The 285,894-nt window shown below is 42.2% G+C and overlaps 2 protein-coding genes, 1 long non-coding RNA gene and 1 pseudogene across 4 annotated transcripts; 3 read left to right on the top strand and 1 right to left on the bottom strand.

Moving 5' to 3' along the window:
- The first annotated feature begins 53,846 nt into the window (after nucleotides 1-53,846).
- LOC118581215 lies at nucleotides 53,847-139,337 on the top strand. Of its 2 annotated transcripts, none has more exons than XR_004944671.1 (4): nucleotides 53,847-53,907; nucleotides 61,708-61,822; nucleotides 114,526-114,621; nucleotides 138,382-139,337. It is a non-coding gene; the product is annotated as an uncharacterized LOC118581215 (long non-coding RNA). The 2 variants fall into 2 exon arrangements; XR_004944670.1 differs by lacking the exon at nucleotides 53,847-53,907 and adding an exon at nucleotides 56,357-56,765.
- Nucleotides 139,338-142,583: 3,246 nt separating this feature from the next.
- On the top strand, nucleotides 142,584-276,343 carry Hsd17b12 (hydroxysteroid 17-beta dehydrogenase 12). The gene is made up of 11 exons (XM_036185115.1): nucleotides 142,584-142,855; nucleotides 193,495-193,541; nucleotides 195,964-196,039; nucleotides 230,260-230,367; nucleotides 243,705-243,769; nucleotides 244,568-244,612; nucleotides 257,233-257,267; nucleotides 263,938-264,019; nucleotides 265,466-265,531; nucleotides 274,999-275,148; nucleotides 275,419-276,343. The coding sequence occupies exons 1-11, from the start codon at nucleotides 142,696-142,698 to the stop codon at nucleotides 275,521-275,523; spliced, it is 939 nt and encodes a 312-aa protein (XP_036041008.1). The 5' UTR covers nucleotides 142,584-142,695; the 3' UTR covers nucleotides 275,524-276,343.
- LOC118582335 lies at nucleotides 213,794-214,742 on the top strand (annotated as a pseudogene).
- A 3,660-nt stretch (nucleotides 276,344-280,003) lies between the features above and the next one.
- Nucleotides 280,004-280,541, bottom strand: LOC118581836 (cofilin-1-like). Its single transcript, XM_036184265.1, has one exon. The coding sequence runs from the start codon at nucleotides 280,478-280,480 to the stop codon at nucleotides 280,004-280,006; it is 477 nt and encodes a 158-aa protein (XP_036040158.1). The 5' UTR covers nucleotides 280,481-280,541.
- Nucleotides 280,542-285,894: the final 5,353 nt, after the last annotated feature.

Genomic DNA, 285,894 nt, shown 5'->3' with positions numbered 1-285,894 from the left:
GTCCCTGAAGACAGTTGATTTCTGTATGAGCTGACCTCACCAGCAGGTAGATGGTATGGAGCCAAGCCTCGAGATTTATTAACAAAACAAAAGCTCTTGGTCTGTCGATGCAGAAACAAGCACTAGGAAAACACTGGGAATACCAAACTAAGTGAGACTATGGGTCTACCCCCAGGAATATCAGACAGGTGACCAGAAAGACAGGCAAGGAGTCTCATGAGAGGAGGTGGTGGTAATAATGTTCAGAAAGAACTATGGATGGAACTGTGGAGATAGCTCATCAGGGAGAGTATTGGACAAGCATGGGGACCTGAGTTCCACCCCCAGAACCCATGGGGGGGGGGGAGCTGGGCATGGTGGCTGTACTTATGACCCCAGTACTAGGGAGGCAGAAACAGAATTAACTCACTGGCCGGACAGACAGCTTCAACTACTGGGTGAGCTCCAGGCCAGTAAGAGACAATGTCTCAGTAAACCAGGTGGATGGTACCTGAGGAACAACATGAGGCTGACCTCTGACCTCCACAATCCCATGCTCACTAGTGAATACGCTCATGCACACAGAGCGGGGAGGGCAATTAAAAAAGAAAGGTACAAAGAAGGGGGGAGGGGTCCTCTCTACCTGAAAAGGTCAGAGGAGCTTCTTAGAGATTAGCAGCAGAGGGTCTTTAAGCACAGGAAGGGGCTGGGGAGATGGCTTAGAGGGTAAGAGTACTTGCTGTGTAAGTTTGAGGACCTGAGTTCAAATCTCTAGCACCATCCATGTAAAGAAAGCCTAGAGTGGCTGTGCATACTGTGTAACCCCAGCACTATGGAGGATGGAGACAAGAGGATCACTTGGGATTTGGGCAGCCAATATCTTTCTCTGCCCCCGTGTGCACGCACGCATGCACGCACGCACGCACGCGCACACATACAACACACACACAAAGATTAGGGGTGTGGCTTGATGGTAGTATAGTGCTTGCCTAGTATGTGTGATGCTCTGGGTTCAATCCCCTCAGAATAAGATAATAAACACAAGGGTGGGCAGGAAGGGAATTCAGCAGTGGAGGAGGGAGACCAGCATCCTGACAGAAGGAAAGGGTGAATGGAGAGCAGTGGCCCAGCAAGCTGCAGGAGAGGATAGAAACACAGTGGTGGCTGTGAGGCCAGCAGATCCAGGTAAGGAGGGTCCTGGCTCATCAAGAGGCCCTTCTCCTTCATCACCTCTCCATCACTGAGCCATCTCTTTGTGGGAATGCCTTCTGTTCCTCAAACACTCTGAGCTGTTCCCCACTCTGGGCCTGTGGGCTCCTCTGTCTCTGCCTAGGGCTCTGTCCTGCTGGCCCTCCTCTGGGTAATGGCTCATCCCTAATACTCCCTAAGTACCACCTCCTGTAGCTGGAGAGTTTCTCTCGGGTCCCACCAAGCCCCCGCAGTCCCATAGCCCACTTATAAAATAAACACAGAGACACTTACATTATTTAAACTGTTTGGCCTAATGGCTCAGGCTTCTTGCTATCTTAAATTAACCCATTTTTATTTATCTATATCTTGCCATGTGACTCGTGGCTTACCGGTACTTTACATCCTGTTCCTCATCGTGGCAGCTTGCAGTATCTCTCTGTCTCAGTCTTCCATTTCCCAGAATTCTCCTCCCTCTTTGTCCCGCCTATACTTCCTGTCTGGCTACTAGCCAATCAGCGTTTTATTTATCAATTAATCATCCACAGCAACCTCCCTTGAGGAGCCTGCCCTGACCAGGTTCCTCAGCCCCCTCTTTGATGTTCTATGGTGGAGAGAAAAGCTAGACGTCCAGACTCAGAGGGTGGTAGTGCACTGCAGAGGTGGAGAAGCTGGGCAGGCACTCTCTGGTACCACCTTAGTTGCTGTCTTCTCTGCCCGGCCTGCTCATCACAGGAAAGATGCTGCTTCTTCTGCCGACTACTAGATACCTTGCCATCACCACCTGGTTCAGACTCCTGGCCTCCTCTTCATCCCTGAACTGCTCATTCATTTTCCTGAAAGCAAATAAGCCTCCTTGCAGTGTGCCTCCCCTCTCTTTCAGTGAGCTTTGTTCCATAGCAATGGACTTCCTGTCTCAGCCTTCATGACAGACTGAAGAGGAAGAGGAGAATGAAGGAAAAAGACAGATCACAACAGGAATACAAGTTAGTCAGCCTTGTATGACTACAACAAAATACCTGAGGCCACTCTCTTATAAGGAGAAAAAGTTTTATTTAGCTCATCATTTGAAAGGCTCCAAGTCCAAGACCTGGTCTCAAGTCCAAGGTCTGGCCTCAGTGGCATGTCACAGCAGGAGCATGTGCAGGAGCACAGGGTCACATCATGACCCAGATGAGGAAGAATAAGAATAGTCAGGGCTGTGCCTGACCCTTTATAACAGCACTCTAGAGAGGAATTGAGAAATTCCATGATCCCAGCACTTAGGAGGCTGAGGCAGGAGGATTGACATGAGTTCATTGCCAGCATGGATTACACAGTGAAACCCCATCTCGGAACAAAAAAGGAGTCCCATAAGAACCACCAAGGGAGCCAAAGAGCACCTTCCCACCACAGTGTTTAAGACCTCTGCTATGTGTCCCCACAGATCCTGCCTGTGGACCAAATGACACATACGACCCTACATGGAAACTCAGCAGCCAATGGCAGCAGGGAGTACTGGGCGTGTTTTTAAAGCACCCTTACAATTACTTACCTCTACCTATCAGCTGTACCCACTTGTAAGATGGAAACCTCCTGAAGGAAGAGCTCTGTCTTGCTCACAGGTATCAATACATCCCCATCTCCTAGTGGAGAGGCTGGTTCAAGGTGAGTTTCCTTATATGTAGTGGAACAAACAATTGATCTGTAGCTAAGTGGCTGATGGACTGAAGAAGACAGGACTTGGAAATGGGGAATGAAGGGCCTAGACCAAGGTTGCGGGCTAAGGGGTGTCACAGATGGAATACAAGAGAGAGTATTAAGAATAACTGAGCCGGACGTGGTGGCGCACGCCTTTAAACCCAGCACTCGGGAGGCAGAGGCAGGAAGATCTCTCTACGTTCAAGGCCAGCCTGGTCTACAGAGTGAGTTCCAGAACAGAGAAACCAAAAAAAAAAAAAAAAAAAAAAAAAAAACCGATTTAAAAAAGAAAAAAGAATAACTGAGGTGTATTAGGAAAAAAAGAAAAAGAAAGAAAGCAGACAAATTGGGCTGCATCAGAATTCAAAACTTTTGAGTTTAGGGTACTGTTCAACAGTCATAAGCAGCAGCCCAAATGATGGGAGAAAACACCTGCAAATCACACACCGGCCAAGAGAAGAATTCCCAGGGGCTGAGTCGGTAGAGTGCTCGCTGTGCAAACAAAGGACCTGGGTTCTGTTCCTGGGACCCACCTAAAAGCCAGGCTTGGCAGCATGCCTGTAATCCCAGCACTGGGAATGTGGAAACAGGAGAATCTCTGGGGCTCACAGGGGCTCACTGGCCAGTCATTGTAACATTGAGCTCCAGGCTCAGTGAGAGACCCTGTCTCAAAGAATAAAGCAAAGACTGAGGAAAACACTTGATGTCTACCTCTGGCCTTTGTATGCACAGAGAGAGAGATAGAGAGAGGAAGAAGGAAAGAGACAGAGAAGAGACCAGAATAGATAACAAGCTCCTAAAACTGGGAGTGAACTTGGTACCACATAGACGAACTTTAGGGGCATCACTAGGTGAGCAGGATCCTGCATATCTCCATCTGTAGCATTCCATGGTCTGTACCTGGATCTCCTGTCTTACTCAACCCCCAAACAAGTGTCTACCTATCTTGAATACTCAGTCCCAAAATACCTCCTGTAACCCAGGCTGGCCTTGAACTCAAAGCTGGCCTTGACCTTTGGATGCTGCTGACACTACATCCTGAGCACTGGGATTAGACACATGTATTACATACCCCGTTTGTGTGTCACTGGGGATCAAACCCAGGGCTGTGCACACATTATTCAAGCACTGTATCAACTGAGCTGCATCCCCCCAGCCCTGAGTATCTCTTGAGTGTAATAGGGCACATTCCTGGCCACCACGCCCTCTCTCTTCTCTGCCTTACACATCTTTTAGCCCCTGTGGGTGTTCCTCGGTCAGCCGTTTATAGCTCATCAGCAGCTGGTTACTGAACCACCAAACTCTACAAAGTAGCCTCCCCAGAAGAAAACGATACTTCAGCATTCCCTTCCTTCCCCATATGAATGCTGAGTGAAGACGCTAGAGCTCCTGCAGCAATGCTTCCGCCCACAGTCACATTCATCCAAATACTCCTGAGGGTGACACGTCTGTGCCTTGTTAAGGGGAAGGAGACTGTGGAACAGCTTACACTCATTTGGATCCGGAGCTGGTGACTAAGGAGGGTGATTGCGCTGGGTCTTTCTGGGGGCAGACACGAAATGCGCTTAGACAGAAATGAGCCTGGAATTCTGTTGTCGTTTTAAATGTGTCCCTAAGAACAGCCCAAAGGAGCCCGGGACAGACATAAAGACCATGTCTGCCGCTCCCACAGTGACTGTGGGCAAGGGGTGCACAGGTGCTGAAGAACATCCCCTTTTGCTTCTGCTGGGGTTTTAAGTCTGGGTCCTTCGAGAAATGATGCTAGCACTGATGCGCTCTCTAGAAAAGCGCTGCGGGGTCCATAATTTGCATATCACTTCAGGGGGCTCATGGGTCCAGGTGGAGGACTCCAGACTGCAGTGAGCCCAGTCCTGCGGGAGGCACTACAGAGCAGCAACCGGCCTCTCAGGCTCTCAGTGTCTGCCCACGGAGACAGCGATGGGCACAACCTAGTAGTGTGACCTACAGAGATCCCTAGATAGTCCATGAGTTTCTCATACAGTCTTACTCGCTCTCGGACCAGATGTGCGGACAAGGTCCCTGGGTAGAGGCTGCCCCTGGCCCACAGTTCAGAAGCATAGCCTGCAGTGCGCCTTCCCGAGAGCATTAGGTTCCAGCCAGGTTCTTATTTGGGAGGGAGCAGAAAAGAATCCTGGGGTTCTAATAAGACTCGAGCTAGGTATGATTCTACTTTGACTGCACAAGGGTCAGGTCAAGCTAGCTGGAAAACCAGTCTGGTCTGGTGTGTCCTTTCCTGAGGAGCAGGATAACTCCCAGCAGCTAGCCGCCAAGGGCATGTCCGGATGGGAATGCACTGGTCTTGAGGCCTTGAAGCCACAAGAGGGAGCCATGAGTTCTGAAAGGGGACAGTCTGGCTATGAGCCTGTCTCCCGCCTTCGTCTCCCCCAACACCCACGCAGGCTTCCTAATCGTGATATTGGGTGCTGATTATGGAGGTGGACAAGCCATAGGATGCAAGGTGTGGGTGAGCCAGCAGCTGGGCAGGTGTTCCCCTGACACCTGCCTCCTGGCAAGTACAATGTGCACAAAGCCTGGGACACCTTTGGGACAAGATGCCCACCCCCAACGCCTCTGAGCTTGCAGGCCTTTTTCAAGGAGCACCTCACCCTTCCTTAATCCTTCATTTTCTTGGTGAAATCAACTGCAGTCCAAAAGGGAACCGGCGAATTGCAGTCAGGCAAGGGGAACCTGTAACAACCACCCCTTCTCAGATAGAGGGGTGGTTACCAAGATAGAGGGTGTCCTTCCTAAACACCACTCCTCAGGAGGTTAATAAGCACCAGGGGGACTTTCAGGAAGAACAAGGGTCACTGCAGATGGGTGTCTTGGCAGTTTGTATAATGCCTAGAAACACCTGAGCTGCAGTATTCTGAAGGGAGAAACAAGTGGACCAGACGCTCCTGTGCCCCCAAGATTGGGGTGTCTGCTCTGTACAATGCCAATGTACATCCTGCTATGAGTTCTGCTTTATACCTGAAGAACCTGGATGATGCGGATCAAAATGACACCCCCCGGGGGGGGGGGGGGCTTGCCACTAGATCTGAAGTTGAACTGTATTGTCCAGAAAGAAAGTACTTTTAGAAACCTCTCAGGGTCTCTAAGAGAAGGGTCTGTTAGCTTTCAGGCTCACAGAGAACCTGGCCCTGTCCTGACCTTACTCCAACCTGTGCCCTCAGCATCCACAAACAGCCCAGAGTTCTCAGGGTGACCCCAAAGTTACAGCTGTCATCCAGTCAGCCCCGTGTGTCAACTTCACCATGAACTGATCCTGACCAGCTTTCAGAAGCTGTGAGAGCTGGAGAGGGGGATGGGAATCCGGTCCTATTCAGAGAGCTAGACTGTTTCCTGTCCCTCTCTCTTCATGAGGGACTCTACAGCAACGCCTGCAACAATGATCCTGGAGAATGGGCCAGAAAGGCTCCGATCACCTCCTCTGGAGAGAAGCTCTGCACCCTTCCTTGGCGACACCCTTCTCCCAGCTCCGAGAACAGCCCAGACCCCTCCATTCCCACCTCCTGTTCCTAAGACACCTATTCCCAGACTCAGCCTTGAGGCCCAGGGAGAGGCCACTCTCTGTTGCCAGGGCAACGGCTTCATTGTTCCCGGGCAGTAGTTGAGCTCCAGGCCCCCTCAGTTCCTGGACTGGGCTCTCCCTACCATTCGGAGCCAGTGGAGCTGGCAGGGCCCCCATTCTACTCCTCAGGATGCAGAGAAGGGGGAGACAGACTGGCTGGTCACCATGCCAACACTGCACTGCCCACATTCCTGAGGAAGGGAGCAGCAGGGTGTTCTACAGTAGAGAAAGGCAGTGGTGAGTCCCTTGGGTCACCTGCCCAAAGGCCCCTGCTGCTGCCAGTCCAGCCACCAGCCTGCAGGCTCAGAAAGGGAGAAGGTTTTCCTAGCATGGGTATTTTTGCCCATTTTGCTCCATGTTTGCCATGCTTCAACAAAGCCTGGGGCTTAGGAATTCCCCTGGCCTGAGCCATCAGCCAGCAGGCAGGTCCATCCCTAGCTGAGGCAAAGGAGCCAGACCAAGTCTCCCTAAAGCTGGAGCAGTGTTGCTTTCATCATTCACTCTTCCCTTCCCTGCCTGTTCGCTTACAGCACTCGCCAAGGTGACTCAGGACCATCTTCTTGGTTAATTTATACCTGGGGGGAGACTCTTCAAACTGTGAATGGTCCAAAGTGTCCCTGACACAGAGCTTTCAGAGGAGGAAGGAGCCTGGGTCTGCCTGGCTCCAGCATCCCCACTTCAAAGCTGAGAAGAGAGCATCACATCTGCCCACCCTCTCCAGCATCTTCATTCCCGCTGTGCACAACAAGTAAATTGATTATTGACTAAAAATGAAGCCGGTTCAAGGAAGTTAAGGGCAGGGCGCCTTGCACAGCTGCAGCTGCTCCGGGTTGCAATGAATTCGTAAATAGCCGTGCAGGGCGGCTACCTACTGTGTTGGGGGTAATAATGAGATGACAACTGTTTCCTCATTCATTCTTTCATGCTCACGGATCCTGTGTGCTATGAGGACAGAGCAGACACTGTGGTGAGAAGGACAGGTGTGTAAACTGTCTTTTCCACTCCAACAGGAAACGGAGGGACTTAGAGGCATCCCCACACGTAGCATCTTGATTGAGGTCTGAAGGGTGGGAAGCCACTCAGTCTGAGTTCAATGGAGTTTCCCCTGTGGTAAGCCGTGAGTCACACTCGGACTGGGCTGACAGTGATTCTGACACTCCTCTAGCTCAGTTTCCAGGCAGTCACCACCGTCTTTGTCATATCTGTGTACCACCTACTGTTATTCAAGTAATCATTTTCTTCACACTGACTAAGGTCTAAAAATAGAGGCTGGAGAGCTAGCTCAGCCAGTACAGTGTATGTACAGAGCCTTGGAGCCAACCCCTGCACTGCTTGGTGAACGCGGTGGGGTCATGCCAATCCAGGCGGGTTCTCTCTCTTTGACTGAGAAGGCATGGAGAAGAATTTAAAAAGCAAGCGTTGTCCTTGGCAGGTCATTTAATTCTACTGTGGGGCTGCCATGCCAGAGCCCCCAACTCCATCCTCCTGCCACTCAGTGGCACCCACACTAAAAATGCAGATGCCTCTTGGACCCTCCTTGCATACATTTCTGCACATATAGAAGACCGGCCGCAGCCCTCCTGATGACCCCTCTACACAGTCTTCTGTGTGGTCCTCAATCCCCTCCACTGACTCAGTGTCTCCATTGTGACAATCTGTCGTACACTCCACTCTCACAGTCCTCTCTCCACTCCACCTGTCGCCTCCAGATGAGCTCGATTCCGTCCCTCCTTCCCCGTGCCTTCACTTCATCAGCTGGTCCTCACCCCAGAGGGGAGCCCCGAGGGAGGGCCCAGATTTCCCAGCCTTGCTTGGCACAGCAGGGCCTCAGCCACTGAGTGACTCACTGGCAACCTCCTGGATTCTGTTTTCTGTTGCCTTTTGGGCATTTGCCCTTCTAAGCACGTTGCAAGAGAAAACGCAAGCAAGGGATTATTACATTCGAAGGATGTAAAATCTGAGCCTGCAAATCCTGCCCCTTCGCCACCACACACACACACACACACACACACACACACACACACACACACACACACGTACACACACACCCATGTACACATACACACTGTACACGTGTACATCTGTTACTATTGTCTGACAGTCTACCGCTCCTGTTCTATTGCATTGAAGCATTCTTCCAGCCAAAATAAAAGACCATTTTAGAAATCAGTTTGGCTAGTATGCATTTTTTTACTTCATTTATATGAAATAGCCAAGGCAGAAGAACCTGGAAACATAGAGATGGGAAATAGACCAGTGGGCTCTCCGATGCGAGGTGATGGGGATTTGAGGTGATGACTGGAGGAGACAGAGGGGTTGAGCTGTCAATGGAACCCATGTGCTAGGCAAGGGCTCTTCCACCAAGCTGGGACCCCCACCCTCACCATTTGTTTTGTTTTGAGCTGGTGACAATGTCCTGTAGTTATTTGTAGTGGTGACTGTACCATTGTGGGAATGAATATAGTCAAAAACATTTTGAGTTGTAAGATTTAAATGGCTGAACTGTATGTAAATGTGGATTGGTACCTTGAAGGTGTTACCAACAGATAAGAGGAGGGCAGGAGGGGAGGGCAGGACCCTTCATCAGCTTCTATCACTGCCCTTCCTGTGTCTTCATTACAATTGTCAAACCTGCCCAGTCTGTCATCCACCCTACCAGGCTCTCTTCAGTCCCTTCTGTCCACTGCTCACTTCGGTGATAATCAGAAGTAGCACTTGCCCAGCACTGATTCCGAGTTGGCCAAGAGTTCTTGTTTAATTCCTTGGTCAGGCTGGTTATGCACAAAGCTCACCGATGCGGGTCACCCATTTACCCCATACAGAATGTCAAGGGATTAGCAGCATCTCTTGGTTTGCTCTGCTACTCCCAGACCCTTCTGCCAGCAGATCCTCCTTATAAAACTGGGCCGGCCGGCCCCACCAAGCACCCTTCAGTCATCAACACTGTCTGCCAGCCTGCAGGCTCCCGTCCAACCTAACCTTCCCCAGACTGTGCCCACCTGACCCATGAACAAGAGCCGTGGTCATGAGGAACGATCAGACTGTGGTGCTGACTCCGGTGGTGTGATAACGAACTCAGAGCCTTCAGTTCAGGGCTCAAGATACAGTCAGGGAAGCAGGGATGTCCTAGGGCTGCCCTAAGTGTCCTGGGTTGCCCTAAGTGTCCTGGGTTGCCTTAAACCAGCACCATCACCTTCGGAGTTAGTGAGTGAATGGAGCCCAAGTTCAGATACAGATTTTTATCCACAGGTTCTTGACTTGCAATGTTGGTTGAACTCACCAGATTCCAAAGGCGAAAGTCGGGTCAATGGTTAGTTAAGACCACCGACCCCCCCCCCCAAATCAGAGTGACAGTATCCAGGGGCCTTGGGTAAGTCTCATCATCTGAAACCCACACAACTCCATCACGCTTCTCCCACAGGCGGAGACCACCTCTCCAATCCTACCAAGGGCAGCTAGTCCTGCTTGCTGAGAGACTCTGTGGCTGTTCTCTGCCCTCAACACATGCCTCAGCCTCCAGATCCACCATTAAAGACAATCTGTGTGTTCAGGGAGCCAGCTGGAAAGTTTGTAACTTGTATGCCAGTGAGATGGAAATGGAGAAGAGAAAGGAAGGAAGGAAAGTGGGGAGTGAGACAGAGGAATGAAAGGGGAGGGAAGGAAAGGGCAGAAGGCAGATTTGCACGTGCACCTGGCATGTGTGTGTGTGTGGCGGTGCGTGTGTGGGAAGATGTGTGAGTATGTGTTTTGTAGGTGTGAGAGGAGGCCAGAGGTGGGTGTCAGCTGTCTTCCTTGGTCACTCTCCATGTCATTTTGACACAGGGGTTTCTCAACAATCCTGGAGCTCACCCCACAGTTCTTCCTGTCTCCACATCCCAGTGTCGGAATCCCACGTCTTCAATGACTCATTTTATGTGTGAAAATGTTCGAGTTGTATGTATGTATATTCACCATGGACATGCCTGCTGCCTGTGGAGGTCAGATCCCCTAGAACCGGAGTTACAGATGGCTGTGAGACACCATGTATGGGCTGGGACCTAAACCAGGTCCTCTGCAAGAGAAATAAGTGCTCTTAAGTGCTTCACACTCTCTCCAGCATTTGTCTTGGCATGTGAGTTCTGGGGCAGAACTAAGTTCCTCAGAGTACCTAGGGTGAACGCTTTACTGACTGAGCTGTCTCCCCAGCCCTGTTCCTGTGTGACGAGATCCCAGCATCAGTTATGCTGTAAAACCACAAATAAAGCGCTGGCTATATAAGAAATACAAGTACGGTAAACACAGACGGCAACAGAGCCAGACTGACTGCCAGCTAAAGGGATCTGTAGTCGCCCACCCATTGTGGATAGCAAGGACTAAAATATACGGACATTGCATCAAGATCCTCTGTGAATAGTTAAGAAAGGGAGAAGGGGGGGGAGGAAGAGAGGAGGGAGGGATGGGGGAGGGAGGAAGGGAGGGAGGGAAGTGGGGAGGGGGAGGAAGGGAGGGAGGAAGGGAGGGAGGAAGGGAGGGAAGGAGGGAGCTTAAGATCTAGAGAACTGACATATTGTTTGAGGATATCAGAGGGGCACACATCTTCACTAAATTCCCAACCACATCAGGTTAGGAGAAAAACGGTGTACTATGTAGCATATGACACTGTAAGTTGCTGCTGTAACACTTCTTCCCCAATCCCCCAAGGGAGTTGTGGTCATTTAGTGGGGTGACTGTACGCTGACAAGAGAGAAACACCAGCGTTTTCAGGGCTCATCACAGCTCTCAGTAAATGAGAATCCCTGGTCATGGGTTGAGTAAGGAATTAAGATCCTGGAAATTAATGGAGTTTAGGCCAAACGAGGGCGGGACAAACAGACTGGTTTCTGCCCTGTGATTGCTCCTCCAGGCCCTGAATGTAGAGCTGAAACACACGCACAGATGTAGGCTGACTTGACCTGTGGAATATGGAAAGTCAAGACAGGAAGGACCAAGAGAAAGTGCCTGATGACGTCAGTCCCCAACAAAGAAGTCATTCAAAATCAGTGCTATGCTTTGGGGCCAATCACAGAGATTCGTGCCACCACAGAAGACTGGCAGGGGTGGTATGCTGGAATCAACTGACATGGACTCCTGGGACTAGTTCTCATGAGGTGTGTCTGTCTGTCTGTCTATGTGTGTTCTGTGTGTCTGTCTGTCTGTCTATGTGTGTTCTGTGTGTCTGTCTGTCTGTCTATGTGTGTTCTGTGTGTCTGTCTGTCTGTCTATGTGTGTTCTGTGTGTGTGTCTGTCTGTCTGTGTATGTGTGCTCTGTGTGTGTCTGTCTGTCTGTCTGTGTATGTGTGTGGTGTGTGTCTGTCTGTCTGTGTATGTGTGTTCTGTGTGTGTGTGTGTGTGTGTGTGTGTGTGTATGGTGTGTATCTGTCTGTGTATGTGTGTTCTGTGTGTCTGTCTGTGTATGTGTGTTCTCTGTGTGTGTGTGTTCACATGTATGTGAGCCAGTTCATGTGTATGAAGGCCAGCGGTACACAGCACGTCTTACATCTAGAGCCAGGATCTCTTAGTGAATCTGGAGCTTACTGATTCAGGGAGTCTACCCAGTCATCTTTCCCTGGGGATCTGCCGTCTACACCTCTGGAGCACAGGACTTACAAGCAGGTAGTCACACCGACCTAGCCTTTACATGGATGTCGAGCTTCCAAATTCATCTCCTCCTGTTTGCAAGGCAACTGCTTCACCAGCACCTTCACTTCATCTCCCGTCACGAGGTCTTTCCCATAACCTCATAATAACCTGTGTCTTTGGATGTTTGCAATCTGACATGGCTCTGGTACTTAAGCAAGGAAGTAGGAAACACGTAAATCAGCGTCTCTCTCAAGAAACACGTAAATCAGCGTGTCTCTCTCTCTCTCTCTCTCTCTAGCTCTTGCTCTCCTTTTCTGAGAGCCAGCTTACCCACAAGCTCCTGATGACTCCTGTCACATTCTCACTTCCTGTACATTTGTGCATGCCTATCCTGCACTTGGAGAGAAATAGCAGTGTGTAAGGGTAATCAGATTGTAAGTTTAATTATAGCTAAGGTTCCAGATGTGCTCTATTTATTGAACCCTACCAACACAGCCTCTGGCACCTACTATGGTTAGATGAATGGATGCCAGCATGGATGGATCACTGGAGGGGGTTGTTTGCACAGAGGGAGCACGTCAGGAGTGCATTGCTATTGTTACTGTTTTTATTGGAATTTAAATATGGGACTGAAGATGAACATTACTATAGTGTTGAACAACCAGGCTCCACTGCATTACAGTTTGGAGAATGACTTGGGTTCTTCTTACAAACAACTCTCGGTGAGACTTGAATTTGAAAACTTGGTTCTGTATCCAAAAGCTGCAATCACAGCTTCCTGACTCCTGTGTCACAGCTGAGGGAGGGTCCCCTAGATTCAGCTCTTGTCTCTACGGGTTCCAAGCTCCCCATTTCTCAATCGTGCTTGAGGCCGTGAGCAACTCTTTGAAGAAATCAGTGATGAGATCCCCCTGGATTCCTTCCAGGGCCTTTCCAGCCCTTCCAGTGATCTTGTGAGCATCCAGTGCCCTGAATATTTCCTGCATCAACTGGCCCTCCTAGATTTGTGTTACCTGCAACCAAACTCTAATACATACCTCTTCCTCACCCAAACTCTAATACATACCTCTTCCTCACCCAAACTCTAATACATACCTCTTCCTCACCCAAACTCTAATACATACCTCTTCCTCACCCAAACTCTAATACATACCTCTTCCTCACCCAAACTCTAATACATACCTCTTCCTCAACCAAACTCTAATACATACCTCTTCCTCACCCAAACTCTAATACATACCTCTTCCTCAACCAAACTCTAATACATACCTCTTCCTCACCCAAACTCTAATACATACCTCTTCCTCAACCAAACTCTAATACATACCTCTTCCTCACCCAAACTCTAATACATACCTCTTCCTCAACCAAACTCTAATACATACCTCTTCCTCACCCAAACTCTAATACATACCTCTTCCTCACCCAAACTCTAATACATACCTCTTCCTCAACCAAACTCTAATACATACCTCTTCCTCACCCAAACTCTAATACATACCTCTTCCTCAACCAAACTCTAATACATACCTCTTCCTCACCCAAACTCTAATACATACCTCTTCCTCACCCAAACTCTAATACATACCTCTTCCTCAAGCTTTTCTTTCACCTCTGCTGTTAGATCACCTCTCCTTTTAATCCCCAAAGAAGAGCATTACATTTGGGGGGCAGGATGTGTGTCACATTGTGTGGGGCCTTCTCAACCCCCCGCCTCTCTGAGGTCTCTGGGGTCTAGCATCTCCATCATCAATTTCATTGTATCCTTCCTCTGAGTTGAACCATCTTAGCTCTGGAGCCCACCCTTTTCCAGACGCACACAGCTTCCTCCCCGCTGCCTCCTGAGTGATGCTGCTCTCTTGCTTTTGTTTATCCATTAGAGAAACACCACCAAGATTTCCTCATTAAAACAACAACTTCAAGTTCTTCGCATCCTTCTGGTTAGGGACACTACCAAGCTGTCAGAAGGAATCATCCACCCTTCCACCCTTTCCACTGATTCCTCTCTCCATGCAATTTACCATTTTTACCTTCATTCCATTGATGTGGGCCCGACTCACATAACCCATGTCCACCTTATGAACACTGTGAGGGGAACCTTTCCTGACCTCATCTCTCTGAGGCAACAGACAGTACTAACTATCTCCCCCATTGCCACCATGACAGCACATTCCCATGTCTTTCCACAGGAACTTCTGCTTGGTCTTTATCTCCTTTGGAGGCTTCATGTTCTTCTCGGAATGTCTGTTTACTCAAGGCTCTCTCCTCTCCCTGAGCCCTCCTTTCCCCCCTACTTTAATGGCTCACCCTAGATAATCTTATCCAAGTCCTTTGCTTCAACTCCTGGCAACCACCAGGTATCTGCCTACAACCCAGACCCTCCCCCAACTTCCACACTGAGTCTATCAATTCCCACTCTTTCAGTAACTTTCTGCTTACGTCCAAAAATTTTGGGCATCTATTCCCACTGGAACCTCTCACAAGCATCTCATTCTCAATATGTCCAGCACAGAACTGATCTCCCAAAATGCATGCTTCCTTTTAAGTCCTTGTCCTATGTGGTGATATTTTATGTGTATGTTAATAAATAAGTTTGCCTGGAGATCAGAGGAAATAGCAAGCTGTTTTAAGTATACACAAGAGTCAGGCAGTGGGAGCACACATCCTTAATCCAATCACTTGGCAGGCGGGGTCTCTGTGTGTTCAAGGACACACTAGGGGACAGAGCCAAGCATGGTGACACACGCCTTTAATCCCAGTACCAACCATAGAGACCTGGAGGTCTGTACAGACAGGCAGTAACAAGGAAGTAACATAGCTGGGCTAAGAGCCAATGAGAGGGCAGGACAGCAAGGCAATAAAGGTGCAGGTAGACAGGAAGTAGCTCATTTTGGGGAGCTGCAGAGCTGGTGGGGTAAGGTTGGTGGCTCTCACTATTTCCCTGTTCTCTAAGGTTTTCACCACTATATTTGGCTCCGTGTTTTTTGTTTAATAAGACCGTTTAGAAATTCATCTACAGTCCTGTGAATGACACTGTTGTTCACACAGACACTCCAGGAACCATCTTAACTCCTTCTTCCTTATCACTCACACTAGACTGTCATGCAGGTTTCAGTTCTACCACAAATCCTCTCTTCTTCCTCGTTTCTGTCCTGGTGGAGGACCTCAGAGGACTCTCTCCTTCCCCACTCTTCCCACTCCTCTCTTCTCCTCTGCCCTCCCCTCTCATCTCCCACCCCAGCATTTGTCCATTCCCAAGTCTCCCCAACTCCTTTCTCAACTCTGTCAGTCCATTCTCCGGGAAGAACGCAAACCCATCACACCACTCTCTTCCTAGACCCCCAAGATGACGAGGTTTCCAGGACGAAGTCCATATTCCTAGACAGAAAGCCCTTTGCTGTCTGGCTTCTCTAGTCCCAGCTCCTCCACTGACTACAGACTGCTCTGCTGCTGTAAACCCATGAGAACACAAGTCAGTCCACAGGCTCTCCTCTGTGTGGCAGACTCTTCCTTCAGCTCTTCACCTTGGGCCATTTCTTCACCATTCTTGAGAATCATCCCTGTGGTGATATCGTGTTCCCCAAAATGTTGTGCACCCTAATAAACTTATCTGGGGTCAGAGAACGGAACAGCCACTAGATACAGAAGCCAGAAAATGGTGGTACACATATGTACCTTTAATCCTAGCATTCCAGAGGCACAGATCCATCTAGATGATCTCTGTGAGTTCAAAGCCACACTGGAAACAGCCAGGCATGGTGACACACACCTTTAATCCCAGGAAGTGATGGCAGAAAGCAGAAAGGCATATAAGGCATGAAAACCAGGAACTAGAGCTGGTTAAGCTTTTAGATTTTTGAGCAGCTCAGTTCAGCTGAGAGGCATCCAGTCTGAGGAAACAGGATCAGCTGAGGAACTGGCGAGGTGAGGTGGCTGTGGCTTGTTCTGTTTCTCTGATCTTCCAGCATTCACCCCAATAACTGGACTTAGGTTTGATTTTATTAATAAGACCCGTTAAGGTTCATGCTACACATCCCCCTCACTTCCTCTCGGAAGGATACCCTCAAGCAGAGAAGGCCACCTTTCCTTTGTGCCCTACTGTTCCTTCTGTACCCAGCACTTGGCTCAGGTTTATACTGAACTCTCATACACTAATGAGTTTAGAAATAGACACCTCTACTGCTGCATTCGTTTACCTGAATTCCATGAGTGTTTTTTTTTTTTTTTCCACCTGTCTGTGTTCTGCTGAGAGACTAAACATTCCTCAAGAGTCCAAGCCACACTTGGTGGTATGCTTCAGACTAACGACTCTTTATATGGACTATGTCGGCCCTGGACATTTTGCTACCATATGACCACAGACTTCCTTTTTCAAATTCTTTATATGGATGTGTATGTGGAACGTGTGTGTGTGTGTGTGTGTGTGTGTGTGTGTGTGTGTGTGTGTGGTGTGTGTGTGTGTGGTGTGTGTGTGTGGTGTGTGTGTGGTGTGTGTGTGTGTGTGGTGTGTGTGTGTGTGGTGTATGTGTGTGGTGTGTGTGGTGTGTGTGTGTGTGTGTGTGTGTGTGTGTGTGTCACAGTTCACATGTGGAAATCAAGGAACAACTTCAAGTGTTGTCACCTTCCACCATGTTTGAGAAAAGATCTTTTTTTTGGGTTTTGCCACTGTGTGCACCAGGCTAGCTGGGTGGAGAGTTTCTGGGAAATTCTCGTCTTTGTCTCCCACCTCTCCACAGAAAGCTGGGATTACAGGCACATGCTACTGCTCAGAGCTTCACAGGCTTCTGGCAATTCAGACTTGGTCAGGTCCTCACTCTTTTTGTTTGTTTGTTTGTTTGTTTGTTTTTCAGGACAGGGTTTCTCTGTGTAGTTTTGATGCCTGTCCTGGATCTCACTCTGTAGACCAGGCTGGTCTCAAACTCAGAGATCCGCCTGGCTCTGCCCCCACCCCGCAACCCCCGAGTGCCGGGATTAAAGGCCTGGCTCAGGTCCTCACTCTTCAAGTGTTTTGCCTCTCTGTCCACCAAGTTATCATCTCTCAACACTTTAAGAATAAACCCCTCTCTAAATTGCCACTGAGTACCCAGACAACTTCTACCCCAATTTCTCTAGCCTGATGCCCTCATCTTCTGGGACACTCGCTTTCCGGGAGCCGGTGTCCTTCTCTCCTGCCTGCACCACGTGTCATGGCGGCAGTGGAGGAAGAAAAGAGGCAGAGAAGGTAGGATCTGCCTGTCCCAAAGCCCAGTCGAGGTTCAGAATGCTGTTCAACGAGGAGTTCTGCATCATAGGAGAGCCCCTGGCCTCCTGTTCGCCATGAATGGCAGTTGTCCTCTTAGCAGACTAGTAGATGAAGGAACTCCCAGAAGTGTTCAGTGGTCAGGGCTCAGGGGGAGAGAGGCATGGGGGGTCAGAACACGTGGCTGCCCTGCTCTTCAAGACACCAGTTTGTCTGCTTGCCACTGTCTCCACCCCAGCAAGAATTGTTTTCATCCCCATTAAATATTTCAAATATTAAAAATGAAGTGCCAAGTCCTGAAAATACAAACACAGTAAATAATAAAAATCCTGAAAATGTACACACAATAGTCCAAGCTACAGACAAGAGCTGACTCTGACATCCTCAGGTTACGCCAGGGCCAACTCTCTCTGCTGCCCAGGAAAGCCACCTCCCTACTCGGCCTGGGTCTCCTCTCCCCCTTGGCCCTGCTCACTTTCGAAAGATGGAGGGAAGCCCGGTGGCCTTCAGCCTGACTATCTGTAGGTGGGTTTCCTTCTGGTTTCTGCTAAGCCTCCAACCCCCCACCACCACTGCCACGACCACCGGGTCTTTTGTTTCTCTCTGCCCCTCTTCCTGCACCAATTACCCTTTCCCCTGAGAGCTGAGCAACAGCTGGGGGCAAAGGAAGCAGATGCCTGGGTATGGTCCTGCTAACTGTTTTTCCAGGGCCAGGAGACAGTGGCTGTTCCTCCTACAGCAGGCCTTCATGCCACTGATGACATTGTCTATTGTCAAGCACAAAGCAGTAGACAGAAGACCTCAATGATTGAGCTAAACCTTATCAGGACTTCTGAGAGCAGAAACCAGCTCCTCTGAAAAGAGTAGGGTAGTCCTCTTAGATCCCCCATTTCCTAAACCAAGGACTAAGTGTGGTTTTCAAGGGCAGCCTTCTCATCACCCACTGAAATTACTTTAGTCTCCTTCAAAAATAAAAAAAAATTAAAAAAAAATTTTTAAAAGGAATCTGGATTGAGGTTCCCAACTCCCTCCCCAGAAGTGCAGGATGGGGAGCATAGTAACGGACCTTGCAGAGTTTTTTTGACCACATTGTTGAGGAAGCTGGATCCCCCTCTTCTCCACCAGCGGCCCCCAGGTGCTTCTCCTGAAAGCCAGAACCAGTTGCTCCCTGAACAGAAGCAAGCATGCTGGAGATGACTAGGACCAAGGACTAGACTACTTCAGGGACTGTGGGCAGAGGCCTGGAGAGGCAAAGGCCAGACTGAGCTGGAGTTGTTCTCACGGAGACAAGGCCCAGGCCCATGTCACAGGGGTGGTCGAAGGAGAGGATGAATTGAGAGAGGAAAGGGGAGGACAAGCAGGCGCTCACACACTCTGTTTATTCTTTTAAAACATACCACAACCCAGTCTGAAGATGCACCAGCCACATCAAGAGAGGAAACCCTTGTCCTCAAGGAGGCGACATCCTGGCATGGAGGCCTATGCACAGGAGCACCTACCTGCCTCTGGTTCCAGCTGCTATCAGACAGCTGCTGCTGTAGGAACATCTGGAAAGTACCGAGTGCACCTCACCACCACAGAGCACTGGGAGGAAGGCAGGGCTGGAGGTTGGTTATCTAAGAAAAAAATGTGGCAGGAAAATATACCCAAAAGAACAGAAAATGGGACTCCAAGGAACTTGAATGTCCCTGTCATGACAGCATTAGTCACACTGGCCAAAGTTAGAAACAACCCAGGTGTCTGTCCCCAGATGGATGCAGGAAGAATATGTGTGCTCACATGGTAAAATGTTCAGCCATAAAAAGGGATGACATTCTGACACGTGCTACAACATGAAAGACTCTGGAAGACACTGCTAAATGAAGTCAGTCAGACAGGAAAGGACACACGGTGTATGGTTCCTCCTATGTGAGACTCCCAGAACAGGCAAACTCATAGAAAAAGGAAGTAGATTGGGAATTGTTAGTGACGGAAGGGACAGGGTTACTGTTTAACAGAAACAGAGGTCCTTAGGGATGAACACACCCAGGAAATGAATAGTGCTGAAGGGCATAAAACATTGAGAACATGCTCAATGCAACTCAATTGTGCACTTAGATTTGGGGCTAGCAAGGTGGCTCAGTGAGTAAGGGAACTTGGTGCCAAGCCTGATGACCAGGGTTCAATGCCAAGAATCTGCATAATGGAAAGAGAGGACTGACTCCCACAAGGTGTTCTTTGACTTCCACAAATGTGCTGCGGCATGTTCAAGCCCACACACAGACAGACACACAAATTAAATCTATTATATATATTTACCACACATGCTGTCTATATATGGATTTGTGTGTATGTGTGTGTATTGCACAAGTGCGTGCGTGTGTTTGTATACATACAGGAATCTCTGGTATGTCTTGAGGCTCTCGATGGAGTTCCCAGCATGCACCTCGGAGCTCAGCCAGGTACAGGTGTGCGGAACTTGCCTGGATCCAGGAATGGACAGAGCTACAGAATACAGGCACAGAATCTCAAAATAAGGAGATCTCAGATCATGTCATCTGGGAGGTCATTCCATCCTCTCCAGCCCTCCATCACCTTCAGATCTCTTGAAACACATGCTGTAGACTCAAAACCGGGAGGAGCGAGGGTGAGCACCTTGAGTGAGTGACATGAACCCTAAAAAGAGTGGGAGACACAGCTGCATTTAAAACACCCTCTATCTTTTTTTAAGTCTCATCTATGTATATTTAACGGATAGTACACTAATCATCCTATCTCCTCATCAGATGTTTGAGCCTTTTGCAAAACCTTTCATTTCTGACCTTGAACATGAATCTTTTTTTTTTTTTTGGTTTTTCAAGACAGGGTTTCTCTGTGTAGCTTTGTGCTTGCTTTTCCTGGATCTCGCTCTGTAGACCAGGCTGACCTCGAACTCACAGAGAAATCCCCCCTGGCTCTGCCTCCCGAGTGCTGGGATTAAAGGCGTGTGCCACCACTGCCGGGCGAACACGGATCTTTATTCCATTAATACTAAGGTTTTCCTGTTGTAGTGTTGAAGTTCCTCTTATGAAGAAAACTGAACCAAGCCCGCCCACGCCTCCATGAGCCAGTCGCTCTATCAAAAGGTGCAGTGCTCTTTCTTCTATGGCCACACTGAGCAGAGTGTCCGCTCAGCTCACTTGGTTATCTAAGGGGAAATGTTACAAAAGTGATGGACTGGCCAGCACTCCCATCATGCCTCTCTGCAGCCGAGACTGCCACGATAAAACTGAAGGACTCCAAGGCCTGCCTCTAGCTTAAGGAACAGCTCCATAAAAGACAAATGGGGCTGTGGGCCCTGAGCTGCCAGATCTTCCAATTCTGCAGAAACCAAACAAAACAAAGATGCTCAAAGTCTAGCTGAAAACCCTAAACAGCCCACTCTATTGGTGACTTGTTTCTTTTGTTTATTTGATTTTATATATGTTGCAGAAACAAATACCTTGTGGGTGAGATCTGGGTAGAGACCTTCACTTGCTCTGTCCTCCAGTTCTAGACAGGTCACTGGCTGCATTTGCTTGACTCCCTCTGATGATGGAGTCCATTGCTCACTTTAATTTTTACTTGTGTGTATGTGTAACTCTGTATGTGCATATGCAGGTGTGTGGATGCTGGCAGAGGCCAGAAGATGATAGGGTCACCTAGAGCTAGAGTTATAGATGGTTGTGAGCTGCCTAAGGTGGGTCTTCTGAGAGAACAACAAGCATTCTTAATCACGGAGCCATCTCTCCAGCCCCACTTATTTTTATTTATTTATTTTGGTGAGTTCTAATTCTAAGGAAGATTTTGGGTAAAAGTCCACTTCGTGAGCAAAGAAGATGGCACAGGCATGGAGACATGCATTCTACCGTAGAGCCCATGTAGAAGCTGGGCACAGGGACCCATGCCTGGAATCCCAGAATGAGGAGGCTGAGGCAGGAGGATGGCAGGCCAGTCAGTCTAGCTGAATCAGCGACCTCCAGACCCAGTGATAGACCATGTCTCAAAACAACCACCACTGCCCTCCAGTGCAGGTGCATGTGCACACAAGCATACACACACACACACACACACACACACACACATACACATGGGAGAGGGGGGGCACTTATTACCACAAACCACCAAGCACACAGCTCTCACTTATTCTCAACACTTTGAGTAGCCATACATCCCTGCACTCTGCCTTTCACTGCAGAGAGAGCCTTCTCTGGTCAAGAGCGTGGCATTTGTCACCAGCATCTTCAAGCACAGGTGCTTGGACGAGGTCCCCGTACATGTGCATTGTAAGACGCTACAAAGCCACACCTGATGTCCACTCTGCCATATAGACATTTTAGTTATGTGAACTGAAGAGATAAAATCCCTGGGTGGTGGTGGCTCACCTTTAATCCCAGCACTTGGGAGGCAGAGGCAGGCGGATCTCTGTGAGTTTGAGGTTAGCCTGGTTAGCCTGGTCTACAGAGCAAGTTCCAGGACAGCCAGGGCTACACAAAGAAACCCTGTCTCAAAAAATGAGTGGGGGGGGGGGGGGAGAGAATATGAGAGTCCCAGCACTTTAACTTAAACCAGTAAGGCTGGATTTTCAGTCACGCAGGAATCCCCTCTCAGAACTGACACATTAACCAATCTTCCTGGTACACCTACAGTGCCTGAGAAACCAGAGGAGGAGGGCATTCTACCCAGAGCCTGAAGAAATCTGGAAGAAGAACCAAGCACAGCGACTAACTTAGCAATACAAATTTACTATTGTCCTGCATCACTTGTCTCTAAGGCATCATGGCCAAGAGAGGTCCTTCTTTTGTCGCCCACAGAAAGCAGAAGATGAAAGGAGACAGGACAGGTGGGACCTTCCCTGACCAGGCTCACAAGGTGACAAGGCCTGGGTAGTTCAGCTTGGGCAGACTCCCCAGCCCTCAGCAGCTGCAAGCAGATGGGATGTCTCAGGAGCCTGAACACCTGCTGGAGTCACTTACAAGTGACCCACATACAGCAATCCAGCCCCAGCATAGGCCAGGCCCCAGGGCTTCTAGGACTAAAATACTGTGGCAACCCGACAATCACTGCCTCTGGCAGGGATATTCCAGGGCACTTAAGCATATCCTTTCGGGAGCCTTCCACCCCTGCACCTGTAAAGCCAGGGTTTGGGAGGTGGATAATAAATCCAAAGTCATACTCAGGTCCCTAAGTGAGTTTGAGGGCAGCCTGGGCAACATGAGTCCCTGTCTTTAAAACTTTTAAAATAAACATAGTGGTCAAGGGTAGACAACATGAGCTGGTGGGGAACATGCCAAGTCCTTTATGACCATGGCTAACGAGACTCCCTCTGCAGGAATTCCTTCAGTTTTGTGAGTGTGAAATCAGCCTAAATATCACCTCCTCCAAGGAGATGTGGTAGCCCGTGTAACTAGTCGAGATATTCGCCAGCCCTCCCCAGCTGCTGACCATGTGGAAGGATTGTTTCCTGCTCCCTTTACTGTGGACTTGAATCAGCCGGCTGGCTTTAGTCAATAAAATGTGCACAGGAGTGACACAGGGAACCTTGGAGAAGTCATCATGCGGCTCCACCGCCTCTAAAGTCCTCCTGCTCAGAGAGTGGCGCTCCGCCATTGCTTTCCCGTCCAGAAGGAAGATTCGTGAAGCAGAACCACAGTGCTGGGGGAAATTAATGCAAAAAAGATATTTTTTTAATTTTGTTTTCAGCCACTGATGTTGGGCTCATTTGTTACCGCAGCATATGCAGTTCAAGCTGATTGATGCACTCCCCAAGGCAAGATATCTGCAGCCTCCTCAATATGCTCTCATTCTGCCTCTTGTACAATTCGGTTCTCTTGAGTTCGCTGTGATGTAATTGGGTTTTTTTGGTTTGTTTCCTCCTTGTGTTTCCAAAACTCAAAGCCCACGTCGTTTTGGCTTTTCACTCCATGCCTAGCACAAGGCACGAAACAAGAAAACAAAGAAATGGCCAAAGAAGCCAAATGCTGTCCTGTCCTCACAAATGAGGGCAACCCTCCGCAGATTGTGCAGAAAATCCTTGTCTTTGAGGTGACATCAGGTGATGAGAGTTAACGGAAGTCCAAAACAAACAAAAACCCAGAAAACTCAAGTTGGTGCTAAACTGGGCAGGGAGAAGGCTTTCTAAATGATGGGTCTAAGTTCCCACTAACAACAACGAGATTCAATATATTCATTACAGCTGTGCATGGAGGGCGGCGGGGGCCCTGAGCTAGGAACTCTGGCTTGTGAAAGCTGACTCAGCTTGTGTGCTAGGCAGGTCAAGCTCAAACAGCTTCTACTGGACCCCGGAACTCAACAACACAGCTCAGAAGCTTGGGCCCACTTGCCTGTGTCCTAGGAAGATTTATTTCATCCTGGCCACGGAAGGGTCCCAGGCATCTCTGTCAAGACATCCTCATTCTGCCATAGGCTAGCTAAAAGCTGCTGGCACCCCCTAAGGCAGAGCATTGCCACCAGTGTGACTTCTGAGGCTCTTTGGTTTGTCATACTTATTCTCTTACCTACTGTGTGTTCCCAGACACTGAAAATGCCTACCTCGGCCTCTGCCTCCCCTCACTGCACCCGTAAGACGAGAGCCCAGGTAAAGTTTGCTGTCCAGTTACAAGGGCAGTGACTGCATCTTCTGGGTTTCAGCAGAACCAAACCACAATGTTTCCCGCAGGGAGGAAATGTGTCATGAACTCAACAGAGAGGACTGAACGAGTGTTGTGTCTGACCAGGCTCAGCTGCTCCTGTTTGACTTTCCATTGCCCTGTCTTAAGGTGTTCCCCGAAGAGTCCCTGGTGAACAAGTCTGGGCACAGTCCCAAGACCCCACCAGGCCCCTCTGCTGTTAGTGCAAACACAGCCTGGGGAGAGGTGGCAGGGATGGTCAGGGACGCCCAAGGAGGAGATGAGCATTTGTTTTTCCCTTTGAGACAAAGTCTCAGGAATCCCATTCAGGCTTCCAGCAAGGACGACCTTGAATTCATGAACCTTTTCAACCTCCTGTCTCTGCCTCTCAGGGGCTGGGTTTACCGTATCAACCACGTCCTGCTTACACCGCGCTGGGGCTCAAACCCAGAGCTTCGTGAATGCTAGACAAGCAAGTGCTCTATCTACCAAAGGTGCTACATCCAGCCCTGAGACAGGCACTTCCAATGCCTGGGGAGCATCTGGATAAAGGACAGAGACCCAGGACTGGAGTCTCACGGACTGGACCACCACTAGGGAAGTTAGAGGGGTGAAGACACAATGTCCTTTGGGAAGCCGAAGTAGGATGAGGGCAGGGAAAGGAAGTGGGGTGAGTAGCAGCTAAGTAGACGAGGGTCACCCCTAGAAGCCATCGCTGGTCTCCCCGCTCCGCCCAGAGCACGCTGCGCTGCGGAATTCTGCCAGCACGAAGCAGAGTCACGAGCCCGAGCTGGGAGCGAGGAGCGAGCAGGACACCATCAGCGCCGGGAGAGCACGCGCGCGGGGGCGGACGGGGGCAGGGGCCTCGCATCCAGCCGCCCACTCCCCGTGCCTCCCGAGGCTCGCCATTTCCATTCCGCGTCTCCCTCACCTGCTTCCCCTCGCCCCACAAGGATGTGGAGAGATGGGGAGGAGATCTGAAGCAGCCTGGAGCCCCCCATCCCTCCTCCCCTGCATCCCTCCCCAATCGCCTGCATCCCCCTCCACCCCGACGTCCCGCCCCCGCCTCCCCCGCCTGGGCTCCGGGGCTCCGCACCGCCCCCGCGCGCGCAGGGCTCTAGGGGCGGGAGAGGCAGCGGCGCCGGGTGGGGCCGGGAGGACTCCAAGGCTGCTACGTCAGCAACCGCGAGAGGGGATCCTGGGCGCGGCCCCGCCCCCTCACGTGCGCGCGGCGCAGGGCCGCGTGCCGCCCGCGTGACCGCCGCCCCCACTGCAGCTCCGCTCCCACGCGTGGGAGGGAGGCCGCTGCGGCTGGAGAAAAGTCTTCCATCTGCAGCGGCGCGGTCTCCCGGTTTGGGACCCTCCCCTCTGCCCAGTGGTTGCCGGGGCGACAGGTCCTGGCCTGGGTACTGGCCTAGGTTTGCAGAAGGGATGTGGTCCCCCTTCCCCATACCTGACTGGCCTGGCGTCCCACTAGTGGGAGAAGGAGACTCTTATCTCAAGGGAAGACTTAGTTTCACATTGAAGCTGAAGCTTGGGAGGGAGAGAGAGAGGGAGGGAGAAGAGCTTTTGATAAGGAGTTGGGGATGGTGTTGCCAGCTCGATCCAGCCCTCCATTACTGCAGCTTTGACCTGATAGCACCTCCAGGGTTGATCTTGGCTCCTTTGGACCTGGTATCACTCGTTCGTTACCAGAACCTGGGTGCAGCATCTTTATCTTTCCTGTGTCATTGACTTCACTGATTCTTTTGGTCCCCCAACCCCATCACAAAGTTGCAAGTGGAGGTTGGAAAGAACCTTAGGAATGAGGACAGTGACAGGCCAAGCACAATTGAGTAGCCACAGCAACGGAGTAGATGGAAACCCATCATCTGTGCTATGGCGATGCGTCCTTAAGTGACCCGTTTTCTGAGAGGTAGCAGGTGCCAAGGTAGACCATACAGCCCTGCTGCTATCCTGAGACCTCTGTCTTCTGGTTGCTGTGTTCACTGACCAGTTATAGGGAAAGTAGGGCTGCCTGGAACTAGGCATCTAGAACTGAAGCTCCTAAAGTCAAAGAAAGCCATATTCGGTGAAGCATAGAGCCTGGAGTGGAGGAAGCGTGGATGCCATTTGTAGATCAAATAACTAAGCTCTGGAGAACTGGGGTGGGTGGGGAGGACACTGACCTAACCCTGCCCAGTTTCTGGTCTCCCCAAGAGTCGGAGCATACTGCTTGCGTGTGCCTTTTGTTCCCAAGCAGCTTCATTGTGTCCAGATCTTTGTTTCCAATACAGCCAGGAAATGAGTGAGTAAGATAAGGGGTGGGTACAGTGTCATGAGTCCATTTGGATACCAGTGTGTCTGGGCAATTGGGTTTTTATTCTTGGCTCCTGAGAAGGCTGATCCGCTCTGTCTACTCAAATCTGGAAGTGGTCAATGTAATGGAGCTGCTATCAAGTGCCAGACACTATATGGAATCCAAAGGGAGTGCCAAGTAAATCTCACCCACCCATTCAAAGGAACATCTCTATCACAGGAGAAATCTTACATGAAGTATGTGATGATAAGAACCAACACCTTGGGGGCTGGAGAGATGGCTCAGTGGTTAAGAGCACTGGCTACTCTCTCAGAGAACCTGGGTTCAATTCCTAGCACCCACATGGCAGCTCACAATGGTCTGGAACTCGAGTTCCAGGGGACCTGACACCCTCATACAGGTGCCATGTAGGCAAAACACCAATGCACATTAAATAAATCGTAGATAGATAGATAGATAGATAGATGATAGATAGATAGATATAGATAGATAGATAGATAGATAGAACCAACACCAGGTACCTGAAAGGAAGGGATGATGCTGGTTTTTCTGGAACAAAGGAAAGTCATGACCAGGGAGAGGTGAGGATCTGATTAACAAATGAGTCTACTGAAGGGGTAAGGCATAGGCTTCTAGGTCTCCCAGCCCCAGGGTGCCCAGTGCACCCTAAACCTCAGCTGTAGTCACAGAGAACCCAGTTACACACAGTGGCTGTCCTTGCCCATATCTATCATGACACCAGAAGGCCCTTCATGATTTTACAAGCCTCCCTCTTCAGTTTTATCTTCCCATGCATCCTTTCAGGCCTACCATATCCACTGAAAGACCTCCAGACTGGGATTATGGCCTCTGAAACCCTACATGTATGTCTTCACTCACATGCTTTTCCTTTTCTTAGGAATATCCACTCCTCCATTTCTGTCCACTCATCCTTGAAAATGCAGCTCACTCAAGTGCCAGCTCATCTCCCAGACACGTGCAATCTAAGTTCCCCCAACATCGTGTACTCTGTCTTGGCATCACACATACTCTGCTGTGTTACAGGTGTGCAGAGGACACGGTCCTTCTGAGTAAGGATCACTCACCACTGAACAGATGGCTGTTCACCACCTCAATCAGTGAATCCATAGGCTCCTCCCTCTCACCATGTTCCAGCTGTCATCATCCCTCCTGGACACATACACCCCTTCCTCCTTGCTCTCTTCAGTCCCCTCTACAGCAGCAAGAGGGATCCTTTTAAAATACTCATTAGATCAGGCACTCCCCTCCTCAAGATCCTGTAATCACCTCCAGACATGACTCAAGGTTTAGTGTGCTAAGCAAACCTACTACATCTAGGGCTAGGGAAATGGCTCAGCCAGTAAAGGCACTTGCTGCCAAATCAGATGACCTGAGTCGAAAGAAGAGAACTGAATCCCACATATTATCTTCTGACCTCTACACTCTTCCTGTAACATGTACATGTGCACATAATACACACACACACACACACACACAGAGAGAGAGAGAGAGAGAGAGAGAGAGAGAGAGAGAGAGAGAATGAGGGAGGAATTTTTTTAAGAGAGAGAAAATATTCACTACATCTGGCCCCATCTGATATATACCTCTCTCTCTACCTTCCTTGGCCATCCTGACTTCCTTCCTGTTTCTGGGATATTGCAACTTATGTCTTCCTCAGAGACTCTTGGCTTGCTGGCCCTGGTAATGGAGCACTTGTGTTTTAAAGTTTATGTGGCTCTCTCCCTTACTTCATCCAGGTTCTTTGGTTCAAATGACATCCCTGAGAACCATTCCCTGACAGCCTCATCTGGAATAAGCCTTTCTGCCAGCCACTCTCCATTCCCTTCTTTTTTCTTCATGGCCTTGACCACTGAACACAGCATGCCTATTGGTTATCATTTAGTTATTATTTGTCACAACTATAGAAAGCAAGCCCCATGAGGTGAGGGACTTCTGTCTTATTTTTGGATAGAGAGAGCTTCCTCATATACAGTAAGTTTTTGGTTTGTTAAATAGTGGATAGGTCTTAATTCTGGGAGTAAGCCATAAATTCCCTGAGGACAAGCACATATTTCAGACATTTGGATTCCCTTCTCCATCTCTTGTTATTTACAGGCAAGTCTACTCAAATACTCTCAAAGTCTGAAGAGAATTCCTATCTGTTGAATGCCGACCCCCATTTACATAACTGAAGTAGTCCCTCCTCCTCTGTGTGATAAATTCCAAGACCCCCAGTGTATACTTGAAACCACAGACAGTACTAAAGCCCCTGTATTCATTGTAGTTTTCAATACTTACATGCCTATGATAACATTTAATTTGTAGATTGACACAGATTAAGAACTACCTTGATAAAATAGAGCAATTTACCATATAATAAAGTTTATGTGTTCTTCCTCAAAATCCCACCCTTCTGTGATGATGTCAGGCACACCTAGGTAGGTAGAAGACCCAATGTCTGTGTGATGAAAGAAGCACAGTGGATGATGTAGATGTTGTGATGTAGCTTAGGCAGCACAATACTGAGATGCTACTGAGTAACCATGGGTGGGGAGCATCTATGGTGTGGATGCACCAGACAAATTATGACTCATTCATAGCAAGAGCAGAATTTCTTCATGCCGCTCAGAATGAAGGGCTACAAATTTAAAGCTTATGCTTTATTTTTTTATTTTTTGCTATACGTGTGGGAGTGTGGGTGTCAGTATGCAGCCATGACATGTGTACAGAGGTTAGAGGGCAACTGTATGGAGTCAGTTCTCTACTTCTAACATGGGAGTCCTAGGAATTGAACTCAGGCTATTAGACTTGGTAGCAAATGTCTTTCTGTACTCATTGAATCATGAATTATTTGGGGAAACTTTTCATTGAATATTTTCAGACCAAAGTTGACTGTGGATAACTGAGTGAAACCAAAGGGGAAAAAGCTGCAGCTAAGGGGAGCAAAGTATTTAGAAGACACCCAGGAAGTGATGTTACCCTACCCTCCACTCCCAAAGATGACCCACTTTTTATCACAGGCTCTTGGAAGGTCTACCAGATCTCTGTTTCTCCAACTGTGTGTCTCAGTTTGTTAATATGCTTTGAACCCATAGATTCTGATGGACTAGAATGGTTGAGGAAATTCAGAGCAGAGCACAGATTTTGAAGCTAAACATTACTTTCAGCTGGCTGTATATTTTCATACCATGATATAAATATTGCTGGCTGTGGTTCAGAAGCTTTTTAAGCTCTAGGTGCCTCATAGATAGTCATTTGCAGAATGAATGATTGCTCTTCACAGTTAAATAGCATGAGCTGTGGGGTCCCTGTATGCCAGTCACTATGTTATACAACCTTCCATGCATTGTCTCATGCAGACATTGTTGTAGGTCTAAGATCAGGGTGCTATTGTTCTAATTATTATCTCTTGCCTGTGAACACAAAGCTGGCAAACAGCTAAACAGATGGCCTACTTCTAGAGCCTGGCAAACCATGATTCTGTCATGTATTACAGTGCCATCTAGTCACTGAAAAAGCTCTCCTTAGTTCATGTTTGAAAATAAAACACTACTTACCTGGCATTGCAATGGGAGAATTATTTTAGGTGTCTAGTAGTTGTCAATGAGATGGATGAATTTTGTCTTACTTTAAAGTTCCACAGATAGCCTGGCACGGTGGCACGTGCCTTTCTTTAATCCCAGCACTTGGGAGGCAAAGGCAGACAGATTATCTGTGAGTTCAAGGCTAGCCTGCTCTACACAATGAATTTTAGGACAGCCAGAGCTACACAGAGAAATCATATCTCAAAAAATACAAAACAACAACAAAGAGTTCCACAGACAGAGAGCTTGAGAATTACTCATCTAGATGTGCACAGGGGGCAGGGACTTGCACTCATACATGCAAGCACCCCCACACACATGCACAAGCACACACTCATTCACTTTGGAGGCACCTATAACTGACTTTCAAGAGGGCAATTTGTCAGAAGCTGTGGTTTTAGTAGAGAGGCAAAACAGGAGAAAGCTTAGACAAGGAGAAAGATGGGGTACATGTGTGAATATCTTACCACCCTCTCCTCCAGTCTTGGCTCTCCGTCCCAGAGCTCCCCACCCCCACCAGCTTAGACAGGGATCAGGAGGGTCTGCTGATGCATTCCTTAGAAGTCAACCTCCTGGGGCACAGAACAGGTAGAGAGAATGCAGGATGGATTTAAAGGGGTGAATGCGGAATCCTCAGCACTAACCAAAACTAACAAGAAGTCTCCAGGGATGCCCTGGGATGCAGTCTTGGCTCCTGCAGGACTTGACAGCTCACCACAGCCCTCACCTCTACCCAAAGGAAAAGATCAGAATGGGACAAGTGGTGCTGTCTTGAGCCACACTGTGAGCCTCTCCCTTGGCCTTGTCTTAGTCACTGGACTCCCAGGGAGAAACATCAGTCCAGGAAAAGAGCTGCACCCCCACATCTACCTGGGTATCAGCAGCTCTGCCAGCACTCTGGCATCTTGTCCATGATCTAATCATGGCCCGAGGTCAGTGTTTTGTTTTGTTTTTTTGTTTTGTTTTGTTTTGTTTTACAGGCTGGAGATTTGATTGTGTGGATGGCAGAAATTTATTCATGCCAGGATTTTATATGCCTCAGAATTGAACCCCCTTAAGGAAAAAGAAGCAGGGCAAAGAATGGGCTGTGGGGTAAAAAGAGAGGGACAGAATGCAGCCTTCCAATGGTGTGTTCCTGCTGTGTACACTTTCAGACTTTGCAGGCAAATTTGTGGCTGCAATTGCGGCTAAAATATGAATGAATGTGGTTGTGTGCAGGTGCATGAATGACTGTGGTTTCTATGAATGAATGCATTTGTGATGAAGGGTGTATGGAAACCCTTGCAAGCTGGAGTAGTGGCTTGCAGGTGCCTGGCTAGCTGAAAGAATCCACGGATAAGTATGGATAAGTATCCTTACTGAAGTCTGTGAGGTTAGGTGGGGGATGTAGGGGAGGGAGTATTTGGTTTTCTCACAGCATCTGCTTTTTATGCTATTGTTGCTGCTGCTACTAAAACATGGACCATTAGCAACTGTATGGCCCTCCCAGAAGCCCCAGAGAAGGGGAAACAGGCAGTCTGTTTGTCATCAGTTGAAGGCTCTTCTGGCCACTAGGGATTGTCCTTAGATAAACTCTAGCCCTGCAGTCTCCTGTCTAGCCCCTGATGCTCTCTCTTCCTTGGGGCTTAGCAAGGGGCAGGTGAGTAGTATGACGAAATGGGGTTTTCTCTGACCTGCATCCCCCTGACCCACTAGCCTGGCAGGGAAGAATTATGCAGATTGTTTCCTTGTCTGACATGCCGGGGTCCACATCTGATGCCCTTCTCTTTCCCAACCAGCTTTCAGGAAAGGAGGAACTTCCTAATTTGGGGATATAGTAATAAGCAAAACTGATTGGGTGTGTGTGTGAGAGAGAATTGTAAATCAGACCTGATAAATATGTTTAAAACTTAAGGAACGTCAACTTAGTGTTAAGTCATATGAGATAAATATATTTTGGACTCTTCTCCTCCACCCAAGGCATCCTTTGTCTCTGTGAGTGCCCCTGTACACAAACATCCTAATTAGTCCCCTCATTAACAGTCTGGCAGATGCTAAGAACTGAATGGGTCAGGAAAACCAAATTCTTTCATCATCTAGAGGTACAAGTGTAGCCCATTTGAGGAGGGTGAACCAGGGAGGGGCCAAGGAGCAAGAAATGTAAGAAATGAAGACCACTAGATGATAATCATGTCCCTCCTCTGACAGAAAAAACAACAAAAAACTACACCACCCCCCAACCCCAAATCTCTGGTGGAGGCAGTGGGTGTTCATGTAAAGAAGTCACACGTACAGGTGAAAATGTTTGGATGTACAACAGACCTTTGGAAATTACACTGTTTAGCTATGTAAAGGACATAATTGGCCCCAGTAACAAGCACATGTTTAATAAATGCAGATTTTAATGATGCAATTTTGGCATCAGGTTGCTTATTTAAGTTCCCCTCAGATGAAGCCTCCTTCTATTTTGAGACACGAATTCTGTATTTTTCTGCCAGGCAACCACGAGAGGAAGAACATCCCAGAGTCCTTGTCTATGAATGTACTGCCTCCACGAAGCATGAATGCGCTGGCACTTTGTGTCTGTATGAATGGGGGTTGCATGTGCTGGTCAGAGGCCACGTGAGACACGTGGGGTGGGAATTGTGTCTTTGGGAAAAAATGAATTGGAAGACGTGAAACAGAGAAGCTATGAATGGCGTAAGTGTCTCCCATGGTGCCCCTCCACCACAATGCCCCTCACCATCATAAGACACACCTGTTTAATTAAAATATGGCTTTGCATATATCAATAGACCAATGTCTTTGCGTGTGTACCACTGTGCACAGGGTCCAGACTGGAAAAAAAAATAGGGCTGCAACACAAAAGATACCGCAGTCAGCTCAGGCAGGAAGTTATTTTTAGATCAGAAAAAAAAGAGAGAGAGAGAGAGAGAGAGAGAGAGAGAAAAGAAAAGAGAGAGAAGAAGAAGCACTTCTGGGTTTTGCAATCTAATTTGGTCCCCTTTCTTAAGGAAAAAAAAAAAATCCCATCGATGGCAATTTCCATACAATCTGATTCTATTTGGCTCCTAGCAAAGAAGAAGAGATCTAGGGCTGAAAATTCTGGAGTTTTATGGCTGCTTCTAGCTAGTAGCCTTTCTTCACCAGGCTCCAGCTGAATTAATTTGATACTATTTTTGAAAGTCAGTGTTTCTAAGGGAGACCTAATGACGCACTGACGTCAATGCAGGTCAATAGCACACGCTGCTGGAACTGGGCGTGCTACACGGAGCCAGGGCTGGAGCCTTTCCAAACAGCCCCAACTCTGCAAATATCCCAGCTTTTCAGGAGGGGGCGTGCGAGGGGGGGGGGTTGTAAACATCAAGACCCCCATCATTCCCAGAGCCTCTTCAAAATCGACGCATATTTTCCTGACTCAAAGAAAGGCTAAATAGATAGAAGCAGTCGTACTGCAGCATTAAAAAAAAAAAAAAAAAAAAAAAAAAAAAAAAAAAAAAAAAAACCTGTCAAAGGAATCGTATGTAATTCGGGCAGCATGCACACACGTTTACACTCAGACTGCAAGGCATATCATTAGGGTGTGTCTATAAATAGACCCCAGTGTGTATGCATTGGGACTTAGTCCCTAGTCGGGGTTTTTGAACGTGGGTGATGAATTCTGTGTTCTGATCAGTTACTCGGGAGGTGCCTGAATGTGAGGGGGTGGGAATGTGGGAGGGGGCTGCCTCCTCTCTTCTCTTTCCCTCTGGCTGCTCTTCTCTCCTCTCCTCCCCCCTTCTCTCTTCCCCCTCCCTTTCTCCCTCTCCTCCCTCCCTCCCTCCCTCTTTCAGCATCTCCCCTACCCTCTTTCTTTCTCTTCTCTCCCTCTCTCCCCTCCCTCTCTCCCCCTCCCGCTCTCTTCTCCCTCTCCCTACAAGTCTGGCACTGAAGGAGAACTGTTTTGCTTTGCTCCGGGAACTGAGTGCAGACACGACGTGAAATCCGGAGCTCTTTGCGTGGTGCATTTAAAATGCTTCCTTATTTATATTACCCTCATCCCCTCCCCTCTCCCACCCCCTCACCAGCCCTTCCAAATTTCCCTAGAAATCTGTGTAAAGCGTGGAGGGGAAAACATTTGCTTAAAAAGTGAAGGAGCTCGCCAAGGTAGGTTATACCATGCACTGCCTTGTGTTCGCCTTTTGCAAAGTTTATGATGTCAGTTGGTAAATGTTCGGAAGAGCAGTTCTTTATGACTGTCCATGATTACTGTCTTTTTTTTTTTTCCATTGAACAATATCTGTACAAATTGCCTAGACTTCTTGAGCAGGCTTTGCTAGGGTCTTGTGTGTATGGTTCTTGCAAGGGGCATGCCAATCGGGAGTCAGTTGTAGAGTCAGGAAAGAGATGCTGTGTGGAGGGTTGGGGGTGGCAGATTGGAGGGGGCTTCTCTAGTGGGCAAATGCTCCTTCCAGTTTGCCAGACTTGGGGGCTGATTCTCATTCACTAAATGTCTTCATTATCTGGTAGTGATTTTGCACATGAAACATCTAGTTCCAAAAAGGTTTCATGAAGTCAGAACAAAGTGAGGGGGGAGTATAGGGTGATAAAGAGAGTTGGGGCATGCTGGTGGTGGCTGTGGCAATGTTTCCTTAACAGAGAATTTAATCACTCCTCACAGTATCTGGGAAAATATGCTAAGTCTTTCATGGATATAAGCAAAAATGATTTTTTAAAAACCTTATTAGTAGGTAAAATGGGGAAAAATGTTTCCATTGCAAGAGCAAAAACCTGCTGCAGCTCACAACCACCTGTAGAGGGAAATCTTTATGCACAATTTCGTAGGGCCGGTTGTGTGGAGGAAAACCGCCAGGAAAGGCGCCTGGCAAACTTTGCTGCAGGAAGAGAGGCAGGCCCCCGCAGAGTGAAGGGCGAAATCGCGGGGGCGGGCAGGGGGCGGGGAGGACGGAAGCTCACCGGAGTCATCTGTGAAGCTGCAAAGTTGGCCTCCCTTGCTTTGGGGTGGGGGAAGGGGTGGGGGAGCAGGTAGGGTGGGGGCGGGGAGCACTGAGAAGGCCAATCCTGAGCTAAGGGGTTTGCAGGGTGTGTGTCTGTGTGGGGAGCATCCTAGGAGGTTTTCTTGATGTGGTATTAAGTACCTTGTGGAGATGTGGAGGTCTGAGTCCGGAGTTTCCCTCCCGCCTTGTTCTCTCCTGCCTTCTGCCCCTGCACAAAGCCAGGTGGTAATCAACAAGTGTCTCTCCCAAGATTAGTTTTGAAAAGGAATTGGAGGGTTTTCTAATCGAGGTAAATCCACCGACTGTATTGTGTGTTATAGAGGGGCATTCATTGTTAGGTAGGAGCTTTGAAGAGTGGACAGAGTGGAGTGGGGGGCTTCAACGTCAGTCATTTGACCTTGGGAAACAGAGTTCAAATCCTCCGGAGTGTTGAAAAGGTGGGGCAAGGGTCATGATTCTCATCTTTCATCCCGAGCTTCCCAGATACCCAGAGAAAAATCTAGCGCCTGCTTTTGGCCACACCTCGTCAATGGGGATTCCATGTGTCTGAAAGCAGGATTTTTTTTTTTTTTTTTTTTTAATCTAGGGAAGCAGGCAGCACGGTCAGCTATAGGGCTGTCTTTCCTCACCCTGGCATACGATCTTCTAGGAAACCTGGATAGCCTGTTCTCTTTACAGCTGCCTCTTCTGAGAGCTGTAACACAAATGCGTGTGGGGAGGGGGTGCCTCAGCCATCCTTAAATAGAGATAAGAGCTTGCCGTTTGGACGGCTGGCTGAACAGAACTTGAAATAGGGAAAAGACAATGAGGTTTTGGACTGGGGTGGTGGAAGGGAGGACCAGCTGGATGACATGTCAAAAGGAAGGTGATGGTTTGTGAGGTTTCACCCCCCCTCCCCACTCCACCCCTGCAAAGGGGCGAAGTGGCTGCGTCACCAAAAGCAACTAATGAGGAAATATCAACAAGAAGATGGGAAACTGGGGAAGGAAGTTAGAATTAGCACGTCATTGCCTCACCCTCTGGAGCTAGGAAAACCAAAACGCAGGGGCATAGAAATAGTGAGTGCTGGGCATGGTGAGATGTGGATGTAACCCCTGTGCCTGGAAGGTAGAGCCAGGAGAGTGGCCACAGGTTTGAGGCCAGTCTGGTCCACATAGTGAGTTTCAGGCCAGACTGGACTACAAAATGAGAGCTTATCTTTAAAAAAAAAAAACAAAAAACAAAAAAAGGAGGGCCTGGAGAGATGGCTCAGCAGTTAAGAGCACTGGCTGCTCTTCCAGAGGACCTGAGTTCAATTCCCAGCACCCCTACAGCAGTTCACAACTGTCTGTAACTCCCGTCCCAGGGGATCCAACCATCACACAGACATACATGTGGATGAAACACCAATGTATATAAAATACAAATAAATAAATTATTAAACAAAAGAAGCAAAGAGATAGAGGGGGGTCCAGGCTGTACTTGATAAGAAGCACTATCTAGCTAGAGAGAGCAGAGGGATAGAGACTCCACCCTGGATAAGGCCAGGCCAGCATGTCTGATAGGCACCCCAAGACCATTTAGGGTCCTGTTTAGGGGTCCATCACTTTCTGGCCACTGGAAGGATGGCAATGTCTTTCACAACCTAGGAGGAGTTGAGGCCACTTGGATTGGTTTTCTTGGAAGGAAATCGCCCTACTCTTTACTTAGGCTAACAAATGTTTCCCTCAGCTGTAGAGGAGAGATGGTTACAGGAGAAACTAATCTGGTCTTGAAATCCAGCCATGTGGCCTCCATCATCCCCCAAACCTATAAATCCTTCTCTACTCTCAGCTGTGGTCTCTTGAGGACCAAATTCCAGAAGGACAATAGACCAATATATACTCCTCGACACTTCGTTCTCACTAAAGGAGTTTCCTGTCCATCAGCCACCCCCCACCCTAGAATCCACCTTTATCAGGCCCAAACACACCCAGGCATATGTCAAGTGTAGACATGTATGTCAATTATACATGCATCTATATGTGTCAAAATGACATGAACACATGCAAATGTGCCGGGGCTGTCACCACATGGAAGTCCATGAGCAACATAGAATTTTTCTCTTCTGACGAGTCCGGAGACACCAGTTGAGAAATGGTATACCTGGTTTAGGGGTGGATCTGACATCCCTGAGTGTATGTGGTGAACCTGAATTTGCCCTGGGTTTCCTCATATTCATTCAGGAGTGTCAGTTGCCTCTTCTCTCGACGTTGGAGAGAGTTACCTCAAGTGAAGATCCATTCAATGAAAAGAATGAAGTCCCAACTTAGTTCCTCAGTGCCTTGGATAACCCTGGTGTTTCTCCTCTCTCAAAAATAGGGGAATGGGCAGGGGCAACTGTATAATTTGGGGGACCCAATACAAAATGAAAATGTAAAACCCCTTGTTCAAAAAGCATGAAGATAATGCCATTAAAGACACTAAAATAAAAAGTTTTCTCTTTCTTCTACGGGCTCTCTAGACTCATTGTGGAGCTGACTGCATGCTGTTCAATGTTATGCAAAATAAACATTTTTAAATTTTAATTGTTAGCGTGAATTTTACTACTCATCTCTATACTGTGCAACGTTGGCTTTAAATACAGACAAAAGAACATCTAGCTTGTTTTCACAGTCCCAGAAATTACACACCCCCTGCTTGTAGTCTCTGCATGCCTAGGCATCTCATTCCTGCCGGAACGATGGGACAGCAAGCAAAATGACCTTTCCTGTTTAGATCTCCCTTCTTGGTAAGGGTACCCAGTGCCAGTGCTCTCTGGCTACCTGTGGAGTGGAGGAAGCCTGAGAAGAAAAGCTCTATGGTTCGCTTTCTCTCCACCTCTCCTATGTCATGGTTTTCAGTATCCCACAGGTGGGCCGCAAACACAGAGAAGGGCTGTGCTGCCTAGCTGTGTCAGTCTGACGAGTAATAGCCATATGAGAGGAGGGACCCTCAGCTGAGAAAATGCCTTCATCACATCTGGCTGTAGACCAGCCTGGAGAGCATTTTCTCAATCAGTGATTGGTGGAGGAGGGTCCAGCCCATTGTGGGTTGGTGCCATCCCTGGGCTGGTGGTCCTGGCTTCTATAAGAAAGCAGGTTGAGCAAGCCATGATGAGCAAGCCAGTAAGCAGCATCTCTCCATGGCCTCTGCATCAGCTCCTGCCTCCGGTTCCTGCCCTGTATGAGTTTCTGACCCAACTTCCTTCAATGATGTGGAAGTGTGAGGCAAATAAACCCTCCCCCCCTCAACTTTCTTTTGATGATGGTGTTTCATCTCAGCAATAGTAACCCTGACTAGGACAAGAGCCATGAGTGACAAGGGCCGTGCTAAGGTCCCTCAGTCATTGGTGATGTTTAGAGCTCCGTGGCTTGTCTCCTGCATTCAAAGCAGCTTTCCGACAAAAAGCATGACCTCTCAGACCTGTGGGATCCCCTTTCTCTCAATCCTAGACTTATAACTCTGACTGAACTCGCACTGGCATTCTCCAGAGGGCACTGCCAACAGAAAACCGAGTAGGAACCCATCCCAGCTGTCTTCTCCATTCACTGACATGCTCCACTGTCCTGCAGGCTTACAGAATACAAGTTCAAAGATAAGATAATTAAGAACTCCAAGGTCACAAATTTTAGGTTCTTGTACAAGCACTCAGCCCTTCTGAGCACAGAACCCTACATGATGGCCACACATGTCACAAACTTTTGAAGACATCCTCAGCAGGAAGGGATGAACATTGACCCAGCTCCTAGACCAAGAGTCTACTTGCTCACCTTCCTCCATCAAGCAAATAATTCTATCTATAACAGAAAACTTCGGCATCCTCCATTACTGACTGGCTGGAGTACTCTTCTTCTCTAGCCAAGTTCCACTTTGAAAAGTCCACTACTTCCCGATGTCCCAGCTTTGAAGACAGACTGCATCTGTTGATCTCTCCCAGGCCCACGGACGCCTTGCACTAGAAGCCAGGCCTTGGAAATAAAGCATCCATTCTGGTCCATACCTGTCATAGCCAAGCTTGACCAGATCAATCAGATACTCTACCCAAGTGTACCTTTAGGTTTTACTATCTAAAACAAATAAAATGATGCTCAACATGCTCCATGAATGACTGTGTCAGTGATTTAATGCTAATTAATCATTATCGATCTCACTGTCACTCTGAAGTCTATCTAGAGATCTCCTGGCTTGGGATGACAGGTTTTTAGAAATTACTTTGGCAGTGTAGTCAATTCATGTTGACTTGAAGGAGTAAGAGGACTTGAGGCTTAAAGGGTCCAAGAGAAGATGGTCCTGCATTCCTGATGGATCCCAGTAAGAAAGGAATTTTTCCTTCCTCCATCAAATGCCTTCCTGTTTCTAGCCCTCTAAGGAGCAAAGCAAGAGAAATGCGGTGGACCAGGGTGGGACTAAAGTAGCATTAAAAATGCATCCTATCTGGAGAATGAAGACACTATTGACCCTGCAGCATTGGCTCGGGGACTTGGAGGGCTGTGTGTTTCAGCCTTAATCTGGCTTTTCTTTTCTTCCAGGCCCATCAGATAACAGGAATGCCCTTTTTGTGTGAAATATTTAGTTTGGTTGAAACGAAGTCTGTGTAGGCAAAAGAGAAAGGAATTACTCTTGCTTGTTCTTTTCTGTAACTCTTACTAGGCTTGGGGCAGCCTTAGTGATAGTCCAGTTAATGGGCTGTAACACTAATCAGTGAATTACTATTTATTGTTTATGAATTGAGCCTAGTACTGAGTTTGACGCATCTTGAGTAATTAGCAAGTGATAGCTGATTATCTGTGATACCAAATTCTGAGGATCTAATGATACCAAATGGAGTTGGCTGCACACTACTAGACTTTAAGTAGCCACATGGATGTGTATGGTTTTAGGCAAACCATTTAGCTGCGTTGTTCACTTGAACTGAACAATGGGAGTGTTCACCTCATAATCCATACCCTAGAGCAGTGGTTCTCAACCTTCCTAATGCTGAGACTCTTTTAATACAGTTCTTCCTATTGTGACCCCCAACTACACCATTATTTCATTCCAATTTCCTAACTGTAATTTTGCTACTGGTATGAATCTTAATGTAACTATCTGATATGCAGAATATCTGACATGTGACTCCCCCAAAGGGGTCAAGACCCCCAGGTTGAGAACCACTGCCCTAGAGGTTATCATGAGATTAGAATGAGATGGCTCATGTGACATCACTCTAGCACATATGGTGTATATCTTTGTATACATGGGTACACAGAAGCATATTGGAGGATTTATTAAGGCAACTCCACATAGTTAAAAAGGAGGTTTATTTTGGGGGTTAACTTACAGCTAGTAAAGGAGTTGGTTACAGGATCAGGAGAGGTGAAGTGCAGTCCAGTTGGGTTCTCTGGGGAACTCTGCTTGGTCGACCGGCCAGCATCCAGGATCACCAGGAACAAAGAGAGCTGGCACACCCGGATCTCGGGTCTTAAGGGCTCCCATCTCGGCCCCGCCTCAGGAGCAGGCCATAGGTAGGCGAGACAGTTACCTCAATGGGAGTAGTACTTCCAGGTCAAAGCTAGAACAGCCACCCACTACAGAAACAGATACCAAAGTGTCTTTAAATCTAGTCTTCTTCTCTTCCCCAACTGACTCAATAAAGGTAGATGCAGGACCCGGATAGACAGTGTTGTGAATGCAGTATAATGATGAATAGTCTAGGCTGTGCAGCCAAATACCAACTCTTATACTTGGTTGGGTATGTAGCTTTTGATGGGTTATTTCAACTCTCTAAGCTTCCATTTCTTGGCAGTTAAACTAGGTACCTGTCTCAAAAATTAACTGTGCTAAGTCATTAACTTGATATTTGCATGTGGCTTAGTACAGTGCCTGGAGATTACCGAGTATCTGATATGTTATTGTCAGAGTTGTCTTTACTGTTATATATTTGGCCACTGGTGAACCTGTGGAACCATCAGAGAAGTGAGTTGGGAACCATGTCTCTTGAGGCACATTATATGCTCTACCGCTGGCTTCTCCTACCAGGGTTAATTCCTCCTTTTCCAAAGCTACCATTTCCTTCACCTGGGGACCCTGGTCTTAAGAGAACTAGATAAAATTTTTCTTCCCAAATTCCTACTAAAAGGAATTTCTCTTTACTGGCCTAGCCTGGGCAACTGTCATGGAACCTTCACCCCAACTCAAAAGTCCGTTCACTCTTTTTTTTTTATCACAACAGCCTCCACTCTGAAAGGGGAGCATCCAGGTAAGGAGAAGCTCATCATACCCTTGGAGCTCAAGGGTATGAAGAGTGAGGCCTATCTGCTGCATTTGGCTCATGGGAAGCCAGAAGCCAGATCTCCTTCGCCCTTCACTGAACCAGATCCTCCAAGTCCTCCTTAGACTTCATGAGAGCCCTCCTGGGAGTCTTTGGAGATGAATGTGACTGTCAGATCTAGCTCTTGGGTTTCAGTCACCTCATTTCTAGTGGAGAACCAAAGAGAGAAACCCCTTGCCTAGCCTCCGGGTGTGGAGACTCTCCTGGAGAGCAGCCCACAGTTACAGCTCAGACACAAATCCTCCACACCACCATGGCACCTGTAGTCAAGAGAAGAAATATCCCTTCAATAGTCCACATTCTTCTTCTGGTGAGGACCTTAATGACTGTGAGTTCTTAAACAATTAGACGGTCTTTGTGTGGACCGTGAGCCATCAAAGGCCTCTGTTTCTATTCCAAATTTATCAGCCCTATGGTTTTCCTGCTCTACCAGAATGTCTTTCATCCCTGAGCTAATTGATGTCAGTGTGTGAATGGTATGCAGGTACCAGTTGGGAAAGAAGAGCAAGTGCCATTCACTGAGATCATAGAGTTCTAGCAATACTCAAAGAGACTAGACTTTTATGACAGTATTCTTACTAGAAGCCCATAGTCTCATTATGCCAGGGGGCCCAGGAACATAAGATTTACTCTGACGCTACATCTTGGTATTAAAGCCAGAGACTGGAGAGATGAGATGGCTCAGTTGGTTAATTTCTTTGCAAGCATAAGGACCTGAGCTCTGTCTCCCCAGAACTCATGTAGCAACAACAACAAACAGCAAATAGTTGAGTGTGGTGACATGTATTTACAATTGCAGCACAGGGAAGGTGAAAACAGAGGGATCCCTGAGGCTTACTGCCTAGACAGTCTAACCTATTTGTCAATCGCTAGGCCAGTGAGAAACTGAGGTAGCCAGCTACTGAGGAATAGCATCTGATGTTGTGCTATGACCTCCATGTGTATGGATACACACACTCACACAATTCTCAATTAAAAAATAGAGATACCGAGTCAGAAGTGGCCTCAACATCTGCAGTGAGTAGCCTCAACCGTGGCTTGGCCTGCAGCACTTTGGATCCTGGTGGAGGGCAAGGACTATCTGTTCCTACTTAGTATTTTCCATACTCTGTTTGCACAGATTTGGAAAAGAGAAATGAGGAGGAGAGGTGATATAAGGGGGAAGAGAGGATCAAAATAGTTATTATCCTTTCTCACCAACTCCTTCTTAGACATGGCCACCAAATCAAGAGTTTCTCCTACTTTGCATTAATTTTCTGGCTTATAAGTTTTCAGTTTTATATATTTTTGTGTGTATGTGTTTATGGGGCAGGGTGTATGCATATGCCAGATGTGTAAGAGGCCAGAAGAGAGCTATTAGATCCTTTGGAACTGGAGTCTTAGACAGTCATGGGCCACCCAATGTGGGTGCTGGGAACTTGGATCCTTTGGAAGAGCAGCAAATGTTCCTAAACACCGACTCATCTCTCCAGCCCCAAGTTTTCATCTTTTTAAAAAATGTTAACTATCTCTACTTTACAAACTGCAGCATCATGAAAGCTGATCCCTGGTGAGGGCATGCTGCATTCCTATAAGAATCTAGAAGTTCAGCCAGGTGGTGGTGGCGTATGCCTTTAATCCCAGCACTCGGGAGGCAGAGGCAAGAGGATCTCTGAGTTCAAGGCCAGCCTGGTCTACAAAGTGAGATCCAGGAAAGGTGGAATGCTACACAGAGAAACCTGTCTCGGAAAAAAAAAAAAGAATCTAGAAGTTCACAGCGCTACAAGTCCCTCATCAGACCAAACCCCATACCTATCAGAACATTGATTCTCCTAAGTCAGTGATTCTCAAACTGTGGCTTATGACCCCTTTGTCAAACCTGTACCTCCAAAAATATTCACAATGATTCATCAAAGTAGCAAAATTACAGTTGTGATGTGGCCATGAAAATAATTTTATGGTTGGAGAGTCACCACAACATAAGGAACTCTATTAAACGATCACAACATGAGAACGACTGTCCGAAGTTATAATCCAGACCAAGTTGTGATCTGATTTGTCACCTAACTACCCTTTCAATCCAGTGGAGTCCCACATAGCCACTGACAATAGTGAGCTCGGGCCACAAATTATCCCATGGATTAGAACATCTGATGCTTGTGCTAACTTGAATAGTCCATATACTGACAAGGTGATCAGCATGAATCCTGTTTGAGGATGGCAAATGCCGTTTGGTGCTAACTCCATAGATGCAGTCACGAGGACAGGCCAGGGTGGGCCTGAGTCGGGGTCCCAATCTTCTTCCTGTACTCAGTGGTTCTCAGGCTCCTAGAGTTTCTTTTCCTCCACATCATCAGAAACTCACCTCTTACTGGACAGCTTCCTTCTGTGGGCTTCAGGCAGTAGAGGATGAGTATAAGCAGCCAAGCTCATTGGTGGTCGAAGGCAGGCTCTTGGTCAGCTGCGATTAAGGAGCTGTATCTCCTGTGATGTTAGCTATACAACCTCTGCTTCCTCTGAGTGATCCAAGGCCCTGTATCAAAGACATTCACACTGCTCTTGCCCAGAAGTGGGCCAGCAGACCCCAGTAAAGGCACAGGTAAGGATAAGGATGCATGGAATAACAGGAATGGTGGCTATTGATCCTCCATTACCTGCCCCCATGCTATTCCTGATGGAACTTCTGAAGAACACCTTATTTTAAAAAAAAGGCATTAAGATCTGTGGGTACTACTCTGCAATCAGGACCCAGATGTCAGTTTTCCAGCTCATTCCCAAGGTATGAAAATACAAAGCATTTTTAAAAACCAAAATGTAATGCGTTCTGTTGTCTGTGTGCCTTGACCAGGTATCTCACAGACCACCAGAGGGCAAAGGAGAGAAAACACTTCATACTGGTGTGGCTTCTCCCTCTGAGACAGGCTGCATGTGCTCTATTAGAACAAGACAGGACGACCCATGCTTCCATCAGTCCTAGTTTGACCTTAAGCAAGTGTGTCCTCACCTGCACAGCCTCTGCTGGCCCTGGAAACCTTTCCTGACACGGAAGCCCATCTCGTTGTCTGTTTAAGAGAACCTAGTCAGGGCTCACATTTCAGAATGCCAGTACTATGCACGACAGCTGTTTGAGTTTAAACAAGTAGTTTAATCTCTCCGTACCCTGTTTTCTTTTTTTCAACTAAAAGAGTACACTGTATTAAGACCCCTTTGTCAATGTACAATACATGTACAGTCCTGAAATTAGCAGATGCTCAATGGCTATCACTACTTTTGAAAAGAAAGAACGCTCACCTTACATTTTTAACCTTTGTGAATGGCAAGTCTTTGCCTCATTCTGAGTCCCTTCTAAGCTATGTATCATCCTGTAAGTAGATGAGGAGCTGAGTCTCTCGGGCACCCTAAAAGAAATGAGGCTACTGTTAATCAAACTCACGTAGTGAGCAAATGTTAATTGTAAGAGAGACAGAAAGATCTCTCCTCATCATCTGGGCTACAACTAGTGAACTGATGAACTGTGAGTTAGAAAATAAGTGTGGAAAAATAGCTGTGCCTGGGTAGACCAACCAACTGATTGACAGGAATCTCAGAAAGGAAAGAGTGTGGGAAAGCTTGGCTCAGAAGCCTTGGGACAATCCATCTGGCTTTGGGTGCCCATTTTAGGTCTCTTGTCTGAAAGGGATCCCACACCTACCCTTTAAAAGCTCCCCAAAGCAGGTGTGACTATTTCCTTCACTTTACCGCCATTCACTGAGCTACACAGCCACCTTGGTGTAAATCTTCTGGGGAGCAGAGGAATGCTTAGACTCTGTGACACCTTTGTAGCAAGTTGTTACGAAACTGTTAATATCCTTCTGCAGCTGTAATCCACCTGTTTGTGGAATGAGGATGATCAGGAAATGAGAGCATCCTCAACACTCCAAGGGACAGAGATGTGTTAGCTCCAAGTCTCGTTCCAGGATATCTGGGGATGAATTCTAGAGGAGCCATATTTTTAATCCATTCAACACAAGAGTTGAACCTTGAAAGGGGACTGAACCTGCCATTGAAGTTCAAGAACCCACATGTTCTCTGAAATAGGCCCAGGTCAGAGCCCTTAAGTTTCTAATTTTCCATAAGCAAAAGAAGATTTCTCATGGAGAAAAAGCCTCTTAGCAGAGATTTATTTTATGAACTGAAGAAAATGTAGACAAAAATCGGTTTTACTCAGGAGTGCCCTCTACTGGCCCTGTGGTAAAACTCCATAGCAGCCATACTCTCCTGCTCCGTGGGCATTCATTCGAAGCCTCTGAGCATTTTGCTCTGATTTCTTCTGCATCCTTCATAAATTATTCTCATGTTTACTGGGCACTAATACAGTGTTAAGTGTTTTTGCTTACATAATTTATTTCATGTTTACCAAAACTCCATGCCTGAGTTTTACATATTAGGTGACTAAGACCAAACATTGTGTAAAACAAGCCCCTGGTATCTTTATCTTTGAGATCCTCATTGTGCTTAGGAGTCATAACTCAAGAGAAGCAAGAACCAAGGAGGAATGTAAAGTGGGGAGTGGAATTTGCCCTCAGCACCTAATATAAATAGGTAGGTTTTGGCTCTGGGACTGCTCCATAACCTTTCTGGGTACCAGAGCATTTCAGCCCTGCTTTTGAAAAAAATATAAGCCCAAGAGGCAATTTATTAGATGGCTCTGTTCATCTAGTCTGTACTTTATTATACCCGCATTGACGAAGGCAGAGCAACCATCAGGGTGAGCAGGAAGGATTTCCAGGACAGAGGGGAGGCTTTTCCAGCCTGCACTACATGTTCACACCATTGTCTTCACAGGTGACGTTCTGTGGGGGATGTATGGCAGGTACGTACACATGTTGAGAAGTTAAACAACAGAGGGACTTCCGGGTTTTCTTAGGAGTCAACATTAGCTTAAGCCCTGACCTTTTCGGCTTAGTGTTGGTTGGGGCTGAGTTCTAAGTCTGGCTTTTTTAGAAAGAATGTGAGGAGGGTGTTGTTTCTACAGCTGTGTGTGTACCCACGGAAGCCAGAAGTGGGCTTTAGATCCCTTGGAGCTGGAGTCAGAAGTGACATAAGCCACAGAATGTGGGTAATGGGATCTGAGTTCTTGTCCTCTTAAGTGTTCTTAACCACCAAGCCCCCATTAAGTCGGGCTTTTTAGTTACAGGACATAAAGACTGTAAAAACCTTCTTGTTACACATGCAGACCCTTTCTTGAATTTCCCCTTTCTCATATTAGATTGGTTCTTCATCTACCTCCCTTGGTATTAAGCATTTGAACTAGAAGTTTCACTAGACACTTGTCTTTTGGAGGCAGATCTCTTACCAGTTCAACTTTTAGGGTTATCTAGAGCCCTGGGGAAAACCCAAATATACTTCAGTGCTCCTGTCCATGTGAGTGTGAAGATGTGTACATTTTCAACCTGTCCAGGAAAATCTCAGAGCATGTCCACACTAATTCCCAGGGATTTGAGCTATGGGTAAATGATAGGGTTCTCACTGCTGCTCTGGTATGCTGGTCTCTAGTTTCGCTGGCTGTGTGTCACAACCTTACAGAGACCATGCCTCCAAATCACACCCAACTCTCCTTCCTCCAACTCAAGTCTCCCATTAGCTGTCACTTTCCCTACAAGCCACGATGTCATAATAGGGTCAGAATGATTCCTCCTGAGAATATAGAGCTGACGAGAGCAGCCTTTTGGTATTGCCTTCTCTGTGACTGCTTGGGTATCACTGGCCCAAACAGAGTGGCTAAGCTAAAACTATTGCCCACGATGTAAACCCGCCCCCTCCCCCAAGCTTTTAGTGGCTGGTGGGAGGAACAGCTGTTTTTTGACTTGCTAATACCAGGAACTCCACTTTGCCAGAAAATGGGGTTTCTTGAATAGTTGCAGATTTTGCCAGTTGGGAGTGAACACGTATTTGGCCACCTGCTGGTAAGGGTGCCCATCCCTTTGCCCAACTGTTACCTTGAACACTTCTCCCCGCCCCACGTGGACTCCTCCTGTCTCTAGGAAAGTCTAAATAAAGCCAGGGAAGGGGGGAGGGGCTAGCCTGGAGCGGAATGCCTGCAAGGGGTTGTGAGGAATGTGGATTGCTGACACTGTGTCCCTTTCCTCTTACTTGTTGTAGGGGCGCCAGCGACCAAGAGGAGACCAGATGAGTTTTCAGAGCAGTGCTCAGACACCCAGGACGCATGTCATCCTTTGCCTCCTGCTTTCTGCAATGTTGCTGCTCACCTTCATCTTCCTATTAACCCTCGCCATAATAATCCCCTCCTGACCGCCACCCTTTCTCCATTTATCACCCACTCAGCTCTTTCTCTGAGATGTCTCTCCCATGGGGCATGGCTTTGTTTCTGGCAAGCTCCCCTTTGAATCATACCCAGATGGCTACCATTATTTTCCCTTTCTTCTGTCTCCTCCTCACACCAGATTCAGCTAACACTCAGTCCCTTGATCAGGAAAACCCGAGAAAAACCTCCCTCTTCCAAAAAGCAGTCCCAGATGCTCTGCTGGAGCCATCACACTCAGGGATGAGACCCCAAGTGTAGCTGAGTGTGATGTCATTGAAACCGGATGGAAAGACCAGAAATCCTTTAATCCCAGTGAGACCTAGTGAAGGAGCTTTACTCATGACTGTTGAGACTGATTAAGGATTGGGGGCAGAGAGGAGGAAAGGGAGAAAGATGTTCTGAATTGGATTTGCCCCTTAATACAGAATGGAATCCCCTAGATTTTTTTTCTCCAATTAAATGTGCATTTCATTCTACCACACTGTGATGGCTTCACTATAGAGGTTTCCCCTGGAGACCCGAGGCTTTTCTTCATGGGTCCCAAAGCCACAGGCTACCAGACGATGAGGTAAGTGACATGGTCTAGAGTGGTTTGTAGTGATATCAGAAGCCAAGTGCTCATGAAGACCCTCCTTATGAGACAGCAAGGGGTGCCCTCTATTGAGTCCCTCTTGACATGAGCCCTGGCAGGAAACCCCAGAACAGCAGTAAATGTTAGTGGGGCTCCACATTATTCTAGAAAGCAGAGAAGACCCTAAAGGCTGACTATATTAGGAGTTGGGAATATCATTTTACTCTCTTTTTTTTACAAAAAAAAAAAAAAAAAAAAGAGTCAAGCCTTAGTGACATATGCCTATAAGCCCAGCTACATGGGAAACTAAGGCACAAAGACTGTCAGTTCATGGCCAAGCTGGCCCACAGAATGAATTCAAGGCCAGCCAAGGTAACTTAGTAAGACATGTATTAGAAAAAGAACAAAAAACAAAAAACAAAACAAAATCAACAAAACCCAAGCCTACAGTGGTAAAGAACTTATGTAGTGTGTGTGAGGCCCTGAGTTCTATCCCCAGCACCCAAACAACATAAGTAACCTAGAATTGCTAGGAGATGCTAGGTTTTCATATGTAAGCTGAGTCTCCCTTCTTAATGACACAATTCAAACCCAATTCATTAGTCAATAGATGCTTACCAAGAAGTGCAAATGCACAGCAGGTATTTCTAGCTAGTGCTTCCCTCTGGTCCACAGCCTAGATCTACTGGGATGGGAACTACAGAAGTACAACCCCCATTCATTATGACTGGCCTGTCAGACCTAAGCTTAGTAGATCAACAGCTGATGGCAAAACTGACTTAGGGCTATAATGTTCTGATAATTCTGATCCACCTAGAGCCCCATGAATTTGTGATGGTATTGACTCTGCCTGCTAAATTCTGGGAAACAGACCACTGTCCATCATAAGTTAAGTTCCCACAGGTATCTCTAAGCTTCCCTCAGGTCATTCTTTTCTTCCTGCAGTCCGTGCTTTTGAAGCTCTGGTACCTTGCTGTTTGGCCTCTAAAATATGCTGGCTTCCTGAGCTCCACCCCACCCCCTCAGCTTCTGCTTGTATCACATGCTTGCTCTGGCTTAATCTTTGCTTAGATCCTCACCATGAAACCTACTCTAGATATTCCTGGGCGACTCTCCTCACTCTGTGACAAGTGCCTTTCAGGGGCAAAGCATGAAAACCCTATCATCTGGTTCTCCAAGGTGCCTTGCGGTTAGAATTAGGGTGGAGAGGGGTTTGCCTCTTGATGGTGGAGTTGTGTGCAGATACTGTTTTAACTGTTCTGGAGTTGAATAATGTTAGATACTTTCCTGTGACTAGAGAACTGAGCATCTTTTACCACTGATGACAACAGAAAAAGGTGTGGGGGTGTGGGATTCCCCAGCATTAGACTATTCACTCTCAAACCTTCAAACACAGTGGCTTCTAAGAAATGTTTCCCAAGGCTTGAATATACCTCTTGATCAGGTTGAGTGGTGAAAACATGTGTTTAACAGAGTGAGGGGATTGTGGAATAGCTTATATTATGCACGCTGTGGCTTATTCCCTGCCCCCTTCTCTCCGCTTATGGCTCAGTGTCTAAAGTTTTCAGAATCAGGAAAAGGATCAGGGACACCCATTTCTAAAGGAGAGCTGGGATGGCTGGTCGACTCAAGGCTCTCATCCAAGACAGTTGTCTTAGAAGACCCTTCCCACCTTCCCCCTAGCACCACCCAAAGGGTGTTTCTTTCAGTGTAGAGACATAAGTGCAGCAGCCTGAATGGAAGGAGAAGTTTGATGTGTCTCCATCCCCTCTAGCTGGTTTCAGACAAACCCCTCCTATTTGGAATGAGGCTAAGCTAGCTGAAGCCTTCTTTGCTATTGGGGTGGTTCTTTCCTCCAGCAGAGAACCTCCCCACACCCCACTATAGGGAAGTAAGGCGGTATCTCTTGATTCCAAAGACCTCCCTAGCAGGAGTAAATCAGTTTTATGAATCCAGTTATGGCTGAGAAAGCCTCACACACATACACATCCAAATGATGGAGTCTAGAACTTGAATACTGAAGACTAGAGTTGGAATTGAGCAAGCATGTTAGAAGGTGAGGACAGTACCCATTGCAGCCACAGACAGGGATCGGATCTAATCCCTGGTTTTGCAGCTTCAAGCTCTAAAGGGTTTAGACCAGTCATTTAGACTTTCTGACCTCTATTTCCTTGGCTTTCAAAGAAGAAGAAATAGCTAATGGTTTGGGAGTGATTTCTTTACTTCATGATCCTATCAATATTATAACACCTATGGAATTTCTGTGAGGATTACATACCATCATTTCTGTGTAAGTGTCCATCACAATATCTGGTGTATAGTTGATTTAAAACTATAATTCTTCCGTGGGTTTTCTGATACCTACATTTTTCTCTCCTATCCCAAACACAGTATTTTACCTACTGGCATTTTCCTTGGTGTTTGGAAAAGAGAGAAGAGACCTAGGCAAAATATGCATTGGCTTCACTGATCCTGAAAGAGGAGAATCAGTTCTTCTCAAGGTCTACATGCCAAACAGCTCAATCTTGCATGTTCTCTGAGGGGAGCATCAGGGGAATCTTGTCCAATTTGTGCTCATGATCCAGGGGAAGGGTTGAAAATGCAGAGTGGTTTTCATCTTGGACAGGTTCCATGTCAGTCTATTAATTCCCTGAGTCTTTAGTTTGAGTGCTTAGACAGGCATTGGGCACCAGAGCCCTTAACAAAGAATGATGAGAGAGCCAAGGTCACCCACTCCAACCCGCGCATGCACCAAAGGCTAGGGAAAACGAGCATGGAGAATCGGGAATTGTAGAGGACTAACTTTCTGCAGTGGTGGCTTCTGTGTTTCCTAGCCCTGCTCAGGCAATCTAGTCAGTCCTGTGACTGCAGAATACCAGGACACGGCAGAGAGTCACTCTCTTCTGGGAGGGAAAGCAGAGCCACTGACTCCACCAGGTGGCCCCAGTTATATTTTTCAGCTGTTGCCCTCAAAGTTGTGATGGTCAAGCCTAAGAACATTTCAACCACCCCATCTCTATATTTTCAGGGTTTTCTGAAAACTATTAGGAATTATGAACAAATTTTCTGTGATCTCAAATCAAGCACGGTGGCATACCACCACCACATAGAGCATAGAGAGCACAACACTATTCTGAATGCATCTCTTCTGTATAGTTTATGTCATCTATGTAGAAGCCTTATACTTTCTGTGAATGAGCTCACATCTGTGCTTATATCTTATGTCTTAAAATGCACCTCTGTGCCTTTAAACACACCCTTAGCTGACATTCGTATTAATCCAAGACTACTTCATTGAAACACTGCCTGCATTTCATGTCTGCCTGGTCACATCTGATGGCCCCATTGATAAGCCACCCCCAGTATGAGAATCAAAGCCACTTCCTCCGTCTCATTGCTGCTGCTGCTGGCTGCACACCAGCCCACTGCAGCAACATTCTCACATGCATACATGCATATGTGCATTCAGAGAGCTACAAATAAACAGCTGCTGATGGGCTGCCGGAGGGTGTCCTCCGAAAGGAGCAGACGTCCTCTGTCCCTCTCAGCTTAAGCCACAGACAAAAACTGAAGGGACTGCAGGGGCTTAAGTTTAAATGGAAACCTTGTAAGACAAGTTACAAAGGTTAGGAGGGGCTGGGGAGAGCTACAATAGCCTGGTTCTCAATGGCCTTCTTTTCCAGACCTTATGGCCCAAATCCTCTTGGTGACCTCTGGATAATTGTTTATTGGCATCCAGCAAAAGGACTGTAAAGGAAAGTTGATGATTAGGGTAAGAAAGGAGATGGTCCATGCTTGCAACCTGTGTGTAGCCTCTGACTTCCTAGTTTTTCCCATTCTCCAATCAGAGACCCTTCCAGGTAAGATCCAGTGCTGTGTGCATCAGAAGAGGGGAATTTGTGTGTAATTTTGTACAGACCTTCCAGTCTTTAGGAATTATTCCCACCTCCATCGATCAAGAAACCCTTTGTCATGCTGAGGTGAAGCATTTCTTCCAAACACTTCCTATTCAAGCACACACACACTGAGACACTCGGAGACTATCATGAAACAAGGGCCATTCAGACTGGTCTGAAAATAACGCTCACCCATTGAGCTTTCTTTCTTTTTTTGGGGGGGGGGGTTCGAGATAGGGTTTCTCTGTGTAGCTTTGCACCTTTTTTAGGGTCATTATTTTAAGAAGGAAAAAGATGTGCTGGTATTTAAGAGTAAAGCTTCTCCTAGCCTCCAAAAGGCCCGATAACGTGGCTAGAGACAGCATCTGCAGCCTTTCTTTGAATTTTTTTCTGCCACCTCATATGGAAAGAAAAGTTGCATATTCACCAGTATTCTGCTATTTGTAGGGCGGATTCCCTCCTTAGTGGCTGGGAGAAAAAGAATGCCTGACCCACCCACCCTTCTAGGCGTTCCCACCACCAGCGCTGATCCTTGGCAAAAGGCTATCTGTGCTGGTGTGTGTGTGTGTGTGTGTGTGTGTGTGTGTGTGTGTGTGTGTGTGTGTGTGTGTTGCTCGAGGTCACTTTCAGGCTTATCCGTCCCTGTACTGTGAGTCTGTTGGTCTCTCTGTAGCTCTCAGATCATTGCTCTCTGGGAAGCTGTAGCTGGCTGATTCCGTGGGAGACCAAGCAGGATGCGTGGGCGCAGGAAAAAGAAGAGGAGAAAGAAAGAGGAGGGGGGAGGGATAGAGAGCTGGAAAGAGGCGGGGGAGCCGTAGAATCTGTTATTTGCGTCACTCGAGGAGCCAGGGCTGTCTGGCCAACAAACAGAGAATTAATCCGAGTTATAGCCATAGCCTGCTCTGTTACTGTGGCCAGATGCAAAAGGGCGGGGAAAGCACACGCGCCGGAGTCTGTGCACCGCCGAGTTTGCAATGGGCAGCAGGATGTTTGGGGAGGGGGCAGTCTGGCTAGGCACGCCCCTCGGGGGCCCTCAGCACGCCCTGTGCCTCCTCTGCTGATGGCCAGCCCAAGCCTGGGTTGGCGCCCACCTTGGCTGCCTCGCCTGCTCAGTGGCTGCGCTGAACACAAAGCGCTGTCTCTGAGCAGAAGCCTCTTCTAGGTTGAACCAGACCCACCAAAGAGGAGAATCTGCACGTGACGTCAGCAGCTGATGACTGACGCAGGCTGGCAGAGGAGACTCGAGGCGGCTGCTCCGCGCTGTCTTCATGAGTCTCTTTTCTCCATCCCCCCTTGTAGTGAATTACTAGAACGCAAAACACACACACACACACACACACACACACACACACACACACACACACACACACACGTGCAGCCTTTAAAAATTTACATTTCCAAAGGCGGTGTGTTGCCCACGCGATTTTGCAAAGCGTGTGTGGGGGATGTGGGAAGGGTAAAGATGATCGTCCCCTCCCCCCTATTTGGGGATGTCCATCGTGATAGTGTTAGACTCTAGAGCTTTCCAGGGAAGCTCTTCTGGGGGAAGGGGCTAAGCATCCCCGGTTTCCCCAACATGTAGGAGATCTGGTCAATGGAGACCTGAAGCTCTAAGAATACAACCACTCCAACGCCTTCTGCTTGGGAGACTGTGAGGAGCTTGCAACAGGCAGAGGCATACGGGAGTTATTATGAGGGAGGGAGAATATAAGAAATAGTTGGGTATTTTTCTGTTTTGAAAGACATCTATAGCAATGCAAGAGGGTCTGCAGAAACAAGTGAAGAGGGGCGCTTGGTGCACCTTTAATGTTTTGGACTCAACGTTCCAGCGAAATGCCTTTGTGTGTGCAGGTTTTTTCAGTACTTGCTAAAAATAGCATCTGGGTTTGATCGTGTTCCAGAAATAGACCGAGGGCTGTACTGGGATAAAAAGCCAGCGAGGGTGGAAGAAAACCTGGACACCACCGCACTCCCCCCCCCCCCCAATGTCTGGAAATTAATTGTTGGATTTTTCCTTCCTCTCTCCTTTCTTTATCCACCCCCCTCCCCGTTTCTTCCTCTCTTTTAAGGAGTTCCCGTTTGGGTAAGTAATATTATGTCATGTGCATGCCGCAGACTGTAAGTACAAGCTTCGTGCATGCTCTGGATGCATTCTTGGCTGCCTTTTTGCCCCTTCCTAAGTGGAAGAATGAGACCGAGTAGGGGTGAGGTGTAGCGCTGTGTGTGTGTGTGTGTGTGTGTGTGTGTGTGTGTGTGTGTACGTATATAATGAATTGGGGGCTGCATGCAAAGGAACCGAGAAGGAATTCTTGCAGAGTTGGGAATCACCCTGACAAATTTGAATCAATAGCAGCTGCAACGCTCTCTCTGGTTGTGGGTCGGCGCTGTTGAGCTGGGTTCTCTCTACTGCCCTCTCCCCTCCCTATTTTCTCCGTCATAAAGGGTGGCCAGACACGATTTAATGGGCCATCTCGATGCGAGATTAATAGAGACTATGGAATATAGACCAGAACTGCATGGGGTAAAGGTAATAAAGAGAGGGGAGCGATCCTCATTCCGCTAACAAACCTCTCTACTTGCTTGGGCTGGGTAATGAACAACACCTAGACGCTGGTCCTGGCTGGTCTTGACTGATCCCGCCCTTGGTAGCTGTCCACGAATATAGGTGCTGAAAATTCCTTGGTCTGCAGCAAGTTCAGTTCTGAGCGCCAGGGGGCAGGATTGGCTCCAGCTGAAGCTAACCCCGCCCTGGATGCAAAACAGGGTTCCGGAATGGAGGGGGTTAAGGATGTTCAAAGGGGATAGTCGTGACTTCGGTGAGAGCTTTGGGAAAAGGAGGGGTGAGTGGGAAGGAAAAGGGAAAAAAATTAAAGGAGAGGGAGCGAAGTGTTAGATTCAAGGATGAGCTAAGGCTGGGCGCTCCAGGAACCCAAGACCAAAGCCGGAGGCTCACCATCTTTTCTTGCAGAGGCTAGCCACTGTCTGGGTCTCCAGTCTCTGGCTCCAACACCTTCCCGCCAGCGGTTTTGAAATATTTCTCCCTGATGATGATGATTCTCAAAATAAGAGGCTATAGGTCGCTTATTTCGACCCTGTTCCCCGACCCCCACCCCGTGCTCCCTCACATAACCACATTCTGCAAAAAATTCCTGGGAGGGGTGTAAAGGAGTGTGTTATGTCACTTACTACCCCCGCGTCCTTTGCATCCTAGTCACAGAAGCTCTAAATGACTTACTGGGATAAGAGTATTAGAAACCAAAGGAATGGGGTTGCTGGTGCTGTCCACAGAGAATCCAGGCTTCGGAATATCGCCTGGCGCCTGTAAGGCAGTTTTGCAAACCACTAACAGGAGAAATTAGGGAGGATTGTTCTCAAGGTTGAAAAATGTTACTGGGGAAACCACCAGCTCTCTGGGGGTGAGTTGTGAGTGAGATTCATTACAATCAGCTCCAGATACTTTGGCAGAACCTGTAGCCAGACAGATGAGGAAGGAGAAAAGTTATTGGGTGAGGGGATCACTTGCACACAAAGCCATTCATACTGATTGACTCCTTGGACTAGGGTGCATGCTTAAACTGACCCACAGGAGTAGCCAGCCTGTAGACGGTGGGGAAAACGAAGCCCTCTTGCAGTCTACAATAAGCTTACATGCATGCAGGAATATTGTATATTTGTTCTTTTGAAGCTCAGGTCGATGAGGTTATCTGTGAGGAGGGGGCACAGGATAGAGAGGGGGAGACCAGGTAGTCCCTGTTCCACCTAGCAACAGCCCTGCCGTGAGTGACCGACCTACATCAGGGCAACTGGATTATAGCCCCTGGAGGGAAAAGAGGGTGAGTCGAGTTAATTTTAGCTCCGAAGGTCCCTTTCTGGGCAGATTTCCTTGCTGAGGCTGAGTCTTCGTCAACTCCTAATAGTAACAAGGGCTGTTACTGAGGTGCAGAATAACCAAATAACGCTGTAACCCACACTTTGTCTTGACAATCCACGAAACAAAGCTGTTGTTCACAGTCTCTTGGCCCACCCCTCTGCCTCCTCCTCGTCATACCAAGGGGAGATACTAGTTCTCTTTTCCAAGTCTCGCCCCTCTCAGTCCCACAAGTTCCCTGTGTTTACAAATTCTGCCTCATTTGCAAAGGAAATTCAGGGCGGGGGGTGGGGGGCTGGCAATCAAGCACCTGCAACACGTGAAGCAGTGGTGGTGGGGTTTCCAAGAGTCATGAAGTGGGAGGGGGGACACCCCATGTCCTTATGTCCCTCTAGCCCCCTCTCCCTTGCCTCTTCACTGCCTGGCACAATGCACAAGTTTACCCCCAAACTGGATCCTATTAAATAATTCAATGGTAGCGGTGCAATTTTGGTTGGAACCAGCACGGATTCCCAAGTCGTGACTGCAAAAAGTGAGTAATGCGCGCTGGCTGCGTCATGGCTCCAGTCACAGTTCATTCCGAACTGAGAAGGAATCGTGACTTCGCCTGGAGACGTCCCCTACATGGGAGCTGGGGAGGGGGGGCAAACCAGGGGCCAACGGGGGTGGGGGAAAGACCTATCCAATGAAAACCTCTGTCAGGGGGTGTTACATTTGAACACTGCACGCAGTGCCGCTGTCCCCTCTCTGCCCGCTGCACCCCCACCCCCAGCCCCCAGCCAGCGCTCTCTGCGGTGCTGGCTCGCCTCTCCCGCAACCGGACGAGTCCTCAACAAGTTGGAGGGAGGCAGGAGCGCAGGGGTTAAGCTCGGGAAGCTGCAATTACCAAGATCGTGACCCTCCCACACACTACAGTAACTTATATACTTACCTGGAAGAGCCCGCTTTGCCGCTGGGCAAACACCCGTGGGGGAGGGGAGGGGCAGGAGGGGAGCGGGCTGACCAGAGAGGGCCGCTTCCAGATGGCTGAAGCGCACACCGAACCAATGAACTCCCAAGACTCCCGGACTCAGGTAAGAAGAAAAGATTTGGAGCTCTGGCCGCCTGGTGATCGGTAGGCTCAATGGTCGACCCAACAGAACTTTTTTCCCCAATTGCCCCGCGCCACGCCAGGGGCAGGCGCAGACTGTGGAGCCCCCTCTGGTGTGGCGCTCAGATGCTGGAAGGGTGTATGCTTGCGTCTTTCAGTAGCTGAGCCAAGCAAAGGGGATGCAGTGGGAGGGTGGGTGGGTCGAAGAAGTGTAGGAGGGTGATGGATGGGTGGAGGGGGTAGGCGGACAGGAACTTGGGGGACCAAGACTGAGGTCTAGAGTTGCATCCTGTGGATTATAATGGGCCAAGGGCTTGTGTGTGTGTGTGTGTGTGTGTGTGTGTGTGTGTGTGTGTGTGTGTGTGTATCTGCCAGCCCATAGATTCCCGGGTGGCCAAAAAAAGAAAAAACAACAAAAACTTTTGCACCCAAGTTCTTGCAATGTTTGAAGTAAACCACCCAGACTTAGGTTTTCCCCACTGGGAGACGATACCACTGGAGAGGGAGACAGACGTTTATTTGATCACATCCTTCTTTGGCATTCCTGGGGCTAGGCAAGAGGGGACGGGAATTGCGTGGCGCTTCGCAGTAAAGAAGAGAGCATCCACTGGAAGTTAGGGTAGATGGAATAGGGGAGGGGCCTAGAAGGAAGGAAGGAAAGCGGGAAGAGGAGAGACTATGCCCACTCCTTCCTCTCCAGTCTCTCTTCTCCCTCCCTCTTGCAAATGCTGAAATCTCCTGTCGCTGTGGCAATCAATGCCCAGCTCACCCCTTCTTGTTCCCCCAATGTTTTGCAGAATGGGGTGTGGGAGTTGCAGCAAGGAAGGGGCACCTGAGGCAAATGGACCATCTGGACAGGTTTGGGGGAGGGGTCATGCGGGGGGAAGAGCTTCACCCTTCTTAGTGAACATTCAGAACTTTTGGGGGGCAGAGTGGGGTAGGGGGACTGGAGAAAGTCTCATTTGTCTAGAAATAGGCCAACTAGAGTGGGGTTTGAGCTTATGTCACGTTCATCTTTGCCAGTCATTTTCCGTCTGGTTCTTCTGGCTTAGATCCCTGTGGAAGAGGTCGCTCTCTTGAATCCCTCTTTCCCAATATACACTGCCACCCCCTCACCTGGGCTAGAATGGGAGGGAGTCATGGACAGTTTTTGCAACAACAATATTTTAATGTGTTCTCGTCTAGGTTTTGTTGAATAATTAGAAATGGAAATATTTTTCTCCCTCCCCCTTCTGAAAAAAAAAAAAAAAAAAAGAAATGTGAGCTCTCTTCTGATTGGTGGGTGACGATTTTAGTCCACACCAATGAGGTGGCGGCCTTGTCTGTATTTATTTAGTGCTCTGGGGGAGTTTTTCTCTTTACGCAGCGCCTGTAGTCACGGCTGGAACCTCTGCTGGGGGACTAGGAATGATAGGAGGGGATTCGGGGGAAATCTGGACGGTACCTGTTCAGAGATCCACGACCTTGCAGCCAGGGCTAGCAGAACGCTGATATGGGAAGTGGGTGTTAGACTAGATAGGGTCGGAGGCTCGGGGTGCTAGAGCGAGAGGGGTGGAGGCTGGGCTCAGAGATCTGGGGTACCCCTCCGAGCTACCCTTCTCGCCTTCCACTACCTCTGGAGGTTGTGCAGGGCTGAGTCGGAGGATTTCGGACTGTCTGGAGAGAGAGAGAGGGATGGGTCTGGGGACGCGAGGAGGGAAGCGCGGCGCGCAGGGTGGGGAGGTTGAGCCGCGGAGGAGCGCGCCGGGGACATCCAGCCTCCTCGGCTCCGGGGTTCGGAGACGTGCTGGGCTGAAGGCGGCGGCGGCGGCGGACCGAAGAAGCGGGTAGACTGCCCTTCGCGAATCTTTTTGCGGTCTGGGCTTGCTGTACATAACTCAAAAGCCGGAAGCCCTTACCCCAAAAAGCATTCGCGGAGGGCGCGCTCGGCGACATGACTGCAGCTACCAGCGACCGCCCGAAGCCGGCACCTTCCCGAAGCGGCTCCATCCGAGAGTTCCCCAGTCTTTCTCCCCGTTTTCCAAGGAAGAATCAGCTCTTTCCTTCCTGTCCTTTCCACGCTCCGGGAGGCTTTGGTCACTCGCCTTCCCGCGGCGTGTCCCCCGCCCCCAACTTTTTAATCGACTTTGTATCACAGGGGAAATTGGAGAGGGTGGCGTGCGTGTGTTTTCGAAGAAGTGAGAAGAAGCGAAAATGTAATAAAAGTTTACAGAAGTTGTATCGTTCCCCCACACCCCACATCCCAAATATCCCCCCCACACACAATAAAAAGTGAGGGGGGGCATGGTTATAGGGCCAAGTCAGTACCTGGAATATGAATCAGTTTAGGACATTTTACGGTCATTTTTGACCCGAAGGATTAGAGTCTGCAATATGGGGGGGAGGGGAAGCCCTTGAGGGAGGGGCAGTAGGCCCTAAGCATCCTCGGTTAGGTTAGGATGCGCGGAACCTGGTGGAGGTGAGATGAACCTCCGTGAATCCGGTAGCTCCGAAAAAGAGGGGAAAACACCCAGGCACCGCCCGCTCCCTGGAGCCTTCCTTCTGAACCTCCTTCCACCCTAATTTCAGGCATGTTGCAGGCTCCAGTACCCACCCATCTCCTCTTTTTCAAAACTAAGTAGCTCAGAAGAGGATAAAACAGGCGGAAACTAGGGAAAACCCCGCGGGGAAAGAGCTGCTGGGAGCTGCGGTGGCTTAGCAGTGGCGGCTGTAGCAGCCCCATGCTGGCCTCTCGAGGAGGCGCCCGGACCTGGGGAGGGAGGCAAGCTGCAGAGGGGAGAACCCGTGGCCCCCCTCCTCCCCCTCCACTCTTTGCAGTCGTGACCACTTCGGTTACAAGTGGTACAAATCAGGCCTTCAACACGTTTTGTGCCCCGTGCCCTTCGCTAGCTAGAAACACTGCTAGACGCCCTTGCCCTTAGGGACTGGGCCAGAAGGACACACAGACACACGCAAGTGCCCATGGAGATGAAAAGTAAATAAGGAATGGGTCTAGGGATGTGATAGCCCATGACCCCAGGGCTGCGAAGCTACCCGTTTTCGGGGAGGGCCTGAATTTCCCCTGCATCCTAACCTTTCTGCTTTCAACAAACTCTGTGCACCATTATTTCTGGGTCCCACTGTTACCCACCCAGACTCTACCCTCCCTACCCTCTCCTGAAAAAAAGGAACGGCTCAGGGATGTTGAGAATGCTGGACAGAGGCAGCCTGTACTAGCTCAGTACGTGAGAAAGCACAGAACGTGAGGACTCCAGGCTCCAGGACTAAGTCAGGGTCTCTCTCCCCAGATAAAGGACATTTTCCTTCTCCGAATGCATTTTCTGAAAGAGTAAAAGGGTCTCAAAGATCTGGACGGGCGGCGGAGAGGGAGCAAAAGCTAGGGGGGATTTTCTTCCTGCCTCTCACCTGGGGCCGTCTGTGGAGCGATGGCTCTCGGAGGGAGAGGCAGGAAAGCCACGTTAGATTAAAAATAGCTTCACACTGTGTCCTTTCCCCTACTCCTTTGTCTTTTGCCTACTGTATCCCACCTCCTCCGCCCCCTACCCCCAGCCAGGAAGCCCTTCCCTCTCCAAAAGCCTGACCATTCATTCACCAGATTTGGGAGCGAGGTGACCTTAGAGAAGTGAACTTGCATAGAAGGGCTTGAATAACCCGAGCACAGGCTTCTCAGAGTTCCTGGGGCCCCGGTCCCCTCATCTCTCCCACCCGGGCTACCCTTGGGACTGGAGTTCCAGGGCCCTAGAGCACGCGGCAGCGGAAGGCGTCGTGCGGTAGCGAGTCCTCGCCTCGCCTGCTTTCAGCCAGACAACTGTTGCTGTCTGAAAGCCGCCGCCACCGCCGCCGCCGCCGCCGCTGCCTAGCAGCTGCAGCCCAGAGCCCAGGCTGCTCACTTTGGGTCCTGCTGGGGGTCTGTGAAGGGGGGGGGGTGTCTCCCACTCCGGGGAGGGCAGGTGAAAATAGTCCTCTTCCCTTTCTCCTCAATAAGTGAACATCAGAGGCTTTTTGCATCTTTTCTCTCCTGCGGATGGTGATTACATCACTCGAGGACAGTGCGAGCCCATTTCCCCCTCTGAACTCAGTTTGCCATTGTTGAGGGAGGCGGGCAAAGGTGTGGGGGGCATAATCTCTTTAGTCATTAAACTTCTAATGCATAACCACTCACCTAGTGAGGCAGGGGCCTTGATGGAAACTTCTAGGCGCTTGAATCTGATGCCAACCCCTGAAGGGGCCTGTAAAAGAGCCGGCGGCCTCTGGCTCCAGTCTACTTTTCACTGGGAGTGAGGTAGAGGGGTGCTGTGTGAAGTATTAGCAAAGCTGCCGTGAAGACCTAGTCCCCCAAGCCAACTAACTAATGTAGCTTTTGCCTGTCTTAAAAATCAAGACTAGTGATTTTCTCTGGAAGTAACAACAGAGTAAAGGAACCACAGACACCCCCCTCCAGTCCCCCTGTCTTCAATGAGAAGAGGCAAGTGACCCAAGCCAGGCTTATCTGTCTCATTTTGGGCCCACTTTACCTGCTGTGGTCTTCACTGTTTCAGCCGCTCGCCCCACGTCATTTCAAAAGCCCCCCCCCACTCCACACACACATATACACATTGTATTGCCCCCTTCAGTCTTCTACTGGGGATGTATGTTTGCTCTAAGTTGCTCTGTTTTGCCTGGCTAGAGGCTAGAGGCAAAGGCAGAGTCCGATTTCAAGCATACTTCCTGCAGTGTCCGATTATCTCAGGGACCTCTCAACAGCAAGATGCAGTGGTCATCTCTGAAAAGCTCTCCTCTTGAACCAGCATTGGCCACTGCCCTGGCTGCTCTTTCCCTTCCCACCAGTCTCCCATGCCTTGACTGCCTGCAACATGCCCCAGTGCACAGTCTCACCCTTGCTTCTCAGGCAGCTAAGTAACCTTGTCCATCTTGTTCCCTTTTAGGTGGTCAAGCCTGTCCTGATACTGGGTGATGGCATGAGGGGTGACCACCCGAGGGAGGCAGTCTCAGAGGTTACGGAAGCTGGAAAGCCTGACCGAAGCATCTCAGGAGTCCCAGGTGAGTGGAGAGATGCCAACCCATACATGGCCTTCGCTGGGGAGCCTCATGGCTTCCACGTGTACTTCTTCCGTGGTGAGAAGGCAGCAGCTAGGGGTCTAGCATTTGGAAACAGTCCTCAGAGAAATGCATCCATCGTAGATGGTCAGCAGAAAGACAGCACCAAAGAGGCAAACCTACTTCTGATCCCACAAGCAGGACTTGGGTGTGTTTGGAGGGTCCCACAACCACCAGTTCTGAGGGACAGTGGCCTTATTTAGTGAGACCTACCGTTCAGTCTTCCTTCCTTTCATCTCCTAAGATGTTTCAGGCCACCTAAGGAAGGGGAAGTTAAGGAGTCTTTTGCTGTGGTCAGTTTCTTCAGAGATACCAATACGCTAAGTGACATCTCAGTGGAGCTCAGCTTAGGATGGATAGAAAAACATTAGGCTAATGATTCTTTGGTGTTAGGGAGGGAAAAGCAACCAGAAACTCTCCTTGCTTCTGAATGTTCTCTTAGCTGACTTTCCAGGCTTCAGTCATACTTTGATTCTTACTGGGGGATTCAGTGCACAGCTTGAAAGGGACAGGAAGCAGGGGCTGGTAGAACTGTGAGGAATGGAGAAACAGACCTACTAAGCTAATCCTTAGGTGCCATCTGAGCCCAACTAGGAAACTGCCTTAAATCTTAGAGGGGGGCTGAAAGAACAGAGGCCTATGGCACTGAAGAAAACCTTCAGGTTGTTAAGTTATGGACTGACTTGCTGTATTAATTCAATGGTCATAGGAATTTTTAAATTGTTTAAAATTTGAGAGCAGAACTCAAATAAAAAAAGCAAGTTGACTAGAATCTTCTATAAATCCCACCATGTAACGTGAGGGTAAAGCTGTCAGATTGCTGGCTAGGCCTAACTTCTTTTGAATCCCCCCTCATACATATAAGGATCTGAGGTTCCCAGGATATATCATTGAGAAATAGGTTATGTTAATTCTAAGAAGTTAAGATCAACTCACTTTCCTCCTCAATTGATATTCCAGCTGACCTGTGAGGACAGCAAAGAATGCAATATTAGGAAGGTACGGTTTTCTTCTCTGTAGATTAATGTGTTTTAATAATGTTGGAAGAATCCATTTATGGCTTCAACTTCAAACTTAGTATAATATATATATATATATATATATATATATATATATATATATATATATATATATATATATATATATATATGGTATGCAAAATCTGGGAGGTCTCATATAACATAAACATGCAATCCAATCTCTCCATTTTATTTATATATCAAATTGCTTATGTAATTTTATTTAGATCACTTAGCTGGGACTCCAACCCACATGATCTTCTCTGGGTTTCATTTATTAGTCACTAAATATTGTCTATCACTACCAAACCATAGAGATTATTCATAAATACAATATAGGATATCATAACAGATTCCTTTCCCAAAATGGCTTACATTTAGAATGTAAGGTTTCAAGGGAATGTTGATAGCAAGCCTCTCTAGCTAGGAACATCCTGGGGGCATTGATAGAAGGTTAGGCCCGGTCCTCATCTCTTCCCTGAGATACTCACCATGCTACTTTGAGGTTCTGAGCAAGTCTCAGCTTGAGAAAGTTGCTGTGTCATAGACTCCCAGTGCTGGTCATCTTCAAAGCCTCTGCCAGCAGGAGGGAGCTTGATGAGATGAATACCCTTCTTTCTCATTTTTCTTCTCTCTTGGGGAACAGAGTACCTTGGTTAGCACTTCTTGCCTGATGGCTACATTGTGATCCCGTAACATGGTGGTAGGCCTCATTTGAATTCTCCTGGGAGCCTTCTCATCAATGGGAGATCTATCTGGTTCTTGTTCCTCCAGTTCGTTCTTTCCTTCTCTGTTTTACGTTTCCTTAGATTATGCATCTGTGTGGATATACACGTTACAGCCCCTGTGCATCCGAGGACAACTTGCTGGACTCGATTCTCTTCTCCCACCATGTGGGTTTCAGGAGTCACACTCGGCTCCTTTGTCTGCTGAGCCATCTCACAGACCTTTCTTTTCTTTTTTTTTTTTCTCTTCCTCTTTTTTCTTTCTTCAGTTAACTCTGAAGACCACCTACTAATGGGATAGTTATTTGCCATGATCGGTTTGAAACTTAAATTTTAGCCCTTCTCCCAGATCTGAGTTCACTGTTTGCCTATGCTCTTTCACCAATGGCAGCCATTTCGATGCCATGTTAATTATAGCCTCAGGAGATATATATACAGGAACTGCAGCCATGATGTGTGGGCTAGCTCAGATCCATGGCTGTAGTGGCCATGAAAGCTCTTCCAACTTTCCTTTTTCCAGATGCACTTAGTGACAGCTTCTAACTAGGAAATAAGATTCTGTGCTTCAAAAAGAGATAAGGAGAAAAAATACCAAGTGATACAATGTAAAAATACGTTTGTAAATCCTTAAGAATACTCAGGCTCATGCAGGTTATGAATCATGTATGCCCCTCGATTTCTCCATCTGTAAATGAGACACTGTGGAGTTCACACCCTTCTTGTCCATGCGCTGACTCTGCTGCTGTTGAATATGGAGTTAGCAAAGACTTATGGAGTCCCTTACAGTGTGTATCGGGTCTTCTCCTCAAGCACTGGACTTTCAAAGAAATCATTCTTCCTTTAATAATCTGATGGAACCAATAGACTCTACTTTCTTGAAAAGAAAACTATAAACATTTTATAAATTTTTCAGGGATTTCAATATGCTCCTGGTCTCCATGGGCCTTATGCTTCTGTAGTCTTCTAAGGCCTTCAAATTACAGTATTAATATTTGAGTTTAAGGTTCATCATCAAATCTTGATTTTAACTCCTTTCCTCCTCCCCTTTCTCTTTAAAAAAAAAAAAAAAACTTAGCTGCACTATTGTCCTCTCTCTCTCTCCCCCCTTTGTGTGTGTGTGTGTGTGTGTGTGTGTGTGTGTGTGTGTGTGTGTTGTGATGTTTTCTCCTTTCTGTTTTGAGAACAAGCATTTGGAACATAATAGAGCACATGTTTAGAACAAATACAGACCTGGCCTGCCAGCCAATATCTGAGAAGCAAAGTGGATATGGAAGAACGAGGCTGATGTCCAAACCAGCCTAGTCCTAGGGCTCTTAAAGAGATAATCCATCTCTTAGGTAGTGTTTTTGGCAGAGTTTGAGGGTTGGTGAAGGGAAGACAAGTTTTTGTGAAGCTGTGCAGTGATCCACAACCTTAGGGTTTGCAGCAAAGACAGATTTCCTTGAATGCTTTTGTCATAGCCAGCCAGAGCTTTTCAAAGGGTCCCTTAAAGAAGAGTCCAGGCCCGTGTGGTTAGTGGACTGACAACTTCCAGATAACACAGAAACAGACTTTATGGCAGGCAGTTCTGTTAATGTCTCGAAGAAGAAGAAAATGATGTTATCGGGAATGGGATTGTTCCTTCATTTGTTTGTAGTGCTTAGGATGAAGCCCTGGCCCTTCTGTGTGATGCTTAAGTGCTCTACCACTAAGCTACAGCCCAGCATGAAAACAGGCATGTTAAAGGCTCAACTGAACATAGAAAGGTCAGAGAGCAGACTAGTTTTTCAGACTAGTTCTAGTAAGAGATTTTTTTTCATCTGTCTTTAGTGCCCCGAGAACTCTGCCTTTTAGTGAGGAGGCCAGAGGTCATTGGCTGACTCTAGTACTGATCAGATGTTAATGTATCTGTGGGTGGGAGGGAGGGGTCAGATGCTCTTATTCCACGTTAGTCCTTGAATAGCCAATGGGAGCCACTGCTGGGAGATGGTCATCTTCGAAAAGGCCAGATGAGGGCTACAAAAGCTTTGTGTCAGATTGCCAGTGGGTGGGATGAAGTCTATGAATTTCCAGTTCAACAGGAAAGCAGTGGGTTGGTACTGTGAAGTAAAACTGTAACACTTCATAGAAGATAAATCACGGTGTTGTCATTTTCTCAGCTTCCTCATCTGTAAAATGGGGATCATAATAACACTTGTCATCACATTCTGTCGAGAATTAAATGAGATTGTCATGTAACATGTTTTCCACGTAGTGCTCAGTACGTGATAGCTCTTTCTATTCTTGTCACTATTATTATGGTGGGGTTTTCCCTCCCAATTGATACATATGGCAATGTCATAAAGGCTTAGCCCATAGACTCAGAAACTATGGGACCAGAGCTATTCCCAGAGTGACAGAGGAAAAAAATCATATTTTTTAGAAGCATCTGTCCATTTGCTCCATAGCCTGCCAGTGCCCAGGATTATCCAGCCAAGAGCAAGTCAGAGGGGCTGGTAAGAAGGTCTCTTCCCTTCATATGCTTCCTTGCAGACCGCTGCTTTCCAGGTTCATCTCCCCTTTAAAGCTGTAACTTCTGGTTTTTTGTTTTTTGTTTTTATGACTGAATTTAATCACAATTGTTTTTGCAAACCTCTCTTTCACCTTAAAAAAGAAACAAAACAAAAAACCCCACCCTTCGGTCTGTCCAAAAGCCAGTCTACCTAAGGTTCTTTCCTTCCAGCTTTGCTCACAGCAGAGAGCTAGTGTGAATGTTCAGAGTCCGGGCAATTTCCCCCAAGGGTTAACAGAAGTCGTGCTTTTGTGAGCAATGGTTTCTCATCCCCTCCCACGAATGGTTTGTTTTCTTTGTTTTCTTCTTCTAAATCCCCTCTTCAGACTCAGAAACCTCAGTGTCTTCTACGATCTTCTCGTTCTCCCCTCAAATCTCTGTTTTCTTCTTGTTGGTCCACATAACTTGTCCTCCTTGCTTTTTTGCATATTGGCTGTAAGCATGAGTTTTGATTACAGGAAAAATGGGATGTAGACCCTACACTTTCTGGATAATTCTAGAAAACTAAGGGCCAAGGCTACCATTTGTACCTCAAACCTGGCAAGTAGAGCTAACACATTCCAAAGACAAGAAAGAGATTCTCAGGGCTTTGGTTTGGGGCCCTGAGGATTATTTTCCTCTTCTTTTAGTTTGCATGCATATTGGCATCTTCTCCCACCGACCTTTTCATGTTTAAAACCAGAGCCCTCCCTCCCTGCTTCTATTCAGCCACTTTTCTTTCTACACATCATAAACAGAAGCTCAGGGGCATGTTAGGCACAGCCTAAGGAGTGGTCCTGTTGTCTCTGCATCCTTTGGAGGAGGAAGCAGTAGGTAGTAACAGGGTTAACAGGGAAGCTTCATGGTCGAGAGCAATGAGCTTTGAGGGCCAAGTAGGTTTCCTGCCTAATATTGCCCCAATCCACTGCATGGCTTGAACTAGTTACATCTCTGACTGAACGTCCTAATCTGTAAAACACAGATACTGGAAGTACCTGTTTCATGAGATTGCTGGAAAGATGAAATGAGATGTCAGTCTGGACCTTTAGTCTGCAGTATGGTGTCAACCAATATGGACCGTTAATATTGTTGAGACAGGTCCCTCTGGACCCAGATCTACATAAGGGAGGTCCTGGAGTGGTTGGATGAGGAATGAGCAAGCAAAAAAGTAATTAGAAAGTCATTAGATGTCGTGAGGGAGGAGAAGACTCTAGAGTTTATGGTTCCTATCAGTGTTTGGACTGGACCAAGCTTTCCCAAATGTTGTGCATTGGCCTATGCTGCCAGATGATAGCATCCAGGGACCTTGTGTGGGGCTTCCTGGTCTCGATGTTATAGACTCTGATTAGTTAAATCACAGTGACTTATTCCACACTGAATGCTTAATGTCTCATCTGACAGATTGTCTAAGCTAACTCTAAGGGAGTCATGATCTCCAGGGGCAATTCATCTTTAAGATCCAGATTTGAGGATTATTTTACAAATAAAACAACAAAATAAAAGCCAGAGATGTATCTTAGTGACAGAGAGCTTGCCTAGTAGGGTTCAATCCTCAAAAATACACCCCACCCCACCCACAACCCGGGAAGTGGTGGTGCATGCCTTTAATCCCAGCACTCAGGAGGCAGAGCCAGGCAGATCTCTGTGATTTTGAGACCAGCCTGGTCTACAGAGCAAGATCCAGGACAGGCATCAAAACTACATGGAGAAACCCTGTCTCGAAAAACAATAACAAACAAACAAACAAAATACACAGAGAGAGGGAGAGACAGACAGATAGACAGACAGAGATAGACCTTCTCTGGCCTTAAGTGAACAAATTAAATGTTCTGTAATCTCAGCATTTGGAGTAGACTTATGAGGTGAAGGCTAGCCTCAACTATGTAGGAAGACCTCGGTTTTTGTAAATACTGGCTTTTTGGGGGGTTGTTTCTTGTTGTTTATTTTTATTTATTTATTTTTTTAAGCTGAGGACCGAACTCAGGGCCTTGCACTTGCTAGGCAAGCGCTCTACCACTGAGCTAAATCCCCAACCCCTTGTTGTTGTTTTTTGCTTTAGTTTTGTTTTGGGTTTTTATTTTTTTCAAGTGAGAGGAATATTTTTTCATTAAAGAGGTTTCTTTCCTCTTAGATGGGAGCTAACCAGAGCAACTGGGCCAGAGGTAAGAACAGCAAAGCAGAAGGCAGATTCTAGGAGTCCAAATAAAATCTTCTGAAGACCCTGCCATTGTCAGCAGAGGAAGGGTCAGTGAGCAAATCAGCCTCCTGAACATCTAAGCTCTATTTGGCTCCTGTCTTATCTGAGCATTAACACCACATTCATGAGACAATGTTTTAATAAAAAAGGGAAACAGTTTCCAGCCAGTAAATGTCTTTATGTTTAGTTTATAAATTAAAAGGAAAATGTATATATAGGCAACAGAGCATGGAAACTATCATTTATAATAAAACTCTGAAAAGAATTTTCAAACAATTGTCTGGCTAGGTTTTTGAATTTGAATCTGCTGCCTGCTGTTTGTAAAACAGAAGTTTAAGAAAGCATTTGAAGCTGTCATAGAAATGAATGCCCAGCCTAGTATCTTCCTGTATTTTCAGAGCCTTCCAACGCATAGATGCTTCTTCCCAAAGTTACCCCTCAGGTACTTGATAGGAAGGAAAAAAAACCTGTCTCAGCTAATTTTACATAAGAAATAGCTGTGTTGAAATGTGGAGCAGTCAGGAAAAGATAGCTGCCATGCCAAATAGCAAGCAAATGGTATTCAAAGAAAAATAAATAAATAAATAGGCTCATTGCTTTTTTAAGGATTAGCTGTTAGCTTTGGATTTTTTTCTTTTTTTGTGTGTGGTGATTTAAAATTCTGGGAGCAAGGGAAGTTCTTTTGAGATAAAGAAACCCCTTAAAATTGAACTATATCATTGATTTTTATTTTCAATTTAAAATCTTGTTTCTCAGTGAGATACCTCTTAGCTAATCTGAGACTTAAAGGGGAATTTTATTTCTTTGCTTTGTCTTTTTCTTTTTCTCCTTTTTTTGTGTGTGTTTGTTTTCTGCATTGCCAACTTGTTCAATACTAAAGATAATTTAGTAAAGGTTATCTTTCTATCAAAGCTCAAATATCTCCTACAGTATTTTATTTGTGGCTATAAAATAATAGCTTTTCACCTGATCCAAAGGAAATACAGCTTTCCAGAGTTACATACTCATTCATTGATGTATTTGTTTGAGGGAAATTACCATTTTCTGATGCTTATATTCATTCTTTAATTTGAAGTTACTATTTCTGTCTTAGTTAAAAATTGGGGAGTTAGAAATATAGATATTGATCAAATATTTTTTTCTAAATAAAATCTTAAACTGAGAGCATATTTTTAACATCATAATTTTTAAGTTTATGTTTTCACTCTGAGTTCATTTCTTCTGTTTCTTTTCATGTTTATAGATTATAAGCCTATAGGCCTTAGCATGACATAGCCAAATCATTTGTTTTATGTATGATGTTTATACTTATAAATGACAGTGACTCTGTTTTGCTTTTAGAAGATGTTTGTTTTCTCTAAATATAGGAAAGTCTTATAATAAATTAAATTGCCAAATTCTGAGTTACTCAAAAAAAATCACACTCCAGAATTAGTGAATTTTAATAAAAATTTCCATAAATTAAAAAAATAAAAATCTAAATCTCAGAATTTTCCCCCAAATTTCACAAATTGTTCGTTGTTTTTCTTCCTGGAATGTGTTCATCCACCTGTTGCCCTTAAATATGTTTTCTAATGTGGGAGAGAGAAAACGAAAGGAAGTGAATCCGGAGATGGAATTCCTTGTGACCTTGCCCCGTCTTTTGTGCTGCTGTTTCCGAGCAGACAGGGTGAGCAGGCCTCTATCTTTCTATCCCTGAGTCTTCCCCACCTTTCTGTTGGTTAGTCATATGCCCCTGACTGAGGAAATGGTGGCTTATAAAGATTTTTTTTTCAAATGGAAGTGTTGTGATAGAGAGGGAAATCAACTCTGGTTTATTCTTTCTCTTTAAGGGACTGAGACTTTTTTTAATGTTATGTACTTTGGGAGACTAATGTACATTTAGTGAGAACAGAATAGAATAAGGAGGCTGAGGTCTCAGAAAAGTCCCTAAGGATGAGGGAAAAGTACATCACCAGCCAGGAACTACTGTCGGAAGGGGCAAGACAAAGATGGATATGGGGAGCTGACTTCAACAGCTCAGCTCAACAAAGTGGTGGAAACCCTGAAATTGCACAATCAGGATGGGACTATGTGCTGTTAATTTCATAATGGCTATTTTGTTTATGCAGAAGTGTACAGTTGTGCAGATTCTCTCTCTCTCTCTCTCTCTCTCTCTCTCTCTCTCTCACTCTCACACACACACACACACACACACACACACACACACACACTTAGGTGCATGTGTACAAACACATACACACTAAGATCCAAGCTCATATTTCTCATCTAAAAGACGGGATTTAACCTTGTGTCTGGGAAAATTCAGTGTGAGCATGGAGCTACATGTGCATCCAGGATGAATTAGAATATAGAAATTCTAAATTTCACCTAAAATCAGAGTAGAGATCTGCCACATAACATAGCTAAACATTAGCCATATTTCTGGCATGAGGTGGTCTTTTATTCAAAAGTAAGTAACCCTCAAATCTGATGTAATCATCAGAACCCTTTTAATTCTTTAAAAAAACCTTTGTAATAGTATTATACAATTATAGTTAACAATGCTAAACCAAAAACCTTTGAATAAAATTTTAATCTCCAGCTTTGAATATAGGAGAATCCAAAGTATGGCCTAAGAGAAGCCCTATCTAGAATATTTCAGTATCAATATTCTGCTAAGAAAATGCAGTTGTCAAAATTTTAAATCTTGTAAAAAGAGAAATTGATTTTATCTTTGTAGAATACCTTGAGATCATTAGAAGAGCAGTTGGTGATATAATTGTATAGTTGGAGCCTTCGATTATTATTTACTGATGATTTTGCTAAGAAAATGAGAAATTTTAGGGAAAAAGAATGAGAAATGCCAGAACAATTTTCAAAACTAAAATTCAAAAGGAAAAAGGAAAGGAAACTAGTCTGAGCCCAAGAAGTAAAAATTAGAGGTTGTTTGAGGTAGGTTTAAACATGCAGTCTACATGTCAAATGAAATTCTGTGCCACTGTCTTCTTGAAAGAGCGTATGTGCATAAAGCCAAATGCTAGGCACAAAAATATTAGAACTGATGTATTAATTTTTTTGAAACCCTATTATTAAATCTGTTGCCTCTTCCCCCTTTTTTTCGTAAACATATACTCTCTGAAGTACATAACCCACTCATGCACCCCCTCCCCATTTTTTTGCTGATTTAGGGACAAGTATAAGAGGAGAAAAGTCAGTGCATTCTGCCTGATAATTAAAGATATTCTGAGAGCTGTAGAGAGAGCCAACTTTTTAAAATCGTAATTACTCTATAATCACACAATTCTTGAAAAAATAGTAATCATTTTTAATGTTCTGGATTTTAAAAACTGCATCTTTAGGAAAGGTTCTCTCAGGAAACAAAATGCTAGCAGTTTCTACCAAAAATATCTAAGAAATCAATAGAAAAATATGTATTTGGTTTTAGGAGAAGCATTTAATAGAGAAAAAAAATCCTGAGAAAACAGTCTTAAAAATATTGTATTGAAATTTTTGAGCAAAAAATGTATTAACTGTTTTCATTTTCTTTTTCTTTCCTTCTTTTTCTTTTCTTTTTTTTTTTTAATTGTATTGATGCAATGGCATTGAACTCAAAGCTTGCTGTTGTGTGGTCTGGTTAGTACTTTGGCCTCTTATGAGCTAGCACTGCCCGTATTAGTTAGGTGGTCCTCACTGTCAAAAAACAAAAACCTATGTTTGCACTAAAAATAATGGCTCACCCTGTGAAGTTCATTAGATGCTTGTTTTTCTTCCCAAATACTTGCTTTTTCTTCACAATTTCATTATCATCTTGTCCCCTACACTGCCCAAAATATCTGATCAGAATAGATTTTTTTATTCCCTTTTTCTTATTTCAGAATTATTTTCTTTGTCCAAGGCAAATACCTTTTGCTTCCAGCAAAGTGACAGTCTGTTTGTATGGGGGCTACTGTAGCAGTTCTAATTTGCTGCCATTGTGACATGGCTTCAGGCAAGATGGCCTTGGTGGACTCCCAGAGCTCAGCCCGCATTTGGTGTAAATGAACGTGAGTGTGAGCCTGACCCTTGCTGACCCTCGCTGTGCAGAGACCCTGAGATTCCTTTCAGTTCCCTAATCCAGCAGAGTCACAGGGTTCTGCATCCTGAGTCTTGTGGGGTTCTGTGGTGGGTTCCACCAGCATCAAGCTGAAGGTTCAAACCTGTTTATGAAGACACCTGACATGGAGTTTATGTGACAGAGCACAGTGTGCCTGTACAAATGCTGTATTGACTCACGCACATGTCTGAGGGAAGGTCTAACTGATAGTTTTGAAAAAAAAAAAAAAAAAAAAGCTGAATTTAGATCCACTGGCGAGTAGCAAGCTTTCATCGATTGTCTACCCGAAATCAGCCATCACGCGCTTGTTGCTGCAGCCATCCAGGCAGGCCTGTTGATTCAATCATTCGTTTATCTGACAGGATGTCCTTGAGGATGCTGTTAGATATACATAAAGACAACTTACTTCTTGATGTTGGTTGCTGGATTTTGTAGGATTGTGGATTTTTCAAGTGATCTTCTACCATAAGGTTAATTTATTTAAAATTAGTCTTCACTAGTTTCTCATTAACATTGACCAAAAACAAAACAAAAAACTCATCATAATTCCAAGTGTAAAGTAACCAAGAAATGCTTATTAACATGTAGGTATTCACTTGAATACATGAAAAACAATTTCTAATAATATACTCTCATAGATTGGCAGCTTCCTGTCTCTCCTCCCTTTTCTCAAACAAGAAAACACACATAGAACATTAGTACATATATGAACAAGTTGGGGGCAGTGGAGAGGGACAGGAAGGCAGTCCCCACTGCCCTGCTTACATGATCCTCAAGTTAGTCTGAAGAATGAATTGATTCTTTGTTCATTTTGTATATGCTCATTCATCATAAGCTATTAAGGACCTTCTAGAAATGATAGACTATCTAGTTCATAATTCTTTTGTACCAGGAAGAACTGAGCAAGCGTAAGTAACCCATCTTGCTTCAAATCCACAGAACATCAGTGAAGTAGTGACTGGTCTGGAATAAGAACCTCCTGGCTTAGTGAGAACTGACCCAGACTGGAGATGAGGTGCTGAGCACCTGGATAGAGTATACTCAAGATGGGGTGTTGAGCTCCTGGGTGGAGTATGCTGGAGATGGGGTGTTGAGCTTCTGGGTAGAGTATACTGGAGATGGGGTGCTGAGCACCTGGATGGAGCAAACAAGAACAAGCAGCATAGAGGGGTTGGGGAGAAAGAAAGAAAAGAGGAGGGAAAAACAGATGGTACCATTTCCTGGCCAGGGCATTTTCCTAAGACAGGCTTACCGAGGACTCAATTTCTGTCAGTCTTGCCTCTGTGCTATTAGATTATCAATAACAATTGCTATTGCTATTGTGAAATAATCCACCTCACTCATTCTTATTCCACCAAGTCCCTCAAAGAAAACATTTCAGGAATCTCCTATCTGCAGAAGTTCAGATTTCAAACAGAACCCCCCTCTCTCTTTCCAATATAATATAACAAGCATCCATATATATTTGTATGTATGTGTCATGTTACTGCATGCATGTAAATGCCAGAGGATATATAACTCTTGGAAGTCAATTAACTCCTTCTGGGTAGTAGGTTCTGGAAGGTGGAACTCAGATTGTTAGTCCTGGAGACAGGTGCTTTTTCCCACTGAGTTGCCTCTCTGGCAACACAGCAACCCAGGATATATTGGATAGTGTCTAAGAAAGTCCCACAGAAGGTCTGCAAATATTCATTCACTTACCACTTACAGGGGCAAGTTTAAATCAAAACAGATTTAAACTGCTGTTAATTCAAGGCAAAATGAATCGGATAATAACTAGAGGTCAAAATCTACAGGAGCTGATGCTGTAGGGAGCTCAAGGGGGTGGGGAGCGTTGTGAGCTCAGGCTTGTGCTGTGAGTGGGATTTTGATAGAAAGATAAAGAGCACAGGCGTGTCTGGCTGTTGGAACTCTACAATAATCTGCAGTGGTGGGTGCACAGTATATGCTGGAAACCTTAGGGGCTATTGTTATTGGAACATTGGGTGACGAGAATGGTAACAGGAAACAAAGGGAACCCAAAAGGTGCCAGATTGTAGAGGAAGCTGAATGCTGAGCAAAGGACTTTGTATTAACTCTGAGCGGCCCTGGAGAGCCATTGAAGACCTCTGACCGGAAGAGTTCTCTAGTGACAGTATTGAAGAGGTGTTTCCAGACTGTCTCATGTAGTCAGAGCTGTACTCAAACTCACTATATACTCATGGATGATCCAATGTTGCTGCCTCATCCTGGGTCCTGGGGTTATAGGCATGCGCCACCGTGCTTGGTTTATGCAGTACCATATGTCAAAGTCAGGGCTTCATGCATGCTAGGCAAACACAACCAAGTGAGCTACATCTCCATCACTGAAGAGTGATATGGCAGGGCAAGAAAAAGGAGCAGAGAGCCTGCAGGTGACCCAAACTGGTCCAGATCATTAAGGAAAGCTGCTGTTGTCCTCCCCTCTCCCCATCCTTTCCTTTCTTCAGGCCTCCTCACTTCCTGTTCCTTCTCCCCTCTTCCTTCCTGTGGCTTCAAGCCCAGTGACAGTGCTTTAGAATCTCTAGTAGGGTGACTGGACTCCTGTGAGGAGCTATGTGTTAGGGACTAATTAGGTCCTCCTGTAGGACTTGGGGTACCAACAACCAGTCAAAACTTTTGACTCAAAAAACAAAACAAAACAAACAAACAATCAAAAACCCACAAACAAAACAACTCTGAAAAGCAGTGCAGTTCTTGAGTACCCTGCCATTGTGTGTACTGTGTGTCCCCTCCTGGGGAAAATGCTCACAGCCTGGGGAGAAAATGGCCTTTGAATATCTAACGTCTTCACGATTATGTGTCTTATGCCTTCAGTGAGCTACTCTCATGGCTTTTGAACTGTGTCCCCAGAGGAAATAGTGTCACTGTCCCCCATAGGGAGTCTTTTCATTTGGCCACCTGGGTCTGCCATATGTCCTAGTCCCAGATGTATTAGATGTAGGCCATTTTGAGAATGCTTTTTGTCTGTGTGCGATGTGTTTGTGTGATCATGAGTGTGTGCGTGATGTGTTTGGGTTTTCATGAATGTACGTGTGTGTACGTGTGTGTGTGTGTGTGTGTGTGTGTGTGTGTGTGTGTGTGTGTGTGTCTGTGTCTGTGTCTGTGTTTCTGTGTGTGTGGTCTGTGTACATGTGTACGTAGGGGTGTTGTTTCTTGGGAGTCACCAACCTTGTTTCTTTGAGGCACATTCTCTCACCTCGGGCCAGGGGCTCATGACTTGGGCTAGGCTGGCTACGAGAGAGACCCAGAGCTCCTCCTGTCTGGTTGACCAGCAGTAGGATTGCAAGCATGTACCACCACACCCTGTTTTACAGCTGCTTTTCTATCTTGCTTTGGCACCCTTTCACCAGTGAATCGATCGAAGTGAGGTTGATTCACCCCTCTTGCATCACCGACTCTATTCACAGCCGTGTATGCCGAAGTATTTGTAAGCAGTGAAAACAGAGCCTGCTAAGATTTCATCCCATCCTGCAGTCCTCTTCTCTTCAAGCTTTGTTTTCTTGTGAGGCCACGTCTGCTTGTTTTTTCCATGTCTGCCCACACACTGGAAGCCACATCACTGTACCTAAGCCCTCTTCCTCTCTTAATCCTCTTGACTCCATCCACACTTCCTTTGCTCTGACATCCCTGTGTTAGGCCTTCCATGTCAAAGGGGCTCAGTTAGTTCCCCTCTCTGGGTGCAGATAAGACACTATAGAGTAACACCAGATGGGTCAGTCATGCATATACACCCAGTAGGAGAACTGTATATATACATACCAAACCAGCAGAATTGACATTGAAGAAAGCAATTAAATGTCAGCATGTAGATGCTAAACTATACATTTCAAAGGGTGGTTTTTATGGATAACTCTGCCATTGATTTCTTAAGTTACTTTAGGCAATACCACAGTCTAGAGATTAAACGGTATCTTGTTAGTTAAAATAGTATGTATAATATCACTGCTCAGCCCTCTACCCATCTATCCATCCACTACTTCTTATATCAGCATAAAAATTGTCTGCAATGGTGTTTATCTGATGGTAGAGATGGTTATTTCTGATGAAATGAGTGGATGCAATGTTTTAAAACACACACACCAAACAAACAAACAAACACCTTTCCTTTTACAAATAGTCTTCTGTAGTGCTTAATTTCCTGATAAGAAATCAGACTACGGGGCTGGAGAGATGGCTCAGAGGTTAAGAGCACTGACTGCTCTTCCAGAGGTCCTGAGTTCAATTCCCAGCACCCACATGGTGGCTCACAACCATCTGTAATGAGATCTGGCGCCCTCCTCTGTGTACATAATAAATAAATAAAATCTTAAAAAAGAAAAGGAAAAGAAACCAGACTACTATCGGGCGGTGGTGGTGCACACCTTTAATCCCAGCACTTGGGAGGCAGAGCTAGGCAGATCTCCGTGAGTTTGAGGCCAATCTGGTCTACAGAGCAAGATCCAGGACAGGCACCAAAGACAGACAGAGAAACCCTGTCTCAGAAAAACAAAAACAAAAAAGAAAGAAAGGAAGGAAGGGAGGGAGGGAGGGAGGAAGGAAGGAAGGAAGGAAGGAAGGAAGGAAGATATCAGGCTACCTACCAAATATAATATAGTTGGAAGAGACTATATGACTCTTCCCATTGGTGTGTGTGTGTGTGTGTGTGTGTGTGTGTGTGTGTGTGTGTCTGTCTGTCTGTCTGTCTGTCTATTTACATCTCTGATTCATTTACTTTATAAGACAAAAAAAGTAGTAAGTCCTGTCCAGCTCCCCAGTCTGTGCTTCCTTGTTTACATAAAAGTCACCTTATTGTTTGTTTCTTTTAGAAAGAGTTTGTCACCAGGTGTGGATAATTGCAGTGTTGAGGCGATGGAGGCAGGAGGATCTCAAGTTTGATACCCTCTTACTATGTAGAGTGAGGATATTACTCAATGGTAGAGAGCTGACCGGGTCTGCACAAGGTCCTGGGTTCTAGCTCCCATCACTGTAAAATAAAGAAGTAAAAAAGTAGTTTGCTACATTTCTAGGTTCATATAACTAGATCAAGAATTGAGTGGATGCTCATGGAGAGACACAGATCCTCAAAATATTATTAGCCTCAATAACATAGGATTGTGCTTGTCCTGCTATTTTAAAACAAAAATATTACAGGTAATGTTACTTAAAATCAAAGAGGAAAACAGATTGAATTGAGAATGTTTTAAACCTCAAGTAAGCTTTTTTTTTTTACCCCACCCCACCCCACTCTGGACACACCCTTTCTTAAAGTATCCCTGCTAGTGCTCTGCAGGGCTAGGAAATGCTTTAACAAGTGGCAGTGGGTCTTTCACCCTCCACAACTGATTTTGGGCACTGATTTATTCCCTGTTATGTAAATTAAGAACTTCCCAGGTGCTTCCCTGAGCTGCTACTGTGGTTATAGCAGCTGTTTTCCTAGTGGTATCTAGTAATATTATTTTTATTTGTGCATTATCAAGTTTTGTGTCATTTTCATTCTTGCACATACCCATAATTCATAGCTATTGTCTAGAATTTATTTCTTCTACTGTATCATTTTACTGCGTCTTCTCCATTCTTGAGTTACTTCATTTTATTGTTTAACTGGCTAGATTTTGCTGTAAACACATTTCTCTTCTAAAACAGCTCATTGGTCCTGTTTCATTGAGCCCATTTGTAGATGTTGCCTCTGCATTTGCAAAGTCTACTGTTTTGGGGCTGAACTGTTTGAGAAAAGCCAGCAGTTTTCTTTGCGTCTCGGCTTTGAGTTTTACTGTGAAGCAGGCTGCCTGCATGATTATGTCTCATGGTTGGACATCTACATTTTGTGACTGACTACCTAAAAAGTCCTTTTTGTTTTTAGCCCTGATGTTTTATTTTTAAGTTGCGAGCTTTTTAATTTAATATTTCCAGAACCCACATCTTAAAAAAAAAAAAAAAAAGTTCAAGATCAGCTGGACAACACAGTCAGACTGTGTAAGGTGGGAATGTAAGCTTTTCTACACTTAATAGAATTCACTGGAGAGCTTCAACAAGTCACTTAAATTCTGCATATCTCAATCAAATTGTTTATCTGTAAGAGTAAATAACTAATAACACCTCTTAGAGCTGCTGGGATTGTTTATACACAGAGTGCATAGAATCACGCCTGTTTCATAAGAAACACTGCTTAAAGGTTGTTACTTTAAGGGAAATTTTCTTCTGTTGCTTCTTTTAATACTTTTTCTGCCTCATTTGTTATTTTGCTCCTCCAATGACACCTATAGTCATGATTATTATTTTGTTACTCACCTTTATTCTTCCTGATCACTGACTTCTCCTTGATTTACTTAATATATTTGCCTTTTTCATTGACATAATTTTGTTTTAGTCTATAAGCCTATGACAGTAATCTCTATTACACTGAGTTGATTGTACTCTTTGGCACTTTTATTTGTTAATTTTTGAAATGGTATTGTTTGGGCCTCTGTTTGTTTCTTCAGATCCACCCCCCACACACTTCACCCTGTTATTTTGTTGATTTATGAACTCATGCCTGTGTTGACCCAGTCTTCAGTTAAAGGCACATAGGAAGCATGTTTCTTCTGTTTCTTGAATTTTATCTATTTATTGTTGCTTGGGAGGAGGCATGCATGCCGTTGCTCACACACGAAAGTCAGCAGACAACCTTCAGGAGTCTCTTCTCGATTTCTACCGTGTTTCTGTGTACTACTGTGTTTCACTGTATACTACCGTGAGCTGCATACTTTCAGCTCGCTGGCCCAAGAACTTGCAGGGGATCCTCCTGGCTCCCTTCCCCCCTTTTCAACATAGGAGTGCTAGAATTGTAGATGCACACTATTGCCTCTGATTTTTTTTTAAATTTAATTTTTCCCTGGGTTCTGGGGATTGAATTGAGTTTATCAGGCATGGTGGCTACCATCTTTCACCCACTGAATCATCTCTGTGGCCCTGAATTTTATTTTCTAGTCTGTTTCTTGGTGTATGTGTTGCTTCCTGGGGAGGGGAGATAGTGGTGAGTAGATATGTCTTTGCACTGATGTCATTCCATTTTTTAAAAAATCATGATTATGCTTAGGCAGTTCCCTCTTACATATTTTTGTTTGCTTTTTAAAACAGAGCCTCTTTATACCCATGTACTTTTTATTTTTAAAAAGTTTAATTTTGTGTGTGTGTGTGCGCGCACATGCATGATGAGTGTGTTGGTGTGTGTGCCTCAGACTTGTGTGTGTGTGTGGGGGTCAGAGGACAAATTCTTGGAGTTGTCTTTCTCCTTCTACCTGTATGTGGGCTCCAGGAATGGAGCACAGAGCTACAGGCGTGTGCTGTGAGCACCTTCGCCAGCTCAGCCAGCTTGCAAGCCTGGATGTACTTACTTTCTCAGTGTTTGTGACCTTTGACCCTATCTCACAATATCATCTGGCTTTTTCCTTAGGCCCCATAGTTAAAGAGCTGCTTTTTATTTTATGAGGGGAGAGGGAGGCCTCTCTGGAAGTCTTTGTTGGACATCTCAGATTCTGCCTTTCCTTTGGAGGGTCTTTCTCGTCATCCCGTGCCCGTGCGATCATCACTGGCTTGGTGGCAGCGACCATCTCCTTTTGATGGACAGATAACATCCATCTGGAGATCTAGGTCCCTCTGCCAGACTCTGCCTCCTGGTACAATTTTTCTGCTCTTCTTGGCAGCTGTTTCCAGATGTTTTACGGTGGGAGAGGAAAAACAGATGCAATACCCTTGCAGTTTTCTTCCCACTGGGTTTGTAATTTTCCGTGAGAATTCTCGGGGAGGGCCTGACTTCCTTTCCAGAGCTCTTGAGGTGTGAGGAACAGTAGGGTTTGCCAATGGGAGCTTTGCCTTTCTGATGCCCAACTTTGCCACAGAACCAACTTCGCGCCTCAACTGCTGCTTTCTGAGCTCCCAGTTTGGCCCTTTTCCTGTTAATTGCCGCTCGTGAACTCCTGGTGTTGCGCCACTCAGAACTGGGCGAGATTTTCTGTGAGGCTGTGTTAGTGTTTCCTGGCGATTCTTGGTCTTCCTCCAGTCTCCTTCATTTCTATCTGTTTTGCTGCAATCTCTCAGAAATAATTGGAGGGCAACAGTAATACGCTAAAAATTTCATAGCATTATGTTTAGTTACAGAGGTTGATACATGCACTTTGTACAAAGTTAAACTCTACCTGGATATATGTGCATGTATGTATGCCCTGCACTGAGCATCCTATTTTCTTCTCTCTCTCTCTCTCTCTCTCTCTCTCTCTCTCTCTCTCTCTCTCTCTCTCTCTCTCTCTCTCTCTCTCTCTCTCTTGGCAGTGCTGGCCATGGGACCCTGCCCCACACGATAAGCAACTGCTCTACCACATTCAGGGTTCCCATTTCCATGAGACAGGATCTGTGAGGGGTTAAAAACTCAAGCGCACTTTTAGAATCAAATTACAGTTGTAATCCACTGTTCCAATCCGGGCCTTCCATAGAGTCAGGTCATCTGGCAGAACCTTCCCAGTGTGGCCTTGGAAGACAGTAATTGAAAGAAGAAAAATTCAAGTGCTCTGCAAGCAGAGATTTGGTCTTGCATAGTGCCCACGTGGGACTCAGCCCCCTGCTATCTCCTCAGTGCCCTGACTGAATAAACAAATGGATGCCTGACAAGCCTTAGGTGCTTTTATTTTGAAAGCTAATTACACTGCCCCTGTAGCTTTGAGGGCAGTGGGGAAGAGCTGGAACAAGAAGCTGTGGGCAATTCGAGTGAATACCTGTAGACAGCTGGGTAGTTTGTTTGAGCTCATTGTGGGTTTCAGTACCAAAGGGGACACAGAGAACATCAGGCACAGGTTGAGTCTGAGGCCCGGCAGGTGGAAGAGAGCCTTCACTCCTTGGCTGGGCCTTTAGGTTAGCTGTGTTTCCACTACAGGCCTGAAGGTGAGCATCTCAGGTCTTAGCCTGGACAGATTTCATGTTAAAGGCAAGACGCTCATCGGCAAAGCCTCTGCAGCTGGCTGTAGGTTGTGTGTGGCTTTGTGCCCACCCAGAAACACCACTGGAATCAGCATATCAAGATGGGCATGAAGCTAGTTTGGTCAATTTAAGAACTGACTCCCCTTAATTAATTTTTCTGAGATACTTGGTTAAAAAAAAAAGTTAATGTCTGCAGTACACTCTTGCTGTTAATCACATTTCACTTTTAATGTTACTATTATTATTCTTAGTTGTTGTTGTCATTGTTCTTTTTTTTTTCCCCAGAGCTGAGAACCGAACCCAGAGCCTTGCTCTTGCTAGGCAAGCGCTCTACCACTGAACTAAATCCCCAACCCCGTCATTGTTCTTTTGAGACAAGGTCTCATGAAGCCCAGGCAGGCCTCAATTTGATATGTAGCCAAGGCTGGCCTTTAACTCCTACCTAATCTCCCTGCCTCTACTTTCCAAGTACTGTTCTACTGAGTTACATCCCAACCCCCAACTAAGATTTTATCCCACCTTTTCCTTCTTCCTTCCTTTCTTCCTCCCTTCCTCCCTTCCTTCGTTCGTTCGTTCGTTCCTTCCTTCCTTCCTTCCTTTTTTCTCCCTTTCTCCTCCTTCTCTACTTTCTTCCTTCCCTTCTTCCTTCCTTTCTTCCTTTTCTAAGGATTGAACCCACAGCCCTACACATGCTCAGCAGGCTCTCTGTCACAGCACTACATGTAACCCCAGCTCCCCTCCAGGCTACCTACTGACAGCCTCATTTAATGATGTGTGTGCCCCCCCCCACACACACACACTTTTGATGGTACTGAAGGTGGACCCCAGGGCCATGTGCATACCAGGCAAGCTCTCTACCACTGAGCTCCAGCTCCAGGTTCCATGTGACTAATTATTTACCAGACTATTCAGCCTGTTTCCTCCCATCCTTCCTTTGGCTTGGTCTAGTTATACCCAAGTCGGATCAAAACTGAAAGTTCATGGGTAACTTCAATTAAGTCAGCCGGGAGGGTCTCCTGGGAGACCAGAAGGCGGTAGGAGAGACTGATGGTAGTGTGGGAGCAGGCTTATCATTAGAGGAGGTTCTTGAACTAGCTAAGTTCTGTGGCTGTTTTTTGTTGGTTGGTTTGGTGTTTGTAGGGTTCACCTTGTAGAGTTTCACCTTAGCTCCTTGCTGGCCTCAAACTTGCAATTCTTCTGCTTCATCCTCTTGAATCCTGGGATTATAGCCCTGAGCCTATGACAGGGTTTTGCATAAAAACTGCTGCATAAACACAACTTAATTTTAAGATTCATTTTAAAAGTGAAAAAGAAAACCTTAGGTTGTTAAGTTGTGTGTGTGTCGGGGGTGGGGGGGTGGGGGGGTTGGTTTTTGGTTTTGTTTTGTTTTGTTTTGTTTTAATAGCTCCCAAGCACTTTGCCCTGTTGGGAGCTCCATTTTGTTGTTGTTGTTGTGTAAATTTGGGGAAGAATTTCTCCTTCTGAGTAGAACTGGTATAAAGTAGACTTGTGTGTATTGGGTGTCCTGAAGTACTCACACTAGCTGGCCAGCTAGAAGATGGAGATTGTCCATGATAGGTTATAGAAGTGGATTTGGAATGATCATTTATATTTTGATGTTTTGTGGATTAGTATTTAAAAAACACCAAAATCTTGGACTGGAGATGTAGCTCAGTGATAGAGCACTTGCCTAACATATTCATAAGGCTCTGAGTTCAAACCCCAGCATTGCAAAAAAAAAAAGTTTGTAAAAATAAAAGCCTACTTCATTTTTTTGCTCATTGAGATTTTGCTTTTTTGGAACTAGAGGCTATCTGCACCCCCAACTATAGTACATTTAGGTAAAACTTGTACATGACTTGGAGCTGAGAAGGTAGTTCAGTCAGTAACCCAAACCTGAGGGTGTGAGTCTGATCCCCAGCACCCATGTAAAAAGCTGGAGTGGGGTACATGTTCTGAACACCAGAGCTGGGGCGTGTGTGTGTGTGTGTGTGTGTGTGTGTGTGTGTGTGTGTGTGTGTCAGAGAATCAGAGATCTCCAGGATCAGCCCAGCCTAACTCATCATCCCCAGGTTCCAGCAAGAAGCCTTGTATCAAAATAATAAAAATAAAGGTGAGGTGGACACAACAGAGGAAGGACGCCTGAGACTGACTTCTAGTCTCCACACCCATGTGCACTCCCACACACCCACACTCCCACACACATAAACACGTACACGCACATATGCACATTCACACACATGTAAAAAATAGAAAAAGTTTTCATCAAACTTTATTCTATTATCTCTTTTCTAATATAAATGCCCTTGAAAAAAAAAACAGCCCAATATATTTTTTCTGTATTTATTCTTAGCACAGTGGTAACTTGTCTAAGAATTCAATCCAAATTTATCTCTTTAAAATGTTAACATAAACTGTTAATTTAAAAATGACATACTACTAATGTATTTTAACTTTAAAATTTTGCGGCCCACATTTGAAAATTGTTATGTTATTTGAGAAACATTTTTAATACATGTGAAATAACAAAGAACCTTTGTATTTAAAATTCATTATTATATAATGAGCTTATTTCGAGTTGTAACATTTCAAATACTTGTTTCATTTTATTAATTTCCACATATATCATACCTTACATGTATTTGTGAGTGAAAAATAAATATGTACACATTTAAAATAAACTATAAATCTGAATATTAAATAATTTTTTATTTTTCCTTCTTTCAAATTATGCAGTTTATCCTACTTAGGTAGGTACTTATTTTGACCCACACTGGTTCATTTTGTGATGCCCAAAATCATTTGAACAAATAATTCTCATTTAAACTCGGTATTCTTTATTTCATAAAGGAGGACACTGTGAAAATACCATTAATGGGTTTATATGAAAAAGGCCCATTCTACTTAGTAACTGTTGTTGGAATTTTGCTCTTTTGTTGATGTCAGCCTCTCTGAAAATTGTGTGCTTTAGCTTGCTTTGTGATTTTTAATGTTCTCTTACTTTTTTAAAGCCCCCCAAAGTATTTTGAAGGCAGCCACCATTGTTAACACAATAATAGTGTCAAAATTGAAATACAAAATTGGGAAAATAGTTAGAGCTAAGGTCCCCATCATCATCCATTACTGGCACCAAATGCAGAATTGTTTTAACGAGTTGGTTTGATGTAATGATTCCACAAGCTCCTTGTTCTTGATTCCACAAGCTCCTTGCTCTTGGGGCTCATACCAGCTCACACTGCAAGAGGAATTTCAACGTCCTCATTTGGAAGATAGTTATGTGACCTTCTGCCTGCCTTGTAAATGTGATTTTTAAGATGCTTTAAATTAAGAACTTTTCCAATAATGTCTTCTTGGTTGCAAAGCTCTTTCATGATGATATGGTTTTGTATTTTTCTGTCTGACAAGTTGGCTTACAACTGTCTCTGTAACCACAGCAGGTTGCTAATTTCTTGGAGTTTCCTAGAGTTACGTCATCTGTCTGAGGGTGGTAGTTCAAGAAAATGTCAAAGTTTGCTGTTAGGAGCTGCTATGAATGGAAGACCCAGCCAGGGCGAGAAACACATGGCAGGTTTATGTGGTTGAATGGACACAGTGTCTTGTAACAGGAACGCAGGTCTACCTTAAAAGTAGGTACCCAGGCTCTCTGGGGAACCGGAAATAAGCAGCCGTGTGAGCACTGGCATGGAATCCCTTGGTCCTTCCTACCCTAGTTCTGAGTTCATCCATGGATAGAAATAGATAGAGTTCTAGTTACCAACAAGCTATGTTGTCTTCAGACAGCTTGCAAAATACCTATATCTCTGTTTCATCTTCTATAAGATTTTGACCATAATAGCCAATTCATATCATAATTGTTCTGAGACTGAATGGGAGAGAATATAGTGCATGATTTAAAGCACTACATAACATAAGCCATTTGTTATAGTAGGTAATGATCATAGGCTTTCCTGTGGAAACTGAGAGCCTGTATTAGGAAGTTATGTATACACAGACAAATGTACAACAATGAAATTATCATAATGACTATGAGTGCAACTGATTTAATGACCAAGAAGTCCAGATCATCTAAAGGAGGGTAATTGGCAACACTAAGCCACTAAGCAATGAACTATATTACCAGAACATTCTAAAAGGACAAAAGAGGGGAATACCTTATTTTTCTTGTTATATTAAAGTACCTGAGACAATTAACTTCTAACGTATTCATTGTGCTCACAATTTTGGAAGTTCTGGTTCAAGACTGAGTAGACTCATTGTTTTGAGCCTCTGGTGGGTGTGGCAGATGGCCAAAGAGGGAACGTATAGTACAGCACAGCACACCAACATCCCTGTGTCTGGGGAACAAAGGACAAGGGCAGGCACTACAGGCCATTCCAAAGGTGCAACCCTCAAGCCCTTCCCAAAGGCCTCTGGCATCTCCCAACACCACCACTTTGGGACCAAGCCCTTACTGCATTAAACTATGGAGCACACTCAACATTCAGACTATAGCATCCTTCAAGATCATTCGCCTCCCTCTATGACCAGATCAAATCCTGAACTATTCACAGTGGAAGCATCTGTGTTTAAATATCATCATGGAGGGAGCTCTCATGAAAGCTGTAGTATTTAATCAAGTTGGTCTGTTTAGGAAAGGTCTTCCTGTTGGCTGTACCCATTATTGTCATAATTCAGGCATGTTTTTTAGAGCACCCAGCTACCTCCCCATGGAGTCTGATGCTGGGAAGTGTTAACACTCCCAAAGCTGCACACCTTGGTGGTGATTTGAGTGACTTGGTCAGTCTGTCAGTTTGTGAAAGTGGTACCACCAAGCAATGTAGGATTGTATCTGTGAAGGATCAGGAGGAGTCCCCAACAAGCATCCTACCTGACTGTGGGGCCCATTAGGGTTTCCTACAACTGGGAATTCGTCTCTCATGACAAGCTCAACTGTCACTGTCTCTGCTTGAAATTTAAAGAACCTGATGCTTAAAAAGTGGAGCAAAGACTAAAGAAACAGGAGTCAAACACAGGAGATTTGCCTCCAGCCACAGAGCACTAACCCAGTGTTCCCCGGAGAACTCCCCCGTGTTCCCATTGTTCCTTTAACCAAATTATGCTAGCCATATTCTTTGTAGGAGAGAGTTGGTTCACCAGCTTCTTTAAACTGAGGCCAGTCAGTTAATGCCCATCCTGACCTGTGCCTCTTCTAGGGAGTCACAGGCACCTGGGGTAACAGAATGACATGAAAGCCTATGCCTTCCAACTTTCACAGCTTCACATGGGAAGTTCATGGGAATCGTTTCAGGTGATTCCGGGTCACAGCATTTAGCTTCTCCAGGCCCCATTTGCTGAGTCTGTGAAAGAGCAGCTACAGGAAAGCCTACTTCAGATGGCTGTGGGGGAGGTTATGTGAATTCACATATAAATTGCTTAGGGCAGATAAGGGTGAGTTTAAGGCATGACATGTATTATGTAAGTTATTGCTATATTGGGGTCTTTGCTTCATTGCAGAGGTGTCCTAGGTGGGATACTATCATATTCCTAAACTGTCTTCTCCCTTTTATGAGTGTCTAGCCATGAAGAGTACAGTGACCTTATCCTTCCTTCAGTATAGGAAGGATAGAGGAAAGATGATGATGATGTGTGTGTGCGCGCATGTAGTATGTATGTGTGGTGTATATTTGTCTAATATAGTATGTATGTGTGTTTAGTGTGTGTATGTGTGGTGTGTCTATGTGTAGTGTGTGTGTATGTGTGTAGTACATGTGTGTAGTGTATATGTATATACGTGTAGTATATATGTATGTGTGTGTAGTGTATATGTGTACAAGTATGGTATGTATATGTGTGTGATGTATATATGTGTATATGTGTATGTGTAGTGTTGTATGTGGAATACAAATGTGTGTTTGTGTATGTGTACGTGGTATGTATGTGTGTAGTATGTAAAGTATGTTGTATATTTGTGTGTAATGTGTGTAACATGTATGTGTGTGGTATGTATGTATAGTTATGTCTATGTATGGTGTGTGTGTCTGTGTGTGTGTAGAATCACCTGGTATAAAAGGCCTGAGATGAATGAATTAAACCAGAAAAGTTTCCAAGAGGAAATCAGTGCTGGAGATCAATCAGAAATGCATGAGCTCTTTCCTCACAGAAAGCCTCTCAAGCTCCCATTCAGAATCTGTGCTGTTGTCTTCTTCCCTACTATTTCAACCACAGACTTCAGAGGGAGCAGCGGTGGGAAACTGTGATGGAGTAAATCAGACCCTGCACATCACAGTGAGCAGCTCTGGTCTGGTTCATGCTAGTGTCCAGGATGTCAAAAAGAGGAAATGAAATTCCTTTGAAGAGTAATATGTGCATTTTTTAAAGTAAAGATAGGGGCCATCAAGATAGCTCAAGTGGGTAAGGTTATCATCAGACTTGAAAGCAACCCACAGGGTAGAAGGAGAGAACCAACTCCCACAGTTGACTTCTGACCTCTGTTCACACACACACACACACACACACACACACACACACACACACACACCAAATTAAAAATATATTTTGAAAGGTTTTAAAAGGGATTTGAGTGTGACTCAGTCCTCAGAGTATTTGTCTAGTATACATGCTGTAATCCCAGTACACCAGGCACAGAGGCAGGAAGACCAGAAATTCCATGTCGTCTTCATCTACACATCAAGTTGAAGGCCAGCCTGAAGTTCATGACACTCTGTCTCAAATATAAAAGAATAAATAAGCAAACAATTTAAAAGTAAAAATAAAACTTTTCCTTGATTTAAGAAATATTTAAAGAAGATTTTTAAAATTAGAAAATACACTCAATTTAAAAAATATTCACAATTCCCTCATTCAGCTTGGTATGTACTTCTGTGTACAGTTTTGTCTGTTTGGTTTTTGTTTTCAAGACTGGGTTTTTCTGTGCAGCCTTGGCTATCATGGTCTACTCTGTAGACCAGGCTGGCCTCTAACTCACAGAGATCCACTTGCCTCTGCCTCCTTCCTGAGTGAGTGCTGGGATTAAAGGCGTGCACCACTAAGGCCAGGCTGTTTGGTTTTTTTACAAAGCAGACTCATACATACAAACTGAGAACAATCCTTCATGCAGTTATCTATCATCGCAGCTCTTTCTGGATGCTGGGGATGGAACCAGGGTCTTACATACTCAAGGCATGCAGTCTACTGCTCAGCTGCATGCCCAGCCTCATGCAACATGACTTTAAATGTCCAGTGATGCCAGCGAGTGCACACATCCTGGTGAAATTTCACCATTCTGTATTCTTGGAAGATTTTCAGCTTAAAACTAAAAGGTTTTTTGGCTGTCATGGGTAAAGCAGAGACGAAAACACTGTAGTTAAATCCCCATGAGCATCCATAATTATTTCTTAGGCTAAATTAATGCCAAATTGCTTTTCAGAAAAGTTGTTTCAAATAGTGCTGCTTTTTAGAAAGCATCTCAAAGTCAGTTAAACGGGAGTTAAAACAAGCCAGGAGGGATGCTGGGTAAGTGGGCTTGCTTCAGTTGGTGAAGCAGCCTTCTTGTTTCTCCAGGAAGCCAGGTGTGTGAGATCTCACTGCTTCTCAACAAACAGCTCCTGACTCTTTTCTCCTTTGCCTGGTCCATGCTCAGTGTAGGACCTACCAGAGTAGTGGGTTGAGGTGAAAAAGATCCATATCAAGGTTCTATCTCTCCTCTACATTGTGTGCTGAGAAAATTTTACAGCATCTCTGAGTTTCATTTTCCTTATCAGTAAAGTTGGAATGAGAGTATCTCAACTTTCTTTCTCATGGAGACTCTCTGAAGGTTAGAATTTCCAAGTTAGACAACAGATATGCCATCCATCTGAGGGCATGGGAAACCTTCACCCATGTAAGCAGTAATGACTACAGTTGATGTATAGTTAGTCTCCTTCAGAACAGGTTCTAATCCTAGACCAGCCATCCTTGACAGCAAGTGATTTCCTCCTCTCTGGAACTTTGTATAGAGAGGCATCATACTACCCAATTTCCATTATCAAAATTTTGGCATACTCTTCAGCAGAAACACCTTTAAAAACGTGTACACAGGAGCCCAGGTATCTTGTGTCCTCACATGCTTTACAAATACTTATCAGCAATGGGTAATCTCATTACCAACCAAGGCAAATTTTATCTATCCTCCAGATCACATTTAAACAACACCCCCTTTATGAAGTCCTCCCTTATTCCAATTCCAGATGGGCCCATGGGCTTTGGCAAGGACCAGCATCTTATTGACATTATTTCACTCATCAAATGGATATAATACACAGTTAAGAATTTGCCATATGAAGCTTATGGTCAGCAGTATAGACATTATTTTGTTTGTTTTGATCCTGAGCTGCAGACTCCCAGATGTGTGTGTGGAACCACCCTGATTCTAGCTTTATGAGGTGACAGGTCTCCTCAGAAAGCAAAATAGCCCTTGTCAGGAGCAAGTAGCCACTGTCTCCTTCCAGGTAGCCGATCATAGAGGATGCTTGAAACTTCTTATATACTCACCCCTCATTGGATATTTTTCTAAGTTCTGTTGACTACCATGGAAATTTCTGCCCCTTTAGAGATGAGACTCTCAGGCTAAAGCCATGATACTTTCCCATTTGTATCACTATGTATCAACTCATAATTAACTCTATAGAATACCCTACTTCTTCTTGGGCCTTACTAAATTTTTAGCAATGGTAGTTAATTACTAATATTAGTAGTTTGGATTTTTGAGACAAAGTCTTATGTACTCAGGCAAAGTATGGCCTCACACTCCTCCTGATCCTCCTGTCCCCACCTCACAAGTGATGGAGTTAGAGCTATGTACTGCCACATCTAGCTCTATTATTATTATTATTATAGTTGTTGTTGTTGTTATTGTGATGATTATAGGTTTCCCAGGAAATTACAAACCTCGTATTCATTCCATTATGTCAAGATCCTATCCTCCCTTTTTTTTTTATGGCTGAAATTAACATCAGAAAAAGATTAATACTATCTTGGTATCAAATATCATTCATAGGAACAGACTTTGAAAGACTTAACAGTCTTGAAATTTTATGTATTTTGGTAACAACAATTATTACATTGCAGTTAAATAGTTCTATTAACAATCATGCTAATAATTAGACTGTTATAATTGTTACTATAATATTTTGGTCCATCTTCATCTATCTTGTTGTTGCTGAATAGGAATCTTATTCTCTATCCTTGCAGAGAAGGGGATGTTTAATAAATATATCACGCACAATACAATTGAATGTACTTAATTATGAGGTTGGTTGGATCTGTGGAAAAGTCTGGGTTTGGTTGGGTTGACCCAGAAGTCAGGCAGCTCAGTGCCAACAACTTAAGCAGGATACATAATTTGATGGGATGGAACACATTGGTTCGTTCATTCAACAAAGGTATGTTGAACATCTGATGTACACTGGGAACCTGTGGAGACAAAGGGAAAATGGCTGTGAGCAAGAGAAGTAGAGTCCAGCAACGAAGGCAGATAACACACAAGAAAATACAGATGGCATTGAGAATGCAGAGGATGAGAGTGGCTCATGTGAAAGAAAGTTAAGAAGCAAGACAGAACATGTGGTCAGGAGAGGCCTCTTGGGTTGGTAGTATATGCTCTGAGATGGAGCAAAGATAGAGTCTGCCTTCTCCAAGGAGATGAGTATCCTGGTGAACATAAAGACCAAACACAGCACACTTGTAACCTCAGCTTTCATGCAGCTAAGGATGAAGGACCTGGAACTGTAGGATGGGCTGAGTATACTGTAAAACCTGTAAGCTATGAAGGCTATACGTATTTCATGTGTATTTTTCCTGGTAGACCTAGCAGTCATTATTTGAATTTCTAACTTATGATAACCTCCATGCTTTTCTTTTTAAACTAGAGATTGAACACAGAGCCTTATACATGCTAGACAAGATGACCCATCCTTGGCCCTCTTTCCTTTTATTTTGAGGCAATGTCTCTCTGAGTTGCTCAGGCTGTCTTTAAATTCATCCTCTAATTAGGACATGTGCAGCTGAGATTACAGGCCTGCACCACCATGCTCAGGTCCCTCTCATGTTTCTATAAGGTATGTTTTACAGTGTGATAGTTTCATGTTTTATTCTGCATATAGTATAAACCACATACTTGTATAAACACTTTGCATAAGACCCATATCTTAACTGGATGTTCTTTGCTCCTGTGTGCATAGTTTTCCTTTAGCCCAGAGGACTGACTTCCTTGAATCTTTCTTTTCCTTCTTTCTTTCTTTCTTTTTTTCTTTCTTTCTTTCTTTCTTTCTTTCTTTTCTTCTTTCTTTTCGTTTGTTTTTTTAGACAGGACTTCACTGTGTGAGCCTTGGCTGTCCTGGAACTCACTTTTTAGACCAGGCTGGCCTTGAACTCAGATAGATCACCTGCCTCTACTTCCCAAGTGCTGGGAGTAGAACTGTGCACCACCATCACCTGGCATACCTTTAAAATTTCTTGTGGTGAAATTTTTTGGCTATGCATTACTTTGCACCGCTTCCCAAGAAAAAATCTTTTGCCTTTTTTTTTTTTTTTGAGGTGAATTTTCACTGGACACAGTCTCGGGCTTTCTTCTTAGCACAACAAGGTCACTGTTCCATCGTCCTCTGACTTCCATTGTTTCTAGCAAAAAGTCATTGGTGTTTTCATTTTTCACTCCTTCTATGCATGCCTAAATTTTAGTGATTTTTTTCTGTTTATTCTAGGGCTTCAGAAGTGTGGTTTCAGTGTGTCTGGGTGTGGTTTTTGTTGTGACTTTGCTTCTATGCATTTTCTGAATTTGGATCTGAGGACTGAGGTTTTTCTGTCAAATGGTGAAGGTAGATAGTCATTAGGTAGTCAGATGTTTTTTAAGATTCAGTCTCTACTTTCTTTCTTTTTGGAGCTTCAGTTATACCTATCTTAAGCCTCTTTTATTGTCCCTTGATTTTCTGGTATATGTCCATTATTTCAGCCAATTTACTTTCTATGCTTCTTCTGCATTGTCTAAACTGCTGTTAGACCAATTCAGTAAATTTTAAATTTTATAGATTATCACTTTCACTTTTAGAATTTCCATCTGATCTTGTTTAAAAATCTGGTCATTTTAAAATACATTCTAGGGCTGAAGAGATGGCTCAGCCGTTAAAGGCTAGGCTCACAATCAAAAATAAAATACATTCTATTTCAGTATTGGGACTTTTAGGGTGTCTGGTTTTGCTTTAAGTTCTTGACTTTTTGTTTTCTTTTTATATTTTATAATTCCTCTTTTTCTTTTTTTTTAATAGACTCTTGCTACATGATCCAGGCTTGCCTCAAACTGACAATCCTCCTTCCTCTGCATCCCAAGTGCTGGTATTACAGGCATGTGCTGCATCACTTGAATTAATTTGTTTAAGAATCCTTGGTCACATTTTTCTCTCTCTTTGCACATCTAGTGAGGTTTTTTGTTTGTTTATTTGTTGTTTTCTGTTTTTCCATTCACTGAACATTTTGGACTTCACATTATATCACTCTGGAAGGTGTTAAGTTTTATTCTGTCCAATAATTAATTTATTCACAAAGTAGCTTGATCCTTTGAGGACTTGTTCCTAAAACTGTGGAGGGAAGATGTGGAGAAATTATTGGTCTGAACATGGAACAGTTTTACTCCTAAAATCCCTACCTTAATCAAATTGTAGTTTCCTGCCCAGTATGTACAGTGATATGACCTTATTCTAGATAATCAGATCCTCAGTGTTTTCTAGCCTGCCACAATTGCTCCACAGAGCTGTTGTTTGTTTGTTTGTTTGTTTTAACCCATGCAGGGACTTACCATCTCTCCCTATGTGTCTACAGTTTGGTGCTCGGCTAAACATTTAAAAAAATGGCATTGGAAGGAACCTGGGTCTTTGCATTTGCTAAGACAGGGGCTCCACTACTGGCACACCTCCCAGCTCACGGAGATCTTAACGTATTTTTCTGGAGCTGTTTCTCTTGACATTTCTTTCTTTCAGAACCTACTTCACAAACCCAAAACTTCAACAACCCTGCACTCCTGTTTCTACCTATAACTCAGTGGTATCATTGTTCCCTTTTCTGCACCATGGTTCAGAAGTTCCGAGCAGAAGCCTCTGACAATTGATGTCTTTTTCTTTTCTCAGAGATTTTATTTTCTGAACTACATTTAAGCCAAGAAAATGCTTTGGATTTATATCTGCTTTTTATATCTGGATTTATATATTAGCAGGAGGATTAATCAGGAGTTACTCCATCTGACAGTGGGAGGCTTTAGTGCAACTGAGTGACTTTCAGTAGTTCATCACTCTTAGATAGCTACAGCTTTAGCCTCCAAAAATGGGATGTCTCTGAAAAGACATATGAATGTGAAGGCGAAGACTAAGGTTGTGTGTTAATTCAAATTATTACATTTTTTTTTTTTTTTTTACAAACTTTGACTTAATGTTTTTCCTAAAGTGTGGCCATGTACTTTCATGCAATTGTGTGAAAGCGAAGAAGGGGAAATGGAAGAAGAAGGGCTAGAGGAGGGATTCAGAGGTTGAGAGGCTTGCTACTGCAGTATAAATCCAGGCATCTGTCTTGGACAGCACACAACTGCCAACCTGGGATCAAATAAGTACCAAAGCAGGAAAGACATCCTAGAACACTTTAATTTTTTTGAAGGAATATCCAGCATTAAAGTCATTTTAAACTTAGAAAAATGATTAGCAATTTGCTACTTTCTTTCTTTCTTTCTTTCTTTCTTTTCTTTCTTTCTTTCTTTCTTTCTTTCTTTCTTTCTTTCTTTTCAAAGCTAAGGGCCGAACCCAGAGCCTTGCGCTTGCTAGGCAAGTGCTCTACCACTGAGCTAAATCCCCAACCCAACTTGATACATTTTTAATGCTTATCATGTAGCTTCCATAGTTAGAAATCCTTCAGGGTTTTTGTTTGGTTGTTTGTTTGTTTGTTTGTTTTTTGAGACAAGGTCTCACTGTGTAGCCCAGGCTAGCCTTCATCTTGTGACCTGCCTGCCTCAGCATCCCAGGGTTGAGATTAGAAGTGTCCACCTCTATACCAGCAGCTCTAATGTTAATTCACCATACTCACAGCTATCCTTTGTGATTGGAACTTGATTTTCTAATTTATATATTATAAAACTGAGATAGAGGTAGACGGGTCATAACTTTGTTAAGGTTAATGACTAATAGGCAGCAATTGGGAGTTGATCCCAGGATTTCTGAAAAAAAAAAAATACATTTTAAACATCTATGCTGCCTTCATATTAGACTACGATCTTGGCACTGTCCCATGCCCCACTTCCTTGAATCAAACTAAAGAAATTGCATGGTGGTTTAAGGGATCTGTAAATTCCTCCTTGAGATTTGGACATGGAGATACTTGGTCACTGATGAGACAGGCATTCTGTTGGTCCACAGATCTTTTCTCCCATTATCTTCTTTTACTCTTCCATTTAGTCACCAATATTCTCCTTCGATGGTCAAGTGACCTTCAAGTATGGAGGAAAGTTGCTGAGTCACTTGGGAAATTTTCAGTGTGTATCTCCCTATCTGGAACTCTTGAGTAAATCAGAGGACCATGATGCTGACCCATACTACATTTTGAAATGTACTATGTTTTTTGAATAAAATCCTTTTCCTAGTTAATTCACCTCAGGATGTTTTCGGTCTCATTCTCCTTCTGCCTTTGGGAAGGTGAGAGCGACTGAGAGGGTGGATATGAATCCAGACTGGGGCACTCGGTCTCTACAAGGTTTTTGTTTCCATTTCTGTGTCCGACCATGGAGATTGCTCTTGGATGAGTTCTTCCTCGATCTCTGAGCCTGCAGGAAGGAAGGAGGCAGCAGATTGCAGGCTATTATTACAGCACTATCCTTTCTCTTTGGCCACCACACAGTTGTTCCCTGAGTCATGAACTACTCAACTCAGTGGCTGTTGAACTAAACTGCCTCCGAAAATCAGAGAAGAGAGTCTGTATGTGCCAAAAACAAGACCCTGAGTCACCTAGCACATGGCAGGCCGACAGCAGTGGGTAGGGTCGGAAGTGGTGGGAGGACCCAGCCCTTGCATGAGTGTGGCCCTTCAAGTGCCCATACCCCACAGAAACCATCCCAGGTCATAAAACCTCATGTCCTCATAGACAGAAGATACCACTGTGGGTCCCCTCCTTCCTCTTCAAGGTTTGAGGTTAGTGAGTCATCAACCTAGGCATCTTTTAACATAGATTGAGCCATGTATTATGGAAATTATGTTTTATTTGCAATGTCTAATGAAACTGTATTAGATATGATTTATGGAACAAAATAGGCAGAGTTTGTGTTTGGAAACACAGCATCCTATTTACTGGGAAATTCAGATTTAGAGAGCCATACTTAAGCCTATCTCAGAAAATGAGTGTCTTTTCCATCTTAACAATTACAGTTCTGCAATGACTGTGTATAATTATTTTTCTTTTCTTTTTGGAAGGAATCTTCTGCTGAAGAAAGAATCTAAAGAGCTGCATAAATTCCTCTAAGACTAAAAACAGCAAACTTGATTTTATGTTATAGATGCTTTTCCATAATTTTTCCACATGAGAAATATGTGCCTTCTTCAGAGACCCTGGGTTAGAATAATTTTCAGGTGGTGTTTGAAGAAGAATCTGAACCCTCTGGTGCTGTTTGATTGTTTTGTGGAGAATTTTAGATTGTGTTTGACAACTTACACTAAAAAGAAAAAAAAACAAGAAATATCCTTTTACTTAATATACATTAAAGATAACTTCTGGCTGACATTTCCACACGTGAAAAAGTTGAGAAACTGCATTATATATATATATATATTTAACTAACTTGCAGGCAGCTGTTATTTTGAGAAACATTCCTGATAGTTAGAGTCAACTACTGAAGGGTCCTAGAGTCAACTACTGAAGGGTCCTAGAGTGTAGGCTGGGCTCTTTCCTCCCTTTAAATTCTTACAAGAGAGAGAGAGAGAGAGAGAGAGAGAGAGAGAGAACAAACAAATCCCTCCCTCTAGCAAGCTGCTGGCAAAGTCCCACGTGATCCAACATTAAACTTGAAATCAGGAAACCATCAGTTTCTGAGGGTTCCAGGGCTAGACGTTAGCCGAAAGCCTCGCAGTGCAGGGCTCCGGGGCCTCAGAACACACATTCTGAGCTTGAGCCCTGTCAGCTCCCAGGTTAAAAATAGAGAACCATAGTTTCATTGTCTGATTATGACATACTCCACACCAACGTCAGCAAGGCTCAAATGTGCGTCGAGTGTAGCCAAAGGGTAAACAAATTAAACTGAAGTGACTCAGAAGGCACGTAGGGAGCAGAGACGTGTAGAGGTAAGAAGAGACGTCGTTTCTGAGAGCAATCCCACTCAAGGGAGAGAATCTCATTAGAAAAGTCAAAGGACTGTAGAGCTAAGATAAGTTGCATTTATAAGCTTTCGTAACAGATGGAAGAGAACATATGTAGATGACCTGTGGACACTGCTGTCTACACTTTGGGAGCTACTGAACACTTGCTTGGGCATTCAAACCAACAAAATTTTTCTTTTAAACCAACAGAATTTCTGAGCCATACCTGCTAAGAATGTCAACTGTAAAAACAGGCTGATAGGTTGATGTAGGGACTTCAAGACTTTCCCCATCCCCACATGCCTCTTGGAAACTTCCTGTAAGGACAAGGAGCAGGTATTGAAGCTGGTAGTGAATACTATGCTCAGAAATTTGCCCTTATTTACTTGTGTGCTGTTTTTGCCCATAGCAGGACATGGCCAAGTTATTCACTGACTTCCAGGAAGGTATCTATGGAAGGCTTGGAAGTCTACTTGTTAAAAAGGAAAAATGTGTTCATGTTTGGCCAGGGTGAAGGTAGCTGGAAATTATGCTGAATCACTTTCAAGCAGCTACCTGACAAGCAGGCCAATACCACTGAGCAAGGTGGGGTTCATCCATGGCTTTGAAGTCAGCAAACCTGGGCCCTGGACCTCACTCGGAAGACAGCAGTCTTCTCAACATCTCTACCCTCCCTTTGCCTTCTCTGTGAATATCTTTCGCCTCTGTTCTAAGCACACATCAAGCACTAAACAGGATATTCAGCCTCATGACAATTCCATGGAGTGAACCTCGCCACCCCCATGTCACAGATGAAGACACTGAGACTTGCAAAGTCTTCGGTGCTCACTCAAGGACACGAAGTTAGGAAGCGGAAGAGATCCAGATTCTCTTCAGTCGTATTTCCACCAAGGTCTTCACTCTGAAGTTCAGCTATGGCAGTCAGAAGAGCTGATATTTGTAAGGTGCTGAAGTCATATACACATGACAGATGTTCTAGTTACAGTTAAGAGAGGGAAACCTAGAAACAGTCCCAGGGCACGGTCAGGAAGAGGACTTTCAAACGGCCTGTGAGCCAGAGCGAATCAGTTCTAGTAAACCAACTTAAAACTTCCTAACATTTTTTCTTGACAGTGCCTCATGAAAATATTAGAAATACTCTGCTCAAACTTTATAGACTTATAGTTAAAACAAAAACAAAAACAAAGAAAGAAAGGAAGGAAGGAATCAGAAAGAAAGAAAGAAAGAAAGAAAGAAAGAAAGAAAGAAAGAAAGAAAGAAAGAAAGAAAGAAAGAAAAAACAGTAAGGACGCTTCAACTGTCATATACCTTTCTCAGGAGTGTATCCAATCCCAGTGTTTGGGACACGAAGCTTAAACCGGTCTTTCTCAGGCTAGTAGTCAGTGAGCTCCTCCCATGATGTAAGTATGCCCTCAGCATTCTGCTCTTGCATCTGAGACTTGCCATCCATTCTCCTGACAGGAGGTGTTTGTAGCTCAAGAGGAAGAGGAGGTCCTTCCTATCCTTCTCCCAATCAGCGGCTCAGGGAGTCCACAGAACCCTGAGGGTTACTGCATAGACAGACGTGCATGTAAAAGCTGGGTCAAGAGTAGAGGGATTGAGGTCACTTGGAATAGCTCGGTAGAAAAATCCAAGTTCCTGCCCTGGCCTCTGGTTAGTATCGCTTGTGGAGAAACCAGACACTGAAAACTTAGAATTCATACTTATAAAGACGTATTTTTCAAATTCTTGAGTTGAATGGCCACGACAGCTCCCTGAACAGAAGCGGTGAGACTGATATTTTTTTTTTTCCAATTTAGTCTTTGACAGAAAACAAAACAAAACAAAACACCTTTGAGTCATAAACTTGCAACCAACACACTCGGAAAGAATGAAATCGGAAATGGAGCCCCTCAGAAGTGGCTCCATTCTCCTCGGTTGTCCGAGGTGACGTCCACCCTCAGATCCTCTCTGAGAACCAGGGCAGTCTTCTGCTACAGGTTCCGGTGAATCCCAGAAACCATCAGGAAGCTGGCTCTCCAGGCTCCCCCGCCCTTTTTTTTTTCCCAGAGCTGAGGACCGAACCCAGGGCCTTGCGCTTGCTAGGCAAGCACTATACCACTGAGCTAAATCCCCAACCCCTTTGTCCAAAAGTCATGGCAGGTTTTCACCCTAAATATATGAAGTGGCCTTCATAAAACTGCATGGATGGGCTCTGTCTGCGAAGAGAGGAATACAGAGATAGGGGCTGCTAAATGTGTTCCTCAACATTTGGAGAGAAAGAGAAAGAGGAATACCTCACAAATCCCCTACAGACCCTATTCACGTCTCAGAGCCCCATGGTAGACCCCAACCAATTAAGGATGGATTTCACCATCTGAAGCTGGAGTCCCACGTTCTTTATGAGAGGCAGAATATTGAGATCTGCTTTTAAGAGAAATGGAAGAGGTGTAGTTAGGTAAGGAAAAGTGATAACACCATGGCAAAGATTTTCATAAAGAAAAGAATTACAAATAATAGATACAATTTTGGAGTTTTAAGACAAGGTATAATACGGTGGATTCATGAGCCCAACCTCCTTCCCACAGATTTATGTGGGTATACACCAGTGGTTCTCAACCAGTGGGTCGTGACCCCTTGGGTTGCATATCAGATATTTATATTACAATTCATAACAGCAGTAAAATTACAGTTATGAAGTAGCAATGAAATAGCATTATGGTTCGGGAGTCACCACAACATGAGGAATTGTATTAGAGGGTTGCAGCATTAGGAAGGTTGAGAACCACTGCTTTTGCACTTTCAGAAGAAAGGAAAAGTGTGAACAAGGGAACATCACAGAAGAAATGAAGAAGCAATCCCCCATATTTATTTTTATCTTGGTTTTAGTTTGCTTCTGATTTGTTTTTTTTTGTTTTTATTTTTGTTTTGTTTTGGTGTGTGTGTGTGTGTGTGTGTGTGTGTGTGTGTGTATGTGTGTGTGTGTTGCATTCTCAGACTATTTCTAGGTGAGCACTAACCAATAGCTGAAGAAGATGCCATCCTGAGTATTTCAGCATTGGGTCATAGTCTGTGGTTCTCCACAGTTTAAAAACAAAAATCTTTGGGGGCTTTTTTGTTTGTTTGTTCGATTTGACTAATGGTAGACAAAGCCCATTCATGATGCCAAAGTGTATGCTTCCCAGCAGTCACTGCATGAGCCTCAACAAAATAAAAATATATATATATATATATATATAGTAGCAATAAAGAGAAAATAATATTTATCAAATAATATTTTAAGCCCAGTTCATTGCTAAAATTCAAGTTTTTTAAAAATTATTTTTAATCGGGTGACTAAAACTTTACTTTCCCAATTATATTCTGGAGGAATAGAGACTATAATTCATTTAAATGGCTAAAAGTGAAGGATTCCATACAAGTCTTTCCTTACTGTCAACAGTATCTGATGATCAACCATGTTTTAACCCTTTCTAGTCTACCTATCAACATTTGGGAGAATTATAAACAAAGTTTTAGTTTTTCTTCTTTTATGTTTCTCAAACGATATGACTTTGAAGGTAGACTATGTATAGATAGCTATACATATACATATTTGTTTTGTAAAATGATCATTAAGTTTTTCAAATTTATGTCATTGAACAAATCTTACAAATTAAGACATTCCTGCATCCAGTTTCTTTTTGGAAAAATAACTACTTCGAAAGAGTAATTCAGCGTTGTCTTGAACAAAACAGGGTTTGTTGTTGTTGTTGTTGTTGTTGTTTACTTTTTAGTTTTGTAAGATGAAAGTTTAAAAAAAGTGTGTGTGTGTGTGTGTGAGTGTGTGTGTGTGTGTGTGTGTGTGTGTGTGTTCATGAATACAGAGGGAGAAGAGGACAGTTGCTTGCGTTTTCCTGTGTGTGATTGCCTAATTAGGAAGATCTGTGATGGACTTCTGAAAGAAAGAACCAAAACCTGGGCAAGCTTAAATAAACATGTGCCTGCACCTGGATCACAACTGCCTATACTACCATGACGTTTCTCAGAGTCCTGGATGCAGCAGTGAGGCTGTCAATGGAAAACAGCAAGAATGACAGTTCAGAATCCTGCAGCTTCAAGAACCATAGCCTTCCCCAGCCTTGTTCAGTCTAGTTATCTGTCTAGACATGCAAATTGAACTGAAGAGTGGAACCCATTATTTGGATAATTTAGAGGATGGGAATTCTCAGTGAAAAAAAGATCTGAGTAGCTGGAGTTATCTGGATTGTTTGTCTTCACTGATCAATTCACAGGATAATTGCACTTTCCTATGATTTTGAGGACGGATCAGAAGATTTGAGCCAGGAAGAAATTTTGTGAAAGCTTCCTCCTCCTTCTTCTCCTCTCTCTCCTCTTCCTCCTCTTTCTTCTCCTCTCTCTCCTCTTCCTCCTCCTTTTTCTCCTTCTCTTCCTCTTCTTCGTTTTCTTTTCCTTCATTCAACCTCCATGAAATGTGCATAAATACAGAGGAGAAGAAATACCTTGAAAAATCAATCTTCTTTCAAAAAATATGAAGTTAGTTTGGACAGGGATGGTAATGTTGGTAGGTATCTTGGTAATGACCTCCCTCACTCCTTTTTTCCCCTTGAAGGCTAACCTTCAAAGCATTTTTCTTTTTCAGATGAGATGACAAGACCTAACCAAAGAGAAAAAAGACTCATTAAGCTCCCTGTATACTGGATACGATGCTTTGCAGTGCATATCACATGTGTATATGTTTTTATAAATCCAACAACTTAAACCAAGGAAAAGAATTATTCCCTGTCTATCTAGTTCACAGTGGGTAGCAACTGGTAAATCTTAAAATACCAGTCAAGCCATAAAATTATAAAGTTCTAAAATTCAGAAGTAATTACATCAATTCTGAGCTGAAGGTAGAGGATCTTTTGAAAATATTTTTGAAAACCTATTATTTAAAAAAAAACATTATGATAGACACTTTTTAATTTTTTAAAAATAAATATTCACATAAGATTAAACTGGATTACAAACTTCAAGGTGAAATCAGGTAGACTAATGGTCCATTAAATATATCAGATATTAAAATTACAGCAAAATTTAAAATGCATTCATGAACAAAATTGTCACAGCTGAGGCCTGTCCTGTGCCCTGTTGGGAAATTAGAAGCATAGTATTTAAAACAGGAGAGTTGCAGGAAGATAGCAAGGAAGCTTGACTCAACTGTTGTTCAAATGCAGGAGTGTGCAGTACATTCAACTGAATCATACTAATTGTAATGCTGCTTTAAATGAAGGGTCAGGCACAAAACTGAAAGGACACTTTAATAAACAAAATTATTAAAACATTGTCTTCAACTATCAGACATGATCTGAAATATTTGATCATGAAAAGCCAAAACTTGATGGAGTTAGTAAATTAACATTAAAAACTAAAAACAAAACAAAACCAAAAATTAAACTCTCTTCACATTTCACTTTTCAGAACATACTATACAATTTTGTAATATTTGAAAAAAAAATTTTTTTTCACAATGTCATCCTTAGGTATTTTAAGCTTTTAACCTAAGACTGTGGCAACAGTCTGGCTAAATCACTAAATACTAAACTAATGGTCCTGTGGGAAAAAGCTTAACAAATTAACACATAAAAACATATGCCATTGAAAAATATGACTGTTTTCAATGTCTTTTAAGAATCAATGTAAAAATAAATTATTCTAGAATCAACTGAGAAACAAAGCTTTGATCATCAAACATAATTTGGCAGTCGATTTATAGTTCAGTAAAAGGCAGATATGTCTAAATGTATTTTTTAAAAACTGGTATGTAACACATTGCAAGCATTTAAAATATTTTGTCATGTTTATGTGAACCTCTTCTTAAAAGGTGAGAGAGAACAAAATTTTATAAAGACTATATTATGCTGCAAGTTATACTGTTTAAATTGCTGTAAACTAGGAATATTTTGATGAAGGTCAATTGATCACAGTTCAGTCCAATTACTGGGTCTGTAGTTAAGAAAAATGTTATAAAGAAAAAAAGAGCAAAACAAACATTTTAACATTTGCACTATGATGCTGTTTTTTTTAAAGCAATTTTTTCCTCCCAAAAAATTATTGACAATTTTCCAATTCTAAATTCTAATTCCTTGATATTTTTACTTAGGAATAAAACTACTGTAAACATTTGAGAACTCTTATTTTGAGAACAGTTTAAATTCTTGATATTTGATCAAATACTGGCATTTGCAGTATTAAAAGAAATACCAATTTCCATGAAAATGAAAGAAAATTATTAACAGGGAATTTAAAGAAAGAATATTGAATTTTAAAATTGTGCATTGGAACCTGTTTGTAAGATGAAGAGGAAGTAGAGATACTATTTAAAAGCATTTTCTAAATCTAAAAACAATCTTCAGTAAATACAACAATTTTCAATCATCTTAGTTAAGCTCTTATCAGATTTGTAATGCAAAATAGCAAAAAAATTACTTCCAGTACCAGCCATTTAGGTGATTTGGTCTTTTTTTTCTCAGACTTTTGTACCTTTTCCTTGGAATATGAAACTTCTATTTATGAATTTGTTTCTGAATTTCAAACGCTGAGTATAGATTAAGGCTTTGTCACATACGCTTGTTGATTTGGAAATTTATATTAAAAAATACTGCATCCTTACTTTTACATATAAATGAATGAACCAGGAGTAAGAAACAGAAACCAGCTAGCACATTGAAGTTTTGTTTCATTTTAATTTTTTTTAATTTCTAAAACAATGTTTTTAAGAAAAGAAATTTTTTAAATCTCTCTGAAGCACATAGTATCTTAAATAATGCTTTCAAAGGAAAACAAGAATATTTTCTACAAACTTTCCATTTTTGTCAAGTCTTAGATTAAAATGAACCAGCTACAGGCAGTTATCATTTTGATTCAAAATTAATTAAACATAGCTCATAATCATATTCTACTAAACTAATTATTTATTTTTATATAGAATAAATGTTATACATTCTAGGGGGTTAGTTAAAAAAAAAAGAGTAGCATTATATGAGAAAGAGAAAGTATTACAGAAAGAATCAACCCAAAGGGCATTTTAATACAGTTTGAAAATCTCCCAATCCATAACTAAACAGCTGTGTTTGCTTTACTTAATTAATATCACAATTGTGAATGGTAAGGAGGGTCAGCTTAGTTTTAGAAAGTGCCAAAAAATTACATGAGTCAGCTCTATCTACCTGATGTTCACAAACATCCAATTGTTAGGCACTGTGCAGGCAGCAGCGCCCTGAGTATTGCTGGAATTTCACCCAGACGAGCTGACACTAAAAAGGCACAGTGATTGCTTTTATACTGATAATATACACATTAATACACTGACATGAAAAAAAAGCACTAGAGATAAGCCCTGCTGTCTTCTGAACTTGTTCTCTACCTCATGAAGCGCTCTCTCAGGTACCCTTCTATTGAAAAGAAACAATGACTACAATGAACTACATTTAAAAAAATAACTTTAAGCTTGTAGGCAATGACGTACATTAAAAATAAACATTTTAAAACATCCATTTTAGATGCAAAAATGTTTGTGAATTAAAATAAAAGTAACATGATTTAGCAAAAAAAAATTTGTAGTATTGCTTTATTTAAAATGAGCAATAGTTGAAAATTAAAATGGCATTTTGTTATTTTGTTACAGCTTGCTGTTAGACATTCACTAAATATTAAAGATATTCTGTAAAGACTGATGTTAGATCTGTGGCCATGTAATTTTTAACTAACTTTGAAAAATTTCCCAATATTAAGAAATCTGTCCTTTGCTCTCTTAAAGTAGTATGGTATTAACAATAAAAACTTAAAGATGTAGTTTTTCATAAAACAAATTTTCATGTGTTTAAAATGGTATTTTCTCTAGATCCTGATTCTTATCTTATGCTAAGCTTTAAAGTCTTGATCATTATAAATAAATCTTTTTAGAGTTTTGATTTTGAGTGATGTTATAAATCTTTTATATCTTAAAATATTAAGACATTACTAGAAAATTCAAATTCAACAGAAAAAAATCATTTTAAAAAAAAATTTAATATAAATAGCAAACAACACATTTGACATACAGAACATCCCACAGCAGTCCCTGAATTTTTATCTTTGTGATTTTTTTTTTTACAAAATGTACATAAGAAACCTAAAGTCATAGCATAGCATGTTTTATATCATGCCAAATAAAATAAGTATCACTAAGTAATGGCTACTTTAATTACTAGAGAAATTGAATACCATCTTAGTGGAATTTACTTTCCCCTTATAAACAAAATTTTTTTCTTTATTTTCTGTTGGCTTCCTGTGTCTTATTTTTAGGGTTATTTCCCACTTTGCTGAAGGACTTTCTATTTGTGACCCACTCAAAATAAAACATTTAATTTAAGTATCCTCGATAACTTTGTAGTTGGTCTTGCTTGGCAATGCCCAACTCTGTCTCTTTTGCTCTCCAGCTACTACTTAAAACAAAAATAAATACATAAATAAACAGAAACTCCTGACCCCCACATGTTAAACCCTCTGGTCTTGATTGCTTTTTTCTTTCACTAATGAGCATTAATTTTAAACAGCATTTTTTACTTCTCAAGATTTACCAGGCATTCAGATGATTTCTTGCTCATAACTTGCAGGCAGAAAACAGCCAGCAATCCGAAAGGGTTTTGAGCAGATGTAAATGTTAAAAATGACCAAGAAGACCACAGGTTTTGGGTTGCTTACAAATACTGTCCTAGTGCAGCTTTGGCTGGGTAAATGATGGTCAGCAGGGCTGTGTTAACTTTCTAGACCTTCTCGTCAGCAAAGCATAATGATATGTATCATGAAAATCCCATAATGAAATCCATTATTCTGTGTGCTAATTTAAAATTTTAATTTAAAGAAATACATTTTTGAAAACCTGTATCATAAAACAGCCAAAAATTATAAATCAACATGCTACCTTATACTCAGGGTTTGATGGGTTTATTCTAATAATTTCTATAGCTAAACTATTATGCTTCTGATCTAACCATCCCAAGCCTCTCTTAAAAAACTTAGCAATATCAAAGCAATACAATACCCACCATGAATATAGACATTGTTATCAGTTGTGCTTAAATTAAAAAAAAAAAAAGAAATTGCTTTTAGCTCAGCAAGATGGTATCTGCCTGTAATCTCAGCACTTAAGAGACTGAGGCAGGAGGATCAGAGGTAAGAGGGCAGCCTGAGCTACAAATCAAGTTTCTATCTCAAAAACAAAAATCCATACCACAAAAAATAGTGTTTTCCAAATTTGAGAAACTCATCTAAGTAATTTCCAGTCAGCATTATGGACTTTACAGCATCATTGGACTGCTCAGTCTAAAGCATCATTGGAAATTCAAAATGTTCCTTGCACTTACTGATGCTCTTGAAACCCACCTTTACTAAGTTTCTGGGTTTGTTTGTCATTAGTACAATGCAGTTAATTGGCCAAACATGGTCCCTCTAGTCTTTATGAGTTATTTTCTTGCTAGTAAATGTGACAGTTCACTTACTCAAGGTAGGGTCTTTCTGAAAAGCATTCTTGTTCCTCTCCATCTACACAGTATGGAAAGGAAACATTACAATGGAACAAGCCAGACCCGTAGGCAAAATATAATTTTTTAGACTTATGACTGGTTTCCAATGCTCAGGGTCAAAGGATTATTACTGGGTCCTGTGAGGGCTTAGTATTTCAAGGTGTGGCCACCCCCATGTTCTTTTTCATGACGGCAGTAAGAAGATTCATTTCTTGGAATGTATCTTCAGAAAGCTATTTTTACATTTTTGTTTGCCCTTGGCATTTGTGGGTTTTCTCTGATTCTCACATTTAAGTATGTTGAGTACCCCTAACCCACACAGGGTGTGGTGACGGTAGGTTATCCTAGACTTTTCCAATGGTAGGGGTTAAAGCATGGGCTGTCTCCTCTGAGGACTGCTTGAGCCTGCCTGGTGAAGTCCTCTCCTCACTGTCCTAAAGATGGACTTGCTTAGTCCCAGGCTCACTGCACGTTATCCATCACCTCATTTAGAGAATTACTAGTGGCTTCAGCTCCCACTCTGCATTACATGAGCAAATAGGAAAAGCCTAAGAGTGGACTTAGAGGCATGGTTCAAAACGTGATGTTTGGTCTGGAAAGGAATTTATACATCAGTGTGGTCTCCATTCTTCTTAACTGTTAGGCAAGGGGAAATGTACCATTGGAATCGTGGTTTTCAAAGTAACCACTTATATTTACTTTGCTCTCCAATTTCAATTTTTTGTTTTTTTTTTCTTGTTAATTAAGGTACTAAAAAAATATTCAAAAAAAATTGACAGTGCAAACAAAGGCTATGAGTTTGTCCATTGAGCTGGTCATTCCTCTTGGGTGGAGACCTTTCCTCGACCCAACATGGTCTAGGTACTGTTTTCACACCAGCTAGAAGAACATCAAATCCATGTCAGAAAATCCAACTTTGCTTCTAGGTCTAGCAGTGGCTTTTGGTGCAACGTTCTTTGCTAACTTTTCTTTTTAAATCTAGAGAACAGCATAAATAGCCTGTCCACTCTCCCCCAGACGGTTAGCTATCCTGTCCCGTGAATTGACACATGGGTAAACATTTTGAAAAGGTAAAATTGCACTGCATAGGTAAACAAGCTGGAAGAGAGAGCAAAAGTGCTAGTTCTTCAGCTTGTTCATTAGGGGATTTGGGGCAAATCACTTCCTTTCTCTGGAGCCTAGTGTTCTTATTTACAAAATGTTAAAATTGAATGAAATGATGCTTAAGACTTCTTGTGGCTTGGACAACCTGTCTTTTGAGCTGATGGTGGCTGTTAGGACAAGCTTCAGGTGCTTCAAGTGGACAAGGTGTCACACCCCATTCTAACGGGGCAGTTCAGGCTGATGCTTCTCATCTCTATTTGCTTCTCATGTGACTGGTTTCTCAATGATATTGTCCTGAAAGGGACCTCAGAGAGTGACAAGATAAAGTACCTTTGGGTATCTGAGAGTCCCTCTTATCTTAATGACTAGCAGTGAGGAATGCTGGCACAGATTATGCTGTGTGGGAAGGTTGGCTAGCCAGTGCCCTCAACTTCTGCACACCTATGAAGTTCATCATCTTCCAAGAACTTAGCTCTGTGGCTTTGTCATAAAAGGGTGAGAAGGATGAAAGATTGAGGTGGCTGAGTTTTTACTGCTTTCATTAATATGTCATCTCTTCTCAAATGGCTTTAAAAATTAATCTTTTTTATTTTATTTTGAGGCAGTGTCTTATGTAGCTCAGGATGGTCACCAACTTTCTATACAGCTGAAAATGAACTTAAACTTCTTTTCGTCTTCCAGAGTTGGAGCTGTTGGTTGCTTGGATATATATGACTTAGATTCACAAGGAGGTTAAAGTTTGGTCGTCAGAAATCTGATGGTGATGGTTTGCCAGAAGGAAAAAAGGATCTGCAAGATTTTCTGAGAAAATGCAGTTTGGGCAGGAAGTAAGAGCTCTTGGGTACCTCCTCTTAAGTATGTAACAAGATAGTTCCAAGTTAGCAAAGGGTCTTCTCAGCGTTTCCCTCACAATTCCTAAAGGTGTCTTCTCAGTTGTCCTGGGCACAGTTGATCCTAAGGGCTCCAGAGAGCCTCCTTGTATCCAAACAGGAAGAGAAGGGATGGTAAATACTGCGGGTAAGGTCCTGAGGGAGGATGGTGAAGGAGGAGGAGAGGAAGAAAAGTTCGGGTTCTCCAACTCCCCTCTCTTACTTTTGTTCTTTCATTGATTTAGTCTCTGTTCAGTCTTTAGCAGCTCTGACCTAAAGATATCCTCTACATGTTGCAGTGAGATACAGATTCCAATAGAAAGGCTTTGGTTCAGAGTTGACTTAAGGGTTTGGGTTCTTTTGGTTTGGATTATGTACTGGCTAGTTTTCTCTTCCCACTGATAGTGCCCTACCCTTTCCATTCCCATCCCTCTGCTCAGGACACTGGAAGACATTATGTTATTGCCTATCAATGTGCGAGAAAGGCAAGGGAGCATGCTTAGGATTAGGGACAAATTTCAAAATTCACTCCCTGTCTCTGAACAATTGTCAGAAGGTTCGATTATTGGGTTAGGAGTGTAAGTCAGCCTAGTGTGCATGAAGCTCTGGGTCTGGTTCTCAGCACCACATAAACCAGGTATAATAATGAACATCTGTAGCCCCAGCACTTTGGAGGTAAAGGCACAAAGATCAGAAGTTCAATATCATCCTTAGCCTATATAGGGAGTCTGAGGCCAGCCTGGGCTACACAACATCCTTTCTCAGTAAACAAAGGTACAATGCTGCCTCTTTTCATTTGGGTAGTTTTTCTTGCATGTCACTGGTTTAAACTTTGGCAACTCGTTCTCTTGAGGTCTTTGTTGCATATTTTAAAAGATAATCCAAAAATCTGAGTGATGCTAGTCAGTCATTTAACCTCTCCTGTCCCCATAGATAGAGGATCTGAATTGAGTTAGATTGCTCTCCAAAGATTCTTCTCACTTTAGGACTCATGTATCTATCTACTACCGGGCACACAGAGACCACCAGTGAATAGTTATTAGATGAGTAAGTGATGCTACCAGCATTCTATTTCCTGGACAGCAGCATGCCAGCAAAGGATGGCATAACAGAGCATTCAGACTGTGAGCATCATCTTTAGAGACACCTTAAAAAAATCTGTGTGTGTGTGTGTGTGTGTGTGTGTGTGTGTGTGTGTGTGTGTTCTTTTTCTTATGGCTGGCAGGCTGCATTAGACTAGTCATCTGTAGGGAAGTATACACAGCCCATCTGTCCATTCACTCACCTGTCAGGAGGCACTACAGTCATGTTCAAGGTGGACTTCTTGGATTTTATATCACCAGGGATCTTGTATAGATCTTTTCCACTCCTGGCTTGTTTGTCATTATCTTACCTTTAGGTTTTACTATGGAAAGTAGCCAACAATGAACTTAAATATTAATTTTTTTCCTGGAATATTCTTTGTAACTTAAAGGAAAATACTGAGGACTGTCTTTAAATTCTGGTTACCCTGTTCATCCACCTCATTTTGAGGGTAGTTCACTTTGACTCTATATATTCTTTTTTTGTAGATAAATTATTTATGGGAACATAAGCATTTCTATATATTTATTTGTATATGTAAATCTAGTCATGTTGGTGTGTTGCTTGGAAAGATGTTAATACAAAAGCATATTTCTCTGAAGAATACACTCAATTCTTATGCCTTCAGCAAAAATTCTTTACTCCAAACTTGTGTTATAGATCCCTTGCTTAGTTTTAAAGTTTAGCATGGTTGCTTTTATTATAATGGAATAAAGAGGTAGCTCTTAATATATTCCCCCATATAGTTTTATTAAATATAAACAAATAGTAAGTTTGTTCTCTTGACTCATCAATTCTATGTAATCACCCTTTAAAAGCAACCACATAAGGTACCTCATGGATTCTTGAAGAAGGGGTAAAGGTGAAAAGAATGTCAGTTAGCTTTCCAAGCAATGTTCCTACCCTAAATGACAGGGAAGAAAAGCCTTCAAGACAGCATTACGGGGTTGGGGATTTAGCTCAGTGGTAGAGTGCTTGCCTAGCAAGCTCCAGGCCCTGGGTTCGATCCTCAGCTCTAAAAACAAAACAAAACAAACAAACAAACAAACAAAGACAGCATTACATGTAGACATGGCAAAGCTCTTGTTTGAGGTTTTTTCTTTCTTTTTTTTTTTTTATATGAAAAACCTCATGTGTGAGAGGCTTTAGTACCTCATAAAATGAAACAAAGGGAAGAAGAGAAGAATGCAGCTGAGGAGAAAGAGCAATCTTAGCTTTCTGTTTATGCCTCTTTCTCTCTCAGTCTCCCTTTTTATTTTCATCTTTTGAGTTGGGGTCTCCCCAGGTAGCCCTGACTATCCTGGAACTTACTGTGCAGATCGGGCTGGCCTTGAACTCACAAAGATCTATCTTCTTCTGCCTCCTGAGTGCTGGGACTAAAGGCATGCACCACCAACCCCGGCTATGCCTCTATTTTCTACAAAAGGCTAAGAGAACTCTTTTATTCTAGCGTCTATTCTAAATACTACTTATATTTTATAGTTGGTCAATCTCTAATCCTACCTACCCTCTACCCGACTTTGAAATAACTCAGTTGTTTCATCACTGTGGATTACAAGAATACCACTTTTGATGAATTAATTAAATGATTAAAGGTAATGTAAACTTAAAACAAATCTGAGGTTCAATGAATTTTACTCTGTATATCATCTTTATATGTTGTTGAGTTTATCACATAGACCACTACTGAAATATTAGAGGAACAATCCCATTAAAACCCATGTGATTCTATTTGGGGTCTGTGGTCCTCCTTTTTCTTTTTCTGTGCTCTTTGGTGAACACTGATGATTGAGGGAGACAATCTGTTGGAGATGGCACAGTTTCCCTTGTCTATTTCTCATCAATATTGGAGTCAAGGGCGCAGATAAGAGCATGATTGGATGTTTTGCAGCGGTAGCAGGGAGTCTGCTCAGAGCAGATCTGACAGGGTGCTGAAAGCCAGGTAGAACAAGCTAGAATGTTACCTTAGAGCTGGTTTTGGAGTACTTCATTAACAACAGAACAGAGGCTTATGAACATTGTTGAGGAACTCAAATTCTGAGTGGAAAGATTGGAATGCGTCTCTGGGATTAAAGAATGATTGTTAATCGAGTAGGTATAATGATGAAATTGTGGTTATGTAGAAAATGTGGTATCTGCTGGGTAGTGGTGGTGCACGCCTTTAATCCCAGCACTTGGGAGGCAGAGGCAGATGGATCTCTGTGAGTTCAAGGCCAGCCTGGTCTACAGAGCGAGATCCAGGAAAGGTGCAAAGCTACACTGAGAAACCCTGTCTCAAAAAAACACAAAAAAAAAAAAAAAAAAAAAGAAAAGAAAGAAAGAGAAAGAAAAGAAAAGGAAAGGAAGGAAGGAAGGAAGGAAGGAAGGAAGGAAGGAAGGAAGGAAGAAAGAGAAAACATGGTATCTGTAATTTCCTTTAGAGTATTTTAGTGGGAAAAAGACAACGGGGCAATTATGAGAAATTGGTAATTATTAACCAGAGGTGATATATGCCCAGATGCTTATTATACCAGCCCTCCTTCATTCAAAAATGTCTGTAGTAAACAGTGAAAAATATTAGAAACCTTGGGACCTACTAGTTTTAATACTAAAAAATGCTACATGTACCTATAAAATCTTATTAGGACGGCATGTTATGTGCATATACAAGGCAGTGCTTAGATTTAAAGTTTCTCTGGACTCATGAGCAGGGCTTTAGTTCTTAGGAGACTAGTAACTTATAAGTGGGTATGTAATGCAAATCCTGGGTAAAAACATTATTTGTTTTATTTTTATTGCCTTTTTAAATTATAGAAGTAAATTTGTAAGAAAAGCATAACAGATCCCCAAAGAAAAAGAAACAAACCAAAACCAGAAAAGTAAGAATCGTTTATCTTTACTCAGTTAAATGCTGGGAGACTTTGGGGTTCTGATCTCAAACTATTTGAAGATCTTGGATTCCCAGGTGAGAGCTTCAGAGGGAAATCGAGCAGCCAAACTCAGGTACGGTGGCACTCCTGTAACTGTAGCACTCTGGAGGCTAAGGCAGGGGAATCACCATGACTTAGAAGCCAGCCTGGGCTACAGAGTAAGACCCTGCCTCAAAAGAAAGAAGGAAATAAAGGAGGGAGAGAGGGAGGGAAGGGACGGAGCCAGTATCAGGGACCAAGTTAAGTGACAGTCTAAAGGTGGTCACATGAGCTGTGAGAAGAGATGTGTGATGATGTGGCTTGTAACGTAATTTTGAATTAGCAGAAATAATGTGTTTTTTCAAAGTTCTTCTTCTGTGTTTTGAATAGTTATTATTACAGCAACTATGTTCTAAGTCATAGAGCTGTATCACAAAGTGTGTGTGTGTGTGTGTGTGTGTGTGTGTGTGTGTGTGTGTGTGTGTGTGTTAGAGAGAGAGAGAGAGAGAGAGAGAGAGAGAGAGAGAGAGAGAGAGAGAGACTGCCATGAAGACACATAAACAAAAACACTTCCAAAAGCGAAGGGTTATTTTTTGGGTAATATTCGGGTACTGAGTCCACATTCAGTGGTGTTGATTCCTTACTGTAACAAGATGCTGCCCATATTTACAAAATTAAAAATATCAGGACTGGGTATATAGCTCAGTGGTATACTGCAAGCTTAACATTCCCCACTGGGGTGAGGAATAAGGGTTGGGTTTCCTGCATCAACCTGAGGCAGTGGGGATCCTTCCAAGCCTCGATTCTGTATACAAAGGGAAGAAGATGTGTTTGTCTGGACACCTGTTTACTTTTCGGCTAATAAATATAAATTGAGCTTACTTTGAAGTAGTTTGTCTCTCTGGTAAGAAACAGTTTCACAAATACAAAATCACCATTTGAAAAGACTTTAAATGTGTCCTGATCGTGGAGATGTTTCCAATTGATCTGAGCTTACTGGTGATCTTGCTCTTTAGCCAAGTCCCGCTGGTGCTAGAAAAAAGAATGAGGGAGTTGCATCCTTGATTATTTGTTAGTTGCCTTTTAGCAAGAGAAGAAGTGTAGGTTTCGTGGATAAAAGTCCTGAACTAAGAAACACAAGACAGGGACTGTTTTAAAGTTTTAAATGCAAGCACATCTCTCGAATTACTGCAGCATTAATAAATGGTGTTTTTCACAGAAGAGCTACGTTGCTTCTAGGTTCCAGTCATAGGTTTGCCACTAATTACTGATGTCAGTGTCTTCGTGGTCAAATTGAAGGACCCCTGTTAAGTAACAAGTGCCGCCATGTCATCAAACACTTCGGTTTCCAAGGAAAGAATGAAGTTATCTTTATAGTGATGCTGAATGGTTTCTTGGAGAAAGAAATGAATTAGATTGAAGGGGAGAGCAAGGCAGGACTCAGTGCAGAGAAAAATAGATACTAAATTATGATGCAGGAAAATTTTCTCAGAAGTACAATGTTCATCAACTGCATGTTTTTTTTTTTTTTTTTTTTTTTAACACTGTGAAAGCTAAGTAATGTGGAAGGGGAGAATTATTATATAAAGAGCATTATGGATGGGGGATGAGGTTACATCTAGAAGGTTCATCATTTTGGTTGATAATGAATAATTAGCAAAACTGACCCAAGTTGCTCTCTCTGTGTACTTATAGGATCTCTGGTGGACCTTCCATAGGTCTGGGCTCTATGGGATTATTCAGAAAGTAAATTTGCAGTGAAGCCTTTTGCTAAATCATCACTGTTTGAGAGGGGGAGGGAAGGCAGAATGAAGAGAGACAGCAGCGTCACATAGAGAACCAAGTCCAAATGTGGGGGCTTCTGTGGGAATACTCCAGTGTCTCTGGATCAGCACGGCCACTTAAAGACTGTTAGAGCTAAGTGGGACTTTGGAGCCTGTCTGGTGCAAGCCCTCATTTTACATTTTACAAGAGGATAGAAGCCTTGTGAAAATTGGCCAGGACTACGGTATAGTGAAGCCAGAGAAGCTGGTGGTGGTATGCTTCCAAGAGATTTTAAGTGAGGAAGAAGGGTGTGTGTGTGTGTGTGTGTGTGTGTGTGTGTGTGTGTGTGTGTGTGGTGTGTGGTGTGTGGCAGGGTGGCAGGGTGGCTGGGGATGGGAATCCTTCCTTTTCAGAGTCATGTCTAAGTAGAAAGCATAGCAGAGAAGGCAGGCAATTCTGCCAAATTAATTAAAAGAGAGATGGAATTAAAAGAGGGATTTTGTGGAGGAGGGTGGGGGAATTGTTTAATTTTATGCCTCAAAATCTTAGGTTGGATTTGTAGTTTACGTTTAAAACTTAATAAGGGAAACTCTGATTATTTCTAGGCACTTAGTTTCCTACACCGAACGGAAGTTTGGGAATTTGGCAGTTCTGCTGGATCAAGCAAATGAAAGAATTGTTTGCAGCTGGTGCTGGACCTGGTAAGTGGTTCACACTAATCTGTTGCTGTTTAGGACCAGTCAGCTTGGCTTTTTAAACAATCACTCTTAACGAAGTGTGTGCTTAGGACTTGGATTTACATTGCCGGCTGTCTCGATAGGAACTAATGAGTCAGATTAACGTGGCGTGGAGTCCTGAGCAGAGGACGAGGCAGGAATCTTTTCAGAAGGTTGGGAATGCTTTGCCTAGTTTCTTTTACAATTATGCTGGCCAGGGCTGGGTTGGAGGGCGTCTTTCTGAAGGTTGAAAGACTCCCTACTGTGTCTGTTCCCCAGTTACAATGGCATTGGGTTCCTGAATGAGGACCAATGTGCTAGTGTGCTTGCTTAGTTTGTCTGTTTTCCTGAAGAAAAAGAAGCTGGTAGTGCTGAGGATGAAGCAGAGATGAAGGTTTTGTGGCTCTGCACCCACTTATGTCTTTTTCTTTGTAAAAAACCATTCACCTACTATATCTGTAAAAAATTTTAAAGAAGGCTTTTAACTTGGCATTTTCTTATTAAAAATAATATTATTGCACCAATGTCTTACTAGTCTATGGTTGGTACTTTGTAAAGGTTTGGGACTGCTGGAAGCTCTCCATATTTTACCCCTTGCTGCTGTTGTGTAAGGGCAAAGCCTACCTCCATTGTTGGGAGAATGGCTGGGGAAACGGACAGAGCCACAAAATAAAGCCATCTTAGCTTATTCTTTGGATGGTGCCTTCCTGTCTGTTCTTATTCTAGGGTCTGCTTGTTCTGCTGGGTGATGGAATCAAGTCAGAAATGAATGTATCGAGATGCAGTGTGGTTAAATGTTTACCTTCAGCCTCTCGTGAGCCTGTGAGCAGGCAATAGAAATAGCAGTACTTAAATTAGTGTTTGGGTTGGAGAAACTTGGTGGGGTTATACTGCTTCAGCCAGAGGCCTAGGTTGGGTCTCTGAGTGGTCAACTTGTCTACCCTTGAAAAAGACTTCTACTGTGCATATGCAAAATTATTTCATAAAGATCACATTCTTTGGGGGAAGTTAGCCGAGATAATCCAAGGTTGCAAAGAGTGACATAAGGGGATAGCATTTTTAAAAAATGTCTATCTATACAGAATTTACATGTTCTGGATTGCTCTTGAAACATCCAGGTCGGTGTTGAGCAAGATACCATCTGTACTGAGCAGGGTCAAGGCTGTGGTGGGTGGACATTCTTTCTTGTGGTCCTACCCACCTGTGCTCTCCAACTTCATATATTCATCTGAGAACCCTCAAAAGGAATGCCATGGCAGACAAGGTGAACAAGAAATTGCCAGAGACTGGAAATTGGTTATGTTCAGAGTAGGGGAAGAGAATCTCAGCCAGGCAGTATTTTTATATCCAACCCCACCCCCCCGCCCACCCCACCCCCCAATAAAATGAGAATATGCCATCAAGTTTAGGTGGAGAGAATAGTTAGGTGAAATTTGTTGTTCTGTTTTTAAAAAGAAAGAGAAAGGAGCTGAGTAGTGTGTGGTGCAGTTGTATGGAGGGAAGACTGAGAAAACAAGTCTTGGAAACATCACTTAGAGAAGGGGAAAAAAAAACGGCCCAGAATAATGATCATGTCCCTCCTCTAGAATTTGATATAGCAGGCACATCCCAGAAACGAAGGAGGAAAGGAAGGAATTTGAAAGTTTTCTGAACAGAAAGTTCTTGTGTAGAAGGCAGGTGAGTTAGTGACTAAAAATCGGATTCAGGGAGAAAATTACGGGGTGAAAGAGGTGGCAAAGAAACAGCATACTTCTTTTTAAAAATCCAGGCTAAGTCAAAAATCAAGGGATATTTAATATATCCACCATAGAGGGTGCGGTGTTCTGAAGATTTCATTTTGAAGAAATTGATATAGAGCTAGAAAGACATTTTAAAAGTTAGACATTTTAGGCTTTGGGGTTTTTTTTTATTTCATTTTATTTGAAGTTTAAGTTAAATATTATGTTTTCAATAGACATTATTATGTATTAGAAAATTTGGGGAGACAGATGGTATCAGTTAGCAATGAAATGTAGTACGAAAAATTTAAAACTGTGGAGTTATGAATAAGATCCTTCACTCCCCAGACAAGTTAATGGCAAAATAAAATATGGAACAACTGTGGCTATGAGGAACTGTGAAGTTATGATAGCTTTGTGACAAAATCTAAAACAGAATTTTTTTAAAAAGTTTCCAGCATTAACTATATTATTTGAAACCTTTGCTGTCTAGCATTAAACTCAGAAATTCAAATACCCTTCAGTCCATTCAGATTTTTCACAGGGTAGGGGTGACCATAATCATTTACTTAGGGTTTTTTTGTTTGTTTGTTTGTTTGTTTAATTTCTGTAGAGAAATATCACGTTTTGCCTCCTAAAAAACTGTGAGGGTTTCCTTTCTTTTTTTCTTTCTTTCTTTACTTTTCCTTTCTTTCTTTTTGTATGATTTTGTTTAAAACTCTCCTTCTTTGGGTAAGGAGATTTACTCTTTAGTTATTAGTTGACAAGGGAGCATTTTAATCAGAGAGTAACAAGTACCAAGCACTTCTTCTTCTTGTCCTAATTGATAGAGAGCATGGAAGTGACAGAAAGGTGGAATATTAAGTTAAATGAAAGGACTTAATCAGAAATATTTATTTAAAAAGATTAGTTTGTTGGTTAAAGAGAAAGGGAAAAAATATTTTGCTTGTTCTTTGTCATAGACTGATAGTACAGGATTCTCATGAGGAATCTTTGAAAAGTATTGAAAACATGACAAAATTAAAGTGAAAGTTATACTTATGATGCAAAGTAAAAAACAAAGGTTTTATTTGTTCCAGATAAATTATCCTAAATATAAACGTCAACCAATTCAATAAAAAAAAAAAAATACTATTTGGGTAAATTTGAAAGACAGGTCCTTGCTTGAAAATCAGGCCAAGAAATTCAAATTAATTAAGGTTTGAGCACTAACAGGAAAGGTGTTTAAATACATGCTAGGAAATAATTGTTTTGAAGGGCCAGAATATAAATATAAACAATTTGTTTAATCTGTCAAAAACCTGCATTTCTTGTGTGGCCTCTTTTCAGATTTTGGTGATTATGTTACAGCAGAAATGTAAGATAAGAATAGAGAGTCTAATTTTGGGGCATATTGTAAAATCAGCAACCCAGTCTACTTTTACTAATACTTTATTAGCATGGCTTATTTGCATGGATGTTTTAACTTCCATGAACAAAAAGCAGATGTTTAAAACCAGATAGCCTAAAAATGCAGTTATAATATTTAAACAGACAGCTTAAGATTCTGTTAAGTATTATTTTAAATGAAAACAAGGACATGATTATAGAAATTACACATAGAATTTCTTATAACTATGAAAGGCTGCATGTTTTAGATGCATCACCAGCACACATTTGAGAGAAGAAATAGGTTTTCATGTTTATATTCAATTGATTTATATATTCTCAAAAGCACATGATATCTGGTAATTTTAAATATATTAATACAATTAGATATAAGTACTTTGAAAAATATTTAATAGAGAGTTTATGTTGCAAAAAATACACATTAAGAATTAATGTAGTAAAATAGAATTTAAGAACATTGGTAGGAAACAGTAAATTTCTTGATATGAAGTTAAAGAACTTCATTTCCACAGTAAAATTGTCCTATTCCTATAAAGATATTTTTATTAATATTAGGTATATAGTGTAAGGATTATTTTAATTAATTAGACAAGATATTTTGAGCTAAATTGTTTTTCACAGAAAGACTATAGTAAACAGAAAAAGATTAGAAAATTTTTCTATTGTAATTCTTACATAAAGTTCTTTCATACAATTACTTTAATTTTTGTTGTTACAGTTAAAGTAAAAGAAAATATGATTGATCTAGTAGAAAAAAGTTTCATAACCCTGAGAGGAAAGTTAGAAGCATAGATAAATATATGAAATCAGTTTCATTTCTCCCTTGTTTCTTGGGCCTTCTTATGAATCAAATACTTAACAGCAAGAGAATGATATATAAAATATGCATCAATTATCTATGTTTTGGTAGTTATTTAAAAATAGAAGGAAAACAGAACTTTGTCTAGTTAAATACTAATTAAAGTGCTAAGTAAAAATTAGAAAAATATAAAATCTAAACTAGTATAACAAACTAAAATTTTAAAGACATATTTATAATTTTTATATTTTAGTATATATATAGTGTAGCATTTGCCGTAATTGTTTACTTAAGTACAAATAGAAATAAGTAAGAAAGCAAATGATGCATAAGGATTTTTCTCATTGTAGCTTGCTAGATGTAAAATATATTAATAAACTAACTGTAACATTAAGTAGGGAATCATTTAAAATAGAATTTGAAGAATTTTACTGACAATGTATTTATATAGCAAGGCTTTGTTGGGGAGGTTTCATCTGTGTTGTAGGATTTCTGAGTTTTGTGATCTGAAATTCATGATATATTTTGAATGCCCTTTCAAATTGCAAAATACTTCAGTGGAAAAAGGAGATATTGAGTCCTTTTTACTTTATAGTTGAGAACAGGAAAAACAACAGACATTTTGGAAGAATGCTGGTTGCGTTTTAGTGCACACATCAAACCCCAGACCATCGCTTAGTCCTTTAGTCAGTTATCAGCTGGGGATGTCAGTTTATACACGGACATCATGGACTTTTTAAGTTATATTGATGATGCATTAATCTCTAACATTTACTTGTTAGTTTTTACTGAAATTATGGCCAAAATATTTGAAGGAAATGCATTTAAAACTTTTTTTAAAATTAAATCCAAACAGACTTTGAAAAAGTTCACTCATGAATAAAATATGCAATTGTGCACTTTCCAGAAAGAATGAATTTTCAGTATATGTTTAAAATCTTATAAGAATGTTTATTTGTTGGGGTTCTTTGGCATTCTAAAGTCAGGGGAAAATGGTATTATGTGCTGTTGTTATTGACAGTCTTTTGTGGAGAAAGGTTGTTAGCAGGTGGGGTTTTCTTCCTAAAATTTTAGCTTCAAATTGAAAATGTAAGTTTTCCACAATTAAGTTTTCTTATTAAGACTCATTTGGAATTCCTTGAAGTTTGTAAGTTAATGTATTTGAAGAAAAATGATTTTATTAAATGGAGAGATTTAGAACATTGTAGCAGCTACAGGATGGTCTTCCTCTTGCAACCCAGAGATCTAGAAAATGTATTTTAAATTAAAATAGTGTTTAGTATAAGATTCTGTGAGCTATAATAATTTAGAAAATGCTAAGAAAATTATAAAGGTTAAAGGGAAAATTAATTGAACCTAAATGTACCCTTGCAATGGTGAGTATTTGACAGTGTGACATCTCTGGAGACTAACAAAAAGTACTCTGCCAGGGATAATGTTCTGGGAAGCTGAGATTGTTTTTATGATAAAGGAAAGAGTCAAGATAGCGTAAATGTGGTTGTTGGTCAAAAATTTCTAAGTTAGTTTCGGATTGTGAGGGTTGAAAGTAGGTGCAACAGTTTGGTTTCAGGATGAGGCAAGGAGCAGGGATCGCCAGCCTTGGAGCCATTACAGGGTTAACAACAGGGCCGCCCGCTGCACTCTGGGAGTTGTAGTCCTTGGGCATTGTGGGAGTTGTCGTAAAAAATCCGCTCTTTTTTGCTGTCATGGCCGCCTCCGAGATGGCTGTAAGCAGTTGTCTGCCTTTCTGAGGGTCTTGGGGGACTCTCTGGCCCGTTAGGACGCCACCAGCAGCCCCCTGGGGTGGCCAAGGGCCTGGCAATCCTGTCCCGGGCATGGACAAGCGTCCTGAGAGGGTCCATGCTGGGTTTGCAGTGTTTCCATGAGCCAGGAGGCCTCTGGGGTCTGTGAACTGCTTGAGGGGTCGCAGGCGGCCACATCCTGGTGGTCTGGCCTTCTGCCTTTGATCTGTCTGTGTGGCCTGTGCCTGGGTGTGTTTTCTTCTGTTATGGTTTTGTTTGGCTTGGTCTTACACTTAGCACACTCTGTGCTAAGTTGCTCAGGACCCTGGTATCCCTGGGCTTTTTTCCTGGGGGTAGTGGGGTTTAGGGAAGAGCCAGAATTTTAGCAAGTGTGTTATGTGGGTGTTGTCTGTCTAGTTTGGTGTGTAAGATATTCCATGAGTTAACAGCGTGGTTGCGGACATGTATTTGGCTGTCTTCTGCTTGTACTGAACTTTGTCCTTGTTTGCAAAATTTGCCTGTCAAGCAGTTCTAGCTTGTGAAATTCTCTTCTGTTGGCATAGGTGTGTTCTTAAATCTGTACAACCCTCCCCCCCTCCAGGAGTGGCTTTCTTTTTAATTGTTTGTGGAAAAGTATATGTACAAAGATGAACTGAAAGCAGATGCTAGGATCATAAGTGCCTTTATCTTTAGGGAGCAAGCCTCGTTGACTTCCCTGGTGCTGAGATACTGTTGGGATTCTTTTGGGGAACCCAGGTTTGGTATTACCTGTGTAATAACATTTGGCTCACAGTGTTCCTTTGCATGTTGAGACTTTGATCTTTGACATTGGGTCCTGTGAACACATGAGGCAAAATGAATCACTGTGTTTTGACATGAAGTGGCATTGTTTCAGAATCTTAGGTTTTAGGATAGCATATGCTTGCTGAGCATGCCAGTACCTGTCTTACCTGTCCATACACATTTGGGTCTCCGTGTTAATGCCAGTATGTAATCTTACATATATTCTGTTTCCATAATCTGGAGTTATCTACCTAATGAGGTATGACTGGTCATGAAAAGCCATTTCTCAGTACCATCAGGAAGTTTTACCACTCACATTTGATGAAGGAATTTGTAATAAGGTTTTGGAACTCTGATATCAAATTTTAAATGTAAAGGCAGTCATGTGACAGGACTTACAGAGAAAGTGAAAAAATACGTTGCATTGTGGTTGATATTTTGTAATATGTAAGAACAGTTCCATTGTTTGTTTTTTGTGTGTGTGTGTGCTAAGTCACATTCGTATGTTGTATAAGAGAGTTTTGATGTGTGTGGTAAGTGAGATTTTCCTAATTCTTATCTTTGCATTTACTCTGTACCTGACCACTTGAATGTAGTAGAAAAAAAGAGAAAGAACCGGTTAGACTTGTATGTGCAAGTCTGTTTAAATGGTTTCAGTTTTGTATCCATAGACTCATGTTGTTCATTGCCTTGCTAGTCAGCCCTAATTTACCCCCCACTTGTTCTGACTGTTGAGATTTAATTCATTTGCCAGTTGAGTAAAGATTGAGAAGTTTCTTTTAAAAAGGCTCGTACTGTCCAGTTGTCCTACTGTGTGTTGTGGCAGAATACACTGATGCTAGCAAACTGGCTCTGTGTCTGGGATGGCCAAACATCCAGAGGCAGTGGGTTTGCAGAGTGAGGGAGGCCTGCTGCCACCTTTTTAAAGGGTTCCTATGAGGAAGAGAGAGGAATAAGGAACTTGTAGATAGAATGATAGGCCTAGCCAATGAGAGGAAAGACAGAAACACAGGATAGCTTTGGGAGGACCTGGATCAATATCCACTGGCCCAGAACTTTATTCAAAAGGGCTATTTATAACAATGCCAAGGGGTGAGGCAAAAGACTTCCCCCTGCTAGATACAATGAAGTGTAGACCCATCCAAACACCTGGTATTCAGGCCTGTGGTCTAATCATCCTCTAATGTCTTATTTTCCTGTATGCACTAGTTTCCATTACTGAGAATAAATGCTTTATTAGTGTATCTCTGGATCCATGAACATTTTTATGTGCATGTATGTGTATGCATGTATGTGTGTGGAGGCCAGAAGTTGATGTAAGATGTCTTCCTCCATCACTTTCTATCTTATATACTTAGGTAGGGTCCCTGACATGAACCTCAGAAGTCCACAGTCTAGCCAGTCAGCATCTCTCAAATTCTCTCTCTGTCCCTAGAGCACTGGACTTATGGATCCCGGAGAATCTAAACTTTGTTCCTCAACTTATATGGCAAACACTGAACCATCTTCCCAGCCCATCTGTGAATATTTGTGTCAAGATCATGTGTGTGGTACCCATTTAGAAATTGATCTTTAGTTTTCATTTATATTATTTGAAAAATAATTGGTCATTGCCATTTATATACTTATATCTGGATTTCTTAAGTTTAACATATTTGGCTTGAAATCTCAATACTTTTGTAAGGGAGAGAGAGAGAGAGAGAGAGAGAGAGAGAGAGAGAGAGAGAGAAGACTCAATGTGCCATAGCACACATGTGGAAGTCAGAGGACAATTTTGTGGAGTCAGTTCTCTTGTTCCACCTTTTTGTGGCTTCCACAGGCTGAGCTCAGGTCATCAGGCTTGTACAGCAAGCATTATACCCAGTGAGACATTTTGCTGGCCTCAGAATGCAATAGTCTGAAAATGGAGTGCGTCTTCAACCCTCTCCCTCTGGAGGATAAGGATACTGAGAAAAGGGATGCAGAACTGTTCAGTGTGGCCTGTGAGCTGCATGCAGCCTTGGATAGCTGTGAATGTGGCCCAACACAAAACTCTAGATTTGTCTTTATGGTGGTGCACACCTTTAATCTCAGCACTCAGGAGGCAGGGGCAGGTGGGTCTTTGTGAGTCTGAGGCAAGCCTGGTCTACAGAGTGAGTTCCAGGACAGCCAGAACTACACGGAAAACCCAAAAACAAACTCAAAGAACATACAAAAAAAAACTCTGTAGATTTCAAATATAAATTATGAGTTTTTGTTTGTTTGTTTTGGTGGGGGGACTCAATTGTGCAGGTCTTTAGCGTGAACTTTGTGGATGGCAGCACTGAATCACATCAGCATGGAAAGTTTGGTCCAGCCTGAAGGTATTTCAATTCTTCCATGCTTTCTTTGATGGATTTTATTTATTGGTTATAGCACATGCATTTCCAGGGCAGAATTCATTAGTTTTTGTCTGCTGGGCATCCTCATCCTCATCCTCATCATTTTATTGTCGGTGTTTCAAGACAGGGTTTTTCTGTGTAGCCTGGCTGTGCTGGTTGTGTTTCTGTGTTTCAGAGATCCACCTGCCTCTGCCTGCCAGTGCTGGGATTAAAGGTGTGCACCGCCACTCTGGCTAAGGCCTTAAATTATTTTTAAAAGACAAAGTATTATGTAATTTTAATGGGCAGAATAGAGCAAACCACCAGTTACCTTCAAAACTACCGAATGTAGGTAGACGCTACTGATTCGTGTTCCCCTTGGGAAGAAAGTGAGGTGGTGGACATAAGTACTACCACTTAAAGGTTTTATATCCTACAGCTTCAAAAACCATCAGAGATCGTTTTGCTTTGTTTCTGCCTAATTGATTTTTTTTCCATTCACCTTTTTCTCTTTGTACACTTGTGTGGTTTGGGAATTTAAATGAGAATTGAGTGTGGTGTCCTGCAGTTGTGATCCAGCTCTCTAGAGGCTGAGGCAGGATGATTGCCACAAGTTTAAGGTCAACCTGGATTACAGGGTGCATCATTGTTACAAAACAACATCAGTTAAGTGATATTTTTATTTTGGATTTTTCTCCTCCCAAATCATGTGCTTTGGCTGCTTAAAAATATTCGTCATAGGAACATGACATTAATAAGGAATCCTTGTCATCTTATATTTTTATACTTAAAAGGCTTTAAGTATTTTATTCTAGGGGAAAAAAATGAGTCAGTGACTTTGTTAGGTCTTACCAGAATTTGGTCTATAAAAAGAAAAGAAAGAAAGAAAATTCAGGATAGAAAGCTGTAGTTTCCTTTTTTGTGGTACAGACTTGGCACTGTGAAGGCAGATGTATGGCTTGCCTTTTTTCAAAGGAAGTCTGGAGACCTGGGGAGATGGCTCGCTTGGAAATGGTCTTTCTGCACAATCAGGAAGGCCTGAGTCCAGATACTAACATCCACATAGAAAGCTGGCCTCAGTAGCACATTTGTAACCCTAGTGCTGGGGTGGTGGAGACCAGCGGATCCCAGGGGCTCACTGACCAGCCAGTTCTATCAGAAATAGTGAACTCCAGGTTTATTGAAAGATCCTACCCTGTCTCACAAAATAAGATGTAAAGTGCTCACGGAGCCTAGCCTTTGTACACATGGACTCATATGGGCAGGTGCACCTATCCACAGGTGCACACATATACACCATACACACATACAAAGGATCTGAAAAGACTCCTTGCCTGACACTTAGGTAATAAGCACATTGTGGAAATTTATCTGGGTGATATAAGAAATCCTTGACTTTAGTCATCGAGACGGCTTAGTGTAGGGGAAGGGCACTTGCCACCAAGCCTGATGATCTGATTTCAGTTCCTGGAGTTCACATTGTGAAAGTGTAGACATGACTCCCAGTTTGTCCTCTGACCTCCACATATGTGCTAAGATATGCACACACACATACATGCTGATAAAAAAAGTAAATTTTTAAACTCTTGAATGGGCCTGGAGCCATAACTCCATGGTTAAGAATAGGCACTGCTTTTGCAGAGGATTGAAGTTCAGTTCTTAGCACCCACAATGGGTCTCATGGAGCCACCTCTAATTCCTTTGCCCTCCATGAGCACCTGCACTTGTGAACACACCATGTAAAGTAAAATTGAAATCCCGAATTCACAGTGGGATAAAGTGGTCCTGTGTGCCTTGCTAATCTAACAGTATTTGTACACTACTTTTGTAGTTTCGTGGAAACCCCTAAGTCTGTATTTCTCCATTTGAAATGGCTTCCATGGAGTTCTGGTTGGGTTTTTGTTTTGTTTTGTTTTTGATGAGAAAGCCATATATTTTCTTCCCCCCCCCCCCCCCTTGACAGGGTTTCTCTATGTAGCTTTGCACCTTTCCTGGAACTCGCTTTGGAGACCGGGCTGGCCTCGAGCTCACAGAGATCTGCCTGCCTCTGCCTCCCTAGTGCTGGGACTAAAGACGTGTGCCACCACTGCCTGTCTGAGAAAGCCAAATATTTTCAATGACATCATATTAAGCGTGGCCAGTTTGTTTCTGTGTGTTTCATTACTGCCCAAAGGTACAGAGTGTGTGCAGTGCATAATGAAAAAGGGCCCGTTGAACTAAAGGGTTAAAATGAAGACAGTGATTGTAAACTATTCTGTACCCTTGGCTAGAATTATTTTCTGTGGGTCTGGAGAGATGGCTCAGAGGTAAAACACTCACCTCCTTTCAAAACACTGGAGCTTGGTTCCCAGCATTCACACTGGGCAGCTCACAAGCACAGCAGCTGTAGCTCCAGAGGACCAGCTGCCCTCCTGTGACCTCTGCAGACAAACACACAAATAAATAATTTTTTTTAAAAAAAATGAATTGCTCTCTGGTAAATTTTCTATTTTAATATCTCATAATGAACTTAATTTTTAAATATTTATGTAGTGACCTATTCCCAGGTAAGATCCTATATAGTTCATCATTATTATTTATTTCAAACTAATGTAAAACTATTATTGTGTATGGCATGTGAGTGGATGAAGGCTCATGTGTGCTGCGGTGTGCATGTGGAATTCAGAGTACAATTTTTAGGAACTAGTTCTCTGTCTAGTATGTTACGAGAAGATCTCCCTGTGTTTCTGCTGTGCTGTGTTCTCCAGGATAGCTGACACCCTGCAGATTCTTGGAGGAAGATTTTATATCTTGTAACAGATAACAATATGAAAGATTATATTTTGCCTCTAAATTTGACAAATAACTAGTATTTGCAAGAGACAAAGAATGCCAAGGTCATAAAAATAACTAAATAAAAGTCCCCATAGGACAACTGTCCAAGATTATAAATAGGCAGTTTTTAGAAGAGTAAGTTTAATGAGCTAAGAACATAAAAATATGTGCTCATACTCATTAGTAACCAGAGGAACCCCAATTAAAATGACAATATTCTTTATACCCAGTAGACTAAAAAATTAGGAAGATGAATGATGGAAAGTCTTAGGGATTATGAGTAAAGTGGTAAAGCCATTCTGAAGACAACAGAATGTAATTCAATGGACACACATATTGCTTCTAGGTGTAAATGCATAAAGAAACAAATACAGCTGGGTGGTGGTGGCTCACACCTTTAATCCCAAGACTTGAGAGTCAGAAGTAGGTGGTCTCTGAATTAGAGGCCAGCCTGGTCTACAGGACAACCAGGGCTACACAGAGAAACCATCTCAACAAAAACAAAAGCAACAAACAAACAAACAAACAAAAAACCAGAAAGGGAAGCAAATCAAATGATAACCATCATGGTATTGATAGCAGAGGCTTAAATCCAACATGGCATCCATCACTGTGGAGTTATATAGATGTAATATTGTGGATGTGAGGCCATGCAGCTGGTAAAAGCAAAAGAGGACCCCATATATTAACAATATGTGGTCTTTCAGAAATATTAGGAATAGAAAAATGGCTCAGTGGTTAAGAGTACTGACTACTCTTCCCAGCACCCACATGTCAGCCCAAAACTGTCTACTGCCTGCAACTCCACGGATTCAACACTTTCTTCTGGCTTCTGCAGATTCTTACACACATGTGGTGTAAATACATCATTCAGGCACACACATATAAATAAGGTAAATATTTTAAAATATAGTGCCTAGCAGAAATAATAAACAGTAGAACCTATTGTTTTATACTGTCAGTGTAGATTTTAAATGTACATAAAGTGAATGTTCTAGTAGATACATCAGACACATTGGAACAGGTACATAAAGGCCCATGGACAGCTAATGAAGGAAAAGCATGGTCAAAGATGCTCATTCTATTCAATGTGAAAATTGCTATGACCTTTACTGAGGGTTGTATCACTGTCTTTTAAGATGCTCATGTTCTCACAAGAAACAAAAACCACTAAAATGGTGCCACTGAAAATATAAAATTCTCAGATCAAATAGAAGAAATTATCCCCATGACTTGTACAGCGAAGCTGCAAACTTGCTGAGAAGAGTGAGAATGCACACATAAGGAAAGAAAGACCCACTGTCACAGACTAAGACTCAGCGTGCGAAGGTTTCAGCTGTCTTCACATGAATCTACAAAAGCCCACACACAGTCCCAACCAAAACACCTCAAGCTCCAATATTTTTATGAAATAAAATAGTTGATTCTAAAATATGTGTGGAAATTCAAAAGTCCCTCTAGAGCAGCCAAGACAAGAGCAACAAGTTGGAGGGTTTAATAACGTTACCTGGTTTTAAGATTCCCTTTGAAACGGAAGTAATTAAGGCCTGGTTTCTTACAGGATGGTGAATGTATAAATCAATGGGTCATTACAAAATGGAGGTAGACACATAACACCAAGGGATTTCCAATAAAAATGTGAAGGCAAGTCGGTAAGGGAAGATTTTTTTTTTTTTTTTTTAAACAAATGCTGCTAGAAGAGGTTGGTCCACATGAAAAAGATCCCTTTCCTGTGCCCTGTACTGTATTCACAGATTAACTTGAAATGGTCATACACCTAAATTGTAAGAGCTGAAAAAAAAATTAAATCTGTGAACTTAAATGATGCAAGATTCTCTTCAATAAAACATAGAAAGTAGGAATTCTAGCAAAAAATAAGTTAGACTTCATCAAAGTTGAAAAACATTCAAAATTGAGGCTGGAGAGAAGGCTCGGCAGTTGGGAGCACTGGCTTTTCCGGAGGTCCTGGGTTCAAATACTAGTACTCACAGCTGTCCGTAACTCCAGGGTTTCTGACACCCTCACACAGTCATACATGCAGGCAAAACACCAATGAACATTAAAAAGAAACAATCAAAATGATGTTTTGATTATGCTCTGTTAAGAATATGAAAGGCAAACAAACCACACATGGAAAAATACCTGATAAGGAACTGCTGTCCAGACTGTGAGAGCCAAAGGAGGTTGATAGAGAACCGTTCTCCAGACACGACAGGGTAGTTGCAGTATGAACTCAGGGATTGTGACAGCATTCAGACACCTGCTCCAGCTCAAGCCAGACAAAATCCCAGCGTAGAGAGGGAGGTGGGTGGGATAGCCTGCCATGAGCTAAGGAGGTGTTGGTACTTGATAGCTGCTAGAATAGAATGAATTACCTTCTTTCCTTCCTTCCTTCCTTCCTTCCTTCCTCCCTCCCTCCCTCCCTCCCTCCCTCCCTCCCTTCCTTCCTTTCTTTTTTCCATTCTTCTTTTTTTTCTTTCTTCCTTTTGGATTTTTTTTTTTTTTTTTTTTTGCAGACAGGGTCTCTCTACTATGTAGTTCTGGCTATCCTGAAACTTGTTATGTAGACCAGGCTGGCCTCAAACTCACAGAGATCAGAGATCCATCTGCCCAGCTTCGAGAGTCAGTGTTCTTGAATGGTGTGACTACACATCAGGGTGTGCCTGCTTTCAAGAATGATTGGCCAACACAAATTGGATTTGATGGGTTTAAAAAAGGGAAACTGAGGATGGGTAGGGAGGTAAGGGTAGCTCTGGGAGATGGGGTGAATTCAAGCAAGATGCATTATATGAAATTCTCAAAGAATGATAAAAAATAATTTTAAAATATTCTAAAACAAAAACTTCTTTCCAGAGTGTATAAGGGACTTATAATTCATTAATGAAACAGTCCAATAAAACAGCAAAAGGTCTTGTGTGACGGTGCACACCTTTAGTTCCAGCACTTGGGAGGCACAAACAGGCAGATCTGCCTGAGATTGAAGCCTGCTGGGCTTCCAGGCCAGCCAGGGCTGCACAGTAAGACCCTGCTTGGATACAAATGAGCCGAAGATGTCTTCTTTTCCCTTGATAATCCCCAAAGTCTTCAAGTCTTGTATTATTTGAACAATTCACAAGGATAAGTAGATTTCATATGTGTACATTAAAAGATGCTTGGGGTTGGGGATTTAGCTCAATGGTAGAGCACTTGCCTAGCAAGCACAAGGCCCTGGGTTGGGTCCTCAGCTACGGGGGGAAAAATGCTCATTTTTATAGTAACCTTAATTAGATCACATTGAAATACTACACAGCAATCAGACAAGACAGCACCAAGTAGCATGTATGTGGAGTGACTGTAGCAGGACACCAACACTTTACAGACACTTGGCAGTTTCTTATAAGACTAAACACTATAGACACCCCTCCCCCACCCCCCCCCCCACCCCTGGCCTTTCAGTGTTACTGAAAGGAATTAAAAGTTTTGTTTATCCTTTGAAATAGGCTGGCTGGCCAGTGAGCTTCAGGGACATGTCTGTCTCCACCAGCAGCCCTTAGGTTTCAAATTCCAGATGTGCACCATGTGTGGGGGGATTGCTTCTTCTGTGTGTTCTGGGGTATGAATCCCAGTGCTCATGCTTGTCAAGCAGGTACATCTCTAAGCCTTCTCCCAAGAACCTAGTTTCTGCTTTTCTATTTATTTTCAAACTGGCAGAGACTAATAAACAATTTATTCTCTCATTAATAAATAAGGAATAAGTGGGATTTTGTAATAATATATAAATATTTAAAGATACGGCACATCAATATATAATTTTCTTCCCATGGGAAATGAATGAGATTAAAATTTTAGACCCAAGTTCTTTTGCAACAAGATCACTAATTTCCTTTATTATAAAATCAATTTTAATATATACAAAATTTTAATTGATGTCATACGTTTTAATCTCAGCATTCAGGAAGCAGAGGCAGGTGTATCTCTGTGAGTTCAAGGCCAGCCTGGTCTACAAAGTGAGTTTCAGGCTAGCCAGGGCTACATAGTAAGAACATCTCAAAAAGAAAAATTCTCCCTTTTAGATTAAGACTTGATTTATGTCTCAAAGTAGAGTGGATATGAAGTTTGAACAAGAGCAGAGTTGTGATTAAATTTAAACATGGAGCCAACATAGATTCCCGGGGGAATGTAATGGACCAGGTGCCACATCCAGTGTGCAGGTAAATGTTCCCATCTATTGGCTAAGCTACTCCTGAGTAGGCATTCGTAAGGATCATTGAATGTTCTCACCAACAAGCAGGGAAAGAAAGGAGCTATCTGCATGGGGTTTGAACATCCAGTCCATGTGCAATAAAAGCCTGGGAAGTTCAGGGACTATGAACTATGAGCTCAGAGTCAACAAGTCTGATGATGCCTCTCTAACACTGACAGACCCTAGAACAGCAAGAAGGAATCTAAATGGCATCAGAAATATTAAAACAAATGGCCATGGTTTTTAGTATCAGCTACATTTTTTTTTTGAAACTAAGAATTATTGCTGGTAGATTTTAAATTTTTTATTATTTTCTCGTGTGTATGTATGTGTGCGGCATGTGTATGCTTTTTAGATAGGTGCTGGGAATTTGAACTCATTCCTTACGCTTGTGCAGCAGGCATGCCTGCCCACTGAGCTGTGTTTTCTGTGTACTTGCAAACTGTATTCAAACTTATGATCTGTCCACAATCTCTGTTTTTACCCCCTCTATAAATTTGCAGTGAATTCGACTTCTATAAAACAGTGCTTTTTCATATGTTAAGACCAGCTTATCTCACCTCTTCTATGAATAAGAAATAGTCTTTGGAAAGCAAGTCTTTTTTTGAACATTAACATTTAAATGATTAAAATATCCCATTCATGAAATGATAAATGAGTAGCTTATTCAGAAGGACTTGGTGAAAACATTGACATTAGGCCTTTTGCTCTTCCTATAAATCAGACCAAAACTAGGCCCATGACATAGGACTTTACCAAAGACTGATCATCCATAGCCTTAATACACACATATGATATACAAGGATAATGAGGTATGTAACTAGTCACCAATAAGATAATTCCCAAGCACTGTCTGAGATGGCATCTAGGTTGGAAATAGAAACCAGTTCCCTAGAATTATTTAAGTATTGGTAAGGCAGTTTCTTTAGGGGCTGGGGAGATGGTTCAGTGGTGTAAGCAGGAAGACCTGAGTTTTGATCCTCAGCACCCACATAAATACTTAGCGGGTGTGGTGGCCAGCTTTGAATCTCAGTGTGTGGGAAGTGTAAACAGAGAATCTCTGGAGCAAGCAGGCTGGCTAGACAGGCTAAATCAGTGAGCTCTGGGTTCAAGTGAGAGACCCTGCCTCAATATATAGGGTGGAGTGTGATCAAGGAGAACACCTGATATAGTCCTCTGGCCTCCACACATGCACACACATGTGCATATATAATACACACATAAACGTGGGGCAAAAGAAATTTCTCCCTGACTGAGCCTGTAGTTATACGGTTTTGTTTTGGTTTTGGTTTTTCAAGACAGGGTTTCCTCTGTGTAGCTTTGCACCCTTCCTGGAACTCGCTTTGGAGACCAGGCTGGCCTCGAACTCACAGAGATCTGCCTGGCTCCGCCTCCCGAGTGTTGGGATTACAGGCGTGCACCACCACCACCCAGCTTATACAGTTTTATTTCCAGGTGTTTAACAGATACTGTCCATGTGCTATTGTTTATTCTTTCCTTATGAGTTTGTGTAACATGGGTGTTCCAAAGCCACGAGCAGGTTTCCCACTGGAGTCAACTCAGTCAAGCCCTAGAAACTGCATGGTGGCTCACAACTATCTGTAACCAGTTCCAGAGGATCAATACTCTCTTCTGACCTCCTAGTGCACCAAGCACAGACATGGCACACATTCATATGTGCAGGCAAAACCACTCATACCCATAAAAATGAATTTTAAATAATTGTGTGTTTTTTTTAAACAAAAAAGAACCTTGTCACAGAATGGAATTAGGGGACCTCATAGAAAGGGCCCTATGATTTGAGTACACATAAACACACACAACATTCAACACTATTGTTGTTATAGATGATCATAGATGTGTGGCTTAAACCAACATCACACAATGTTTATTACAGGTCTAGAGACTAGAAACCCAGTATGGGTCTTATTAGACTTAACTGAAGGAATCTGGGCTTCATTTCTCCTTGCAGGCTCTAGGAGAGTTCTTTTTTTTTTTTTAACCTCTTACAGCTTAAAGCTGAAGGATTCCCATAATATGTTGGCTCATGGATCCCTTCTATATCCTCAAAACCAGCAGCATTGCACCTCTCTGGACATTCTGCTGTCACGTCTTCTGTTCTGACCCAAACTAGGAAAGGTTCTCTAATCTGAGGACCTGTAGCATTAGATTAGGTCTACCTGAATAACCTAATAGAACTGGATAATTACAAAAATAAGACCATTTTGTCGTCTTAAGTCTATTATCTAATAACAACACCTTATATACAGGGGTTAGAGGTTAGGACATGGATATTTGGGGGGTAATTATTCTGCCTGACATGGAAAACAACGAATACATAATAAACTTTTAAAATTTATATAAAATTTCTCCAAATGTTAAAAATAAAGGAATCTATACAATGTATCAGTGTATCACTAAGCAAATGCAATCATTTTAGAGAGAATAAAGGTTTTAAAAATATGCATATTGAGGGGCTGGAGAGGTGGCTCAGAGGTTAAGAGCACTGGCTGCTCTTCCCAAGGTCCGGAGTTCAATTCTCAGCAACCACATGGTGGCTCACAACCATCTGTAATGAGATCTGGTGCCCTCTTCTGGCCTGCAGGCAGAACACTATATACATAATAAATAAATAAATCTTTGAATATGTATATATATATATTGATAATATATTTCTGGAGGGATCATTCCCCAGATTTAATGAGGGAATTAGAGTCCCAAACTGTCTCAGTCCATTTTGTCACTAAGTGACTGAGGTTGGGTGCTTTATAGAGAAAAGAGGTTTATTTTGGCCCCCAATTCTGAATGCTAGGTGAGGTGACCGTGTATGATAGGGATCTCAAGCTGTCATCTCCATATGTTAGTGCAAACATACCAGCAGGGGCACAAGTGGAAGATCACATAGCAAGAGATGAAGGGATTATAAAACTGGACCAAGCTGGGGTGGTAGTGGCGCACGCCTTTAATCCCAGCACTCGGGAGACAGAGGCAAGCGGATCTCTGTGAGTTCAAGGCCAGCCTGGGCCTCAGAGTGAGTTCCAGGAAAGGCGCAAAGCTACACAGAGAATCCCTGTCTCAAAAAACCAAAAAAAACAAGCAGAAAAAAAAAAAAAAGACTGGACCAAGTAAAGAGATATTCAACTTTATAGTCCACTGTCATGGTAACACTCCTGCTTCCCATGGCTGTCTGGCTGTCTCTGGCTGTTTTATGTTTGTATGTTTGTTTGCTTGTTTTGTTTCTTGAGACAAGATTTCTCTGTATAACAGCCCTGGTTGTCCTGGAAGTCACTCTGTAGACAAGGCTGGCCTCAAATTCAGAGATTTGCCTACCTGTGCCTCTCTAGAGCTATGACTAAAAGTATGTGCCACCACACCCAGACCAACCCAGTCTCTTGAGACTTAATCTACTTCCTAGACACAGGTATTGATTCATCCTAAGGGGAGTGCCCTCAAAAAAAAAAATTTCACTAGCTCTCAGCACCATTACACTGAGATGAAGTTGTCTGCATAGAACATTTTGGGCCAAACTCTATCTAAACAATGGCAGTAGCTGTAGCCAACAACATAACTCTCAGAAGCATCATGTAAAGTGAAAATACAAGGCTTTGGGGCTGGGTAGATAGCTCCCTGGGAAAGTGTTGACCTAGCATGCTTGAAGCCTTGGGTTTGTTCATCTCCAGGACTTCCCCAGAAGATCCAGAGGACTACCCACATTTGTATCTGAAGTCCGTGTATGAGTTCCTGAGGACTGCTGTAATAAATCACTACAAACCGCTTGGCTTTTGTTGTGTGGGTTTCCTGAGGAGCTGCAAAACAAAACAACAACAACAGCTTCTATGTACCCCAGATCTGAACTGCAAAGGCAGACCATAGAAAGACTCTAACCAGTCCAGGTTGGTGGAATACAAGAATTTATTAGGATTATGTAACTTGAATATTAAATGGTCTTTTCATAAAAACCCCAGACCAGATATTGGGGTGAAAGCTGAAAGATTAGAGAAGTAGAGAAAGCCACAGCTACCCCCTCTTACCTCACCAACTCCTCAGTCTGAAAGAGCCTCTAGCTTAAAGGGAAGCTTCTGCTGAAAAACCTTTATTTCCTGTCTCCCCACTCCTTATAAACCTTTCTCCGCCCATCCATCACTTTGTGGAATTAAGGGTGTGTATACTCCCCATTACTGTGATTAAAAGTGTGTACCCCCCACTGCCTGGCTCTGTTTTCTCTCCCAGACTAAGTCAATCTCATGTAGTCCAGGGTGGCTTTGAACTCACAGAGATCCAGATGGATCTCTGCCTCCTGAGTACTAGGATTGTGTGCCACCACTCCCTGGCATTTATGTTTAATCTAGTGGCTTATTCGGTCCTCTGATCTTCAGGCAGAGGACAAAGATTTTATTAGAGTACACAATATATCACCACAAGATTACTTTCAGAAGCATGAATGGCTAATAGGCAGCTACACCACTAAAAGGTTCTTGCTCCTGGCTCACCAAGTTACTATTTCATATTTAAGTCTACAGAGAATTAATGTAAACTTGGGTTTTGAACTCTATCTACTATTAAAGCAGTAGATGTGACTACAAGCTTGGGCACTGTAAGGCAGATGATGTCTGACTCTAGGATTGTGTGTCTTATGTTATCTGTTCCCTCCTTGTCTATATCAGAGATTCTGGTGATCTCTGCAGTGACTTCTCCAACTTTGGGAAGACTTACTTGTTGTCTACAGTTGGGTACATGGAACAGCTATAAATGATGGTTTGCTGCAAGATGGAGTTATTCTGGCTAGGCTTTGGAGGATTAGTTCCATTATGTTACCAGAGTGTTCCTATCAGAGTACCTGGGGCCTGGCCTCCACAACAAAGTAAGGATCAACAAACCCATCTATCATCAATACTCCAATTAAAGAGACAAGTAATCATGAAAAGCAGAGAAGAAATTATTCATTAGATGTGGTAATATCTGAAAGAGGGACAAAGTGGTCTAGTTGACCCTCCAAGTCCATTTTTGGGGTCTTGAGGGTTAGGTTTATATCAAAGGCAAGGAGTATGAATAACTAGGCTGTTCAAGTCAAGGCATGGGCCTACCCATTGTTGACCCATCCTTGTCTCTACTCTCTACTCCAGTCTCTTGCAAAGTTGTTTGGCAAGTTGTCAGGAGACAAATTCCCTCCTGATTGGCTTCACACTTCAGCCAGTTCTTTCTAGCTGATGTTCTAGGGGTGCCCCCGATTTCTTGGTGACTATTGTTTCAACAGTCAATAGTTACAATAGAGCATTGTTCCACAGTCTGTTAGGCAAGAGAAGGGCACACATGTCTTTTTAAAGTACCTTCATTCCTGTCAAGAGAGATATAACTTTAAGGAGTAGACATTTCTTGGGCCAGGGAGATGAGTCAGTGGGTGAAGTGCTTACTGTCCAAGCATGGGAACTCAGTTCAGATTCCTAGTACCCATGTAAAAGCTGGGTGCTGTGGCACATGCCTGTAACTTTAGCACAGGGGAGTGTAGTCAGGCACATTGTTAGAGCTCATTAGCCAGCCATATATCCAAATTTGTGAACCCCAGATTCTGTAAGAGATCCTGCCTCAAAAACTAAGCTGAAGAACAGTGGAGGATGCCACTTGATAATGACCTTTGACTTCCACACATATACACATACACATGCATAACACACACACACACACACACACACACACACACACACACACACACACACACACAGGAGGGGGGATATATTCTCAGTTCTGAATCCAACTTTGCCAAATCAGGATGTTGGCAGTGCTGCCTTGTATCTGGATGCTCTAGTGATGGCTCTTTGCTTCTTCCTAGCTTTTGTAGTTGTCAGCAACCTTCAGCCTCCCCCTGCTTGAGTCTGCATCACTGTACTCACCCCCTATTGTCACTTGGCTTTTTTCTCTCTACCTTTCTGTATGGCTATCCATCTGACTTTCTCCACGGGGGATAATTGGATTAAAAGCCACCCCCACCCCGGTGAAACTCATCATCGCTTCTTTATATTCCCAAAGACCCTTTGCCAAATAGGAACGCCTTTGACAGGTTGGAGGGTGGCTAGGTCCCCTGAGGAGACACACTGCAACCCATGACAGGATTTTGGGGGACAGATGGTGAGATTTGCTTGCTGGGGATCTATTATGGAGTACTCTAGGGACAGCATTTGTAAGAGAGTGAGGGAAGAAGGGTTAAGCCCAAGAGGTTGAACTGAGACCATTTACAATTGAGGCCCTCAGGGAGCTGGGGATTTAGTTTAGTGGTAGAGTGCTTGGGTTGGGTCCTCAGCTCTGGCAACAAACAAACAAACAAAACAAAACAAAACAACAATTGAGGCCTCAGGCAATGTTGCAGGAGTGCTGAAGCTGGGGCTTTTCAGAGATAAAGTAAATGGCCCAGGCTTTTGTATGTCTCTACCTACTAGTCATGAAGTGCAAGTTCCCATTGCGGAGGAGGTGAAGTAGCTCCCCTGACCAAGGGTCATGCTCACAGAGGGACACAGCTGCCAGCCTTCAACAACCAGCACTCTGGCTAATGGGAGAGTAAATGTCATAGTTCTGTAAGGAAGATCTGAACTGATGCCCCAGCATCCACTAAATGATGCTTACGAAGCCGAGCTTAAAAATAAGACAAATTAAACACTATTATAGGTATCTGTATATCTGCATATCTAGACATTTAAATATATATATATGTTTGTGATAAATGTGTGTTTAGGACAGTTCTTGGGTGTTTAGTTTGTTGTTTTCTATTACATTTGACTTTATAACCAACATTTTTTGTTTGTTTCTTTGTTTGTTTATTTGAGACAGAGTCCTACTATCTAGTTCAAGCTGTCTTCGAACTCTGGATCCTCCTGTCTCAACCTCCTAAGTGCTGTGGAAACACTACCATGCCCATTTATAACTAATTTGTATTTTGTATAGTCTTTTTGTGTGCATCAAATATATTTACCAAGAAAATAATGAGGAAAAAAATTAGGCAAAAGCAATAGAAATCAAATTAACTAGATTCTTTTGGAGGGGAAAAAAACAACCCATAAGCAAAAATAGCAAATGCTGAATCCATTGCAAGCACATGCATTCAGGTGGAAAACAAACAAACAAACAAACAAACAAACAAAACAACCCACATGAAGGTGTTCCTCTGTATCCTTTCCTTTGTGTTTGCTTTCGGAACTGCCCTAATATTTGCAGGTTTTGTCTGGCAGCAAGACATTGCTAAAACATCCCTGTTGGCTTCCCTTTTACCCAGTTGGAGCTGACTTACTTGTAGCTCTGATTGTTTTTTAAAGGTGAAAGTACCCGGGGTAAGATAGCTGGAGTGATTACTAGGTCTGGTGATACAATGAAGTAAAGCAGTTACTGGGGCAGGGCCGATGGGTCAAGATATATCAGCTACCGACCAGGAAGGGCACTAAATGGCTTGGCATACTTTTCTGGTTTTTATAAATCTCTGTGAGTCTGGGAATTGAAAAAATAAGAGAGCTACTAAAGCTGTATTTTCATTTATTGATTGCACTCATTCATTTGTTTTGGGTGTGTGTGTGTGTGTCCCGTGGCATGTTTGTGTAGGTCAGAGGACAGCCTGAGGGAGTTGGCTCTCTCTACCATGTGGGTCTCAGGGATCTAACTCAGGTCATCAGGCTTAGTGCCAAGTACCTTTCCCCTCTGAGGCATCTCGCTATCCTTAAAGCTGTATATTTAAATTCCTTGTTTCAAATAGGCTGATTTTATTTGAAAACTATGTTTCTAGAAGCAACATGAATGTGAGCTTAAGTTCCAATTGAGCAGAAAGAGCCCTGGAGTTTTTAAGTGCAGAATGTCTTCTTGCAAGGGTGATCTGGCTGTGATGTCTGTCACCCACTGAATGCCAGGGTGGATTCAGTTGATCTAGTTGGCCAGGCTAATGTCCTCTTCTCCTTCCCTCTAGACGCTGTGGACTTGGTGGAAGAAGATGAGTATCTCTGATGAAGAAGGTCTATCTCTATTCAAAGGTGTGTGGACAGCTGCCCATCCCTGCTGGACCTTCAAAGGAGCTTGCAAGATGTCTGTTTCTAGAGCTAGGCCATAGCACGTAGGGGTCCTTGCAGAAGAAGGTCTACTAAAGAGCTGGTTTCCTTGAGGGGAGAGTGGGGCTGTTGTGTTTGGATGCAGTGATGCTCACGAAAATACTTGACATGAAAACCCAATATTCTTTTCTCATGATAATGTTATTGCTTAAGGAAATCAAATAGTAACTTCTAATTAGTTTCTAATGCTAAAGATTTTATTTCTTTTAAATTAGTTTGTTTTTCATAGAACTTTTTTTTTTTCCAACTCAGGATTTGACAACTGGAGTGTAGAATGGAATAATAGCTCAGTGTGTCCAGCTGGGATGTAGCTCAGTTGACAGACCACTTGCCTGGTAGGTGCAAAGTGTGCTTCCCAGCACAGAGGAAATGGCTCTGTCGGTATCTGCCTAGGATTCAAGCATTCAGGAGCTGGAGGTTGGAGGTAACCAAAAGCTCAAATGTAGGAAGTTCGGAGCCAACCTGGGCTACCTGAGACCCTGCCAAAAACAAAAAAGCAAGCACAATGTTGAACTATGATCAAATGAAGATCAGATAGTACAGTGGATGACTGGACTGTTAAGAAGAAGTAATAAAGGGTCTCCGGTTCTTGTATCATAGGTTTAGCTATGATGTTATTCTTAAAAACTCCCAGCTTCTGTGACATTTCCTAATTATGAAATTTTCTTTTATACACGCTACTCCCAATTTTGCTGTGAAAATTGGATATGAATTTGTAGATATCAGTATCATAATGTAGAAAAACTGCTAATGAATTCCAATGGAAATCTGTGTGTATTACTACAATACAATGTTGTTAATTCACATTTTTTACATTAAAGACTATTCTCAACTTGAAATCTTGTAAATAAATGATTTTTAAGTCCAATGTGGTTGTGTCTGATTCTCTACATGTCTTCTTTTTTCCCCTCTTTTTCTTTTTTTCCTGACAAGTTATTACTATGTAGCCTTGGCCTAGAACTCATTTAGCTATGTATGGCCTTGAACTCACAGAGACCCATCTATCTCTGACTCTGGAATGATGGTATTAAAGTCATGCACCACTATGCCCAGATTCTCCTCCTCCTCCTCCTCCTCCTCCTCCTCCTCCTCCTTTATTTTTCAAAACAGGGTTTCTCTGTGTAGCTTTGGAGCCTGTCATAGAATTTGCTCTGAAGACCAGGCTGGCCTCGAACTCTCAAGGATCCGCCTGCCTCTGCCTCCCGAGGGCTGGGATTAAAGGTGTGTGCCACCACTGCCTGGCTATGCACGGCTTCATAACCTATATCTATATCTATAACAGAAATTCTGCAGCAACAATATGTTTGCCAAGACAGCTTCAGAATGACTAATTATGAAGCTATTGCCTTGTAGGATGAAAACACTTGAGATTTGCATTAGTTGGCAGCAGTAGAACTAAGAAATCTCTCAAGGGATATTTCGGTCACAAAATGGATAAGACTTGTCGAAGAACTGGATATGAGTATTTAATAGAAAGGAAGGTTGACCTCCTAGGTTTTGCATCCCAGAAAAATTGTGAGTAGTGGTCCTGTTAAGGAGATGGAAAAGAAAAAAATGTGTCTTAGTTACTGTCCTATTGCTGTGAAGAGACACCATGGCCAAGGCAACTTATAAAAGGAAGCGTTTAATTGAGACTTGCTTGCCGTTTCAGAGTCCATGAACAACATAGTAAGGAGACTGGCAGCCGACCAACCATTCAAACATATGAGCCTATGAGGGGGCATTGTCAGTCAAACCGTTATAAGAGGTATATGAGGGCAGGTGTGGAGTTCTATTTTTAAATATATTAAGCTTGAGTTGGGCATGTAGCTCAGTTGATACAGTGATTGTCTAGGCCTGGTTTCAATCCCCAGCACTGAATTAAAAAAACCAGACATGATAAGACATACCTGTAATCCCACCCTTGGGACAATGAGGCAGGAGGATCAGGAGTTCAAGACTATTCTTGACTACATTGCCCACTCCAGATCAGCTTGGGATACTTGACATCCTGTTTCAAAATAAAAACAAACAATAAATAAGTGTAGTAAGCTTGAGTGGAGATGTTGAATAGGCACCTGGACCTATAAGCTGAAGGCAGATGATGAGCCTGAACAGAGATTCAATTTGTTTATGTGTGTCCACTGTCTCCCCCACCAAAAAAAACCTTTGCTGAAGTACTTCTGTGATCTACTATACATCACACTTTTGTGTCCCCTTAAAAGTTCCTTTCAGGGGCGGGGGAGATGGCTCAGTAGGTAAAATGCTTGCTGCTCAAGCATGAGGACCTAGGTTTAGATCCCCAGCACCAGATGCAGTGGCTTGCATCTGCGATGCAGCACTGGGGAGGCGGTGATAGCATAGCTTATATAAACAGGTTAGTACCAGGTTCTTTGAGAGACTCCGTCTCAAAAAAATAAGGTGGAGAGAGGTGAAGACATCCCATGTTGGGCAGCATTGTGGCACACATTTTTTTTTTTTTTTTTAAGATTTATTTATTTATTATATATACAGTGTTCTGTCTGCATGTATACCTGCAGGCCAGAAGAGGGCACCAGATCTCATTACAGATGGTTATGAGCCATCATGTGGTTGCTGGGAACTGAACTCAGAACCTCTAGAAGAGCATCCAGTGCTGTTACCCTCTGAGCCATCTCTCCAGCCCATGGCACACATCTTAAACTCCAGCACTCAGGAGTTGGAGATCAGCTTGGTCTATTTAGATATTGCCAGGACAACCAAGGTTTCGTAGAGACTGTCTCCAAACCAAACCAAAACCAAAATAAAAATGACACCCATGTCAACCTCTGGCCTCCATGAAAGGGTGTACACTCTCATATCCAAAGGAATATACCACCAGTTACCAGACTTAGGGCCACAGATTGTGCATCAACAAGTGTGGTTTGGCCACCTGTCCTTGACAAGTCAATTAAAGCAGTCAGATTAATGGTGAAGAGCAGGAGAGAGAGAGAGAGAGAGAGAGAGAGAGAGAGAGAGAGAGAGAGAGAGAGAGATTATCCACCCCCACCCCCTCCCCACCAGCACCAGCAAGACCATGTTGCAAGTTCTGAAGTGCGGTTATGGTTCAAGAAGAGGGCCAGAGTTATACATACCTGAGCAGTCCCACCAGTCAAAGTGTGGTCCAGCTCACCTCTGACCCCTCATTGCCTCTCCTAAGGAATTCTGGGAGAAGAGTTTGCCCCCGCTTTAGGCTTTCTTTTACCCCAGCAGAAACAACTGGGAGGGTGCATAGGTTTCTGTTTCGAGTCCATTGCTTTAATAGTTTAGATAGTCAAAGGACACAAATGTCTCTTTAGAATAGCTTTAGTCCTGCCAAGCCGAACACACACACTCTCTTCACGCCATTATCCTCCCACAAAACCAGAAATAAAGTGATTCTGGTTCTTCAAGGTGCACTTAAAAACGAATCATTTCCCAGGAGACTTGCTCCACAAGCTGTGTTTCTGTAGCATATTTTTCATTCCTATTACAACTGTTAATGTAGCAGAGTCGTCTCCAGTTCAGAATTATTGGGAACCGTGAGTCTAAAGCTCAACGGCAGGCATCTAGAAACTGGAGCGAAAGCGTGTGGCGCAGACAGGGGGAGCCGCAACCCTTTATCCTAGAAACGCATAGAACTAACAAGGGGTTGAAAGTGTTTAATGCAAAGGCGTAAACATAAGCGCCGCTCCACGCCGACTTCTACTACAATCTTCCCTTTCCGGTTCCATTCCTTCCTGAAAAGCAAGCTAAACCAGGTTAGGTCTCACTGGCCAATCAACGAGCAGCCTTTCGTAGTCGTGAGGGACGCCTCTGCCAATGAGAGATCCCTGCACTCCGGTGGCGCGATGTGAGCTTGTGGGCGGGGCCAAACATTGAATGGCATGAGAGCGATCCACTGTCTTAATACGAAAACGCAGCGCTCCCTGCTCAGGAGGGGTGTATGGGCGGGGCTACTCAACGGAGACTAGCCAATGGAAGACACAGTACGCTCATAGGACGGGGAAGTCACCAATGGCGACATGGGTATGACACTGTGGGCGGGTCTTGGGTCCAAAGCATTCAAAGAGTGGCGTCGGCCAGCGGAGCCCTCTCCGTCACGACCGGCTCCGCCTCTTGGCTCCATTCATTCGTTGTTTCTTTTTTTTTTTTTTTCTTTTCCATTCACGGAGGTAGTGGAGGCCTAGTCTCGAGCCATGGAGCGCGCTCTCCCTGCGGCCGGCTTCCTCTACTGGGTGGGCGCGAGCACCGTGGCCTACCTGGCCCTGCGGGCCTCATACTCGCTCTTCAGGGCCTTCCAGGTGTGGTGCGTGGGCAACGAGGGCTGGGTCGGCCCGCGGCTCGGAGAATGGGCAGGTGAGTGGACCGCCCCGGCCCCGGCCCCGGCCCCGGCGTAGCCCTCTCTCACCGACCGCTCCGCGAGCCAGCTTCTGGAGCGCGGAAACTTGTGCAGATCCTGGCAGCATTGGCGGGTTCTGGGGCAACTGACCTGCAGCCTAGTGGGCACGGAGAAAACCTTTCTTAACTCGTCCGGCTGAAACCATTCTGAGTTGGCGGCCGGAGTCAGGTGCCTTGTCCTCTTTGCCCCTTGGCGTGTTTGTAATAAAGTTTTCACTTGGCTTGAAAACTGGCTCTGTTATGAGAGGCATAGGTGAGGATAAGAGGAAGGGATGCGGGGACAAGGAATTTCAGAAGTCCTGACTGGGGAAACTTGCCTCTCCGGTTACTTGGGTTGGGTTTATTTCATGTAATTTACCAAGTCCTGTGCGGGCAGAGGCAGTGTCAGAGGAAGCCGAAGCCCTGCTAAACTCTTCTGGAGTTCCAAAGAGTAAGCGCTGTGTGGGGAAATCATCAATTCTTCGTATCGTCATCGGCAGTACTTTTTGCAAAAGGGTTTGAGAAAATGTGTCGTTACAAAAAGTGAGCAAAACACAGGAACCGTGTTCTCTCGGTTGGCAGATTTTCAAAACTAGAACAAAGGTTATCAGAGAAGTTAAAGTCGTGGTTCGGTCCCTCCCCCTTTGTTTCTTTAATTCTTTTTGGCTTAAAAAAGAAAAACCCTGGTAATTATTTATGATGTATATGTGGTTCACTGGTGTTTTGTAACTCATTGTTCACTTCTCAAATGTTTTAGAGAATTTTGGGGTATGGTTGCCCGTGAACTACGCACAAAACACAAATCATGTTACTTTTCAGGTTTTTTTGTTTGTTTTGTTTTGTTCATTAAAGAACATTTAAACAACTTAACAGGAAAGACATGACAGTTAATCTTTTGGGACAACGATCTAATATTACCAGAAAATATTTCAAGTAGGAACGAAGTGGTGAACTCCTTCCTTGATGTTGGGCAAATAGTGATTTTTATACAGCTTTTCAAAATCACTCACGTGTTACCTTTTCATAGTCCCTGGGGGAAAAAAGTGTTCAGTGTGATTAAGATCTAGATTATAATTTCACAATTGACTTGCTCGGATTCATTGTTGTCATCTTGGAAAAACTTGTTTGTGGGGTTTTTTTTTTCTTTAAGTCAATATGACAGTAATGCCATAGGGAATCAGCTATGCAATAAGATGTAATTTGCAAAGAAAGCCTACTGTTACTTTAGTTTTGCTATTTTAAACTGTTTATACAGGCTAAAACTCAAATGGTGAATGCATGCATACACACATCCATAGTGAAAGTCAAGTGATGTGACATTGCATTTCAGAAGTAACTCTTGCTCTTAGGCTTGGCTCCAGGTGAAGGGAAATTGGTAAATTAGGGAAGAGTTTATGTAAGTAGAAAAGAAATTTAAACTAAAATTTTGGGACAGGAGAGGGAACCATGGTGTCATAACAGAGTGAAATATTGTTGATATCAATTTACTCTGGAGTTTTGGGATTTTGTTTTGTTTTGTTTTTTTGTTTTTTGTTTTTTTGTTTTTTTGTTTTAGCTGAGGATCGAACCAAGGGCCTTGAGCTTGCTAGGCAAGCGCTCTACCACTGAGCTAAATCCCCAACCCCAGGAAAAAATTTTAAACCACATTTTAAAAGCTGAAGCAAAAGAAGTGATTGGGGGGGGGGGCGGTTCGTCAGCAAGATGTCTCAGCAGGAAAAGGCACTTAGTCCTCAACTTGCCAACCTGATTTCCATGCTCAGGACTACCAAGAGAGGAAGTAGAGACTGACAGCTGTCATCTGACCCCTCTCCACATCAGTGCTTTGGCACAGATGATGCCTTCCCCCAAATAAAACCACACACCCCCCAAAAACTTTAAAACTAAGTGGTCAGTTTTTATTTGCATGTAGCTTAGGTCTTTAAACACTTCCTTACTTTCCAAATTCAAGGATTCTTTAAATAACAGAATTCAAATGAGTTCTTCAAAGCAGTTGGATGGATGAAGTGCAACATTTAGAACACCAATTAGCAGAGGCAATACTTAGACTCTTAGGGGTAGGTTGTGATTAGACAGTGATTTGGGGAGAGTTGTGATGTTAGGATTAATTTTAATATGTAAGTAGTATTAGGTTTTCTCTGTTATAGAATTGCTGTCTTAATCTTGAGTGTTTATTCCCTGAGGTCTTTAAATAAATGCCAGTTGGAGGTAATCTTAGGGGGCTTTGCCTAGTTTCTGCTAGTGATGTTAATTTATCTTCCTCTGTATAGACAATTAAATAAGTCCTTTCCTCCCTAAGTTGTTTTTGGTCATAGTCTTTATATCACAGTAGTAGAAAGCAAACTGGGACATAATTGTTGAATTAATAGCACAATAAAATTAGTAAGATTAACTATATGAGTAAATGGATTTGTATAGGTCAGTTCCAGTGTCACTTAATGCTATTTGTAAATAAGGATACATTTGGAAGGTTAATATTTTACTTTACTTCTCTTATTCTTAGCATGGTATAATTGGTTTATTGGTGGTATATTGGGTGGACCCATGGATCTTTAGTGTATCTAGTAATCTAATGTGAATTTTCAGGATAAAAACTCTTGTGTTTTGTCTGATATCCATAGCAGGCTAGGCTCAGCTATCTGTCTCCAAGTAATGGTGAAGAGCAGAGGAAAGTTTGCTTCGGATGGCCACATTGGGAAAGGAACAGATAAGGGGTCCTGTGATTCCCTGTGTCTTCAGCTAAAAGCTTTTGACTACATAGAGGAAGAACTGGGCAAAGGACATGTGGTATGCATAATTAGCAGCTCTGGTCAAGGTGTGGTCTTGACCATTATTGACCCTTCCTTATCTCAGCTCTGGACCCATGAGCTGGTCTGAGAAGTGTGTTCATCTCTGTCATCCTCTCCTAGCTGTCATTCTGTGAAGGGATCATTCTGGTTCCTATGGGGTGATGACCTCTGTTCCAGAGTGTAGCTCTGCCCTTGTGGATAGTAAGTAGCCAGCACTTGGAGAGGAGGGTTTGTTCTACCACCCTTTCTGGAATTACAGACTGCACATTTATGTGATTTCAGCAGTCAAAGAATGAGGAAGACAGACAAAATGAAGACAGAGATGCCAGGCTTTGCTCCTGCATTCAGTTACCGTATGGGCCCAAGTAGGGAGCCAGTGCTGTTTAGTAAAAGCAGTTTCTAAGTGTCTGTTTCAGCGAGGGCCAATGATACGTATGGCAAACGGGAACCCAGCGAGCAGATTATGGTGGGAAAACAGTGTGCTTAATCCAGTGGGAGCTTGTGAGGGAAACCAGAGCTGTCCCTGGAAGTGATTCATTTCCAAGCTGAGCTCTGAAGGGCCCTGGTGAAGAGTGGCAGAAAACAGGGAAGAACACCTTGCAGACACTGTTTTTCTTTGGGGAAGGGAAAAATCAAACCACTGTGGTATGAGAATTCTGTTAGCAGGGTCTGAGCGAAAGGGTTGTTGAATGGCCCAGCACTGGGTTCTTACTTCCTCAAGGAAGCACACAGTACTGTAGTGTGAGCTGTCAGCTTTGTTTCATTTTCTGATTTTTTCCTTCCCCTTAGCAAAAGAAGGCAAATTTTATCTTCTCTCCAACTGGGAATTCCATTGAGACTCTACTTTCCAAAAAGTTATCTGTGCAGCCATTAAGTACAACAACCTAGTCATAGGATGGTAAGAGGAAAGGCTAGACAATATAAGAGCTTTAACATTGAAGGTCAGGGTATTGTGTTTTAGTGTATAGCTAATAGATTGGCTTTGGAGACGTCTGGGCAAGGGCAAGCAATTTTTTGCTCACTAAACTGACCTTGAACAAAGATAGCTAACCTCTAAATATAACTTCATCTTTTAAATTAGGTTAATGAGTTTCTAGGGTAGTCTGGTGCAATTTCATGGGTAATAAGTAACATTTAACATTTTGTTCATACAAAGCACACAGATTTGATTGCTAGGGATTATTGGAATGAAGAAACAATTATAGTCCACATAGCCAGCTTCATGCTGACAATCTGAAGTTAAAAAGATCATTGGAAAGTAATGAGCCTGACCACAGGAGATGTCTGTACTTGGTAAAAATTTACTAGGCAGTTCTTTGTATCTGGCTCCTTTTAGTAAGCTGAAGCTAGGATAGACATAGACAAATTCAGCTATGTGCAGTTTTTCAGGTACATTTGATCCTTCTCTAGATTTAATCCCATAGGAAATTCCATTGCCTCTAACTTCACAGTACTCAGATATTATCATTTCTAAGCCTTAATAATCTGTATGTTTTCTCAAGGCCCTTACAGATGGTCTATCACCAGTCCACTTCCGGTTCTCTTGTTCTTTTAGATAGAAAGCATAAGAAGACAAAGAATAGCTTCTTAGGCCTGTCAGCTCCTTAACATCAATGAGGGCACTGGAGCTAGAGGTTCTCAACAGTGTCTGGAGCTTGCAGCAACTGCAGTGTTGGCTCTTCGTAGCTCTTGCTTTCCCATAGTCTCAGCTCTGCTGTCTCTGCTCCCAGCTGTAATCTGGGATTCTGCAGCTGCCTTCTAACTGCTTCTGATGCTGGGTGTGCCTAGGGCGGAAAGCCCCAGGAGGTGACTAATTTTGTGTTATTTGCTCAGACCCTTCTACCCATGATCAAGATCTAGAGTGCTCTGAGAATGCTGCTCATCCACATCTCACTAATCTCAGGAGTATACTAGCTGTTAGGGTGGGGAAGTGCTCCTCCCTCGACAGATTAAGGACAGAAAGGAGATTAGGGTGGCTGTGGGTAGTCCAGTCATCCAAGGGTCATCTGAAGCTTTTATACTCAAGTAAAGACTCCCGGAACAACAGCTATGACAATCAGGGCTTCTGGCAGTTGGGTAGGTGGCTCTCAGTGGTTTGAGTCTTCTCTGGTTGTCAAAAATTGGATTAGATGCCCCCTAGGCTGGGTGAAGATTTCACACAGCCAGAGCTGTCATGATGACATTTTGAGGATCCCTGCTGTGGGATGTCCTTCTGTACGCTGAGAATATGTGTGGCTCCCACTGGATAATAAATAAAGCTGCTTTGGCCTATGGCAAGAAAGCTTACAGCCAGGGGAGAAATCCAAGCAGAGATTCAGAGAGAAGAATGGTGGAGTGGGAAGAGACTCAAGCCACCACCAAAGGAGCAACAAGATGCCAGTGGACCGGTAACGCCATGGCTACGTAGCAAGACATGCAGTTTGTAATTAATATAAGCCTCTGTGTAATTATTTTATAAACGGCTGGGGGACCATGGGTGGAAGAGATTTATAGTTGGAGATCTTCTCTCCAGGTGCCACCAAGGCCCCAAGGTCCCACAACGCATGTATAAAATAACCATTCAGACAATTATGTTACTTATAAACTGTGTGGCTGTGGCAGGCTTCTTGTTATCTGCTTCTTCTATCTTAAATTAACCCATTTCTATTAGTCTATAAGTTGCCACGTGACTCGTGGCTTACCAGTACTTTACATCTTTCTTTTCATGGCGGCAGCTGGCAGTGTCTCTCTGCCCCAGCCTTCACTTCCCAGCCTTCTCCTCCTCCTTGTCCCACCTACCCTATCCTTCCTACCTGGCTACTGGCCAATCAGCACTTTATTTATTTTAACCAATCAGAGCAACACATTTGACATACAGACCATCCCACAGCACTTCCCCTTTTCTTTTTTTCCAAAAAGCAAGGTTTTAACTTTTATATAGTAAAATTTCAGATAACAAAACAATTATCAAGCAAGAATTACAGTTGAAGATATCCTATCTTATATTTGTGAGTTTAAGGTTTTATATCTAACTTATCTTTTATCATAACTAAGGAAATTATAACTATCTAGTCTTCAAACACATCAAAGACCTCAGAAGGATATATTATTACCTGAGAAACGGGAGAAGGATGCAAGCAACCTTTGGGAGTCTTGTAGGGTAGATAGAGACAGCTGGCAGCCTGGATAGTCACCTACTGTTCCTTTGTAAAGTTGGGGCATTTGTCTTCAGCCCACAGGGCTAGAGTCTCTTGGTCACTTTTTTTAGTGTCCTGTAGAATGTCTGGCAGTTTCCTCTGCGAAGTAGGAACCTGAAGGACCATTATGTCAAGCAAAGTTCAGTGGTCACCTTTCTATGGGTCCTGTATGTCCAGTTGATCAAGCAGTCCAGGCAAGAACAGTTTTTTGCCCAAATGGCTATTTTTGTCAAGGTGAAGATAAACTCTATATGAAGTGTCTTTGATACCCATCCTCCAATCTGAAGTAAATCGGTGCTGCCAGGAGCAGACAGTTTACCGCCAGCTCTGGGTCTGGAGCCATGTGTACCATCAACTCTCAGAAGCAGTTCTGTCAAAGCAGCGCATAGCCCAGAAACCTTTATTTTTTTAAACTAGCAAAGGCTAAATCCACCATGTAGCAGAGTAAAGTGCCGCTTGTAGACTCTTCATTCCCGCCACACTGCAGGTCAGACACACACGCCAGGAACCCGCCATAGTAGCTCAAACTGGCGGGCTGCCGCTAACTTGAGAGAGACAACTAGGAAGCTGTTTTTAGCTCTGTTTTAGAATCTTTTTTCCCAGGTTTTAGGTGGAAACTCTTGCCAACATGTTGGGCGCCATTTGTAGTTGGAGATCTTCTCTCCAGGTGCCACCAAGCCCCCGAGGTCCCACAATGCATGTATAAAATAACCATTCAGACAATTATATTATAAACTGTGTGGCTGTGGCAGGCTTCTGGTTATCTGCTTCTATCTTAAATTAACCCATTTCTATTAATCTGTAAGTTGCCACGTGGCTCGTGGCTTACCAGTACCACGAGGTGGGAGGGACCAGAGAAACTTCCTGCTGCAGATTCCCAAGGGCATGACTGCTTGATTGACAGCTTGCGGGGGGGGGGGGGGGGGCTTCCCTGAAATAGCTGAAGCTGCAGATGTTACTGATTACATGGACTTTCAGCATACTATTAACATGTCCTGCAAACCAGATGTAGCTTGCTGGGTTTGCCTGTCTTTTAGCAACACCCTTCAGCAGTGGTCATCACAGGAGTCTATAACTCTAGATGTCTATGTAGAAAGTTTAATTTTTAAGGTTCTTGAAAATTTCTCAATTTTTTCTGTGGACTGGTAGATAAAATTCAACAAGTAGCCAGTTTGCTTCCCTATCTTTACACACACACACACACACACACACACACACACACACACACACACACGTGGGTGCTGAAAACAACCTTTGGAAGATCAGCCAATGTTCTTAACCACTGAGCCACCTTTCCAACCTATATGCATTCTTTCTTGACTGTATTTCTGCATGAGTTACTGTGTTCCATACTTGCTTATGCTTTCTTCTTCCTCTTTGATATCTTGCTCCCCCCCCCCCCCCCCCCCCCCGGTTTCTCTGTGTAGCTTTGTGCCTTTCCTGGAATTCACTTGGTAGACCAGGCTGGCCTCGAACTCACAGAGATCCGCCTGGCTCTGCCTCCTGAATGCTGGGATTAAAGGCATGCGCCACCACTGCCTGGCTCCCTCTTTGATATCTTGTTTGTGCAAGTGTTGAGTATTGATTTTGTTGTCTGAGATAGTCTTTCTCCTGTTCCACATTCATCTTCACACTTCCTGTTCGTAAATTCTTTCCACTTTTTGAGAACATACATTATGATTTTTTCCCCTTCAGGACTACATACAGAAGTCACTGAACATTTTGGAGTGGTTACAATGTGTGTGTTTGTACATTTGTTACCTTAGTTGTGTGGGTACATCATGTATATGTGATATATGCACATTTGAGTGAATGAGTTATCTCATTTGTTCTAAACTGTAAGCCCTTCAAGAGTTCATTATAATTTTATTTAGTGAATAGTGTGTTTTGTTTGAAGTGGTGTGTCTAACTTTATTTTTGCACTTTGTAAAATAATTTGTACATCCCCCCTCTTTGATTTAAAACCCCAAGTATCATATGTCTCTGAAAAGCTAGATTGAAATTAACCAAGGCTGTTCAGACTAGACTGGTTACAAAGTTATGACAGCAGGAAATCTATGGGGCATTTTTTTTTTTTTTTTATTATTGGTTATTGATATGGGAGAGCTCAGCTCACTGAGGGTGGTGTGATTCCCTGAGCAGGTGGTTCTGGGTTGTTTAGTGAAGTAAGCTGAGCAAGCCATGGAGGAGCAAGCTAGTAAGCAGCATTTCTCCCTGGCTTCTGCTTTAGTTCATGCCTCCAGGTTCCTGCCTTGAATTCCTGCCTGGGTTTCCTTTGATAATGGACTGTGACCCGACAGCCAAATAAATCCTTTCCTCTCCCAGTTGCTTTGGGTCATGGCATTTATCATGGCATTTAGAAAGTAAACTAAGACTTGGTCACCCACTGGGGCATGGACATGACTCCTTTTCCCCAGCAGCCATCAGTTCCCACCAGCTTCTCAGCTAGTGGTGGGAGTTCATGAGCTGGAATTTTTGACTGGCTTGATTTTGTGCAGGTCTTGTGCATGTAGTTGCAACTGCCATGAGCTCCTGTGCTCAGTGGCCCTGTTGTGCACCAGTCCTCTGCCACCTTGAGTGGCATGATGACAAGCTAACCTTTCTTCATCTGTGGATATCTGTACACTATTATATGTTATAACTATTTAAATATTAGCAGAATCTTGGTAACACATTTATTCATGCTTGTATCTTCCTTATAAAATTGTTCTGAATAGGTTTTCTTCTAGCAAGAAAGTTTTTTCCAATTAAAGTGAATAAAACCTTGATAATTGTGAGACCTAAGATAAATTTGTGGAAATTGAAGTTCTAGCATATTTGACCAAAATAGTTTCTTAAAAATTTTGGATTTCTGGTGAAATAAATCCATGCCTTCTAGAAACTTCAACTTTTTTTAAGGAAATTCTTTTTGTTTGGATCTCATGTAGCCCAGGCTGACTTTGAACTAGCTAAGGATGTCATTGCACTTTGGAACTTCCTGCCTCCATCTCCCAAGTGTTAGGTAGGATAGCAGGCTTGTGCCATCATGCCTGATGTAACTTTTAGACTTTCATTTTAAAATACTGGAAAAGACTCCAGATTTCTTAGAAAACTTCTTTAATAGTAAGGACAGACTATCTATACAGAAACAGTAACTGCAAGAAAGTTCAACACAGCCCTGAGTATCAGTTCACAGGCTTAAGTTGGTTCTTGTGAGGTCACAGCAAGGAAAACAGTTACACAATCAAGATTATGAATGTGTTTATTGAAGGGCCAGGTAAGATAATTCAGTGTTCGCAGGTAGACAAGCAACTGTGGTAGATTGATTAAAAAGCAGTATGGGAATGCTGATAGCAGGCTCTGATAGCAGAGTACTGAAAAGAGTTCTTAGGTGAATTAGAGAAAAAAAAAAGAGATGATTTATTGTAGGCAGACTTTTCTTTTCTGCCTGCCAGTTCCCAAATAACTGACATGGAGACTTCATATTAATTATAAATGCTTGGCCAATAGCATAGCTCAGGCTTATTACTAGCTAGCTCTTACAACTTAAATTAACTAATTTCTGTTAATCTACATTCTGCCACATGATATTACCTCTCTTTCATCTTGCACCTTCTCTTTCCTCCTGTCCGTCTGGTGACTCATCTAACTTCACCCTTTTTCCTGCCAGTTTCCTTAGTCTGGGTCTCCTGCCTAACCTTATCCTGTCCAGCTTTTAGCCAATCAGATTCTTTATTAAACCAATCACAATGACATATATTCACACAGTGTAGGGAAGGATTATTGCACAACAATTTTTGTGGTACCTAGCAAGCATCCCTAATCTGAATTATTCCCCAAATTTAATGCCCCTGAGCATATGCTGCCCCCAAAGTTTCAGATTTGGAAGCTTAGGGTTTTAGATTTGCGGTTTAGTGCTCTGCTCAAAGTGTATGTGGATGTTCCAAAATTTAAAACACTCCAAGAAACCTTGAAACACTTCTGGTCCTGTACATTTTGGGTAGCCAGTCTGTAACAATGAGAAAGAAGGCTGGAGAGAAAATATTTTATCACATATTCCTTTAAGTTGTGTGAGGAAGAAGATGGCCCTCTTTGCGAAAGAGCCTGGAGTTCTAAAGAAAGCATAGGTACTGTGTCATTCACTTGGTAGACCCTCCTGACACATTAAAAATGGGGAGGGTGTTTATTTTGTGTAGTGTTGCAAGTTAAGTTGGTGGATCCTGATGACAATGAATTGCCAAAGAAATATTCCATAGTTTTAGTGTATGCTCCTCAAGGCAGCCAGGAAAGGGGACAGTTTCTCTTAGAAATTTAAATAATCGGTTTTAAAGTTCCCTTAGCATTTATAGTATGTAGAAAACTCATTCTCTAGATTGGTTTTTCTCTAATGACTGGCATTAACTGCTCACAGCTAAGCTAGCTTCCAGTAGAAATACTGCCAGCCAAGCTCTAATGACAGCTGAGACTCCAGTCCTGTCACATAAACAGTGCTATTGCAATAAACAAGCTTCCTAATCCTGCACAGTCAATCCTAGAATTTTGTTGTGGAACAGGAGCTACTGCTTATCTGTGTCCCAGTACCTATCATTGCTTGTCATGTGAAAGGAGGCAATGATGCCTGTAGATAATGTGGAGAGACAGACAGAAAAACAGCAGCTCCACATCAGGCTGAACAGCAACATTCCCGAATTCTGAATTAAAAGACACTGACTTCATGGGATGTTATTGTTACAGTGACATCTTTATTTGCAGCCCTTTTTGAGTATTCTTAGACGGCTCCATGACAGCCCTGTGAGCAGGTTAGTGTTGGTTTGCTATTTCCACATAATATACAAGTACCAGGGGGTGATGCAGCCTGGAGTGTAAAGGTCATATAGCTTGCAAATGTCAGAAAAAATTGAATCTTGTTTTTTTTTTTTAACTTTAAATTCCATGTTCTTTCCGATTTCCTCTCCAAGTTTCTGAGTAAGGGTGATTTTAAGGCAACCTGGAGTACATGCACAAGAGCTCATGAGTTGAAGCATTCCTCAAATGTTGCTTAAATGTGAAAGGTTTGTTTATGTCATGGCTATATCTACACTTGGAGGACTTATAAAAATCAGGTGTGCTTGGTTGAAATGGAGTCTAGGACGTCTACAGACCTCCTGAGTCCGAAGCTTCAGGAAAAGAATGTGAAGTGTGTGTAGTTTTCTCTTCTCAACTTTCTCTCCTGTAGGTGACCCAGGCTGACCTTGAACTCATGTCTCAGCCTCCTGTTGGAACTCTGGGATTATAAATGTGTCATGACACCTATCCTGAAAAATTATTTTTAATCAATAAAAGTTCCTTGTTAAAAATCATTACATTTATGTATGTGGGGGCCAGGGTGCACCCATAACACAGTGTGTGCCTGTGGAAATCAGGGTCTTGAGGGGGCCAGATCTCTTCTTCCACTATGGGAGTCCTGGGTTGTCAGGCTTGGCAGCAGATGCATTTACCTGCTTAGCCATCTTGTCCACCGATAAGGATTCTTAAGGGACTAGAGATAAAGAGATGGTAGCTAAGAGCACTTGCTCTGTAATGATGAGGATCAGAGTTCAGATCCCAGCACCTATGTAACAAGCTGGATGTCCCCACAAGTACCTGCAACCCCAGCTCTCAGGGGGATCAGTGGAGACAAGATTTTCACTGGAGTTATGAGGCTTTCAACCTAGCTGAGAAAACAGGAGAGAACCTGCCTCAGAAGGAATAGGAAGTGAGTAATAGAGGAAGATACCCAGTGTCCTCTGCTGGCCTCTGCATGTGCACAGGAGTAAGCATCCACACATAGTCATAGTCATGCACTAAACACACACAGAGATACAGGCATGTATGGCCTATAGAATATATAGCCAGGCAGTGGTGGCACATGCCTTTAATCCCAGCATTTGGGAGACAGAGGCTGGCGGGCCTCCGAGTTCGAGGCCAGCCTTGTCTATAGAGTGAGTTCCAGGGCAGCCAGGGCTGTTACACAGAGAAATCCTGTCTTGAAAAACAAACAAACAAAAAACACATACACAAACACACATTCATGAAAAAGAATTCTTAAGATGCACTATTTTAGGAAACGCTATTGTGGTCAGCCTCCTCAATCCAAGCAGACTTTTAAGCCAATTATCCATTCTTGAGACCAGGGCTTTATTTATAATGATGTTAAAACTTCCAGTGTTTTCTGTATTTGATATGTGCCCATAACTTTGACAGTTAAATAGAGATTCATTTACTGATCAATTTTGTATTTCGGTGTTTGAAATAGATTAAAAAGAAAGAAAACACTTGATACTTGATTCTCACTGTGTTGCTATGTGCTTAGAGCACATCCAGTTTGTACCTAGTTGGAAGCTGGCAGTGAGGAGAGAGGGGAGTCAGTAAGACTGATTTTGGGCAAATACAATGGAAGTTTTAGATTTTGCTGTTATAGATAGAAACACAGCTGAAAGTTTTGAAAATTTAACTGTAAAGAGCTGAAAAAAGTGCTTGTTATTTTTTTCTGTTTGTGATTGCTTTTAGTGACTTAATAATCTTAGCTTATTTTTATTATATTTAGAGGAAAGAAAGTTTTAAGTATGCTTTCTTTTCTTATAGGTAAGCTTTTAAAAATTATCTTTATTATGGGGACTGGAGTGGTTAAGAGTACTTTCTGCTCTTCTAGAGAAGCTGCGTTTGGTTCCCAGCACCCACATGGAGTAGTGAATCATAGTTACTTAACACTTGCAGCTCTAGAGGATCCAAGTCTTCTAGACTCTGTGGGCATTTCACTCATTTGCACATCCCTTCCTCAAACGTATAATTAAAAATGCAGATCTTTTAAAAAATTATTGTATTGTGAAGTTAAATCAATATGAGTTACTTCTTGGTGAAAATTCCTTTTTTCTTTATTTTATTTTTTGCGCCATTTTTATTGTTTCCCAAGCTGGCCTTAAATTTGTGATCTGTTTCAGCCTTCTGAGAGCTGATTGTTTTGTGTGTGCACATGGTTTTTTGTTTGTTTGTTTTTGTTTTTGTTTTTTTTGTTTTTTTTGTTTTTTTTTTTTTAGATAGGGTCTCTCATTGGCCCAGGGCTCACTAAGTAGAGTAGTGTGTGTGGCTGGCTAGGGGCCCCAATGATTTCCTTGTCACTGCCTCCCCAGCACTGGGATTACAATGTGTACCACCTTGACTGAGTTTTTTTAGTGTGGGTTTTGTTGATTAAATTCAGGTCCTTATGCTTTTAAGGCACTTGTTTTACCAACTGAATGAACTGTCTCCACAGAGTATCATGATTCTTTAAAAAATTATTTTTTAGATTTATGTTCATAAGAGTTTGGCTTGCATACATGTATGTATATCGTGTACATGTACCATGTACATTCCTGGGTTCTCTGCAAGGACAGCATATGCTACACTGCTGAGCCATCTCTAGCCCCTTAAGAAGGAGTCTTTAAAGAGTCAACTTGGAAGTTAGAAGCAGGATTAGAGGTTGAAGGTCATCCTTGCCTGCATAGTGAATTTGAGTCCAGCCTGGGCTGCATGAGACCCTATATAAGACAATAACAAATAACAACAAACAGCAAAAGGGCAGTAGATTGAATAGGATAGATAGCACAGTTGGTGGTTTTTAATCTTTTTTCCTTTAGACTTTATTTTTTAAAGTTTTTATGGGGCTAAGAGTGGAACCCAGGGGATGGTTGCTTGGTGGTAGACTTGGCAGTAGGAGTTAGTGGTATGGACTACGGAAGAGGGTGGGGACTGAAAAAGGAGGTCAAGTGGAGAGAGAGGAAGCAGAGACCATAGGAAAAGTGTGGTCATGGGAGTAAGGGAGGCAGCAAAATTCAGGGAACTGCAATGTTGGGGCTCTGCACTGGTAAAATGCAAAGAGAAGGAGTAGTCTTTGAGAAAATAAGCACTATTCTGTCAGATTCTGAGTGATGTCCATGCAGTCTTACCACAGGTAACACCAGGCTAAACCCAGGGTTAAAAGTTCTGTGGTTAAATTCTTTGGTTTAACAATTGATGTCCAAAATTATATGCTGTAGCTTATAGTCTAGAAGAGTTTGGAAGCTCAGCATATAATATTTTAGGAAAGGGAAACTATGGTTTGTTTGTTTTGGAGAACATTATTTTTGATCAGTCTTCATGTATCTCCCAAAGCACCTTTGTACTGTAGGTTGGTAAGTCAGTTTTGGACAGAAAGTATAGTGGGAAATACAAGAGTTGAATTAATATTTCAGTTTTATCACTGTGGAAATTTTGGTCAGCTGTCTGTCTGTCTTTGTTCCCGTCCTGTCCAGTGTCATCCCCTCCCTCTGCACCCCACTGCCAATTTGTTAGGTTTGTCTAAAAACTCTCACCTTGCCCGTCTTCAGAGATGTTGTGACTCTTTGGAGGCACTGTAGAAGTGTAAAGCATTGTGCAGCCTTTGGACCTTGGGCCTTTCCCCCACTTCCATTTTCAATTAGATACCCAGAAATAGAATTATCCCATGATTCAATCAAACTGGGTGAGCTTCAGATTGCTGCTAGGTTTATTTTGGGTTCTGCTGCAGCTTTGTCATGATCAACACCTGATTCTCTTTTTGATGTGATTATCTAATATATGTCAATTTTAGAGGATAACTAAAATAGATTCCTTCTGCAGTTTTGTTAACGTAAGCTCTATTTCTGAATTAAAAGTTCAGTTAGTTTAATCACAGTGTTAAAGACAGACGTACCTTAAGCTTTGATTTTTTTTTTTTAAAGATTTATTCATTTATTATGTACACAGAAGAGGGTGCCAGATCTCATTACAGATGGTTGTGAGCCACCATGTGGTTGCTGGGAATTGAACTCAGGACCTCTGGAAGAGCAGCCAGTGCTCTTAACCTCTGAGCCATCTCTACAGCACACCCCCCCTTTTTTTTTGAGCTGAGGATCGAACCCAGGGCCTTGTGCTTGCTAGGCAAGCACTCTACCACTGAGCTAAAACCCCAACCCCAAGCTTTGATCTTAGTAGGCATAAAAAGTATGGAAATGAATTAAGGATATAGTGAGATTATTACTAGTGCAGTGACATTTCAACTGCCATATAATTAGAAGATTTTTGTAGCTTGACTAACTCCCATTATTTTATTATAGGCATTAGTTAAGAGACAGTTAGGAGTTCACGTCATCTCTGTTTCAGTACCCTACTGTTCCCAGCTCAGGCTAAAAGAAATTTTAGAATTTTTTTAAAAGATTTTTATTCGTATTTCAAAATTAGATTATTAGAATTATGCTATTATGATACAACATTACCTATTTATAGCAAAAGTAAACTCTTTGGACTTGAGTTTTAATTCAGTGGTAGACTACTTATCTAACATATATGGGATCCTGGATTCAAGTCCCAGTACTACAAAGGAGAAACAAAGTAACAGCTTTGAAATGAATGTTTTCAACATTTGTTTTGAATCTTTTAAAAATCATAAGGTTAGGATTATATATGAAGATTATCAAGTCTTTAGAAATATCTGCTTGACAATATTATTTTGTTAGAGATTTTGAATTAATTCTTTTTAATGCACACTATTTGTTAATATTACTGTGAATGGAAATATTTTTTACTTTTTGTATTTTGGATTCTCATAGAAACAGTTTTTGAGACAACTAGTTGGTTTGGATTTGGATGATGACATTAGGAACACCAGTAGGGAACAAGAGAAGGGGACCTAGCCACTTTGGAGGGCATTCGTTGTTAGATGGCTTGCTGAGGCTTAATGCACTGCACTGTTGGTACTAGTGCAGAGCTCGGGTCAGTTAGCCAAGGCAGGGGCTGGAAGTTCTGGTACTTATACACTAGAGGCCACTAGTCACTAGTTGAAGCTCTCAGTAGGAAGGAACATCCATTTAGTAGAATTATTCTTCAGTGCACCTGGGTGTTAGTAGTTTCAGCCATGAGAGGAAGTTCATGGGTGGAGAGATGCCAACAGAACGTGTTTCCCACTGGGGTGGTCAGAGGGGATATGGGCAGGACACCACCAGCTGTAATAACCATCACAATATTTGCATTTGGTTCCATTTTCTTTAAACAAAGCAATGTGTGAGGATGGGGGAGTTGTTCCTGTAGATAATGAAATACAAGCTGGGCAGGCGGTGGTGGTGCACGCCTTTAATCCCAGCACTTGGGAAGCAGAGACAGGTGAATCTCTGTGAGTTCAAGGCCAGCCTGGGCTACTAAGTGAGTTCCAGGAAAAGGTGCAAAGATACACAGAGAAACTCTGTCTGGAAAAACCAAAAAAAAAAAAAAAAAAAAAAAAGAATTTAATAGAATGAAGCACAGCTTGATGATGAGTGCTACAGTCTGTGTTGATGGAGTTTTTAATCATAATCATGTTGGTTGATAAATTACTAATAATAACTACTGGTAATTAATTGTTGGTAATATAAATATTAACATTTTCTGTAAATACAGGTGGACATTTACCAAATAGTGAGTGGACTTACACGTTTGTGTTAAGTGTATGAGATAACCTTTTCCTCTTCATAATTTAATGCTGATTTATGATATGGGAAATGATTTCTACTAGTCCTCTACAGAGTAGCTACAACTCTTAGGTATGTTGTAGCACATAGAGTTGTTTGTTTATTGATAGACTCAAATTGTATAGGCAGTGAATACTCCGGAGGTGGTTGGGCCTTTCCTCTGCTGCAGGGGTTAAATTTCAGTTATTTCGGTGCTTGTCTTGTTATCTTTGCCTTGTGTGTTGGTTAGGGATGGACATTTGTAGCAGTGAGAAGGGAGTAGAGGTCTGCTGGAAGAAGGGATTCTGAGATGCTTTCCTGAGCCTACAAGAGTCAGAGGAAAGTGTAGTTATGTGAGAATGTGATGTTAGCAGGCATCCATGCTACCAGAGGAAGCCTGCTGGGAGAGACTCAAGACTGGGTGTCGAGTAGAAAGAGGGAAGGCGCTGGGTCCTATGAGCCCGGCACCAAGCTGCTGACTTCCTGTGCTGATGGAGCTTTACACTGTCCCTGACTTGGAGATGATGACTCCCTCTGCCCTGAGGGTTGGGGGCATGCCTGGGTCTGTGGTCCTACAGCAGCCAGGGTCTGTGATTGTCTATGGTTTCTGTCACCATTGAGGGCCTGGCGGCTGCCCAGGTTCTGGGTGACCACCTGCAGCAGTGTTGGAGTCTGGGGACCACGCTACTGCTGGGCCCATTCTAATGCTGCCACCCAGGGCCTTGGTGACAGCCACATCCAAGCTGCCGCTGCTGGCTGTGTCTGGGTCTGTGGTCCTGACGCAGCTGGGGTCTGTATGATGTCCATTGCCCGTGTTACCACAGGTGCCTATGGGAACCATGCGTTAACCATGTGTTGAAGTACAAGGGCCAGGCTGAGCTGTTGCCACCCCTCACTGGTGAGCTGGCCCCCTGCACTTGGGAAAGCTGGCTCCACCCCTCACCTGAGGAGGGTAGTCCCAGAAGCTACCACCCAGACAAACATCCAGGGCTTTGAGATGACACTCCCCAACATCTACTCCATCTATGACCTGCTGGAGCATGTGAAGGGACTGGCCCTGCAGACCCATAGCTAGCTGCAGGATCTCCATGACAGGACAACAGCAGGATATCTGAGAGATTTGGTGAGGCTCCAGGATGTACCAGAAGCCAGAGGCCTTGAACCTGACCAACCACACTACACAGATAACATTTGCAAGTATTAAGTTGTTTGGACAAAAGAGTCTACTGCATGCATGATACACCGCAGCTCCCAGTGCCACTAAGATGAATGAAGAGGTGATGGAGAGGCGGGAAAGATGGAGAACAAAGTGTTTTTGTTTGCTTGGTTTTTGTTTGTTTGTTTGTTTAAATTAATATTATTTGTATTTTATTTTTATTTCTTTTTAAGTTTTCCTTGAAGGGGGCACTATAAGGGTGAAGGGCAGATGCAGAGGGACTGAGAAATGAATGGAATTGGGGTGAATGATATAAAATTCCCAAAGAATCAATAAAAAATTGTTTAAAAGGTGAATAAATAATATTTCTAGGAATAAATCTAACCAACCTTTATAAAGACACCAAAGAAAGAAATTGAAATCACTAGGAGATAAAAGATCTCTTATGTTTTGATAAAATTTTAATTATGAAATGGCTGTGTTATCAAAAGTAATGTACAGCTTGAATATAATACCCACCAAAATCCCAATGCATACTTCATAGAACTAGATAAACAAGCCGGGCATCATATGGATCTCTGAGTTCAAGGTCGGCCTAGTTACAGATGAGTTCCGGGACAGCCAGGCCTACATGGAGAAACCCTGTCTCAGAAAAAAAGAAATAATAAGAAAGGGAGGAAGGTACTGGGTGGTGGCGGCGCACGCCTTTAATCCCAGCACTCGGCAGAGCCAGGCAGAGCTCTGAGTTCAAGGCCAGCCTGGTCTACAGAGTGAGATACAGTACAGGTACCAGAACTTCACAGAGAAACCCTGTCTCGAAAAACCAAAAAGGAAAAAAAAAGAAAAAAAAATCTGACCAAAAATCTTTCTTAGTAGAAAGACCTTTGCTGAAACCACAATACCTGATCTCAAGTTAGGCTTTTGAGCCATAATAGCAAAAACTTCATCATATTGGTAAAAATACAAAATAAAACAAACAAAAGATAAAAACCAACCAACCAACCAACAAAAGCAAGGAAATGGGCATGAAGAATCAACAGTATAGACTAGAGAACCCAGAAATAAAGCTGCACAGCTATACCCACCTTGGTTTTTTTGTTTTGCCACCTTGTTTTTGATAAAGGTATAAACAACATACATTGGAGAAAATAGTGCTGGGAAAACTGGGTTTTCTTTCTTTTTTTTAAATTTATTTATTATGTATACAATGTTCCGCCTGCATATATGGCTGCAGACCAGAAGAGGGCACCAGATCTCATTACAGATGGTTGTGAGCCACCATGTGGTTGCTGGGAATTGAACTCGGGGACAGTCAGTGCTCTTAACCGCTGAGCCATCTCTCCAGCCTGAAAACTGGGTTTTCATGTGTAGAAGAATGAAACAAGATCCATATCTCCAAAAGTCAACTCAGAATGAATCAAAACCTTCATAAGACTAGAAACTTGGAAACTGCTAAAGAAATTGCTAGGTAAAGCAAGTAAAAATTGGGAAGCACTTGAAAAAAAGTACTCAAATACCACAGGAAATAATCCATAGAATTGACAAAGAAGAGTCAGGAAATTAAAAAGCTTCTTTACAGTAAAAGAAACAACCACCTGGCTGGGCATGGTAGCACACACCTTTATCCCAACATTCAGGAGGCAGAGGCAGATGGATCTCTATGAGCTTGAGGCCAGCCTACATAGTGAGTTCCAGGCCAGCCAGAATTACATGGTGAGACTCCAAATCAATAAATAAAATAAGAAAGACTATCAGAGTGAGGAGACAGTCTACAGAATAGGGGGAAATTTTGCTGACTATGCATCAGGCAAGATGTTAATATCTAGAATATATAAACAATTGCAAAATTCATACACACAAAATCTAAATGATAAGTGTACTAATGGATTGAATAAACAATTCTCAAAAAGAAATAAAGATGGCCAACAAATACTTGAAATTGTTCACCATTCATAGCCACCAAGGAAATGCAAATTGAAACTTCTCTGAGATTCCATCCTATCGCATCTAGAATGGCTACCATCAAGAATAAATACAAATAAGAAGCTGGATGGTGGTGGTGGTATATGTCTCTAATCCCAGCACTCAGGAGGCAGAGGCAGGTGAATCTTTATGAGTTTGAGGTCAGCCTGGTGTACAAAATGAGATCCAGGACAGCCAAAGCTAGACAGAGAAAACCTCTTTTTAAAAACCAAAAATAAAAAATTCTAAGTAGCCTAGAGGCTGAAGGAAAAGCAAGCAAGCAAGCAAATAAATGCTGGTTAGGATTTGTAGAGGAAAGAGTTCTTACTCACTGCTGGTGGGAGGGCAATGTGTGCATTCACTACAGAAGTCAGTACAGAGATCTCTCAGAAAAACTAAAGATAGAACTATCATGCAACCCACCAAGAAGTCAGTGTACCACAGAGGGTCTTTCAGCGCATTCATGATACTGTGTTACAATAGCTAGGAAATGGAACCAGCCTGGATTGTGGCTGTGCTTGATTCTTTTCCCTGGTGATGGTTGAATGTAGTGCATAGTGATCTTGTTCTCTTTTCCTGGTAGCTCGTCTTTGTTTGCATCAACCATATCAGTTGGTGATGCTTTCCACTGTGGGTTTATTTTTATTTGATTCATTGAGTTCTTAATTTTATTGTACATAGATTTTTTTTTTATTTCAATTTCTTTGCTGAGTTTTTCACTCATGTTGCTAATACTTTCATCCATCTTGCTGTTTTTGCATTTGCTGACTTTCCAGGTACTAGATTGGATTCGTATCCTTGTTTGTATCCTCTTTAAAAAAAGATTTATAAATTATATATATGAGTGTGTCTGAATGTGTATATCTGTCCAGTGCCCCCGAAGGCCATAAGAGGGCATTGGATACCCTGAAGCTGGAGTTACAGGTGGTTGTGAATCACTTGTGTGTGCTGGGAACTGAAATGGTCTTGAAGAGCAGTGCACATGCTTAGCTGCCAAGGCATCTTCCAACATCTTGTTTGTATTCTCCTTTAGGGTGCTGATCATTTTTATCAGTTTACTTTTGAGATGTACATCTGGCATTTTACCTATTTTAGGATCTTTGATTTTATTAACAGTTCAGAATATGTTTTGAAGGAGTCACATTGCTTTTCCTTTTCATTTTTCTTGGGCTTTGTGTTACGGTTTATGAATCTGTAGCCTTGACTGTCTCTTCTGGTCTTATTTGAGCAGCTTATTCCTCTTGAAAATTATTTTATTTTTATGTATATGGATGTTTTGCCTGTGCACCACATTTGTGACTGGTGTCTAAGGAGGCCAGAAGAGACATCAAATCCCTGGGGTTGCAGGTACAGAGGTTGTGAGCCTCCCTGTGAGTGCTGGGACTGAACTCAGCTCCTCAAGAAGAGCAGAGAGCTCTCTTAGCCCTGGGCCATCTCTCCATCTCTGCGCAGCCTGGTTTTGAGGACTTGATTCCCGGTACCACTCAGCAAGGGGAACGGAAACTGCTCTGGAATTCCACCAAAGCTGGGCTAGGTGCATTGCTGTCTCTGCACTTTGTAGGTGCCCTTTCACCTGCTTTGTGACTCCTGAAGCTTTTCCTGTTTGCCTGTGAAACATATCTGGTTTCTCTTATTCTCATTCTTCTCTCCTTCAGTGGACATGGATGTCACTTCTAGGCCACCATCTCTTCTGGGAGTCCTAAGCTTTGGTTACATTTTATTTTATTTTCTCTCTGTCTCTGTCTCCCCTCCTTTCCTCCTTTCTTTCTTTCTTTCCTCCTTTCTTTCTTTCTTTCCTCCTTTCTTTCTTTCTTTCTTTCTTTCTTTCTTTCTTTCTTTCTTTCTTTCTTTCTAATTAGATTCTTTTCTCACATTATATTCTGATTACAGCTTCCTCTCCCTCCACTCCTTCCAGTTACTTCCCACTTCCCCTCTGTGGTTGATATATTGTGCACCCCAATAAACTTATCTGGGGGCCAGCCATAATATTAAACATAGAGGTTAGGCAGAGGTAGCACATGTCTTAAATCCCAGCATTCCAGAGGCAGAGATCTGCCTGGATCTCTGTGAGTTCAAAGCCACACTGGAAACAGCTAGGCATGGTGACTCATGCCTTTAATCCCAGGAAGTGATGGCAGAAAGGTATATAAGGCGTGAAGACCAGGAACTAGAGCTGGTTAAGCTTTTAGACTTTTGAGTAGCAGTTCAGCTGCAATTCATTCTGGATGAGGACTCAGAGGCTTCCAGTCTGAGAAGACAGAATCAGCTGAAGAATTGGTGAGGTGGCTGTGGCTTGTTCTGCTTCTCTGATCTTCCAGCATTCACCCCAATAACTGGCTCCAGGTTTGATTTTTATTAATAAGAACTTTTAAGATTCGTGCTACACCCCTCCCTTCCAGATTTACTCCCTTTTTATCTTTCAAAAGAACAGGCTTCTAAGGGATAATAGTAAAATAAAACAAAAATAAAATAGAAGTTAAAACAAAAACTATCACATCACTGTTGGACAACAGAAACAAACAGAAGGAAAAAAAATAAAGACTCCACAAGAATCAGAGGTGTGCTCATTTGCACACTCAGGAATCCCATAAAAGCACTATACTGGAAGTCATAATATATACTAGTATTTGATTGCTTTTGGTATGTCGTATTTTACTATGTACTGTGAATGTAGCATTGAACCAAATGGACAAAGTGTTTGTTTTCATACAGCTTGCATATTAATAGGGGAAGACAGACCATAAGCAAACATTTGGCAAGCCTGTGAGATCATCAAAGTAGAGAGAGAGAGAATAATGAGGGAGGGTGGGAAGAGTTTATCCCTGCCATTTTACATAGGCTCAGGCAGGCTTTCTCCTTCAGGTGACAACTAAACAGATCTGAATGAAATTCCTTTATTCCTTTCCAGCCATATGGGCCTCATTGTTTCTAGTGAATTTGTGTCACAAAATAACTTTTGTACTTGTTTATTCCCTTGCCCAGAGTACTCTTAGTAGGTAGCCATGTTTTAAATAAGTGTGTGTGGGGTGGGGTGGGGTGGGGGTAGGATGGGATTGCGGTCAGCTCTTATCAGGCAAATGGAATTCTTCTAGAGCTGCGCAGGCTGAACCTGGCTGCTGTTGAGGTACATGGATAACCCCAGCTGAGACTTATGTGTTTCTTTGATAAATCATTTTAAAATAATGCATCTAAATTGAGGCCCATCACATGCATATATATATACATGGTACTCGGATCCCTTTGAAGACTGAGTCCCACTGAAATTATGTTGTTTCACTTGCTTCTTCACAAAATTAATTTGGACTAAGGATAGCAAAAAGCTAAATTATCTTCTTCAAGTTGTGCTGAATTAACACTTCAGCCTGGTTGGTTTGAACAACAGTCATTTACTTCATGGCTCTGGAGATTTGGAAGCCCAAGGTCAAGGCAGATGATGTCAGGGGAGGGCACACTTCCTGGTGTGCAGATGGCCATCTGTTCTCCTGTAAGGACCCCAGACTCAGACCCGGGCTCCTCCCTGATAATCTCAAATCTCATCCACAGATGTCATCACATTGCAAATTTAGGTTTCAATATATGAACTTGGGGAGGGAGATGACACCTTGAGTTAATAGCACAAGTTGTAACATTTTGTTCACTGGACTAATAAAGTGCAGTATCTTATCACATAACCTGTTCCATGAAGAAAAGTTTGGAAAATTTTGTGGTGAAGTTGAAGTCTAGAAGCAGTTTTATTCTAAAGCAACTTTTTGTTTCTTTTTTTTTGAGACAGTGTTACTGTGTAGCCTTAGTTGGTCTGGAATTTGCTAAGTAGACCAGGCTTACCTTGTACTCACAGAGATTTCCCAACCTTTGCCTCACATGCAGGCACCACCAAGCCCACTTTCTAAAGCAGTTTTTATAAACAATAAAAGGGCATATTGTTGTCTAAGCGTCTTTGAAAACTGCACATTTATTGAGTACATATGAGCACAGTGTTTCTATGTTTATCTGCTAATCTCCTAAGTATGTTGAAAATTTTTACACTGTACGTTTAGAATTGATTTGGTTTATAAAGAAAAGAGCTCTGAATTGCTGAGCAGCAAACTGCTGATGTAACTCTAAAATGATTATACAAAAAATAAAAGTAAACCTTATTTTTGCTGAGCACTCCGACTGATAGCTTCATGTCTCAGCCATGTCTTTTTGGCACAGCTGCAGCTGGTGTACTTAACAGAATTGCTGCTGCAGACTTGGTGTTCTCACTGCCTAAAGGGGTTATTTCTACCACAGTGTTTATCTTTCCTTGCTTTCCCTTCATCTTTTATTTATACTTTATAGATAATGGTGCTTGGAACATAATTGGTCTAGCTAATTAAAGATCACCTTTTGCAGTAGGTTTCAAGAACAGAAGTGAAATACTTAAATATCACCAAGACTTTGCCAACCGCAGCTCTAACCTTTTTACCCACCCTTCTTCCTGGGATGACAGAACAGAACAGATTAGCTTTGCCAAGTTTTCTTTTAGCTCACTGTGCCCTCCAGTGGAGAAAACACAGGACAATGAAACAGTTCAGGTAACAAGTGGGAAGGAAAGGGCTTGACAAGTCCACATACCAGCCAAGCAGGTGACTGTTACCTGCACCCCAGATTATGATGGTAGGTCATCTTCTGTTGGTTTGTTAACTCCCAGAGAGGGACTGAGAAGCAGTGCTTTGATTTGACGCCCTTTACACAGTGTGTTGTGGCCTTTTGTCCTGTGTTATGATATGGTTTATGAGACATTAGTCAACTTTTTGTTTTGTTTTGTTTTTCAAGACAGGGCTTCTCTGTGTAGCTTTGCACCTTTCCTGGAACTCACTCTGTAGCCCAGGCTGGCCTTGAACTCACAGAGATCTGCCTAGCTCTGCCTCCTGAGTGCTGGGATTAAAGGCACACGCCACCACTACTTGACAAGACATTAGTCAACTCTTAATAGTCAGGAGAAAGTAGGTTTTTCCCCCTTCTACAGTGAACTCAAATGGTGACTTTAGCAACCAAAGAAATTCCTACTTTTATCAGTGTATATTGATGAGAAACATTTTGCGTTTTGCTATACTTCTGTGTTTTTTCAGAGCACTCAGAATACGGGCAGTTGGCTACCATTCCTTGTTTCGAAGAGAAAGGACTGTGTCTTGTGCTGTGATATGATTGCTGCATGGTCTCTTGGTGACACTAGACTTCACTGATGTGAATGGTGACTGCGGTGTCTCGGGTGCTGAATTCCACAGTCTGGTGCTGTGCATATTGTATACCAATTTCTCTGCCCTTCTAGAAGGGAGGGAGAACTGGCTCATTAAAGGAGGCACAGTATGATTTCAATTATAAAACGTTCTTTACCTGTGTTTTTATTTTAAACGATGAGTTTTGTTTTTAGAGATTGGGTGAACAGTAATAATACACTCTAGAGAGGCTGATGAGCATGGGAGACTTTTAGAATTTATACTGATGATGACTTCTATTCAGATGAAGCTTCTTTTGGATTTTAGCTAGTATTTAGAAGTAAACACTCATTTTCTCCTCCCAAAAGGCTCAGTTCAAAAATACTTTTTTTAAAAAAATTAAGTAAATTACTTTTGTCCTTTGAAATTCTTTTCTGCTTGTGTTGAATTTGTGGAATTTCCATAAATTATCTTTTTTTTTGGGGGGGGGGATGTGTTTCAAGACAGGGTTTCTCTGTGTAGCTTTGTGCCTTTCCTGGAACTTACTTGGTAGCCCAGGCTGGCCTCAAACTCACAGAGATCCACCTCGCTCTGTCTTCCAGTGCTGGGATTAAAGGCGTGTGCCACCACTGCCCAGCTCATAAATTATCTTTTGTTCTGGCTAGTTTTATGCCAACTTGACACAAGCTAGAGTCGTCTGAAAGGAAGGAACCTCAACTGAGAAAATGCCTCCATAAGATCCACCTGTAGGGCATTTTCTTAATTAGTGATTGATGGGGGAGGCCCAACCCATTATGGGTGGTGCCATCCCTGGGCGGTTAGTCCTGGATTCGATAAAAAAGCAGGGTGAGCAAACCATGGTGAGCAAGCCAGTAAGCAGCACCCCTCCATGGCTTTGTATCAGTTCCTGCCCTGTTGAAGTGTAAGCCAAATAAACCCTTTGCTTTCCAACTTGCTTTTGGTCATGGTGTTTCATTGCAGCAATAGAAACTCTAACATCTTTGAATCCTTCTTTTGAAGGATTATATTTTGAAGTCTAATATTTGAGGCAGTTTTTTGGTTTTAAAATAAAACTCTTAGTGATAGAGTAATATATCTTTTTTATTATTGATTCTTTGGGAATTTCACAGTGTGCATCCCAATCCTGCTTATTTCCCAGTCCCTCCATATCTGTCCCTTACTCCCATAGCATTCCCCCCCAAAAGGAAAATTTAAATATATTAATTAAAAACAAAACAAACAAAATATCCACTTTGCTCCTCTGTCTTTCCTGCCTCTCCAGCACCTCTTCATTTGTCTTAGTGGCATTGGGAGCTGTGTGGTGTCACATAGTATATACCCTTTTGTCTACTCAGCTTTACTTGCAAAAGTTCATTGCAATACATTGTTTGTCTGGTTCAAGGCCCCTGACTTCTGGTGTACCATCAATACTGGACCCTCCCCAAAACTCCTCTCAGATATCCTGTTCTTGCCTCGAGTCATGGAAATCCCAGGGCGGTAGTTCCACAGGACCAGTCCCTTCACACACTCTCTCAGGTCATGGGTAGGGTAGGCATTGGGATGGGCAACTCAAAGCCCTGGATGTCGGTCTGGGTGATAGCTGATTTGATCAGTCTGGTGCCAGGTAGGCCTGTGGATGTTTTCAGCCAGCCTGGGCTGTGAGGCTATACATGGCTTGAGGTGAGTGAGAGGAAAGAAAAAAAAAAGTGTGTTACAGTGAGAAATACAGTGAATTGTCTTTAATTGGGATATTGGTCATTTCAATGAAACTTAATAGAAGCTGCAATCAGTCAATTTATGAAAATGACGTATTTCCAGACTGTTTATTTCTTATGAAATATCAGTTTCCCTTATTGCAGGAGAAAACCATTTTTCTCTCAATAATTTGATATGAAGATGATTCCATTCATTGAAGGCCCTGTTGGCCAATAGGACTTTTAGTGGTGATGAAATTAGTGTCTCTGTGTTGTATAGTTTGGTAGTCAGGAACCACTGAGCACTTGGTGTGTGGCTAATATGAGGTTTTTTTTTTTTTTTTTTAATTTCTAATTTTGATTGAAAATTTTGATAGCCACATGTGTCTTATGGCTACCATATTGGACAATGTAGAGTTTAAGTCTTTCATGTATATCAGGGATTGAATTAAGACTCTGATAATGTGTGTGCATATCCCTTCCATCCTCTGTGCATTTATGGTCCTGTTTCCAAATAGTTCCACTGTAGTGTCCTGGAAACTGAGTTGGTAAGTTTGCTTAGCTAAAGAATCCTAGGACTTAAACAAACAAACAAACAAATAAACAAACAAACAAAAACTGTACAAATTGTGTTTGCTCTTTGGTAACCTAGAATCCTGGAGGTTTGCTTTTGTCTTTTTGAATTAAAATATAGATAGATTATGACAAATGACAGCCAAAGTGACCGATGAAAATACAACAAAAGCATCAATGAAGCAGTGCTTATATGTACCTGTGTGGAACTTTATTTAGGAGTTGATATGCTAACCCATATGTCCGTAAGTGTAGCAAGTGGATTGTCATACTTGGAGAGTAACTTGACTAGTAACAGGAAGCAGTCTGTGCTTATGTCTGGTCAATAATGATAGAATAGTGCTTTGTGCTTTCCTAGGAAATTGTAATTCCATTTTCTTGGGTTATCAGCTCCATTTTATTGATGAGAGAATCATGCTGTAGTCAAGGTTTTAAGATTCCTCTAGTCAAAAAACATTTGTTGATCACTTACAATTATATGCAAATTTTTATATTATGTTGGAAGAACAGTTCCTTCCATGGTGGACTAATAATCTAGTGGAGACAATTAAGTGATGAAATGCAAAACTAGAATATGGTGTACTCACAATGTGTTGTCTGTAGATGCAGGCGAGTGGGGACCTGAGTGGTCAGGAGTTCCCAGGTAGAGAAGACAGGGTAAGCATACTGCATTTCTTAAGAGAGGATGTGGCCTTTAAGAGGAGAGAAACTGTTCATGTTCCAAGTAAGCAGAGGCATTACTTAGTGAAGATCCAGGTGCACCAAATTTATTAGTGGTCTTATATCACCCTGACCTTGTTTTTCTTCTTGCTTGCTCAGTCTGAAGAAAAAGCCGAACTAAAAATAGCTCCTGGAACAGTGATGAAGCATCTAAGTGACAATTTCAAGGAGAAAGTTAAAACCAGATTTAGTTGCTTGGCAAACACTAACTCTTAGAATATTGGAAATTGGGAAAAGCATCTTATTTATTAAAGCAGATCAATAGTGGTCTATCCTTATTTCCCTTATGGAAATATAAACTCTAGGAGCTCTACCCTTGTGTTTTGCTCTTGTTTTCTCGGGGCCTAGTACAGTACTTATCGGGAACTCAGTATATAATTGATGAATGTGAATGAAGGGATGGATCCTAGGTTATTATTCTAATCACTTGCAGTATTACTCAGAATTTTATAGATCATGATTTTGGGAGTTCTCAGGAGAAGACAGCTTTTCTCTAGTCTCTTGACTAGGATATCCTCACAGGAGCTAGCAGATTCATGATGCCATCACTTCTATGTCCAAGGATTGCAACTAGTTAATTTGGCACTTTCCATTCTCTGCTCATTCACTAGACTAGATAGTGTCCTTATATGGTATTGAGATTATTTGGAGAGGTTAAAAACAAAAGTTGTGAAGTATCTTAAGGCTTTGGTTTTAGAAGCTCTGTCATGCCAGTCCTACTACATTCTTTTTTAATTAAAGTTGCTGACAGTTTCACATATGTACTTAATGCATACCTGACTACTCTCACCTCTCACCCTCTTCTATTTCCCTGCTGCCCATTTATTTACTTCCATGCCTCTACAAGTCTGCCTGCCTGCCTGCCTTCCTTCCTTCCTTCCTTCCTTCCTTCTTTCCTTCCTCCCTCCCTCCCTCCCTCCCTCCCTCCTTCCCTCCCTTTCTCCTCTCTCTCTCTCTCTCTCTCTCTCTCTCTCTCTCTCTTTCTTTTCTTTTCTTTTTCTTTTTCTTTTTTTTTTGGTTTTCTCTGTGTAGTTTTGGTGCCTGTCCTGGTTCTCACTCTGTAGACCAGGCTGGCCTCAACCTCACAGAGATCCACCTGGCTCTGCCTTCTGAGTGCTGTACAAATCTCTTTCTTATATTTATTTCTATTCACTTTGTTTTGTTACCCACTAAATTTAATCAGTGTCATCTGTGTGGGGCTATCTGTTGGAGCTTGGTAAACTCAGCAGTTGGAACACATATGAAGACAAGACATCCCAAGAACAGAATCTGCAGTAGCCAAAATCTCAGCACAAGGGTTGAGTCCCATAAATCCTTCCCTTGTACATGACTAATTGTTGATAGGGCCATTTTTTTTTTTTTCCTCCGAGGCAGGGTTTCTCTGTAGCTTTGGAGCCTGTCCTGGACTAGCTCTGTAGGCCAGGCTGGCCTCAAACTCACAGAGATCCACCTGCCTCTGCCTCCCGAGTGCTGGGATTACAGGCATACGCCACCACCGCCCAGCCTGATAGGGCCATTTTTATGCCAGCCCAGCACAGGTAACCATAGTTGTTGAGAGTTCTTGATTGAAGAGGTTGTGTTTGGGTATAGAGGACGCTATTTCATAGCCATTCAACTGTAGCTTCTGGTTCTTACATACTTCTGCTTCCTCTTCCACAGTGCTCTCTGAACCTCAGAGGGAGTGGTATAAGGGTTTTGTTTAGAACTGAGCCCTCAACCATCACTTATTTTCAGCATTTTGAGCAGCCATGGATCTCTGCATACACTGCCATTCACTGGTGCAGGTACAGAGTGGAAGCCAGTTCCACGTTCTGTTAGACAGAGACATAATCAGCCCAGATTTAAATGGAAGGACTTTTGATGGGATTGATGAGACAGTGGCAGATTCTCATAGTCAAGTGGGAGAAGATGGGTGTTACTGTTATAGCCATCTTTGGAAATCTTTGCTACAGCCTACTCACATCTCTCCATATGCAGAATACACTTAACACTCCCCTAGAAGTCTTAGTCCATTGTGATATCCACTTGGAAGCTAGTATCTTAATCATCTAACTAAAACCAAGGTGCACATGAGGTTTCTTAGGCAGTTATATGATACAGGTCCTTAAGTAATCAGAACCAAAGACAAGTTACCTACCCCCCCCCCCCCAGTATTGAGGCAGGAACAAGAAAAGAATGGACCCTCCTACCCTCCTACTCAAGAACGGGAAGCAGACAGTTATCACTGGTCACAGCAATTTTGAAATCCATGGGGTCTGTATCCGTAGTTCTCCCACTCCATTTACCAAGAACGTTCCTTGATTAGTGCCCTGTTTTGCTCCTGGGAATGTTTCTTGGCTTGGTGTTGTTTTCTGAGACTTCTCTCTACCACTTGGGCTTTCTGCTCTGCTGATGCTTTCCCTTTTTCATGAGAAATGGGTATGTTTCCACCTGTAGGAAGTAACTTCTCATGTCCTGGAGTTTGTGTTGTTGTATGGTTTTGTAATCTTTTGAAATGCAAACTGGTTGTACTTTTAGTGGCATACTTTTCTTAAAGATTTTGAGAGTTTTCTGTGACATTTATTGGGGATTGATTATCATTCCCCAAACCCACATCCATAATTCCTTTCCAAGGCAGACCACTCTTTGGATTTATTGTTAGTCTGTTGTAAGGGCCTTAAGATTCTTAGAAGTCAGTTGTGTAGATGAGTAAGTTTAGGCAGCACTTCAAATCCTTTCAGATTTTCAGCAAGAAACCTTAGGGACAAACTTCTTTTTTGAGTTGTACTGGGAACCTATTTCTTGTTGGGAATTTTTGCCAGTTGAAAAGAATACCACAGTACCCTGTACGTCCTCTTAATTCTGCTTAGAAATTAAAGTTCTCTCTTTTTTTTCATTGATTTTTCTCTTCCTGTTTTTACGTATAGATAAAATAACCAATTGCCACTTTCAGTATTCTACCTGAAACAAACATGCCAGATAGATAAACATCCCGTCTTAGAGTGGTCTTGCCTGACTCCCACTACCATGCACCATTCTCTTTTAGCAGCAATTTTTTTTCATGATTTTCTGGCTTTTGCAAATAATGTATTTACCACTTTTCCAATCTCTCTTGGTTATTAGGTTTTTAAATCTGATACTTTCTGTTTTAAGTAATTGGGGTTTTTTGTTTGTTTATTTGGTTTCTTTAGATAGGATTTCATGTATCCTAGGGTGGCCTTGAACTAGGTATGTAGCTAAAGCTAGCTTTGAACTCCTGATCTTCCTGACTCTTGTCTCCAAAGTGCTGGGTTATAGGGATGTGCTACTATACCAGGCTAGGTGGTACTTTGTGGTATCTTACTTCTAGGCTATCATTTTCTGTCTAATTACTGCTATTGGAAACCAAACCATTCTGAAATGTGACTACTTAAAGTCACAGCCATTTCATTGCAATGCAGTACTTCAGAAATACACCACTGTTCCATGTAGGATCAGCAAAGATGGCTTTGCTGGGGCAGGAAGATTTAACATTTGACTCTACTTTTGTGAAGCATACTTCTGATTGCCACAAACGCACAAGACCTAAGATGGCCTTATTTATATCTGGAATCTTGACTCCCCTCCACAGGGCTTCTTATTCAGTAGTTTTGGCTTTATGAGACAACATCTCACTATGTAGTCAGGTTTGCCAAGAATCTGTGATAATCTTCTCCCCAGCCTCTTACTTGCTGAGATTACAGGCCTGAACCACCATGCCCAACTTTGTTCAGTTGTTTTGTATGAGAATTCCTTTTGTGGTTTCTTAACGCCTGGACCAGACTAGAGAAACCAAACATGTTGATCAAAGTAAGTTGCACATCTAGAAGGAGAACAGATTCCATGTTTTGATGGGAGGAATGCAAATTCACATTGAAGGAGGGCATATGGAGTGGGACAGATTGTTATGGTCATTTTTAGGATAATCCATTGCACCAAATAAGTATAAACTTGGGGTGAGAAGTTAATAATAAACGTTACCTCTCATCTGTCTGGCTCATAGATGTGGTTTGTTTGGCTTGTATAGGGTTTCATTGAAAAGAAAAACCAGTACATTTTCAACGTTAAACAGTTGGAAGATTTCATCCAGAAGCTGTACTGACTAAGGGTGGAAGCAGTCATGTAGGGGGATGTGAATCCTGGTGCTTTGAATGTGGTGCTGTGAGGGTGAGAAGTGGTTATATATGTGTGTGAAGTTAAGAGGATATAGACAGGTCTTATGGAAGGATGGACTAGATATGGCATGTGGGAACAAGAAGAATCAGTGCTAACTTTGAGGCTCTTGGCTTGTGCATGTGAATAAATAGGTACTCCTACAGCCAGTTTTCACTGTAGCTTGAAGTGGGAAAACAAGAGCACTGTCCTGATCATTATTAACTTAGCAAAGACTTCTACATAAATAAGATCGATGATAAAAACTCACAAAGAAATTTTGTTTATTTTGTGATCATTAATATGTTTTCTCACCTTAGCAAACTTTGCAGTATGTAAGTGGAAAAAGCATGTGGCTATATCTTGGAGGATATGCTTATATTTTAATGTGCAGCTGTTTACTATAGAACACTATCAGGAATTAGGAAGGGCTTGTTATTCTATTGTGAGAATTTGGCTGGGCCTGGATGCTTACCTCTTTTCCTGTTTTCTATCTATTCCAGTTGGGTGTGCTTATAAAGTTTCAAGTACAATTCAGTATTCATATTTTGTGTTACAGAGAGTTAACTCAGTTTTATTATTAAAAATGATTGCATATAGGTATGTGTCTGGAGTCCTAGCTACTTGGGAGATTGAGGCAGGAAAATGACTTGAACCAGTTTGACACCAGCCTGGGCAAAGTTCAAGCCACAATTTAATTAAGACCAGAATCAACTGTAAGGCAGGATTGACCAAGGTAAATGAATTTGATGAATAAATACTCTGCTTATGAAGTCTTGGTCGAATTTGTATTTTAGTCATCAGGTGTTTACTGCAAATACGGGTACAAAATGAGATGATAGATTTTTTTTCACTCCTTCCCAAAGTTATTTAGATGAAGATAGCATTTTGACTAGATCTTCTTTTAAGTCACCTGGCTTAGAAATAACTTACATTTATTTTTAAATTCATATTTTAAAGGGATATCATGAGATGATGATAATAATACCAGTCTATTTATTATAATAGGATTGGGAGGAAACAATGTTTTATAAAAGGTGAGTTAATAGTTTATTGCTTTCACCATTTATTTTTACCTAGTTTTAGAAAATGAAAAGCATTTAAACTTAAATTCAGTATATACTATATAAAAAACATAACTGATTTAAAAGCATATAAAATATCTTAGCGTGCTAACAAAATGACCGGTTTTTCCTTCTTTGTAAAGCCACGAGTTAAAATGTCCTGGTGAGTGAGGCTTTTGTATTCCAGTGGTGTAGCTGAACCAGACAGGTCTGCAGCACACTGGTTTATTTTTAGACCTCGGTTGCCATTTTTATCCTGCAGAAATATTCATCAGTACCTTGCTGACGGGCCATCAGTTTTATAAATGTGCTATCCAGACCAGATTTTGTTCTTTGTCTCATTTCCCTCCAACTCCTCTTCTCTCTTTGATTTGTTCATGCAGCTGTTTAGAGGAGGAGAGTGTTTTTGTTTTAATTTCAATTCATTATTAGATACTTCAGTTCAGAGATTCTCAGCATCACGAAATTCATTCATCTAGCTGCTGCTGTTTACTCACTCCTGCTTATTGTTGAATACGGAAAGCTGCTGCAAATCATTGTGGAAATCAAGGAAGAGACCGCTGTGTACATAAGGGCTTTGGGGACATGCTGTTTTTGACTACCTCCTCCAAACGTCTTGCTTTATGTATATATATGTGTGTTCATTTACTTCCTTGTCTCATACATGGGCTTGGCAGTATCTCAGTTTGCTTTCTGATGGTACTGAGGGTCACATATCCAACCTACCCCCTCACCCTCCACCCACCCCCAGCTCCTAGGTTGAGCACAAATACATTTTTATCCTGTGTTGGTTAAAATTCAACAAAAGACTATAAACTGATTGGCTTAGAAATACAAATTTACTTCCTACCATTCCAGAGTCTGTGAGGTTAAGGTGGAGGCATGGTATCTGGCAAGGTCCTGGTTCATAGATGTGCCTCTTGGTCTGCATCCTGACTCACAGAGGACAATCCAGTGTCCTCAAAGGAAGAAGTAGATGAGTGAGCTCCTTTGTGTCGTCCATTCATGAGAGCTTTGTCTTCATGTCTTCATCCCCTTCCAAAGGTGCACTTCAGAACATCCTCACCACAAGGATGAACATTTTAACTTGCATGCAGATTTGAGAAGACCCAAAACATTCAGACCCTAAAGACACTGAATTTTGATTCTAGATACTTGAGTGATATAATAAATAAAACGTAAGTTCAATTTCTATAACCAAGGGAAGGCAAGGGGCACATCCTCTTATAATAATATAAGTTATTATTATTATTATTATTATTATTATTATTATTATTATTATTATAGATAAGGTCTCACTGTGTAGCCCACATTGGTCTGGTGCTTATTATATAGGCCAAGCTAGCCTCACACTCGGTGGTCATGCTGCCTCAGCCTCCCACCTGCTGGATTTATAGATATGAGCAACCACATCCAGCTCAGTATCTCATTTTCATAAAATTTAGGATTGGGGTTGACTTGTCTGTCTAACACATCTACTTAGTACCAGCTTAAGGGCCTTGGGGGATTCAGTGGTTTGGAAAACAAGACTCTTGACTTACAGAGACTTATGTGTGGGTATTTTGCATTGATGGCAGTATAGCATTTTGTGTCAGACTGATATTAAAGCCAGGAACTTGGATTTGTAAATTAGACCACCCATTTTCTAGCTCTGTTACCTTGGGCAAGTTCTTTAGCTTTTCTGAGACTCATTTTACAGACTTCATTTGTAAAACTGATAGATAACTTAGATGTTATTGTAAAAGTTAAAGAAAGGTGTTGCTTATTTAGCACTGTAGAGAGAATTCCTGGTGTCAGCCAGGCATAGTGGTGCACAACTGTAATCCCAGAGCAGGGAGGATCATGAGTTCCAGACCAGCTTGGGCTACATACTGAGACACTGGCTCAGAAACAAAAACTGAAAACATTTAAACAATCAGAAAACAACAGCCCTCCTCCCACCCCATGACCAAGTTTTTTTGCCCGGAACAGAGTGAGCACGTTACATTTTGGGACAGTTAGCAGCAGGGAGGGGACAGTAAGTATTCCGAGTCTTTTGTGTTTCTTCAGCAGTCAGGAATTTTACAGCTTTAGGTTGGAACAACTGACTGGTGGCTTGAACAGACAAGAATTTATTCAACATCAAAGAAGCCTGGGTAGCTCTGGTTGAATGTTAATTTTCAATATTCATTGATAATTTACTTGCCAGTTATTATTCAGGGCACAGGGGATTCATCTGTCAGTAAAAAACACATAAGCGGGTGGTGGTGGCAGCGCACACTTTTAATCCCAGCACTCAGGAGGCAGAGCCAGGTGGAGCTTTGTGAGTTCGAGGCCAGCCTGCTCTACAGAGCGAGATCCAGAACAGGCACCAAAATAATACAGAGAAACCCTGTCTCGAAAAAACAAAAACAAACAAACAAACAAACAAAAAACCAAACCAAAACAAACCCCAAACCCAAAAAACCCCAAACCCCAAAAACAACAACAACAAAACCACACAAAAATGATTGCTATGTTAGAAGGTGGACTCATCCAAAGCTTTGTATAGAAGAACTTATTTAAGTTAGGTCATAACCAAATGGCATGGTTTTAGCTAAGTGGGGTGGGAGAAGACTAACAAAGATATAGTTATAAGGAAGAATGGAGTTACCTCTCAGAGTGATTTTTAGTGATTTGTTAAGCAATCAATAGCCACACACCTATAATTCTTGATAAAATTTGATAAGTTAGAAAGATTGCATGCTATTTTACCTTATAACAGTTAACAGATACTGAAATAATCACTGATCGTAATATATAGTATGAAATTATTCTAAGTGCTTAATGCTTTTTTTTTTTTTTTTTTGGTTTTACGAGACAGGGTTTCTCTGTATAGCTTTGCGCCTTCCCTGGATCTCGCTTGGTAGACCAGGCTGGCCTCGAACTCACAGAGATCCGCCTGCCTCTGCCTCCCGAGTGCTGGGATTAAAGGCGTGCGCCACCACCGCCCGGCTCTAAGTGCTTAATGCTTAATGATGATAAATACACACACACACACACACACACACACACACACAATCCTGTGGACAGTGACCACAGGACCACTGTAGAGCAGAACATTCAGAGTTAAGAGTAGACAGTGGCCATGGGTCATTGCAGATCAAAGCACTCAAGATGAGAGTGGACAGTGACCATGGGGACCACGGCAGAGCAGAACACCCAGGAGAGTGGACAGTGACCACAGGGACCACGGCAGAGCAGAACACTCAGGGGGGAGTGGACAGTGACCATGGGGACCACGGCAGAGCAGAACACTCAGGGGGGAGTGGACAGTGACCATGGGGACCACGGCAGAGCAGAACACCCAGGAGAGTGGACAGTGACCACAGGGACCACGGCAGAGCAGAACACCCAGGAGAGTGGACAGTGACCACAGGAGCACTGCAGAATAGAATACTCAAGATGGAGATAGGCAGTGGTTCCAGGGACCATTATTCACACTCTACATTTTAGGTAGTCTTTCTGCTGTTTCTAAAGTTCTGTAGAACAAACAGCTGGCCCCAGAATATGATATTGGATCACCTGGAGCTGATTGATGTGGGTGTTGGGAACTGAACTTGGGTTCCTCTAGAAGAGCAGCAAGTGCTCTTAACCACTTCGATGTCTCTCTAGCCATCTCCCACCCCATCCCCACCCACCGACAGCTTCTTGAGGTCCATTTTTCTGTTCAGGTGATTGACAGGCCCATGGGAGGGGGCAGTGGTGGTATCTTTGTTCATTATCAGAAAGTCTTAACCCAGGTAGTAAGTAATCTTGTAAGGTTTGGATAGTTGCCAATTAATGACCTTCCTATCCATTCAGGATGTCACATCTTCTCCCAGGCCAGAGAAAGGACTCCGGTCCCATCCCATTCTTCTGATTGTTAAGAGTCCTGACATTCTAGTCCTGAGTTTTGCAAGTTGTTGATGATGAGGAAGAGCTCCAGTTCATTGTCCTCTAATTTTGCTGCTATTTTACTTGCTGCCCAATGTAACCATTGTTATCAATTTATAGCCAAATGGACTTAGGTAGAGAAGTAGACCAGTGTTATTTGTCTTTAAGGACAATAAAAAGAGAGGCAACTGGTGAGACAGTGTTCCAGGTAGGAACACACACCCAGAACCTGTTCTTACTAGAAAGTATGAACTCCAGACTTTGGTTTGCAAAATAACTAGGAGTGTGGCCTATTTAGTCCTTACAGAAGTAGTTATTCAGTGGGAGACTCTGGGTCTAGGGATCTTCTTGTCTCTGCCTCCTCGACACTGGGATTACAGATGTTTGACAGCATATCCAGCTGGGGTGCTAAGTCAGGTCCTTTGACCAGCATTTTACCAGATGAGTCATCTTCCCAGCTCCAGCATATTTTATGATCTGATTAATGATTAGTGTTAAGAACCAGATTTAAGAAGTTAGAGAATGTTGGTTCTGTGTGTCTATTTTGAATGTGAACACATTATTTAGGCTCTCCTATTGGACTCCTAGAATCCTGTAGTCAGCCATATTAGATGATTATTGTGTTCCATAAAGCTTAGAAGTTCAAGTTATTAAAAGTGGTTGGTGTGAATGGAGAATAAAGAAGAATGGTTCTGTCAGTTTGAGGAGTAACTCAGGCACACATGGAGCTGACTCCCTGTTGTGTTCCATTTGGGAAACATGAAGCAGTTTGGCTGGAGGGGAGGCTGATTAAGGAACAGAGAGAATAAAATTGCATTTAGCATCATCAGATTAATGAGAAAGACACTGGAGCATTCATGTAAGCATACTGTACTGTTGCTAAATCCAACTGTGAAGGTTCATAAGGCAAATTTCCTAGTATAGGAAATTCATGTTCTAGCAATTAGATTTGGCACGGTATGGCTTTTGGCTAGTTTAACTTCAGCGATGTTTCTTCATCTGTAGAATTAGGAACTATCACAAGGCCCCATTTTTTTCTTTTTTTTCTTTTTTAACTTTAAAAAAAAAAAACAACTTTCTTAATAGGGTTGTCTGTGCAGCTCGTAATTGCACTTTGTGGAGTGCTGAACAACGTGTTAAGATGGCATCTGTAAGGTGTTTGCTGCTGTTTGACACCTTAGGTACTCAGGAAACTCCAGCTTACCTAAAAGGCCTGCACTAGCCAAGAGAGCAATCCAAATGCAGACTCCATAGTGTGGAGTAGTGTAAAGTGAATGGTACATTGATTAGAGTTTTGCTTCTAATTTAAGGGACTGTGAAGCAAGATTAATTGCAATTTTCCTTTGTTTCTTTCTCCTAATACTCTGCATCTCATTGCTAACAGTTATTGAGAACTTACTGTGTCCAGGTACTTTGGTAAACACATGCTATACATTGCCCTGTTTAATATTTTCCTAGTCTGGTATGGTGTTTACTCAGTAGTTGTGAGTCTTCTATCATGACTCTGTGAGACAAACAATGTTAACTTTACAAATAAAGAAACAAACAATAGAAGTTGACTGAATTGGGGCTTAAACCTGACCTTGAACCTTTGCTGTTGTGATTTTTATTGTTCATGAGCTTAATGACTTGTTTTACTATTTGTATTAAAATAAAAGCCTAAGCCTTTTCCATATGGTGTCTTAATAGTCCTGTGACTCAAAGATAGTAGTCATTTAGATTCCTGTTCCCTGTAACCTCTGCTCTACCCTTACATTTGGGGTAAGGAAAGCTATGAACAGTTTGGCTTTATGAAATCACATGGTTGCATGAGGATTGATAGCCTTTTAATATTACATAGTGTTTGCATTTCTAAAGAGGATATGGCATTAATTGAAATGAATCATTGCTTTGAAAGGTCTTCACCAAGCTTAGGGACAAACAACCTTGAAGTTGACCAGGGGATTTTCCTTTGTAAGGGGATTCCGCTTATCAGTTCTTATCTTTGTTCTGAACCCATAGGTGCACTAGTGCTGGGTGCTTGGATATTTTCTGTTTGCTTCTTTGAGTTTGTTTCATTTTTTGTTTTTGAAACAAGGTTTCTCTGTGTAATTGTCCTGGCTGCCCTGGAACTCACTTTGGAGACCAGGCTGGCTTTGAACTCACAGAGATCTGCCTGCCTCTGCCTCTCAAGTGCTGAGATTAAAGGCGTGTGCCACCTCTTGAGTTTGATGTGTGTGTGTGTGTGTGTGTGTGTGTGTGTGTGTGTGTGTGTGTAAAGTGACATGCTATAGCTCTCTACAGTATCTATCAGGCAGAGAGGTAGTTGAAAGTGGGAGAGAGCTGCTTGGTAGGAAACCTGTAACTGCTTGGGAGACAGGGAGATTTATATTAGTATAGTACTGTAGTAAAGTGGGCATCCACATTCTATAGTGATCAGTGGTGTAGCTGAAAGTTTTTCTGTGTCCCGTCCAGTTTGCAGGCGCTCAGACCCAAGTAAACACACAGAGGCTTATATTAATTAAAACTGCTTGGCCATTAGCTCAGGCCTACCACTGACTAGCTCTTAGGCTTAAACTCAGCCCATTTTTGTTAATCTATACATCACCATGTGTTCCGTGGCTTTACCTGTGTGCCATTACATGCTACTCCCTGATGGCAGCCTGGCATCTCCTGACCCAGCCGTCCTCTTCCCAGTATTGCTTATCCTGCCTATACTTCCTGCCTGGCTACTGGCCAATCAGCGTTTTATTAAACCAATGTACAAAAGCATTACCCCATAGCACAGTGGTGTTTGGAAAAAAAGTGTATATGACCCCAAAGTCAAGTTGCGGGAAATGTCCACATGTCTAGGTTTATTCATAAATTTAATTTTTTCTGAAAAATAATTTTTAATTAAATTATGACTAGGAGAAAAAGTTCTTACTGACTATTCCTATTTTGTATCACTTTCACTATTTCTTTTTAATAAAAATGCAGGAAGTTACTGGTGTTGTATGAACTTGCACCCTGCATGCTTCTCTTCTTTGTTCTTTGTTAAATGTGAGCTGGCATATGTAGACTACGTTAGCGTTTGCTCTGAGGAACCTCAGTGCTTTCTAAATTCAGCTCTGCTAAGCCTGGAGACTGTTTGCTTGAATCAATGGAGACTGCTATTTTTAGCAGCAAAAGGGAATTGAAATAGCAATTTTCTTTCCATGCAATAGATCCCCAGGAGGAATACTGATCCAACCTTTCTGTCACTTTCTAGCCCTCCCATCGCCCCAAGCAGTTGGGAAGGCAGCTGTCATGGTTTGTGGCAGTATTAATCTTTAATCAATCGAGTGTTTTCTGCATTCAGGTATTACTGGGGAGGAGGGAGTCACAAAAGGATCTTGCTTGGAATAACTAAGCTCATATGCATGGGCTCTGCAGTCAGAGTTTAGTGGGCAGAGGCAGGGAAGAGATGGGAGAGCTAAAAATAGCATGTTTGCTTCCAGGGTTCCTCTAGTCTATTTTTGATGTTTGATTTTGATAAGGTTGATTGGGCTCTTACTAAAAATATCTGTTCCTAGCAAGTTGAGGACAAAAAGAGTAGAATATTTTTAACCTACACAAACTAAAGTACTTTTTGTTGACTGTATAAAATCTGGAAGTGGAGTCCTGGTCAGTTGCCAGTATTTTATATAATCTGTAACAAGCAAAACACTTCTGGATGCCAAGTTGGGATATTCTTTATAGTTGTCAGTTCTCATCTTCTCAAACGCTTGCAAATATGGGTTCTGGTGTTATATTTATCTGTACAGACATAGCCTTTAAAAAAATCTCCTTTCCCATCTCCTTCTTTCCTTTCTTCCTTCATTCTACTCATGGCCATTCTTTATATTTACCAACCCTCAAGGTAGCTCTTTTGGGTATGCTGTGGAAAGCTGTCTAAATATATCCCCTTACTCCATAGCAAAATGGGGTCTGAGGATACCCACTGTTAACCCAAGAAGCAAATATTAGGGATGAGGATAGTGAACTTGGACTCCTTAACTAATCTAAAGTGCCACCCGCCCCCCTTCTAATCCTGTTTGGACTGTGTCCCTGCAGACCATCCCTGGTACCTTAGAGCCAAGTGAAAGCCAGGTCTTTTCAAGGAGATCCATAGATTCCTTTGAAAGTATGTATGTAACAAGTTCTTTATATACAAGTTAAGCATCTCATAATAACATTTTTAAAAAATCTCATTTTAAGATGATTGATTCTTGTGTGATATTGAGAGGAGCTGAAGTGTTATTTCCAAATAAGGAGTGAATAAAGCGGTAAGTCTTGTCACAAGAGGCCAACTTTTTATTCAGAATTTTATTCATTCACTCATCCATTCTGCAACAAAGCTTCATGAATCCTCTCATTAAAATAACTTTTAAAAATATTTATTTTATGTGTCTGAGTGTTTGTTTTACCTGCATGTATGTCAGAAAAGCTTCTTGGGTTGCTTGGAAGTGGAATTACAGATGGTTTATAAATCACCATGTTGCTGCTGAGACCAAACTCAGGTTATCTGCAAGAACCACAAGTGTTCTTAACCACTGAACTCTCTTTCTGTTACTTTTTTTGTCAAACCAGTCACTGTCCTAGCAGTTAGACTGTGGAGACCAGACAGAACCTGTCTGGTGGAAACCTGTGCAATTAATGCTCTAAAGGGAGGTATAGAGGACTTTGAGAGCTTAACAGTCTAGTTGTAAAGGAAGGGTAAGGAGAGCAGATGTCCACATGAAAACCTCCAGGATAGAGAGCAGGACTCTGCTATGAGTAGGCCTCTGTCCAGTTGAGCTGCCAGAACAGCTGCAGACATTTAGAAAGCCAGAAACTTAAGTCCTCATGGTGCTGCCTTTTGGAAGATCCAAGATCAAGATGGCCACAGGCTTGCTTCTGTTGTGAAAGTGTTCTCCCGTTCAGTGACTTGCTGTACCCCTGGAATGCAGTTTCTTTGCATGGTAGGGACAGAGAGCAAGGGAGGCTAAGTGAAGGCTGCATGCTTTATGAAGCCTTGAAGAATCCCGTGCAAAAAGGTAGGACCTCAGAGCATAAATACTTCTTAAAGGCCCCACCTTGGCTTACTATTACATTGACCATTGAGTTTTAACACCTAATTTTAGAAAGGACACACTCAAACCATAGCAGAGAATCATGCCTGTGAGGAGAGTGCTATCTTGGAGGAAGTGGACACATTCCAGCATTCTGGTGGGAGGTAAGGTCAACTTACCAAGGAGTTGGTAAAGGGTGAGGGTAGGGGGAGTTCTTTCCTTCATTCACTCATTCATTCATCCACCAGAACTAATCATCTCGTTTTGGAGTCACTAGTTTGACTGTAGAGACAGACACTGACTGACAGGTATCAGGCAGGAAAATGATGTGCAGATTTGTAGTTTGGAGTGATCACTTTGGCCCAGGTGTAGAGAATGAACAGGGGAGGAATAAGAATAAGGTGAGGCAAATGCATTAGATGTTGTTTTAGGAGTTCCTGGAGAGATGAATGATAGGCACTCTAGGTGGTGGCAGTGGGAAGAAGTGAATAGATTTGTGGTTTTGGTTTTATGTAGTTGACAGGAGGGCATATTGTCACTTCTTGACAAATGACTGAAATTATAAAGTAGTTTCTAAAAGTGATAATTCTTTTTAAAATATTTATGTATTATTTCATGTGCATGTGTATGTATGTGCATGATTTCCATGCAAGAGCTTGCAGAAGTCAAAAGAGGACATTGGATCCCCTGGAACTGGAGTTACAGATGGTTGTTACCTGCCATGTAGTTGCTGGGAATTGAACCCAAGTCCTTAGCAAGAGCAGCCAGTGTCTTAACCACTAAGCCATTTGAAAATGGTAATTCTTAATTGTATATAGCTTGTATTGAGTGAGAACATAACAAAGGTATCATTCCTCAAGTCTTGTGTGTAACCATGATAGTTTTCAGAGCTAACAGTGAGGTCCCTTGAGCAAATGTTTTCATAATGACATGAATATTAAAGTCCTTTCATAATACAATATTTTATTCTTGCTTTTCAGGGCCTATAATAGTGACTTCAATAAGATAGGCAAGCCAGACAGTGGTGGCGCATGCTTTTAATCCCAGCACTCGGGAGGCAGAGCCAGGCAGATCTCTGTGAGTTCAAGGCCAGACTGGGCTACCAAGTGAGTTCCAGGAAAAAGGCACAAAGCTACACAAAGAAACCATCTCGAACCGCCGCCCCCCCAAAAAAGATAGGCATTTATTGCCCCAGCCAGCGGGGTGTCAACAGGGCCACCCACCTGTGGGAGTGATTGACAGGACAGGGGACACAAGAGACAGACAGCAAGACAGTATTCTGATCAAGCCGCCAAACTTTATTTTCCTCCACATGGCTTATATAGCTTAAGAGGGGAAGGGGCAGGAAGGCGGGAAGGGGAAGGGACGTGGAAGGCGTGCAGTATGTTATGTGGGAGATGTGCAGGTCGTGCAACTGCAAGAAGTCTGCTAAGGTGACTGGTCAGGGGCCATTTATTCTGTTGCTGGGCTACCTGACCATGGAATGCTCTTTACATTCGGTTGCCATGGCACCTGCCGGTGGAATGTTCTTATCTTTGGGAGCCTCCAGTTAGCAAACAGGTGTTACTGCCCTGGGGGAGGGGGGAAGGCGGTGGGTTTATGACTTATTCTCTGGCTTAGCTAGTACTTTCCATGGTTCATGTTTGGTTCCTGAAATCTTGGTCCGTAACAATTTATTTTTCACCTTTAAATAGTAGATATTTTACATATGCTTTGTTCTCCATGGTAAGCTGAGAGGGAAGGAAGGAAAATTTTATTTTTTAAAAAGGCATGGTAATGGTTACTAGGGGATTTGAAACCTGAGGCCTCTACCTTTAGGGTAACTTGATGGTTCATGAGACTGCTGAAACCCTAATCATCATATTTGAGTTGTTTCGAGGAAGTGTAAACTGCTTTTATTATACCACTTAAATCTTTCCCCCCAGAATTCAGTTACACATCCATTCTAGCTGCTTTGAAATTGGAATAAATAAATATCCCAGGGCATAATGTTTTGTACTCTGAGTCAGCACTCCTTATTCATTCATTCATTCATTCATTTATTTATCTATCTATCTGTCATCTGTCTGTCTGTCTATTTATTTATTTATTCGTTCATTCATTCATTTGTTAAGATAGGAGATTTTCTATGTGATTAGTCCAGCCTAGAATCTGTCATGTAGCCCAGGCTGGCCCTGAAATTACAACCCTCCTGAAATTATCCTCCCACAGTCTGGGTTTATAGGTGTACACCATCATCATACCTGGGGAAAAACAGTTTTCCATTGCAAAGAAGTAAGGGGAGGAAGCATAGTTGGTAAGGACGGCAGCTAGCGGGCTCTGACCCAGGGGCACTTGAGAAAGATGGGTCCCCGTGTATTTCCACATATTGCATCTTTTCATCTCATTGTAGCTCTGAGTTCTTAGTTTTTGGTGTGTGTGTTTTAAGAAATAAACAAAAACAATAAGAAATACTTCTGTTTAGATCTTTGTGTCCCACAGAGAAATCAAGAATCAAGAGATGATGTTTTTAAGTCACTCTGTCTCTGTCTCTCACTAATCTGTTAATAGAAACTAATGGGTTTTGTTTGTTTGTTTGAGACAGGGTTTCTCTGTGTTGTTTTGATGCCTGTCCTGGATCTCACTCTGTAGACCAGGCTGGCCTTGAACTCACAGAGATCCACCTGGCTCTGCCCGCCGAGTGCTGGGAATAAAGGCGTGAGTCATGCCGCCCGGCAACTAACGCATTTTTAAAATAGAAATCAAACAAATAAATAACAAGCAGATCATTAAGTTTTTTTTATTGCATCATATTTAAGAAAGTGATTCATTTTAAGAAACTCTTAAGTAATCTTGGGAAGCACTGCCTTCTGGGAAACTGGAGTAGAAAGTGGAGCTTGCTGGCTCAGTTTTGCTAAGTTTGTATGCATAATAGTAAAGAGCCTTGTTTTTTGGAAAGGCAATGCCTGCATATGATTGAAAAATTTATAGTAAAAAGAATTAAAGATAAAACAACTTTCTTTAATTTGGTGGAAGCTGCCACCAGCAGACTCTTAGATGATATTTTGGTTAGCTTTCTGAGTAAACAATGGAGTTTAGCTCTCCTGACAGTAAGTATGGTAAGATGGTCACAGTGAGAATCTGTTATTTTATATAAAAAATACTAACCTTCAACCTCATTATGTAGGAGTTGTAGCTTTAAAGAAAAAAAGGGCATTTCTTCTCATCCTTCTTCAAGTCCAAGCTTCAGTTTTTTTCTACATTCATCAGGTTGACTGGGAATTGCTTGTCTGTATTTTATATTATTAAAAGTATAGTGCTTGGCATATATCCTGGAAAACAAAAAGATCTATCACTTTTTCCAGTGAGAAAAAATGATAATTTAGCTCCCAGTTGTCTGGCCATTGTATGTAACACTGGTTATTGTAAAGCTGAGGTGTCTAACAGAGGCTCTCCACTGAACTGATTACTTGCTGTGGATATCACTCTGTATAAATAAAGTGCTGATTGGCCAGTAGCCAGGCAGGAAGGATAGGGTAGGCGGGACAAGGAAGAGGAAAAGACTGGGAACAGGAAGGCTGGGAGAAGACACTGCCAGCTGCTGCCATGACAAGATGTAAGGTACTGGTAAGCCACGAACCACGTGGCAAAGTATAGATTAATAGAAATGGGTTAATTTAAGATAAAAGAAGTAGATAACAAGAAGCCTGCCACGGCCATACAGTTTATAAGTACTATAAGTCTCTGTGTGCTTACTTGGTTGGATCTGAGCGACTGTGGGACTGGCGGGTGAGAGAGATTTGTCCTGACTGTGGGCCAGGCAGGAAAACTCTAACTACAATTACTTACTTACATTGTTCTATTATTAAATACCACTTCAGAGTCAGAATCTAGGGTAAAAACCTGATAGATCCAGAGTGCAGTGGAGGAACAATCAGCTGACCCTGCCTCTCCACTCTTTGAGATCAAAAAGTCCCTTGAATCTTTCTAAGCCTCTCCCTATTTCTTCCTGTGTCTCTATCCTAATCTGGGTTGGCCAACAACTCTACGGTTAGTTCTGGCCAGTTGAATGTTGACTCCACCCTCTGATTCAAGGTTTAACTTTTTTGGCAGTCTTGGGAGTGTCGGAGTACCATCAGAATATCTCACAACACTCTACTTCCAGTTTGTTTGTCTGTCACACACACACAACACAAATTTTAATTAATTAACAGATAATGCCAAGTAAAACCATTGATTATCATTGTGACAAGGAACATGATAAGGATGTGTAATATTACCCTGGATGGTATATTAAGACAGAGAAGAGACATTCAGGGACAAGTAAGGAGGTCTGCCTAGAGGTTGGACTGTAGATGCTGCGTTGTTGTTTGTGAATTGTGACAAGTGTACTATATAGTCTTGTAGGGTGTTAGCAGGAGACTGGAACTAGGGATAGAGGTAACTGACTACCTTCACTTTTTAAAAACTGTACATCTAAGCCGGTGGCAGTGGTGCATTAGACAGGTATTGTTCAGAACAGAAAGTGGCTGTCTTTGGATGAGGGAAGTTATTGGAAAGTAGTAGGTCATGAATTGACAGCAGCTAAGACTTGACAAAGGGTCTGTGGTGGTGGCACATTCCTTTAATCCCAGCACTCAGGAGGCAGAGCCAGGCAGATCTCTGTGAGTTTGAGGCCAGCCTGGGCTACAGAGTGAGTTTCAGGAAAAGCGCAAAGCTACACAGAGAAACCCTGTCTCTCGAAAAACAAAAGCAAACAAACAAAAAAAAGAGTTATAAGACTTGACAAGGGGAGTGAATGGATAACTCTTTTGGGAGGGAGGAACTGACTGTATTAATCAGCTTTCTGTTTCTAGAACAAAATACCTGATAAGATCAGCTTATAAAGAGGGAAGGTGGGTGGAGATATGGCTCATTGGTTAAGAGCACTTGATGCTTTTGCACAGTACCAAGGTTTGGTTTCCAGTAGCCATAATGGGCGGTTCACAATTAACCAGTTTTAGGGAATCTGACATCCTCTTCAGACCTCTGTTGGCATCTGCACATTGTGCACATGCAGAGAACTAGCCATACATGTATACACCTACAGAATTAAAATAAATCTTAACAGAGGAAAGGTTTATTTTGTTTCATAGTTTTGAGGGTTCTTGGTTATGACTGGTTGGTCTGACTGCCTTTAGGGCTCTGTAGGGAGAGCAGCACATCATAGCAGGACATGTAGCATAGCAAACTGCTCATGTCATTCATGGCCCAGTTGCAAACAGAGGAAAAGGAAGTGGCTGCAGTCCTACTATTGCCAATGACCTGAAGACTTCCCACTGTATATGCACACTAAAAACATAGAGGAAAATACAGCAGTACAATTCAGATTGAGAGCCTTGCAAAGGATGTGTGGGCATCAGAGGGATGAGAAAGGGTTCTTTTGCCTTAAATGTTCTGGAACAGTGTGGTTGATAGAGCCTGAAGAAGGCTTTGAAAGGAACAAAGTAAAAATGAGGGTCTCAGATCTTGAAGAGAACAGAAGAGTCTGAAAGAGAAGAAAAAAGGCAGAGTTGAAAATAGCTAGCTAGCATTTGCTTGTCTTTGACTTGTGACATGTTGGTGTGTCAGGTGAGAGTGCAGGATGAAATCTGGACCCCTGGTCTCCAGAGAGAAGAGGTGAGACTTTCACATGCTGGTCATTTCATATAGTTTTAAACATTGTTGTAGAACCTATGAATGAATGTTGTTTATAAGCAAAGTTATAACAATAAAAACAGAGGCAGCCACTTTTGAGAACTGATAATAGAAGAAGTTAAGTTTTGTTTTTGTTTTTGTTTTTTGTTTTTTTAACTTACATCTAAGTTCTATGTTATAGCAGCCAGTTAGGGAAGGAAGGGTGTTCTGTGGAGATATTCCATGGAGACATTCAGGCTGGTAGATTTTATTGACTCAGATGTCAGTTTTGCAGCCTAGTGAAGTAATGGAGTACACGCATGCGCGTGCACACACACGCACACATACAAATTAAACCTGAAGCCGATCAAGTATTTATATCTAACTACCAAAGAACAGAAGAACATGTTATGTTGTATAAGCAGAATGCAGTCAGCAAATGACAGATTGAGAAATCAGAAACCTGTTATGCACAATGTTCAACAATAAATTGAGTTGGGGGAGAAGAAGGAAGAGAGAGGAAAAGATAGAGACCATTGTAGAAAATTTGATTTGCTTTTTTATATATCTATTTTTTTTGCATGAATTAACATGTTCTTTTGGACTAACTTTGAAATCTGAGCTCAGGCTAAAAGTATTGGCTTCCAGCTTAAGTTGTGCTGGGATCAAGAAAAAATGGGCCTCGGCAGTTTGTGATCCTGGAGTTGTGTCCATGCCAGTGGATGCCCCCATGCTCCAGAGGAGAATTTGACATCGCTGCTGCCATTGTTACTGTTATAACAGTGATGACCACCACTACTACTGTTTCTGGAATTGCCATTTCATAACTGGTTACTACAGCTAGCACAGTGGAGACCCTGGCAGCAAAAGTAGCATAGTTAGTTAATCTTTCATTCTATTGGGCATGAAAAATTTAAATCAGTAGTTATATACATTTCGATTGGATTTGAAAATTATAAATTTACAAACTCAAGTTCCATTTGCTTTTGGGATACCATTTTACAAGGACTTCAATTTGCAATAAGGCTCATTAAGGAAGGGAATGGCTCAGTTGCCTTTAGCCTACCGGCTATGGGTGGGTTAAGACTTCTGTTGGTTTTTTCTGTTTCGAACACACAGATTGCAAGCCCAGCGCCACTTAGAGATCTTTGGCAACAGTTAACTCTGCAGCTCTCACAGGATTGAGCCTATATGATAATGAGTATTCAAGAACGGGTAATGTCTGGGGGGCGCTCACCAATCTAAAACAGAACGCCTGTGTGGCCTGGACAGGTGTCTCCATGACAGGTAAAGTGACCTGCTGACATCCCACACAACCTAAGTCAGAAGCTCATTTTTTAGTAAAAGGGGGGACCTATAGGTCCCTGGCCCCCGTTTTGGTTAACTGTTGCCTTGCTTGCTGACCTTGACCTTGATATCCTCCCTATGCTAATCCCTGTGAGATTCCACCCTCCTGAATATTTAAGGGAAGTTCCTTGTCGGTATCCTGCATATTAGGCATTAACAGCTTAGATGCAAGATTGTAAAACATCAGAAGCGAACTTCTGCCCTCCAGGGTCCTCCCATTGTGCTGTAAGCCTGTATTTAAGACCTCCTCCCTCCTTCAATAAATGGCATTCAGCATTCAAAAAAAAAGAAAGAGAAAAAAAATTGAAGACAGAGATGTTCTAAAACAGGAAGTGGTCATGGTGTCATGGGCCTGTGAGGATGCTGGACTAAAGTCTATCAAATTGTGCAAACAGGAAAATTGTATGCTATATGAATTATCTGTCAATAAAGATCTTATATATATATTAAAAAAAAGTATTGGCCTCTCCACTTTCCTGAGGCTGACAAACTTCAGTTCAGTCTTGAGAACCCTTGGTGGAAAGAGAACTGATTTCTGAAAGTTGTCTTCTGGCCTCCACACAGGTTATCTGTGTCTCTCTCTCCCACATACTCCACTCATGCATACATGGGCACACACAGATAAGATTGTTTTAAATAAAATATAAAATCTGAGGTGGAAGGAAGTAGTTGTAGAGATGAAATAAGATTTATATGAAGTTGATTATTGGTTTACTGAGCCATAGGTAGGTGAAGGTTTGCTCTCTGGTTTACTTTTTAATCTAAAAAGTTTTTAAAACTTCTGGAAAGATGGTGGCTAAGCAGGCACTTCCTAAATATACATTTCTTTGAGTGGCACTAGGAAAAGAATATCTTCCATGTTTTTCATTTAGTGTGATGTTGTATTCATGTGTTGTATGTGTCACAATTCATTTTGCTGCTGTTAATTATACATTGCCTATACTTCAGTTTACTTACTCATTCTGCTGTAGATTATTAATATTTACGTTTTACTAGCATATAGCACAAACATTAGTAAAGCTACCACGAACATCTTTTTGGTACACGTCAAGCACTCTTCTCTTGAGGATTGCTGGCTCATAAGGCAAACATATCTTTAGTTCTGAACATACTGATGAATAGTTTTTCCAAAACTATTGTGTCAGAATGGTACTACTGGTAAGGAATGAAAGCTTCAGTTTCTTTATATCTTCACCAACACGATATTTTGGTCTTTTCAATTTGAGATGTGATAGGCAGTTAATTCTAAATTTGAGTACTGGTGTTGCTTACTTATGTATTTATTTCACTAGGCATTTGAAGTGTTTATCTAAGTTGTTCTATTATTAATAAAAGCTCGGGAGTCAGATATAAGGATAATAACCTGATAGATCAAGAAAGTGGCAGAGAAATGACAAACTGACACACTCTCTACCCCTTCCCAGATCAAAAAGACCAGTCAATCTTTCTAAGGCCCTCGCTAGCTTACCTGTGCCTCTGTTGTATTACATCCTGGGTCCTCCAAATTCTCTGTGGCTAATTCTGGCCAGCTAGTCATGGACTCTTCTACCTGGTTCAAGGTTAACTTTATTAATAGTCTTGTAGTATCACAGTGCAATCAGATATCCTGTAATAGGAATTGAAACTAGGGCCTCGTGCATGCGAAGTCCTGTGCTCTACCACTAAGCTTCACAGCTAGCCCTGGATATTGCTCTTTCACATCAAATATTGTACTAGTGTTCTTGGGCATGCTGATGATTTCTAGCTGGACCACTCCCTTGTTGTAGTTCTTAAACTAAACTATTCTTCTCTTTTCTTAGTTGTTACAGGTGGCACTGATGGAATTGGAAAATCATATGCAGAAGAGGTAGGTGATTTTCAGAGTCTGTTTTAAAAATAAGAAAAAGTAGAATGAATGATCTCTTAAATAGTAGCTTTGATTAAAGTTTTATTACATTTTTTTTTGTTTTATTTATTTATTTTTAAACTGGATCTTACTATGTAGCCCTGCCTTGTCTGGACCAGGCTAGCCTCAAACTCACAGAGATCCTTTGCCTCTTGGGTACATAGTTTTAAAGATTTTAATTTTTTTTTGTGTGTGTGTGTGTGTGTTTATACCACACAGGAAGGCAGAAGAGGATATTGAATTTCCTGGAGCTAGAGTTACAGGTGGCTCTGAGAAGCCTGACTGACATACATGCTGCTATAACTGAATTTGGGTCCTCTGCAAGAGCAGTGCACTCTTAACTGCTGAACCATCCCTCTAACCACATTTATTTATTTGTCTATGTGTGTTTGTAGATGCATGCACACTACAACATGCTTGTGAAAGTCAGAGGACAACTTGTGGGTGGAGTCTTTTCTTTTATTCCAACATGTGGGTCCTGGAGATCAAATTCCAGTTATCAGGCTTGGTGGCAAAAGTACTTTTACTCACTGAGCCATCTTGCTGGCCCCAGTCATTGTGCTAGGGAGGGGCTCTACTACTGAGATGTACTCCCTCATCTCCTTATAAAAGTGGCACTTGGAGAAATGCAAGCCCATTGTTTTGCAGACAAAAATTGAATTTGTCTCCTCGCGATCAGGTTCAGAGTAAACATATTTAACAAAAAATGGTAATAAAAATGATATTAATTCTTCTGACCTCATCCTATCAAGAGACACAACACACCAATGTGCTCCATTATTGATGGTGTTAAGGCAAACATTTCATTAAGATGTTATTTATCACAGTTCTTCATTATAAAAGTAATAGGGAATATATGATGTGATACTTAGGAACTATACACCCTATTTTCTAGCTGATTTTAGTTCAGCATTTTTCACACCCATTGATGATTTTTGCCTGAATTAGTTTGCTGTAACAGTTGAGTGATTTTCTAGTATATCTCTGCCTCTGTAGCCTAAGCTGGTCTGGAACACACCATGTAGCTCAGGCTGACCTCCAGCTCATGGCAGTCCTCTCTAGAATTACAGCCGTGACCCCCCATGCCTGGTCGGTGTTTTCTATAAATAAGGGCTTTTCCTGCCCTCCTCCTTTGTTAATGTGTTTCTCTTTTTTCTTAAAGTATCAGTATGGGCTAATGGATTCTTTAGTGGTTTTATAGCAGATTAATTTAGCAAATTACCAGGCCTTGTTATTTTTATAAAAAATGATCTTCCACAGCCTCATTTGCAATATTACTTGTTACTTAATAAAAGCTGACTTTAGGATTTATAACTGGGAATTAGTGTACTGAATCACTTACACTTCACATCGCCCAGAGTGTTGCTCATTTGTAAATTGTCTGGTAGTTCAGCAGAAAGTTTTTTACCCCCTAGTGTTCTTTCTGTACCTCTGTATTTATGTGTCCCTATGACAGGAATACATCGCTGTGAATGTTTTTCACTCTGTGCAGCGTTACATAGTATTGTGTACATATGTACATAGAGGATTCTCTTCAAGAAATTCAGTATTGATTTACTCATTAACAGTAGTTGATGTACTTTACCTTGGTTGCCCTTTAATTTTGATACCTGTGTTATTTATTCCTTTGACAAAATGCCCAACAAAGGCAACCTAAGGAAGGTTTGGTTTGGCTTCCAGTTCAAGGTGGAGAAGTCATGGCCGCCAGACCTCTAGGCAGTGATTATCTTATACCTCTTTTGCTATTGGAGCTTTAGTCAAGAATTAGCGATACTTGTGCTCATCTTTTTAATAATCCCAGGACTCCAGCCCATGGGATGGGACTACCCACATTTCGTGTGGGTCTTCTCTCCTTAGTTAACCTTTTCCGGAGTCATTCCCACAGACACACCTGGAATGGAAGTATGCTTCCGTGGTGATTCTAAATGCAGTCAACAGGAAAGATTAACCGCCAAGTCCCAAATACACATTTGAAGATTGATTGTAGTTATGAGAACTGCTAACATTTTAGCTGTAGTTTTCTCTTTTGGCCCACTGATATTTGTTTTATGTATCTAGCCTATGCAACATTTTAAATCCTAAATTTGAAATTACAGAAGTTGTAATTTACATGTAACAATGTAAAAAAGTCCACACCATGTTTTTAGGCCTAAAATAAAAAGTGGAAATCACCATCTTTCCAAATGGTTTGAGATGTCAATGCTTGGTTAGAAACGGAAGGTTCTGGGGAATCAGGATTCATTTGGATCACCAGCTCCTGATATTTGTTTTTTTTTCAGTTTGACTGACCACCTGGTGAGGTTTTCTTAAATGGGAATACATCTAATTTCTGTCTTAGCATACACTTCACAGAGGTGATTCAGATCTCTTTCATTGTTTTCAGTTAGCAAAGCGTGGAATGAAGATTGTCCTAATCAGCAGGTCCCAGGATAAACTGAATCAGGTTTCCAGTGCAATCAGTAAGTTTTCACATTTTAAACCCAGATCACCCAAGTAGTACAGCCAGTCTAAGTAGTGTTTCAAGCAGATGCCCAGTAGCACATTCCTTTAGTGTTAAGTAAATGCTGAAACTGCCTTCCATATTCCTAATGGCATGTCTTAAATTTCTAATATTAAAATTTAAAAAAAATTGTGATAGTCTCATTGTTTTGCCTTGAACTTGTTACATAGCATATTGACTTTGAATGTGGGATCCTTCTATGTCAGCCTCCTGAATGCTAACACTATGATTTTTTTTACTTAGAAATTTTTATTACTCTTCCAAAAACTTGATGAAATTATTTTAGAACTATTGTGATTTGATTAAGATGTCTTTTAATGACTCATTTAGTTGAAATTAGAGTTAAATTGTGACTATTTTATCATGTTATACCTAAATAAATTACTTATTTTAAAACATCCTGGAATATTTTGGATTTCAGTGTTTCTAAACACTGGATGCATATGATTGAGATCCACTGGGACAGGAACCAGCACATGTGACAGGGAAGCTGCTTCATGTAATCTTTTATGTTAGTTAGCTATACTCAGTCTGTACCTGAATTCTGACGTGTAAACAGTCTCTCCGCTGATTTTACTAAACTAAGCAGATATGTAACCAGTGCTATTCATTTCCTTGGTAAAGCAGTGTGCCGTCTATAGACCTCCCACTTACAGATGTGGTATGTGACGCTTGTATGTTTATACTTGGTTCAGTCACATTGGTTCACTCTTGCTGGCTAACAGAGATGTGTTTGTGTCTGAACTTATGCTGAGTTCATATTCTGTAATGATAAGGTATTACTATAAAAAGGAGGGTTATGTATTTAAAAACTATGTTGCTAGCTCTGAAAACTAAGTTCTTACAGAAATTCCTTTGCAATTGGCATGACTAAGATTAAGTATAAAATCTTGAACTCTTGTAAGAAGTAAGAAGAATTTGGTTTCTGGTTGTGTCATATGTGCTGAGCTTCTCTGTGCCTTAAAAGAACTGAAACTGAAGCTGGAAACGGCTTTGGGCAAGGAGGCGTAAGATCCAGGCTCAAAACAAAGCCGGGCCTCCAGAGAGGAGTGGTGAGTGAATCCGTAGTTGGTTACAGGGCCTGTTGATGTGTGTGATTCCATGGCTTACTGGCTTCAGAGAAACCAGCTAGCAGAGCGTTCCATTCAGATGGTGCTTTGTTGGCTCGTCCTCACCTTCTCTCACATCTCTGTGAGAGTCATGCTTGTTACTTTTCTCCTGCTCTAGCTAGTCTCGGTGAACAGATTGTACATTAGACTTGTCTGTAGGTAAGAAAACAAGTCTGATTTGGTTTGTGGGCTGAGGATGGCACACAGGGCCACAAGAAGGCTAAGTGCTTTCACTAGTTATACCCCAGCTCCAAAGCCAACTTTAGTTGGAGGTTCCTAATATTAAGCATGTAGAATTAAAAAAAATTTTTTTGAACCTTACTGTAAGCACAAATCTTTACAAACTGAATGCTTAATGTGTAAAATTCAGTAGGTTTTTTTTTTTTTTTTGGCATTTTCATATTTAAGATTTCAACTATATAAATGCAATTCTGAAGGATCAAGACATGGACTGATATGCAATTTTTGCTGAAGTGTGAATTTGAGTTAAGACACGACACCAATGATGTTGAGGGGAGGGATGTAACTTAGTACTTGGGTCTAGGTCCTGTCACATTCTTGAGTGCTTAGCATTAATAATTCTTAGAGTGGTGGGAATGCTCCAAGAGTGGTGTGTATAGAAATTCAGTCTTAATGAAAGAAATTGTTAGTTGCTACAAATAAAGGTTCATAACCAGAAAATGGAAGCTCGGTTAAATGTAATGTTGAATCTTGAAATGTTGGTTAGAGTGAATTCACAGTTTCCTTGCTAGTAAGGAAGCTACCTTAGGGCATTCTTAAGAGGTGTGCCAGCTCATGTAAATTTGTTGAGTGGGTCCAGAGATACAAGATGATGATATTTGAGAATCTGGTTAACTTACAATTTGAGGTAACATGAATATTGGGTGAAATTTGATCTTGTTCAAATATATTCATAGAAGAAAAGACAGTCATTGAATTGACATTTATTAAAAGGGATGTTTTGTTTTTGTTTTATTTTCTGATGAAATACACATTTAAATGGGAGTTATAGCAGCAGACCGTGTCCTGAGCTGGTGAAATACACATACATATATTACAGGGAATTTATAAATAAGGGTAAGTTTTTGAGATACAGCTTCATATATTTCAAACTGGCCTAGTATTCCATGTATTTGAGACTGCCACCATCTCCTGAGCGCTAGGATTACTGTTCACTACCACACTCAGTTAAAGTGGTTCTAGGAATTGAACCCAAGACTTAGTGCATGCTAGGCAAATACTCTACCAAGTGAGCTACATTCCTGCTGCCATGACAATGTTTAATTGACATGTAAATCTTCGTTTTGGGAGGATGATGTTTTCATTAGTTCGTCCAGGATCTCATATTGACAAGGACAACTGTGTCTTGGGTGGTACTTTGAACATTTTATTGACCACTTGTGTACATGGTACTACGCGATGTACATTGAAATACTGTGACGAACAAATAAGATGCAGTCCTTGCTCTGCTGTAACCTATATGCTAGTGAAAGAGATGGTGACAACAAATGATAAAAACACAATTCTAAATCAATAAACCAGGCAGATAACTAAGGAATTGCACTGTATACAAAGGGCTAGTAAGCGAACAACAGAAAACTTATTTTGTATGGTGAGCTTTGTGATTGCCAGGATATCTGATGCCCTGGACTAGCACTCTAGTAAATGACAGTGAAGCCCTGGTGATAGAAGCATCCTCTGGCCCTTCTGGGGATATGATGATAGCAGGATTATAAATGCATAATGTGCACATGATAAGTCAACTTCATCATTCTGATTTTCTTAAGGCTTCTGGTCCATGCCTTTACCAAATGCTATTACATGTAGTCTGTCATAGCACCCATGTTTCAGTCAGCCCACGGGGTTAACTGAGCCCCTTCCATATATAAAGCCATCAAATCCTAGTTCTTTGGTAAGTGAGTCATATAAAGAAATCGGCCCATTCTGATTTTTTATTCTAAAAAATCCATTTTCACTCATATTTCTCTTTCTACTAATACAAAGCAGCAGATTTTCTTCACCTTGACAAGGCTCACCTTGTCATTTCCTCCTGTGAGTGTTACAGTGCACCAGGAAGAAGCTGTAGTGTGCCACAGAACTTGTGCACCTCATCTCTGCCCAGCTCAAATGTGGCAGTGCTTTGTCCCCTAAGGTACTTTTCCAGGAGTTCTGCCTTCCCTGTTCCTTGTGGCATTGCGGGTGTTCCCACTGAGAAGGAGCTCTGCTCTATGTTCAAAGGACACAGCTGAATCGATGTACGCATGCTTTGGTGGTGTTCTCAGAACCCCACTCCTGTTGCTGATTCTCCATCGGTCACTCAGGTTAGTTTAACAAGGCACATACCCTCAGTAAGTGAGCTAAACTCATCCCTCCCATTCCACTGTGACTGAGAGAGGGAGCTGTGCCATCCAAAGAGAAGGAGGCCCTGCTTGCTGCTTCTCACGTCTGTCCCCCATCACCATGCAGACTTGGTGTTTATACCTTGAAAGCAGTTCTTTGTAGATGTGAAGGCTGTTTTTCAGGCTTCTACAGTTGGAAAGGACTTCAGGTATCTCCAGGAGAGGGTAAGTGTCAGGTCTTTGTAAAGGGGCCTGTCTCAGAGCTATGACCATGTAAAATACTTATTATTGTGAACCATGATTATTTATTTGTTAGCCATTTTTGCCGGTTTTGATGTCTCAAAGAAAAAAGTCCTAGCTAATTTTTGAAGGTGAGCTAGGCTTTTATTTACAATTCAGCACAACACGGAGACCAGTGAAGAGCAGCCTGAGCTCATGGCTGTTAAAGCTGGTGGCATTTACTGGTGATTCTGTGGCAGTCAGTTCTCCTGATTGGATGCACTTTAATCAGCTTTGATGAAACACAAACAAAGGCGATTTTGTTTTTGTTTTGTAATTTATCTCTTGGTTAAAGCTTTAGTATGGCTCTGATTCCAAGACTTCATCTCTCCAATGCAACCCTTTTACAAATGAAAATTTTCCTGGTTTCCAGTCAACAGAGGAGTAAGATTAAGGCAAAATGTCTGTTTCACTTTTCAGTCCTTATTTGTGTTTAAATCAGTACAACTAAGATGTATATTTGACAAAATAAGTCTGTTTTACAGTTTTTGAAAACCATTTGCTATTTTGTGTGTGTGTGTGTGTGTGTGTGTGTGTGTGTGCGTGCGCGCGCGCGCGCACACGTGTTCCATGGTAAGTGTATGGAGTCAGTTCTAACCCACCTCTCTGTGGGCTTCTGCCATCAGACGTGATGTCACATGCCTCTGTTTGATGGCTCCAAATTATAACTATTGGACGAGTTCATTAGTTAACTAATGAATTTGGTGTGTGCGTGCGAGGAAATCAGAGGCTAACTTGCGGGAGTTGGTGCTCTCCTTCCACGTGAGCATCCTGGAGATCAGGCTCAGGTCATTGGTCTTGACAGCAGTGCCTGCACTGCCGTCACAGTACCGTGAAGTGCATGTCCAGTGCCTTTACACAAGGCAACAAGAGACGGCAGTGAGCACATAAAGCCCGTTGCGTTTTGTGTTTAGTGGAACTAGAAGCCCATGGCGTGAAGATGAGAGAGGAAACACATATGCCCTAGAGTTGTATTTCTTAAATCACCTCTGCAGTGCCAGAAATATACAGTCCGAGGCTAGGAGTCAGATCCATCCATTTTTGCCTGTTTTGTCTGTTGCACTTATGGGTGTGGAGGTACCTTCTTTCTTAAATGTCCTAATATATCAGTTCTGTGGCTTTCCAGAAAGTGGCGTTCTGTGCTACCTCCAAGACAGGCTATTTCACAAGTCTCTCAGTGTTGGATTCACATATGGGAATGAAATTCCCTTTCTTTACCAATGGTTTACCAAATTGAGGTTTGACATCAAGTGAACTTTTCTGGTATGGTTCTGGTTATAAATTTGTTCTAGTTAATTATGTCCTCTAAGAAGGAAGCTAGATTCCTACTAGCCAATGCACATAAATATGTTGCCATTTAAAGTAAAATAACTCAATAGAGATATGTTATATCATATTTGACTATTGATTTCATTGATTTCGCAAACCAAGCCAGTGAATATGTCACATTTGTATACCTTCTGTTCTCCTTTAAACCCACACTCTTGTTTACTAGTTTGTGTCCAGTATCACTGCTTAACAAACCACCTTAAATGTAACTGTGGCAAAGCAGCCACTGTTCAGATGCTTGTTAACTCTGCTGCTTAGGGATTTCACCAGCAGTGAAAGAGGGGGATAGTTCTTTTGTTCCTCTTGTGCAGTTGCAGCCACTCAGTGATGTGCTGCTGGTGGATGGATGGTCTAGTATGGGAAGAGATAGAGATAGAGCTCTCTTCACCGCTATGGTGCCATTGCAGGAGGTTGCTGAAGGCTGGACTCACTCTGGACTGTTGTCTGAAGTGCATACAGCATGGTAACTGGGTAGTTGGATTTCTTATATACTAAGTATTTTATTTGAGAGTGCATGCTTCAGAAGGACCAGGCAGACACACACCCCTGTCTTTTTAGGACTAGTCTTGATGCATATAGTTACCACAGTCTGTTCATCAAAGCAGCCATGAGACCAGACTTTTCCTCTCTACCCTTCTCCTTAGTCCTGGGGAGGGGGAAGAGGGTGAGTCAACTCCAACGTCTCAGTCACAAGTAGAAGACACTCTACTACTGAGCTTCGATACACTTTTTAAAAATTATTATTAATTAATTTATTTTTCTATTATCAGATTGATACAGTATAAATTCTTATCCTAATAGTGAAATGTTTCATTGAGGCTTGTCCAGTAATTGAGTAAAACCAAAACTTATTATAAGCCATAGTCATCTTAGGGTCCCCACTGCTATATATCCACCCTGGTTCTGTGGGTTGCAGTCTGATTGTTCTTTGCTTTATATCTAGAATCCACTTATGAGTGAGTACATACCATGTTTGTCCTTCTGGGTTTGGGTTACCTCACTCAGGATGATATTTTCTAGATCCATCCATTTGCCTGCAAATTTCAGGTTGTCATTGTTTTTCTCTGCTGAATAGGACTCCATTGTGTATATGTACCATATTTTCTTAATCTTTTCTTCAGTTGACGGGCATCTAGGTTGTTTCCAGGTTCTGGCTATTACAAATAATGCTGCTGTGAACATAATTGAGCATTTATCTTTGTGGTATGATTGAGTATTCCTTGGGTATATGCCCAAGAGTGGTATGGCTGGGTCTTGAGGTAGATCGATTCTCAATTTCCTGAGAAACTGCCATACTGATTTCCATAGTGGTTGTACAAGTTTGCATTCCCACCAACAGTGGAGGAGTGTTCTCTTTACCACTAAAAAAATAAATAAATAAAGTCTTAGCATTTATGTTGAGTGTACACTGCTGTGCCCTGTCGACCATGCCACCATACTCCCAACCCTTCTGTTTCTTGCCCCCTCCCCATCCCACTTCATGCTCCACTTCATGTTGAGTAACTTCTATGTAGCAGAGAATGCTATCAGAAAGTACCATCTGCACTTGAAATTACAACCTGCGGCTGCTTGTAAGCTGCATTATAGTTTCCCAAAGACTATTTGTGCTGAATTAGAAGGATTGGGAGGAACATGACACTCAAAATACTCAGTTCAGTTTGCCCAAATATAGCTAGCTCCCATATGAATTACTGAAAAATTAATAAAGAAAAAAATTGTTTATTAGGTTCATTTGGTTTTGCAATGCGTCTGACTTTGGAATATAGTCTTTTAAATATTTATTGACTCAGTTTCTTGATATTGACTATCTGGTAGTCCATTCTTGGTGCCAATGTTGTGTTACGCTGGGTAGGAAAACTGATCCAGGATTTCATCCTCTGTAACACTAAGCATGGCCAAGAATACTGATTCATCTTTTACTAATACTTACACATATAAAGTGTTTATGTATGTCTGCATTCGTGTGTGGGACTGTACAGAAGAGGTATGGGATCCCCGTGGAGCAGGAATTTATAGGTGGTTGGTTGTGAGCAGCCTAACATGGATGCTGAGATCCAAACTCTGGTCCTTGGAAATAACAGTAAGTGCTTCTGTCTACTGAGCCATTTCTCATGTTTCTTCCTTGGGACTCAGATTTTTTTACCTCTGGCATGTGGTTAGGGCTATTGGATAAGCTTAGGGAAAGTAGGGACCACTTTACTTTTAATTTTTATTATTGTAATTAGCACAGTCAGGGTGGAATATAATGTAGAATCAATTAGTATGATTTAGTCAGTGGTTATCCTGAGGGCATGAGACTTATTATGTATACCAAAGATACTGGAAACTCTCTAGAGACTTCCATCAATTATGTTTTAAAATTTCTGCCATATAACAAGAGTACTCTGTATTTAGAGACATAATCTCAGAAAATCCTTTATTTCCAGTGTGTCTCTCATTGCAGAGGATCACAGATATGTTTCATCCATCGTCAGAAGTGTGACATATCAAATTGTATTCATTAGTTACACCTTGCCTACGTACAGTTGACTAGGATGTTGACCATCTTTCGTGGATTTAATAGAGCAGCTTCCAGCAGAGTGCAGAGGGTAAGGAAGAGTGTGGAGAATGCACTGAAGATGTGGTCTGCCCAGTGGTGCTACTTGGTGCCTGTCTAGGAAGGACCATAGTCTTTTTGTGTAAAATGTATTGTGATCAATAATTTTATCATTAATTTGAGGCCCAAATATGTAAAGACATTTAAAAAACGTAACGATTTAATAGGAGGCTAGTTATATCAAAATATAAGCATAAGTCATAGTTGGCCAAGAATAGAGATGACTATGTGCCTAGTTTAGAGCGACAGAGGTCAACGAAAGCACCGCTGTAAGGAATAACTGTTGTTAGGAAATTTAACTTCTTCTGAAACAAACTTGAAAAAAAAAATCCAACAGCAAGAGGCAGCAATCAACACAGCAACCCAAAAGTTAACCAACTGTGTGGAAGGGAGTGTTCTGGGGGAAGTCATAGGCTTGCCAGGGTGGAGAATGAAGAGAAGGACAATTTTTATATTCTCAAAGATCAATTTTCCCCTCAACAACTGGTTCCAGACTATTTAATTCATGAGCATTTTTTAAAATATCAATGTCTTATACCCTAGTTTTGCATAAATTTAGACAAGTTAGCATTTCCAATTTTGAATTAAAATGTTAACTTTATGTAGTGTTGCTGTAAGCTGGTACACAAGGCACATTGAGTTTGCCATCCTAATTGGAGTTTTCTTTATGAACTTTAGTCTTTAGAATTTGTCCACATAACCAAAGATGCTTCATCATTTAACTAACCATGATTTGTGGCTGTATTTTATAGTCAAGTTAAGAATCACAGAGATTATATTTAAATTGACATTACAGAGCAACAGAATCATCATTGGCACCAACTTTGTCAAACAGATGGCATTTGATTTCTCTGTAGGTTGTGAAAAGTTACTGAGTTTAAGTCATTTGTGGCCCTGAAGTTTAGAGTCAACTAATAGAGTAATAGTTTATCACTGTAATCCCAGCACTTGAGAGACAGAGGCAGAGGACCAGGCGTGCAAGGGCAGCCTGAACTATATAGCAGGTTAAGGTGGTCAAGCTCATCCATTTCTACAAGGATCGACTGACTCTGTGAGTCCATTCCAGGCATTCAGACCATTGCTTTTGTCTGATTGATGATTCTCATCTTCTTTGTTAGCATTAAGAAAGTGCATTAATTAGTTTGTGTGAACTCTTGAGATTCTCGTTTGCATCGAAAGGAGCCAGTAATCGGAGTTTAAATCTGCTGGGCTAGTCTGTCTATTCACTCTTTGTTCTCTGTTTATCTTGCTCTTTGATCTCAGTTTCATTTTTTTCTGCCTGCATTTCTAAACTCTATGCTTTTTATTATTTCATTGCTTTGTTTATTAGCTGTAAATAGTGTTTCTGTTAAAGGTTGTATAGGCGATTTCAATGGGGAGTCTCAGGGATTGTGCTTCACTCCCTTACCTGGATCCCTCCCCTTCAGTATTTTTTGTAGGTTGTTTTGTAGAGTTTGGTATTTTTCAAAGGCATTTTATCTGGGTATAAAATTCTAGGTGACAGGGATGTGGCTATGTTTTTCAGCACTTTATGCCTCTTGCTTTCCTTGTTTCTCACAACTTACACAAAAGTACCTGCTACCATTCTCACCTCTCAGCCATTGTGAGTGTCTAGAAATCTCCACTCTATGCTTTTGTTAATGATTTTTCTCTGTAAATGGTTTACTTTTTGTAAGTTCTTCCTCTTAGTGTGATTTTCTTCCTGCTTGTTTTGCTTGTAGTTTGTTAAGCTGATGATTTCCATAATGGAAAAATACGGAACCTTGGATCTTTTATTTCACACTGAAGTTATCATTATGTTTCTTTGTACTAGTGCTGTTGATAGGAATTTACATTCATGCACTTTCCTACAGTGTCTGATCTGTTATTGTTGCAACAGTAAGGTTGTTTTTAATCCAGACATTGTATTTTTTCTCTATACATAGAAATGTATTTTACAATTTTAATAGATCACTATTTTATCTTATTTCTTCTAAATGTTCATCTGTGTCCTTAAACATATAATAATCAGTAATGGCGTGATTGTTTGTGTACTGGTTCCCCAGGTCAGAAGGGAGAGCTAGGCCCTGAGTTCCTCTTCTCTTCACCACCTAAAATGACCTTTCCAGGCTCCAGTGAGAGCAGTCATAGGGCTCGACCACTTGTTTTGTTTCTTTTAGGGAGCACTGCCTTGTGGGTTTTTTTGTTTGTTTTTGTTTTTTTAAAGATTTATTTATTTATTTATTGTGTATACAGAAGAGGGTGCCAGATTTCATTACAGAAGTTGTGAGCCACCATGTGGTTGCTGGGAATTGAACTCAGGACCTCTGGAAGAGCAGTCAGTGCTCTTAACCTCTGAGCCATCTCTCCGGCCCGTGTTGTTTTCAGATGTAAAAATCATCACTTCAAATGTGTTTTCAGTTTGAAGCAAAAGAGTAATTTTATCTTTACTGTAGAAGGCAGCAGATATATTGGCCTTCTCCCCCCCCCCTGCTTTTTTTTTTTTTTTTAATAAACCATTCATGGATTTTCTGATAAATGTAAGTTTTGTTTTTGCACAGGGCTGCAAATGTTTTGGTTTACATCAGAGTCTAAAGAGAGAAGGGCCCAGTCCTGCATTTTTTTTTAAAGATTAATTTACTTATTATGTATACAGTATTCTGTTTGTATGTATGTCTGCACACCAGAAGAGGGCACCAGATCTCATTACAGATGGTTATGAGCCACCATGTGGTTGCTGGGAATTGAACTCAGGACCTCTGGAAGAGCAGTCAGTGCTCTTAACTTCTGAGCCATTGCTGCAGCCCGAGTCCTGCCTTTTTTACAGCAAACTTGATCTCATTCAGAGGGATGTGGGCACTTCTCAAGTGTTGTGTTGCTAACTGTGGTGCTCTTGTAGAATTCACTGACTTCTTAAATTTGCACAGAAAGATGCTTTGCTATTTAGTTATGTTCTGATTTTGGCACACATATTCTAGTTGTCTAAGCTAGTGTGAGACCCTGTCAAAAATCTGCCCTAGTGGTCAGCCTCACCAAATGTAGCTTATTTCAGCCCCATTACTGTTTGTTACCAGTCGTTTACTGATATAGAGAACAACATCTGTAATATGGGTGGGTATTTTGTTAGAAATGTGCATACCTACCAATTAGTTGGCCCAGCCAAATTAGAATGTGCTGGTTTGCATCTCCAATTAAGTCAGCTGCTTGAATGTTGCTTTTCTACAGCTGGCATGAGGCATGTGGGTGTGACCAGTATCATGGCCAGACACTAGCTGTACTTCTTAATTAAAATGTTTGCCTATGTTTTTATAAAACAGTGAGTGGTCTTTGCAATTGGATTAGTGACTGTTCCTTGACTTTTATATAAAAAGGGCCTCTTTTGAGGGGTTGAAAACGTGGTCTGCGGTACTCTGAAGTTAGTGTGCACCGTTTAAGTGGAGGGTTGGTGTTTCTCCTCCCGGCCTGTAGGCTTGTTGCCTCAGTGGATAATGGTAATTGTACAGTCTCCACCAAAAAGGAACTTGCAGAAAGGCATATTCTTTGACATTTTCATAGAATGCAGTAATTTTATGTGGGACTTGCTTAATGTTTCATCAGAAAGAGAAAGTACTTTAAAACTTTAATGGAAATGGTCACTTTAAAATGGAATTATGTATGTTCTTGTCAAATATCAGTTATTCTATTAATCTCATTTGCCCAATACTTACTAAATGTAGATTTTGTTAGATACTAAACTTACAATCACTTACTGAGGTGACTTAAATGACCTAGTCCTGTATGTAGTACTATGAACAAACAGATGAATCCACTAAAACCACAGGACCTTTACACATATGATTTGCTTAGTCTCTTCTCATTTGTAAAGACAGTTCATCACTACTGAGCAGGACAGACACGGAATAAGCTTTCACTGCGTTTCCTCTAAGTTTAACACTGCAGAAACGTCCAGTCTAAGGCTGAGCCACTGGAGTGTCTGAAAATGTGTTAAGCCACAATGTAACTACATCCCCATTGCAGAATATTCATTTATAAACATATGTAGTTTGAAAAACATACTCCTCATGTGATTTAAAATGCTTTTTAAAATTGTTATTCATATGAGTATGCATAAATGTGTGGACAGAGGACAACATAGGGACATTGGTCTCTCCATCCATGTGGGTTCCAGGATCACTCTCAGGGTGACAGACCTCGCAGTCAGTGCCTGTATCCGCTGAACCATTTTACTAGCCCCTCCTCACATGATTTTTTTAAAAAATATCCTCTGTTTTAGGAACTTCTGATAGGATAATTTATTCTATATATCCAGAATCCAAGTTTGAAAGACCAAGTTAGTGGTAGAAGTAGACGTGGTTCAAACTTCTCCATTTTAGGCTTTTCGTTATTCAGCATTGTTAAATATACTGAAAACATGGGAGCTGGATAACTGGTAAGTTCTACAAGATACGGCCCCAAATGCAACATCAGAGGGGAAATGCAGACTGACTTGTGACAATATCATTGCATCTTTAAGGGACACACAGATCCTGATTAAAATGGATCACTTGTCCGTGTCTTGTCATTTTGGGTTAGTGAATTATACCTAAAGACAACTCTATGTCTGTTATACTTTTGGTGAAAGCAAATGGTCTTGCACTAACATTTGCAGCATTTCCTAATCTATAGTGAAATGAGCAGTTATATGTTAATCCTTAGGACAACTGTGAAGGCACAGACCTGTCCAAATAATCCAGGGCCACTTAGCAAGCTATAAAGCTGAACTTCAGTCATAGATTATATAGCTTCAGGTCCAGCTTTCCTGTTTGTGACAGTTCTTCTAACCTTCCAGTTTATGGTGTTAGTCTCGAATCTAAAAGCTCATTTAGTATGTATTTTGTTTTCTAACATTGTTATTTAAGTCAGAGTTTTTTATTCTGATTTCCAAATTAATGGTGGATGCTGCTCTCACTGACCCTTGCTAGAAAGGCTTTATTAATTTTTGTGTACCATTTAGTCATGGTTATGAGAGGATGGTAAATGCTCTTGCTGGTTGCATACATGGATGGTGGTCTTTTATGGGACTTCTCCAGAACCCTAATAGTTGCATAATTGGATGTTGAACCAGCAGTGTGGGGGCACTCTCCTCGTTAGGGCTCTACATCTCTTGCTCCATTACTGTTGATCACTTTGATCAATTTTTATATAGTTACCTGCCGAGTAATATTGAACCTTGTGTGTACAGTGCTTTTCCCTATCTGCCTTGCTGCTTTGGCACAGTAACATAATTATTCTGGCCTTTCATGTTTAATGACCTTTGCATATGTACTCTTATGTATCGGGCATTGAGGCCTTTATTAAGTTACATAAGGGTCACTTAAACTTAAGCACTACAGTGTCAACACAGTTGGTCAGATTAACAAAACTAAAGACTAAGGATTAAGGAGTATATCCATCATGGTTGTGTTGGACAAAGCTCTGAGTCACATCCCAGGCAAGATAGAGTCAGATGGCATACAGTTTTATGAGGCCACTCACATGGTTGATATACAATTTGAAACTTAAGAATAGTTTCTTTCTGAAATTTAGCATTCAATGTATTCTGACTACACTTGATAGTGGGTGACTGACAGCATGTCAGCAGAGCCACATGGAGGCTCTGCGGAGGGCGCCTTATTGAGTTTTGCATTCTTTTGAAAAAGGGCCTGTTGCAGTGAATTTCAGAAGCCATTGTTATGGAGAGCTCCCCACGCTGCTGCCATTGCTTCCTTTTGTCAGGGATCTAGTTTTCCTCCACGTGTGTCTTTGTATATCTTATCTTTCCTTTTCCTCAGAGAAAGACATGTCTGTCTCTCTAAAAAGCCAGCCTTCTGTTGACATCTCAGTCCTATCTCTTGCCTGGTTCCTTGGGGAATTGTTTATATTATCAGTGTCTTGATATATCTCTAACACTCTGGAGATTACCCTTTGTTTAAAAAAATCAGGTAATTTCATCACATAATTTTTTTTTTTTTAATTTTTTGAGACAGGGTTTCTCCGTGTAACAGTCCTAGCTGTCCTAGAACTTTATAGACCAGGCTAGCCTTGAACTCACAGAGATCCGCCTGCCTCTGCCTTTCAAGTGCTGGGATTAAAGGCGTGTGCCACCACCACCCGACTCAATTTATGTTTTTCTTTTGAAAAATTTCTGGCTGGGCTCAACATTCCTACAGGGTGACTTACTATGAGCTGGAGATAAGACAGAGTTGTCCTTCAAATGAGATGTGTCATATCAGGTTTCCTGTAGCCCCTCATACTTAATGTTACTCAGTAATATACTTGAGGACATTGAGTATGCAGCCTCTTAGTGGTTAAGGTTTCTTGGCATACATGAAAAGAAATTCAGCATTGTTTACAAGGCAGTGTAGAGCAGTTGCACGACATAAACATTTTGGAATGTACCTTATTTTCAGCAAGATGTATTTATTTCTTCTATTATTGAATTGGGGGTCACTAACTGTGCCCCTAGCCAGGTTCAAGCACCCAATCAAAAAAGTCCAGCAGAAAAAAGAGATTTATTCTGTGGCCACATTGGAAAGTGAGACCACGAAATCTGTTGAAGATGACCCCAAGTCCTTAAATAAGACAGAAGTTTAAGTGGGGTGACAAAGATAAGCACTTCTAATCTAAGCAGGCCCAGCTCATCATGCAAAGTAGTCCCGCAAGTTGTTAGAACTATACGGAATCTCTTTCAAGGAGACTAGTTGCTCCTCTGGCTGTTACTCTTTCTTTTCCCATCATGAGATTCCTAAGAAAATTGCCATTTCTTTAGGTTCCATTATTTCAATAGTCTGATTGTCAGATTTGGTTACACTTCCGTAGGGCATGTTAATACAGTATACACATTCTCCACTAAGTGTGCTTTTGTGTCATAATAAAAACATTCCTGAAAATGTTATTACAAACACCACACGTGCTTAGAACACAGGAGACCTGTGGAATGCATATGTGTAGGTCACTGAATGGTGTGGATGACTAGCAACTTCACACCATTCATCATTCCTGCTGTCTGTCTGAGCTTCTGCTGATATTACTATTTAATTTCAGTTTCTTTGAACTTCATAACACATTGCATGATGCAATAGTTTTTATCTTGAAGTTTCACTTCAACAAGAATTATGTTTCTGAAATTTTCCATATTTTCAAATGTAGCTCTAGTTCATTTATTTTATTGACCTTGCAGATATGCCATAATTTAGTTATATTTCTTTTTGCTGACATTTGAGTTCATTCCATTTTGATAATATTAACAATAACAATCTTATGGTTTAGGAGCAACACATTCATTTCTGTTATTGGCTCTTAGTTCATGAAGAGTGGATTCATTCTTGAAGTGTAGTGACAGCATCTTTCTTATGAAAATGGTGTTGCTGTTTCTCTCGGGTTCTTTGGTACATAGGTAACAAATGCAGTGTTGAAGATCACACTATGCAAGTACAGCAGTAGATCCTGAGTTAGCTCCTGTACCTTAATGCTCTCTGTGTACGGTCACCTTCAGAGCAGAACAATGATATCTGAGACTATTAGTCTATTTTCATGCCTTCACTTCTGGTACGTTTTGTGAATTTCAAACCCATCAGGATACAGATATTTCAAAAGCTCACAGCCAACGTTTTTAACTTGTCTGCTTTGAATGTTCATTCTATAAAGCATCCGTGAGTTGGTTCACCAGGAAGTGTCCCTTTGTTTGGCTCGCTTCCAAGTGCTGAGTCCCAACAGCAAGGGACTTCAAAGTGCTTCTTAAAGAGTATGTTAACAGTCACAGAGACTGAGTATGCTGCATGTTGCCTCATTAATTGGAGAGTTAGCCATCTTTTAATCCCCCTTCTCCCACTCCAGTTTGCTCTTTTGAAGGAAAATCCCAAGCACTCCACAATGATAGGCCCACTGACTTGGTCCAGAATAACAGTGCTGGCTCAGCTCACACTGGACTATCAGATTGCTGGTGAATCCTGGGAGCATTCCTCAGGAACCTGTGAAAAAGTTTCTGTCTGCCTGGAAAAGCTGCTTCCCTATCTCTTCCCTTGGTGGATAAGGCATCTGGCTCCCTATTGACATGAACCTGTTGTGCTTACCAAAGCCAGTGCTAGTCTGCAGACTCCTCAGGTGTCTTCCACATGTATGTGCTGTACACCTCAAAGCCCATACTAGCATCTTGGCCTTCTTACCTCTTCTTCTACCCTAAACTCCCAGGCTGCTTCAGTCCAGGGGCTTCCCTCCCTGCAGCTACTCATCCTCCTTATAACTGGCTTGATTCCTCTTCACTGTTCTTGCTATTTTCTCTTTTGCTATTTTCTGCTATTCTCTCTTCTCTGGCAGAGAGCCCTGATCATGTGCAGTCCGCTTCTTTTTTTTTTCCCTCTGGATTCTTCCAGATGCCTCTGGGTGTTTTCTTTCTTACAATTAAAACCTTCCCCCAGTTGGATTGGCTATTTCTATGGTTCTTTACTGTGCCCTCACTTACACATTGATGTACAGTACTAAAGTGTCGTTAATTCAGTTTTTCTTGTCCTAATTATAACTGACTTTATCTAGAAGGGCTTAGAGATCATTTAACCTAGCAACATTGTCTCTGGGACTTTTGTGCAAGGCGGCTGGCTGGTCTTAGTAGATGAAGGAAATGAATGAAGTACCACTATACAGAATCTGAGGGATGGAAATGTATCTAAGAGTTAAGTGTCCACAGTGCTGCTTTGGGACCTCTGTGGATGGGAATGAATCTGTGGTAGTGATTACTTTTTCTTGGGTAGAACAAAGCCTCATGGGAAGATAGGCTGTTTCTAATTGTTCTCATGAATAGTTTTGGGGAGGAAACTAAGACTCTGCTGAGCCACTTCCATGATGTTTAGAAATCTCTTGAAAAATGCTTTATGGAAAAAGTTTTGTCTTGGTAGATTTAAAGAATATTTCTGAATGAAAAAAATAAAAATAAAAGAAGGATGCTGTGGATATCGCTCTGTATAAATAAAATGTTGATTGCCCAATAGACAGGCAGGAAGTATAGGCGGGACAAGCAGAGAAGAAAATTCTGGGAAGTGGAAGGCTGAGGCAGAAAGACGCTGCCAGCCGTCGTGATGAGAAGATGTTAAGATACTGGTAAGCCACAAGCCACGTGGCAATCTATAGATTAATAGAAATGGGTTGATTTAAGATATAGGAAGTAGTTAGCAAGAAGCATGCCATGGCCATACAGTTTATAAGTAATATAAGTCTCTGTGTGTTTACTTGGTTGGGTCTGAGCAACTGTGGGACTGCCAGAGAGATTTGTTCTGACCGTGGGCCAGGCCTCCCATCCCCAGTCTAGATCCAAGTGCATGGTCCTCCCCTTCCTAAACTAGATCCACATGCCTGATGCTATCCCCCAGTCTAGATCCAAGTGCCTGGTCCTCCCTTCCTAATCTAGATCAACATGCCTGATGCTATCCTTCAGTCTAGATCCAAGTGCCTGGTACTCCCTTCCTAATCTAAATCCATATGCCTGATGCTATGCCCCAGTCTAGGTGTGGACCAGAGTAATGTACTCACTGCTGATCTTGTGCTGACATGCCGTTATCACCTGAAATCCACAGTTGAACCTGGGATTGTATAGCACTTTGCAAGGGATAAATTTAGATCTTAAGTTTTTGTTGTATGCATGCTTATGTCTGCATTTGGTTAATTAGTTCAGCCTTTGACTTTTTAAAACCACCAAAAAAGTAATTTACATTTTACCTTTTTATTTCTATTAAGTTCAGTCTTAAGTGTTCTCAAAAATATATAAATAAAACTATTTCTCGCTAAGCTGGGGTTTAAAGTGTGCTGTTTTACTAGCCTGTTTTCACCATATATCATAAATAAATACCATTTAAGATGATATTCTCAAGCTAGGGGAAACCCCCAGTCTATTTATCATACATTTGGTTACTCTTGAGGATCCCAACTAATGTCTCAGCCAGCAACTAATGACTGGATAGACACCCAATGTATCGTGTGCCATGGCAGAAGATAAAAACTAAATCTTGAGTCCTTTCCGTGCTACTCTGGGACGGGTCCATACGGCGTTGTTCTTGACTCCCGTTGTAACTTAAAGGGAAACTTACACAATGTCCAGAGCCCTTGATGTCCTGCAGATGAAGGAGGAGGATGTCCTCAAATTCCTTGCTGCAGGAACCCACTTAGGTGGCACCAACCTTGACTTTCAGATGGAGCAGTACATCTACAAAAGGAAAATGACGGTATCTACATAATAAATCCAAAGAGGACCCGGGAGAAGCTGTTGCTTGCAGCCCGTGCTATTGTTGCCATTGAGAACCCTGCTGATGTCAGCGTCATCTCCTCCAGGAACACTGGGCAGCGAGCTGTGCTGAAGTTTGCTGCCGCCACTGGAGCCACTCCAATTGCTGGCCGCTTCACCCCTGGACCTTCACTAACCAGATCCAAGCAGCCTTCAGGGAGCCGCGGCTTCTAGTGGTGACTGACCCCAGAGCTGATCACCAGCCCCTCACAGAGGCGTCTTATGTCAACCTGCCCACCATTGCGCTGTGTAACACAGACTCTCCTCTGTGCTACGTGGGCATTGCCATCCTGTGTAACAATAAGGGAGCTCACTCAGTGGGTCTGATGTGGTGGATGCTGGCCCGGGAAGTACTCCGCATGCGTGGCACTATCTCCCGTGAGCACCCACGGGAAGTTATGCCTGATCTTTACTTCTACGGAGACCCAGAGGAGATTGAGAAGGAGGAACAGGCCGCTGCTGAGAAGGCTGTGACCAAGGAGGAATTCCAGGGCGAATGGACCGCACCAGCTCCTGAGTCCACTGCTGCTCAGCCAGAGGTGGCAGACTGGTCCAAGGGTGTGCAGGTGCCCTCTGTTTCCATCCAGCAGTGCCCAGCCAGCCACTGAGGACTGGTCAGCAGCTCCCACAGTGCAGGCCACCGAGTGGGTTGGCACCACCACCGAGTGGTCCTGAGCTCCTCTGCAGATACCTGAGCAAAGGGAAAAAAGGTGGAAGGAAAATAAAGATCCTACAAGCTGTCAAAAAAACAAAACAAAACAAAACAAACAAACCAAAAAACCCCTAAATCTTATGATCCTTTGGTAACACCCTAACCGCAATGAGCAGACTCAGCCTTTGCACCTATAGCTCTGTTTCCCAGCTAAGGAACCAAGACTTCTGATAGAGAGATCACCACTTCTAAGCCAGGACAAGAAGAACCCAGAACATCTCATTATGACAGAAAATCCAAAGAATGAGGAGGTTGTATCAAAAAGACAATGCTTAAAGAAGATCCCATTAGCCATGTCTGGACAAATTGAGCATAAAAATGGAAATGATAGGAAAAAATTATAATCCATTAAATAAACAAGTGAAATCATCAACCCATGTACCTAATAATTTCTTTACCACTCTAAAGACAGTGGAACCTGGGAGAAATGAGCCTAAAAATGAGGTGGACTAAAGTCACATACATAGCCAGCTTTATTCAGAGCATCAGACAGTTTGTAATCTGAGGGTTAAGAGGAGTCGTGAGTAAGCATATAGTCACAAGGGTGAGCTGCACGTGGGGACAAACCCTGTGCGGCAAGCATGTTTTCTCTAGAGGCAGATAACAAATAACACTAGCCAGTTGTGATGAATATCTAAAACAAACTCACTCCTATCTGCTACATCTGGGAATGGCAGAAAAGCACATTCTAAGGACAACTCCTTGTTTTTTTGAAGAAACTGAGGTCACAAGACTCTTGTCTTGTTTTCTTGGAATTTTCTCACAAGCACTAAGAATTCCCCTCACATGACTCCCTTCTTGGACATGTTCAGACAAATAATGAGCTGAAATTTTGAGGCAGAATGGGATTTCATACGTTGGCAAATCCCACAAAATGTCAAAATTCTTGTGAATTAAAAAGAGAAAAGTAGCAAGTTTGCAATGGGAAGAACCTGGCAAGCCCCCTTGAGAAGGTAGAGTCATGGGACAAGTCAGAATCTCATGATACCTGATGGAATGCAGTGAGAAGCACAGTTCCTGCCAAAAGTACAGGGCATGAATGTAACAGGGAGATGAACGCCCAAATCGAGGGCACTGAAGGCACTTGGCCTGTAATTTAGAGGATCAGAGCGTGAAGACCAGAGACAGTGGAAACGCTGTTCCAGGTCGGATGAGACTGTCAGCGCTGGCTGTCCGCACAAGGTGTGCTAATCTCAGTGCTTCTGCTATGCATGCAGGCAGTTGTTGGAGAGATTGGCCGACATTGAGTAGACTTTGAAGATTAGAATATGATACTGCATCAGGTTTCATTTCTTGATCTGGTTGGTTTTATTAGGGGACTGTCTTCAGCAAGTACATACTAAACAAGCATTATCAAATGCTATAGTCTTTGGATCTGTTTACTGTAACTTCTAAAAATTTATTGAGGATCAAAAGCCTGTGTTTTTGCAGTGCAACTATTAATGCTTATTGCCTTATTTAGTCAGATGGGAGATTTTAAAAAGCATTTATTTAAAAATAACAACAGCAAAACTGTTACATGTTGATGGAAAACTTTTGGGGGGCACTAACTTTTGAAACAAAATTGAGTGAGTAGAATGGCATTAGTATACATTTTTTTAGTCTCTTTAGTGTCTTGCTTAATAAAAAGATGGTTGGCTTTGCTTATCCACTCCTACAGTTTGTTATCTTGGCTGAAGTGTAAGAAAAAAACTTAGCTTTAAATAGATAGGTAGCAAAAATTTTAATAGCTTCTTCAAGTAATTGTGGGTATTTTGATATATCAAAAGTATATATAACTAGGGCCTAGCTAGAAGGCTAACACATACAAAGCCCATTGACCTGAGTTGAATCCCAGGCCCCATATAGTGGAAAGAGAAACTCCCACACTTGTTCTTTGACTTCAACAAGCACTCAGTGACACGCATGTGTCCATTCACATATATGAATAAGGTGGAGTTTTTCCCATTATGGGGTTAGAAATAATAGTAATGAAATCTTCATAGTTGGTCACATTAAAACTCATTGTCTACTTATACCTGGAATAGGTATTTTATCTCCCATGACTTTTACCCTTTAGGTTTTGGGAAATGTTGATTTGTGAGTTTTATAGATTTTCCTAGTATTAGTACATTATGGACTAATCACAAATGTTAACATCAAACCCTTTCTCATCAGAAAAATCTTTTTTCGGACTTGTGGCAGTAAGTCTTTCAAAACTGATTTTTATTTAAAATGCTAAAATTTTATCATGGACAACAAATAGTGTTGCTTGCTTTTCTTGAAGTGGCAGGTTTGTTCATTCATTTTTGATATAGTATCTGCCAAATCTGAGTAAATATGATTTTGCTATTCTTTTTTTTTTCCTCCTTTTTTCCAAGAAAGGATTTTTCTGTGTAGCTTTGGCATCTTTCCTGAAACTCACTCTGTAGCCCAAGCTGGCCTCGAACTCACAGAGATCTGCCTGCCTCTGCCTCCTGAGTGCTGGGATTAAAGGTGCTATTTGTTCTTATAGTTAAATGGTATTGCATGAAAAGGGAGTCAGTTCAGCACATAGGTAGCGACTCAAATCTTTTACTTCCATGTGGCCATTGTATTAGATACACAGAAAGAATATATACATCCCATTTCATCATGTAGAAATATGTATACAAAGTATAGTCATGCAGTAAAACTAATAATTTTAGTGCTTGATCAGGGAACATTGAAAGAAATTGACTTTTGTCTTTTTGCTACAAACACACAAAGGATGCCAGGATCTCCAGTACATTGAGTACCACTGCTTTGATTTGCCTCAGCCACCGTTGCTCTTTGTTAATACAGTGAAGACAACAGAGAGTGCCTTGGTATTTTGACTTTCATTTTGACTCATGGCAGCAGTTTAATATGACTCAGGAGTGGGGAGTCACTGTACAGTACTTTAATCTGAGATTATTTTAAAAATACATCAATAATAGTTTTTCAAACATTGGAAATAGGTATTTATGAGAACAATCATTTGCAAACTTTAGCAATATGCCAGTAAGTCTTGTAAGAATGAATGATATAATGTTCTTGGCACATAGTTAATTTGAGGTAATAATTGATTGCTGATTGCTGTAATAATTACTGTTCTGATGGTAGAATGTTAACTTTAGCCCCACACATTTTCCATGGTGCTGTGTGTCTTTTAGGGTATCCTGTGGTCAGAATAATGTGTGCCATGTTCTTATTCCTAGTATTGAAGAACGAACATCAACTACCTTGCTTTCCGTCTGTTTTACTGGATGAAAGCTAAGCTCTTAGCAGTGTAAATGAGGATGGGTTTGGTTATGTTCTGGGTTGAACAGAAAGATGGTTCAGCTCTTGGTAAAATGTTTAAGGTGTCAGTGAAATGGCTCTGCAGGTAAAGGTACTTGCCTCCTAACATCATGACCTCAGTTCAACCTCTAGAAGTCATATAGTAGGAGACAACTGACTTGTACAAATTGTGCTTTTCTTAGGCCACACACACAGTTAATAAATGTTTTTTAAAAAATTTAACTATGTTATTTTGTGTTAATTGCATACTTGGGAGGTGGGAGTAGAAAGACCATGAATTCAAGGTCAGCTTGGTTTGGTGGTCATGGCTTTCATTCCAGCATTCAGGAGGTAGAGGCAGGCAGATCTCTAAGTTCAAGGCCAGTCTATAGGGAGTTCCAGGTCAGCCAAAGCTACGCAGTGAAACCTGTGGGTGGGAGGAGGAGGTCTGCAAGGTCTTGGCTGCATAGTGAGTTCCAGGCCACTCTGAGCTACTTGGTATTCCATGGCGTTTATTATAATAGAGAAGTAAATGCTTGCTTTAGCTTTGTGATTTTGATTAAATTTAATTTTTTAAAGTTCCTTTAATAAGAAAAGAACTGACTCACAAAGATCTGCCTGCCTCTGCCTCCTGAGTGTCGGGATTAAACAGGGATGTACAGATAAACCCAGTTTTGAAAAAACAAAAAAACTGAAAGAAGTTAAAGCAAATGTTACGCATCTTCTTTCTGACTACCTCAGTGAGATTAGGAATTTAAGTTAAAGTACAGTCTTTACTAAATCCTGGGTTTGATCCACAGCACAGTAAAACAAAATAATCCCTTATAGCCGAACCCCTCCATCCCCAAACCAAAGTAACAGATCTTGGAAAGCATATCCCCAGGAAAGATTTCACAAAACCAGAATGGATCCTTTTACAAAGTAGTACTAAAAGACAAATTACTTTTAGAAACATATTAACTCACACAGTTTTGGAAGAATGGTGCTATTCATATTCATATCTACCTTCTACATTTATCTGTCTTATGCTTTAAAGAAGATGAGAGGAATGTTATAGTAGGTTATGAAAATAAATACTTTTATTGCCTTCTAACTTGATTTTTAATTCAGTTATCCTGCATGGCTCATATCTCACTTCATTTTTGAGGCCAAGAAAGAGAAGAAAAGCTCATTCCTCCAAAACAAAATAGACATATTGTATTACATGATTTAAGAAAACCCTGAGATGCAGTCAGAGGACCTGTGAGACCTAGAAGACTGGTTTATCTGGAAAATATGATAATAACCAGTTTTCTAAAGCAAATGGATAAAACCAGTGTGCCCTCTTCCTCTACAGCTGGGCAGCTACTAGTGTGCAATCCTGCAGACACCCATTTGGAAGTCTTCCCTACATTGGCCTGTCTCCCACCTCCACAGCTATCTCTGCTCAGATCTCTTCTCTCTGGGGACTAAGGAAGCAGGTGTTTAGTCCTTTCTCTGCCACCTGTTGCTTCTTATAATAAGCTATAGGTATTCTATTCTGCCACATCATGTCTTTTCTGAAAAACAGATGTGATCTTGTCACCTCTTAGCTTACTAGTTACAATGTACAGGATGCTAAGTGCTTATAACACCAGGTAAATGTTAACTTGCCATAAGACCATCTTCTAGGCACATGGAGAGTGTATTTGTTCAGGGCCCCACCCTCTACCCCCTTGAAGGGCCCATTCTTGTTTAATGGTCTGCTGTCACTTGCTGTGGGATGTCTTTGTTGTTCCCATCAGTTAATAAATAAGCTGCTTTGGCCTTTAGCAAGACAGCTTAGAGGCAGGTGGGAAATCCAAGGAGAGAGACAGGAAATAGGAAGGCAGAATCTAGAGGGACACCAGTCTGCCACCCAAGGAGCAACATGCCAGCATGCCAGCAACATGGCAAAACATAGATCAATAGAAATGGATTAATTTAAGATATAGGAACTAGCTAGCAAGAGGCCTGTTATAGGCCATACAGTTTGTAAATTTAAAAAAAACGAAGGCAGCCACTGGACAAGAAAGTGCCCTTTCCTTGCCTGCTGACAGTATGCTGACCAAAATGGACAAACAGGACATAAAAGAAAGGACTGCCGATCCTTGCCAAGACAAGGTAGGGAGGCCCTTTAGAAAATCCTGCTTCACAGATGAGTCTCTCAGATATGCTAGGCCTGTAGGCTGAAGATGGGTGCCCCAATGTTGCAGAGAAATCTTGAGTGAGTGTCCAGGAGGCCGGCTGTTCTGTCATTTCTTATGGTTTTTGGAAGTCGCTTGTTTGTACTTCCTGCTTACCTAGGTAATAGTATTTCCTTCTCGAGTCTCTGAGGGAGTTGAAGATTAGAGAGTTATAATTTTCCTTGCTAACAAATTCAGAAAAGAAACATACTACAGAGGTGTAAAGTGTATAAGTTTGAAAGACATCAAAAGATAGTTTTTGGTTGGTAATACAAATTAGGATAGAAGGTGAATTAGATACAATCCTTTGGATTCACAAAGATAGGATAGATAATGGAGTATTTTTGCTGAATTTGTCAATTGCAAATGGACTAGACATTGTTGATGTCTTTATTGTTTGTATATTGTATATAGTTATTTTTTTAAAACTTTCTTTTTTTTTTAAGATTTATTTATTTATTATGTATACAGAAGAGGGTGCCAGATCTCATTACAGATGGTTGTGAGCCACCATGTGGTTGCTGGGGATTGAACTCAGGACCTCTGGAAGAGCAGCCAGTGCTCTTAATCGCTGAGCCATCTCTCCAGCCTGTAGATAGTTATTGTACTTATTGTATATAGTTTTTATTATATTAGTTGTAACCTTTTATTATTTTAGACAAAAAAGGGGAAATGTGGTGATAATAGTGTGTACCCCAATAAAGCTTTCCTGGGGAATCAGAGGACAAAGCCAGCCACTAAATTGGACCTAGAGGTCAGGTACTGTTAGCACACGCCTTTAATCCTATCACTCATGAGGCAGAGCTTCCTATGGATCTCTGTGAGTTCAAGGCTACACTGGGAACAGAGCCAGGCATGGCAGCACACACTTTTAATCCCAGCACTTGAGATCTCAGGTCCTTCCACATGCCTTTAATCCCAGGAAATAATATGGCAGGACACAGAAATGTAGTTGGAAGTTTTCCTGTATCCTGGCTGGCCGGAGGTTGGGACAAATCTCTAAACAAAGACAAATATCCATAATCCAGTAGCCAGGAAGGAAGTATAGGTGGAGCAAGCAGACAAGGAGAATTCTGGGAAGAGGAAGGGCTGAGTGATGAGTCACCAGCCAGACACAGGAAGCAAGATGACAAGGCAGAACTGAGAAAAGGTACCAAGCCATGGGGCTCAACATAAATAAGAATTATGGGTTAATTTAAGTGTAAGAGCTAGTTAGTAATAAGCCTGAGCTAATGGCTGAGCAGTTATAATTAACATAAGCCTCTGTGTGTTTACTTGGGGGACATGACTGGGAGAGATTTGTCCCGATTACTGGCCGGCTGGGACACAGGAAAACGTACAACTACACAGAAAGGTATATAAGACATGAGGAAACAGGAACTCGCTTTCTTGAGGCTAAGGATTTCATAGAAGTAAGAACATGGCTTTTCTGCAGCCATGTTCTTACCTCTATGTTCCTCATGCCTTATATAGCTTTCTCCACCCAGCCATTAAAGGCATGTGTTCTTTCCAGTACTGGGCTTAAAGGTGTGTGCCACCACTACCTGGCTCTGTTTTCTCTCCTAGACTGAGTCAATCTCATGTAGTCCAGGGTAGCTTTGAACTCACAGAGATCCAGATGGATCTCTGCCTCCCGAGTGCTAGGATTAAATGTTATATGAAAACAAACAGCAGCCACAAACCCAGGCATGAACTCCTGCCTCATGCCGCACTTTCGAAGCAGGTACTCTGCTGGCTGCCGCTGCCTCTTGGAGAAGAGAGTGTGTTAGCCTGCATTCATTTCAGGCCGTGCTTCCTTTACTAGTGATGGAAGGCCAGTTACAAGTTCTGAGATGTCCAGAATCTTGCGTTTGGGATCTGTTCTCCTTAATGCTGTCTTGTGGGTGTCAATAATGTCTTGGGCTTCCTTTATCAAACCTGAGACACTGTTGATGGCACTTACAAGCACCATGGTGGTTTGATTAAGAGCCCATATGTTTGAATGCTTTGTCATCAGGGAGTAGAACTTTTTGAAGGGATTAGGAAGTGTTGGAGGTATGTCACTGGCAGTGGACTTTGAGGTTTTCAGAGTTTCTGTGCTGTCTGTCTGTCTGTCTCTCTTCTTGTGGATACAGATGTAGTTTTCAGCTACTTCTCCAGTATCACACCTGTTTGCCACTATGTTCCTGCTTTGATGATAATTAACAAAACTTCTAAAACTATACACAAACCCCAATGAAATGCTTTCTTTTGTAAGTGTTGCCTTGGTCATGGTGTCTCTTCACAGCAATAGAACAATGACTAAGTCAAGCACTAAGAAAGCAAACTTGCTATCAGTTGTAAGATGTTATTATTCCAAATATCAAAATGAAATTTAATGTACATCTTTGAACAGGTAAGTGTAGTGATTCAAAAGTCCAATTTAATGCAACCTAATTCAAAGAACTAGCTGGGCATTGAAGGGAAAGCTTAAAAAAAAAAAAAAAAAAAAAAGGATACTATGACATGGATCCCGTGAATGATAACATAATAAATAAGTCAATTTTAAAGTAGAGTTGGGATGTTCATGGCCAGCATTGGCGGGGGGGGGGGGGGGCGTTGCAGAATTAACAGCATAAATAATACCTAAAGCAACCCATGTTAATAAGGAAGAAACAGCCATGCATCAGACTACCATCTTTGTAGACACTGGTACTGTATTATGTAGACATAAGAATACACTTGATCTTAGAGTTTCATTAGGCACATTTAACATGCTATCATCACAGGATATCTTTACAGGAACTATGCAGGATGGATAGCATCGCTTGTGCTTCACAGGCCAAGAAATGGAGTGAAAGCTGAAAGATTTGAGTGAGCAGCCCTCTGTCCATCACCACTGGAGCTAGCACTCAGGCTACTACTGGCCTTATACTTGCATCTCATCCATCCCTTCCCAATGGACTCTGTTTCTGTGCTCCTGGCAATACCATCTTGTGACCCAAAGCATAGTAGTAGAATTTTCTTTTTCTGTTTTCCCCCTCCCCTCTAAACAAACAAATAATTCAGGTGCTTCCATTGGCGGATAGGTTTTTTTAGGTGGAGAAAATAGCATCTTTTCAAAAAAATTTCTTCAAGAGAGGCCTGAACAAGTGTTGAGTTCAGCTTTCAAAGAATGAAGATATCGCTGCCATGAGGGTGGAGCCAGGCCTGTGTGTGTGAAGTCTTTATTGCTAGTGCTCCTTCTAGTTATAGGCACTGGAATGAAGAAAATATTGTAACCTTGGCTTCCACTAAAGAAGTGCTTGTTTGGGGATGGAATCCTAATGAGCTGTGATTAAGTTTTTTGGGTTTGACTGAAAGTGGGTCTCTTCACAAGAGATTTAAAGTATTATGAATATTTTTCAAGGGCAATGAAAAGAACAGACCATTATTTGTGTAATATCTTTGATAATTATAACTAAAGGAATCTTCTAGCACGGAGTCAGAGCTATCATTCTCTACTAGGTGCAATCACCTTTCCTCCAGAGCCAAAAGGCAGGTACGCTCTGGGGAGATGTGGAGATTCCTTACCCTAGGAGATAGCTGAGGTTGGAGAATGTGATCAGTTCTGAAGGTAAAGGAGGAGACAGTAATAAGGATTTGGTTAGGGAACTTTTTAGTCTTTGTATTTTTTCACATCTCTAAGTATATAAAATTTAATTTTGTGTGAAAATGAAGTTTCTTTTAAACACACAAGGTATGTTTGTACTTAAATCAAACTTATTAAGTTTAGACCTAAAATTGGTGATCACTAACTTTGGCACTGTTTGCCTAAGATCCTCTTGCTCATTACAGGACTGAGGTAGGGAGACTAACCCATGGCAAATAGCCTCAACCTTCTCATTCTAGTTAAAAGGCTTGGCTGGTTTCTAAGGGACCTTAGGATTCGAGTGTATTTAAATTTATGGGAGTATTAAGAGGGAAAGAATTGAGTTGTCTAAACTTTATCCTCTAGAACAGTCCTGTAAGCACATAGTTTGACTTCTATAGGGGAAGTTTAAGAGTTATCGAGCAGATGGCTTCTTGAACCAGCTATGCTTGCCTCCATATTCTTTCAGCTTTTGTGGCAGAGAGATGTCTACTGCATGCCAAGTACCTCACTAGGTGCTGAGAAAACAAAGAATAAAAATTATTCCTGTTAGGAAGTGGAGACTCCATGCTAAATATACATGGTGTATGCCTGATAAGGTTATATAGGTCTCCAGGAATATACCTAAGAGGAAGAATCTTTTCCTTGAAGGAAATGGGAATTATTAAAAATGTGCCCACACAGTGTATGACTTGAGTTTTAGATGGTGTTATAATACAGAAAAGATGGGGTAAAGTAATAAGAATTTCATAATGGATTAGATTAGTCAGGGCTTTCTAGAGGAACAGAGCCTATAGAATGAATCTGTATATAAAGGAAATTTATTAGAATGGTTTACAGACTGGGCCAGCTAGCCCAACAATGGCTGTCTACCAATAGAAGGTCCAAGAATCTAGTCATTGTTCAGTCCTCAAAGCTAGATGTCTTGACTGGTCTTCAGTATATGCCAGAATCCTGAAGAAGTAGTCTCCAATGCCAGTGAAGGAATGGATTTGCTAGTGAGAGCAAGAGCAGGCAAGCAAAGAGACAGAGAGAGCTTTCCTCTTCTTCTTCTTCCCTGTCCTTTATATGAGCTGCCTGCAGAAAGTGTGGTCCAGATTAAAGGTGGATTAGAGGTGGATCTTCCCACCTCAAAGATCTAGATTAGAAGGGAGTCTTCCCACTTCAAGTGACTTAAAACAAGAAGAATTCCTCAGGGGTGTGCCCAGTTATTTGAGTTTTAGTTAATTCCAGATGTAGTCAAGTTGACAACCAAGAATAGTCACTACATGGATGGAATCTGAAACGTACTAGGGAACACAGATGTGTTGGAGCAGAGTTAGAGACCATGGAAAAGAAATATGTTCTTTCAGTTTGATTGATAGAAACCTTACAAATACACAAGTTTATGTAAATTAGACATATTCTCTACTATTTTCATACTTAATATCTCCAGCTATTTGGGGGAGAGATTTGCAAGAAATCTTCAAAAAGTGTATAAAGTTATTAGACAAAGGAGATTCAAGTTCAGAATTTATCAGTTTGTTGAACAAAATGAAAGTAACAATGCACAGACTAGAATAATGTTAAACATTCGATTTTTCTCAGTGTTTATGACCTTTATGCACTTGAACCATGTATTGGTTTTTATATAAAAGCTGTTTCAGCAACATCTTCAGAGTATGGTGGATTCAGTTCTAGACTTGATCTCCGACTCATTCAAGATACTCTGAAATAATAACCTGGCTGTAGCATCAGAGTACGCACACTTACAGGTCATAGGATAGCTGCCACATCAGAGTACCCGTACCTAGAGGTCTTGGGATAGCCATAGCATCACAGTACCCTTTCAGCCATCTCCTAGCCTTCCCAATGGTTAAATTCTTTCTCTTAAGAATCTAAAACCACAAGATTTCTCCTTGAGCCATTAATTATTATTATTGCTTAATGCAAACTCAATAAAAACTAAGACTAAAGATATGAGAATAAGCAAGAAACTTTTGGAAGAGAAGACAACCAAAGAGATTTGTCTAACGGAAGATATTAAAACCTGTCTTGAAACTTGAAGCAGGCTATTATGAAAGGACAGAAGAATAACAGGAGACTAGTGTCATGATTCTCATCTGTTTCCTAGCTCTAATTAGGGGATTACCTGGAAAGTACAGCTTTATACCCAGTGGCTTTATACTCCAGCCATGATCATTCCTTGGATGTGGACCCATCAGAAGGGTATATGATCTTGGGCCAGGCAATCCCAGAGGGACTGCCTGCTGACTGAACTGCTGCCCTGGTTGGGACAAGAATTTCCTTGTTGAAGCAACTGCCATGGCTCTTCTCATGTCCACAGCAGTCTCCAGATTCTATTGTGTGTGTGTTCTACTCACCTGTTTCTGTTGACTTCATTCTATGACAGCTCCTGCTGTAGGAGATTTGATAGAAACTGTGTCATTCCTTGGGCCTCTGTAGGGTGAGAAGGGACAAGGATGGGAGTGGCCACAAACCAGTCCTGCTGAGGCTTTGATGTAGTTCTTCCCCAGCAGATGGCTGCTGCTAGGACTGGATGGGGAAAAACAACGGGGTAGGGGGAGTGACGGAAAGGTGGCATTAAGGGTTACTTAGAGTTCTTAGGTATACAGTGGTAGATGTTTCTGTTCATGGTGTTTACTCCACCCTTGTGCTGTTTAAAGTTAGATAATTCTTGCCAATTGGTCTGTCTTGTTGGTGGGATCAGAAGCAAAGTTAGGAGTAGGGGAATAATGTGCCTAGCCTGGAATTATTTCCTAGTTTCCTAAAAAACTAAACACTTCCTCCCAGTGAATATATCTACAAAAACAACAACAAAAAATCAAACCCCTGCACCTAAGCTCAGAACACTGTGGAAGGGGAGGTGAACAGACTGTAAGAGCCAGAGGATACAGGAATTTGCTGTGCCATTGTGTCTACTAGTAATGTCAGGAGCTACTCATCAATCTTACACCCTAAGTCTACCTAAGCAGGAGCTGAACAAGGACACCAGCAACAGACCTGCCCAAGTGGATGGGGGAACTCCCACAAAGGCTCAACCCTGCACAGAGAACTACAGTCAACTAAGAAGTTCCGAGAGTGGGAGAAATAGTCTTCCCCAGGGAAGAGTACACCAGTTGGTCATCTAAAACAAAATGGCCAGCATTGAAAATATACATATAATAACGTTATACAGACTGAGCAGGTTGTGTTTAAGAACATATGCATATGCATATATGCACTTAACAATCATCAGTGAAAAAAGAGGCCATGAGTTTGAAAGAGAGCACAAAGGGGTCTGTGGGAAGGTTTAGAGGGAAGAAAGAGGAAGGGGGAATTATGCAATTATAGTTTTAAAAAATAAACAAAACAAATGCTAGACACTCACCGTATCAGCCTTTTGAGGCATGCACTTTCTTCCCATCTGAGTGGTTAGGCACAGAGAGGAGTTTTTGTCCCTGTCTGAGGTGCACTGCTATTTTCCCTTCCCACGGCTTGGTGGATGTGGGACCCTCAAGACCTGGGCCTGGGCCTGGTCAAGAACACAGTCCTCAGAAAGGAAATGGAATAGATGTCTCCAGGATTCCCTGAGGAAGATATTCCTGTCCATCTTCTTCCACTGGACATTGTCACCAGCATGTGATACTTGGAATGGCCCTCATTAAATCAAGGGGAGTGAACCTAAGGAAATGAGAACACAGTGGGGAAGTTGTTGATCACACCTCTCAAAACAGAGCCTAGTCCTTCCTTGTCTTTTAGAAACTCAGTTTCACCGGGGGCAGATAGACAAGCAACTGCATACTTACTAAAAGCAAGGGTGTCCTGGTGCCAAGGGAGGGTGGCTGTATGTTTCAAAAGCTGGACAAGCCAGGCTTCTCTGAGAAGGGAATAGTTGCTGAAGGACACAATAGAGATAAGGAATTTGGAAGAACATTCCAGACAGAAGGAAAAGACCCTGCATGTATTCAGAACACATTGTGTCCAAGGAGCTATGAGTAGCCCTGTGCCTAGAACTGGGGAGTGGTAGGAAGAACAGCTGGAGACGAGAGAGAAGTAACAGGCTACTTACCAAGGACTTTTGGCTCTTACTACAAGTGAAGTGGAGATATGTAGAGATTTGGGAGGAGGAGGAGGAGGAGGAGGAGGAGGAAGAGGAGGCCTATAGTAGAGGCAGTGGAGAAAAGTGAAAAGGAGAAAGAAGTAGTGCTTTGTGGAGTAGAACAGGATTTGAAGTCATCCAGGAATAATGTAAAGTTTTTAATTATCTTGTTGCCTGGTCTAGTGTGAACACAAAGAAAGCTTCGTGAAGTTCTTCACTCCAGAACCTTCTTTTCAAAAGTCCGTCAAATAGATTTTAGCATCATGTGTATCCAGTGATATACACTAATGCAAGTGCCCTCACCAAATCCTATGTGCTGCACAGGGTGAATCTGAATGGTGTGTTGGGGCTTTTGTTTCTAGAGGTATTTACTTAGTACTCAATGCTTATGGGGGCAAAATGCATTGCTTTTCAAATCAAATAGCTACAGGTATTTTATTCTTGAATAAAGTTTTACATTTAATATAATATATCTTTTAGTCTTTTGTTTAGGGGCTTGTTTTTCCATCTTAATTTGGGACTATTTTAAAGTCAATGTTAAGTAGAATGGGGAGTTCTTTGAGGCATTTTCTAGTAAGACATAATTGGCCCAGCAATAAGTGACAGTTTATTCTCCAATACATGAACACACATCATACTGACTGTACAGGAATAGTGTGTTTACCTTTAACACCAGGAAAGGTATTTCTTGTTCAATTCTTCACTCCAGGTTATTCATGGGTTTCTATATAGGGTCAATACTTTTTATTGAGTCTAACTAAAAATCTAATCTATCACAAGCCAGCTCTTTAGTTTTAGCCACAAATCCATTAAGATCAAGAATGGACATTTCCTATGAGGATCCATCATGAAAACTGCATGATGAGCTCACATTGACTTCCACTGAAGAAAGGTTTATTTCTGGAAACAGGACTTTTTAAATGGATTGTTTTGAAATACTCTAGGTCAAAGAAGAGCATTCTTGGCCTTTAATCCCAGCACTCGGGAGGTAGAGCCAGGCCGATCTCTGTGAGTTCGAGGCCAGCCTGGTCTACCAAGTGAGATCCAGGAAAGGTGCAAAGCTACACAGAGAAACCCTGTTTCAACCCCCACCCCACCCCCAAAAAAAAGAGCATTCTTTGCCTTTTATTGGAAGGGAGGGCAGGTGGTAGAGGAGGGAAGCCCTAGCATTTGTGAAGTGCCTCCTGTACCAGCGTCATCATCTGAGCCCAGTGACCTAACCTGGACAGTGGTTACTTTGTTGTCCCAGAGGATGATGTCTGTCTTGTTCATAGTCATTCTGTAAAGAAGTATAGGAATGAGATTGGCATCTTTGTGACCTCCGAGCCTGCATTCTTTAGAGTGTTTGGCTAGTGAAGATGGAAGTAAATGTTGTATGCTACCCTTGATGTGTGTTTCCCTAGGTCTCTTATTTCCATCAGCAGCTCTTAGGACCCTAATAGCTTTGAGCAAAGGAGAGCACTCAGGTTGTTTTTATGTCACTTCATATATTTATTACTGTGCACTTTGTGTTGCTCTTTAAATGTAGTGTCTTAACTGTTAACCAATCCAAAGACTACAGTAAGATCATATTCCTTTTACTAAGGTGAACTTTTTCTTTTAATGTATCACACTTTAAGATACTTTTTGTTTGTTTGTTTGTTTGTTTTTGTTTTTTTGAGACAGGGTTTCCCTGTGTAGCTTTGCGCCTCGCCTGGAACTCACTTGGTAGCCCAGCTGGCCTCGAACTCACAGAGATCCGCCTGGCTCTGCCTCCCGAGTGCTGGGATTAAAGGTGTGCGCCACCACTGCCTGGCCACTTTAAGATACTTTACAACAGAGCTAGAGAGATGGCTCAAATGGTTAAGAGCATTGGCTGTTCTCCCAGAGGACCTGGATTCAGTTCCCAGCACCCACATGGCAGCTCACAACTGTCTGTAACTCCTGTTCCAGGGATTTGGTACCCTTACACAGACATGCATGCAAGTAAAACACCAATGGACATAAAAAAATAAATCTTTAAAAAAAAACTACTTTATAGCATAAAGACTTCTTCCTGAGATTGAGAGGCATCAATTTGCAATTAAAATCACAAAGGAAATGATATTTAAAGAAAGAATATATAATATTATGATATGAATCATGTTTTGTTATTTTTGCCTGAGTCTGAAAAAGTAATTACCATTATTGATTTACAAGAGCAGAATTGACAAGGCACACTCAGGCAGCCTAGTGATGACACTAGGACTTTTAATTGCTGAACTATTGTTTTGTTGACTTTCTGTCATCTCTTAGATAGTCTCATGATTGTTCAAAATTATCCTGCTCTAAATGTCATATCAAATGGGGGGGGGGGAGAAAGTTTGAAAGGATAATGTTAATCCAGTGATTTAATCATAATTGCCATGTATTAATTTTCCTTTTTTCTCATCATTTGTCTGTTTTTTTTTTCTTCCAGAAGAAAAATTCAAAGTGGAAACAAGAACCATTGCTGTTGACTTTATATTGGATGATATTTATGATAAAATTAAGACAGGCCTGGCTGGTCTTGAAATTGGCGTTTTAGGTTTGTATTTTTGCCACATTTATGGCTTATCTTGTTCATTCTTTGGCTTTTACTGTGTCTTTATTTTCTCTTTGGAGGTGAGGTGTCTAGTGGTAAAATGGTTACTGATCAGTTGCTCAGTAGTGGATACTAACCTGTATGTACTTGAAGCTTCAAAGTGAGGAAAGAATTCTTTTTGTCAGTAGTAGGTCAAGAATGCCATTGAGCACACTGCAGTGCCAGTATAAGACAGCATCTCATGTCAAAGCAGACCGGCCTAAAATGTCAATAGGGTTTAAGCCAAGAAACTCTGCTTTAAAGTTGCTGGTTGAGGGCTGCAGAAATGGCCCAATGGTTAAAGCATTTGTTGCACAATCCTAAGGGCCCCAGTTTTAGATCCTCAGAACCTATGTAGATGCAGTAGTTTGCATTTGTAATCCCAGCCTTCCTGGGATTACAAATGAGATGGAAGATGGAGACAGGAGACTCTCTGAAGCTTATGGGCCAATTAGCCTTGCAGATGCAACATCAGATGACAAGAGACCCTGTAGTTGGTAGTTTGTGTCCCACCTGGCCCACAGTCAGGATAAATCCCTCTCACCTGCCAGTCCCGCATTCTCTCGGACCCAAATAAACATACCCAAGCTAATATTATTTTTAAACTATGGCCATGGCAGGCTTCTTGTTATCTAGTTTTCATATCTTAAATTAACCCATTTTTATAAATCTATACTTTGCCATGACTCATGGCTTACCAGTGCCTTTACATCTTGCTTCTGGTGGTGGCTAGCAGTGTCTCCCCTGCTCTGTCTTCTTTCTTCCTCTCTCTTTAGAATGTCCTGCCTAACCTTATTCTGCCTCACCATTGGCCAAACAGCTTTATTTATCAACCAGTCAGAACAACACATTTTCACAGCATACAGAATGATATCACACAGCAAGACCCTGTTTTTTAAAATTACTGAGTGAATACTTGTTGAAACATAATACAGCTTTGGTTTTGATTTCTAGTTGAACTCAGATCAATAATAAAAACAATTATTGCTGATGTTCCCGTGATTACTGAAAACTCACTACAGTACTTGCACATGTGTTATCTTCTTAGCTGGGCCCTGCTTTTCATTTGCTTTGTATTCTGTATTCTATCATAACTATCTCCTTGGCCATTGACGCTTCTAGCACATGTGTTACTTGTGTATTGCACTGTTAATTTTGAGGTCACTCTCAAAGCCCCTTTGTGGGCTGAATTTTCTCTTACTGCTATGTTGTATTTCAACTCTAATGTGCAGGCTCAATGCAACCCTCTAGAACTTATGAAGTGAGTCTCATATTTCTGTTTGATTTCTCATGGCTTCCTAGTTTTCTAATAAGATGCAACAGTTTGTGCACATGAATGTGTGTATTTGTGTGGGGAGTGGGGTTTGTGTTCCTCAATTGCTTTGCATCTTAGTTTTTGAGACAGGGTCTTTTACTGACTTTGGTGTTCACTTTGTTCCTGCCTTCCAGGACTTGGCATTGTAGACCCATGTAATTGAACATAGAGTTTGGTTTTTTTTTGTGTTGTTTTGTTTATTGTGGGTGCTGAGGATCTGAACTAAGTCCTTCTGCTTACATGGCAAGCACTTTACCAATTAAGCATCTCCCTAGCCCCTAAGACCTCGCAATTAATATTAAGTTACAGGAAGAGTTTTTTTCTACTGAATATTTAATTATAACTAGTAATGGTAGAGATAAAAATATCTCTAGGATATACTCTGTTTGAATAGCATTAAGCACAAAACTATAATCAATGCTTAATAAGGAAAATTAGTATTTTCAGAATTACAAAGGAAAATGCTAAAGCCCTTTGTCATGAAAGAAACATTAAGTTTTCAGTGAGGTAAGTGGAAAGAACAGTTTTGAACTGTGCAAATTTATACGGAAAGGTCACCGTAAACTGATGAGGCTATGAATGCTGTAGGCTGAGAAGTTGGATCTGGAATCTGTTATGTAAAAAGTAAGCAGCTGCTCTTGTCTTCCAGGCAAATGCCAGTGAGTACAGACTCCAACAAGCTCATAAAAGCTTCACTGTTTAGAGAAAATCACCTCCTTACTGCCTTGACTCAGAAAGCAACTGGTTAACAAAATAGGATGGCTGTAATGTTTACTTGATTTAGGGGAGACTCATTTGTGTTCCAGATTGGTTTGGAGGACTTTGCACAATACATCACAGATGTGTAATTTGCCAAGGCCAAGCAAGTAACCTTGGGCTTGAAACATACCACAGATAATACTTTGTTGTTTTTTTGTTTGTTTGTTTTTTCCAAATTCACCACTGTGACTTCTTTAACTTTATAAAAGGGAGAGTCTTTATTCTGGAATGTCAAAGAAAGGCCCTTTGGGGAAAATGTAGTTACTCTGTGATTCAGGTTTTAAAAATTACCGTAGCCTTTGAGTGACCTTGGCAAGAATTTCCTTCATACCAAATGCTTTCAGACTCCTATCTGCCTATAACGTCCACCCACCATGGTTTGTATAAGCTCCACATGAAGTAAGGAGAACCAGCTGGTACCAGATAGTGGTGTGCTCCTGACTTAATTGATGTTTAAAGCTGTGTTATCCAGAACACCTACTGACTTTGGGTTCTATTCATACAACTTGCCCATAATTTTAAGTAGCCTCATTTTAGTAATGATACGTATAGAGCTAGACTGGGCCTTATTTTCTTCCTATACCCTTTGTAAGTGAATACTTATTCTGCTAAGTATTGTACTTGTTTGTTTTTGTTTTTGTTTTTGTTTTTGTTTTTGTTTTGTATATAGCTTTTATTTTTTTGACAATTTCATACATGTAAATAATGTATTTTGATCATATTCACATCCAGTTACCTTCTCTTGTCCCCTTTCCCTCCTTAACTCCTTTTCCCCAGCTCATCCTCCTTCTGCTATAATGTCTTCGTGTTTGTGTGAGAGACAGACTCAAACCCATTGACTTTAATTAGGATTGTTGTAACAAACACAATTGTGTTGTTGAGTTAATTTTAATTAGTGTCTTTCTCTTCCCATCAACTGAATGCAAGTTTTAAAAAAATTCTTACCAGTGTGTATCCCTTTTCCCCATTAAACTTCAGAAATTTGAGAAATAAACACATTCCAATGATCTCTCCCAAAGCCCTTATTTTATGCATTGTTCTGGAGCAGTCAAATATAAATGTTCTATTTACCAAACTAAAAGACAGTTTGAAAAGAAATATTCAGCAGGTTAGTATCAGTCAGTTCTGTTGGTATTCCTAAGCTTTCCAAGTTCCTTAACATATGACCAAGAGGACTTAGCTAACTTGCCAGTAGAGATGGCTTTCTTAGCTTTCAGTCCCTGAAACATCCAAGGACTAGACATAGGAACCAAGGGTGTGCAGAGCCATATTTAGGAAAACTGTAGAGTTGTGTGGAAGGAAGGGAGATTGAGCACAGGAAATAATGATTCTTTGTAGTCCTGGTTGACTAAGAAAGTTAGGAATAGAAGCATCTTACTTCTTTAGAGGGTTTTAAAATCAATAATGTTGTAGCCTGTTTTCTTGCTGTTCTCAGGAACTTTAAAAATTTTTGTTTTAAATTGTCTTCTTTTGAAGTATAAATACCTCTAAAAGAAACAGTGGTACTTGTCACTTTCATCTTGTTTGGCTTAGTTATTCATTTTATTACTTTTGTACTTTCAGCTAATCAGTCACTGTCTTAGTCACTGTGTTATTGCTGTGAAAAGACACCATGACCAAGGCAACTCTTATAATAGAGAGCATTTATATCGGGGACTATGGGGGTCCAGCCCCTCGATAGTCCCCTCCCAGGGTCCAGGAAGAATCTACAACCAGCTGATAATTAATCATTGATGAAAAGAAATGAATCTATGTATACAAAACTCCTTAGTTCATATACTTTATTATTCTGTGGTAGTTCTCTCTCTACACAGCTTCTATTCTGCTCTCATGTCTAGCTACTTTCTTGCCTGATTTCTCTCTATATTTATCTACTGTCCCCTCTAGGCTCTATCTTAATTCCTTCATCTAGTTCTGTCCCCTCTAGGTTCTCATCCATCTAGTTCTTTCCCCTATCAGCTTGTCTCCCATCTCCTTCTCTCTCCTCTGGCTCTTCCTCATCTTGTTCTTCCCCATCTGGTTCTTCCTCATCTTCCATCTCGTTCCTCTAGTACTCTCTTCTAGCCCTTCAATCTAGTTCTTCCCCGTCTCAGTTTGTTCCTCTCAAGTTCTTATCCGTCTAGTTCTTCCATTCTCTTTTCTCTTCTCTCTCTGTCTACTGAAAATACCTGCCTTTTCTTTCCTTGGGCACATGATGTAAAAAAAACCTCTTTTGTTCTCAGTCAAAATGCTCAGGGGATGGTCTGAGCTTCATTAGCATAGGAAACAAAGCTAGGCTTCTCCAGCCAGCTTGTCTCCTAAGCTCAACAGGACAGTTAGTAATTTAGTAGGCTCAGCAGGTCAGGGGAGCTGAACTGTTTACCAGTTGGTCTGGGCGCACAAGGATTTCATAGCAGAAGACAGCTGAAATATTAAAGGCTGGGTAACACCAAATATTCATAATAAATGGCTTGCCTTTTGACAGGCCCTTGGCCAGTCAAAGTTCAGCTTTAATACACAGCTGAATCTCTATGATATATTCTTGATGCCCACAAGACATTTAATTGGGGGCTTGCTTACAGTTTTTGAGGTTTAGTCCCTTATCATTAAGGCTGGGAGCAGGTGGCATGTAGACAGGTGCTGGAGCAGTAGCTGAGTGGTATATCCTGATATATAGGTAGAGAAAGAGAGACTCTGGGCTTGACATGGGCTTTTGAAACCTCAAAGCCCAACCCCAGTGACATACTTCCTTCAACAAGGCCACACCTCTTATCCCAATCCTTTCAAATATTGCCACTTCCTGGTGACTAAGCATTCAAATATATGGGGCTGGGGGACATTCTTATTCAAAACATCACAGTCATTTTGAAGAAGATGGTTTTTGTTAGTGAAAGGAATGGAAAAATCATTTTGAAATGGGGGAAAGTAGACTGAAAGGAAACTGTAGTTATAGGTGGATGATCAACAAGATGCTAAAATGGGAGCAGAGCAGAAGAGCATGATCAAGTTCCTTGGGAGGTAACAAAGAGAACCTTGTGCTTAGAGCACCCCCCACCCATTTTCATGAAGCACAAGTATAAATGGCTGGCGCTTAAGAGTGAGCAGGAATTATTAGCTGAGGTGTGCAGGACAGGATCCCAGGACTGTAGCAGGAAGACTGCTGGGGAGGGAGCAGTTTTATATCACTGCCAAGATAGAATAGTCCTTTCTAACAATCCAGGACAGGCGAGACTTCCTGTTGTCTGCAACAGTCTCACTGGAACCACCCCAGTCAGCAGAGTTGTTACCAGGCACCAAGTCAGTGCCCAACATGTGTCCATTTCACATGCCAGCTACAAGTTGTGTGTCTCTAGCCATGTAATCTTGTGACTAGGTGACTATAAATTCTAGATTCCTATGGCTCACTCAGGTCTCAGCTGTCAGATTACCTCACAACCATCCGTAACTCTAGTTCCAGGGAATCTAGTACCCTTTTCTGACCTCTGCAGGGACCCGGCATACGTGATACACATAGATACATGCAGGCAAAGCACTCATACAAATAAGATAATCTAAAAATCAGATTTTACTTTTAAAAAGCCAGGCTATATCTAAAGTATGTATTATGTTTTCCTCCTTGTTTTAAAACATATTTTGAGGTACAGTATGCTACTTACATGTAAGAAATAATGTGTGTTGATATAATCAGACTGATATAATCAGACAGGTATTTCTGTCATCTCAAACCTTTATGTTAGGAAAAAACTGAAAATCCTATTAGTTATGCTAAAATCTGCAACTGATGGTTGTAAGTCATAGCTACCCTGCTATGCTATAGATCTGGAAAGTTATTCCTCCTATTCAGCCGCACTCCGGTACTCTTAACGATTCTCTCCTTCTTACGTGGGTCCTTACCTTTGGTAACCATCATCTGGGTCTCTATACTTGTTTGTTAATGATTCATTCAACCAGTAATATGCTAATTGGTTAAACTATTAAAATTCCATAGCTATAGCAGTAGACAAAACAGTAAAACACACCATCATTTAAGTTGTTTCTGCTTTCATGAAAGAAAGCCATTAAGCAAGTGGTTGAGAGTATGTTGCATTAATGAAAGAAAGTTGTTGAGACAGTTATGTGCATCACATGTGATCTCCCTGAGAAAGTAATGTTTAAATTGAAACTAGAGGGCAAGAAAAGAGGTGGGGGAGAGTTTCCAGGTAGAAGGAGCATCATGTGCAAATGCTTGAAGGCTGTATGTTGAAGGACACAAGAGATGATTTTTAAACCTGGAGCAAGGATTTTATAGGGCACCATATTAAAAGAATCTGATAATTAGGCAGAGCCAGATCTTGAAGGCTTAGAAAGCCAGCTTCATCAATATGAAGCTTTTAAAGGAAATAATTTAGATGAACTGAACTTAACAGTATTTGAGCAAAGAACTGTTCATACCTTAGGCTACCTTGAGAACACAGAGTCTCACAACTCTGCCCTGCAATGTGGGCAGGTAGAACTTGGGGGCCAGAAAATAGAGGTGAGGTACAGAGGTGGTTGGTTTACTCTGCCAAGTTTGCTTTGTTTGAGCATTGTCAGAGCCATTGCCTGCCTGGGATTGAGTTGGCTGCTGTATTATCATTCACCCTTTCTGTCTCAGAAGTATCCTCCTACGTGGTGTAAATATGACTGCTCCCAGGCGTGCTTGAGGAGAAGGATTTTTTGGTAGCTTTGAGGGAAGGTATAGCCAGAGGCATCTGGAATAGTCTAGAGCAGGCAGAGAAGGTAGTAGACAGATATGGCCCGTGTACTGTCCTGGGTCATGAGAGGGGAGAGCAAGAAAGAAGGAGCAAGGTGTGTGGGAGGGGGGAGGCAAGGGAGCACATGGCCAAATGGCAGGGTTGTATAGGAATGATAAGCTTAGGGAAGGGAAGCCCATGAGCTGGAGAAATTTAGGGTAAGGGGAATGGTGAGAAGAGCTGAGAGGAGCCAGGATGCCAGCAAGGACTCTGTAACAGGTGCTTACTACGCTGAGAGAGCCTGGAGGGCAGCGTGTGCTTCGTGCTAATAGGCAGGCACCACAGTTAGCCGTTTGTCCCCAATTTCTTTTGGATCTGACATGAGTTAGGTTTTCAGTTAGTTTACTTGCTAAGTAAAGTTGTAGTTTGTTAAGTAGGAGCGAAAGTATGAGAGTATCCTCAGGCCAAATTTAGTTTGAGTCTTTTTTGGGAAGCCACAGTCGAATTTTAAGCACAAACTGATAACATTTTTAGGAAGTCCTTCTGACTTCCAAGTGGAAGAAGGTGAAGGAGTGTGAGGAAGTCAATAAGGCTATCCCAACAGATAAGATGGTGAGAGCATCTGTTAGGGTGGAAGCAGCGGAAACAGGTGGATGTGACCAAGAAGATCAATCTGAACACTCCTCTGCCCCAAGCTGGGCAAAATGGTGCACACCTTTAGTCCTAGTACTTGGAAGGTAGAGGTAGGCAATTCTGCATGAGTTTAAGGCTAGCCTGGTCTACATAGAGGCTTGCAAGACAGCCAGGGCTACATAGAGAGACCCTTTCTCGATGGGTGGATGGATGGATGGATGGATGGGTGGATGGATGGATGGATGGATGGATGGATGGATGGATGGATGGATGAAAACATGAAAACACCTCTGCCCATTTTACAGGCAAGAAACAAATGTGGAGAAGTTAAGTGCATTGTTCAGAATTAGATAACCACTCAGTAGCAACTTTCAGGTTTTATTTTGAACAACAGGGAGACATTTTCTAGACAAGAGACTCTGGATGCAGAGAAAATTCTGTAAAGCAAAATGATGACTGCACTTGGAACTATGAGTGGTTGAGAGAAATTCAGTGCAAATCCAAGTAGCCAGAGGGTTGACTGATAAGAATCCCTCCTTTGCCAGCAGGGACCCTTTGCACTGAATGCGGTAGAGAGGCCTGGTAAAAGACTCTCGTGGAAACAGCACAGGCATGAACGCTCATTTGTATAGGGACACTCTTTGGAATTATCATCCAGGAGAGTGCCGTATCATCCCGCTAAATATGTTGACTGAGATTAGCTTTCTGAAGTGAGCATATGACTGCTAGAATTCAGATTTATTTTCTTTCACTCAGACACTGCTAATGGCACTAATTAAAGCAGACCCTCTAACTTAAATCTGGATAACTAAGTCTGTGATTTCAGAGATATAAGTAGAAATTGATAAATAGCCCCTATTAGCTACCTTTGGACCACTAGCCTCGTGTCCTTCTTCTTTCTGCATCCTCACTTTCAATTTTTTATGTGCCAAATCTTACCTGATTTTGTAATGAGGATCAGTCACATAGCAGTTTGTAAATAAACAGTCAAAGGGAGGTGTGTGCTGTTGCCTCTGACTCAATCTTAATTTTTCAATTTCTGATTAAAGGCACTGCAAATTTAAAGCCTTGTAAACTCTCTTTTATTTGGAAATTGCTACTTACAAGTGTATGAAAACTGTAAAGTTTGCAAAATGTTTTACATCGTGTTCCAAATATCATCTGTCAGTGTATGAACATGTGCTAGCTCCAGCAATATGTTAAGAAGGCAAAAAAGGAAATTTCTTTGCATCTCTGTCACTATCTCCCTACAACTGTGAGGCTAGGTCTGTGGATGCAGTGAAGAGGGCAAAGGAGGTACTGGGGTAAATCTAGCTGGTATAAACAGCTATTCTGTTGAGAGCTGCCCTGAGCTCTGCCTTGCAGAAGGATCTGTTTGTGTTGATGCTGGTCATACATGATAAAAGCAAGGTACTTGGTACTGGGTGCAAAGTAGGAGGGCAGTAAATATTTGTTGGATAAATGGGCGCATGACAGCAGCTTTTCCTTCATTTATTGATATTTTAACATGCTCCAAATGGTGGATTCATGACAGTGCACATTATGTCCTTTGCTGAAATGATAGTTCTTATTTCATGTATGAAGAATAGTGAGGAAGCAGACTTAGTTTATGTCCCAGTTTTAGAAGAAGTGATGATGCAGCAGGGCTGAACCCTAGCTCTGCTAGATTCTGAGTTCTGTAGCCTTTTACAGTTGGTGGTTTTTTGTTTTTGTTTTTGTTTTTGTTTTTTTAATGGTGCTGGAGATGAAGCTCAAAGCCTCCCACATGCTAGGCAAGTGCTCTACCATTGAGGTCAAATTCCAGACCCTTTTACAGAAATTTAAGGCAGAAAGTGTATCCCCCACTCCACCCCCAACACACACACATCCCTCATACACACTCACTGAACCTTTGGTATATGACATCATTGCTTGAAACAGGTTTTACTAATAAACTCTGAAGTGCTGGGACTGGATATATCTACGAATGTAGCTGAAGTGTAAGCTTATCCTTTCCTGCCTTGATGTCATAAGAAGGAAACAGAGATACTTCATGTGATGTGATTTATATTTAGAAGGCCAACCACGAGGCAAAGTATTTTTAAACCACATTAATTTCTGATGTTTCTGATTAATATAAAAAATGAAGCCAGCTGAAAGTGGTCTGTGTGAGGTTAGTACATGAATGGATTTTCATTTCTAGTAATTTATCATTGTTTGCTCTACCCTCGTGCACGACCCAGCAGATACCAGGAATCTAATTTTCTACTGACATCATTCTACCTCTGGCAGCTGGCAGTGATAGAGGATTCTAGGCCCGTGAAGAACAGCAACACACAAACTTTGAAGGAACAAAGTCTTGTTTTAAAAAGATGTGGAAATGATTTTAAGCAGTTTTGATATAATTAAAATATTGCTCTAACACCAAGAATTATTCTGGATTTCCCAAATCTTCTTTCTAAATGTAGCACTTTCTTTGACAGTAGTATTCTTTGGGGTTCAGAATGGCCCCCTCAAGAGTGTAGATAAGTGAAGCTCCCTGCCAGTCCCCCCTGTAAAGACCCACTCCATGAGGACTGGGTCTCTAAGGATGGCACCTCTGCCTACCACCAGTGCCTTTCTACTTCCCCTTCCTTCTTGGTCGGTCTACACTTGTGTTCTCTCTCAGCCACACCTCTTCCACTGGGTTATGTGGTGGTTGGTCTTAATTCCCAACTTGATGGGATCCAGAATTACCTAGAAGACACGCCTTTAAGCATACCTTTGAAGGATTATTTAGCCTTTGGACAGCCTGTGGGGAATTCATTGAGGTGGGACGAGCCATCCTAAAAGTGAGTGGCTCTGTTTCCCTGGGCTGGGAAAGGAGGAAGTGAGATGAGCGAGTCATTCATCATTCTGCTTCCTGACTGTGGAGGGATGCAGTGTGAGCAGCTGCCTCTAGCTCCTCCTACACTCTTTTTCTGCCTTGCTGGACTGTGACCTCAAACAGTGAGCCAAAATGGATCTTTCCCCCCTTAACTTGTTTTTGTCAGGGTATTTTATCACAGCAACATGACCAGAGATAAAGGCAAACTTCTTCAAGTGTTAGGAAGTACTCAAGGCCTTGAGCTGATTACTGCGACAGTGAGAATTTTGACGTTACACAGATGTGCTTTGGTTTCAGGATGAGATGATGGATTCACTACTGAAAGGGTTTTGCAAGCCCTGAGGTGGGAACAGCAACACAGAGCTTTGTGGTTCCTGGAGGAAGAAGCTACAAAACTCACTGACAGTGCGAGTTTGATGCTAGTTTAAGATTCTACCCATTAGAAGAGATGTTCAACTTTTTGAATAAGGTTAGAACAACATGTGAGATTGTGTTTATGAATTTTTTAATGCATCTTGTAATAAGTAGATAAGGCAACAGCACTGCTTGCACCCATTCTTAATGAGATTAAGCTGTAATAGGAATAGTTCCGTCTTTCCCTCCCACCCACAGCACTTCCTCTTCCTTCAGCATTCACTGAAAGCTTCCTATCTGCTGTTTGGTTATTGCTGTCACCTACTGTCTCAAAATAAAACTGCAGTGCGTTTGCCTTCTTCCCAGAGATTCCCAGTGTGTGCACTTAGGTAGAAACAGTTATTGTAGAGTGTGATGGCACTCAAACTTTCCCTCAGAAGATTTTGATAGTACAACCTGCTGAAATGATCTGAGTAGCAGGAGAAATGGCAGATTTGTTAACACACACATGTACACTGAGTCCCACAAATGGGCAGTTAAAGTCAGATGGTTAAAGGGAGGAGTGGAGGAGGAATATAGGTAATTGTGGAGGGGTAGGAAATGATTTTAGAAGTAATGAGTACAGAAAAGAGATAATGGCCTCCAGCTGTCGGCGTGACAACTGATTTTCAGTCTCATCTGTGATTTGAGTAAGAAGGTGGACCCATCTTCAGTGGGTCCGGTCTTTAAGTAGTGATGATGACTTCAGAGCTTCATCCAGTATCTGCTGACTCCAAAGTGCCTTGAATATAAAATTTCAGCATCCCAATATACTATGTTTGGAGCTTCTCTTGCCTTAGAGCTGAGAAGAGCAACAGTTGTTCACAGCACTATGAACTGATTACTCCCTGGGAAAGATGATAGTTAGCCTGCATGCTACTGCAGAAGGTGTATACCGGGAGGCAGAGAGGGCTCAGGAGTCCTGGTGCCTGCTGTGCATTTGACATCTGTTTTTTTCCTCATTCAACTCATAAGCCTAGACTTGATGCTATGAAATCCCCGTCTAGATTTCATAGTTTTTGTTGTGCACTTAGTATACTAAACACAGTCCTCCTACACGATAGTTTATTACTTTGGACCAAAGAGTTATTTTTTTCTTAATATTGCTCTGTTGGATAGACTTCCCCATTTTCATTGTATGAGAAGATAGCATTGCTAGTTTCCTTTGCTCAGTTAGCAGAGGCAGATCAGAAAACTGTCTACTGTTAATACTTTATTTAACCAGAATAACAGTCCTCAGCTTGCTGAGTTATTGATGTGCTTCCTTAGTTCTATTTTGTGCTTGTAGCACATGCTAAGATTGCAAGTCAAACTATTCTACTTACAAAGTTCTAGATTTCAGAATAATCACAAAAATAGCTCACCAATTTTGGTTCTTAAAAGATTTACAATTATACTTTTTAATAATTATAAATTATTTATCCTTTATAACTTTGCAGTGGTTAAACTAAAGTCAACTGCTCTTAAGGCCATACTTTGGTTTTTTAATTTTTAACATCTTTTATAAATGTGGTGGCTGAGACACTATCAGTGTTTTGTTTCTTTTCCAGTTATTACTGGTCACTTGTCCTGAGTGAATCCCAGATGAAGGTGTGTGGTAGTTTTAGTGATTTAAAGTTGAGGTTCTGTAGTCAAACTTCTGAATTTAAATTCTGGCATGGTTTGCCCTATGATCTTTTAAGTGCTGTGGATTTCAGCTTCTAGGGTATAATTTAGAAATTACCTCATGGGCTTGTTGTGGCAGTTAAATGTAGATAAGTAGATAATCTATTTTGTGAGTTAATTAGTTTATATAAAGTCGGGGATATTTCGTCCATCTTGGGAATGTTTATTTCCTATTTCTTGTTTGTCTTTGTCTTTCTGGGTCTAGAGAAACTGTTGACAACTGAGTATTCCAATATAAGACCTAATATGTATAAATCTATCCAAGTGATCTGTAGTCTTACAGCGCCAGGCTGAGGTTAGATGGCTGTGCACAGAGGGTTCAAGGAAAGCCTTCCCTGGACTGTTTATTAGAGATTCCTGGTCTGATCTGCCCTCCTCGCTACCACAAGAAAGCCTCAAAATGAGGCTCTCTAGAAATAGACTGTCATGACACTGGACACTTTGTTGTGAAATAATTGATTCTTTGGGTTAGGAACTTTTCTCTCTCTACCAGGTTGTAAACCCCATGATATGAGAACCCTTCCCTGTCTGTCTGCCCTTTCTAGTCCCTAGCAGCACATGCCTTGCCTGCAAGCATGTGGTAAATATTTGTTACATGACTGAGTAAACTCTTACATTAGCAGTGAATAGGCTGAGATGTGAACTGGGCGTGACTTATTCAGGTCACACATTTTGTGCCATGGCTGTAAGTAGAACCCAGGTTTCCTGTCTCCTGCACTGTGCATTCTCTGTTCATGAAGGTGTAAGGAGCAGAACAGTTGATTGACATTATCTACAGATGACTAGTACAGAGAAAGAACACACTTTCCAGAGAGCTTCCAGGGAGAGGCATGTAGATGCTAAGTACAGAAAGGCTTCATGAAGCAAAGAGCATTTAAACTGGAGTAATGAGGATTTTAGATATAACTTTATATGTATCATTTTAGTCTCAATAAATTAATCAGCATTTCAGGACATTATTAAAATAAATGTGCTAGCTAACAATCTTGTCTTATTTCAGTGAACAATGTGGGCATGTCATACGAGTATCCAGAATACTTTTTGGAAATTCCTGACTTGGACAATGTGAGTTTTTCTTTGTTTATTATGGTAACAAAAAGAATGCATGAAAGTATCAGTGAGGCAGTATTGAAGATTGATTCAGATTGAGTATCAGAGTCCAGCTGTCTGCAATACATGGCTTGGCTCTTGTGGGGATGAGCCTAACCGTAGGTAGGTTGTTTATTCATTTGTAAAGTAAAATAGGTAGCATCATAGGATTGCTAGAAGGATTGAATGAAAAAATATTTATACAGTGCCAGGATCAATAGTAGCTCTAATTTCATTATTATTGTTTCTATTAGATTAAGATAGCTCTATTTTAAGTATTGGAACATCAAAAATCAGTTTAAAAACTCATAAATATGTTAATATATAGCAACATAGTTGGTTAAAGTAAACTAGCTTTACCAAAATGAAAGCTGCAGCCTTGTTACATGCATAATCCTTTAATGAAAACTAAGAAGTCATATCCCTGAAGGACCATGTCAGTTTTTAAAATCAATTAAAGCTCTTAACTTCAATCATCTCCACTTTCTCTATTAGTTGAGAGGAAATTACTAAGTGTTTTATTTTGGATTTAATGTGTCTCTTCACTTTCAAATTTGACTTGTGCATTTACCTTACATTTTGCATATTAGTATGAATTGCTGCTTTTGTTACACATATTATAACATTGAGATAAAGCAAAAATCTACCTCTTGACCTCAGCTCCTATTGTATTTACAGTTCTTTGCAGTAACTGAAGAAGCTTCAGATTTGTCCCCCTCAAAGTATATTTGTAACATCATTACTTTCCTAATTAAATTATCTAATTTTTTGCAGACCATCAAGAAACTGATAAATATTAATGTTCTTTCTGTTTGCAAGGTAAGCAGATTTGTTACAAATCTGTCATCTTTTTTTTTTCTTTTTTTCTTTTGGATCTTTCTGTCTAAAAACACTGATCCAGAGTCTGTTGGCTCGATTTCTGTCAACTCTCGTTTACCATATGTATTCCAGTGAGTGTAGTCTATTTCCTTAAGTCTCCAGGAAGCAGAAAGAACTGGCCCCCAACACGCTTGTCTTGGCTACTTTCTGACAGTCTCACAGTTCTCATGTGTCTTCTGTGCTCATTCTCCGTGGTACGTCCCAGCACTGACTGCAAACCCAGCTCGGGTTAAAGGCTGACTCACCTGAGCCACTTGCTCATGCTGACTTGTTTTCATTCTGACATGTGTAACAGCCACTGTTATGGGAAGTCAGGAGTCTAGAAACCAATAGTGTAGTTTTTATTAGCTGTCCATAATAACCAGCCAGGATAGCCTGGCATGGTGGCAAATTTTTTTGATCTCAGCACTGGGAGGCAGAGACAGGCAGAGCTCTGTGAATTCAAGTCCAACCTGGTCTACATAATGAGTTCTAGGCCAGTCAGGGCTGCATAGCGAGATCCTGTCTCCAAAACAAAATAAAACAAGATCAGCAAAGGTATCCAGCCTGGTCACTATTTGCTCAACATGTGTTATAGTCATATTACTCAGTATAACACAAGGTTACATTGTGACTCTGCAGAAGGAACTCTATGCTAGAGAGTATGAACACCTAAGCTCTGCTTGCACAGGAGCTATGGAGGTTACTACTGAGTTACATGTACCAAATGAGGAGGAGGTAGTGCCAGAGGCTGCATTCCCATGAGCAGACACTTTAAATGTGAGCATTCTTGTAGAAAGCCACTGTGCTTTTAGTAACTCTCATATCTACTAGTTTATTTAAGGAAATGAGAACTAGTCAGAACTATTCAAAATGATAATATAAATTAGAATTAAATGTTGTTTCACTTTATGGTGGGATCTTGGTGTTTTTCTCTATTGTGAATTTTCAAGAAAAGCTACCTTCATATCTGAAGAGAAACCAGCAATGACCTCACATGGCTGGTTCAGGTCCAAGAACCTAATGCTTTTACACCTTGCTCGAGTTTTCATGTATGGTTTGCTTTTCCCTGTGTAATGTAAATATTTAGGTGTGTTAATTGAGTGCTTACAGTTAGCAGACATTGGTTAGATTATTACTTAAACAGCACTTCAAATGTATCATGTGATAAAATGGCAAATGTTTGTATTAAATAAATAAATAGAAGATACACTGTATCTTCTCCCTTGTTGTGATCAAGGGTGTGTGTGTGTGTGTGTGTGTGTGTGTGTGTGTGTGTGTGTGTATGTATGTGTGTGTTGTTTGGCTTTTTATATAAACTGAAGTTTAAGGGAGCAGATGAGTCACCAGTGGAGATGTGAGTAGATAGAGAACAAAACCCACATTTGTGAAACTGATGCTTTTAAATATAGCTAATAGGAATATATTATATAGTTTTAAGGGCATTTTCTTTACCAGATTCATATAAATGTTCAGGATAATTAAGGAACTAGCATTTTCTAGCCATTTTAGCCTTGGGGTAAATTACTTTTTCATTTTAGTTTTCGTCTGTAAATTGAAGACATTTCTTTTATCTCAGTGACTTGTTTGAATGAAACCAGGTAATGTCTCTAAAACTCAGAGTTGGGAGTGTAGCTCACTAGGTAGAGTGCTTGCTTAGATGGCACAAAGCCCTGGTTCAATGCTTAGAACCTCATAAAACCAGGCATGGTCAGGTGGGCCCATGGCAGTGGAAGAAAAGGTAGGAGGAGCAGGAGTTGAAGGTCCTTCTTGGCCAGACTGAACTACATGAGACCCTGGAGAGCGTCAAAGCGAAGCAGAGATAGACAGACAGACAGAAGTGGGGGGAGGGGGAGGAAAGAGAGAACCTAAGAATGGTATTATTGCTATTAAACTCAAAGCTGATATTTTTTACTAAATACATGCAATAATGATTTTTCTTTTTTTTCGAAGATAAAGGTTTTAAATAAAAATTGATATTGTTCTATTATTTCTATATCTTGTTGAATTTCCTTTTAAAATGAATGGTTTTACTGTTGTTCTGAGTTTTTTTCTTTTTTTTCTGATTTTTTTTAATGGTATATTTGGCCAAATGCTTGAAAATAATGAGTGTTAAGGCAGTGTGAGGTATTTCACAATTTATTGTCCTAAGTTAATGAGAAAGCCTCTTTCAAGAACTTAAGCTTTATGTTTTAGAATTCTTAATACCATCTATGGGTTTGTCTGTTAATAACTTCTACTCTGTGTCAGCTGTATAGGGTTTTACTCTGGATCTAGTCTTTTCTCTTACAGTCCTGCTTGCTGACACTTCATCGTTGGCACTGCATTAAAATGTTGGCCTTCAGATTCCCACAACATGAAGTTTAGGCTAGCCATCTGTAGAATACTAATGATAAAAGGCCAAGGTCCTGCCCTTAATCCTGGAGCTTGTTCTTCGACATGGCCACAGACCATGGCCTTCACACAGCATCTTAGCATAGATTAGCATGTAATCCATCTCATCCTTGCTTAAAGACCAAATAGTGCTATATGCGTCATGAATAAAATAGCACAAATCCAACAGCCCTGCAAAGCAGCTGGCCCATTTTAAAGTGATGGTAAACACCAGGGGTCATGATGCATACCTGTTAATCCCAGGACTTGGGGGACTAAGGCAGGTGAATCAGGAGTTTGAAGCCAGCCTGGCCTACATCGTGAGCCCCTGTCTTAGGAACAGAGAAGAATAGGGGAGGAACTAGGAATGGAACACTGTTCCTAATATCTTAGTGTATGGCACAGCGTACCCCCTCTTTATTCTCCTCTTCCCCATTCTCTTTTTGAATTGGCATAGGTAGACTGGTTCCCACGAACTGGCTTCATGGACATAGATGCTCAGTTTTAAACTCTTGTGAGCCATCCTGAGGGGAAGCATCACCAGTAGAAGATTTGGATATAAGCTTAAAATGTATACAGGCCTTCTTTGACAGACCAAATCTTGTTTTAAAAGCACTAAGGGAGTTTACTGTTTATAGTACTTCCTAAATAAGTTGAACAAACATCCTTCATGGTGCCCATTGGTTCATGGAGCATGGTGCACAGTTGGTTAGGTTTGTTGTACTGTGGGTAGGATCGGTAAAATCACCTCTGTGGTACCATGCAGATGTGAAAATGATTTGATTGGAGCAGTGAGAGTGATTGATGAACTGTGGTAAGCCAAGAGACAGGAAATGGCATGAGGTCGGGGTTGTACAGGAACTTGAGTGTTCAACAGATAGAGAATCAGAGAGAGCTGCAGAATCCAGTTTATGTGTAAGACAGTGCTAATGGTAGAATGACACGCATTCAGTTTCCTATGGCATATGTGTTTATCTTATTTATACTGAGGAAGGGCATTCCCTGTGTTGAAGCTTTATGCGTGATGCTCCTGACTTTAGGCTCTTATGATGCTGTGTTTTGCCCCAGAAGCTCTTTTGATGACCTGTACCTATTGTTCTTTAACTGACTGCATTTTGTTGCCAAGGCCAGAACCACATTTTCAGTAGCAATGACTGCTGGGAGCCTTGGGCTAACTTGAAGGAGATGAGAACTGCTCTGGCTACAGGATCTTGGGTTTTGTGGTGGTTGGGCATCAGAGGAACTAAGGTACGGTGGCTAGCCCGAAGCTACAGTAAATGTATTTAGTAAGGTAAGAGCAGTTGCTCTTCACCATCAGCTTAATCTTTTTTATGTCTTCACTAAATGATGTGGTAGAGGATTCGGAGTGTGCCAGGAGATACTGGTGAGATCAGCTTGCCTTGTGATTCGATGTTTATGCTCAAAATTAGAGGTAGAGCTCCAGCGTCTTGTTGGAAGGTTCACGTGCACTGCCCTGTGTGAGTAGGTCAGGTGATTGTAAAAATCATGTAAGCCCTGCATTATAATAGTAAAATGATCCTGAATGCAAAGGAATTTCAGGTTATCACTGGATAAAGAGATGACCCAGGAGAATATCGGGGGAAGAAACATTAACCAGAGCTCTTGTGGCTGGAGACCCCTAGTGTTTAATTGTAAACAGCTCTCTCAAGCCACTCAACAATTGCTGATTACTTTATTTTTGAAAGATTTATTTATTTTGTACTCTGTGTGTGTGTGCACACGTGTGCAGTCCTGCCTGAGTTTATGTGTACCCCATGAGTGCAGGAACCCACAGAAACCAGAAGAGGGTATTGGAATCCCCAGCACAGAATGGTTTGAAGCCACCGTGTGGGGGCTGGGAAGCAAAAGTAGGTGCTCTACAAGAGCAGTGAGTGGTCTTAACCACTGAGAGCCCGGTCTCCAGCCCTGGTTGCTTCCTACACTTTTGAATCTTTTTCTGTGGGGCTCGCTTCGTTAGTCTTTGCCTTCACAGGGGTTCTTCAAAGCCTTGTTGTTTGTTTTTCCGATGCTGCTCTCAGATCCTGTAGGGATTAAATTTAGCCTTGTTTTTGTTCCCTGTATAGCAGGTAAGTGGTAGAAGTTCTCTAGAGGTGGCCAGGATGGCAGATAGATCAACTTGAAGAGGAGTCTTACCAGATAGTGTTTTCCTCCAGTTTGAGCTGTTCTGTGACTAAAATCTCAGGTAAACCTCATAAGAACAGTGTCGTTCACTTCAGAAACAGTGTGATTTAGAGACAACTTGAGGATCTTGAACCACCCTTTTGTCAAATATCTCCTGGTTTGTGCCTGGTGAGATTCCCACCCTACAATACTGGGAGTTTACAAATGAAATTGTTAAACTGCTATTGATTACTGCCTGGAAAATGGGAGTGGAGCCATAGCTCCAGAGGCAGGCAAGTAGAAGGCTAACTTCAACTGTGGAATTCTACAGCAGTCCAAAGACAAAGCTGATCCTACTTGGACCATTTGTTCAGACTTGATAGCTTGTTTCACTGTCTTCCACTTTCCGGTTCCCTTCCTACTTCAAGCTATACTTGTCCTTTGATTGTTGAAATGGTCCTTTTAGGAGCCTCAGGAAAAGATAGACACTTCTCTGCTTTCCAGATGAGCACTGTCCACGTGAGAGAATCTTAGCTACTCACAGCACCTGCCTTCCTAAGAGAGGCAAAAACATTCCTTCCAGTGCTCCTCACTCCTGAAGCTCTTACTGGTGTTGGTAAATAAGGTAAAAGCTGGAAAACTAAGACTTCCATCCTAACAGAGGGAATGTTCTAACCTTCTTAATTACCTTCCTTAGAACAGAGAAGAAAATGCATGGTGGTAAAATTTATGAACACCTCCACTTGAGTAAATGCTGTTGCATTTTGATAGTTGCTTTATTGAAGAATAGAAAGGAGCAATCTCAAACAGAGAGTAAAAAGTTGCCTGTTTCTTTGTCAAACATTCAACCAATATATGCCTGGAAATCTTGTCTTCTTAGGACTAGAGTGCCAGGAATCTGCCTTTTCTGGACTGTTAGGCTTGGAGTCACTTGGGCCCATGGCACACTGCGTGGCCCCCCTTCACTCAGCATTGGCACCATGTCCCGCTTGTTTCCTGCCTTATGCTAAGCAGTGCACAGCTGATGTTTTTCCTACAAGCAGATGAATGCATTTTCAAAGTTAGAATTTCTAGTTCATTAAAGAATCACACCCCACAATGGTGAACAAGTGTCAGTTGAAGAAAATTGTGAGAAATTCTTAGGTCAGAAGTTACAGGCAATGGTCTGTGGCTAGATATGGCCTACCAGTGTCTTTTAGTTGATTCAGTTTTCAAAAGCAGAAAGCTTCACTTTCAGATTTATAGCTTCTCTTGGGGAAAATCTAGAAATCATGGAAACAGACCTCAGGAGCTGCGTAGCAGAGAGAATTTGAGAAGTTATGCCTTGCTTCTCTGGCTCACAGCAGCCTGTGATCTCTGTTGTGTGATTGGTGCTTCTAGATGTCTGAGTGTGAGTGCCCTTCCAGGTGCTCCTTGTCTTCAGGCTACTCAAACTGAGCAGTTGCTTAGTGGAGTGGCATGGACCAAATCAGCTCCTCCATCTTAGTCCATTTGCAGCTGACGTGAAAACAAAAATACCTCTGACTGTGTTGGATATCAAGAACCAACGCGGATTTCTCACTGTTTGGGAGTGTGAAAAATTCAGGCCGAAGGTGCTAATAGTGTCTGAAGAGGGACCCATTTCTCATAGCTGGTGCCTTCTTCCTGTGTCTTCTCCTGGTGAAGGGGGAAGTAAACAGGTTTCATCAGGTCTCTGTAAGGACCTCAGTCTCAGTCAGGAAGAGATTGTCCTCATGATAATAATTAATCATCTCCCCAAAGTCCCCACCTTTAGTACTGATGAGCTTTCCACTTACAAGCATTCTTGGGATTCTCTGAAACCTAAATAGAACCTTGAGAGGTGGCTCTCTTTTTCAGGTGAGTGCTGTCAAAACAATATTGCCTGAGCTGCACATTACCCTCAAAGCTTTGTTACACACTTTTGAAAGGCTATTTTCTCCTGCTGTGCCGTCATGTCTTATTGTAGGCCAGTTACCACAAGTGCCTAGTGCTGTGCTTTGCCCACAGTGTAAATGTTTGGGTGAATGGTCAAAGGCTGGAAAGCACCAAAGCATTCATTTTTTTCTTTCTTCCATGGATATGCCTCAAGTGAGTAACACAGTATCAGTAGGGGAGCCTCGTATTAGTTTGGAAATCTATGAGAAGAGTTTTATTCCTCAGTCTAATTGTATTTAATTTAGGAATTTGCTAGAAATGTATCCTGATATTCTCCTCCCATATAACAGTAGGAAATTAATAGATCCTAAGTAGGTTGTGTCCTTCAATACTGATTCTCCCACCCAAGGCTTTTCTGGATGAGGATATTCCAAGTTAATTGAGTCTTACTCACTTTGAATCCAGCTGTCCCTCTGCTACTTAACATTTCAAATTACTGGTCCATTTAGCCTTTTGGGATGGCAGTAATACAGTGGAGGCAGAGTATTTCCAAACTTCAGAACAGTACTTCTTCCATGGCTTTCTTCCTCCAAAAATGAAGACACCCTTGTAGATTGATTTTGAAGTTCTCTTTAGCTCATAGTGAACCTAGTTCATAGGAAAATGAAAACATGCAGTGTCTTGAACTTTAGGAATCATTTTCTCCTTTCAATGTCTGTCACTTTTAAGAAGTCACATTGTTTGGGGGAAAAATAATAGAAGTACTTACATACTCAAGTATCACACCTTGGGAAACACCGGATTAAATGCTGCTCGTTCTTTTAATACTTGTTTAGAATATGTAAATTAGGGCTTTAGGCTTGGCATTGTTAATAAGCAACTCTATGTTCTGGGAAGTTTTTTCCCTTTTCTTATTTTTTAATGTAGATCAAAGTGGGATTTATTGGACAAGGAAAAGCTCAATTTATGGCTTGGGGCAACATTCCAGACTAAGAGAACTCTGAACTTCCTGAAAGACTTAAGTACCAAGAAAAGGCAAAATCAAGTAATACTTACAGATCTCGGAGTGCTCTAAAAACTGTACCTAATTAAGCTTCCCACCCCCTGTGCAGTAAATACTCTGTTAGTTATACAGGTGAGATTCTAAGAATTTCTAATTAAGCTATGTTCCCACTTCCTCACCTCCATGGAGCTCAAATTATACAGTTTGCCAAAGGATGTGTGTGCTGTGTCATTCTGGTGTGGTTTCCAGTGGAGTTCTCATCTCATTTCTCAAAATGGGGGGGGGGGGGGGGGGGTAGTGGCATTGTAGAACATTATTGTTAATGCTTTACAACTACACTATGATTTTTTTTTAAACTTGCTCTTTATTTCAGTTGAACACTTGTTTTAGATTTCTGTATGTAAGAAACTGTTTTCTTCTAGATTGGACAGGTCCATTTCTCAGTTATCTGAACCCAGACTTGATTGATTTAAGCAGGTTTCTTTGGAGGTACAGTTAGACCAGAGGTGGGCGAAGTGGCCATGGGAGATGGCCTGGTTTGCTTGTGAAAAGCCTGCATTCATGAAGCTGAGCTTGTATTCTGGGGTGACTTGTTCTACTTCATCCCCTAGTCAAATGTAGTAGGGACATAGATTTTATTAAATCACGTGTCTTAAATTTGATTGGTTGATCTTTTTCTTGAGCTAAGATCCTGTTATGTAGCTTGGGCTGGCCTGGAATTTGGTGAGGCCAGGCTAACTTCGAACTTATGATTGTGACTCAACATCTTGGGTACTGTGATTGAAGGCATGCCCAGTGTTGCCTGGCTTCTTTAATATTATTATAATCTTTTCACTAGAGCCTTTGAGCATTATAGGAGTGTGGGAACAAATGACCAAGTACCAGAAGCTACATGATGTAGAAATTTGTAGTCTATCAATTTCCATACCAAAGAGTGGGAACTCCTAGACAGCCACCTGACATGTAGGTTCCTTGTAGCAGCAGGGACTGCTGCTGTGGAAATAAATGGAGAAATACCCAGGCTTTAGCAGTTTTGTTTCCATTAAAAAAAAAAAATTTAAGAAGTAAGATTGTAAGGGCTTTACTAATTATAAAAGCACCGCAAAAGTGTTGCTAAAAATATTTGAAAGCTATGTGAGCACTAAGAAGAAAATAAATCCTGTGTAATCCTGGCCACAGATGGCTACATTTTAATACAACATTTTCAAGAATTTTCTAGGCCAGCCAGTGTATCTTTGAGTTATGTATCTCAACTAAATGATTTAATAACAGTGATTGTGATTTTGTATGAGGTAAATGAACTTCATATTTCTTTCCTAGCCAAAATATGCATATCTGTACCAGTAAATATTTCACTTTTGAAAATGAGTATGTGGCTTCCTCCTAGGAATTCTAATTGAAGCTGTAATGAAGCCATTCATGTATCTGTGTACATTCATGTACTATATGCCACTTAGGAAGTAATGCTAGAGCTACATGTGAGAGAGTGGATATTAACTTTTTAGTTAATGTCTGTCTTTAGTGTCTGTCTTATTTTATAGTGTCGATTAATGAAAACATTACTAAACTGTATCTATGTAATTATGAAATACTTGTTTTTCCTGCAATCTTTGAAGTTCTCATTATTGTAAAAGTTCTCTTGTGGTGACTTCGCTCTACGTTGGGGAAACCTACACTAGTTACTTTTCTGTGGTGTGATAAAACACCATGATCAAGCAGCATATAGAAGAAGGAATTTATTTGGGCTTATGGTTTCAGAGGAGTAAGAGTCCATCATGGTGGGAAAGTGTGTCATCAAGCTGCAGGCATAGGGCTGGAGCAGCGAATTCTTAGCCTAGGAGTTCACATTTTAAGCCCTACCCAGAGAATATGACATATGGAAATGACATAGTGTTTAAGCCCTCAGAGCTGCTCCCTGTGACTGACATGCCTCCTCTGACAAGGCCCTACCACCTAAGCCTCCTCAAACAGCAGCACCAACCAGGGAGCAAGTGTCCAAATACAGGAGCCTATGGGGACAGTCTCATTCAAACTGCCACAGAATGGAATTATAATTGCTTCCTGTGTGTTTGTCAAGACAACTTCAAGTGAAAAGAAAAAAGTCTAGTAGTCACACTTACTATGTACCTAATATTCTTAACCACCAAACTCACAATTGTGATAACATCATTATTGAAATATGTAAAGAGAAACAACAAACTTCCTGGCACAGTAATTATCACCTGCAGATGGTCTGAAATTAGCATATTGAATTAGCTACAGAAACATCATGTGAGCTGTGAAATGGAGTGCAGATGCACAGTGAAATTCCGTAACAATACTTGGTATATGGTATAGATACCCATATATTAAGATACTAGTCAATAAATGCAAAGTAAAATGAGCCTTAACAACTTAAAATGTCCTATATAAATGTGATGTTAGAGAGAATTTAATGTGAACACAGGGAAGTCTATCTACTTATATATTGAGTATTTTAAATAATATGTATATGTGTGCCCAAGTAAAGAAGGCCTGGAGTTGGATTCATGACTTCAGATCTGATTGGCAGGAAATGTAATATCAGAACTTTAGTTGGTTTTATAAAAGCATGAAGTGTTCAAATTAACTTCTCTGTAGCTTTTTAGTGTTATTGCTGTTTGACTTTTTTGTTTTTTGTTTTTTTTAATGAGCTTCCATTTTATGGCACACAGAAGTAAAAAGGAGAAGCTGATGAGCCCTAAGAAGGCCTGTCTGTCCCTCTTACCTGTGAGGACTTGTGTCTCTGCTGGTGGGCTCTGTCTGAGTAATCAGTGCATATTTTTGGCTCTTTAGCAACCAGCCACCCAAAGAGTTGTTATTCTTTTGTGTTGAGTTACTCAAACTTCTCATCTTTATATATATATATATATATGGAATATATTTGGTCATGTCAGTACATATAAGGTCATCAAAGAGGCATTTAATTCTTAACATGCTATTGATACAATTTTGTAAGTATGATTATATCATATGAAGTTTCACATTGTCTCTGACAATCTTCTGGATAATTTTTCATTCAGAACAGAAACATGGTATGGCACAGAGGAAAAAATAACATTTCAACCAAAAGTTAAACTCTGGTTGAGCTTGCCTGGTAATTCATTCTCCAGGTTAATTGGTGCCTACAAATCGCATTCATTCCTCCCCGCCCCAACTCCGTGTAGGAAAGCTCCTACAGGAACCAAGCAGTTGTCCTTCCGGACTCCACTTAGCTACTGTGCAAGTGACGCTCTCATTTCCTTAATACATGTGTGAGCACATGCATACATACGTGTGGACGAATGCACGCACACAAACAGTAGGGACACTTTTAAACTAGTCTTTTGTATCTTTCTCATTTCTGTTTCTGGTGAACTCAGGATTTGGGGGAACTGAATGTGAAAGGGCTTGGAGACCTCTTTCTAATATATTAGCTGAGTATTATGGTCTACAATGAAATGTGCTAAATAAAAAACCCTTTCAGATACTGTTGCTTACCTGTTAGCTCAGTTTGTTTAAAAATAAAAGGAAACCATCTTTACAATGAAATATTCCATAGCATACCTGTTTTACTTACGTGAGTGTATGACCCTGTGTCATACAGATGCAAGCTACATGACATGTCTAATCAGTTGTACATATATTTTACATCTCTTTATGTTTTGTTCTTTTTTATTTTTTTTAAGATTTATTTATTTATTATGTATACAGAAGAGGGCACCAGATCTCATTACAGATGGTTGTGAGCCACCATGTGGGTGCTGGGAATTGAACTCAGGACCTCTGGAAGAGCGTTCGGTGCTCTTAACCTCTGAGCCATCTCTCCAGCCCTGTTTTGTTCTTTTTTAAATCCATCAAACAAGTCTGAAAATTCGATAGTATGCATCCTATTTTCTCACAGTTTGCTTTTTTGCATTCTGTTCCTTCTGGCATTTGTTTTTGCCCAGTGAACTCCTGTTTATGCTTTTATAACTTAACCAAAATATAATCTATGAAGCTCTGCCTGGTTCCTAGCTATAACTGCTCCTTTTTCTAAGCACCAGTGCCCTCCGTCTGCTCATAGGAGTATCCTGTTGTGAGTCCTGAGTTCTTCCCACCTACTCTGGTGGCTGCAGATCATACAGAAGGATGGCTCCTTACTCTATGGTGTTGTTCCTGGCTTTCAGTTGATATGCAGAGAGTATTTTGAGTGTCCTTACCTCCTGAGTTTGGTAAAGTCATATCAAAAGTACTTTGTGATTTCAGTTCCTTGGTTCTTAGCCACCTAATTATAGAGGTTTCCTAAAACTTTATGAATTCATAAAATTCTTCTGCTTTGAGTGTCCAAGTTTTGTTTGTTTGGTTTTGGTTTTTTGAGACAGGGTTTCTCTGTGTAGTTTTTGGTGCCTGTCCTGGATCTCACTCTGTAGACCAGGCTGGCCTTGAACTCACAGAGATCCACCTGCCTCTGCCTCCTAAGTGCTGGGATTAAAGATGTGCACCATTACCACCCGGCTATAGAGAGTTTTAATTGTCATCATAACCTAATCTTAGAATTATTCCACTTTCCCAAGGAGATCCCAGATGAAATGTTTTAAAATACTGAAAGTATTATACAGAAACTTCTGTATAGTCACTTGAAATGGATGATCTTGAAATGCATTACTGTTCTTGGTTCTAAACGATGGTACATATTATGCTTAAGGGTAGCATTTGGGTGCTAAAAGAGTATGATTGTGGGGGACACTAGTGTCCCTTCATAGGTCTCTGTTCTGTGCTGTTTGTAGAGTCTCTGGCTCACACGTGTTTGCATGCACACACACTTGCAAACACACACACGCACCTTTATTCCAAGTTGAGAATGTAATAACATGTAATGTATCTAAATCTTGATTTAACATACTAGGGCTTCAGAGAAGAAGAACCTAGCTCAGAGTCACACTAGCATAAGAAGGGCTGGAATAATAGCCTGAGAGCCTTTGTTATTTGAAGGTGCCCATGCAAGCCTTACTGTTCAGACAAGGCTAATCTTAGCCATGTTCACTGAAAACTCCCAGTGTGTTCTCCTCGTGTACTCCTAGCGCAGTTAAATTTTAGGGCGTGTGTAAAATAAGTGTCTCTCTGTAGAATGGTGAGTGGATCCCGACCCCTTCTCTCTGGTGTGGGTGGATGTCCTTCACTCTTCTGTTGCCTGTGTCCTTAGCCATGAGTGTTTTGTTTTTTCTTGCAGATGACACGCTTGGTGCTGCCTGGCATGGTAGAAAGGTGAGTCACACGCTCACACACAAACACTGTGGATGCAGAGCTCATTATTATTTATAGGGAGAATCCTTTCTTTGAGAATTTCATTAAAGTGACTAATGAACCTAACTGTGTCTTAGCACCAGGCGAATCACACAGTGGAGCATGAGTCATTGGTGGAGGAGGCCTTTTCACTAGACTTTTTTATTTCCCTCTCTAGGGTTGTGGTGGTTCCTTTAGATCAGGATTAAAAAGCCAGCCTGAGTCACCATCACTAACTCAATTGCCTGCCATTCTGAGGGGGTGGATAGAGTTCCTGGGATATTCCTGGGAATTCCTCCTTAAAGCTGTAGCCACTTCGAGCCTAAATTGGTAGAGTGTCCTGAAGTGAGAGGCCCTCCTCCGGTGTTTTCACTCTTACTGGGGGATGGATGCATGAGGGACTAAAGCACAGTGTGCACTGACCGGACGTGACGTCAGATTGACTCTAGGAGGGAAGGCAGTCCACCAGCTTCTTCAGGTTCCAGTTGGAATTGGGTGCCAGGAGAGTACCCTAAATGTCTTCATTGTTGTTGAGAAGTATGTGGTTGCATTTCCACATGTGAGATAGCACTGAGTGTAAAATTTAACTAAACTCTGTTTTTGTCACAGAAGAATCTAAATGTTGCCTAGTCATTCAAAGAAAACCTGATGGAAAGAGCTTGATTTGAATGTTGGACCAGTTTGTCATTTAAATTTTGCACTCCATCAAAGCTTTGGCAGGGGAGGAATCAAGGATCCACTTCTGTTAAAAGACCAGCAAGGCTTGCAGTTTATGCATATCAAATTCCTCCATATGTTGTGCCTCATTCTACCTTGTGGGTGGAGAAACGGAGCTTAGATGTCCATTTGTTGATCATATTCAATGACTGATTAAGAAACTGTTTCTCAGCAAAGTTTGTTGTAATTATGTTTTACATATACTGATTTGTATATTCTCATTGCCTTATTTTACTAAAGTTTCCCTTTAAAGCCTTCAAGATGATTATTGACTGACAGTGGGGATGTGCTTCCATAAGACATGAAAATGGCAGTGATCAAACCATACCAGAACTCTAGAAAAGACAGAGTAGAATCCAATAAGGATGAAATTTGGACCACTGTCATAGCCTGAGTTTTGACATCTGCAAATGGCATTATAAAGAAATGTTTGGACTTGAAGTAGGGGTTCAGTATTATAGCACTTGCCTAGCATGCCTTGGGTTCCATCTTCAACACCAAAAATAAATAAATAAATAGATAGATAGATAGATAGATAGATAGAAAAAGAAAATCAAAGTTGTATGCCATAGAAATGTTATGAAAGAATTTTGAAAGGGTATTGATGAAAGCTATATAAAGGGAATGGTTATCATTCCTGGAGCAGAAAGTACTGGATCCATAGAATGTCAAGCCCAGTGCATTGCATTAATTGAAAGAAACTCCACCTTGTTTAGGTCAGTAGAAGATGGGGACTCAGTGAGATGGGGTGCCATGAAACACAGGATGTAGAGACTCAGGGCCGTCTCTAGACCTGGCAGTGCCACCAGTTATAGCTGACACTGAATGTGGAGGAACAGCATGAAGAGGGTATTCATGGTCGTCCAGCAGAGCGTAGCTGGGGGAATCCAGATGAGTTCAATCCTTGCCTTTCAAGAAATCAAGCCGATTGTAAACTGAGGTTGAGAAATGACCTTGTAGAAAGCCAAGAGAAGCTACGGAAAGCTGGAATCATAGAAGTGGGGATGGTGTTTGTGGTGCTTGCTAAGGCTAGTTAGAAATGTGTGTAGAGATTATTAATCAGTACTTTGTGTTAGAAAAAGGGACATCTATGCCCAGTGGAGTTTCAGGAGTTAATAGGTATATTAGTCAGTATGTGCTGACCACAGTAATAGGTTAACGCCTAACTTTATGGGCTTATCGGTAAAGATTTATTTTCCCCTTTCTACCTAGTTCATCAGGAATCTCGGGCTCCTTCCATTTAGGGGCTCCATTATCAGTCTTTAAGTGTTGCTATTCAATGAGAATACCAATCCTATGGAAACTACCATAGAAATAAGCCATTTGGGGAAGTGTGAACAGCAGCTAGAATGAAGCACTATCCTTTAGAAAGAACCCTTTGTTATTGGTTTCTCTGCCTTCTTCCCTTTCAGTGATTCTATCTCTGGTGTATGAGATTTTGCTAAACCTTCTAGAACTATAGCCAACCAACTATCACTAAACAAGTATCAATAATCAGACCAAGGTATTATCACTATGCACATAGAAAGTGCATAATTACATTATTGGGAAACTTGCTCTCTCTACTTCCCTGGAATTATAAACATTGTGTACAGCTAGAGCCGAGAGGTGGTTGCCATAACAACCATGGAAGGGCTAAAAATAGCCTCTTTCATATTGTACTGCTTAAGGTGGAATTATGACACGTTATGGTGTTTTAGGGCAGGTAATTCTCTTTCATGTGCTAAATGTTTGCAAACTTTCTTCAACAAAGCAATATTTGTATAGTATGAGCATTTGATTGCTGGTTCTAATTGTATGCCTGACCCCACGTTCCACGATTCTTTTCTGACATTGAGCTCTGTCTTGATAGTTTCTCTGTGTTCTTAGGAGTCAATTAGAGAACTGTCTACACCAATTTCCGTTTTCCATCTAAGCTTAGAAAACTCTTTAATGACCCTGCAAGAGTACACGTCTATCTTCTCTCAAATGTAGTGGAAATGTAAAGAATTGAGATAGAGTCTATATTTCACAATGCTGTGTCTGGTTAGCAATCTACACTGACTGACCTTCTGGCTCCTCTCGCTTCTTCCCTCTGCTGCAGGGTGGGGCAATGCTGAGGTTTTCTGAGTCAGGCCAGAATTAGTGACTTCTTTCAAAAGAGACTAGACCTCCACAGCACAGTATTTTTATAGAGTTGAGGACAGGGATGCTACAAGATCCTGGCAGAATACTGAGGTATTTGGAGTACAAAAGCTTGACAATGGTATTTGGAGTACAAAATATCCAAGTGACAATTAAATGGAGTCTCCTGGGGACTGCCCAAGTCTAAGGTAGTCCTAGAGAGCACAGCTGTAAAGAAGCTGTAAATGCAAGCTGCTGAACTTTACAGGACTGGACAAGCCTATGGACTGGCTTCTGAGAAGACTAATAAAGGAGGTGACTGCGAAGATGAAGAGCTGTGTCCTTAAGTGGAGTTAATGGTTCTGCTTTGTTTCTGCAGCGTTGTAGTTCTTGTAGATCCTCAATAATCTGTACCTCCAAGTCACCATCACGTGATGGTTAGCAAGTAAGCAGTGTGATCAATTATGAATATTGCATCACAGAAAATGTTGCTTTATTTATTTATCTGATGTCACAGCAAACTAGGAAATGTGTTGAAGTATGGGCAACACAGATTTTCAGTAATAGAACTTCAGCAGAAATTTTTAATGTGTTGCCATTGTTCCCAAGCCTCCAGAAAATGAGAGATTAACCAGCTTGGCTTATGTTTGTCTCTGTGTGCAATTAAGCATAGCCTATTTTGCCCTTCTGCTTGATATAACAGAGTTGTCATGAGCCCGGCTGTGCCATGGAAACTGGTTTGACGTCACTAATTCTGCTTAGATGGAGGATTAGAATTAGACGGAGTAGTTGATTGTACAGATGAGTCTTTTATGTCCCCCAGTCCCAAATGATCACCCCCATTTCTGCATAAGGAGATACATTATAGAGATTGTGACAGGGCATACCAGTGTTCGATTTGGGAGGCAGATAAAATGAAATAGAATATTTTTTCCTTGGAGGAGAGCAATTTGAATGCTGTTATTGAGGGTCATAGGCAGGTCTTTGATAGACAAATATGCATATTCTCAACAGTGTGACAGATTGGTAGGTGGGGGCTTTCTCTGTTGTCATTTAGATACAATTACAAGTTGGCTGTGTATTTATTTACTCACATCTAATGCATTCTCATTTTATATAGTACTTTGACAGTCTTAAATATGTTTTGATGTATTTTGAAATATAAATACTTTGTTTTTTATACAGTACTTGAAATTTTTGACTTAGTAGCTCTATCTACTAGTAATTTTCTTTCTTTTCTCCTTCTCTCTTTTTCTTTCCTATTTTGGATTTTTATTTATTTTTAATTTGTATGTTTCCTCCATGTAGGTCTTTATACTACATGTGGCCATAAAAACCCCACAGAAACTCCACTGCTCTGGAGTTAGAGATAGCTGTGAGCTGCCATGTGGGTTCTGGGAACTGAACCCAGGTCTTTGCAATAATGTCCAATGTGCCAAGTCATCTCTCCAGCTCCTAGAAATTTTCAATCAGAGTAGAATATTTGAGAAACAAAGATCTTAGTTACCTCCAGAAGTAAATAAGTAAAAGAATGACTACAACATTGTGACATGTTGGATTGTTGATACTATTTTATAAAATGGGAAAAGAGCTTTGAGTATCTTTAAATGACTTTTCCTCTGTTGAAGCAATTGAACTTTAACCTTTACCTTCAACTTTCTGTATCATTTGTGAGTAACAGGATGGAAACTGTGACTGTTGTTCAGGGTGTATGCAGCCGCCATGGCTAGCTCTGTCTTAACAGGACAACCTGGCTCCAAGCAGCAGTGGCGGACTGCGCCTTCAGGGACAGCATCACCTGCAGGTGCTTCAGACAGGCTTTCTCTCTCCTTCCGCTGTGTGGTTGAGGATGGAGCAGCTCCTGGTTAAAGGTTAATGTGGGTGATTGTGAGGTCGGAGTTGCTCCTCAGGAAGCGTGGTTGCCTGAGTAGCTGCAGCCCTGTGTGTCCACCTCATTGGAACCCCACCCATCCTAAAGGATGTGTATTCTACTACAAACAGATTCCTTGTGGCTTATTTTACATGGAAACTACATATTTGTCTAAATTGTGCAGACCAATCACTTTCAGCATATTCAGAGCTGGACAGCTGTCACCACAGTCTAATTTGAGAACATTTTCAACACTGAAAACGATCATTTTGAAGATGTAGTTCTTGTTCCCTTTTCATCAAAGGAGCAATCTTTGATTATAATAAAAGATTCTTTTGTTCCCTTTTCATCAAAGGAATTTCTTATAAGTATATAAAATGAAATGACTAGGTGTTTATTGCTAATTAATCTTTTTTTTATGTAAAAGGGCTGAGTTCTAACTCCTGATTTAAAAAAAAAAAATCTCTTTTTTTGCCTTAAAAAAAAAAAGGACACCAATATAAGGATAATGTAACTAATACATTAGACTCTTCTAACTTAAAACAACCTTAATATCATTCCTAAATTTGAAATTTTATTTTTATCACCGGGATGGTAGTGGGTTTCACTGCTTAGGACAGTATGCGTTACTAATAAGGACTTGTGGTTTATAAACAACTGACTAGTCTCTGGTGAGACATGAAACAGAGGGCCCAGACTTCCCTTTGACGGCTGCAGTGGTATCTTGCCTCAAGGCTGGCAGATGGAATGGTAACCTTTGGGGATTGTTTCTTTCCAGAGTTATGTCTACAATAATTCATATATGCCATTTGATCGTGTTTCCTGTACTGTTTTACATAAAAGGGGTCTAGAATTCTCCTCCCTCCCTGAAATAGTGAAAATACAAAACAAAACAGGACTTAGGAATAGAAATCCAGACAGAGAACAGCAACAGACTATGGAGAAGGAAAGGAAGCTAAGGTATGAACCAGAGGTGGGTGGGTGAGATTTCAGTATCTAGAGAAGAGAGGCTGGGCTGGGGTGGAGGTCAGTTGGTAAAGCACTTGCCTAGCATGCATAAGACCCTGGCTTCCATTCTTTGTGTGACTTTGAGAAGCAGGAATTTGAGAGAAAAAGTTGGTAGCTGATTTTCTTCTAAAGTCATAATTCCACACCTTGCTGAACCTTTATATGCTTCTAACAACTGGGGTGTTTACAGCACTGCTTTTCACAAACTGATTTCATTTATTTGTAGAAACAGAAATTCCTGGTAGTTGCTTGACTTAACTTTCAACAGTCTAAAAGAACAGGAAAAAGAACTTTGTCTTTTGGCAATATAGTTAATAAAATACAGAAAGGTAATTTTCAAGTTAGTTCTTTGCCCAAATATTTTCAATAACTTAGGGAAGTTATAAAGTTGTCACGCATTGCTATAAAGGTTTATGAAATACTTGTGCGTGAACAAAAGTGGGCTTTGGTGTCTAGAAGCTGAAGACTTTGTTGAGAGTGCAGTGTTTACACGTGCACAATGGACTGCTGCAGTGTGCAGGACAGAATGCGAAGCAGAGGAGTCTGTGTGGGTGTGAGTTTGCTTTTCCTCTGCTGGGGTTGACTGCAGTGCCTTCCACTGCTAGGCATGCATTCTATCACTGAAATATATCCCCCACTAATAAGTGAGAATTTTTGATGCTGTGGCCACAGAGGACTCCAGAAAGTATAGAGACAACTAAAGGAGGCTATCAGGCTGATCCAGTCATGCTTTGGATTATTAAGACTGGGAAGTGAGCTCATCGTAAAGAAGAGCTATTTTTAGTTCATTGAATTATGTTTCATTCACCGGCCAGACATACCACATGCTCATGAGAGGCAGGGAGACGTGTGTTAAAGCAGCAGCCTTGTTGCTCTGTTTCTCTCTTGACTGTAATTCACAAGCAAATGTGCATATACTTTCCCTCTGTTTATGTGGTGTGTTTTCAATTCTAGATCTAAAGGGGTGATTCTCAACATCTCCTCTGCCAGTGGCATGCTCCCGGTTCCACTGTTGACCGTCTACTCTGCAACCAAGGTGAAAAGCATTGTAACAAATTATGTCAGTGTAGGACTGAGGGGCGACTTTTAGTCTGAGCAGTTAACATAGCTTCAACTTCGTTGAAATGCTATGCTTGGTAGTTTTTCAGTGGATCAAGAAGGACAGGAAGATGCCCTGCATGGGCTTCTGGAATACTATAGATGGATATAAGCTTAAAATTGGAGTACCAGTGTGTTACAGCCACTGATTTTGTTCCCTGGTAGTTGGCTGATTTTAACGGGGACACTTATGCTTTCCATAGAGACCTAGCCTAAGCCAGTCTGCCCAGTTGATAGAACCTGATACTAATGAGTCTAAAGTCTGAGTGTTGGTAACATGAACAAGTCAACTTCACACAGCAAGGACATGCATCCTGCCAGCACCACACATATACTCAACAGACAAGAAGTGGACCAATGGCAGTGTGACTATTCTGCCATGTCATCCAGAATTCATAGAGACTGTCACTTCTAGAGTGTGACAGGAATTTTCCAAAACTCTATACTCTGTGTCATCATACAGCATTGTCATTCACTTCCTTACATTACTACTAGGGTAATAATTTAGACTCTTATCTTCTCCTGCCTGCAGGCCAATAGCTCCAACGTCAGGTACTTCACTGAGGCATGGAAAACATTTCTGAAGGGAAAAGAACAGCCATTTAATATTTTCCCTTTAGGGGAAAATAAGCAAATCATAATACATAATAAGAACTTAGAGTATGTCAGAGAAGGAAAACCACAAAATAGACTTTTTCACTTGAGAAAAATCAGTCATTACTGTCTTCTGAGCCCTGGCACAGCTCCACAACCCCTGATCTACCTACTTTCCTTGTCGCTAGAACATACTGTCAACATGTTTACATGACATCTTGTGTTAGAATTCTAGTATCTGGTGTGTTCTCCATGGAGGTCGACTATTGCCAATGGGGACCTTCATGGATTGTCTTTAAGCCTGACACTGAGTCCACATTTGAAACATGGTTTGCACGGTTTACAGATGGGTTTACAGGTGCATTATCAGAAGGCTCTCGCCTTCAACCTCAACTAAGCTGTGTCACAGCACCCAGCAGCAGAACAGAACTGAGCAGAGTTCCCTCTGGGTTTCTGCTGGAGGGGCAAGTAGAAAGTGGAAGTAAATCCTTTGTCAGATAATGGATTTTGTTTTTCTTTTGGGGAGAAATAATTTTCTGTGGGGGGGGAAACCTTTTCTAATTAAGTCAAAATTGGTTAAATATTAAATTTGGTAAGATAATGTTATTTATGGTAGGAAAACCTCTTGAGGTTTTAAGGTATTTTCATCTCTTCTGCATTTGAAATGAAAGGAATGACTAGAAACAGTAGTGTTAAATGGTTCATTTATTATTTTGTTGTTTCCATGGCTACACTCCAGGAAGATTGATGTAATATATGTGTTTTCTTTCTCACTCCCACCTCCTCCCAGGCTTTTGTAGATTTCTTCTCTCGGTGCCTCCATGAGGAGTATAAGAGCAAGGGCATCTTTGTGCAGGTAAGTGGAGTTTGTTTCAGTTAAGTATCCCTGTTTTTGTATGGTTTCCACAGCAACAGTTGCTGTCTTGGCAACGAAAGAAAATCACATTCCTCAGTAAGCGATTGTGACGTGAGCACTCCCTTAGAGACATGGTTTCTTTTCCCTTATGCTCTTAGGTCTAGGTTTTTAAAAATTAGCCTTTCAAATGTTTAACTAGGATATCCAAACTAGAACTAAATGTAAACAGTGGAAGCATCATTATGTGAGGGATTATCATTATTATTCTCACAGTTTATTTTGAGACCATCTGACTCTTTAAAATTGTGGTAGAAAATGACATGATCTGTAGGCATGCAGTTCCATGGCACAAGTATATTCACAGTTGAAGAGTCGCCGCCACCATTCTTCTGGAACTTCTCTTCATCTCTCCAAACGGAAATTGTATACCATTAACCACTAACTTGCCTTTCTCTCTTCCCTGGCCCCTGGCAACCACCATCCTATTTTCTGTCTTCCTGGCATTACCTGTTCTTAGTCCGTCCTGTGACTAGAATCGTTCAGTGTTTGGTCTTCTGTGATCAGATCACTGAGTATAGCAACTTCTGCTCATTTCACACGGCACAATGTGGGGATTGTGCCAAGACAGCTAACCTGTTTTCCCATGTTGATCTAGGACTTACATCCAGGTCTGTTTGCTCTTGGAGCCCTTGTTCCTACCACTAGGTTACAGGACCCATCTGTGCTCAGGAAATGGTGAGACCACAGAGTGTAGGCTGCTTGTTGTCAGATTGTCAGGCTGGGCCTGAGAGTTATCTAGCTGTACTTTCTAAGCCTTTCTATTTTCAGTAATGTTGGAGCTAAGTCACCCATCATGAGGAAGGGTGAAGCAAATGTTCCCTCATCTTTAGGGTCATTAAAAGCCTGCTTCGTCCAAGCCATCGCCTTAGCTTACTTCCTAGGGGTATCTACGGACCACTGACTCGGTATTGTTTAATTTTCAGCTCCCTGTATTATAGGCTGCACTGGGAAGGACAGGGTTTGGTAGAATCCTGAATTTTATGCCTTTCCATGATGATACCATTTGTAATGCTGGTATCTGGAATCACCTTGTAGATTGTATTTTGATATCAGGGAAGCCAGTAACACTGGTAAAAGGTGATGCTCCTATGCCTCTCGGTGTTACATTATTGTCTTTCTGATGAATTTAGTCATTTTTAAGCCCCACTGAGACTCTGCAGGAATGCTAAAGGTCCACTGGCTAAAAGCTCCAGAGACGTGAAGTAGCATTACCTTGAGAACACAGAAAGCAGTCCTGGAAATGAATAGCTATGGTTCTCCTTCTCTGGTTTCCACAGCCTGTTTTCCTCAAAGGTGGTTTCCTTGGATTCTCTGCCTGATATTAACCTGATATAACTAGCAACCACTCAAAGTACATTAGTGTTTGCCTTCTGAAATACCATATTTTGATGAGCTTGTATTGTTCCCATTAATGAATTTTAAATTATTTAATTTCATCCATCATTGTCTTTCTTCCTAAGATTCACTTGAGGTCTAAATTTAGAATGAATTTATTTTTAAGAAAAGGAAAATTCATATTTATGAAGAAAAGTGTGGCTGTCTTAACTGTGGGAGTAAATTGCAGGGCACTGAGGGGAGCAAAAAGAGCCCCTTGCCAGATGAAACACCCGTTTTTCTCTGGGTGGTGTTTCTGTCTTCCAGATTGGGTACTTGGGGGATTGGATGGCTTGTTCTACTACCTTCTGTTCCATCCCATGTTTCTTGGGTGATCTCATTCACACACAGATCAGGTACCGGTGGCTTCTCTCACTGGCCTATAAACCTGAAGTTTAATTGAATTCAGAACCTATAAGGCTGTTAGCATTCTTGCCAGCTCTATTTAGCTGAAATAGACCTGGCAGTGTCTTCTTCATGATCTGCCCTTTGAACTATGACTGACTCCTCTTTAGGTCTGCTCCACATTTCCTCCAAGTGGCCTTTGTCCCTGATCCCTGGAATTCCATCCATTGTCAAGGCTCAGATCATAGTTCATCTTCCCTCAGTCTTTTTCTCATGCCTAGAAGCTCGATTTAAATTTCCCTTCTGCCTCCCTGGGCCTCACATGTCTCTTATCTGCTGCTCAATGGGCTTTCCTTGGCCTGCTCACCAAAGTGGCTGCCTGTCTGTCTGTCTGTCTGTCTGTCTGTTTGTTGAGACAGTGTCTTGTAGTATAGACCAGGCCGGCCTTGAACTCAGTTCTCTGCCTTTGCCTCTAGGGTACTAGAATTGCAAGCATGCATCATCACACCCAGCTCTCTAATCCTCTTGACAGTTTCCTTTTGTTTTACTGGTGCTGAGGATTGAATGTAGAACCTCTAGGCAAATGCTAGACAAGTGCTCTGCCACTGAGCTATGTCCCCAGCCATCGTTCTGGTAATGTTTTAGTCTCTAGCAAAGCACTCAGTCTAGAATTAGGCATTCTGTTCTCCTGTTTCTTGTGTTTCCTTCAGTCTGGACTCTGTCACTCTTTGATGCCACTGACACTTTGGAACAGCACAGCACTCCTCCCCACTCTTCTGTCTTGAACATCCCTCATTTGGGGCTTATCTGATACATACATGTAGCTAAATTCTGGATATACTTTTCTATCCACAACAGGAGGAGCATAGTGCTGTGCTCTTCTTAGGATATCACATGGAAAGATAGGAGTCTGTCTGTTGCACTAATAAGCCATCAGTGTGGAGACTCATTAAAACATGCAAATATCCTACTTTATTAGATAGTTTACCTTAGATTTAGTATCTTATACTCTTTCTTCCAAACTTGCCTTATGAAGAGATACTCCATTTGGATTTTAGTCATTTCAAAGCCATAGTCAAAATGAAAGCATGGTGACTTCAGTGATCCCTTGGTCCAGTCTAGCTTTATGCAAATCCCATTTATTACTTGTGTACTTAGAGGGAGGAAAAGATACCAAGCACAAAGTCAGCAGACCAGGATATGGTTCTGCTGTCACCACTCAGTGGTCATCTGACCTAGGCAAAATTCTGTGTTGCTTTGAGCCTTAATTTCTGACTTCTGAAGGCAAATGGAATGAAAGAGGTGACGTACAAAGACATCAAAAACTGGGAAGTAATAGTAAGTATAGAGGAGAGAGAGAAGAAGCATGCATTTATGGAACACCTACAATATACCCCTGCTCACTCATTATTGCCTCATTTGAGCTTGATATCAACCCTGCCTCATGTCACAGATTGGAAAATAAAAATTAACAGTTGTATGACTTGTCTAAAGTCAGTGGGTGTCTGCTGTTTGCCAGTGAGGTAACAAAGGTGAGTCAGACTCAAAATTCCTGCCTCAGGGCACACACAGGAAGAAGACAGATATTTCAACACATTACCCATCAGTAGGCCCAAAACAAGAAAGAGGTGTGTCTATTATGCTTCACATTTCTTCAGTCAGGAAGTATGTATGTGGGGTGTAAATTTTGGTGTGGCAGTTGGGGATAGAGTAGCTAGAAAGACAGTGAACAGGAAAACAGGGATTATGATGGTCCCCTGGCGTCAGAGTGCTGCAGAGATTCATGGAGGCTGAGCATCTCTGCAGGTGGAGGAAGTGCAGGGAGTTACTCATCCGGGCTTATGGACGCCAAGGCTGTGGGTCTGCAGGCCTTGGTTCTCAGTGTTGGTGGTGTCTGCACCATGCAGTTTTTCTCCCTAACCCTGGGAAACTGGTCCTCAAGTGTTATAAACCAAGAGATCAGTTGCCAGCTGAAATTGACCCCTAGGGTTGACATTGCCTGACCCTGTTTGTGAGGAAGCAGGATGAGATTGCATGAACCCAGTTGTGGGTTTCAGATGCCCTGAAGTGGAAGTGGATTTTCTCATCCTTGGCAAGACTAAAGAATACACCATTTAAATCTACACTTAACACCGTGAAGAAACCCTGTGGCCTCCATTTCATGAAGCTGCTGCCTTCTAGTGCTTTGTGATGAGAGCTGACAGTTAATTCAGTTTAAAATGTGTTTTTAATCAGAAAGGATTCGGGTTCTGTGAGACTTAGAAGGCAAATAGGACAAATTATGATAAAAAAGATACGGGTTGCTAAAATGTTGTTGCTTGTAGTAATCATAAATCTATTGGGCTTCAAAGAAATCTAATGTTGAGAAATAGCTACCAAAATTGAAAACAGAATCCCTATCCATTTTTCTTGTTAATTACTACCAACAGTAGAAGAGGTAATGGAGTGCCTTTTAGTGCACATGGAGACCAAATAGAAATATAAAGTGATGTAGGATTCTTACTGGAAATACAGCTCTACCAACTTTGAGAAAATGGACTCCAACCAGGTGAATCTCAACTGGTGCCAGTGATGTAGTTTTTTTTCTTGACCCTTTTGCTATAATCCTGTGCCAGAAGATCTACATAACTAAAGTCTGGAAGGAATACTGTGCATCCAGAGAATGAAGGTCCTTCCTCCACTGGCAGATTTTCTCTGGAACTTGATGTTTCTGTACCTCTCACAGGGTATAGAGATGGAGTGGGCTCTTTACTCATTGCTTGTGATCATACAAGCATTAGAAAACTTAGAAGAGAATTGCTAGTACATGCTAGGGCCCACCTCTCACACTGAGCCTGTTTATTTGATACTCTTCCTAGCACAGTAAAGAATGGCAGTTGTTCCCGCTTGCACAGGGATCGAAGGTTTGGATCAGTAGTGTAGGCTGTATGTATATAGCAAGCCAGATTTAGTTCAGGTTGCTCTGATTTCAGCCAGGGCTGATGGTGCTACCCTATTTTCCTACTGCCTCTTTCTCCGATGTATAGCTCGCCAGATCACTGAGTACCAAACCAAGTCCATTCTGGAGATGTGTCCAGTCTGGCTACTTCTCATGACATCATTGCCACTACTTTAATCTCAGGTGCCATTGTGTCTTACCCTGGACTGTCTCCCTGTCTGGCCTCCTGTGCTCCATAGTCAACTTGACGTAAGCTAGAGTCATTGGGGAGGAGGGAACCTCACTTGAGATAATGCCCCCCATTGGCCTGTAGGGCATTTTTTTGATTGATGATTGATGGGGGGTAGAGAGGGGGATACCTCACAGTGGTCAGAGCTATCTCTCAGCTGATCAAGATATGAGAAGCAAGCCAATAAGCAGTGTTTCCCCCATGGCTTCTGCTTCCTCCAAGGTCCTACCCTGCTTGGGTTCCTATCCTGACTTCCCTGGATGATGGACTGACTATGACTATGCTGAAATAAGCCCTTTCTTCCCCAGGTTGCTTATGGTCATGGTGTTTTATCACAGCAATAGCAACACTAAAATACCCCCTCTACTGCTGTCCTTGCTGATAGTCCCTGTTGTCTGCTCACTGTAGCCAGTTGGTGAAGCAAAATCCAGTCATATCACTTCCCTGCTTAAAATTTCACCAAAGCTGCTCATGTCTTTTGGAGTAAAATTCTGAGTTTTGGGACCTACAGAGTAGCACCCTTGTCTGCTGCTAGCCTCTGCCCTTGGAGCATCAGGACTCACCAAATATGATCAATCCTATCTGAGAGGCCTTTCTTGATAACCTAACTGCAGGTATGGCCTCTATCATCAGTGCTCTTTGCCCACATCCCACTGTAAAATTGGGGGCTCTGTTTTTTGTACAATTAACGTACATATTCCACATGTTTGAAGGCAGGTTCTTTGTAGGATCAGTAGTCACCCAGAGTGTACCTAAGAAATGCTAGAATTTATTCTTGTTGCAGACGTATCTGTCATCAGAGAGATTCCTTTGCCTCACATTTTCTGGATTGTCTAAGTTCTTTGTAACCACTGAGTTAGTCAAGAGGGCTTTTATGGAAACTCATAGTCTGCAAGTAGAGAAATGCAGACAGCTAAGCTGTAAACATGGGTTTAGTCATTCGGGTGTTCACCATGGGGACTTCAGATCCTGAGGTCTCCATAAGTGAAGACACGCATGTACAAAAGAAGTGAGTTTTCCCTAAACTCACAGGAACCCCAGCCTCTGCTTTAAGAGTGTATACAGGCTAGAGAGATAGCTCAGTCAGTAAGAGTGAAGTAAAGCTGGACATGATGGCTTGTGCTCTGGGGAAAGAAGGAATGCAGGCAGATCCCTGAAGCCCATTGGCCAGCTTCAGGCTCAACAAGAGACCCTGCCCCCAGCAAAAAAGGTGGGGTGTGATCAAAGAAAGAGATCTGAACACACATCCTTCTGACAAGTACATACATCACATACAACTTGGAAAAGAAAGGAAACAGATGAAGACTGTGCTGATGGTTGTGAGCCCAATGCTGAAATTGCCCCGGAGCTGGCTTAGCTATGCTCTTGCTTTGATGGACCAGAAGAAAGGCGAGGAAGCAGGGAGGGAGGGACCACACAGATCTGGAGAAGGCACATCACCACAGATTAGATGTCACATGTAGAATGCTGTTCAAAAGAGTCAAGTCTGCTACTTCTTGCTTCACATTTCCCAAAGCCTTATCACAGGGAGCTCTGGTCGTTCTTAAGTTTGAGAAGTCTTCGTTAGTTCACAGTTGACTCTGCCATGTCAAGTTCCAAGACTCAGTGTTAGATTCTCACACATCTGCCATGTGGCCTCCGGCTTCCTTCTTCCCACTACCCATGCACCCAGAGCACGTGCTCTAGGAAGACCATAGTCTAAGCAATCTACTCCAGGGATTCAGGGGAGAATAATATACCAAATTGTGGTCTTCAGGGACTTTTTATTTTAATAAGCTGAGCAGAGACACAACATCATGGCCTAACTAATTATTTCCAGTTTGAGATTCTAAATTTGGAAACTAGGGTACTTGCCCACAGCTGTGGCTGTCAGGGTCAGGCTGTTTCTGAGGGGGCAGAATTTGTAATGGTGATTTGTTGAGCTTAAGTGACTTTTAAGTGTTACTCTGTTGAAAAACGTTCTGTTACAGTATAGGTAGGTATATTTCTGATTTTGTTTCCCATAATGCTTTCCTGCATAGGCAGAGGAGGAATGAGTTATTGTTTCTTGGGCATTTATTTACCTTCATAGCTTTTTTATATAAACATTTCTGTACTTTTCATTTTTATACTTTTACATATACATTCCTTTTAATAGCCTTCACAGCTAGATCAGTAGGTTTGCCTTTGTTGAGACAGATGATCTTTCTTAAGCTTCAGAATATTTAAAATGCTGGCTGAGTGGAAAGGGCCTCGGTATTATTTAGTGAATGTGTGTATATGTTCAGTGCATATGAAGTATAGTTCCATACTGCCTTCAGTAGACTGTCACTGCCTGGCTGTGTACCGCGTGCTGCTCAGCACTGAGCATGGAAGTGGATACAACTTGTCTTCTTGATCAGGTTCGAGAGCTTGTCCAGCACTTGGATTTCAGTCCCCTGAGGATGCCTTGCTCTTCACAGCTCTTCTCTGCTCCTATTGTTCCTTCATCTCTTTACCGGGCTGAGTCCTATCTTTCCTTTAGGCTTAGCCCCAAAGCTATTTTATCTCTGAACCCTTCCGTAGGCCACTGTTAGCCACCTTGACTTCCAGGGTGGAAGTACCCAAGCCTTCCAGCATAGAATTATCATTTCTTAGTTGGGAAAATATAACTTGACCAGAAATTCCCAAGTACATGTCTTTTCCTGTCCCGTCATCTGGTACCCATTCCCCCACCCACCCCACCCACCCCACCCCCATAGCTTCAGAATCCCACCACAGGCTAGCTGAACCCTAAAGCCATGTGTTATCTTGTGGTGCCACCATGTGGTTCAGTCAGGCAGTGCAACTGAACTCTCCTGCAATATCAAAATAGTCCAATTTATGCCACTTACATCTTCTGAGAGAGAAAAATGGAGGAGAGAAAGGTGCAGAGCATTATACACAGGTGAAAGACATAGTTACTGACTGGCTTTATCTCTGGAGCTCAAGACTTCCCAGCACCCCTTGTAGACTGTCCTCTGGAAATGTCTTCTCAGTCTTACTTATAACCAGGAAGCCTGAGGCAAAAAGATGAGGAAAGCTGTGCACATGCATTTTGTTACCTGTTGTCAGAGTTTGTCTACACATGGGTCTGCCCTGCTTGGCTATTCCACGTAGTGAGCAAACAACAATTGGACCCCACGATTCACAGCCTATCAACATGACCCTTCCCCGGTCTGTCTTCATACTGATGGCACAAAATGGACAAAACGTTTTTCTCATTAAAAAAAAAAGAGAGAGATAATGGTGTATTAACAATCCCAATAAATAAATCCTCAGAAGTCAAGTTACATAATCAAAGTCATCCCCTGTTGATGTGCTCTAGTGACAGTTACTTTGTGCAGGGTCTGACTTCAAGGGTGAGGGGAGTCAGACCAGTTAGACATGTGGAGCTTGGGCTCTTAATACATGGGTTGAAATTTAGCTCACACATTAAGGACCATGAGCTATTCTTGGGCTTATACTTGGGAGTGAGAAGGATACAAAATTATAAAAAATGCATGAATATGCAAACCCCCAAGAGATGTGGGGCTGTTCCTTCCACTCTCAGCAGAAAAGAAATCCAAAGTGTGGAGAGACCTCAGCTTTATTTGTAATGTGTATATTTTCATTTCAACCACATATTGAACTGATCCTTTTCTTAAATAGCAATACCAATGGACCTCATCCTTTCTTCTACACTTGTGAGGGGAACAAGTGTTCGGTGAGCTACTGTAAATCTGAGATCTTTTTGCCTCGCAGAAGGAACCTCTCTCCTCATGTCTCTAAGACTCATTATGATGGAGGTCCCTTGTGTTCTGTCACATCCCAAACACTGGGTGGATAAGCAGTGGGGAACCTAGCATTTGTGAAGTGCCTGAAAGCTCAGGTTTGCATTCCCAACCCTACACCTGCCCTGCCACGTGACTTCTGTCACCCAGGCCATTTTCTTCTTGTTACACCAGTTCTTCCCAAAACAGAAAATGTGGTCCTGTCTTAACAATAGCAGCTTGGAAAACTTGAGGAGCAGGACGTGAGGACATGAGGGAAGAGAGTGGTGAGCTAAGGTTGGGGAGTGACATGTATCTTCGAGGACTGAAGCTGATGGGATACACTTAATTCACCAGGAGGGCGGGGCAAAGCAGTGCTCCCACTGGACACCAGACTCTCCTGCTTGACCAGGACAGGAAGGACAGCCTGAGCCTCGGCTCCCCACATGTCTGCTCACTGCTTTCCTTTGAAAGGTTCAGAAATGGTTGCTTTTGCTTATTTTTCACATTTCCCAGCCTCCAATCCTATTTTACCCAAAGGTAGTATAGTTCATGGATTTGCTGTTATATGTTCTGTGAAGTCAGCTTTAGATAGCAGTGTGGCTGGCTGTCTCTCTAAAGATACATACAGACTCTAGATTTCGTGAGGATGCTTCGACTGCCAGACCAACAGTCGGGCATCATGCTTAGTTTGGAGTTGGTGGCCTTCCTAATTGATGGCATGTTTTTTGTTTTTTTTCTCTTTTTGTATGTGTGTTTGGATCCTTTCTAGAGTGTCCTGCCATACTTTGTAGCTACAAAACTGGCAAAAATACGGAAGCCAACTTTGGATAAGCCCTCTGCAGAGACATTTGTGAAGTCTGCAATTAAAACAGTAGGTTTGCAGTCTCGAACCACTGGCTATGTGATCCATGCTCTCATGGTATGTATAGTTCTAAATCTTACGGTGTTTTCCAGTTTGGGCATTTCTTCTATATTATCTCATAAGATCAAGATGTATACTGTTCTAGACAAAGTTTACATATCATTAATCCTAAAAAGACATTTATATTTTATTTCAAACTGTATACTTAAGAACTGTAAAATCTCTGTAAGTAATAGTGTTGAGAAATGGAAGATGGCTGACAGGTTTCACTTCAGTTTAGCTCAGTTTTGGGCTGTGCTTATGTATCTCCCCAATTTCTTTCCCTAGGGTTCAATAAACTCAATCTTGCCTCGTTGGATTTACTTTAAAATAACCATGGGTTTCAACAAGTCCTTGCGGACTCGCTATCTGAAGAAAACCAAGAAGAACTAAGTGTTGAGTCAGTGAGCCCCTTGGCCAGATGCTTGGACCTGTACACGTCCCCGGGTACCTGCCTGCCCCAGAGTCTCCATTGTTGTTTCAGTAATTACTAACATGGCCAAATGTTGGCATAATTGTAGGAAAACAGACTCCTTTTAGAGACTTTTAACATATATTCTCAGTACAACCAGGAGTAATTTGAAGTAATTTGAATGTAAATGCTCTTGCCAGAAGTCTGAGAATACTTTGACAGAAAGGAACAAATCCCAGAATGCCAATGGTCACCTTGTACACTGTCTGGACCTACTATAAAATATAATGTCTAGCTACTTTTTTTGTTGTTGAACATTAGAAGGAATAGGGCTTAGCTGACTGGTTATGGATGGATGCAATGCATTTACATAGATTAAGATTTTCTAAATGTATGTTCCAGCGTATGTATTTATATGGAACCATTCTTCTCAAAAGTAGCTAATGACATAAAGAGAATCGAAATACAGAGTTCTTTCTGACACATGGCTCCACAAATGTTATCCTTGTAACACATATTATGTCTTTTCTGTTCAAATGTATGTAAGTACCGAATGCTGTATAGTATGATTGAAATGTAAAGTCAAGTGGACCAAAATGTACGTCAAGACCAACAACATCAAGTGGTACTACTGGGATCCAGGAAAACAACCCATGTGGACACCCTTTCTTTATGTCTACATGGCACCCTGACATACTCCTTCTGTGGTAGTGATGGGTCATGGAAATGACATCATTCTAAGTTGGTGTCCCATTAGAATTCATATATATGCTTTTAATAAAAAGTGATGTAACCATGGTATTGAATGAAAGTATATTTTTGATGATGGAAACTAAAGCCCCAGCTGCATTGCCTTAAAGTAAGCTAAAGCTGACTGTAAGTGTCAAAGTATACACAAAGATGTCACCAGGAAGGATTCAGTACTATGAAATATGCAAGGACTGTCAGTGTGTACATACGCTGCAGTTATAGTTTAAAAGACCAGCAAATCTATTTTTAAAAAATTAATTGAAATGTTTAAATATTTTAAACTTTTAGTTCACCAGCCAGGAAAACACCCCACCCCACCAACATACACACACAGAATGCTATCTGCTCCTAAAACCATTATGTAAGATATTCTAGTAGTCACCAATTAGGAACACATAATCTCGGAATAGAGGATAACCATTTAAATAGGGCATTTAGCTTAATGAAAAGTACATCTTCATCCTGCTCCCCATCATTTTGCTATAGAACTGGGTGCTGTTTTCTGTGGGCCTCCGCTTCGGTCTGGTCGTTTGCTTGAAAGGTGGCATGCAGATTGGCACCTGTAGGCAGACAGGAGGAGGACGGATCCACATGCATGACAAGCTGCAGGTGCACACTCTGTTTGCTGATCCAGTCAGATGGTGGCTGTAGTCCCAGCTGGGAAGCCCATCAGCAGCTTCAAAACGCTCCTGTTCTGGCTTTAGCTGCTTCAGTGTGTCGGGTGCTCTCCTGTGTTTAACTCTAGGATGACAGTAATGACAGGAGCCGTCAATCTGAAGGCAGGGCTTTGAGAAGGTTTACTAAAACGGTACTCGAAGCCATTCAGTCAGCGAGGCATATTTTGTAGTCAGTGTTCAGCTTTCCATTGACAACCTTATAGTCTGTATTCTCACATGTGCCAGGTCTCACGTGCCCCATGCTGGCCTCCAACTCACTTTGTAGCTGAGGATGGCCTTGGTCTTTAAATCCTCCTGCCTCTGCCTCACCAGTGCTGGGATTATGGGTGTGGACTACCACACCTGGTTTTCTTTTATGTTAATTTTTATAGTTTTGCTCTTGATGGTACTGGAGATTAAACTCAGGACCTTGTGCATTCTGGGCCAATATTTTACCACTGAACAGAATGTTTGATGCCAGCCTGTGCTATATAGCAAGACTGCTTTTTTTTTTTTTTTTTTTTTGAGAATTTCACACATACAGTCAATGAAATATCGAATCTGCCCCCATTGCTGCTCTCCGATCTGCCCCCATTGCTGCTCTCCGATCTGCCCCCATTGCTGCTCTCCGATCTGCCCCCCTATTGCTGCTCTCTCTCCGATCTGCCCCCATTGCTGCTCTCTCTCCGATCTGCCCCCATTGCTGCTCTCTCTCCGATCTGCCCCCATTGCTGCTCTCTCTCCGATCTGCCCCCATTGCTGCTCTCTCTCCGATCTGCCCCCATTGCTGCTCTCTCTCCGATCTGCCCCCATTGCTGCTCTCTCTCCGATCTGCCCCCATTGCTGCTCTCCGATCTGTTTCCCATTGCTGCTCTCCGATCTGCCCCCATTGCTGCTCTCCGATCTGTTCCCCAGCACTCTCCCAACACACCCCACTCCCAACTTCGTTTTTACTTTTTCAAGGTCTCTCAAAAGAGGGAGAACACTCTCTAATATTGCCATTATTAAAACAATTTTTGACTTTTTGTGTGTGTGGATGTTTTGCCTGCATGTATGTCAGTGTACCATGTGTGTGGGAGGCTGGAAGAAGGTGTCAGACCCTATGGAACTGGAGTTATAAACAGTTATGAGCTGCCATGTGGCTGCTGGGAATTGGACTCAGGTCCTCTGGGAGAGCAGCCAGTGCTCTTAACTGCTGAGCCATCTCTCCTGCCCCCATTAAAAAAGACAGTTTCCTATTTGTGTGTCCTGTTGTACACAAAGACATTGAGCCCCACACAACATCCCAACCACAGTGCATAATCTGGATCTAGTCAAGAAATAGCAAGAAAAACGGTAAATCAAGGAATATTGTACAAAATTCTGAGCCTAGCAGGCCATTGTGTTGTACACCTGTAATCCCTGCACATGGGATGCTGAGGCACGAGGCTCTCAATTTCAAGGCCAGCCTGGACTATATTCAGAGATCATCGTTTCTCTCGTGAGCCTATCTCGTCAGAACCCCTTTCAAATGAGACTTAAAGCGCTGTGACAACTGAGTGCAGCATACAATAGTCCTGTGTCGGATCCAGTTCTAACACCAGACCCCTGGTAAAATTTAAGGAAAGGTCAGTAAATTAGCTTCTGGAGTTTGGATAATTATACTGTGGTAACTTGATAGAAACACCACCACCCACTCTTTAAGTGTGCTGTTACATTTTTCAGGGAGAATGGAACACGGTATGTGCAACTGGGTCTCCAAAAAAACCTTCTAAAACACACGCGAAGGGAGTGAAAGTGCAAAGTGAGTTAACGTGGAGAATCCAGATGAAAGTGTCTGTGAAGTGTGTGTTGTGGTTGTGAAGTTCATGTAGATCTGGAATTTCAAAATAGAAAGCTAAATAGCTTCTGTTAACAGCTCAGAGCTGCGAACTGATAAGCTCAGGAGGGCTGCTGATGCCTCTGCCTCAGCCCTGCCCCCTGGGGACGGAACATGAGCACCTCTGTCCATCTTAGAGGCGTCAAGCAATACCTTTGAAGTACTAAGAACTCAGCATGGTATAGAGAGTATGTCACAGCTGTAGTGTGCTGAATAACACCTCAGACACCATCTGAACACCTTGCACGGAAAAGGGTCTTTGCAGATGTAGTTAAGAATCTTGAAGCCAGGCAGCAGGGGCCTAGGGCAGCTACTTCCAGGACAGCCAAGACTACACAGAGAAACTCTTGTAAACTAAAACACATGAAAAAGGAATTGAGAGAGGGGGACGGGGGTGGGGGGGATGGGGCGGTGCTGAGGGACATTATCTAAATGGCTCCTAAGTACCATCACAGCGTATATGCAGTAAGAAACACAGGTGACAACAGATGACAGAGGGGAGCAACAAGGCCGCGGAGGGGACTTGGAAAGAAGGGGTTCAGTGCAGCTGGAAAGGTATAGAGGATAATGGGGGATATAATCAAAATACATTATATGGGGGCTTTAATTAGGGAGGGGTAAGTAAACTTAAATAGCAATAAGGATGTCTGAAATATTGACAAGAAATCATACTATTAACTATGCCTAAAAATGCCTATGATACATGTAAGTCTATACTTCCCATATATAGATTAAATGGAATTTCCCCATCCAGACTGACAGTGTTCTCAGCAGGAGCCAACAAAAACGCCAACAGCAGGCATAAGAATCCCTCTTTTGAATTCTTTTTTTTTTTTTTTCCATTTACACACAGAACTAAACAGACAAGCACAGAGTCACTATTGTGGTTAGAAGTTGGCAGCATGGGATGGGGGAAGGAGGAGTAGGGTCCCCACCACACTGGGTGCCTGGGAAGGGACTTGGTCCACTTCAACCCAAGAGGAATCAGAAGATAAAAGCAGTTTGGGAAGGCCAGAACCGTCAGGGTGGAGGGATGAGGACGGTCCAGGGGGTGGGGGGGACATTTGGCAACTGGGGTGAAGGGATTACCCTCCCCCTGCTGGGATTCCCCCAGCCCCTAGCAGGAAAGGGACAGCCTGCAACACCCATGAGCAGGTCTGGAGCTGCTAGATGCTCCAGGCAGGGGGTGAAGGCGGCTCACAAAGACTTGCCCTCCAGAGAGATCACAGCGCTGCCACCTAGTTGTTTGCCAGAGTGCAGCAAACCTCGTAGCAGGTGGCTTGCGATTCCTGTCAGCTTCTTCTTGATGGCGTCCTTGGAGCTGGCATAGATCATTTTGCTCTTAAGGGGTGCACTCTCAGGGGCCCAGAAGATGAACACCAGGTCCTCTTTCTGGCTCTCCTTGGTCTCATAGGTTGCATCATAGAGAGCATAGCGGCAATCCTTGTCCGGCAGCATCTTGACAAAAGTGGTATAGGGGTGGTCCACCGTCTGCCCCACATCTCCTACCAGAATCTCCTTGCCCTCCTCCAGGATGATGTTCTTGTCCTCACTCAGGCAAAAGAGCACTGCCTTTTTACATTTCTTCACTTCTTCTGGCGCTGAAGACTTGTGCACTTTCATGTTATTGAACACTTTGATGACAGCATCGGAGACAGCCACACCAGAGGCCATGTTTCCAGAAGCGAAAGGGAGACAGGGAGAGCTACAGAAGAACTGAGCCACCGCAGCTGCTGCTGGGATCCAACTGAACCCTCTTTTGAGTTCTTGGTCAGGGTTGTCCATGACACTACTAAAACATCATAGGCTATTGACATCACCCTTACTTGACTGTAGATGTCTTGTTAAGTAAGAAACACAGAGTCAATTGCAGAGTTAAAAGCCAAGAGGTCAGAGCAATAGCTGAGAGCTGAAAACCTTACCCTTCACTGCTTCTGCTGTCTTTCCTCTCCACCAGAGGCCTACTTCCTGTGTCCTGTCTTTTATATAGGCTTTCTGTTCTGCCTTCTCATTGGTTGTAAATCCAGCCACATGACCTCCTGGTCACTGCCTGTCTGTATAGACCTCCAGGTCTTCTATGGTTGGCATTGAGATTAAAGGCGTGTGTTACCATGCTGGCTGTATCCTGGAACACACAGAGATCTTGCCTAGCTCTGCCTCCCAAGTGCTGGGATTAAAGGTGTGCACCACCACCGCCCAGCTTCTGCTATGGCTTGCTCTGACCTCAAGGCAACTTTATTAATATACAAATAAAATCACATTTCAGTACAAATAAAATATCACCACACTTGATCCTTGGAGGTGAAAGATAAGTCCATTCTGCTAAAAACACCATATACCTTAGACACAGGACCCAGAGGACCCAAGCTGGTCTAACCTAAAAGCCTCCTCCCTGAGGACTAGCTTTCATGGTCACTGACCATGTCATGCCAGCTTCCAAAGGAACCAATGGCTCTCTGTTGGATTTAAGGTCCTCTCAACCAGAGGGAGATTATGTTTGGTACTGGAAACTTGGGGCTAGTTGAATGGATCTGGGAAAAGAACCTACAAATGCTACTTTACTAAACTGGCATCATCCCTAACTGCATGCTAAATATTTGTCCTTATACCCACAGACAAGTATAGTTCTCACCCCTCATTAAGGAAACTTCTCTTTACAACAAGTGGAGACCATTACAGAAAACCACAACCAACCAAAATAGAGTTGTGGAACCCAGACAAAACTGACAAATCTACAAGCCCTACACCTAAGGCTCTGGGATAAGAGCAGATGGGAAGATGGGAAGAGCCAGAGGAACAGGAAGTTTTCTGTAAAATTACCTCCCAGAAATGTCATTATTTCCACAATGGAATCCTATCATTATTCTGTGCTGTTCATTTTTTTAACGTGTGTGTGTGTGTGTGTGTGTGTGTGTGTGTGTGTGTGTGTGTGTGTAAAAACATGAACATGTAAGCCACAGTGCTTGTGTGGAGGTCAGTGGACAACTTGAGGAAGTCAAGTCTCTTCTACCATGTGTTTTATTGGACTTGAACTCAGATCCTCAAGCTTGGCAGCAAGCACTCTTCCATGCTGAGCTGTCTTTGCTGACTTCATTGCAGCTGTATTGTCTACTTTTAGGTTCCACGTCTCTGCTGGTTTGGAAGTTGTATGTATCTTCTATTCTAATGTTCATTCCTGAACTTCCCTGATGGTTTTTTGTTTTGTTTTGTTTTGTTTTGCTTTGAGCTTTATCCAACTGAAAGTTCTCTGGTCCCTGGTCATCATAAGGACTCCCCTAGAAACTGTGTAGAAGTACCAGCCATGGCACTCCCGTTCTGGGGAGAGAGAGATATGAGGATTTCTGGGCTATCTGGTCCGCTCTCCCCCAGTCTACATGGTGCACTCCAGGCCAGTGAGAAACCCTGTCTCAAAAGAGATGGACAATATCCCTGAGGCCAACGCTGAGGCACATGTATACTCACCTCACGGGTGCGTACAAATAAATTGTCACTCATTTGCCATCCTTACGCACCTTTCCCTTGTCACCCCAGACCTTTCATTAATTAGCATCACTGTTTTCTTTATTGGTATTATTTGAAATAGTGGTGCGATTTACAGTTAATGCTATCTTAAAGACGGATTCTCCCAGCTTCCCTGTGAGTCCAGCAGTCAGTATCAGATGGTGTCAAGTAGGAGGTGACACCTTCTGACTTGCTGATGCCAGGTTTTCTGCAGGTGGATCGCAGTGGCACTTTTTATGAATTGACTTGGTTTGAAGATGTTTCTTGTCCTGTTTTCATTTCTGAAATGTGATCGGATGTCATCTCCTTGTCTCCATCTCAGTGCCAAGCCTTCATCCTGCCATTGGTTCACATGTTCTCAGGTCCCCGCACGAGTCTTACTGCTACTGGAGCCAATGGTCACAGCTTTTCAGTCCAATTACGGTCACTGGTTTTTTAAACTGTGTGATTCTCTTCCACATTTACTTAACTTATTGAGCCAACCCTTTTTGTATTGATTGCTCATTTTAAAATTCAGCGTTTACAAAATAGACTCGAGTTTGTGTGTGTGTGTGTGTGTGTGTGTGTGTGTGTGTGTGTGTTCGTTCCCATGCCCATGTGTGCTTTTTGTTTTGTTTTGGCATTTATCATTGATTTTATTTTTTTCCTTTTTTTAGTTTGTTTTGATTTTTTTGTTTGTCTTTTGAGAGAGAGAGAGAACACAACATTGGATGGGTAGAGAATATAATATCACCAAAATACATTGTCTGAAAAAAGGTTTTTTTAATTGAAATTTTAAGTTTTTAAAAATTCAGTGTTCGGGCATTGAGGGAAGGCTGTCAGTATATTATTCAATGGTAGAGCATCTGCTTAGCATTGGTGGAGCCCTGGGTTCCATCCCCAGCACCACACAAAATACTAATTAATAAACAAATACAATTCAGTGTGCATTGCTTATGTAACTTAATATGTTAGCATTCTTGTTTGTTTGTTTGTTTGTTTGTTTTTGTTTTTGTTTTTCGAGACAGGGTTTCTCTGTGTAGCTTTGCGCCTTTCCTGGAACTCACTTGGTAGCCCAGGCTGGCCTCGAACTCACAGAGATCCGCCTGGCTCTGCCTCCTGAGTGCTGGGATTACAGGCGTGCGCCGCCACCGCCCCGGCTATGTTAGCATTCTTATCATCAGTGGCTTTAATTCTAATGGCTTTAATTTCTGTTCTTATGTTGGCTTTTGGCTTTTTGAGGTAGGACCTTTCTATGTAGCACGGGCTGGCCTGGACCATGTTTATGTAGCCCAGGCTAGTTTCAAAACTCACAGCAGTCCTGTCTCCACCTACAGAGTTACCGACATGCACCACCCTGCCAGGTCCAATAGCTTTAATTCTTCAGACTCTAAATACAGCATTTGTAGATCTCATGGTTTATTTTCTTTGTTGTTTGCGCGTGGTGCTTTCTTTTAAAACATTTGTGTGCTCCTCGGGTATGTGTGATGGCCAGGGGACAATTTTGAGGTTGAACTCTGGTCGCCAGATCTGCTGAGCAAGTGTGTTTACCTGCTGAGCTGTCTTGAGGTCCTGTTGTTTGGTCTTTCTTGTCCGGGGTGGGAGAGGAGGAGGGCGCATGCATGCATGCACGTGTTCACACACCACATCTCAGGGGCCAGAGGAGGAGTTATATGTGACTGTGAGCCCCTTGATGTGAGTGCTGGGGATGGAACTGGGGTCCTGGGCAAGAGCAGCAGACACCCTTAGTGGAGAAGCCATAATCTTCCCAGCGCTGTCATTTTGTGTTTCTGTTCCGAAGTCCTGTTTGGCTTACTGTGTTATAGGGGATCTCTGAGGGATGTTCCTTTGCAGGTCTAAGCTTCCTTTCTCCTTTCCTGAGCCTGGGGCCTCTGACAACCTGGCACCACTCCATTCTGTGTAAAGCATCTGTCTCGGCTCAGCTCTTATGCTTTCTAGAGATTTCTGTAATTAGTCTTCTGTCCCCACATTGGGTTTTGGCGTTATTCTCAGGGGAAACTGCTGGGTTCCTGTTCTCACTGCTTACCGATTTCAGCTCTAATATGTTTTTTTCCCCCCTTTTGGTTTAGTAAGTTTTCTGGCCTTTAGAGATCTGATTGGTTTCTTGTGACTTGAGCCTTGCAGTAAAATTCTCAGAGTGTAAACAAATTCGTTTTGCAGGAATTTGGGTCTGGACTAATTATTTGTTTTGTGTTTTAATTGGTGGGGATTTAGTCTGATACAAGCAATGAGATAGAATAAAAACAGCATTGTGGAAACTAGACATTTACAGGGGCCAAATGGGAAACAGAAACCAGCTTCCAGCTGGCATTCTCAGGGTCTTCAGCCTCTCCCTCAGTCCTTCTCACCTAACTACTGCAGATGTCCTGCTCCTGCTGGAAGCTTCCTGAGTTCCTCTCTTCTCTTTCCCTCCCCATTTTCTTACTGTCTAGATGTTTTGCAAGCTACTCTCTGTTATTGTAAAACTCTTTTTAACTACATGAAGCAATTAATTTAAAAAGAGGAAAGGTTTATTTGCAGTCACAATTTTAATTTTTTTCACAATTTTAATTTTTAATATTTATTTTATGTGTATGAATGTTTTGCCTGTATGTAGAACTGTACATCAGTACCTGAGGAGGCCAGAGGAGGGCATCCAATCATCTGGAACTGGAGCCATGTCTTTGTGGAACATGGAACCTGGGTCTTCTGCATGAGCAGCCAAGGGATCTTTACTATGAAGCAATCTCTCCAGCCTCCACAGTTTTTTATTTTAATTTTTAAAGTTCTGATCCTCTCTTGACCTCTCAAGTGCTAGGATTACAGGTATAAAGCACCACATCCCATTTGTGTGGTGCTGGGGATAGAAGCCAGGCTTTTGTGCATACTAGGCAAATGCTCCATCACCTGAGCTATATTCCCAAGTCTACAATTTATTCATGTATTGCTTTTCATTTTTGAGTGTAGGGCAGGTATCATGTAGCTCAGGTTTCTCTAGAACTTGCTGTGTAGGTGGATGACCTTGAATTTCTGACTAGCTTTGAACTTAAAATCCTCTTGCCTCTGCCTCCCACAGCTAGAATTCCAGATGTGTACCACCATGCCAGATTTCCTCTTTCAGGTGGTTCTGGGAATTGAAGCCAGGGCTTCGAGCATGCTAGCCAAACAGTCTACCCACTGAACTCCTCTCCAGCTCCTGGTTCACAGCTCTAGAGGTTTCGGTCTGTGAGGTTGGCTCCATTGCTTTTGGAATGAGCAGCTATCATGGTGAGGGCCATGGAGAGGAATTGGCTTACCTTAGGAAGTCAGGGAGCAGGAAGGAGGAGGAGTAAATGCCAGGGTGGCTCATGTGCCCCCCACCAAGAGCTCATCCCCATGTTACTGAAAACTTACAACCAGACCCACCTCCTAGATGCTCCCCCAGCTCTCAAGAGTGCCAGAGCCTTTAAGGTATAGGCTTTTGGGGGACACTTACCCAACATACAGCAGGTTCCCATTTCCACAAATGACTGGGCTGTATCTTAGATCTGTTTTAGTCTTACAAGAAAATGAGCAGAAAGAAGAGGTCCCATAAAGCCCCTCCCTCCTACCTGCTCTAGCATCGATGT

Source organism: Onychomys torridus, chromosome 4, assembly GCF_903995425.1.
Source record: "Onychomys torridus chromosome 4, mOncTor1.1, whole genome shotgun sequence".
In the NCBI taxonomy this organism is placed as follows: Eukaryota; Metazoa; Chordata; class Mammalia; order Rodentia; family Cricetidae; genus Onychomys; species Onychomys torridus.
The sequence above is the reverse complement of the archived record's forward strand: the minus strand, read 5'-3'. Positions and strand labels throughout refer to the sequence as shown.

Excerpts from the sequence above, each read along its gene's own strand:
- Hsd17b12 (XM_036185115.1), top strand. The coding sequence starts at position 142,696 with ATGGAGCGCGCTCTCCCTGCGGCCGGCTTCCTCTACTGGGTGGGCGCG. Across the intron at positions 244,613-257,232 it reads ATGTTCTTTCTGTTTGCAAG|ATGACACGCTTGGTGCTGCC; the intron begins GTAAGCAGATTT and ends TTTTTCTTGCAG. Across the intron at positions 264,020-265,465 it reads CCGTCTACTCTGCAACCAAG|GCTTTTGTAGATTTCTTCTC; the intron begins GTGAAAAGCATT and ends ACCTCCTCCCAG.
- LOC118581836 (XM_036184265.1), bottom strand. The coding sequence starts at position 280,480 with ATGGCCTCTGGTGTGGCTGTCTCCGATGCTGTCATCAAAGTGTTCAAT.